Genomic DNA, 270946 nt, shown 5'->3' with positions numbered 1-270946 from the left:
CTGTACGCCATCAACAAGTACTACCCGGACATGGCCAACGACGAGAGGTTCGACGACCTCTGCCAGGCCGGCGCCAACGGCCTCATCACCGCCATCGACCGGTTCGAGCCCAAGCGCGGCTTCCGCATCTCCACCTACGCGCTCTTCTGGATCCGCCACTCCATCGTCCGCGCCATGACGCTCTCCAACTTCACGCGCTTCCCCTTCGCCATGGAATCGGTAGGTAACGATGCCGAACCTACAATTTTTGAGATCATGGCTTGGGATCAGAGGATAGACGGTTCTGAACAATTGCAACGAACGAAACGGTGGGTGTGCAGGAGAGGCAGGAGATCAACAAGGCCCGGGAGGAGCTGGCGTTCGAGCTCGGGAGGGCGCCCACGGACGAGGAGGTGATCAAGAGGGTGGGCATCTCCCAGCAGAGGTACCGCGACGTGCTGCGGATGACGAGGCCCACCTACTCGCTGCACTCGCGGAACCGCGTGACGCAGGAGGAGCTCATCAACGAGGTCACCGACGACGACGCCATCGGGGTCGACGCCGGCAAGCACAACACGCTGCTCCGCCTCGCCATCGACGACCTCGTGAGTCTTCTTCTTTTTCTGTCTTAACATCAATCGCTCGAGATGGAACGTAACAGAAAGTTCTGAATGGATGCGCGCAACGGATGTGAGTGCAGCTGGACTCCCTGAAGCCCAAGGAGAGCCTGGTGATCAGGCAGCGGTTCGGGCTCGACGGCCGGGGGAAGCGCACGCTCAGCGAGATCGCCGGCAACCTCAGCATCTCGCGGGAGATGGTCCGCAAGTACGAGCTCAAGGCCCTGATGAAGCTCAAGCACCCCACGCGGGTGGAGTACCTGCGCAGGTACATGTGAGCTCATCGTTCGTACCGTGCCGTAGCATCATGCATGCGGTGCACAGCCTACTAGTACTACAAAAACATAGTTACTCTGCTGTATATATTTCTGCCTCCGCTACTCCGCAGTCTCTGCACTGCACAGTCCATCGCACTACACTGAAATCACTCCGTGTTATACTAGAAGACACTGTACATATACAGGAATGGTGTGTGTGTGAATCGTAATGAGTGAGTTCATTCGAGTGAGGTTGTATTGCAGACCTCGCATGCAATTCTTACCATACATTATATATAGTATACATGATGTAAGAAGTCGAGCAATGTCCCCTGCTTTTTGCAGCTCCGCATGGTAATTAGTAAATCATCATATTTCTGCAATTATGCAGACAGAGATTTCATTTCCATGGGAGTAATGTTAGCAACTTAAATCCAGCAGTTTCCTCAAGCCTGAACCTTAAGAGATTTGTTAGAGCGAGCTCAAATGCTTGATTTTTAAGTTTGTCTCAATCATTTTTCTCCCCTAGCTCCGGCAACGGCACCGGCAAGCCTTAGGGTTCAAGTTGCGGGTTTGGGGTTGGGGGTGGGATTACCTGTGATTTGCTGTGATTTGCGGGCCTAGAAGAGGCTTTGGGGTGGCTCGCCGATCGGCGGTGGTGGCGGTCGAGACGGCAGGAGAGTGGAGGCGACGCTTGCGCCGCCGAAGCCAAGCGGCAGAGGACTCCTCGCTAGGCGGTGGAGGTGGCAGGGGCGAGCGCCAGCGGCGGGTTAGCACAGAAGCGGTTGAGACGGTGGCGGCGGATCCAGTAGCCCACCGCCGAATATGGGCAAGGCAGAGACGGAGGTGGGGGCAAGCGGCCATCGGCGGAGAAGGATGGCTGCGGAGGCTACCGGAGCAGGACGGGCGGTGGTCGCAGCGGGACTGTGGCATCGGGCGTGTTGTACATACATCTATGGGTCCACCAGAAGGTTTGAACAGTCTTATATGCAGGGTTTGACACCGAGACGTATCTGATATGAAGGCTATGACACAGGACGGCGTAGTCTACGTGGCAAGATAAGAACTGGTCGAGGATTAGAAAAAGTACTCGTAGCAATCAAAGTAGGACTCACCTACTCAAATCCGACTAGTATTCTTATAAGCAACCGACCTGTAACCCTACCCCCGGCAATATAAGGCGAGGCAGGGACCCCTCCAAAGCAATTTAATCCAACCAACACATAGGACGTAGGGTATTACGTAATCTAGCGGCCCGAACCTGTCTAAATTGTGTGTGTGTTCACCTTCGAGTTCCTGATCTCGGCGAGCCCCACTAACTAAAACACTACCTCGGGCACCCCCTCAGTAGGTTGCCGTGTCTAATCACCGACAACTGGCGTGTCGAGATAGGGGCTCTCGTCTAGAATCCACTGGCGAACTTGATGGCACAAGTTATCATCAAGCCAATCATCATGTTCGAAACAGGTGCGACGTTCATCTTCGGCTCCTAGGTTTGCATCGCAGATGATGCTGAAAATTTCTACCGCCACATTGCGTCAACTCTAGAGAAGAAGCAGCAAACCATGAAGCTCCAACGTCAAGCTCTGGAGGATCTTGTCAACAATTTCGACGAATTTTCATTTCTGACCTAGTCAGAGGCTTGGGGGACGAATCCAAGTACAACTCGACTCCTCCCGCCAGTCGGATAGATTTTCATGAATTGATGCATAAGCCATCGTGCAAATCGGACTACTACTCGAGTCGACTTCCGTTCGGACTCTGCAATGCAGCCACTATTTATCAGGCTACCCTGTCCAGATCATAATCCAATACGGACATGATCGAGAACTTTGACTACTACTCGGATCCGGACAAGGAGACCCCTTTATCAGGTCACAACAGGGCCTGGTGATTACATCGACTCCCCAAGGCAGATTCGTCTACTAGCTCAACATGAAGCCACTTGCTCTCGTCAAGGATGACGATTCACACGTCATCGCTTAACTCGACACCCTCCCGTATCAGGAGGGAGCTCATCTTTCGCCCATCTACGAGGAAGGTGGCACCACAGAGGTCATCACTTCAAGCTTAGGAAGCTACTATCCAGAACGAGAACTCTTCGCTCTCGCCGCTAGACAAAAGTACGAAGAAGAAGAGCAACAGGACAGAAACCCGCAACACGAGCATCACACAAACGATGTTTCGTAGGATGAGCTCACTGCAAACGTTGATGGAGAAGAGATCGAAGTTGAAAGAACTTGACGATGAGCAAGAAACGTCGCGAGGGTAGAGCACCACCGCCGCCTTGTAGCAGACCTACCAATCATGAACCTAAATAACGCATTTGAAGCAGTTCAAACACGTCAGTATCGTACTTACCTCGCCACCATCGCATCCATTGATCTCATCACTCACGCCATGCCGCAAAACAAGTATACCAGACAGTTGGCTGAACTGACAAAACGCGCACGAAAACCCGATACAGTCAGTTCAGCACTCCCCATCCCAGCGCAGTCGACTTGGCAGTAGCCATAGAGGCCCTCTGTGCAGATCGAGCCAACTCGAAGGCACCAGACCAAGCCAAGCTGGAGTAGAGGGTAGTCGGGCGGGACCCTCAGGAGGTCGTGGCCACCATGGGACTAACTCAGAACCCGAACGCCTAGTAGAAGACCTTCGCAACAAGATCAACGCCGGTCGCGACGCTTGTACCATCGTTGACGGACGGCGCCACGAACGTGAGAAAGAAGTCGAGCACCTAGGGGATGATTCTGATGGGTTTCCCACCTTCTCCAGATATGCGAGGAGGACAATTCTACCCAAAAAATTCAAACCTCTGGTATCACCAAGTACAATGGCAAGCAAGATCCAGTCTAATGGCTCCAGTGCTACTCATTGTCAATACAAGCAACTGGAGGAAACGAGACACCAAAGTCATCTACTTCCCCATCTGTACGGAGGCAGCACCACTCACATGGCTAAAATCATTGGATAAGAACTCCATCGACATGTGGAAGGACCTCAAGGTGGCGTTCACCAACAACTACGCAGGGGCAATGCAGCGTCCTGACAACAGGATTGACTTGTCTCAAGTTAAACAACAAGAAGGTGAGACCCTGCGGAGTTATTTACGCCGCTTCTTCAACAAGAAGGCCACAATCACGGACATCACGAAGCGCAATGTTATATATTGCTTCCAGAACGGCCTCCACGACCGTCGAATGTTCAAGACTTCGGTATAAGATGCCCTGCTGATATCAAATCTCTCAAGATCATGGTACGAGTACGGGCAGATGAAGAAGATAGGGAGATTGAAAGGTTCGAGTCCAATCACAACAAGGACCAGAACAACAATAATCAGAACAATGGCCAACACAATGACAAGACCCGCAACGATCATCCTAACAATGATAACCGAAATAATTACTCGGGAGGTCACAACCGCAAGCGAAAGCTAGAATATTGTCACGGCAATGTCATAGTCTTCCAATAAAAGTGGCGGCATCAATCAAGATAGGACCTCGTTCAACGAGCTCCTGAAAAAACAATGCACATGGCACCCGTACCACAAGCACTGTGTGACAGATTGTTTCAATCTACGCCGAGTCATGAAAGACCAGTCAGGAACCATCTGGCACTAAAGACAAGGGCAAGACCAAGGAAAACGAAGATGATGGTGACAATGGCAAATTGCAGAACCCATCCAGCACCATCAACGCCATCTTTGGCAGCACACCGGGTACTACTACTAAGCGGTCTCAGAAGCTCGCCCTTCGAGAGATTATGTCCATTGAACCTGCGACACCAACGTTCCTCAAATGGTCTGAGGTGCCAATACCTTCTCCAGGAAGAACCAATGGATTAGTTTCTTAGACCCAGGACAGTATCCCCTCATCCTGGATCCAGCTGTCACTGGCTCCAGACTCATCAAAGTACTCATTGATGCTGGTAGCGGTCTTAACGTAATATTCGCCAAGACACTGGAAAAGATGGGCCTCGACATCACCAATATGCTCACCCCAACAAACTCTCTATTCTATGGGATCGTCCCCGGCAACGCAGCTGTACCCCTTGGACAGGTGGTTTTGCCAATAACCTTTTGGGATCAAAGAACACTATCGGACAGAATACATCTGGTTCGAGGTAGCGGATTTCAAAATATCGTACCACGCTATTCTTGGAAGACCAGCATTAGCCAAATTCATGGCCATCCCGCACTACGTGTACTTATTACTCAAGATGTTGGGACCCAAGGGAGTACTCTCTCTACGAAGAGACTTGAAGAGGTCATATGACTGCGACACAGAAACCGTTGAGCTAGCAGCAACTATCCAAGTACCAAACTCAATGATACAAGTCTTCACTGCATCCAAGAAATTGTCCCCATCAGAACTTGAGATCCTAGAAAAGAAGTCGGGAGTAACCAAGGTCAAGCCGGCAAGCGAAGTAGACGTCAAAGCCATTAACCTTGAGACTGGTAATAGCTCCAAGACAACCCTGATTGGTACAGGGCTGGAGCGCTCGTCGGCTTCTTTCGGTCCAACCGAGACATCTTCGCGTGGAAACCAGCACACATGCCGGGGGTGCCTAGGGAGTTAATCGAGCACTCACTAAACGTGAATCTAAGGGGGTGTTTGGGAGCACTCCACTCCACAAAAAATTGCTTCACTCCACCAACTCCGAAAATTTCGTAGCCAAACACGTCTAGCTCCAGCAACTCCGGCTCCAGGAGAAAAAGGTGGAGCAGGGGGTAGATCCACGTTTTTTTGGAGTACCTCAAGAGGTGCTTCAAAAACCCCCTGTACAGACCTCCTCGTGGAGTTGGTGGGTATTTACCCACCATTGCCACTCGTTACACAGTCCGGTTCGCGAAACATAAAACTCCCATCGCCCGTTCCACCCGCCCGCCGCACCACCCGCCCGACGCCCGACGCGCCACCCGGGGCGAGCTCCCCCGCGGCGGCGCGACCGGGGCGTAGGCCGGGCCATGTCCATCTTCTGGTAGGTGCCGCAGTACGTAGAAGAGAAGAGAAGAGGAGAGGAGAGGAGAGAGAGGAAGAAGAGAGGAGAAAATAGAAGAGTATGACATGTGGGTCCGTTAACAAAGGGTAAAATAGACCATTCACCATGAGTGCTCACGTTTTTGGAGCTGGAGCACTGCCATCAGCCAAACACGTGCAGGAGCTCTATGTTTTTTTGGAGATGGTGGAGTGAAGCTAGGAAAGTGTGGAGCTAATGGAGTGGAGCTGATTTTTCTGGAGTAGAGTGCTCCTAAATAGGCCCTAAAAGCTATAAAAAAGGCAACGCTTACGTGATTCGCTCAAGATAGAAGGTAAGCCATAAAGAAAGAACTGGCCAAACTACTCGCGATGATCTTCATAAAAAAAGTCTATTATCGAGAGTGGCTTACTAACCCCGTTTTGATACGAAAGAAAAATAACAATGATTGAAGAACGTGTATCGACTACACAGATCTCAACAAGCACTGACAAAGGATCCTTTCGGGCGTAGCACGTCACGCGAGACGGAGAGGAAGACGAAGCACGTCGGGCATCGCGAGCGCTCGGAAGAAGATAAACAGGAAGGTGCACGGATCCTGACCGTTGGATCAATATCCAATGGGCAATGGCCACGAGTGGTGATCGATAGAAAACAAGTTTTCAATCGATTGCTAACTAGACACACCCGAACCTTAAAGTTCATTTCCAGCCCTTTTCTCAAGTCTGAACCTTTAAATTCTTTTCCATGGAGTTGGTGTTGATCCAGTTTCTGAACCATGCCACGAGTAGCCATCCCTCTTCCTGAACATTTGGACAAGTACTGACAAACCTAGCCAGAATGACGCAGCGGCATGCCAGGTGTAACGGACCACGTCCGCGTGCTGCAAAATGTTCTTCCGGTGACACAAGATGCCAAGCTTGCAAGTCCCAACTTCTCGTCTAGGCGCAGACCTCACGGCGCCATGCACACCGCCACGTACGCGGCCACCGGTGACTTAGTGGTGCCCCGTCTTCGCACCCACCTCCACTGACCCTGCTACCTTCAAGGTTGAAGCCAAACCGCATTAACCCAGCCAACTGCTTCGTTCTGGAGCGCCAGACAAGGAGTTTTTGCTTTCCCATTTCGCATCACGTCGCAGCTCAGCGATCGATCCGGCTCCGCCTTCCGACCATGGTGAAGCTCGCCACGGCCAGGGAGGCGCGCCTGTACGGGCCGGCGCTGGCGGTGCGCCGGTGGGAGTACATCAACGCGGGGGTGTACGCGTTCGCCGCGCTGCTCCTGTCGGCGGGGCTCGCGGCGCTGTCCGCTGGCGGCGCGGCCAGGGCGGGGCTCGCCGTGGCCGCCGCGGCGCTGGCGGCAGTGGCCGCCGTGAACGCGCACGACCTCGCGGCGCACCTCGCCGGCGTCGACTGGCGCGTAGGGCTGGCGCGGTACGACGCCCAGCTCGGGCTCGTGGAGTTCCTCGTGCCGGCGCTGCACGCAGCGGGGTGCGCCCTCGCCGTCGCCGGCCTGGCGCTGCTGGTCTCCCAGGTACGCGCACGAGCTATTCTTTCCGTCATCATAGATCAGACACGGTGATTCCTCCTCTGTCACGTTGATCAATATCATTTGTTGAACACGCACAGGGCGAGGGGGCAGGGTACAGCTACGGGCGGGAGAAGCACGCGGCGAACATGCTGCTCGCGGCGGCGCTGCTGTGGCTGTTGGGCTCGGTGCTCAACTCGTGCCAGGTGTACGAGCGCGCCGACGGCCGGGCGCAGCTGCTGCAGTCGAGCGTGCAGATGCCCATGCTGCTGGGGAGCCTGCTGTTCCTGGTTGCCGCCGTCCTGAACCGCCGCCGCGTCTCCGGCAGCTGGCGCCATGAGCCAGCCATCCTAGTGGTAAGCCGCCTGATCTGACCGCCGCACCCACGAGCGGAGTGGGTACCATTACCGACGGCCGCGCGCGACTGACCGTGACCGGCTGATCTGGGCGTGCCGTGCGTTTTTGCGTTGGGATGCAGGGGCGGAGCTGGGCGTGGCTGTGCCTGCTGGGGAGCCTGCTGTGGCTGGCGGCGGCGCTGCTGAACGTGCTCAAGGTGTTCATGATGCACCAGAGCGACGCGCTGCGGCTGGAGAAGCTCCGTGGCGGCGCGCAGGAGCGGCTCAGCCGCGACCGTGAGGGCCGCGTGCCGCTCAACTGGGAGGAGGCCGCAAGGAGGAGGGCGCTCCCCACCGAGCTCCGCTGATCCTCGCGCCGTCACGCGCGCGCCCGCGCCACCGGTACCGCTCGTCGCCGAACCATTTGCGTCAGCCTAGCTAGCCGTAGTGGTACATCAGGGCCGTAACAACTTTTCCCGTGCTGTAAAAAAAAAGGTTGTGGAAAAAACGAGCCAAATAAATTGTTTGGGCCCGTCCGTGCTGGCATATGCAGTTTTGGGCCTTTTGCTTAATCTTTTGGCCCATCAAAGAAAACTTGAGGGAGGTTAACCGAAAAGGCAACAAACAAACAAACAAAATCACATGCAAGATAATCTATGGTTTGTTACCGTAAATGCCGATGACGCCGATCCATGCAACCGACGTCTGGAGCGCCGGCCGTCCGGCACGGCAGCGCACGTATACGCATGCTGCCGCTGCACCCTCGCCGGCGCTGGTGATCACGCTGCACTTCAGCCCGCGACCTCGATGGTGCGGAAAGGCAGGAAGAAGCGCCAAGGGCATTCCTCTCCTCTGGAATGCCTTCCCAAGTCGGAGTGCTGCCGCATAGGTGAGCCTCTTGCCCGCGCCGCCAGCCATCCTCCTCCCAAGTCCCAACCAAGCTGGAAGGGGCATGTGAATCTGATCTACGGCTGACTACACTTATATCTGAATGGGCGATTGCCTGATAAGTTTGCTTGACTTCTGTGTTCGCAGTTGACGAGCTGGGGAACCATGGTCTGATCTTACTGCTGTTCGAGACGCCCTCTGGCTTTGCTGTTTTCAGATGTGATGGCGTCCAACTGTTTCCTACCAAACGCCATGGAGGTACTTGCTCATCCTTCCGTCCTTCTACAGATGTCGTCCTTGCTTGCCCGGTTGATCGATCTTTGCCTTGTCATTAACATAATTTTTCTGGATTCCCCTGTAGAACATCTGGGCGAAACTTTATCAAGGATTATATGTTGGATATATAAGCACTTTTAGTTTTAATTTAATCCAGAAATAAATCATGAATACGATGAACAGACAGCAGATTAAACTAGACATGTCTACGCAAGATCTAGACAAGTCTATCATTGCAAATAGAATCACACATTCTACCATACTATCCAGTGCTATCAGACTGCAACAGATCATAATAGCTAGTATGGAAGACATAATTTGAGTTAAGAGATCGTACGTTTCTTTCTTGATGAAGACCGGCTCCTGGACGACTACTGGGTACAGCAGCCGACGACGATCAGCAGCCTGACGTTGTTTGCAACGGCGAGTGAGGCCCGAGCGACGAAGAGGTAGACGAGTCGTGGTGAAGGAGTCGACGAAGAACTTGACGAAGCGGAGGAAACGATCGAGCAGTCGCACAGAGCGCTTCCCAAAAACCTTATTCGCCCTCTCCCGGTGCAGGATCGCTGAAGACGACGGTTCCGGAGACCTGCTCTCCCAATCGCCGGTGCACGCCGACAATCGGGATGGAGTAGACTACGGTGGCGGCGCAGCAGCGAGAGGAGGCAAAAACCCTAGCTCGAATAGTTCTATTTTTGGTAGAGGCCGGTAGGTCGCATATATAGGAGAGCCCACGATTCTCACGTCGCAATCGTGATCTAAACCGGTTAGGATTCCATATATCTCGCTGACTTAAAGACCAAGTAACCAAAAAAATAAAACGGTAAAAGGAAGCTGCGCCCCCGCAAGGCGAGGGGCCGGATTTCGGCGGACCATTCATGCAGGTGCCGCGCGACTGCGCCCTTCGCCCCGTCGAGGCGTGGCGAGCGAGCGCGCGCGTGTGGAGCTCTTCTTTCCTCCCCACACACATAGCTTGGAGGAGTGGAGACAACTTCCATATTTAAGTTGGTCATCCCTCCCCTCCACTAGCAATGTGGGACTAAAGACTTGCACCACTCCACCTCTTGCCCACATGAGCCTTTGAGATTTATTTGAAATTCTGAAGTTCCTTACGAGCTAGGCCCATTATTTCAACATTATATGGCAACAGACGTCACAGTACACCTTTCTTTCCTTCATATCCGTGCCGTTGTTGCTTGTGCCCAATTAAACAGAAGTGTGATTTGCATCCTTATTATTGCCATTTTGTTCCTTTTGTGTGTATTCTTTTGGATTGAGGGGAGGTATAAGAATACAAAGTGGTTGACCAAAGACTAGTTTGGTAATACTTTAAGAGACTTCAAACTCTTTACCATGATTCTGTTTGCAAAGCATGTAGAGTGTGATGCTGTTGCAGTCATGTTCGAAAACAATTTTCATGAAAGGTCATCATGTGAGCAGATTTATAGATAATCATTTGGCCTAGGTAAGCTCTAGGCCTATACGGTCCTACTACCAAAAAGGACCACTATGGTCCAGATCAAGTTGTGCCTACCCAACTTGCTTGGGACTGAAAGGCTATGTTGTTATTGTTGTATGGCCTAGATCAAGTTGTGCACTTGGCTGAAGCGAGATCTCTCCCTTTGGCATGAGAACTGCCTACCTAGCATACCATATCTCAACGGATTGGTGTAATTTTTCTACCGTATGTTTAGAACATGAACTTATTTTAATTACAATGCGAGAAAATGAGAACTTAAACAAGACTATATCTTAGGCATACCTACTGAACTGACCCCTACTCATGATTTAGAGACATTGCATAATGTTGAGTAATTGTTTTTACATTAACAATATGCTCATCCGTTATCCTGATCAGGTCATTTCGCTGAAAGAATTCAAGACTTCAAACAAGGCCAACGTATTTAATCATACTGGTGTCAACAAGGAACTTGCTGAAATGATCCACAACTGGCACATCCCTGGTCAACTGCTAGCTGTTGGAAAGCCTGAGCACAAAACAATCATTGAATCAAAGTTGGTCAGTATCAATGAGCTCCCTTCTTTGCTTATCGGTGAATGATTTGAGCAATAATTTTGCTACTCCTTTTTTGCAGAAAATACCCTGCCTGTATAATGATGCTGTATTGGAAATCATGTGGGGCATAAAAAATCTCATGAAGAGTTTAGTGCCTCGTACGTGAAGATTCTGAGCTGAGCAAGGAAGACCGCCTTCACATGAGTTACGGGATGAAAACCATCCTGAATCGTCATGGCTTTGATGTCACACCAGAGATGGTGCGACCACCTTCTGCTTTCCCTTAACATGAATACTTCGTGCATTATTGCTCCCTGTCATCTACTGTTATGTTTTTCAATATTTTTGCACTTTGAGCCCTTAATTGCCACTGATCAAAGTTTTTTACGCAATATTCTTGTAGATAATTTTTTTGGTTTTACATTTTTCTGTTAAAGTGGTAATGCAACACTCTTTGTACCCAGGTTAATGAAATATTATCGAATATGCATGTATCTTGTATGATTGTGAGTTATGTGAGACCAAGCATTCCGAATTCTTGACTAGTTGCGGTGAGTGCCAAGAGAGATCTGACATAGAATTTGAGGGATCTGACATAGAATTTGAGGGATGGAGTCTGATGAAACTTGCAACAGCTTCCAAGATTTTATGTATTCATGAGGATGACATAGCAAATGATGATCCGGAACTGGTAAACCATAATATTTTTGTCAATTTGTTAATTCTCAGGTTCTTTGCTGCACATTTAATGGAAACCAAGTAATGGGCCGATGCTTGTTTATTTCAGAACTTCTCAGAAGATGAGCTATTGAAGCTGAAGAATGATGGGTCCGAATATGATGGTATACTTCTGAAGCGAACCTGCGTGTCAGTCTACAGAGAGATGGTTTCTGCCCGTGAAGTTATGGCTGATGCGAAAATAAATTTGAAATTATTGATCACGAAGGCTAAGGAACCATATAAAGTTAATCCTGAGAGTTCTAAAGCTGCTGTGAAGCAAGAAATGACTGAGAGTTCCAAAGCTGCCGTGAAGCAAGAAATGCCTGAGTTCTAAAGCTGCCGTGAAGCAAGAAATGCCTGAGAATTCTGAAGCTGCCGTGAAGCAAGACCATCACTGGTCTGAGTAACGGGCATTTGATGCAGAAGTCAGTTGCTTCCTACCTTACAATGAGATGCAGCCATGCAGGAGGGATTAAGGCGTGCGAATGTTTCAAGCCTTAGTTAACATGTCGAGTGAAAAAATCTACTTGATTGTAGGTCCTGTTCTCTATAGTTCTGATTCAAACTGAAATGGTTCAATGGGTAATATATGCATGGTTTAATTACTCGTTAGTTCTATTAGTTGGTGACTTCGGCCACGAACACCATATGGAGTATTGGTTAAGCTAAAGGTGCAGCAGTATGCGATTTCTTCAAACATTGATGTAAGATAAAGGTGCGGCTGTTACGTTGTGTTCAGCTTCAGCTTCGAGCCTTCAAAACATCGTGCAAGAAGCGACCCGGGCAGGCCGAGTCATATGGGCCGGCCCATTTTAAATTACATTTCCTTTCTCAGATATTTCACCCCCCCTTATCCGCACTGCACAGCAAATCAATCGTCTTCCTTTTCCAGTTCCCCTTCCAAAGCACACTGCAATGGCCGCGCAAGCCATCTCCCTCTCGCTCCCCACGCCGCCAACCCACCACCACCACGCCCCACCACACCATGCGAGACCTCCGCCTCCGCCGCTCCAGCACGCCCGCGCTCCGCCCCCTCACCTCCACAAAGCCAGCTCCCTCTCCGAGGCGCTGCGAGGCGTGGATTCCTTCCGCGACGGGCGGCTCCTGGTCTCCCTTCTGCGACAGTGCGCCGAGCTCCTCCACGGCGACCAGGACGCCGAATGCGTCTCCGTGGTCCGGCGGCTCGCGCCGCAACTGCACTCGCTGGCCGTCCGTGCGGACCGAGCGCGGGACCCGCACGTCGCTTGCGCGCTCGTCGATCTCCTCGCGCGGCTTGGTCGGGGGGCGTCGAGCCGCCGGCTGCTCGAGGAGGCGTCGGATGCGGAGGACGGAAAGGACGCGGTGCTGTGGAACAAGCACGTCGCCATGCTGGCCGAGGCGGAGGAGTGGGGCGAGGCGATCGACGTGTTCGGGGAGATGCAGGCGCGCGGGGTGCCCGCCGACGGGTACGCGTGCGCGCGGGTGCTCCACGCGTGCGGCCGCGCGGGGGCGCTGCGCCAGGGGAGGGCCGTGCACGCGCACGCCGTCAAGGCGGGGCACGTCGACGCACACACGCTCGTGCCCGGGTTCCTCGCCGGCATGTACGCCGAGAACGTGGACGTGGCCGCGGCCACGCGGGTGCTCGAGACGACGGAGGCCGCGGCGGTCGCGTGGAACGCGGTGCTCGCGTGCTGCGCGCGGCTCGGGCTCGTCGACGACGCGCTGGAGCTCGCGGAGCGCATGGCTAGATCGGGGCCAGAGCCCAGCTTGGCGACATGGAACACCGTGCTGTCCGGCTGCTCGCGGCACGGGCGGGACCGGGAAGCATTTGGCGTTGTCCGGAGCATCCTGGAGCAAGGGCTGCTGCCGGACTCCAGCACTATGTCGAGCCTTCTCAAGTCTGTGGCCAACTTGGGGCAGCTTGCACACGGCATGGAAGCCCATTGCTTCTTTCTGAGGCACCAGCTCGAGGCGGACGTGTACACTGGGACGGCTTTTGTTGACATGTACGCCAAGTGTGGCCGCCTTGATTACGCCAAGAAGGTGTTCGATGCGCTGGAGCTTAGAAACATGACCACATGGAACTCGCTGGTTGCAGGCTACGCAAACGCCGGTCAGTTTGACAATTCGCTGAAGCTTGTGGAAGAGATGAAGATGAATAGGCTTGATCCAGATATAACCACTTGGAACAGCCTGATCACCGGTTACTCAATGAACGGGCTGAGTTCGCAGGCTGTGCTGCTGCTCCGGCAGGTCAAGGCAATCGGTTTGACTCCCAATGTGGTTTCTTGGACTTCACTGATCTCGGGGAGCTGCAATAATGGGGACTATGAAGATTCGTTCTACTTCTTCAATGAGATGCAGAAGGACGATGTCCAGCCCAGTTTAGTTACCATGTCGGTCTTGCTGCGGGCTTGTGCAGGACTTGCTCTGCTAAAGAAAGGCAAGGAGCTGCACAGTTTTGCACTGAGAAGAGCCTATGATTATGATATGGTTGTTAGAACAGCACTAATTGACATGTACTCAAAGGCAGGAAGCTTAACAAGTGCAAAGCGGATATTTGAAAGGATTCAGAAGAATAATTTGGTGTCTTGCAATGCGATGTTGACTGGGCTGGCGGTCCATGGGCATGGCCGTGAGGCAATAGAGCTGTTCCACGACATGTGTAATTCGGGATTGAAGCCAGACAGTATAACCTTCACTGCACTGCTTACTGCTTGCAGATCAATGGAGTTGATTACTGAAGGGTGGGAGTATTTTGATAGCATGGAAAGCAGATATGGTGTGACACCTACAGTCGAGAACTATGCCTGCATGGTCGACCTGTTGTCAAGGTGCGGTTACCTGGATGAAGCAATGGACTTCATTAAGAAGTCACCATTCAAGTCAGCAGCAAGCTTATGGGGAGCCCTTCTAACAGGTTGCACAGTACATGGAAATCTTGCTCTTGCTGAAGTGGCTGCAAGAAAATTGTTCAAACTAGAGCCATACAATTCAGCCAACTACTTGCAGATGGTGAGCTTGTATGAACAAGAACAGATGTTTGATGAAGCTGAGAGCCTCAAGTATGTAATGAAAGCAAGATCACTGAATACTCGGCCTGGATGGAGCTGGATACAGATTGAACAAAGTATCCATGTATTTGAAGTTGAGGGGAAGCCACATCCAGATACTGCAGAGATATATGAAGAGCTGATTCGTTTGGTTTTTCAGATCAGAAAGGCAGGATATGTGCCAGACACCAGCTGCATAGTATATAACGTACCAGAAGAAGAAAAGGAGAAGCTACTGCTTAGCCATACTGAGAAGCTAGCTATCACTTATGGGTTAATCCATTCAGATACAAGCCAGGCACCCATCAGGGTGATCAAGAACACCAGGATGTGCAATGACTGCCACGAGGTGGCCAAGCATATCTCTGCTATATGTGACCGGGAGATTATTCTTCGAGATGCCGATAGGTTTCATCATTTTACGGGTGGAAAATGCTCTTGCAATGACTGCTGGTGAATATTGAATGGCATGTCATGTAAAACGGTGGATATCCCCTGTTAATAGCAGTTTTAAGAAGTAATTCCATTCAATCAGGCCTGACGGCTGAATTGCAGGAGAGCTTTCCAAGAAACAAAGGACTGAGAGTCCCTGTGAACAAGGTAATGGACTGATGGATATGTCACGGGTCATTGTTTCTGTTACATATTCCAGTTAATCAGCAAGCATTTCTACCAAACAAAAAAGAGCAATGCTGACATCTTTATTGCTATTTGTCAGGAAAATTTATATGCCTAAGCGGCGGAACTGAGAGTAACAACATTCACTTGGGAGAAGCTGATCTAAGTTGTACAGAAACCTGTCTCAGATGTACTAGCTAGCTCTGTACATGGCGATGGTTGCACATCAAGTGCACCACCACTGACATCTCGGCATTTCCATGGCCCGATAGATGCACTGCCATAGAGCTTTACATTTGAGAGGCATATGCGACTGAAAACTGAGTTCCTGATGCCCCTTATCAGCCCAGCTTGCCGTATGTTCTGACCCCAAACATTCTTAATCGTCACACTGTGGACAACAGGAAGCACATTCGGGTTGTAGGATGTATCAGGGTGGCCACCAACGTCACCAGCAATCCTCAAACCGTATCGAGCTCCATTCAGGGTCACTTCAGAGACGGTGATGTTCCGGATGAATCCTCCCCTTCCTGAGTTGGTCTTGATATGGATCCCAACGCCCATGCTGAACAAATTCAGGTGCTCAACAAGGACGTTCTCCACGCCCCCAGAGGTTTCGCTTCCAACTGCAAAGCCAGCGAAGGGGCCGGACCCTGTTATCCTCCGGATGGTGATGCCAGAGCTTGGACGACCAAAAGCAATGCCATACTCATCCCAGCCACTCTTGATGGAAATCAAGTCATCTCCTGCAGAAATATAGGAGTCCTCGATGCAGACATTGTTGCATGAATCTGCAGTATAAGATGCACATGTAACTTCATTGTTATGCACACGCAAATTTTGCTCAGATTTACGAAGAAGAGTGAAACATCCATTACCTAGATCGATTCCATCAGTGTTTGGGGAGTCGTGCGGTGCCAACACAGTCACGTTTGCTATTACTACATTGCTGCATATGGACACATGTACAAGTGAAAAATTCATGCTCTGTTGCATATGCATAAAGTAACGCTCGTTTAGTCGTTTAGAAGGATCGCGGTTCATAACCCTTTTTCGCTGTCTGACAGAAAGGGTAGCAAACATTGGACTCAGCGTCAATATTCAGTTTATCAGATAACTATGAGTTGTGTATCGATTCTCATGCTATTTTTTGCTCAATGATTGTTCCTGAAACTACATTGCAACCTCGTAACAAGGCCCGGAACCTGTCCAGGTGCAAGCTGGAGTTCTGACGAACAGGCGAATTAAGCAAACCAATTGGACTGAAAAAATGTGGCTCCCTCTCTGTAACAGCACTACAACAGGCGAATCCTTTGGTGCTCACCTGCAGTAAACCGGGTGGATGTTCCAGAACGGCGAATCCTGGAAGACGACATTGGAGACGATCACATCGGTGGAGTACATGAGCTCCAGCAGGTGCGGCCTTGTGAAGGGCAGCGTGCGCTTCTTCCACATATCCCACCACACGCTGCCTTGCCCATCAATGGTGCCATTCTCACCTGCTCCAAAAATGCTGAACTTTTAGTATGAATCATCCTTGTATTGAGCTGCGTAGAGCTAGCCATAGAGACAGTTATCCACATTTCATGACCAGAAGGTGAAAGAGTCGCAGTCTGCGCAGAACAAGAACCTGTGATGAAGACGTCTTGGAGGCCATTGCCGTGGATTAAGCTCATGTATCTCCCACCAGGCAGCTCGCGCCCTCTTCCGTACGACGGCAACGGGTCGACCAGCGGCCAGCTAGACGTGTCCTGCTCCAAGGATGCGCAAGCTTAGCTCTCGCGTGCCTCAGCATAGCATGGCGACCCAGGGACGAGAAGGATGGAGGAAGTCAGCGGCCATGGACAGCCAGAGCTCGAGAGGTGAAGAAGGCCTACGGCCCTACCTGGGTGGCGCGGATGACGGCTCCGCGGGCGAGGAAGAGCGTCATGTGCGAGGTGAGGTTGAAAGGCCCCGTGAGCCACACCCCGGGCGGCACGTACAGCAGCGTGCCGCCCCGCGCGCCGCGGCGGCTTTCGATGCGCGCCACAGCGCGCGCGAACGCCGCCGTATTGAGCGTCTGCCCGTCCCCGCGGCCGCCGAAGCTCGCCACGGACATCCACGCCCCGCGCCGCCGCGGGGCCGGCGCGATCCCCGAGCACGTCTCCTGCGCCCCGGCCGGCGACAGCAGCAGGAGCAGCATCAGCACCACCGCCGCCGCGAGCAGGCTCCGCGGTGGCGTCGGCATCGTTTCTGGCGCGGCGCGCTCGCGCGCAGCACCAGCGTGTTAACTGCAGCGCAGTGAAGTGGAGTAAAGTGAGGTGAGGTGACAAGCAGGAGAGTACAAGGCGCAAAAGCTGCGGCGTCCCGTCTTGTAGGTGGATGGATGCGCGGCGTCGGTGTGGCGGCGCTAAATGCAGCTGTTGTTTTGCGTGCGAGCGACAAGCTCAAGCCTCCATGGATTTGGTTTGGTTGGTCGCTTGCCGTTTGGCTTTGCGCAGTTTGTGCTTCAGGGTGGCGGCACGGCAGCGTCGGCAGGAAGAGGAGGGTCATTGTGAGCTGGCATAGGCCCCATTGCTCCTGTGTCCTGTAGAAGAATTCAGAAACCAGTCGTCAGTACTCGCTACTCAGTACCCACTAGGCAGTCCACATGGTAACATGGATGCAGTCCAGGAAAGAAAAGCTCGTATGACAAATTACTAGAGGTAAAGAAAACGCTAGATCCTCTCAAAAAAAACGCTAGATGGGTAAAATGGAATGATTTAACATTTTCCTGGAGCTTTTTTTAAAACACAAACCTTTTTTCAGTAGATGATCTCTGTGATTTGATTAGGCAACATGCATGAATTACTACCTTTTTCTTTGTAAGTGCAGTGATCGTACTAACACATAAATACGGGTGGTATGAGTGTATGACGGTACATGTGGTCCAAAACCCAAATAGGAATCTTGTTCCAATCCGCTGCTGTCATTATTCAACGCCATTACTGAAACCAAATCTGCCGTGCAGCTGCCTGTCCGGACGCTCAAACGGTTGCTCAGCAAAGCAAAGCGAATTGGGAAACACCTCCTAAACTTTAGGACACGTCACATGATACTCAAATATAATCTAATTACAAAACTAATTGCACAGATGGAGTCTAATTCGCGAGACGAATCTATTAAGTCTAATTAGTCCATGATTTGACAATGTGGTGCTACAGTAACCAGTTGCTAATGATGGATTAATTAGGCTTAATAGATTCATCTCGCGAATTAGTATAGGGGTTCTGCAGTTAGTTTTATAATTAGCTCATGTTTAGTCCTTCTAATTAGCGTCCAAACATCCGATGTGACACTCCTAAAGTTTAGTACCTCGTATCCAAACACCCCCACTCACTCGCTACTCGCACCATGTGCCCGAGAACAATTACGCCTATATCTTGGCGTCGAATTTAATCTCTGGAAGCTATGGCAACCAGCACGGCAAGCTTCTGTTTCGACGACAAGGATTGGTTCCCACACTGATCGGACTATCACGATCAGAAGCTCTGCACAGACCCATCCATTTCGTACCAAATTGACTCGCCATTGCCACTGCCCCATCAACCTTGAAAACTTTCCCAATGCCTAGCAGAGGCCACAGGGCCAGAACGACGATCTGATCTTGCCAGGCTGTGTTGAACCAGCAGCTCTGTCAAAAGCCCTAGTACGTAGGGCCACGCACATCTGTGACCCGTAGTCCATGGAAATAGGTTAAGGTGTCGAGACTAAAATTCATGTTACATCGAATATTTGGAGGCTAATTAGAAGAACTAAATATAAATTAATTATAAAACTAATTACACAGATGAAGGCTAATTTACGAGACGAATCTATTAAGCCTAATTAATTCATCATTAGCACATGTTTACTGTAGCATCACATTGTCAAATCATGGACTAATTAGGCTTAATAGATTCGTCTCGTAAATTAGTCTCCATCTATGCAATTGATTTTGTAATTAGCCTCTATTTAATATTCCTAATTAGTATCTAAACAGAAATTTTAAAAGGGAACTAAGGGGGTGTTTGGATCCTGGAGCTAAAGTTTAGTTCGTGTTACATCGGATATTCGGATGTAATTAGGAGGACTAAACATGAGCTAATTACAAAAATAATTGCAGAACCCCTAAGCTAAATCGTGAGACGAATATATTAAGCCTAATTAATCCATCAATAGTGAATGTTTACTGTAGCATCATATTGTCAAATTATGGACTAAGGCTTAATAAATTTGTCTTGCGATTTAGCCTAGGGATTGTGAAATTGATTTTGTAATTAGCCTATGTTTAATACTCCTAATTAGTGTCCAAATATTTGATGTGACAAGGCTAAAGTTTAACCCGGAGATCCAAACACCCCTAAACAAACAAACAAACAAACAAACACCTCCTAAATCATGTGCCCCCTATTACTCCCAGCGCTGCAAGCCTGCAGCATCATCACCATACCAGATCTTGGCTGCAAAGCCCCTGTTGCTGCACATGCCCCGCGCGATGCGAGGCTTTTCTGCAGCGAGCACCCAACACCATGCCAGTGTCCTTGTGCCTGTGCAGGGATTGGTTTCGTAAAATGTACAACGACGCATGCAATGGAGTAATGACCTTGCAGCGGCGGGCAGGCCGCGTATTGTTTCCCCTGACAAGCGACCCATCTCCACAAGCACAAGCTGCCATGTACGCAACACCATAATAAAAGAGGCTTCAGACTTTCAGAGTAGGATGCTTTGCTGCCCTCCCACTCCTTTCGGGTCTTGCTCTGCAGATCACCAAGATGGGCTAGGTGATATAGGGCAGTCACTAGCTGCGAAAACCTCAGTCCAGTAGCAATCAGCTTAAGAAGACACCCGGGACCAGGCTGGGAGTTCCCTTCCTAACAGTCATTCATTCATACAACAGCAGCTACTACAGAAATGCAGTGTAGGCTGAACCAATGACAAACATATGTGTAAATAGCACTGCAACCTGTAAGGCTGTAACCCACCGGAGGACCAAAATTAGGGGGGGATATATAGACAAGCAACGAACATGAACCAACTCTAAGTACCAGCCGCGCCGCTATATGGGGGACCACCATGGATGGGGCCAGGAAAATCCAGCGCAAGGTAAAAGGACCGACGACATGTATAACCAACAACAAATAGAATCAACTCTTGTCGCCTGAAGGCGAGGGAGATCCGCCACCCGGCTTGTCGTGCTGGAATTTCACCACTATGCACGTGATGTTATCGCCGCTACCGCGGGAGAATGCAGTTTCTGTCAGCTTCCGGGCTGCTGCCTCAGGTTCCTCCTCCATCTTCACAAGTGCAACGGCATCCTGTGTGAAAAAGGATGAGACTGTGAGTCATGCATCCCCGATGGGATCTTGTGCACCATTAGCAGAAGGCCCAATGAGGATAAACGCCAGGAAAAATCCTTCTACATGTAACTCCCCAAGTAATGGACATCAGACATTGAAAGCACTCGAGATACAATGCCAGTTGCAATTATAGCAATTTACTAATTACTAGATTACGCATTGCTATGCAGCACATTAGATACCTAAAAGTTTGTCTCAACATGGTTGTTTTTTCTCAAACAATGCAGGAGAGCTGCATGTCATTTCATTAAGAGAGAAGAAATACAAAGGGTAAGGCTATAACAATCCCTCCAAAACACACCCCACACACACCCAAGGAGTTTATATTTTACATTCGCACCACTCTACCACCACCACCAACGGCCAAAAAAAACCTAGCCACCTAAAGGTCCAAGGCCAGCGACCTGACAAGAAGGGATGCTAGACATGATTATGATCCAGCGAGGAAAAAAGACATGGCAGAAAAGGGAGGTGAAATAGAGGAGATGCTAGAAGTTCCATATATTCTATAATAGGTTGTTAACTAAAACATCATAATACTCTAGTTTTGCATAAATTCTTTGTTTTCCACATTTCTATGACTTCTCTTGTGTTAGCTAAGGCATATTAATGTTAAAACCTTCACTTATCAGGGCATCACACACAATTCCCAATAATATGTACTTTATAGTTTATAATGCTCAAATGTATGCGCTACAAATCCACCTAAGCTCCAAATGCCCAGGAAGAATGGTAAATAAAGGGGCATCTGCACCTCTAAAAAAGTCACAGATGTGGATAGCAAACTAACCTCATTTGGAACCACATCCCACAGCCCATCACTAGCTATAATCAGAAACTCCAATTCATCATCTATTTCTTGTTCCTGACAAAGAAAAGTTTGAGTGAACAGGTTAGGTATATAAAACCACAAGTCACATGTAAATCCATGAAAAATCAATGTTAGGTTAAGTGCCGATCAAGATACCTGAATCTCAGGTTCTGCAATAACAAATTGCTTTAGCAGACGGTTGCCAAATGCTCGCGACATCGCAAGTACACCACCTACCCTCCATGTTCCTGTAGAAGCCCATTGGCCACTATGAGCAACAAGATCATGGCAATAAACTTTGGCTAAAACATGAAATCATGTAAGTGTACTTCGTGTGTGCAGGGCTTACCAGCCCACATAACTATCCCACCAGCACTCTCAATTCGTTTCCTCTCATCACTTCTGTTCGGCTTGTGATCTTCAGATAACGCAATAGCTGCAAGGAGGAAAACAAGATATTTTACAAACAATGAAACAGAAAAAATTAAAATACATATGGATTATAGACATAACTCCATAAGACCTGCCAAAGCATCAAAGCAGACATCCCTCGGATACAAGGAAAAAGAGAACTAATGTTCCCACCTCAAATGAGTCTAATAAATCCATCTCACGCTGTGCAAAATAACTAGGTGCATGCATAGCGAGCAATTCATCTAGAAAGCTAACACTTGTACAACTTTCACAGGAATGAAAGATGGTCAGAACAATGAAGTTTAATTATTATCACAGCAGTACTCACTAAATTCATCCGCAACTTCTCACATGTCATTTTGATATCAATTGTAATGTTATATCAAAGGTTCTATACTATTTTTTTCAATATTCAAAGGTGATAAACTGAAAGAACATGCTCCTCACGGATTGTCCAGTTTTTACACAATAACTATCTCATAATACTATTTATAATCACCATCTATCAATCATCGTAAATACAGTCAATAGTCACTAACAATACTAAATATGACGTAATTCATGCCTTATAAATCTTTGGTATAGCGGTTTAAACATACTTCCAGACTGGCACAGAACCACAGACTGTATTCAAAATTAATCAATCAACAACATCATTCTCATCTATAGCTCATAATTTCCAAATAAACGTACCTTTGCCAGCCTTTGATATAACAGCCCTGGAGTCTCCAACATTTGCCACATAAAGATGGTCACCAACCAACACTGCTGTCGATGCAGTTGACCCGTCATCTCTATGAGAGTTCCTTTCAGCATCCAAGAACTCTGAATCGGTTCTTCTATATGTTTCACCTGCAAGTTGCCAGATGATGACTGGATTACTTGAAGGTCCATGGACAATTGAAAATGTTATGTGCAATACCAATATACCATACTTATAGCTAATTTTGTATCTGTCATGAACTCCGGATGTTTCATGAGGTTGTCAAACAAGTGCTCCTTCAAATATTCAGCAGCACGTGAACCGCCATGACCTGAGAGAACAGAAATGTTTCATATAGCTGCACTGAGAGACAACAGGAAGTCTATAAGAACAAATATCTGACCGTCAAAAATTCCGAAGAGACTTATTTGTTTATCATCAATTTTTGATGATTTTATATCATAGAAATCTTCCATGCTTGCCCTTTTTCCTCTAAAACTTGAATACCCACAATTCAGACTTCCATCAACACTGCAAACCAATCAAACAAACACATGGCTTATTGTTAAAATATGATTGACGAAAAGACTTTTGCACCATATTCTATGGCGAAATCACTTACAGGTTCCAATACAGGAAAAAAAAAACCTATCCAGTAACTATTAACAAATGGCTACCTACTCAAAAAGAAAGCAAACTATAAATGTCAATCGATCTAATTGATGTAGGGAAAAAAAATTCTACAGGCAATTTGAGTATGAGAAGTGTTTCATCTATTTCTTACATACAAATTAGGAAATTCACTTACTAAACAATAAGATCAGGATTTAGAGAATGAAATGTCTAATTAATACAGAATCTGAGAAGTATCATTGCATAAACAATAATAAGATCTAGCTTCTAATTTGTAATTTGAAACCATGCATGTAATATAAGATATTTATACATGTAGCATCGTATTCAATTGAATTAAGTATCATTGCATAAACAATAATAAGATCTAGTTTCTAATTCGTAATTTGATACCAATACCATGCATGTAATATAAGATATTTGTACGTGTAGCATTGTATTTAATTGAATTTGTTAGGTCAGAAACCCCTTGAGCATGTTGTACACCAAAGTTTGATAGAAATGATGACAATCAAGCTCATAGACAGTGTAGCAACATCTCCCAAGGATACAAAATAAATAAAATCCTGTAGTAGCATTATTTCTATTTTATCAAGCAGCTTACTAATGTTTCCATTTCATGACAGAGTGGTTGATAGAGCATTCTAGATCAATATGTGGTCTGACTTATGCAGCAAAAAGCAAGGTATCAAATTCATAATGTGGGCGGCCACAAGGATAATTTTAGTATGAAAGCTCAAAGTAGTTTGATATTTAATTTGGTCCATGGTGACATTATCATGGGGTACTAGTAATTCATGAAATCCAGCAAGCTACCACCAGCTAGCAGAACAATGTAGTCCATTATGCTTGTCAACAAAATTTTCTGTGTGCTGCTTTCTAATAGGGCATGTCTCTGGACCGCAATCAAGCTTACAATTCGTGAGCGATCCCAAAAGGTTTGTAAGCTTGAGGTAATGTTCCAGTGAAACTATGAGCAATTCTAAACATGGAGACCAAGGTGATACTTATGTTTATAAGGACCCACAGTGGATGCACCTTTTTTAGCGATGATCGCTGCCCTTCCATAAAAAAAAATTGAAACTATGAAAAATTTGGAAGCGGTGTATACTACAGTTACAGCTATTTGCTTAGCATGGCACCATATGAATACTGTCATGGTTGAATGTGATAGTGTACCACCTCCTAAGAACTGAAATTCAGCAAGGAAACCGCCAAGCTACCAAACTAAATACTATTCCATATAGAAGATGGCTCCAGAAAAAAGCTATGTGTAGAAAGTCCCTTCCGTTACTTTTTCAAACGCTAGAAGCGCCAACATTTAATCCATTTCGTGATTGGACTATTACATCTTGTTGGTATGCGAACTACGTGGCGGATCTAAATTAAATGAAGCACAGAGAGCGCCAATAGAACCAATCGTTCAAGACGTAAGCTACGATGAAGGGCATTGGGCAGCAAGTGTTACCTCTTCCATCCTCCACTCATGTAGCCAACCTCATCCACCCTCTCCCTCTCCTTCTGCCTTTCCCTCTCCTTGTCCCTCTTCTCCTTCTCCTCCCTCTCCTTATCCTGATCCTTCTCCTTGGGCGCCTCCACAGCTAGTACGGCAGAAGTTGCAGGTGCGGCCTCCTGCTTCCTCTCACCCTGTGCCATCGCGATGGACGAAACTTCATCCTCCTCGTCTGGCTGGGCCTCCAACTCTGTGACCCCTACAGCCACTGCTGGCTCAGGTGACGCCTCCATTTCGCCCCCCTCCACCTCCATCGCTTGTACCCCTGCTGCCGGCGCGGATGACACCTCAACATCGGCAGCCTGCATATCCGTCTCCGTGGACGAGGCCTCCTCTTCCTCTTCCACCTCGCTGGCTTCCTCTTCCTCCTCCCCTTCCGCCACGGCCTGAGCGGGCGGCACCCCTCCTGGCTCCACCATCATCTTCCCCCCGGCACGAAACCGGCGGTGCTTCAAGGGGTGCCGCACGCCGAGCCTCTTGTCGTGCGGCAGCCTCGCCGATGGCCTCGCGCTCACCGCCGCCGCCTCCGACGCTGCGGGCGAATCCCCCGATGCCTCGGACACCGCCGCCGATGCCGACGCTGTGTTCGCCGCGCTCTCCTGGTCCTTCACGGCGCCATCGTAAACCATCTAAATCGCCGCAGACACCCAAACCCTAGGAGGAGGAGCATCAGACACGGAGCTAAGATGCAGGGCCACTTCAAATTCGAACAGGAAACCGTGCACGGGGAGCTGGAGCAATGGGGAGGGAGCTCACCTGCGGGATCCGATCGGGAGGAGGCGGAGGCGATCGGATCGGGGAGGCGGCGGATCTGTGAGGCTCTGGATTTGAGTGCGAGGGGGAGGAAGGGGTGGGGCGGTGGGTGTGAGCTGGAGGCGGAGAGGGGGGGAGTGATCGGGCGAGTGTGCGCGTGAGGTGAGATCAGATGAAGCCCAGGCAAGGGAAGAAGAGGAGAGGAGCATGCTCTCGCCCTCCCTTCTTACTTAAATAATTTTATTTTGGGTTTTCTTTTATTATTTATTTGGTTTTTTTAATGTGCGTACGTGGCTCGGGAGGCGTGAACACCTGGGACTTGGGCGACCGGTCGTGTGTGGCTCTCATATCACTGACGTGCGGGGCCGACATTTCTGGGCCAGTGCAAGCGAGCGAGAAGGACGGTGGTTGGCTGGGAGTGTTAGGCGGGCATAGATGGGTCTCTATAAGTAAATTGCGGGCTGAAATTTATAGATGGGCCGTGTAGGTGCTACATTTCCTCTTTGGTTCAGCAAGTTCTTATTACAAGCGAGGGAGAAGGACGATGCTTGGTTAAGAGTGTCAGCGAGCATGGCAGGGGTTGTCGACGGGCTGCGCGGTGCCTACTGCTGGGTCTCTATGAGTAAAATGCGGGCCGAGATTTACGGATGATCCGCATAGGTGGTACATTTCCTCTTTGGTTCAGCAAGTTCTTGTTACAAATCGGAAACTTGTGTGAAATTAGTGTGGCACGTCACATGTTATATCTCATATAAATCTTTGTGTTGTGTCAAATTTGATACGTGTTTCATGCAGATCGAGGATGAACTGCCACTTCATATAAACTGCCACTTCATATATTCACGTTGCTTGTAAGTTCATTCACATTCATTATTTTACATATCAGTTGTGCGGTTTAACAAAGGCAATCATGATTCAAAAAGTTCCACTTAGAATAGTAAAACCCACCATGGTTCCTTAAATCTACTGATGGTGCCATCTGAATTCCTGAAATTGCATATTTAACTCCTTAATTATTTATGTTTCTACTCGAGCTCTATAAACGTCTAATCACTATATTCCTACATGCCCTACGTAGCATGACAACGTCGCTATTTTCATCCTCTCTTCTATCTTTATACATTTAAATGATGGGACAAATATGTCTAGTACCATAGCATCTAGTTGTGGCACTCTCTCTACTGCACAATAGTTGTCCATCCTGATAAAAGCTTCACGACAAGTTAGGCCCCGTTTGGTTCACCCTGCTTATTTTTAGCACCCATTACATCGAATGTTTAGATACTAATTAGGAGTATTAGTAATTAGTATTAAACGTAGATTATTTACAAAATCTATTACATAAGTGGAGGCTAAACGGCGAGACGAATCTATTAAACCTAATTAGTCCATGATTTGACAATGTGTTGCTACAGTAAACATTTGCTAATGATGGATTAATTAGGCTTAATAGATTCGTCTCGCCGTTTAGCCTCCATCTGTGTAATGGGTTTTGTAAATAGTCTACATTTAATACTCATAATTAGCATCTAAACATTCGATATGACACATGCTAAAAATAAGCAAAGGGAACCAAACGCCCCCTTAGACTGTTTGCACATTTCACTTTTCTTAGATTATAATAATCAGGTTGTTATAATTTGTGAATTGCTTTTGTTTTTAGGTTGCTTTGCAATTCACCATCTGCAGAAAAACTAATGGCGTGCGGCAATTCAGTTGGCTTTTGAAAAATTTTAAAAAGGAGAAGATGGAGAAATAAAAAAAACGTGTAAATACTACTCCCTCCGTTCCAAATTATAAAATTATAGGTCTTTTAGACTTTTCTAAGTTTATAGATATTGTTATACACCTAGACATATACTATATTTAGATGCATAATAATATATTTATAAGAAAGTTAAAACGGCATACAATTTGGAACGGAAGGGGTAGTACCAATTTGTACGTATCTAACTGAGACGTAAAAGAAAAACATGACCGGGAAAGGGTTCTTGTGGGACTTATAAATACCTCCTCGATCGCCGCCTCTGTTTCTCCTCTGACGGCTGCGCGCTTGAAGAAACTGAGAGTTACGCGAGCACGAGCCCGAGGAATTGCGATACGGGGCGAATGAATTGCGAGATGAAGTACGTGGTGGTGACCGGCGGCGTGTTGAGCGGCCTCGGCAAGGGGGTGACCGCCAGCAGCATCGGCGTCCTGCTCAAGGCCTGTGGCCCCCGCGTTACATCCATCAAGATCGGTATGCACTTCTTCCTTCGAGGGAAGACAAATCGGTCTTCCTTTGCTTTACGATTTCAAAATCACGTGGATTGAAACAGTAGCTATTCACGGGACATTGGTCAGGCGCTTATTGAACTTGTTCAGCTTGCATTCTTAAATTCACACACGCATTGCCTGTAGGCTGTAGTCTTTGGGGTTATACTTGATCTTGATCTGAGTGTTCATTATTGGTTGATGGATCAAGTTCACATGCATTAGAAGCAAGCAAATGATTAGGGTGTAAATGTAATGCTAGTTGGGTGTGAAGAAACTTCCTCCATTCGTTTCAAGGAATTTTCCTCCCACAAATTTAGTCGTGAAGACATCTCATTGTCTCGTTATCTCTTGTGGGAATCATGCCCCCTGTTATTGGCATGGTGCTTTGATTGCTTGCGTTTGTCTTTATAAGAATATAAGGTCGTTGTATTTCTTGGATGTGCAGATCCTTACCTGCACCTTGATGCTGGAACGATTTCTCCTTCCAAGCATGGTGAAGTTTTTGTGTTAGATGATGGCGGCGAGGTGCGGGAATATGACAAGTCATATATGCATGCATGCTAGCAACATACTTGTCCGTTTGATCGCATATCTTCTGCCTCTTGCAGGTGGACTTGGATCTGGGTAACTATGAGAGGTTTCTTGACATTCAATTGACACGTAACAATAACATTACCACTGGAAAGATCGTCATGGTGTGCATACTATATTGTTATGCCAAACTACCACGGTAGCTTTATTTTAAGATCAATTCCATCTAATGTATTCAGAGCATGACTACATCACATGAGGGATTTTAAGCTTCTTACCCGTTTCCTTTAATATGTGATCATCAAAGGGAATTTGTTGATGTCTTTGTCTTATAATTAACTGATTGGAGACAAAAATATTTATGTCCACCTCAACTAGTGTGTGTATTAAAAGCAAACGCTTAGATTCATCATATACTAACATTACATGTGAAATGTGTAATCTGCTCTTACTTTTAATTACTCCACTTACCATATCTTGATCATGGCAGTCTGTTCTTGATAAAGAAAGGAAGGGAGAATACCTGGGAGAGACTGTGCAGGTGAAACCACCTTTTGCGGTCTCATTTTTGTTTAATATCTGAATTTGGTAACTGCAGGATCTACATTTGAAATTCTAATATATTCCATTTGTTTGGTTTTTTAGATTGCCAATCATGTTACAAAGGCTATACAAGAGTGGATTAGGCGTGTTGCGATGGTTCCTGTTGATGGAAAGGAAGGAGGAAGGACCTCCAGATGTCTGTATAATAGAATTGGGTGGCATAGTAGGTGGAAACACATGACCAACTGTATTACATTTCTTTCTTTTTCTGGATTTGGAAGCTTTTATTTTGCTTATAGTTCTCTTAAAAGCCATGAAAGGTGCACTCTACTTGTAGCTTAAAAGTACTACATTTGCTGCAGGGGATATCGAATCTATGATCTTTACTGAAGCATTAAGTCAATTTTTCGACAATCTTGTAATGAAACGCACAATGAATAACTGTTGTAGTTAACCCTTTTTCCCCTCTATGCTGGTATCTATAGGCTCAAGTGCCACATTATTATTTATCTATAGGCTCAAGTTCCACATTATTATTTATCAGGTTGTACATGTCAGTTTTTTTCCAGTTTTCAGTGTAATTAGTGAGCAGGTAAGCAAACTACTTAGTCGATTCATCGTAATCAAGTATCAATTCCTTCCTCATGCCTAACCCATATTGGTATTTTTTTGATACAATACCCACACTTTGTGCTCTTGCAGAAAACTAAGCCAACCCAACACAGTGTACGTGCTTTGAGAGGATTTGGTCTCACACCAGATGCTTTGGTTTGTCGAAGTTTTAATGTTTGACTATGAATCCTTTTAGTTTAGTTTTATCTGTAATCTTCTTGTGACTTATTTGTAGGGTTTTATGGATCTAAACAGTCTACCCTCTATTCCTCTACCTTATCCGTGGTGCCGCTCACAAATGCATATTGAGGTTAGAGGGTAGGGACCTATTTATAGACTCCATTTCCAGGTGTTACAAATATTCCACCCGTGTTCCGGTAAATCCGTGTGACTCCTGAACCATATCACCAACCACGATCAGACAGGTAAGTTTGGTGAGTCTAAAATATATACCAGTCCCTAGCACACATGTGTGAGTCATGTGCCATGATCAATTGTGTATATGAGATAAATTTCAATATGATCTTGTGGGTTAACAGCCTGCAGAGCCGTTCCTGCAAAACAAACCCAGCTCTTCCGTCGTGCTGTACCCAGGTCAAACATGTACGTACATAAGAAATATTCCAGTAGAGTTGGTCTCAATTAATTCATCTACTGTATTCCAGCACAAACGTCCTCGGCATCTCGAGTATCACTTCCTCAAGTTAAATTCCGCATCAATTATTCCACATCCGAATAATTCCACATTGAGCTGAACAATAACCACATTATATGAACAATGTTGAAAGCTATATAAAAACCCAACATCTCCCACTTAATTGAAACATTTCAATAAATAAAATGAAGTTCCATGTATCTAACATGTTAGAAAACAATTCTTGACTTTAGTCAGTGGACCTGCAACCATGTTAGTCAAATAAACATACCTGGATTTATTTGTCACCTTTTGGATACAATAATAACTTCCTCAATGTGTTCACTATTACCATAGACTTCCAAAATAAGTGACAGGTTGTGATGCAATTTCCATGATCTCATGATACAAGATATTCTCTTAGCCACACACACTTTCTTCCATTGCTTTAATGCAACAACTAATTCCAGTAGCTAAGGTATGGTCATTTTAGAAAATAGCACAAAATTTCAATGCTATTAATTCCTTCTTTTTCCTAGAGAGTATTTGGATACTATTTCTCATTGAGTTTAATTCCCTTTTCATAGGTGCATTGCAAATTTGTAGTTTTCCGTAGAGAATCATTCCATCTCAGAATAAATAAGGGGACCAATTGTTCCAATCTCTATGTACATTATATACCAAGCATCGGAAGCTTTTCATATAACTTTCTTATCCAAAGTATAGAAAAATAACCAAGCTTTAAGTTTCGTCTGTGACCTCATTTGAAGTAATATAAGAATGTCAATTGGCACATTAAAATATAGTGAAAGTAAAAAATTTCAGCAAACAAATGTGCATGCAATTGTCACATTCCATCCTCGAAAAACCATATGATATGATAGCCTTTAAAATAAATAAATAAATACCATTGACGTGAAGCTTGTTTATGATAAGAAATTAATATACACAACTGCAAACTTTGCTTTGATTTCCTTTTCTCCACAACTTTTTGGCTGTAGCATATTTCCTCCCACAAATGTTTATTAAGACGAAAGCCAAGTTATACTTTCATTCATTGGAATTCAAGGTTTATAAGCCGTAATATCAATAATATGCAATTGATTATTATTTCAATAGGAAAAAAGTTTCCACAAAGTAACATTGCTTCCTTTGAATATAGCTAAACTAAAATCCACAAAGTACATACCTTCCCTTTGTGTGTAGTTTAAAGTTCCCACAAAATAAACATTGTCTCAATGTTTCTACAAAGTATACCTTCCCTTTGTGTGAATCCATTAGCAAAGAGTTTAGTCTTAATTCCAATAAGATGTATATTTAGGTTCCAGCCTATAGATTTATAGCTGTATGGTGAAGTAAAACAAGATCCAAACACCATTCCTCCTCATTGAGTCAGATCCATAGTTTTCATTAAGATTTAATTCCTCTAAGCAAAAAAACTTGCTTCTTCCTCTAAACCTGAAATTCAGAGTGTGTTCCCATACAATACATAATGATCATCCATGTATATGATGGTTAATGTATTCCTTCCACTTTTCCTAAGCATGTTAGTGACGGGAGTATGACATATGGTACCTTCAAGTGGATACCTCTTCCTCAATGAGTATTAATTCCATGTGTAATACTATGTGTCCATCTGTGCTTCCTGTCGTATTCTCAATAATTCCACCCTTACCAACTTAGAGCAATATGAGTGTAAAAAATATATATATCTCTGAGTTCCACCAGTTTGTCATCGAATATCCAAAATAAACAATGAGGTTCCTGGTGTGTACTACCAAAAATAGTTGAACAATAAAGCAAGGGTTTCCTTCCAGCCCACAACTTAAAGATAGTGACTGTGATAATATAAACAATGATTATCCCAATAAATGATAACAATTTATAAATGTTTTATTCCTTTGCATATACCAGCTATTGCGAAGTGTATAGTATACATTGAATAATTCCATGCTCACTATATCAACCATTCAATATTCCTGAAGTGTAATCTCCCCCATAATCAGCGAATAAAACTTATATTCAACTAATTTTCCACTTCAATTTAAATTTCTCTAAAATATCAAAAATGTTTCCAACTGTGTTGTAATAGATACATGTAACTATATCTAGAATTAATAATCCATAACTGTGACAAATCTTCCCTTAAAGGGAGTAGACAACTTACTATGTATATGCCAAAAAAAAAAAGACAATACCAATAAGGTCTTTCCACCTTCAGAGATGGCGTTATAAATGCTTCAATTATATAAGAAATTCCTCCCACTTAAAGTTTAGAATTCTAGAATTAATAAGCTTCTTAATTGTGTTCTAGATATATGACCAAGTCATAAATGACATTAAATAATATTCCAAGCACGTGTTCCTATCTATAGCATTCCTGACTTTGAGTTAATTCACATATTAAGCAATCATGTTGTCATCTTCCAACATATTGTCAAGAATGTTAAACCATAACATGATTCACATGGGCAATATTTAAAGCTTTCCTTTTCCAAATAGTACCATAACTAATGGACTCCAATTAAGCAACATATGTAAAAATTCTTCACATGCTAGGTGAGTATAAGGCATCAATTTTCCTTCGCAAGGGAGTTAAGCCTTAATTTTCAATTCCAAGTATCACAACTAAAACATTACTCTTCAAGTAAGCACACAACCATATACTTCCTTGGAATTGTTTGCGTCGAAGTAAATAAACTTATAATCACTAGCAATATGGGGTATAGAACCAGAATGCACGATCCAACTATTTGGAAAAGTAGTGTTAAACAAAATTATAGACATACCTTCCTCTTCGCCAATTCCTTTATAAGTATTATATCTTCCTCCCCAAGGTGCAATTAGCAATAGTTGATTGGATCCTTCCCTTGGAGAGTTTTCTATATTCCTCCACAAGTAAATAATATCTATCCGATATCACATATTGAATGTCCGAAAAAAATTGATAACATGGCATCTTGAACTATCTCCATCAATTTGGCAAAGAGTGTAGGGCAACCATAGAGTACACTTCTTCTAGAAAAATAATAATACCACTGATTCTGCAATTCCTCCTCTAAGTGGAGTTAATAGAGAAAAAAAACTTTCCAGATTAGCATATTAATTTCCATGCAATCCGTCCACCATTAATTCGGTTAGCATTGATGTTCTTCCTCACTACTTTCCTCTTCCTCAGCAAAGATTTTAATCTTTCTGCTTTGTGGTCGTGAATTATGATAATATCAGGATAAGAGCATAATAATTAATTGTGTTTTCCAAACCGTGAGAGTGAATGATATTTGATGCCACGTAGAGAAAGAAAGGGTGTTAATGTACGTAGCTGTAGGTCTGCAAATTTCTGTGTTTGTTCCTTGCTTTCCTCCTGTCAGAGTTCGTGCACATCCATGATATTCGTACAGCAATTCCTGTTGGCTCTTCTGCCCAGTTCTTTTCTTCCTTGATCGGCATGAATTACCCTCCTTCCTCGATCAACTAAGACTTGATCGAGTACACATCAACTTGCACCTCTCTTGTTTCAACAAGCCATTGGCTTATCTTCTCTTCCCTTCCGCATGCAAAAAGAAAAAAAACGCACAGTTGTTCCAAGAGAGAAAAATCTATCTTACCACCGATCACTATTGCACTACTGCAAGTTGATAAATATGATGGAAGAAACTAGAGAAAAAAAAATTTCCACATGCCATGCACTTCCCTGATTCACGGTTGATTACGGCAGAAAGAAAAAAAATTTCAATCACATGTGCCCCTGTCCTTCCACCGTCGTAGGCGTTTTGATCAGCACAGCATCCAGATTTCTCTGTCCACGCCAGGCTGCGAGGCAGCGGACGACGCGTGTTGAGGGCTTGAAGCTACGCATCTGAGGACAGGCTAGAAGGCTGCGTGCTCAGAATTGCTTCCCTGAAACAGGTTAGTTGGCTTAGCCGATAGAATCGGCGACGGGGTTGGTCGACCGACTTTTTTATTTTTTAGCCCTTTTTGAAAGATTCTCACAAATAGGTTCCTGGTGGAACCAATTTCAAAAATGGACCCTTAGCTTGGCGCCATCCACGCTGGCGCCAAGCTACAACGTCTCGGCGCCAGCCATCCTGGCGCCGAGGTCTTTGCACAGCTGCTGACGCGGATGCCGACGTGGCGGGAGCTTGGCGCCAGCCATGATGGCGCCAAGCCTTGGCGCCATGGATCTTGGCGCCAAGCTTGGCGGCGTAGATCTTGGCGCCGAGCTATCTACGTCGTACCTCTTCGCGTTTCGAACTAAATAAGTATAATTATTCCGAGGAGTGTGCAACGAACTAAGTTGTGGTTCAACTGGTTAGGAGGTGGGTTCCTTAGCTTGGAGACCCGAGTTCAAACCCCAGTGTTGAACCTTTTTTACTCGAGTCTCCAAGCTAAGGAACCCACCTCCTAACCAGTTGAACCACAGCTTAGTTTGTTGCACACTCCTAGAAATAATTATACTTCTTTAGTTCGAAACGCGAAGAGGTACGGAGTAGATAGCTCGGCGCCAAGATCCATGGCGCCATCATGGCTGGCGCCAAGCCCCCGCCACGTCGGCATCCGTGTCAGCAGCTGCGCAAAGACCTTGGCGTCAGGATGGCTGGCGCCGAGACGTTGTAGCTTGGCGCCAGCGTGGATGGCGCCAAGCTAAGGGTCCATTTTTGGAATTGGTTCCGTCAGGGACCTATTTGTGAGAATATTTCGTAAAAAGGGTTAAAAAAACAAAAAATCGACATGAGTTCCACAGCACGCGTAATCGACGCGAGTTACATGCGATGATGACAGGTTCCACCGCGACAGCATTACTCCAGGCGGTGTTGAAAACGAATTTTGCAGCGGAAAATTTTCATCAGCAACTTGATGCGTTTAGATATCCGTAGTTGTTCGCCTGGATGGGTGTGCCCTGGAAAATCTATCTCACTGCCGGCAGATTGGAGCAACCCGAGGTGTACGATAGCGACGGCAATTTGCGGTGTGAAAATTGCAGCCGACGCACGATGGATGCTTAGACGGCGCCGGCAGAGTTAATCGAGCAGATCGAACTTGCGAGGCAGATTAGGGTTGCACATGCACGACACCGGCATAGCAAATCCGGATCGGTGGCCGACTCGCCGGCAGCCGGGTAACGAGCCTGATACCAACGTAGGTTTTTGGGATCTAAACGGTCTGCCCTCTATTCCTCTGCCTTATTCGTGGTGCCGCTTACAAATACATATTGAGGCTAGATGCACTAGTACAGAACTGACCTTCCATCCAACCCCTTTTTTCCCGGTTAATATTGGACCCGTGACTAAAATTCTCGGATCAAATATGTGCCATCGAAGGTCACCGTGGGGGAGCTTTAGCTCCGGTTGTAACGGCTAAAAAATCTGGCTTCCAACCGGGACAAAGCCCCCCACTTTTATCCCGGTTGGTGGCTCCAACCGGGACAAAACGTCCTCCCCACACGCCCCCTCTCTCCACATTAATATCTTCCTCTCTCTCCTTTTCCTTATCTTTGTCCTTTTCCTTCTCCACCGGTGCCTCCAGCCTATCTCCTCCTCTCTCGCGCAAGCACCCCCTCCCCTCCCTCTCTTCCTCTCTCCCGTCCCCTCCCCCTCTGCTGCCCCTCCCTTTCCCCCTCTGCTCGCCCCTCGCTGGCAATGAGGAGCGGCAGTGGGACGAGGGCGGGCGGCGGCGTGTGGGGGAGCGGCGTCGGCTAGCCGAGCGAGCGAGTGGGCGGCGGGCGCGGGCGGGCGGGCCGGTGACGTGGAGCGGAGCGGCGCCGGTGCCGGCGGTGCAGAGCCAGGTGGAGCGGGGCGGAGCGGCGCGGTGCAGGGTGGGGCCAGCGCGTGCGGGCGAGGGCGGAGGCGGGCGCGGAGGCGAGCCGCGGAGGCACGGGCGAAGACGAGGGCAGAGGTGCGGAGGCACGAGCGGAGGCGTGCGGTGGCAGGTGAGGGCGGAGCGGAGGCGAGCCGAGGTGGGCGGTGGTAGGGCAGAGGCGGGCGTGGGGCGTGGTGGCTTTTTTTTATTTTTTTCGAAACTTATTAAGGCCCCCTTTAGTCCCAGGTGGATGACCCGGGACTAAAGAACCCCTTTCATCTCGAAAATTTAGTCCCGGATGGATTTTCAGGATCTTTGACCCCTACCAACCGGGACTAAAGGTCCGTTCTCTACTAGTAAGGGTAGAAACCTATTTTAAATAGACTCCACTTTCACGTGTTACAAATATTCCACCCGTATTCCGGTAAATCCGTGGGACTCCTTAACCATGTCAACAACCACGATCAGACATGTCAGTTTGGTGAGTCATGTGCCATGATCAATTGTGTATATGAGATAAATTCCAATATGATCATGTGGGTTAACAATCTGCAGAGCCGATCCTGTAAAACAAACCCAGCTCTTCCGTCATGCTGTACCCGGGTCAAACATGTACGTACATAAGGAATATTCTAGTAGAGTTGATCTCAATTAATTCCTCTATAGTATTCCAGCACAAAACGTCCTCAGCACCTCGAGTATCACTTCCTCGAGTTAAATTCTACATTAATTATTTCCTATCACATGTATCCGAATAATTTCACAATATGAACAATGTTGAAAGCTATATAAAAACCCAACATTATTAAATGTTCTCCTGGCATGATAACTGACAGGAACTGGAGGATAACGTGAAAGAAAAACTCTCCCAATTCTGCCATGTGAAGGTACTGAGAGTCCTGTTCTGGTGGCAACGATTAGCGTCCATGTGCATCTTGTTTGTCTACCTGCTAATGATTTATTTTGTTTGGAGAAAAAGAATATTTTAAATCGCAAGATGTTCCAAACATCTGGCATGTTCCTCTGCTGTTAATGGTATGTAAAATACATCCCATTTTCTATGTACCAATATTCGTTTTTCTCTCATACGAACTTAATGTTTTTGGCCTTTTAGGACCAAAAGGCACATGATGCTATCCTTGAAGTTTTAAACCTTGAAAGGTTTGTTATCATGTATTGTATCAGCCATATATTCCAGGGTGCTGCTGCTACATACTATATTCAAAATTCTTTTAATACTTTCAGTGCTTCTTGGGAGCAAAACATGGAGGAATGGGAGGGAAGGGCTACCAAATATGACAATCTACACGATACGGTTGCTTTCTGCTTCAGTTACATAATTATTTTATTTTCCCGAATCCTTTACTTGTATAATCAAGTGACTATCTCTTGAAAGTACGCTGATTCAAGTGATGCTTACCTTTCAGTGGTGAAGGTGGAGATGGCCCCTATGCCCATCGTCTCATTCTGGCTATTATATCCTTTCATTATCGTCTAACATCATTCTCTCTTTTTAGGTACTTCTGCATGCTTCTCTGGCTTTTCACAGGAAACTTCTTTTGATTTGGTTGATTCTACTGATCTTGAGGATTCATCCATGAAAAAGGTTTGAACAACCCATATTTGTGGTACTTGTTACTCTATATTGTCTTTCCTTAACTTACAGCTGTTTCTTTTTTTATATAGAGGCCTGAAGCTTACAATGCAGCATGGAGTTCATTGAAGGTGAGGAGTTATATCCCATAATGATGTGAAACCTACAGTTTTAAAATATACTTTACTACTGTTTGTAGTTGCCTGAACATTTTTCATTTCAGGGTGCAGATGGAATTTTGGTACCTGGTGGCTTTGGAGACAGAGGCACTACAGGGAAAATTGTACCAGCTAAATATGCCCGTGAAAACAATGTCCCCTATCTTGGTATTTGTCTTGGCATGCAGATCGCTGTAATAGAGTTTGCACGGCATGTTGTGAACTTCCCTGACGCAAACAGCACCGAGTTTGATCCTGACACGAACACCCCATTCATTATTTTATGCCAGAGGTAATCTTCAAGCTCTCAATCCAGATGAGCAGCAATCTGAAGGATTATATGCCTCTGGTTGTATTTGCTTATTAAGAAACTTAACTTTAGCGTATATGTTGTTTCCTACAATCTAACATTATTTATTTTAAGGATCCAAAACCCATATGGGTGGAACCATGCGCCTTGGAACGTCATTCCGGGACCTTAATTGTAAAAACCATTTATAAGTATCGTTCCACGTTTCGGGAATGTTCCGGGAACGGGAACATGTCTGCTAAGGTGTTGTTAACTACATAGATGAGAGGCATCGGTACAGATATGACAGATACGAGGTCTGTAAATCATATTTTTTTACAACATAATCACGTATCAAAATGCCTGGTTTAAGACTTCCTATAACCTACATATTCTAATTCTTATTGCGCAAATATTTATTTCTGAAATCGAAAATTTCTGCAGGTAAACCCAGACTTGGTGCCAATATTTCAGAATGCCGGACTCCAATTTGTTGGCAGAGATGAGACAGGAAGGAGAATGCAGGTATAGCTGAGAAACCAGACTTTTGCTTCAACAATTTTCATTTCTGCATGCTGATTCGATCGCTTATCCATTCACTGCTTCGTCACTAGATAATGAAATACCTGATCATCGATTCTTTGTCGGCGTCCAATTGCATCCGGAGTTCAAGTCAAGGCCTTCTAAACCTTCAGCACAATTTGTTGGTAAGCTAATCAAAGTACTTGGAAACTGCCCCAAGTCTGACTAGAAGCTGTGATTGTTGGCAATGTGGCTGACGTCAATGCCTCTGCACCTCGTAATTCTTCAGTGAGGAAAACTGAGAAGCTGACATCTCAATTCCGGTTTGTATGACTGCAGGACTAATTGCCGCATCGTCTGGGCAGCTGGAGCATGTGCTTGAGAAGAGCGGCAATGGTGACATCACGGCGGCTACTAAACCTCCGCCGAGCGATGGCTCCTCAATACATTTTTATATATAGTTCGTTTGAACTTGTCAAAGAATTTTTTGTCGAAGCGTGAATCTGTTTCTGAACTTTGGACAAAAGATATATTCTTCTTTCTGTATTTTTGCTGTTTTGCAGCTCTGCATTTGTGCTTCAGCCTTCAGAAACCGGTTCCCAATTTGTTAGCTTTGTGGGATTACACCTTGACTCACGCGGCGGCGCTACCCAATAGATAACGTCTTCAGTCCACTTCCCACTCCGCTTCCCTCCCGCCTCTCCTGCGGCTGCCATGGCGACCCCCACGGCCTCCGCTCTCCACCTCCTCCCCTCCCCTCTCCCTCCTCCGGCTCGCCGCTACCGGCCCCTCCTCGCTCCCGCGGGCGCCAAGCGCCTCGCGCAGCCACTCCGCGCCGGCCGGCCGCGCCTCCAGGCGGCTCCGCCGGCGCCTCCCCCCGCGGAGGAGGTCGCCGAGGAGCAGGACGACACGCCTCCGCTCAGGCTGCTCGAGCCGCCGCAGGAGGACGACCCCTTCCCACCCGAGGTCCTCGTATCGCTTGCCAACCCCTGGAATTTCTTGTTCTGGGGTGTTTTAAACTGCTGCAGAAGCTCTGATACTGCTGGCCGATGGAAATGAGTTTCTCATGTCTTTGTGATGCTCCTTGTTCCTCCATTTCGGATTGCTCATGTGCGCATTGGCATTATGCAGATGGAGCCCGCGGACCCTGATTTCTACCGGATAGGATACGCGCGGATGATGCGGGCGTACGGGATTGAGTTCCTGGAAGGGCCGGAAGGGATGGGTGTGTATGCTTCCAGGGACGTGGAGCCGCTCCGCAGAGCTAGAGTGAGACATTTCAATTCTTGTCAGACCTCTAACTAGAGCTTCCCTAATCAAATTTGAGGTTCAAAGAACTAGTTCAATCAACGCAAGTGGACATGCTTCACCACAGTAGTTTTTTTTAAGAAACCTTCACCACATTAGTTAGTCTCTGGTGTAATGGATGTAGTTTGTGATTGGGTTCTGAAATTACCATGTGAACAGCATAGCGGTTGAATTGGCCACTTGTTTCTCATAGGAGCATGTTTTGCCAACACGAGATTTCAATAGTCAAGTATCTTCTATATAATCACCAGTGGAACTCAGTTACTAATGCTAAGACCTGATGGTGCCAAAATAATGGCTTACATTACAAGTTTGCTGACTTGCTCCCATGCACTTCACCAAGTCCCAAGTGTTAATTCTTCATAACACCGTAGTAAATGGTCCTGTTAAGGGACACCGATGCAACTTGAGGAGGATACTCAAACTTTTTAAACAATAAATTTAGTTTTATTACACACTGATGAGCAATATTCTTCAGCTTTAAATTGATGTGCTTGCCTTTTCAGGTAATTATGGAGATTCCATTGGAGCTGATGCTGACTATAACTCAAAAGAAACCTTGGATGTTTTTCCCCGACATTATTCCACTAGGCCATCCTATATTTGATATTATTGAATCAACAGATCCAGAGGTAAATGGATAACCAAACTATTAATTGTCACTGGTTTTTAGATGTTTGCTTCAATTAGTTTAGTGAACAGCTTCTTCACACTAATAAGTTTGATAGTGGGATACATTATTGAACAAATTTGGAGCCATGCTTCTTGCTGAAATTGCAATTTTATCATGCAATTCATTGAATATTTAGTTCTTATAGCACTGGCAGTTGAAGAACAGTAATTGAGACTCCAGAGCCATTCGAGTGCACATTCCATCTATATGATCGAATTTGCCAACCCAATTTCCTCACTGTTAATTGTTAAATAAGAGAGTATAAATGACACCACTATCAAAACATAAATCATGTTTTCCTCCTTCACTAATGTCAAGATTCAATAGTGATGCAGACTGCAAGCTAATGTGATTTGTATTGTTCCTGCAGACAGACTGGGATTTAAGATTAGCTTGCCTTCTTCTCTATGCATTTGATACAGAAGACAACTTTTGGCAATTATATGGTGATTTTCTGCCAGGCCCTGATGAATGCACTAGTTTGCTGCTGGCACCGAAGGTATCCAAAAGCTAGCTAAAAGTAAACTTCCGCTTAGCCTTTTTTTTGAGACAGAAGCTTCTTGTACCTGATTCTACAGTTTGAATGAATTTACTTGCCTGGCTTTCTAGGAGGATCTACTGGAACTAGAAGATGAAGATCTTGTGTCAGAAATGTTAAAACACCAGCAGCGAGCAATTGACTTCTGGCAAAAGCACTGGGTACACTTCTGTACTATTTTACCAGCTTTGATTCCTTGGGCTCCTGTAACTCTAGCTTTATGAGTAATATCCAGGATAAAGCAATTCCTCTAAAGCTAAAACGTCTTGCCCGTGACCATGAGAGATTTCTCTGGGCACTGAGTATTGTTCAGTCTCGTTCTGTCAACTTGAAGATGAGAATGGGAGCCTTCATCCAAGATGCAAATATCCTCGCTCCTTATGCCGGTATTCTTTTTTTTTCGTGTTTACCTATTTACAAATTTCCAATATGTATTAGGTACTAAAGCCAACTACAAAGCTCTAGTGTAAGAGCCTGAGAGATGATAATCACAATAATAAGATTTATGTGCTTCCATTGGACCTTAACTCTACTTTGTTTTGTGGCTTTATATGCTGATATGCCTGTTCATTTACTGTTACATGAATACAACATTCAAGCATCTGGCTCAGTTTGAGGTGTAGCTAAAAATTAATCCTAGATAGTATCTCTGATATTAGCACGCTTGCACAAGTAGAACTGTTGAGCTACAAGCCATAATAAATACATCTACTGTCATATTTCACACCAGTGCTTTGCATATTTATTCTCCCAGGCATTATAGTTATTCACCTTAAGTCAACATTATTATTCTGACTGCTAGTGCACTTCTCAATCTTCTGGTTAGGAGTCCCAAAGCTAAATTATGACTTGTCCTTTTCTTCCCAGATATGTTGAACCACTCACCCAATGCTAATTGCTTCCTGCATTGGCGCTTTAAAGATCGTATGCTTGAAGTTATGATTAAGGCTGGACATGCTATCAAGAAAGGAGATGAGGTATGCTTAGGATGTGTGCTCATCTTAACTTTTTTCTTAGCAAATAATTGCTTGGTTTATGTTGCTATTGAAGCGAAATGTCCTATTAGTTGTACCTATCAACATCATACAAGCTGCACATGCTTGGTAATAGACCTCATGTTTTGTTATCAGAAGGCATGAATAACTAGTCTTTCTAAAAAATATAGTCAAAAAGGGCACTCGTGGAACTTTGGTTTAGTAGATCCATTAGCAGCCTTTGTGGTTAGATCATTCCATTTCTCCAGTCTCATATTGAAATTGAATGTGTGACTCCTCTACTGCCGATAGCAATAGAAATATGAGAAATATCTTCATACAACCTTGTTCTTCTCAGTTGAAGTATACTATTCTCACAAAGGCTGTTCTTTCAAAACTTCAAGCCCTTTTTACCTTATGTTGGTCTCTGATCCATGTACAGATGACAATAGATTATATGAGTGGGGTGAACAGCAAATTTATGGAAAGATATGGTTTCTCATCACCGACGGTATGGCCATGCACTTGTATCTTAATACTGTTTCCCTTTATGTGGTAAGGATGTAGGGTGTTTTTAAAACCATTTATTTGGTATCAGAAAATTGTTTCAGTTAGAATTGTATCTGTGGAATCAAAGATCTTTCTTGTAGTAAACGGCTCTAGTATTGAAATATTATTATGTGTTGCTTTTGTAAGCATCACAAATTCACAATAACCTGCTGTAAAAAATTGCAACACCATTTTCTTCAACTTTTGGTGTACCATATTTGAACTGACATCTTATGTGCCCTGTGTATGTGAAACAAATTCTGCAGAATCCTTGGGAGCTTATAAATTTCTCGAGCCCTGCAAAGATTCACATGGATTCCTTCTTATCGGTCTTCAATATTGCTGGTTTGCATGACGAGCTGTACCACAATTGTAGGAACTACTGTGCAATACTTCCTTATGAATCATACTGTGTTAAACCCATAAAATTAATTCGAGACATCCTGTTTGTGTTTGCTTTCAGCCGCATTGCCCTCAGTAGAAACTAACTTCGTGGATGGAGCAGTTGTAGCAGCAGCTAGAGCATTGCCAACATGGTCAGATGGTGATGTTCCTGCAATACCAAGTGTGGAGAGAAAATCTGCCCAGGCGTTGCAAGAGGAGTGCCGCCAAATGTTGGATTCATTCTCAACTACCATCGAACAAGATCAGCAGATCTTAGGTAAATTATTTCATGGTTATTCATAGTGACTTTTTGTTTCTGAGGAACACTTCGAGCTGAAACTGATTTGAACCAATGTTACAGATTCAGATGCACGTATCAGCAAAATGCGGGAAATTGCAATCAAGTATGTGATTGCCTGCCCCCCCCCCCCCCCCCCCCCCCCAAACACACACACACATTTGGGACTGAGTTGGGTCATGAAACATTTGGCTTTTCAACACTAGCTTGTTAACATTACCTACTTTTATTCCATGTGCAGGTATCGTCTACACCGGAAAATGCTCCTGCAGAAGATCATCGACTCACTTGACATCTATCAAGAGAGAATTTTGTTTTAGCTGTATAGGCACCTCTGCTTATGTTTAGTTAGAACTTAGAATTAGTATCAGTTGGTGCGTTAGTAGACTTGAATCATGAGGTGTTGGAGGGTTTCGAAGGGCAGTTGCCACCTCTTTTGGAGAGGATTTTGTAGGGCTGCCTTCGTTGTATTCGTAGGTTAACACTAGAGGATCCCCACAAACAAAACAAGAACGCAAATAGTTGTCATTCTGAAAGGAAAGATAGTTGGAACTTTCAGCTGGGTGCTGTGTCCTGTGTGAATGCCGGCAAACTGAAATTGCAGACAAGGAAATGGATGGAGAAACGGAACTGAACAGTTTTTGGAGAAATTGCAGATGATATATGGTGCGGCATTGTCTCTAGGCCAAATTGTTGTAAGAAATGTCCGATCCATCGTCTTTCTCCTCTATCCAAGAAAAGGAAAAAAAATACGTGGCCGTTTACCTTGCTCGTTGTAATATCCTTGTTCAGCGACGAGCCGACGACGGTAACGTTGCCTGACGTCCTAGCACGCGCGGTTGTTCGACAAGCGAGCCATGGGCCAGGAGGCGGTGGGAGCGGGGGAAAAGAAAGAGGCGTCCTCCATTCGGAAGGCAGCGTGACGAGCGTGCCGGCCGGCCGGCGAACAGATGGGCGGCGGCGGCCGCCGGCGAGCGAGCACGAGAGAACAGAGAAGGTCGGTGCTAATCTGAAAAAACAGGGGTCAAATTGTAAAAAAACTGGATCGCGATTAATAATCGCGATCCGAAACAGGGGTCTAATTGTAAAACATTGGATCGCAATTAATAGTCACTATCCAAATCAGGGGCAAATTGTTAAATAGTTGGATCGAGATTAATAGTTGCGATCCAATCCAGGGGTCAAAATGAAATAGAGCCACTTTGGGCTTCTCCACTGCCCCCGACGCGGCGGTGGAGCTCCAGCGCGCCCTCGCCGTGGCCGACATTGGCGGTCTGCGTGTCAAGAGCTGGCGTTCCCGATGCGCCGGCTGCCTGTGTTTTCGCGGGAGACGAGAAGTAGCAGCGGGCTGTGGTCGTGCCCTCCATTGTGCGAGGCAAATCTCCTCCGTCACGGGGAGACGCCGGCGCATCTCCTGCTCCCCTTGACGGCTCGACGCGCCACCGCCGCGGCGACATGGGCGAAGCGTCCCGAACCCCCCGACGGCCGCTGCAAGCGCCGGCGCGGCGTCCGCGCCTCACTGGCCGCTTGTTGCAGGCTTGTTGTCGGCGAGGTTCCGGTCTAGCGGACAGGGATTGGATTGGATCGCTGGGCGCCTGTTTGCTCGGAGCCGCGATGGATGGCAAGAATGCCTGCTTGGTCCCGGATTACAAGCTTTTTTCCTGCCTTGCAATTCAGGAGCCTCTACTAGCTACTAGTTCCTCTTCTTCTCCAGCACCCCACGCACACACCTCCATTGTTTTCTCGTGTTGCATTGCAGACAAAAGACCCCTGCATTTCGAGAAAGAGAGGCAGATTAGCCTGCAGCACTAGCAGCCAGGCTGCATACTTTACTTTCTGGCCTTGTCATGCGTGCAAAGCATCCACCAGTAGCTAAGCTAGATTCATCACCGAGAAGAATATATTATCTACTGTTTGGAACTCCAACTATATACAGTATATTATTCTGTTTGGAACTTAAACTTAGCGTGCAAATCTTGTCCATGAACCTGAATGTCCCAGTCCAGCAAAAACGAGCTGAGAAGGAAAGAGGGGGATTCTGCATTCTACTATGATTGCGAATACTACTTGTTATGAACTAGGAGTGGTGATTGCCCGAGCAATCAACGGCGCCCACCAACCCATTCACATTCAGGCGAGAAGGACTTTGATCAGAACTCGGCACGGGGACCGAGATCCAAATCATTGCTCCCTTCCAATCTCCAATCTATGGGCTTGGCCTCGGCGGATCCAGCAATCTTTTTTCTGTCACTCCAAGTCCAAACCGCAGTGGGAGCAGTGACAGCTGACAAGTGTCTAGCGTCCTAGATAGATGGCAGGTGTTGCTGAATGAATGAATGGATTATCACACAAGCAGATAGGCAACCAACACGCAGCACAGGGGCCACTCCTTTGCCCCCTTTGCCCCACATGACCACCACCTCCTCTCAGCTTCTCACGCACACGCTGGCACGCATCACGCATGATATGCTCAACCACGCCACAAGTCACAACGGCTCAACTGGCGCGGAATCGTTGCAGCCGAAAATCACAAAGAGAAATGCCTGATCGTTGGCGGTTCACCTGAGATCGACTCGTTGCAAAACCATCTGCTGAGCCCAAAACTAAGAATGGTGAGTCCAGCAGCAGCCTCGAGCGCGCGCGGCCGGGGCAGGCGTCCGCATCGCGCTTGCCGAGTACGGGGGTGATGTCGGCGTGGGATAGCTCGGCCTCGGCGCGCGCCTGGTCGTGCATTCCACACGACGCTGCTGTTGTCTGGAGCCTGGACCAAGGCCGCGCGCGCGCGTGACGGTGTCGCTGAATCCCACGCAAAAAGCTGCTCCCGCAGGCCTACATGCGAGGTGTCGGCCCGTGAGCATTGAGCAACGGCAGGCAGCATATGCCCGGACCCGAGCCGACGGACGGTGCCAAGCAATTCCGTTGCGGCCGGCCAGACCAACCCGACGACACTCGTCGGAGATCCGGAGCCGGAGCGGGAGCGCGGTGATTCCGTCCCGTGGCCACCATAACGACTAGTTACAAACAGAACTGGCATTGCGAGCCAAACTCCACGGGCAGCCTATAGCCTAGCGGCGCAACGGCACGATCGAGACCAGATCGGAATACTGGAATAGAAGAAACCTGAGTGAGCTAGGTTACTTGGCTTGCACACCATGCAAGGGAAGGGCCCTATGTTTTCTTGTTCCTCGTTGGACGCCTGAAGCATTGTTTGCTCTTGTCGGCAGCAGAACGAAGCTGAGGGAGAGCGGGCAAAAAAAAAAAACAAGAAGAAGCTCCGGACAGGAAACATTTTTTTCGAGAGAAGAGAGATAGGTGGCGCCTGCAGGACTTTGGCATGCGAGCAGAGCATCTGTCTATAATCTATAGCTGCACCCAGTACAACTCCAACGCTGAAAATACACACACTACTAGTATACTCCATTTGGGACTGAAAACTTAGGGCTGGATGGCTCTGGCTCCTGCGCTGTGCGTGCTAGGGGTGTTAGAGGAGCTGGAGTCGGTGGAGCCAAAGGGCCTGTTCGGCTAAACTTATAAGCCAGCTGAAAAGCTTGTACGGTTGATTTGTTGTAAGAGAAAAACACTGTTTGGTGGCTGATAAGCCGACTGATAAGCTGAAGCGAACAGGCTGAAAATTTGTGGCTTCACCGGCTCCTTACCGGTCTGTAAGGGAGAAGGAGGAGAGAGAAAAACAGCTCCCGGTGTAGCTATAATACGTGAATTGTGACGTATCAGCGTCCGTACCAATCTTCTCTCGTGAACCTGGACAGAGTAGCAGCGACTCGCCCGGGGGAGCCTTTTTGCGTTTGCGCTATGATTGCAGAGACATGTTAGCATAGATGAAGCTACTATGAACTGGTCATGCCGTGCCCAGGCAATCAACGGCACCAACCGACCGACCAACCCATCCACATTCAGGCACAAAAAAGGAGGCGCTTTCAGAAGGAGAACTGGAGAAGTCGGCACCGCACCGGGATGGCCCCAAATCATTGCCCCCTCCTCGCTCGCAGATGCAAATCTATGGCGGAGCCAGCAATCACAGCCGAAAAGGTCTTCTCTTTCTGTCACTCCAAAGCTCCGTTGGGAGCAGTGACAAGTGCCTACTGCTCCAAGCTGACGAGATTGGCAGGTGGCTGAACGAGTCCCAAGCAGACAATCAGGCAACACACGGCACAGGGGCCAATTCCTAGCTTTTTTTTCATCCCTACATCTACAGATCTACATGACCTGCGGCCTCTCATGCCACATGCCGACATGCTGACATGCATCATAACAGTATCAGCTAAAGCCTATTGTGGTAACATAGAGAGTTTGGATGACATGGGCCTGCAGTATGACCCAGAATGGAATCTTTATCTGCAAGCCTGGAAAACCAACAAGGCTCAACTATCTCCACAAGGAGATTGAGCAGATTTGCCCAGCTTGAGTCGAAAATGGGAAAGAATGTCGAGCTATCTTTTATTCATAGAAACCAATGTCAGCATGAACTATATATATGTATCAGCGCCACAGACCACCAGAAAGGCATATCTATGCAAATATGACATCAACGACACCAGCCACCACCCTCTTTTATCTCTCTACATACCAATAACACATTTATCTTTTCTTCATCTATCCCCTCCCTCTCTCTACAATGGCAACTACACCTGTACTCTCCATCCGCCGCCAAATGCCCAAATCTGGTACCGCCTTCTCTCCACAGAAAACCAATCTATCAATGGGTTTGATGTATTGCTATATGCTATATGTACATGTAATGGAAAGCCAGCCAGCCATCTATTCTCCTCTCTAACAGCCACATGCATCCAAGGAACATCACAGGGAGCCTTTCTTCAGGAGTGGATTTGTCATTTAGGCACAAAGCCAAGCGATGCATGAGATGGAAGGACTGCTTAAGCTGGGTCAAATGGTGGGAAGAAATAGTTGCAAGAGGAAGAGCCTAAATGATCCAAGGACTAGCAACACGTGGAAGGTGGAAATGCACAGGAGGTTCCTTTGTATACCAAGCTTGCTCAACATGCCTAATAGAGGGTTATACCGAGCTGGTGAAATGCTGTGGAGGCTGCAATATTATATAGGAACAATTTGTTGGTGAAATATTGGCAGGTGATGCTACCAGGACCAAAGAACTGAGTACCAGACCTCAGGAGCTGGAGACAGCATAGTGCCTCACAGAATAGCGCAAGACCTGTAAGCTAGGGCAGATCATCTCCTTCACTCTTGTCCCATCCTTGTAAATCTTGAAGGTTGGGACTACACGCACATTCTCTGCTCTTGCTACCATAGGGCTCTCATCAACATTTACCTGCATGTTTGGATACAGATGACTGATTAGCGATTTGGAGCTCTTGTCAAATGCAATTTAATGCAACATCTGATAGCGAGATATGTTTGGTGGAATACCTTCAGGAAATTCACTGAAGGGCACTCGGAGCAAAGGGAGTCCACCGACGGGGTAATCTGTGCGCATTGCTGATTCATTGTTGCCATGAAGTAAAGAACTGATACACCTGTAGAAATGCCACATAAATAACATTCAGTCCATCTAGTGAACTGAATATGTATTATGCATATGAAACGACATTCTGATAATATTAGAACCGTACAGGCCTGGTTATCTATCCATTTATTAGCACAGCGAGAATCAATAGGGAGGTGGGAATGACTAGCCGACCAGGGCCTAGGGTACAATAGCAAAAATTTGTAGAGGAGAAACTGACCAGGTGAATGGATAGCATCTCGGAGTTGCTCTAAGCTGGTAACTGCCTCAACCTCCCCTCCAAACTTCATATTTGACACCTCCTCTCCATGGGTGGTCTTCAATGCGACTTGTGCACGGAATAAAGACTCCTCAACCTCTGTGTCACCAGGAAGATCCTTGCGCAGCAGCTCATAGTCTCGCACACAATCAGCCCAACGCTCAAGCTATTGAAGTGTCAAAGGGAGGTGTCAGTACCATAATCAGTGAATAATCATATACACAGTGATGCATGTGAATTTCTTACCTTTGCATAGGATGCTGCGCGTCTTAACAGAGCCTTTGTGTAGTTAGGTTGGACTCTTAGGGCCTCATTGCAGTCCTCAACAGCTTTCGCCCACCGACCTAACTTCGACCAGCAAGCTGCCCGATTACAGTACAGTACCGGATTCGAGGGCTCATATTTGAGCCCTTCTCCATAGGCTATAGATGCCTCAGCAAACTTGCCAGCCTTAAAAAGTTCATTCCCCTGGGCTCGAGCCCTTGCAACTAATCTCACGTTATTTAGGATCACTTCAACCTCTGGGTTTCCACAATCAATAACTCTAGCCTTCTCAGCTAATGCAACAGCTGAATCAAACCTGCAGATACAAATTTCAATAATTGTGTAACTATAACCATGGAAAGAAGTTATTAGAATTCTCAATGTTTGGTATCTGCACCTTCCGAATGCCATGTTGACCTGGGCTTGGACAACAAGCACGTAAGAATCAGCCGCCATGCCTGAGAGTTTGGTTGGCATCGAAGGTAGTGATGCATTGTCCAATTTCAATAAACTTGTAATAGTTGAATCAGCTTCCTCTAACTTGTGCAACCGAAGAAGTGCTTCTGACCTCAAGGCAAGAAGCTGCAGGCGAAAATCAATTCCCTTGTGACCAAGAAAAGATAACATGATTTCAAACACAATGTAAGGAGGTTACCAATTGAGAGGAGTCAGCCCCATTGGCAATTGCCGCATCAGCCTCCCGTAGTGTGCTCTTCCAATCTCCGATTTTCCTTGCATCCATGCATCTCCCCTGATGGCTTTCCACCTCATGCAGCTTCTGCAACTCAGCATGATCAGACTGGTTTACATTCCCAGCCAGTGTAAAGTGCATCCTTGCCTTGTCAACCATCCCAAGCCTGCAATACGGTAGTCATTGTGCAATGGAGTAAAACTTCCATGCGTGGACTGTACACTTGTATAAACATCAAAAGAACTAGGACCACTATTCAACGAATATGCGATTATGCCTGTTGCGGTCAAAGCACAATCGATAATGCAGGTAAGCAGTCCCTGTCAGCTGCATTGTGTGATGCACATCGTATTAAGGCCACATTAACTCACTACAACATACTACCAACTAAAGATGCAAACTTTCTCATATTTCTCATGTAATCACAGGATCAAAGCTTTTACTTCCAAAACAAGTAACAGAGGAAACGGTAATGATCAGCACCATAACTGTAATGATCCCAAATCAGATAAACATGACGAAAGGAACTGACAGAAAAGGAACAGCATATTGGATTTGCACGCAAGCAAAGCGGAGAAAAGGAGGCGAGATCTGTGGATGCAATTCCATTCCAGTGCAGTAGAGCAGGCATGCGCAGACAAGCGAAAGAAATCTCACCGGAGAGATAAGCCGGCCAGGCGGCCGCGCGCACGGCCGCTCGCCGGATCGAGACGGACGGCCTCCTCACACTCGCTGAACGCTTCTGCCAGGCGGCCGAGTCCGATGAGCGCGGCGGCGCGGTTGCCGCGGCAGGCGGCGCTGTCCGGGCATAGCGCCACGGCACGGTCGTAGTGCTGCAGCGCCTCCCCGTAGCGGCCCTTCTTGTACCGCTCGTTCCCGGCGCGAGTGATTTCTTGAAGACCAGCACTGCTGGCCGGCGGCGGCGCCGGGCAGCTCGCCGGAGACCTCGAGGAGTTCCTGTGGAGTGGGGCCGCGTCAATGCTGCTTCTCGCGGGGGTCGCTCCTCCGGCACTTCCACCGCCGCCGCGCATGATGCTGCCGTGGCCATAGTGCCCCGTGCCGGATCCGAGCACGACCGGGCGAGCGCGCGGCGGCTGCGGCGCGGCAGCCGCCCCCGCGACGCGGCCGGACGGGCAGATGTTGCCGGTGGGGAGCGCATTGGTGAGTGGCGAGCTCGCGGTGCTCCCGCCGCCGCCGCACCCCCCGACGCTCCCCGCGCTGCTGCTGCCGCCGGAGAAAATCAGCGGGCCAGATCCGGAGCGGCGGTGGCCGGGTGGGCGCGGCGGGTTGCTGCCGTCCAGCTCGCCCGAGTGGTTCCCCCGGGCGCCGCCCCTCCCCACGGCCGCTGCAGCCGCATTGCCCGGCGCCGGCGACTTGGCGGACCCGGCCGACGAGGACGAGGACGACGGTGTCCCCGCGGCCGGGCGCAGGCGCAGCGGCGAGACCGGCGAGCCGAGATCCGCGAAGACGTCCGCCTTCCGGTCCGGCTTGTCCCTGACGCCCTCGTCGTCGTGGAGCGAGAGCGCCGCGGCGCGCAGGCGCATCCGGTCAGCGTCGGCCATCACCGGGCTCGGTCACGGCAGCCGACACGAGCAGCAGCACTCCCCTCGGTGACCGAGCGCAGGCAGGCATGCAAGAGAAGTACACAGCTGGTGAACAAGGACAGCAGAAGCGAGTTGGCGCTCCGAGAAGAGACGGGAGGGGAGCGCGTGTATGTATGTATGGGCGGTGGGTCTGCTGTGCTCTCCTCTCCAACCAAGATGGGGAGAGAGAGAAGAGAGAGGAGAGAGAGAGAGCACAGCTACAACTACAAAGCGAGGGCCGAGGGGTAGGAGGAAGAAGTGAGAGGGAAGGAAAGGAATAGTCGAATAGAAGAAGGGAGGGGGAGTGGTAAAGCATGGCCACAGGACCCAAAAACAAATATGAATCAAATTAACAAAGGGTCAAGAGCTAAAAAAAAATATTTTATGTGCTTGGAAGATAATTGTATGTGGTAAATTGGAAAAGTTTCCCATGGCAATGAGCTGAATTTCGCTCAGCTTTAATTTTCAACGGTTTTCTGTTAATGTGATTTTCTCATGGCAATGAGAGTGTCATTTTCTTTTCGAAACAGAAAAAAGGGAAAGGACATTTGCTGGTCTTTCTTCATGTTCTTTGGGTGATGGAATGATTTTGTAATTTTGTGTGTGAGTTGAACCACGGGATGGGGCCGGACAGTTGGAGCCAGGGCATCGCCACGCATAGTGCCGGTGGCTGAGTGGCTGTGCTGTGGTGGGGAAGCCTCGAGAGCTCAAGAGCAACAGCAATTCATTTCGGCTTGGTCCAACTCCAGTCCCCCAGCGCCAGCCGCCTCTAGCAGCAAGCAGCCCATTTTGTCTGCTTTTTTCTTTTTTTTGAAAAAGTCCCATTTTGTCTGCTGATCTCTTGCTACTCACCATACTCTGCCTTCGCCTTCCATTTTACACTGGATCAGCCAGCCAGCCAAGAGCTTCTTCATTCTTTTCGTGCATTGGCATACATTTTAAAAAAATTAACGAGCGGGCACTGGAATAATGCCAATCAAATCGACTAAAATTCTAACAAAAACGACGCTACGGTGTCTCGTATACCACGACATAATGTACAAGTCTCAACAAGCCGCAACGTCCATCGACCGGATGCACATAACCGCCACGTGTACCTATCACGACGATGCGAATTAACAGTCGTCGATCATCGATCTCTTGCCGTTTTCTCTCACGTGCACGTACATGCATAATCAGCGACGGCCCACACACACAGTCCGCATGCATATGCACCGAAATACCATCCTTCATACATTGGACGGTACCCCCTCACGGTTTTGTTGTTCGCACATGCACGCATTCCACTTCGGAATACACGGCCAGGCCAGCCGCTGCGCTCAAGTAGAGATGTGTCTGGTCGACGTGATCTCGGGCGTGTGTGCTAGCTGATGGAAGCTCTCAACTGGTAGCGTACATGTACACGGCCGCCCGGACCACACTAGCATGCATGCAGCTAGGAGCTAAGGGTAGCCGGGCCGTGCCTTTCCATGTCACCTTGTTTGTATTCCACTCACTCATGGCCGGGGTTCGTTCGTGGATGGATGGATGGATGAATGGCTACACGGATTTGGATGCCAGTGGCGTATCGTATTGATCGATCAGCAGTTGGTTTGGATTCCGTTGGATTGGATTGGACCCCCGGCCCAGGTAAAAAAGCAAGGTCCATGCATCGATCGATCTCTCTCGTCTCGGACGACGGCATCATGCATGTGAACTTAACGAATGATTAATTAGGGATGGTGCCATGCTTCGTATGTGCTCGTAAAATGGGCTTGAAAATTCAGCAGTCGCCCCTCGCCCGTGCGTGCCCAATGTACGAGTTGCGTCACTATGGGACGAAGAATCGTTCGTACACGTCGAGAGGTACGTAACGAAGGACGCGTACGCACAAATTAAGTGAAGAGAACAGCAGGCAGGTCGACGAAGCTAGCAAGATCAAATACAGCTGGCGGCACGGGACCTTATCGTACAAGCGTAGAAAATGCGAAAAGAAAAAAAATTGGTACATACTTTGATAATTTGATTATTTCTATATATGCGCTGCGAATGTGTAGATGTTGTGCAGCTGGACCTTTTCTCCCCCCCCTTTCGTGTTGTACGTGCTTGTGCACCTGCAGGAGTCATTAGTGATTATATTGCGTAAGTTTAGCGTGTCTGTTGTTCTTCAATTTTCACTTTTTTTGTGATAGGGATGTGCACCCACTCGATGGACATTCACGTATCTGTGGATCGTCTGTTTACGCGTATACGATTAGGTACTCGCAGCTGTACGTATTAATTAGCTCGTGCGCGTGTCGCCACGTATACATACGACTTGTTGCCTCTGCCTGTAGCAGTACGTACGGTTCCTATCTAATTAGTGACACACATGCTACGGGCTACGGCCGTGTTACTTCCATGTACTAACTACGATAGTCCTAGATATTCACGTACTATACGATACAGCTAGGGAGAGGGCTCGTACGTACGTGCTTGCGACGGTACATGCATGGTATCCTTACCGCATCATGCAATTGGGCATACACGTTTCGCGATCGCAGTCGCCAAGGATCAAAGGTGAACGGTCGCGATACACCCACGTGTCTGACCGCCACGAGCGGAGCAAAGCAGGCCAGCAAAGGTAAACGGGCCATGGCCAAAGCAGTCAGAAGAGAACTAGAGGAGATGCACGGGCGGGGCCCAATGGGTTCCCCGGTCGAAGCAGGGCCGTGGGTTTTCCGCGCGAAAAGAAAAGGAAATCAAATAAAAAAGGAGCAGTGGGCCCCAACGATGCATGCATGCATGCATACGCCGCCCGCGGCGTCCGGGGCCCAGGTTCTGATCCATAGTTGGTGGTGCGTACGCGGTAGCGGCGGCGCGGGCGGCGCGAACCGTGTCCGTCCGTCCGTACGCCTCGTCGTCGGCCCGCCCGACGTCGCTGTCCGGCGGGACGGTGGACGGTCGGGCACGCGCGCGAGATCATCGGCGGCGCCGCCCGGATCGGTGGCACCAAATTTTGTATTCGATCGTTCGCCCTCGTTGCTGGTACATCCGTCCCAAAACGACGGGTGGTTGGTTTTAATTGTTGCAAGCAAGCAATCGCAGACACTAGAGGTAGTATACGTATTGTACTCCGTAGTGTATATATCGTGCTCGTATATATACCGTATGTATATGTTTAAGGTCTGCTTCCAACGTACGCACGTGTATACGTGTGATGGATCTCAGAGCTCCGATCCGGCCTTTTTTTTAGTCACGGACTCATGGTGATGATGGCACGTGACTGTCGAGCGAAGCGCATTGGGAGTGTTTGATTATTGCATCCTCGATCGTCTGGGATATACGACGCGAAAACAACCGAACGCGCCCATAATAGCTCATTGCTCCTGCTGCACTGAAAAGTCTGGCAATATCAACCATATATATACGTATGCATGGTCGCACTATGCCACGTATTTAATACGACCAAAATTGGCACACCTAGTCATGACTAGACATGTCCGGACCGGTTGCCCAACCGGTCAGATTGGTTAGGTTTAAGTATTCAAAATGCAAATTGGACTTCACCATTATGTAGCTCTCGTTGAGTAGATCAAAATGCATATGTAGAATGTTCGATTTGGAATTTGGATGAGAGAGTTATGACCTCAGGAAGATCTACACCCAGGAAAACCGGTTAGACCAGTTTGCCAGGGCGGTCAGACCAGTTTGGTCTGTGTAGTCCGGGTTAGGAGTTGTATTTTTGCACAGGATTTGTTAGGGTTTCGACTCCCAATGAGGCCAGACCTTCCTACATTATAAATATAAAGTGCCACTGCCGATTGAGGGTATTCAATCGATTAAAAACAAATCCAGCTACTATTTTTGCCTTTTTTCTTTTTTCTTTGCCCTAGCTTTTCTAATCCTATATGTTGTTCTTCCATCATCTCTACTACGTCTGAGGACGTTCTAGGTGGCCTGCCGACCCTAGAACAACCTAGGATGCGCCTACCCTGACGGGTTCCCTCCTGGACAAGCGTTCGTTGGTTTCATCGCCGGGCTTATCGGTGAAACTGGTCTGACCGGCCCGCACAAATGAGCTACAAGGAGCCCCTCTGAGCGCCGCATGTTTGAGTGCGTTCATGTGTTGGCCTGATTTTTGCGCCAACACCACAATGGAAGTGGTGCCACGTAGTGTATCGTAATATCCCGTATTTTTACGAGATGTTTTGAATTTGCAAAAAATGTGGATTTCAAAAATTTTGTACTGTGGAGTGAAACTTCCAAATTATAAGAGTGTCATCATTGAATCTTTCCGAAAATTCATAGAATTAAGTTATGAATTAAATTGAATTGCTAAGGTGTATTATGTGCTAGTGTGAATATTTGAAGTTTATTTGGATTTGTTTGAGTGGGATTTGTATTTGAATTGGAATTCAAATACAAATCAAAAGCTAACCAAACCTAACCTGGGACCAATCAACCCAACTAACCTCATCAGCCCACCTATCTAACAACCCAATGGTGCAAAACCGGAACTTCCGGTTTTCATATTCCTGAACCTCCAATTTTCTGGCCAAACCGCCTCCACGCCGCAGCCGCTGACCGTCCGGCCCCACATGTCAGCCACCCGTGCCACTATTATCCTTTCTTCTCCGTGGTGCTCACGCACGTGGCATGAGACTAGCAAGTGCGATACCATACCTGCTGTAGGATAGAGTATCAGTGTAGGTGGATTGGTGCTGACCTTTTGCCCCCGATTGGCTCCGGTGGGAGTACTTCACAGTTCCGGAGTGATCCTCTATGGGGGATCGCATCTGAGCCCGGATGCAGGATGGTATCGTAACTCCCAGGTTCTTCGCTTGGTAGGGTGATGTTCAGTCGGCTAATCCCCGATTGTCTCATTTTCGAGATGGGTCTAGGTGTACACACTCTGCAGAGTTAAAACTATACGTATAGCCGTGTCCTCAGTCATGGACAACCCTGTGTCGCGATGATTCTCCATTGTTTTTGGGAAATCTCTACCTCCCCCTTATAGCTACTTGTTTGTTGTGAGCCGCAATTGTAATTGAGAAGAGGGAAAGTTGCTCCCTTTCCCCTTAGGATCTGACTGTAGTTATTGAGAGGCGAAGACAAGGAGTCTTTGCCTCGACCCTAGTATGGAGATAGGATGTTGGTGATAGGGACCCTGTCGAGGTAGGTGTACTCGATGTGTTGAGAGATTGGGATGATGGATATGGAGTTTTATTCTTTATGCTTGTTGCTGCATAGGAAACCCGAGCCTATTTATTGACTATATTTTTAACCTCTAGTAATAGCCATTTAAAGCTTGCATACAAATGGTGATGTGAACCTGTCCCAATCCTTGGGGATAGCTCGTGAGTTTGCAAGTTACGAGTCTGACTTCGACAATAACTACGACGGTTGGTACGACTGAGGGTTGCAGTGCTACGCTCAAGGATGCTTGTGGAGATGATCGTGATGTTATAGATGCTTCCAGAAGCTAGCTACCACTGCGTTAGTTTTATTCATGTCGTTTAGCCCAAGGAGCACGTACCAGATTGTACTCTCATATTCTAGGATATAATAAATAAGATTGTACTGTTGTCATGATATGGATGTGATATTATACTTAAAAATGAGTTCCGTATGTCATAGCTACTGATGCAAGGACTACACGAGGATACAGGAGTCGGATTCTCCTCACGGAAATCCGGTTCGTTTCATGTACTCTCGATCGTGAACAGGCATGATGGCCACCTCTGAACTCGACAGCGACACCGATCAGCTCCAGCAAAACCAATCCACCTCCCAAGCCGTTGCAGTTGGAATCGATATAATATATAACTCGCTCTGCTCCGAATAATAAGACGTTGCGGTCTTTCTCTAAGTCTAAAGTTATTTAAACTAGATAGGGCAGGTAGCTAGTTTTTTATGCTAACATTTGGATGTTTTTTCAAAATAATGGATGCAAATAATTGTATTTAGTCGTGTCATTATAATAAACATTAATTAAAAAAGTAAATGTCTTATATAGAAACATGTTTCTTTTTATCTACTTAAGCAATATAAAGATTTATCTATTCAGTCAAAATTTATATTAATATTTATATATTTTTAACAACAATATATTTTTATGGTGATGTACATTTTTGTTCGTGAGTGTTTATTATGATGATAAATTATTATTATTGTTTTAGAATATTTTGATGAGTGGTTCAATGTTTACCACCAGAAATAATAATTACAATTTAGTTTTGCGCTTAAATCGAAACACTAATATGAGCCATGGATGTATCTAGTTCTTATCATATCCAAATATCCTATCTTTTCTTTATTCTCTAATCACCGGTTTCTATAGCCCATGCATACATGATCCCATATGGTCGGTCTTATATGGTCGGTCTTATGCTTAGTGCTTCTTTCCTAGCATGCACTTGAGTCAACAAAAATTCGTTGTTGCGGCAAGTAAGGTACAACCTCTTTCTCTATGCTCATCCCCTCTCTCTCTTGCTTCTGCTACCACGGAGCTTTGCCATGGGAAAATCGCTCCCAAATGGGATCATAGCATTGCCTCTCTTATATTCTATCTTTTGCTTGTGCACTTATTCTTCGCATTTTGCTGTGATTACTTAGCTTCTTCATAGACAACCCACTATTTTTCTGCACGGTCATCATCATTACCTTTTTGGGATTTGACCTATGCTGACTTTTCCTTCTCTTTTCTTTTGATAATAGTTGTTCTTGTATGTGTTAACTTTTTCTTCTCTTTTCTTTTGATAGTAGTTGTTCATGTATGTGTTAAGCTGTGTTTCTTTGTAGCCACCCAACGCTTTTCTCAATTCTTGGACATCATCATGCTCTCTAAATTATCCACTATCGCATCATCTTTTATTTCGAAATCGCATTGCATCTCCATGACATGTTGGAGTCCAACTTTCGACAAATGGCATACCTTCTTCGACCTGACCTTCGAGAAGTTCAGCCCGCTCAACTACATCGGCGGCTCGCTCGATGCCTCAGTCAACACCGTACTCATGTGATGATCCCGAGTGGCTGCACGTCGATGCTTGCATCGTTTCTCTAGCACTGGATTGGAACACGGAGCTAAAACCATCGGGTCCGATTTTCTCCCCTAAAACCATCTGACCATATCTCCACCACTGGGTACGGTGCTCGTCGTTAGCATCCACAACACCCTTCAGCCAAGCCGTACTGGCCTGGAGTGTCGCTCATGCCTCGCTTAGAGCTGAGATTAAAATTTATTCCTTATCACATCAAATATTTAGATACTAATTAGGAGTATTAAATATAGGTTACCTACAAAACCAATTGCATAAATAAAAGCTAATTCGCGAGATGAATCTATTAAACCTAATTAGTCCATGATTTGACCATGTGATGCTACAGTAAATATGGGCTAATTATGGATTAATTAGGCTTAATAGATTTGTCTCGTATGTAATTAGTTTTATATTAGTTCACATTTAGTCCTTCTAATTGCTATCCAATATCCGATATGACCCAAACTAAAAATTAGTCCATGGATCCAAACACCATCTTACTCACAATTGACAATCGGGTACCGGCCTACCGGGTGGGATCTAAGATCCATGGCGGACAGAGGATGTGATGGTGACGAAAGAACGACAGCTGGGTTACGACTATGCTTCACGGTCCTCCCTAGCTCCATGCTAAGCCCTGCTAAGCCCTACTTAAAACATGACATGGTCAGAGGGCAGATATGATGTTTCAATCCAATAAGGGTTCTCGATTTTGATTTCACTCTTTCTTTTGTCCTCATCAAAATCACCGAAATTCACAAAATTTCGGCAGAAATCCAGGTTAAAAAGGTTTTGGTGAATAGTGCACTAATTTTGTGGGAACAATAATTTAGGTCACCACCGAAAAGATCAAAATTTTGCGAAATTCACTGGATTCGATCCCTACCTTTGCTTCGTCTTTTACCGTTTGCATCAATGGCGCCAAGATGCACATCGAGGAAGAGGGTTTGGTCACGATGTCTCTTTTCTATAATTAGGAAACATCATTATGTCATTCCTCGAGATATTCATCTTATTCTTTCTGGCCGGCATGTGTGCCAATGGGCCAATGCAATATGGTCGTCAACACAATCAGTCTCATTTTCTTGTTCATCACCGTGCGAGGCCTTGTGCGGCTTCTCATTTGGACATCCCGCTATCCTCGGACAATTGCCTTCTTCTATATTCGATCAGTTATGCTCTACTGATTTTCTCGGTGCATTATATGCAATGATGTAAATCCTCATATCTCACTTTTTCCTTTGGTCCAAGTCTAAAATTTCTTTTAAATCAGAGTTATCACTACTAGAAAAATGAGCATCATTCTGAGGTTCAGTATCGGTTGCATTTTAGCTCGGTACTAATGTGAGCCCCTTTAGTACCGGGTGGGAGTCCCGAGATAGCCCTCGTGAGCCCCTTTAGTACTAGGTGGGAGCTACACCCGGTACTAAATGGTCACCTTTAGTAACGGGTGGAGCCCCCACCCGATACTAAAGGCTTTAGTACCGGGTGGACCTCCCACTTGGTACTAAAGCTCGCATCCGCGTCCCCCTCCCCCTCCTCTCTCTCTCTCAGACACTTCTTATCCTCAGGCTCCCGCGCGTCCGTCTCTCACACTTCCTCTCCCTACTTCATTCTCTATCTCTCTCCCATCCGTCTCCTTCCAAAGCTCTCACCCTCACACTTCATCTACCTCCTGTCCCCTCCCCCCTCCGCTCGCCTCTCACCGGCGGTGAGGAGCAGCGGCGGGGCGAGGTGAGGCGGCGGGCAGCGGAAGCGGCGGCGACAGCAGGCGGAGGGCGATGGAGCGGAGGGTGGCGAGGCGGAGGGCGGAGCGGGGCAGGGCGGAGAGCGGAGCAGCAGGAGCGGTGGAGAGGCGGGAGCGGCAGCAACGGCGGAGGGCGAGAACGGCGAAGGGGCGGATGGGGAGGGCGGGGCTGGCGGGGGATTTTCATTTTTTAAAATTTTTTAATAACCTTTAGTACCGGTTATCTCAATCGGTACTAAAGCCCCCCTTTTAATACCGAATTACCAGTACCGGTTGCGCAACCGGTATTAAAGGAGGTTTCCAACCGGTAGTAAAGGCGTTTTTTCTAGTAGTGTATACTCTTGTACTATACTTATGTATGATAACAATCCCTTTCTGTGTGACATTGTTTGCTAATAGTAATATGGACTTAAACCTTTGCACACTCTGACTCTTGGTATATAATTTAGTTGAAAAATAATCTGAATAACTTTCGCAAGTCATTTCAGCACATTCATTGTATCCTTTAGTTACCCTCTCTGCCTTGGTATGTTCAAATGCAAGCTCTCAGTGAACTTTCGACCGCGAGAAAACATGTTAGAGCATCTCCAGCAGTATTGGGAGAGTTGGTCAAAAAATAGTGTTGCAATAGACTACCTTTAATTATTAGAGCAACCCAACAATTCACCTCAACTCTCTCTAAATAAAGGAGGGGTTGTGACTCTCCCAATACGGTAGTTGAATTGGGATGAGATTATTAGGAGACTACAAAAGTAACTCTTCCAATAACATTGAAATAGATATTGGAATATCCCCATTAACTAATTATTAGGAAATTTTTATTGGGAGACTGCTGGAGATGCTCTTATAAACTCAGATTATATATTTGCAGTTCACCAAGTAGTGCTAAATCTTTATGGCATCGGCTTAAGAACTTTCTTTTTTTAAGAAAAAGATAGACCTCGATCGTCACATAAACATGGCCAAATCCTACGTATACCCAAATATAAATTATTGTTTACTTCTAAAATATGCTAGTTGGGCATCTATTTATTTACTGGGCTGAGACCCCTTTTCCATGTCCGAGTAGTATTATTTTGTTTTGCGTCCGATCCTGTTTCAAGTCCTGACATGTTTGGTAAGTCTCCGATGGAAACATGGATTCTCATGTGGACTCCATGTATGCTAAGGGACACTTAAGTCCATGTAACATATTTTATTAATTATATACTCTGAATTCGACATGGAGTATTTTCTTATTAATTGAGATAAAAATCTAATGGTGTATATTCTTCTGTTTTTAGATTAATGTGGGAATTTCTAGACCTTCTCGACGAACGTGGTGGCTTCTTTTAACACTATTGTATTAAGATAATAACAAATTTTAACTAAATTTACAGACAAATGTACCAATCTCTACAATACCAAATTAATTTCATTAAATTCTGAATAATATATTTACTCCATATTGTGATTGTTAATATATTTTTTTTGTAATCTTGATCAAAGTTAGAGCCATCTCCTTACATCTTGGAATGGATGGAGTACTTTGATCTGCCAATTAATACCATACCATTAGACCGCAAAATGTAGGTGAGATGCACATAGTAAAATACCAAAATACATATAATCCTACTTAATCAACTAGGTTAATTATCTACTACTCTCCCTGCTGTAGCTACCTGGTTATGGAATGGTACGGCATCTCTAAGGGTATACTCTATCTAGCACGCACTGGTAGTGCCAGGAGCATGCAGCATTTGCTGATGATAGGTTATTGGGTGTCCCAGCAGGCATGTGGCTAATTTTGTCGTCAGGGGACATGCTAATTCTTCTGGTCTTGGTCGGTTGGTACCATACAACACACCACGTACAGTGTGTATGAATTCATGCGTGCTACTTCCCCTGCTGATGCCACAACGACCCGTATGTAATAATGTACCTGCTGCTCCATCCATCATTAGCACGCAGCAGAGAATCACTACTACTTAGCAAACTAATCCATGTCTCCAAGCTAGCAGCGAGCATGCAACTATGCGGAGGGGCCCTCTCTCAACAGGAAAACAACACCGCTTTCAGATTTGGAGATCTAGAGGAATATTGCAGAAAATCCTGGCTGGCAGGCACATGCATGCATACATACAAAGTATGCGCCATCCGGAAAACCACTTCATCATCAAGCAGCGGAGCTTATTTGATTATTTCTTTCCTTCCATCAGTGGCATTACATCTACTGTTTATTATAACGTGTACAATATGTTAAGCTATATTTCTAAGCATTGTCAATTGTCATAGCTAGCTATCAGTGCATTGTTGCTGAAGCACAGTTATAGTAGCATCAGGATTTGTCGATGTTCCTGACATGCATGTTTAGTCTTATGTGTGAGCTAATTGTCCACTTATCCACTTCTAGGGCATCATACCCATCGACTGGAATTCAACTGAAACATTTGCATGTGTGTCGATGGCCAAGCTAGCTAGATTTGCTCCTTTTTTTGAGTATTAATTTCAAACTTACTTTGAAACCCGGCCCCCTATGAGACACTAGCTAGTCAATGCATGACAGATGGACACAGTGCCATGATGGGGGGTGCAAGCAACATAGTATTGTGTGACAAGCCATGTTTGCAAGATTTGCAGCCATTTAACAATTGGATTTGGGCACAGGAGGCCATGTGATGCCTGTCAGCAGGGTCCAGTAAGCTGAGGCACACCACAGATAGGGGATAACTGCGGCTAGCCTCATCTATCTTTTGCGCTCACTTTGCCATAACTGGTCATGTCCACATAGATTCCTTTGCACTGTTTGAATAATGTTGAAACTTGAAACAGAAATATTTGTTATTTTAATAAGAATAAAACTAGATCTAACTGCAAGAAATAGAATATATTTGAAAGCAGTGGAACTTCAGTAAAATCTTATAGAAACACGCATTCAGTAAAATCTATTATTTATATAGCATGTGGCATATCTCGGTTTTGCTTGTCATCAAATGCTGCACTATCTTTTTATCCTGTACCATTTGCAGATTTTGACACTGCAAAAGGAATTCTACTGCTGAGTGCTGACAGATAAACAATGGGTTATACTAAACTGAAAAGAATGCAGGTCCAACATGTGAAGTTTTACTTAGCTCTAGGGAAATTTATTGACATGCTGTTGTCGGTCTTGCCTGTTTCTGACAATTTATTTATGCATAAATGTAATGTGTCTTCATTGAGTTTAGAGCCAGATAGGAGAAAACAGGAGGAGTTGGATCACACAATAGATGATTGCAACTTACTGAAACTACCTGTCTACCTGTGCCAGGCTGTCTGACCTAATTTTTGCCCTAGGAAAATCTAGTGTTGAGATACACCCCACCGATTCATATGCAGAAGCTGTCATGGCAAACAACTTGTTATTGGATGGATATATATATATAGTGGCTGCTGCATGCAGAAGCAGCCAGGCAGCATGTGACTGTGAGTTTGACACTGGCTAAATCATGGCTGGGGAACCATTCTCTGAACCCCAGCTAAAGAGTGGAGAAAAGTAGCTGAAAGCACACCTGTCCTACTAAATGTGCATACATGTTTATTCATCCATTCTCGATCATGAGATAGACAGATGCTTCATGACATCACAGCTTTAATTTGGGAGCCACAAGACCAGCTAAAGACCATGGATAAATAAATAAAAATAATAATCAGAACACACATTGCTTCCAACCCAAGACCTGCTGCTTGTACTTTGTGACCTGTGACTCTGAGTGATGCTCCAACTCCAACCAACCACACCATTTAATTAGTTAGGATTTGGCTCCCAGCTGCATGCATGCTGACCTCAAATGACACCAGCAGCATTGCATCCATGCTGATTGCTCCCAACAAGCTGTGTCTGCAATGCCACTATAGCTAGTCTCTTAACATGCATGATTATATTGCCTCACGAGATCGATGAAGGGCCAACCGGTTAATGACTAATGAGGTAGCCCGGCCTCAAGATCCCAAATGACTGGATGGATTGTTATGCTTATCCTTGATCGATCAGCTTGTACTGTCAGTAATTTTTTCTGGTCTGGTCTCAAGACTTGTGCAAGGAGGAAGGGGATCCAATGGGACATCAGCTAGATCATTGGTTCATCCAGAGATTAATTTTTGCCTTCATGTGCAGTTCATCAGCAAGCTCATTCACAAGGGGCGAAATATCTCTGTGCCAGTGCCACAACAGGTCGGTCAAACAGAGCTGGACTGACAAGGGTACGTAGCGTTGAAGAGGTACAGAAAAGGCAAGTAAAAAAATGTGGTTGTGCGTCATGAAATAATCCATGCATTGTGTTTGTGGGCAAAGCACACATTAGCTTGTTGATAGGATTTCACATGCTGCATGCCTGCATGTCCTGCTGGCTTTGCTTTGCTTTGTTCCCGGAGGGGGCTGCTGCTGCAGCATCTAGAAACACCAAGCACAACTCCAACTTTTCGGCAGGCATCTCCAGGAGCCGCCAATCATTGCGTCACGGCAAAATATGGGCTGACATGACATGTATGACTTCCAACCACTGAAATTAAAAGGCTTTCTTGTGCATATGCATGCATGGCATGGCATGGCAGCTAACTACTTCGACTGATGTGTTGGGCTTCTCCTCATCTCCTGTCGTTGACATGTGCATTGTAAAGTTGTGTAAGCCTGCTGGCTTTTCCTAGATCTAAGAATGGCACAACCTGCCTCACAAGGGAATGCGACGTGACAGGCATGTTCTTTACCTCTTTCTGTACGGTCTTTCCCCCTTCTTCAATTCTTTCACATTTTTTCCCTCTAAAGCAAAAGAATGCACAATTGTGTAGAGAGGGTTATACTAGCATTCGCTTGACTACTCCACTTCACGCCTTTTGCTATGATTGCTTGTAACGCCCTACATGCAAATTTATTTTTTTTAGAGAATATCATATACCTCTATTACATTGTCGTACTTGTTTCGTGTAAAAGAAAGTTATACGTCCAAGGAAAAGTTGATCGAAACATAGACAACTAATATAAATGTAATCTCACCACACAACACTTAGCCACGTGGGCAGGTCAAAATAGAACACGAATGGCTAGGTACGTAGTAGATAGGACTGTTGTTGGGTATCCATAATTCATACCCAAATCCACACCCACCTCAAATGGGGAGGATATGAGTAGAAATATATATACCCATTAGAAATGGGGAGTGTAGGGTATGGGAGGGTAAATTTAGGATCTAGTACAAAATTAATTAACCATTTGATATGGGTGAGAATGGAGAAGGTGAGGATTGTATAATATATATTTGGATTTGGGTACGAACAAGGGTGGGTTTGTCCATACCCTCCCTACTGGACTAGTAGTAGATGAAGTGGCAGGCCTAGTAGTAGATGAAGTTGCATGCCTTGGTTAATTATTCCACATCACGCTGAACAAGTCAATGATACGTTTTGAAGTCTTGTTTGAAATGCATGAACTCCACGATCAAACAATTCAAACTCGATACAGTAATTCGGAAAAATCAATGCCAGTGCATTAAATTGTGCTTGGGTTTGAGGTTGCAGGAGCAATGCGCGCGACATGTGGCTTGAATCCGGCCCAGCCACGCGAGTGGGTCTGCCCTGCACGTGCTCCACATGCTGAGTCACGTACTTGCTTTCAGTGCCCTCCCCCTTTGTCAGTCTGCCGTCTCCGATCCCCAGCTGAATCACTGTGTGCGTGCTCTGCGATGGTGAGCAGCTAGGTCTACGAGGTGAGGCCGTGATGATGATGACAGAGACAGGATATGGTTGGAGATCAGCGAGAGACGACGACAATGGCTTTTGCATGCCCCATTTCAGTATTTCATTTTTCATGGCAATGGCATGGCCTCCCCTCCCTCTGTAGTCTGTCTGTTGACTGTTGAGTCCACCCCTGTTCCATCTTTGCCCACTCCATCGCTCCGTCTCTGGGCAGCCCTGCGTGTCCCGACCCCCTTCTCACTCGGGCTGCTGCGCTGAAATCCAGGGACGGCAGGCGATGCATTCATGTGCGTGGCTCCAAAGCTGCAACTGTGATCAGCGCTGAAAACCATGAGCGGACACGGACAGCAACCTACCTTTCCCTGTTTGGAGGGAGGAGACGCGAAGTTGTATAGTATATGGCTATAGGCCAAAGGAACACCGAAAGAAAAGAACCTAGTAGCTGTTTGGACGAAGCGATTTATATTTATATATATACATATATATAGCCCATTGGGCATTTGTGCTATATGTACATGTAGTTCCATCGTTCTTTCGGTTCGAGTGGTGTCCTCTCCTAGCTAGCTACTCGTCACACGAACGGAATCATCGTGACATTGCAATGGCCATGTACATACACACCAGATGCGCTAGAGCTGTACGCTTTGTCGCAGCGCGGTCATCACTGGTCAGTGTCCTGAGAAATACGTCACCAAAGAGATTCTCTGCGAACGCAGCAAGTGCCAAGGGCCTGCATTGGCCTATAGCCAGCTAGCTCTCACATACTCGACACAGCCCTGGCGCTGGCTGCGCAACACTATCGGTCACACACACATTGCTCTCGCACCGTCATGTCTCCGGCTACAGCTAGCCATCGGCATCCCGCAGCGCAAGCCTCCGAGGCGGCGCGTTGGCCGGGCGCGGGGGCGTGAGAGCGCCGCGGCATGTGAGGCGGCCGGTCGCCGGGTGGGCCTGGTGACTGATGACCTCGCCCGCTGCTGCTCTCTCACATGACAGGTGGGCTGGCTGGCTGACCGGCCGGCCGGCCGGCCGGGGGTGTGTCCGCGTTGGACCTGGACCGATCGGCACTGGCACTGGCAGGCGTGCGGCGTCTGCACGTCGCGGCCGCGCGGATGATGGATGGGGTCACGCAGCTGCAGCATCTCCTCCCCTTGCAGTGCCGTGCGGGCACGGGCACTGCCGCCCGCCGCGTCCAGCTCATGGACTGGCCGTGGGACCACGGGCTCCAGCTGGCTGCCTGACAGCCGTCGGATGCGGGGATGGACGGCTCCGATCGGACCCGGGATCCAGCTGTAGTAGGAGGAGGAGTACGAGTGTGGCGATCAGACAACCTGCGTGTGCCACTGCCGGAGGGGAGGCAAATGGTGGGGCCCGTCTTATTCTTCGTTCCTATACTAGAATTAAATTAAATATCTCAGCGGACTCTCGAGGATTAACGGACTCGAATCCGGGTAGGCGAGCGAGGCGTCGTCGATCAGGACACGGCCGGCCCGGCTGCTGACTCTTGTTGCGCCCTCCGGCCATGGACGACGACCTAGCTAAAGCTAGTTGCGTTGGCAGCTCATCAATCATACGACTACGAACCTACCTATTCTGTCATTCTGTGGCGCGATGCGAACGGCCACAGATCGCGCGTCACGACGCGCACCCGCCGTTGGCTCTGTACTTCCGTTGCCAACGAGCACTGTGCGAGAGTCTATGGCCGCTTGTCTGGTTAAATGGGGCGGAGGAGAGTTGAATTGGAGGGGCTCCCTGGCCGGCCAGCGAATGAATGCGTGCGCCTGACCTGAGCTGCCTTGGACGGAGGGCTCCTCGCCATCGCAGCAGGAGTTGACGCCAATGAATGAACGAGCCAATGAGGCCTGGCATCTTTCTTGGCCTTCCGTTCCAAGTTCCAATGACGATCCACCCGGCTGGGACTGGGAGTGAAGTCCAGCTCGCCTACATGCATTTTTCCTGGTGCTCATCCGTCCAAGTTGCGGCACAAATCTGATGGGAGAACGCACCTGGCGCTCCTCCCTGCCACCACAAATGCAGCGCCACAGAAAGGGCTCGGTAAAGTGGCAGTTTGTTTCAGGGCGCAACAATGTTGCTGACACTTGGCAGCAATAACGCAATTCATGATGGAAACGCATGGCCTATACTGGTGGCAGCAGGAAGACTGATGAATTCCTCGCGACTTGGCACTGGCAGGCAGAAGCCGCAGAAGCAGAAATCTATGCTTTCCCCAATGCGATCAACCAACTAAAACATCTCAAAATGAACTCTCTTAGCAAACATAAGACACCACATGCACGTCAATAATTGAGGCAATGACATACGTGGGCTTAGCAAACCATCCATTCCAAAGGAGGAGGCGCAATACACAATTGTACTTGAATCGAAAACCTGTACAAATACCTAGCACCAAGTTCACCATTGATTTCACTACCAACTACCTAGGTCTGACAAATGAATGAATAAAGAAAAGACCCTTCCTAGTTCCTAACATTCTGAAAGCAAATCGACTTGACATCATGACTAAAATGGGATAAAAGCATCATCCTAACATTCTGCAAAGACCCTAGCAAAGATTTTGGTGATTTTTGCTGTGAGCTTCTTCCGCAAAGCCCTGCTTATTCTATCAGAGACCCACCTTCTGGTCCATGGAGAAAGGTAACCCTAGAGTACTACAAGATGTTCGGCACTTGAGCTGAGAGCTTTTCCTGCAGTTCTCTGACCTTAGAGCACAGCTCAACCTTCTGCTCCTTGTAGCTCTGAAGCAGGAAGTCCTTGCCTTCGATAACTTCCTTCAGCTCACCGACCTCTCTCTTAAGCAACTCCACCCTCTCTGCCTCTCCTTTCCTCTTCTCAACACCGTTAAAGTGCAACACAGGGTCATCAATACTACTGTCAGAATAGCCATTAACATGCCCATTGGTGCCATTTGATTGCCACTGTCCATCTTGAAAAGGCTTATCGTGCAAGAGCGGCTCTGCAACGCAATAATCTGCGACGATCTTCCTCAGATGCTGAACTTCCCTCTCAGATTCAAACAGATCTCGGTTAGTGCCATCCAATTGAGACTGCAAGTTGGTGTTCTGTGTCACCTGGATGGTGAGAGAGTTCTTGAGATCCGCAATCTGAGCTTGCATCTCCATGATCATCTCATCGCGTCTCTTGAGCTGCTGCCTCAGCTTCTGTATGACCTCTCGCTTGGTATAAATGTCAGATCCTGATTCTGAAACAGAGGGAGAGCCTGAACAGTTTGAGTGCTGAAATGGCTTGCGAGGATCTTCAAGCTGGTCAGGCGATGATGACCACATGACACCACTGTTCTCTTTGCTTGATTCTGGTGCTGCTATCTTCACAAGAAGATTGGATGGTTCAGTTGATATGGATATAGGACTTTGAGGTACTTGCTTGACCTCCACTCCACCATCTGCGTGCCCTGCATATGATAACCAGGGATAAATATTTTGTTTTCCATATTTAGCTTCATGGAGAATTTTCAGTGTTTATGCTGCGGCATATTCTTCAATGGAGAAATAAATCCTGCAGTTTCAAAATTATATGATAGGCACATAGCAGTTCTGTATAGACGTATAGTACTCAATTTAATGCCATATGAAGAACATCAACATTGTGTATAGGTGCAAGGTTCTGATGCGGGGTAGGCAATGGATCATACTAAAAAGGTACAGAAAATAACCTGACATAAAACAGTGGCAGCTGGTTTGATCACTAAACCTGTAGAGGTTGGAGTGCAGATCACATGCCCCAGGCCTTCTTTTGGCTGCAATTTTGCATAGTCAGCACTCGGCAGCAAGCATTTAAAGATGGAAAAGTGATACAGGTTACACTTCAAATGGGTGAACCCAGACCTTTGTTAGAAGTGTTTTGCTGCTTGGTTACAAATATTTGCTTCAATTTGGACCCAAGTCTGACTGAAAGTGTGCTAAGCAAAACTCCTCCTGCAACAAGAACCCAGTTTGGTCCTCCTTGGACATCATTAGCCTTCCCTGCCTTCTGTATGCTCCCGTTGGCCTTAGACTTCATCTTAAAAACAAATAGTTTCTTCAGACAAGTGTGCAGCTTGGCCTACATATATACTGACCGGCTTCAACGGAGAGGAAAAATATTAGCTTTCAGGAACCTCCGCAGGATCCATATGCCCCCAATTCTAGATCGATTCCCGAGCACTACAATGGAGAAGAAAAAGCTAGAACCATGAAGATAAGGGAGGAAGAAGAGGAAGCAGGAGACATACTGTGGAGGGGAGGGTCGAGGAGGCTGCTACCGCCGCCTGGAGTCGCGCGGAGGCTGTGCCGCCGGAAAGGCCGCGGGCGAGGCACGCCGCCGGGGAGTCGCGCGGGCAGGGGCGCCGCCAGGGAGTCACGCGGACGTGTTCCGCGAGCGTGTGGGGGACGTCGGCTACTGTGGTTGCCGCAACGACCGCCACTAGCGGCGCCGCCGCCTGGCGTGAACCGTGCGCAGTGAACGGAGTGAGGGTTGGGGTCTTGGGGACTTGATTCGGATTTCGGGCTCACGTGAGCCGTGCGTGAGAGAGGAGCCAGTCCGTTGCGAAATTTGGGCCGGGCCTACACACCCATTGCGCCAGTTCTGTTGTGGGCTTGCGGCTGGGCCAAGGAATGACTCGTGCACTTTTTCCGACCGAATTGAAAAAAAGGTTTGAACCCCATTTTCCCCGATCAGAATAAAAGGACTTGTTTTCTGGACTGGAGGAGATATAGCATCCTTTGGAGTGTGCATATTTCGTTCGCAGAAGACCACAAAGAAATGACAAGAAAAATGCTTCACTCAGATCAATGAAATAATCACATATAATCAGATGGCCTCAGAAGTCACAGTTTCCTCAGCCAGCCAGTTCATTCCATGAACCTATATAATTTCTGGAAGCCCGTTTATTAATAGGCTTCTAGTGTTTGAGATCCGGACGGAGAACCCCAGCCGTGGGATGCAATCCTCTTCCTCAACCGCGAAGGTCCCTTCTATCGCCGCATTTCACTCGATGCACGCCGCCGCCACATATGCTCCGTCGTCGTTGTACGCAGCCGCTGCCGCCCCTACGCGCCATGGATGCCTTTTGTGCTGCGCCGATTCCCCCGTGCAGCCATCATCCCTTGCGTCCACGAGCACTGCCACCCCACGCGCTTCAGCACCGGCCGCGTGCGCTGCTGCTGTCCCCCACGACCACACGCTCTATGTTGGGATAACCACGCAGCGGGAGCTAATAATCTCAGCAAGCACATGATGTCAACCTATTCATGAAGGGCAACATATGCATCACACATATTTGGAGGAAATTGCAGCAGGAATATATCAATAATTGCAACCGGATCTCATCACCGATTGCAACTTGCAACTGAGAAACACACCAACCAGAGGACACCAAATTTAACGTGGAAAACCTCAAATCGGGGAAAAACCATAGGACTAAGCTAGCCAAATCTTATTCCACTGTATCCTTGTGGGAATACAACAAGTTCTTCTCTAGATAGCACTAGAGGCTCACATACATCAAGATTTCACCATCTTGTACATCAACAACAAGATTTGGGGCTAAAAGCTAGGGTATGGAAGGATCTCACCAAAGAGTGGTGGAACAACAGATTGGAGGCACCAAGGATGTGGATCTGAACCTTCACAACCTTGAGGATGAATCCCTCTTGCTCTCTCGCAAGTTCTCCTCTCCAATCTCCCTTTTTCTCGATCTCTCTGTTCTTCTCCTCGTGGAGGCTGCACTCTAAAATTTTGTGGGTCTCTCTTCTCCCTTTCTGAATGCTTCTTTCCTTTTCTTGTAAGGCAGCACACTTGGTGCTAAATGTAGAGAGTTGGGCAATCACACATCACACCCTAGGAGGGAGGGGGTGACCTTTCATATATAGTTGTACAAGGGGGGGGGGCGAGTAGGCTTCAGTTACAGGAAGCCGGTTAGGCTGCTATTATAGGAATTTATTTCTAATACCCGTCCGCCCGCAGTTATGGGGGGAGCTCGGCGGACACCAAGACTGGACCTAAACTTAGTAAACAATTGTACAGGAAGACCCTTAGTCATGATGTTAGCATACTGATGCAAGGAAGGAACATGAAGAACACAAACTTTTCCCAATGCAACCTTCTCGCGGACGAAGTGGATGCCAATCTCAATGTGTTTCGTTTGTTAATGATGAACAAGATTGGTTGTCATATAGACAACACTAACATTGTCACAGTAGACGAGCGTAGCCTTGGAGAGGGGAACATGAAGCTCGTGCAGAAGCTACCGCATCCAACAATACTCTGCCACAACATGTGCAACAGCCTGTACTCAGCCTTAGCACTAGAGCGAGAGACCGTAGTCTGCCGCTTCGAAGACCAGGAGACTAGAGTGTCACCAAGATAGACACACTAGCTTGAAGTAGAACGCCGCGAATCAGGACAACCAGCCCAATCTGCATCAAAATATGCTGTGAGAGTGTCCATGGATCCAGTGCCAATGTGAAGACCAGAGGATAACGTGCTCTTAACATAGTGTAGGATGCGCTTGACAAGTACAAGATGAGGATCGCAAGGAGCATGCATAAGACTTACTGAATAGCATAGGCAACTGTGGCGGAACCGTCCTAATTAACTTAGCTAAAGCACAATTAAGTCGCCTAACATGCGATCATGTGCTTTAATCAAGTTAACTCGGCAGTCCGTCTGATTTCATCCAATAAACCACTCCACAGGACCAAGAAAGCATAATCCACACGAAGGTGAGTGGTTCCAGAGAATACAATAGATCGATCAAAATAAACAAGTGCATTACTTTATTACAACATCAGGTTCGAAATTCAAACATAGTTCGCAGAGTTCTTAAGTAGCGGAAATACACAAATGGAAGGTAGCGCCGATGGCGGACGTCACGACGAGGTCGATCATGACATCAATGGTTCCCATCCTCGCCGTCCAAGGAGGGATCCCACTCGACCGTCCACCCAGGACGAAGCTGGGGAGGCCAAGTGCCACTTGTAGCAAACTCAGAGACGTCAACATCACCTGAAAAGATGTGCCACAACAAGGCTGAGCGACTATGCTCAATAAGACTTAACCGACCGGTGGTACTACTCCACCAACTTCTAGACATGCAAGGCTTTCTGGCTGAGGGGTTTGTTTTTGCCAAAAGCGACTATAGTAGGTCCTTACTTTCAATATTTTAGCCACGGGTTCTATGTTCATTTACCAATCTAAGTTAGCCACTATACTAACCAAGCAAAAGTTTCCAAGCAATTTATGACAAGCATTAATATTAACATCACCATCAAGTTCCATTCTTACTCAGTGTAGCATAGCAATCAAGTAGTCCCAAACTGTGAGAGGTAGACGAATCGATTCGAATTTCTTAACCATGCATGGCGAACCTAATCTCACGACATCCGTGCACCACGAAGGGTCGCTTCCTTTGTCGGCCGTCCCCATCAATTCCTAGACCCGTGTCGGGCCCACTTCCCTTGGTATAAGACTCCATAGACCCGGCCTCTGCCGTTCTATGACCGCACTTGTCACCACATGCGGCCGCAAGGGAACTTCATTCCAGAGACAGTGGATCGAACCGCTCACGTCCTGGTTCAATCAGGTACTAGGTTTCCCCATCCCATACTAGGTATGAGATTAGTACTTTCAACACTTGATCACGAACACCATCACCTTTCGACCTTAGTCCATTTTCAAGTAGACAGACGGGGCAATCCACCGACCACCAAAATAGTTCACAGAACCCTGCCCCATCCATCGTTCTTATAGTTGTAACAAATAGGAGAGAAAACAACTCCTATACTCGCGAGTGACAGGAAATCACTCGACTTTTACCGAGTCCTATTTAAGCATTGCAACTACTCGGCCTATCATACTAGTGTTCAGATCAAAGGGAAACTAATTCATGCATCTACGGTTTCAAGCAGTTCCTAAAAACGTAAATGCACAATCAAACAACCAAAAATATTGCAAGAAGTTAAAGATAAGAATTTATGCTCCGATGCTTGCCTTCAAGCGGGGCGGTAGGGAACTGGTCCTCAATGGGCTCGAGCTCGACTCCTGCAGGCGGCTGCTTAGCTATGACTTCATCTTCTGGCACCGGGTGAAGCTCGTAGGTTCCGTCGGCGAGGTTCAGCTCTACATGAATGCAATGCAAGGATAAGCCACTTAGACGGTGATTTCCACAGTATTTGCAAGGATTTAAACCAAAAACTGTAGCAAAACTATAGGAAAAGGTGCGAAACCTACTTTATTGGATTCTACTCAGAACGAGGATTCCAACCAAAGTGATTTCACATTTTTCTGATTTTTCATTGATTTAAGATGTAATTTCCAAGTTTCTGTCGATTTAAAATGAGTTAAAAGAGTCAGATCGAGGAAAAACTTACGATCTGACCCTTAGAATTTAGGAATAACTATACCGGGACCCTCAGATTTAACACAGAGAAGTCCTTGGAATTTAACATAGATACCCTCGGTGAAAAGAAAAGACAAACCGAGCCCTCGGGCGAGGCGGACAACACTCGGGCGAGGCGGACAAGGTCCGGTCGCTTTCATGGACGATTTAGGGTCGGGAAGAGCTGGAAAGGGGTCGGCAGCTCACCTTCGGTCCTACTAACAAGGTCTTGGAGTCGGGAAGAAACAAGCCGAGGCGGAATGAGGAAAAACGGCGGCTCGGGTCGGCGTCGCAGAAACTGGCGACGGCGATCCGGCGAGACAGGGGCCTCAGAGGCTCCTTGAGCAGGTCGGCGAGTCTTCGAACGGGTCGGCGAGCTCCAGGTGACCAAGGTGAAGCTTACTATGAAGGAGTCGCTGTGCGAGGCTGGTCGGAGTGGCAGCTCCAATCGTGGCGGTGAATGCGGTGGAGAAAAACAGAGCAGGTAGTACGGCAATGGCGGTGGTGGCGAAGGGAACTCCAGTAAGAGGCTTTGGTACCTTTTTATAGATGCGCAGAAGTGTTCGGAGGAAGGAAATGAGCTCGAGCGAGCGAGAGGATAAGGTCGAGGGAGAAGGAAGGGCTCTATCGTGGTGGCGATTGGTCGTCGCCTCCATTGGAGAGCTCGGATGCAATATTGCCCTGGTTGGGCAGCAAGGATTTGGGGCTGTGGGCAAGCGGGTTTGCTGGGCACGCGGGTCTGCTAGGTCTGCGTGCGTGTGGGGTTGCGTCACGCTGGTTACTGGGCGAAGGCATGCGCCGGTGGGTCGGAGAAGGGCGGGTGCGTGCTGTCGCGGCCATCGATGGCGACGACGGCATTGGCGGATAGGAGGGAACGAAGGGCACTGCAGGCGAGGGCGCTGCAGGCGAGGTGACAGGGTGAACGGTGTGACGCGAGCATGCGCGGAACTAGCGGCTCTACCGGGGCACGCTACTGGCGAGGCGGGGGAAGGAGTTGTCATTGCCTGTGCGGCGGTTGGCGGAGGTGGCAGCGTCGCGAGGCGCGCGCGTGGGTAGCGCGGTCGGGGTGTGACGGGAGGGCCGGAAGGCATTGGGGCGCGCGGTCGAGGATCCGGGTGGGGCGGATGCGTGCGGGAGGCGAGGCGGCACCAGCGCGGCAGCGGCCAGTCTTCGATCACAGAGTGGCCGTGGCGATGGCGGAGCTGCGAGTAGTGCGCCTGGCGCGGCCGGCGAGGCCTCGGGCAGGACGAGATGGGACAGAGCGGAGGACCGCGGGTCGTCATTGCGCGCGACTGGGGAGCGAGGCGCGTCGACCCATCTTGTCGCGGCCGGCGACTTGGCGAGACGGTGCTCGCCAGCGAGGTCACGCCATGCGGTGGCGGCGCTCTGGAGCGCGGTGCACACGCACTCTGGCGCTATCTGGCCAACGGATCCGCGAGATCCTTTGCCGGGCCCATCTTCAAGCCTCTTGATCTCCCGATTTTCGAACTGCGCCACGTTGACTCCCTTTACAAGAGTTGAAGAACACAGACCAAGGTCCAACTTTGTAATTTGACCGAGTTCAAAAATGCGATGGATTTGGAGATTCAAAGCTCCAAACTTTGGAGGAACGCCGGTTTCCGGGACATAGAGAAAAATGGCGGTTTTGATCGGTTTTCAGGGTTCGGGGCTGAATTGAGCTGCAGATCTGGGAAGCTTCGAAGGTGAATTGGACCAAGGTCCAATTGATAAAGTTGTTGTAGGAACTTAGTTCTCGAACTTTTATAAAGGGATTTTCCGATGTTCTGTTCAACTTTCAAAAGATAAACCCACCCTAAGGCGCCAGGTCGGGCTGATTTTCAGACTTAGCCAGAATTGCTAAAGGAGGTTGAGTTAACTAAAGTAGGGGACTTTGACCTGGATTTTGGACAAAACAACACAGATAGGTATACCGGGTTTTTGATGGGCTTCTTGTGTTGGGAAAAAGGGTACTTCACTTGCCTGAAAGTTGCCAAAGCTCTTCTTTAAGCACAAAGGACTCGTTCTTACGATTAAAACACCGTTTAAGCACCCAGGTTGTTATAGCAAGATTAGGTCAAGTCAAAGTGAGATATTGCAGTGCACCAGCCAAACTTCTATACTCAAATGGATCAGTAATAAGAGGCTTGTCTGTGGTGGAAAGCTTGGACTTACTATCCACTGGCGTCGATATAGAGTGACACTCACTCATACCAGCGCGCTGGAGAAGATCCAAGGCATATTGTCGCTGGGACAGAAACAGTCCATCAGAGGAGTGTGTGACCGAAATCCCTAGGAAGTGATGAAGAACCCCAAGGTCTGTCACAGCAAACTCTATGTGAAGCTGACCAATAATATCTTGTAGGAAGGCTGACAACGAAGTGGTGAGAACAATGTCATCGACGTACAACAAGAGGTAGGTGATGCTGGCGCCATCCTTGTAGACGAACAAGGAGGTGTCGGAAGCCAAAGAAACAAAGCGCAATTGTTGTATATAGGTGGCAAACCGCTGGTACCAAGCACATGGAGCCTGCTTCAGACTATAGATAGACTTCTGTAGGAGACAGACATGATCAGGATGAGCTGGATCCATGAAACCAGGAGGCTGCTGGTAGTACACTGTTTCATCAAGATGACCATGAAGAAAAGCATTCTTCACATCCAGCTGATGAATCAGCCACGCCTGAGAGGCTGCAATACTCAGAACGGTCCGAAAGGTTCCTAGTTTGATCACCGGGCTGAAGGTCTCATCGTAGTCAACACCATGCTGCTGTGAAAAACCCTGAACAACCCAACGGGCCTTGTGACGAGAAAGAGAGCCATCGGAGTGGAATTTATGCTTGTAAATCCACTTCCCAGTCACAACATCCGCACTTGGGGCTCAAGGGATGAGGCGCCAAGTGTCATTATCAACAAGAGCCTGGAACTCATCAGCCATAGTAGCTCACCAACTGGGATCGGCAAGAGCACTGCGATAGTTGGACGGGACTGGAGAAGCAACCGAAAGCTGAGCTGACAAACCGTAGTTGATGGTCTTGATAGTAACAGTGTGAAGCCACATCATAGGGTGAGGGGAAGGCTGAGGCGGTTGCAGCTCAGGCGTAGGAGGCGGCTGCAGATGAGCCGCAGAGCTGGTGCCAGGGGACGCCGGCTGTAGACATGGCCACGAAAGCGACACGGGGGTGGTGCCTCCGGCGGCTGAACACGAGCAGCGGCTGAAGCACCACCCACTTGTGAAGAAGCGACGGGAGATCTTGACGGGGCACGAGACCACGCCCGCCTGGACTGGAAGAAGCCGACGACCCTGGTGGGGGTACAAAACTGCTCCCGTCGGGTGCTGTGAAGGGTGGCATGGCCTCGTTGACAATGGGAGGCGACAGAGCAGCCGACACGGAATTCGATGGAGCTGCAGGGTTAGTAGGATAGTAGCAATAATCCAAGTCATCAACTAAGAGGAAATCGAAGGAGCTATCGAGAATAGGAGACTCGCGAGCGAAAGGGAAGGTGAACTCATCAAAAATGACATGGCGTGATATGATGATGCAGCGAGTGGCGAGATCAAGACAGTGATAGCCTTTATGTGAGGACGGATATCCCAAAAACACACAAGTGGCGGACCAAGGTGCCAGCTTATGTGTGGCGGATCCACCTCGGATTAGCCTAATTAAGGCACAGTTAAGTCGCCTAACATGCGAAACTCGGCCTTAATCATGCTAACTCGAGATGCCGTCGGATTTTATCCGATTTAACCACTTTGACAGGACCGAGTTTAGCAAAACCCACACGAAGGTGAGTGGTTCCAGAGAATACAACAGGTCCAACAGTAGATTACAAGTTGTTACACACTTGGTAAAAATCAGAGTTTAACAAGTTCTGAAGAAAACAACAGAAGGTAAAATAAGCGGAAGCTAAACATAGGGGTCGGACGTCCTTGGTGAGGCCAGCCAAGACATCAGTGATCCCTTTCCTCGCCGTCCGAGGAGGGATCCCACTCGACCGTCCAACCCAGAGGGAGTTGGGGCGGCCAAGTGCCAACAGGAGCGGACTCAGGAGCTGCGACTTCACCTGAAAAAGAAAAGCCACAACAAGGCTAAGCTACTAAGCTCAACAAGACTTAACCGACCGGGAGTAAACTACTCCACCACTTCTAGACATGCAAGGCTCTTTGGCTGGGGGTTTGTTTGCCAAAAGCACTATGTATATCCTTATGATCAAAGTTTTAGCTCAGATTCTAAGTTCATTAACCGGTCTAAGTTGGCAACTTACTCTAAGCAAACATAGATCCAACCAAGAGGGGTATATAAGCATCATCAAGACCATGTCATCATCAGATTTCATTATTACTCAGTGTAGCATAGCGATCAAGTAGTCTCAAACTGTGAGAGGCAGACAAATCGATTCGAGTTCTTTAACCATGCATGGTGAACCTAACCTCACAACATCCGCGCACCACCGAGGTCGCTTCGTGTGTCGGCCTTCCCCATCAATTCCCTAACCCGTGTCGGGCCCATTTCCTTTGGTGCAAGGTTCCACAGACCCGGCCTCTGCCGTTCTGTGACCACACTTGCCACCACGTGCGGCCGCAGGGGAACTCCGTTCCAAGGACAATGGGGCGACCGCTCACGTCTAGGTTCAATCCGGTACTAGGCTTCCTCATCCCATACTGAGTATGAGGTTAGTACTTTCAAACACTTGATCATGAACACCACCACTGTCAGGCCTTAACAGATTTCATAGACAGACGGGGCGATCAGCCGACCACCAAAAGTTAACCAGAACCCTGCCCCGTCCATCGTCCTTATAGTTGTGACAGAAGGAGAACAACCAACTCCTACAACTCGCGAATGACAGGAAATCACTCGACTTTTACCGCTTCCTATTTAAGCATAGCAACTACTCGGTCCAACAGCTAGTGTTCAGATCAAGGGACTATGCCATGCATCTACGGTTGCAAACAACTCCTATACGTAAATGCACAAACATGATGAAGAAGGCATGCGCAAGTTTGGGAAACTGGGGTTCATGCTCCGGGGCTTGCCTTCAAGCGAGGAGGAAGGGAACGGGTCTTCTGCTGGGGCGGCTTCGGCTTCTAGAAGCGGGAGCTCGGCTACAACTCCGTCTTCTGACGCCGGGTACAGCTCGTAGACGCCGTCGGCGAGATGCAACTCTACACGAATGCAAATGCAGGGGGTTAGCACTTAGACGGTTATTTCAACAGCAACACTTGCAAGTTAAAGCGCGGACACTGGTAGCAAAGCTACAGAAAAGGTGGGGAAGTGTACTTGAGTTGGTGGAGAGTAAGATAAAAGGGTCAGATGGGAAGAAACTTATTATCTGACCCTTAGACTAGAGGAATAGTTGTGCTGTGGGTCCTCAGACTTAACGCAGAGAAGTCCCCGATTTTACACATATACCTTCGGGTCAAGGAAAAAGATACAGCCGAGCCCTCGAGCGAGGCGGAAAAAGGGTCGGCGAAACAGACGGGGTCGGGCGGGACGGAGAAAGGGGTCGGACGAACGGATAGGGTCGGGTGAGGCGGAAAAGGGGTCGGGCGGACAGACAGGGTCGGGCGAGGCAGAAACGGGGTCGGACGATTAGAGAGGGTCGGGCGAGGTGGAAAAAGGTCGGCAGCTTACCTTCGGTTTACAGGTGAAGCTTGGGGTCGGGAAGGAGCAGACTTGGGCGGAAGGATCGAAGCACTAGGACTTGGGCAACGGCGATGCCCGGCGGTGCTCCGACGGCGATGGTGCTTCTTGTGGACAACAAGCAAGCTCTAGCACAGTGCAGAGGAGCAAGCGGCTGGGTGGATTGGGAAAGGCGGGTGTTGAGCGGAGAGGAGAGTTCCTCAGGAACTTAGGTGGCAGCGCTTGAGCACGAAGTAGAGGAACGGCGGTAAGGCAGTGATGGCGAAGGGGACTCCGGTGGGACTCTGGCATTCCCTTTTATAGCTGCGCGGGAAGAGAGAGAGAGAAAGAGAGAGAGAGAGAGAGAGAGAGAGAGAGAGAGAGAGCTGGAGCAGCAAGAAGACCGGGAAGAAGCGATGGAGTGCGCTGCCATGGCGGCGATTGAGCAGCGGGGTGGCGGAACAGGACTTTGGGGATGACACCTTCGGCCATTGGGCACCAGAGACAGGGCGGCGTAGGCGCGGTTTTGCCGGTGGTTGAGATTTGGTGGAGGCGGGCGTCGTCGTGCGGCGGATCTCATGGGTGTGACAGGGGAAACGGTGCTAGAAGCGAGGTTGCACAGGTGAGAAGATAGACGGGCTGCGGCTGCGCGGGCGAGCGCGAAGCAGCGGTCTGTCAGGGCGCAGATCTGGCAAGGCGGAAAAGGAGCTGTCGCGGCCGGGGTCGGGGTTAGCGGAGGAGGAATCGTCGCGTAGCGCATCTGGGGCGGCGCGACTGTGGAGAGGCGGCAGAAAAGCCGGGAGGCATCGGGCCTTGCAGCCGGGGGTCCGGCGAGGTGATGATGGGCGCGAGCTGCGAGGCGCTGCAGAAAGGGTAGCAGAGGAGCTTCCGCTGCAATTGGGGAAGAGGGCGCGGGAATCCATCCGGTCGCGGCCGGTGACGGGGCGGAGCGGCGGGGGTCGGAGGAATTGAGCCACGCGACAGAGAAGCTCTGAAGCAGGCATGCCACTCGAGTGCGTCTGCACCTGGAGATCGGGGAAAGATTTTGCGGGTCCACCGGTCAATCTCGGTTGGTCCACTGCTCAGATTGAAGGGAGACACTGTTGGGAAGACTTCGAAGGATACGGCGGGGTGAGTTGGGGGTCGGGAGGGGTCAGAGCTGGGAACCGGCGGAGAGGGGTCGGGACCGGGACTGGAGGTTGAGCACTCAACTCGGGGAAGCTGAGATAGGGAATCAGGGACTCGGATTAGATTAACTTGAAAGATTTGGGGTCGGTCGTTACATTATGAGAAGAAGTCGCCTGGAGATTTGGGTAGCAAAGACACCCAAAAACTCGAAGGTGCTCATAGGAAGGCGGAGTGCGGTGCAAGCATGTGTAGGGAACCTTATGTCCAATGGAGGATGAAGGACGGCGGTTGAGCCAAGTATGTGGCTACGGAAAGGGCTTCAGCCCAATAGGATGGCATCATGGAAGCATGAATAAGGAGCGTGCACACAGAGTTATTAATGGTGCGAAGATATGTTCAGCCTTGCCATTTTGTGGGGATGTGTAAGGGCAAGAGAGATGAAAAACAGTGCCACGAGCTTAAAAAAGTGACTGTGGCATTATGAACAAATTCTTTACCATTATCAGTTTGAAAGCATTTAGTGGAAAGGCAAAACTGAGTATGAGTGTATGCAACAAAATTAATCATGTGCTCATGAACATCAGATTTGCGCTTAAGGGGAAAAGTCCAGCAAAAGTGCGAGTCATCATCAACTATGACCAACTAATAACCGTAGCCCGAAATACTAGTGACAGGTGACGTCAAAACATCACAGTGAAAAATTTCAAAGGGAGAAACTGTTTTGGAGGAGGAAGGACTAAACGGTAGCCGCGTGTGTTTGCCTAGATGGCAAGAATGGCAAAGAGAGCGAGCTACTTTATTACAAGAAATAGACTGATTATTCTTGAGATGAACTAAAGCAGCAGGGCTGGGATGGCCAAGACGTTGGTGCCAAAGAGAGGATGAAGTAGCGACAAGGGCGTGTGCAGTTGAGGGAGTGACAGTAGATATTGTGTAGAGATTGCCATCACTATTGTAAAGAAGAATCACGCGTCCCATCCTGAAGTCCTTAATAGAAAAACTGGAGGCATCAAACTCAATGGAACACTCATTGTCTCATGTGAATTGAAGAACAGAAAGCAAGTTTCCAATTAACGAGGGGACAACAAGGACGTTGTTAAGTCGGAATGTGGAGGTGGCGGTATGCAAGGTGGAACTTCCTCGAGATGTGACTAGAATATGTGTACTGTTACCTACTATAATGGAAGAATGGGAGGCAAGGGAGCGAGAGAGGAGTATACCATCCGAGGCATGCATGTGGGTGGAAGCAAACGATGTTTAGGACCTAGGGGTTGGAGCCCTGGATTGACATCTCCTGCAGGGTGACGATCAGCCCAGCCTGATCCCATGACTGGGTCGGCTGCGACACATGAAGCGGGGGGGGGGGGGGGGGGGGGGAGGCGGCCTACAGCGCCTGGGAACCAAACGCGGTGTGGTCCTGCGGCGATAAGCCAAGGAGGCCTGGGCCACTGCGTTAGCCCTGGCCGCCGCGCTAGCTCTGGCTGCCCGAGGGGCCGCCGACCTGGTCACCCTACTACGCAACCTAGGGATTGAAGCAAATCCACGGGCTGGTGGGAGAGGGCGCACACGGCTGCTGTTGGCCACCCCCGCCATCGCCGCCCCAGCCACCGCCACCGGTCTACTTGCCATTGCCCTTCTTGCGCCGTGGTTGGGAGCTTGATGGCACGGATGGAGAGCGGCAATTGGAGCCGTAGCCAAGGGAAGGCGTGGAGGCGACAAGGGCAGTGGATGCTGCAACCTTGGCCTCGTTCGCCAAACACAGCTCGTTCAGGGCGAGTTGATCGAGCGCCACGGCAAAGGTGATGTTCGGTGTGGCGGCGATGAAGTCCCCAGTGGTGTTGTAGCTGGGGTTGACGCCGCGGAGGAGGTTGAGGATGAGCGTGGAGTCAGCTACTGGCTTCCCGGCAGCGCGAAGGGCAGCGGCAGCTTGCTTCATCTTGTTGTCGTAGTCTTTAATGGACAGATCACCCTGAGTCATGGAGTGGAACTTGTGACTCAAGAAGATGGCGCGGGGAGCTTGGTTCGCCTGAAAGTGAGCTTTGATGGCGACCCATAGCTAGCGCACTGTCTGTTCGTCTTCCATGGTGAAGTCAAGGACAGATTCAGAGACGGAGCCATACAGCCAGCTGCGTACGCAGCAGTCTGCTTGATGCCAAGCAGCATCGAGGGGATTGGGAGGAGCAGTCCCGTTGATGTGCCGCAGGAGGTCGAACTTGCCACACATGGCCTTGAAGAAGGAGCTCCACTTGACGTAGTTGGAGGAACGAAGGTCCAACGTCATGGGGACGTGGGATTTACGGCGATGGTGGCGTAGGGGCTCACATCTGCCATGGAATCAACAGTTGCTGGAGAGAAGGCGCTAGTTATGGTGGGCATAAACAGAGAGAAACTGGTAAGGGAAGAAAAAGGGACAGCGTTGGTGGTGGTGGTACGCCTGGTGGGGAGGGGGAGAGGAGAGGGCGCCTGGCACAGCTGAGGAGAGGACACACGGCCGGCCTAGAGGAGGACCCGAACTCATGATACCATGTAGAGAGTTGGGCAATCACACACCACACCCTAGGAGGGAGGGGTCACCTTTCATATATAGTTGTATAAGGGGGAGCCGAGTATGCTTCAGTTACAGGAAGCCGAATAGGCTGCTGTTACAGGAATTTATTTCTAATACTAAAGTCACCCAAAGTTGGTTCACACATTAAGCTTTGTTTCCCTTACATGTAGGGCTGCTCACTAGGAGCAATTACTCTCCTCACTTACCCACATCATGAGGAGGATTTCCCAACATATCTCCCCCTCCAACTCATGAGGGGGGCATCATTATGCCCGCTACCTCGCTGCACACTTGCAACTTCTCCTTGGGTAGGATCTTTGGTCATCATATCCGCACCATTCAGGTTGGTATGGATCCTCTCAAGTTGTAGCAACTTGGAACTCAACACTTCTCGAATCCAATGGTACCGCACCTCAATGTTCTTGGTCCGAGAATGAAGGCTTGAATTCTTGGCAAGATGAATGGCACTTTGGTTGTAACAAAACAGATTGTACTTCTCTTGCTTATGACCCAACTCTTGCAATAAATGTTTCATCCATAACACTTCTTTGCAAGCTTCAGCTGCTGCTATATACTTAGCCTTAGTTGTTGATAAGTAAACACACTTTTGCAGCTTTGATTGCCATGGCACTGCTCCCCCTACAAATGTCATCAGATATCCCGATGTGGACTTCCTTGACTCCTTATCTCCAGCATAATCTGCATCTGTAAAGCCTTTCAATACAGGATCACCACTTCCAACGCATAAGCATAGTTTGGAAGTACCTCTGAGATATCTGAGAATCCATTTTATTGCTGCCCAATGTGCTTCTCCTAGATTGCTCATGAACCGGCTAACAACTCCAACTGCATAGGCAATATCCGGCCTAGTGCAAACCATGGCATACAATAAACTGCCTACAGCAGATTGGTAAGGTACTTTCTTCGTTACTTGTTTCTCCTTTTTGCTTGTAGGACATTGATTGATAACTTTTGGTGTCCTGCAAGTGGAGAGCAAATTGATTTTGTTTTTTGCATATTAAATCTTTCAAGTATCTTCTCAATATATCCTTCCTGTGAAAGCCAAAGCTTCTTCTTTGATCTATGACGGGAGATTTTCATGCCAAGTATTTATTTTGCCGGTTCTGAATCTTTCATGGCAAATGACTTGCCCAATGTCTTCTTCAGGAGAGCAATCCTCTTTGTGCTATTTCTTGCAATCAACATATCATCAACATAAAGCAAAAGGATAATGAAATCACCTTCGGCATACCTCTTCATAAAGACACATTGATTAGCTTGTGCTTTATGGTAACCAAGATCAGTCATAAAAGACTCAAATTTCTTATACCACTACCGAGGAGCTTGCTTCAAGCCATACAAGCTCTTGTTCAATTTGCAAACCAAGTGCTCTTTACCTGCAACCTCAAACCCTTCTGGTTGCAACATATAAATCTCCTCCTCAAGGTCACCATGCAAGAAAGTTGTCTTCACATCAAGTTGCTCAATTTCAAAATCCATTGTAGCAGCCATACCAAGAACAACTCGGATCGAACACATCTTGACCACAGGAGAGAATATCTCATCAAAGTCAATACTTTATTTTTGACCGAAGCCCTTCACAACCAATCTTGCCTTGTACCTTGGCTGTGAGCAATTTTCTTTAGTTTTCAATCTATACACCCACTTGTTTTTTAGTGCTTTCTTGCCCTTTGGTAGATTCACCAATTCATATGTATTGTTCTCATATAGGGAATTCATCTCATCCTATGTGGCTTCCAACCATTGGTCCTTGTGCTGATCAGACATAGCCTCCTCATAACATGAGGGCTCACCACCATCAGTCAACAACAAATACTCATGTGGTGGATACCTGGTAGAGGGCCGGTGAACTCTGCTAGTTCTCCTCAACTGCTCCTACTCCTGCTGTTGTCCTTCTTATGGAGTGTCATCAATTTCAGCGTCCTCATCAACTTCACCATCATTTTGGTCAGATGGCTGATCATCACCATGTTCTGGACTAGCATCTTCAATGCTGCTATCATCTCCCCTATGACTGTTATGCACAATTAGAGTAGGAACTGGATCCAAATCAGCAACTTGAGGTGTAGTGATTTGCTTCTTTGGCCTTATAATAGTCTCTATTGTCTCATCTTCAAAGAACACCACATCTCGGCTTCTCACAATTTTTTTCTCTTGTGCCACAATTCAATGCTGAAACTTGTCTCAACAACATTCACTTCTTACTTGCATAGCTTGTTCTCAGTCACATAAAGACATCCTTGTTTAGCTCCACGAGCCACTATCAAGGAACCCTTGGTGAGCTTCCACTTTCTTTCACCAATGACTACCAAGTCTAACATCATCGAGCTTTCCCACAGACATCAAATTCAGCCGAATATCAGGAACATGCCTCACATCATCAAGTATCAACTTGCAGCACATACTTATCTCAATACATACAGTGCTCTTGCCAACAATGGTTGACGAATCTCTATTTCCCATCCTCAAATAGCCAAAGTCATCACTGGTATAGGATGTCAAATACTTCCTGTGATATGTGAGATGGAAAGAGGCACCCGAGTCCACTACCCAACTTAAATCATCATCACGAACAGCACTGAAACAACTAGCATCTTCAATAATGAGATAGTCCTCACCAGCTGCAGTTAGTGCTGGATTTGTCTCACCTTTTTGCTCAGTTTTCTTGCCTTGTTTTGCTGCAAGCTCTCTTTCATAAAATCTGCACTGATTTCTTTTGTGGCCTTCCTTACCGCAATAGTAGAAAACAATAGTTGACTTTGGACGTGACTAAGATCTCCCCCTAGATTTGCTTCTGCCATGCTGAATTTTCACTTGACTTTGACCATGGCTTTCTTCTTTATTTTCAGCCACATATATATCAAAAGATGATGGCAAATTGTTGCCCTTTTCTTTCCTTCTGGTTTCCTCATTCAGCAGGTTGTTCTTCACCATCTCAAGAGTTAACTTACCATCTGGAGCTGAATTGCTAAGTCACACAACAAGCGTATTCCAGCTATCCGGCAATGAGCTCAACAATAGCAATGCTTGCACTTCATCATCAAGATTTATCTTCATAGCTAATAGCTAATTTATGTGGCCTTGGAACACATTCAAGTGTTCAATAACACTGCTGCCATCTCGGTACTCTAGCTTTGCAAGCCGCTTTATCATTGAGGCCTTGTTCATTGTTGTCTTTCGCTCATACATAGACTCCAACTTTTTCCACAACTTGAATGCATCCATATCATTAGCAACATGGTGGAAAATATTATGATTGATGTACAAATGAATCACACCTACTGCCTTCCGATTGAGTACTCTCCAATCTTCCTCCATGACTCCTATAAGAATTTTATCTCACAATTGGCTCATATAAATCCTTGCAATACAGCAAATCCTCCATCATGGGCTTCCATAGAGAGTAATTAGAAGCATCCAATTTGATCATACCACTTGACATGGCACTATCTTCCATGGCTAATGTGAGTCTTCACCTTCAACAGTAACTATGCCCTAATACCAGTTTATGTTAGGATAACCACACAACGGGAGTTGATAATCTCAGCAAGCACGGGATGTCAACCTATTCACGAAGTGCAACATATGCATCACACATATTTGGAGGAAATTGTAATAAGAATATATCAATAATTGCAACCAGATCTCATCACCAATTACAACTTGCAACTGCGAAACACATCAACTAGAGACACCAGATTTAACGTGGAAAACCTCAGGACCAAGCCAGCCAAATCTTCTTCCACTATATGCTTATGGGAATACAACAAGTTCTTTTTTAGATAGCACTAGAGGCTCACATACATCAAGATTTCACCATCTTGGACAGCAACAACAAGATTTGGGGCTACAAGCTAGGGTATGGAAGGGCATCACCAAAGAGTGGTGGAACAACATATTGGAGGCACCAAGGATGTGGATCTGAACCTTCACAATCTTGAGAACGAATCCCTCTTGCTCTCTCATAAGTTCTCCTCTACAATCTTCCTTCTTCTCCCTCTCTGTTCTTCTCCTTGTGGAGGCTGAACTTTGAAATTTTGTGAGTCTCTCTTCTCCCTTTCTGGATGCTTCTTTCCTTCTCTTATAAGGCAGCACACTTGGTCAAGTGCTAAAGTCACCTAAAGTTGGTCCACATCTTAGACTTTATTTCCCTTACATGTCGGTCTGCTCACTAAGAGCAATTAGTCTTCTCACTTGCCCACATCATGAGGAGGATTTCCCAACACTCCCCCTGCCCCCGGTCGTAGGCGTCGCCTGCCCTGTCCCTCTTCCGCTAATTCCAAAATGCATCTCCAGTTTTCCAAATTGCTTACAAATCAACATCTCAAACACACAATTTCAACATTTTGAATCCATTATTTCAACAATTTGATTACACTATTTCAACATTTTATTTAAAAATGTTGAAATAGTTTTTCTACAATGTTGAACTAGGTTGGATGAAATGTTAAATCGTGCATTCGAAAATGTTGAATACATATAAATGCAGTTAACCATTGTTCGAAATCAAATGTTGAATACAATTTCAAAATGTATGTTGTGAAAAAAGTTAGGGAAGAAAAAGTCAGAAATTTCCCGCAAGGAAACAGTGGAAAACGTTAATTGGGCTTTGCTCCGTGTTATTGGGCTTTAAAGTTCGTTAGTTAACTAGCTACCAGAAGTTGAATAGGAGCCCCCAGTTCATTCTGCTTGCGAATAGAGTACATGCTACACAGAGTTTTAGTGACTCAAACCCTCCTTTCTGATGGATACAAAAAACCAATGCCTAATGTGGTTAAGACTCATGTGCTTCTCTATAAGGTGACTGCAACCTCCCGGTTGCTCAGCAGGTCGAATCATGTGCCAGCGCATGGACACCCATCCTTCCTAGATAACTTACGCTCCTGCAATCGGGCCAGAAGGAGCCTCAAGCACGACCAAGTCCACTTCTGCACGCCTTTCTGCCGTCATTTGACTTCGTGGTGGCTTTCGCAATCCTCTTTTCCTTGTCCGTGAACTTATCACAGTTTCAAGCTCTTTTTTCCGACAGTGCCACTTTAATCATGGAGGAAAAGAGTTAGAGCTTCAGAGTAGTTTTGTGTCACGACTCACGACAAAAACAAATGGGAACGAAATAATATGGCGGCATATCTCAACAAAAAGGTGCGAGAAGGTAACTTTAAACACAATGTGCCTTGTGACAGGAAACAAGAAAATGTGTGGATAGAAGCTAACTTTGTTCTATTAATACCATCACTGACGGGAATGGACTTACCCAAAAAAACTAACAAAGATAACTGGTTCATAAAACAAGGTCTAATCAGCTAATCAGAAAATTATTTGACATCATTTCTTTTTCTGAAAAGGAGGTTAATAAAGAAAATTCAGAATCATGCTTACTAATTTCAAAAGAGAGATAACTGTGAAGCTAGAGAGCCTAGAAGTCGTACCAACATGACATATATGTGGCAAAGGATCAAACCCGGAACCCGCTTTGGGGGGGGGGGGGGGGGGGGGGGGGGGGGTGCTATGGCCATTACCTTTGTTAGCCTCTCCTTAACCTTTGGTCTTGCAGATACTACCACTCGTGTCAGCTGAGCATCCAATTTTTGTAGCAACAGCTTCTCAGGTTTCAACTTCTTTGTCCCTGCAGCCTGTACTTTCCTTGTCCCTGCTGCTTGAAACTTCTTAGCAGCTATTTTTGCCCTTGTTCCTGCTGCTTGCAGCTTTTTGGCAGCTATTTTTGCCACCGCCTTCTTAAGCTTCTTGATTGTCTGTTCCCTCTCTTTGTTCCACAGGTACATAGATATCATATCCAATTTAATCCTTTCATAGCTGTCCCAGTCAAGCTTATCTTGGCTGCAATCACCTCTCTTTGCTGCTTCGGCTATACTGTTTGACCATATTTGCATAACCTTCTGCTTTGATCTAACAGAAACTATTCGCCTCTCCCAGATCTTCTTCAATGAAGCGCTTATTTTATCTTTGCTCGCTTGTCTGAAATAAGATCAAGAACAGATACTCAGATAGTTTCAGAATTCTAAGAGCTACATCTGCATATACAGATCTACATAACAAAAACATGTCCATACCTATGTAGTTGACGATGCCCCAGCATTTTCTTCCTAACCTGGGTTCAGAAAACAAAGGGGGGAGAAGTTGAATTAAATTTCCCCAGATAGTTCACAATTCATAGCCAAGTAGCTCTTGGACTGATGCAAGAATGGCTAGGGAAATTTTCTTACATGACATCACCTTGGGATCTCTCAGAGCTTCAGTAGTCCTTAGACTGATGAGCTTCCTATGCTCTACAGGAGAGTGGCAAATTTCTCAGTGAAAAGAAAATGACATGATACAGCATCAAGCTGCAAAACTACTGGCACAAAGATTGCAGTGAAAGGTTGGTCATACCTTCACTCCATTTCCGGCCTTTTGTCCAGGGAACCTGCCCCTTGTTTGCAGCACCAATCTTCTGTCTTCTCTCGATTTCCTTCTTTGACAAACCAGTGGAGTAAGTAGCACCTTGTGGTTGGTGAGGTTGATGATCTTGCACCTTTTTCATGGAATATTGTGCACTTGAAACTGAGGACGAGTGCAAACAATGATGGGACCATTGGTCATCCATTCCATTGGCCAATTGTTCGCAAGCTAGTCCTTTCAGGGATGATTTGGGCAATACTAACTCCCGATATTGAATTATTTGCCTTGATTTCCGAAGTTCTTTCTGTGATAGAGTTGGCTTCACCAATGCACAACACTTGTGACAAGATATTGTTTTTCTTGAAGAACTGCTAGCACCACATTCAAAGCTCATCAGAACAAATGCCCTGCACACACAATTTGAGTCCATAACCAGAATTTAACTTGCAGTATACAGAATATTAACATAAAGATTGAAGAAGTGCTAATTAGTGAACAATGCTCCTTGTCTGTGCCCTTTGTTATGATTACGAGTGAAATGGTAACAGAGCACACAAAATTGAATCAGTGCCAAGATAAGCTTTGCCACAGTTCAATGAATTAACAAGTTTTTGCACTTGCAATCAAGATCAACAAAGCAGAATTTGAGAATTTATTCTAGCTACTGGTATTCGGTAGTATGATTGCAATCTATTCTGGATTGCATCTCAGTTCTTGTAATTTCTATACATTTTCCCTCATTGTGTGCTTATATGATATTATGGAAACATTAATATCGCAACTAAAATCAGTACAGTATCATCTCTAACATTTAGCAGCGTTATATTAGCAAGTTACTAAACTGCAGTTTGCACAATCTCCATATGCGTTATTGTCCGGCTGCCTAAAGCTACCTCCAGTGTCGTCTCGAGCAGGCTTGGCAAAAGCCTCGAGCTCCTCAGTCCTGACTGCCCCCGCGGTCAGGGAGTCGACCTACCATGTGCACTTTCTCGTCCCCTTCCTACCGTAGCCTAACCGCATTCCTCACTTGGTACACAATCCGACGCCTCCCGCGGACCACGGGAGCAAGCGAGATCCCCTCGAGAGGCGGTCATGGAGCCGCCACGCACTCCCCCCAACGGCCAGGGAATCGAGGTCTCCCCGGTGCATTCCATCCTCCCCTTCCCACAGTACCCTGCTAACCGTATTCCCCACCGCGCGCAGATAATGCCGATCGATTCGAACAATTCGAACACAGCATGTCCCAGGAAAATGCTCTGAAGTATAAAACACATCAGGTAGAACAAATACAAGAAAATGGCAATTGCTGGGAGCGTTACCTGGCACAGTGGACGGTGGCGGCCATGGTTTCGCGACCGCGCACCGTCGCCGGCTAGGACGACCACGAGAGGACGACGAGCAGCCGGCAGCGAGTGAACTGGCCAGCCAGGTGGGGTGGATTACCTACCTTATCCTGTGTTCGTTCGTGTCCAATTGGACTTCCCGGGCCTACTCGTTACGGCCCACGCAGCCCACGGGACGTAGGCTCCGTTTGGATATTTTAGCACCCGTTACATCGAAGGTTTGGATCTAATTAAGAGTATTAAATATATGTTAATTACAAAACTAATTGCACAGATGGAGTCTAATTCGCAAGACGAATCTATTAAGCCTAATTAGTCCATGATTTGACAATGTGGTGCTACAGTAACCATTTGCTAATGATGGATTAATTAGACTTAATAGATTCATCTCGCGAATTAGCATAGGGGTTCTACAATTAGTTTTATAATTAGCTCATGTTTAATCCTCCTAATTAGCATCTGAGCATCCGATATGACACTGCTAAAGTTTAGCACTAGTATCCATACACCCCCTTAGTGAAATGGAAATTGATAGGCCACTGGAAGAGATAATTCCTTATTTGATAGACAAATGACCCATTTCTTCCATTGTTCTCAAACAAATTTCCTTCCTTACTTGACATTGACTTCAACTTTCGTTCCCAAATTGACACGTTGGATTTTTGGATTTTCTGTTCGGTAAATATTAAATACCCTACGAAAAGACGATTTTGCCCCTGTGGACCCCACCACCCTTCTCCCTTCTCTCCTCCACTTCTCCCTCCGACCGCACCGAGTCCGAGTCCGCCACATCGCGCCGCTCGCTCGCCTCCGGTGACCTTTCCCCGACCAGCTCGGGTTTTGACTTGGACTGGTGCTGGGAGTCGCTACTGACGCTGGGCCTGTGGTGCGCGCCCACCACCGACGGCGCCAGAGGCGCGGACAGGTGCGCGCTCTCCTCCACCGCGCGCGGTAGGAGTGGAAGGAGAAGACACGGGCGGCGACTGAGCCTGCAGCGGATCCGCCCCCTCCGCTGCCACTGAACGGGGACGGCCAGCGCTTGCTCCAGAAGCTGCGGCCGCGGGAGGTGGCGGTGGCGGAGAGACAGGAAGCGCCAGGGAGGGGACGCCATGGACGCGGCCTCCACGGTGAGGCTGCGCTCGAAGCCGAAGGAGTAGGAGCGCTTGAGCAAAAAGTCCCTTGCAACACCGAGCTTGTCCGGGCTGGCCGGCGATCTCGTGCACGGCGGCGCCGGCGCTGGTTGCTCTGTCGGAAGGGAGTGGCGGGACCAGGTGGAAGAAGAAGAGGTCGTCGAGGCTGGGCCGCACCCTCCGCGCCCTGCGGTGGAGCGGCGAGGGCACGGGCAGCGGGAGCGCGACGACGACGCGACAAAGCGGGCAGGATGCCGTGCGTGGAGCCAGACGTTGATGCAGTCAGCGTGGAACGCGTGCGCGCTGTGCGGAGCTCATCGCCGTCCGTGAACTCGAGGAGGCACACTCCCCCTGACCTCCCGCCGCCCGCCGCCGCCGCTGCGAACGGCTCTTGTGCTGGACCTAGACCGGTACCCGGCGCCAATGCCACATAGGGGGAAGGGGCCGAGCGGACGTCGCAAGAGCGCGACGCGGGGGAGGGTGCAGGCGTCGGAGGCGAGCGAGCGGCACGGCGCGGCACGGTGGATTTGGACTCGGTGCGGTTGGAGGGAGAAGGGGAGGAGAGAAGGGTGGTGGGGCTCACAGGGACAAAATCGTCTTTTCGTATAGTATTTAATGTTTTCTGGACGAAAAATCTAACATAATGTCAATTTAGGAACAAAAGTTGAAGTCAATATCAAATAAGGAAGGAAAAAAAATTAAGGACTAAGGAAGGAACGGGTCATTCGTGTGATGTCAAATAAGGAATTATCTCTCTTCAATGAATGAAGCAGAAATGGTAAAAAAAAGTCCAATAAAAGAACAAATGCACCAGCCGGGAATCGAACCCGGGTACAAATGATCTCTCTTCAATGAATGAAGCAGAAATGGTAAAAAAAAAAAGTCCAATAAAATAACAAATGCACCAGCCGGGAATCGAACCCGGGTCTGTACCGTGGCAGGGTACTATTCTACCACTAGACCACTGGTGCTTGTGATGTTCGGCTAGATTTCACTTTTGTTATTGTAAGCTTTGGAAAACAGAACAAACAGTAGAGGCAAGGCAACTGTGGCCCTCACTTTTTCTATCTAGATTCTAAGTGACAATGGGTCTCCCTCTTCAGTTCCCCCTTCTTGTTCCTTCATCCTTCATGGTTCCTGCCGTTGCTGCCATTGCACATCATCGCCGTAAGGTTAGGGTGTTGAAGGATATGCAGACTTGGAGAGAGGTCGTTGGGTGACAGCTTGCGCGGTCTGAGGATGATTCGAGTTCTTATCCAAGCAAATGCCCAAGAATCTGGGTAAGTTTCAGCTCTATCACACTTCAGTACCATGCTTTGTCAAGAGAAATTGCAAATTCAGCATATGCCGATTCTTTTTCCTAAATTGTTTGGGAGAGAGCCTGCCAATCTGCTCCTTTGTGCACTGATCGCAGCCTTCAACAAAGCATGATACTTCACCGCCCTGAGGGCAACGGTCACCTTCTGTCAATTTGCATCTGTAAACACTAAACACCACCAGGTTTCAGTATTCCATCTAATGAAATCTCAAAGCACAGCGCGAGTCTCTTCCTCCGTGACCTTTCACACCTCGGCATCCACAATGATGGGATTGGTAAGCCTCAACGGCTTAAGTGGACCTAGCACTTGATCAAACAGATCTACTCCCTCTATTCCAAATTGTAGGTCGTTTTAGCTTTTCTAGGTGCATAGTTTATGCTATGCACTTAGATATAGTGTATGCCTAGATACATAATAATATCTATGAATCTAGAAAAGTCAAAACGACCTACAATTTGTAACGGAGGGAGTACTTCAGAACATGTTAGCATTGACACTTGATACTTTGTTTGGCTTTAAAAGTGCGTGTACTCGGATCCACAGTTCTGTCAAGCTTTTTCTGTTTCTGAGTCTCTTATATGTTCAGGAAGCTTTTGATGTCGTGTGAAACTAAGAGCTCTGCAGTGATGAGAGCATTTCAGTAATGTGAAATGTGGTTTCATGGATCCGAGGCCTCAATGGAATTCCTTTTTTATTAGCAAGATCAGACGAGAACTACGTTACATATAACCACTCCTTGCCAGTCACACGACAAAAACATATACCAATAAAGTAGGGCAATGACACAAAAGACACCTGGAAGTGAGCACTGAAGAGAACGAGGAGCATGAAGCATTACAAAGCTATCCAACCGAATTTCCCTCTATTTTGTAAAACACTCTCAACCAAAGCCATTGCGCATACGCAAATACTCTTATTTTAGCGAGATCGGTTGAGGCCAAGCATTGAGCTGAGCCACTTCCAGAGATCGTCCATTTCTTCAGGGATGGTATAGTGGCCCAACCTGCATCATAAGAACTTGTTTAATTGAACTATGCAGAGGAGAAAGTTTGAAATTCTCAGGTGTAGTGTTTGCAGATCTGTACCCATTGTAGGGCTTGAAACTCAGATACGAGAATCCTGAGGACCTCAGAATCTCAGCTGATCTCTCGCCATTCCTGTAGGTGACAACCTCATCCACTGCAAGAACTTAGAATTCAGAACATGTTGGCTAGTAATATGTACTGAATTTTTGGGTTACTTGAATCAAAAGCATTGTTACCTCTTCCATGGCAAAGCAGGATGGGCAAGGACGCAGCTCTTCTTGTAGAAATGTGTGAGCTCTCCATCTTGCCTCTCAGGGTCCTAAAATAAAATATAAAAAAACATTAGGATTCAGGAACAGCTAAAAAACAGTAGCAAGTGCTTGACAAAGATGATCTCTGCAAGGTTAGACCTTGAGCAAGGGAGCCAGCCACTCAAACTGATGACTGCATTGAGTGTGATTGGATAGGGGATTCCACTTGTGAATTTGCCATGAGCATAGCATGCTGCGGAATGGAGGGCCACGGCGGCGCCCATGCTGAAACCACCAATCCCAAGCTTCACTGCACTCACGTGTTCTGAACATTAATAAAATGAAGAGTAGAGAGCACCTCTAAAAAAAGTAGAGAGCAATTATTTCATCCAATTATGTAAATCTGCACATGTCCTGATAAATACATTTACTACTTATCAGCTTATGATTTATCAATCAGAAAACAATATTATGAGGCCTAGCGTTTTTCAATCAGAAAACGATATTACGAGGCCTAGCGTTTTTTCAAGGATCAGATGATATGATCCTGGGATTAGTACCATCAGATGGCTCAGAAGACAGCAGGTTTGCAATGTGTGCAGCTGAAGCATCCAGTCCCTCAGTGTCATCACGGCCATCTATTGATGTGTCCTCAACATCGAACCCTGTTTCAGTTCCCAAAGTCATCAAACATTTTTTTCAGGCTTCAGGGTTTAGAGAAACCATAATACTCTTATGTTTCAGAGTTCAGAGTATGTAGGCCAGTTCTTTGATAAGTTCCATGAAAGAAACTCACATGCAGTGCAAGGGAATCCACCAAAAGCAGCGACAGGACGGGTTGCTGCTGTGGGACATATCCACTTGATCTACATGAACATAAGCTTCAAAGTAAATAAACTTTGTTGCAGTAAGAACAGCTGCCCAACCTACTGAGCAAAATAAGTCACACTGTTCTGATTTTCAGAAGACCATTACAAATGCTGAAACTGTTGCATGATGGTTCGGGAATAAGACAAGGTGTATGTGTATCCACATCTATTGATGTGTGCTTCAAGTACAAGGCATAGATGCTTACATTTGGCAGAGGAAGAGAATCCAGGAGCTGGGACCAGCTGAAAAAAAATGCAGAATGATTATAAGAAGGAAAAGGAAATCAATCAGTTCACTGTATCAGGAAAAGCATTGGAGCAGCAACTGGTAAAGGTATTCCATTCCAGGTCATCTCAAATTCTGTAGATTGCACCACACTATATAAGCATCACGTGTTGTCTGAAAGTACCAGCAACACAAAAGATGTGTAGAGTGGAGAAAAGAACATCTGGGACTAAAGATTGACAAACAAAACACTTAAGAGGAATAATTCAGTACTGAACCAAAATTTTCCACAGCAAGTTGAGGAGGTAACCTTCATTTCTTAGATTATCTGGAGAGATTAAACAATCAATAAATAATAAAAATGTTACGCACAAGCATCTCAGGTGCTGATGTCTGCTTTTCCTTGTGGTATCAGAAAATTAAGAGTAAGTGGGTAAAGAACATCTGAAGCTAGCTGGACTAATATACAAACTTGGAAAAGACTCCTGAAATGTCTTACCAAACTAAAAGTAATATTCAGGCTTGCTATCAGCTGATTTTTTTTCCAAAGTTCATTGTAGCCGATAGAAAGTCTGATATTGAATGACAAGGCTAAGATGCTGCAATTTAGTCCCTTGTCATAAACTATGGTGTTCTTTACATGGTTTGTGCAGAAAGGGAACTATAAATTAGGAATAACTTTTAATTATGCAAATGTGTATGCTATTAGCCCACCTTTTGTATTATTAGCTCACATCAAGAAGTATTTGACAATCCTATTCATTCTGAATGGAAAGCGAGAAAGCATTATTAGTGTCTTTTATAGCACAAAAGGTGGTTAGGTGTGCAATAGGTGCGAGAAAATTATGTACTTTGAGCAAAGCAATACTAGGAATATATGCATGCACGGAGAGACAAAAAGGAGGCCACTTGAATCATTTCTAGCAAAAGGAATAAAGTTTTCGCATTGACACTGTGCAAAAATCTAGTTCTCTCCTCTTTGCTTGATCGACAAGTGTAGTTTCTTGCATCCATACGACAGTTGCACGAGATAGCATGCATGAAAAACAGCAGTAGGTATGAGCCTAGCAATAAGCTGGTACCTTGCACCATTGTCACCTAGGCCATGGAGCCACACAATGGTGGCTAGGTGCCTTCCCTTTGGCCTCACCACATATGTCCTCCCGTAGTCGACTCTCCTACCACTTCGTCCACCTGAATGATCGATCATTCATGTAGGATAATGTGTTGGCATCAATGGTAGATCAGAGCGTCAAGCTAATGGAGAAACGAACCAGACAGTTTACCAGAAGAGCTGCTGCCGTAATAGCTCATTGTGTGTTCTCTTCTAAAGTTCTGCAACTAGTGCACTGTGTGCTGAATACTGATGCTTCTGAGCTCTGGTACTCCTTGAAGTCTGAAGGTTTGGAATTGTGAAGTGCGCATCCCCAGTTGGCCTGTATTTATAGTGAAAGCTATGAGAGGGGAATATATGTCGAAAAATTCCTTGAATCTGCAGGGCATGGCAGTGTGCACTTTCACACCTTGCTCTGCAAGCTGTCATAGAGGAGAGTCTGGATTCTGGAAATCTTATGGCAGGAGAAGGATAAAAAGATTAAAGGCTTTTGCTCTACAGTGAAGCATCCTGCACGCAGAGAGTTGCACACAGAGATACATAGTGAGGGTGGCAGTGGCACTTGGTCATTTCATGAAAATGCATTTGGCACACAGGTTAGTAAGATGCATATTTGGAAGTGGAGAAGGAACCTAATATAAAAAATGTCCTCTTCTCCTTTCTCGATTTTGCAGTCACCAAACATCTGCATGGAGTATTAATGCGCACTGTCTTCTGCCCACAAATCCACGGCAGCTCCTTATCTGACAAACTCAAAACAAATTTGTAAGGAATAAACACAAGTCAACTTATTTTCTAGTCGTGAAGCTTTTCTTTTGACATCATTGCTACAGTTTTAGTTGGATGAAACTGTAGAAGTTCTTTGCTGGAAGCATTACCCACCCACAGGCCCACAGAAAATCACTCGGGTGGCAGAATTTCACGTGGAAAACAATATTGAAAGAATTTTATACTGTAACTTGCAATTGATATACAACAGGATACAGTAAAGAGCTCAGAAAGGATGATTATATAGCAAGACATCTATCGAGTCTCAGTGCCAAATCAGCATGGATATGGGAACCAAATCAGGCAGAAATGCAAGTCCACTTGCAGCATATACGTGGTTACACTCTTCATGATGATACATGTACTAACAGAAGCACACCAAGATGAGAGCTTAACATGAAGTACTTTTACTACAATGAAAATAACTGCAAAATTATTATCTTTAATTAACTCCAAGGTTCTGTAACGAAGAAACATATGCACACCATCTGACTCTTTCTAGCTCTCAATTGGTCAATATTGCAAAACGCTAACTTTTTTTCGGACTATAAAAACTCTCAAACTTAATTTCATTTTTGTGGAAAAACTAGATCTTGTTAAAAATAATTGGCACTTTGAAGACATTTTACTCAACAAGACAACATTTTTTTCTCCCTCTTGAGGTATTTTCTATTCTACTCTAGGTTTTCTTGCCGGGAAAGTTGTTAACCTTTGCAAATATTCCTGTTGCTTTAGGAAATGGAGAGCAGATGATTCTTTCCCCACAATGCAAATTTAAGAGGTGATTAGAACACAAAAAGTTAAAATAAACTTATATCCATGAAAACTTCAGTAAATTTTTTCCAGGGAAAATTGATAACCTGGTAGAGCAAATGATGAAAAGAAAATGGTTCGATCTTTTCTTTTTGTGTGTGTGCGTGCGCCAGCCCCACTACAAACAGCAAGAATCACATTCCATTCCCTTTTTCATTTCCTAATGATTGGGATGGGCAATGTGGGAGGCAGTTCAAGCCAAAATATGTGAGCTATGTGTGATTTTTGTCCCTACATTAGCATCGGAGGATTGAGTTTACATCGAGCTAAATGGAGCTACTTCATGAGACAGGTTCACCAGCCACCTGATCTAGCTTTTTTCACAATAGAAATTATAGGCATTATTGTGTTATGCCCTAGTACTAGAAGCCTGCATATTCCTCCCTATGCATATTGTTCCCCCTCCATGTTGCACATGTTCCTATGAAAAGTGATTTTCTATAAAGTCAGAAAAAAGGTCCTCAAAAGGGAACATGGACAAAATATCAGATTTGTCGTTACTCAAAACCTAAAAGCATACAGTTAGGGAAGATACGAAGATAGGAAAATTGTAAATCCTTTAAACGTTTCCTACTCCGTGCTTAATAGAGATTTACATATTAGCAGGCTTAACACAAATTATGTACACCTTTCAGAGGGAATAATTGCGAGTGCAGTTTCTTTGCAAGCAAGTTTCTTATTGCATATGCAGTTAGGTACAGTTTCCATATTCAGCTCCCACTAAGGCCAGATCACTGAATAAATTTTAAAGTAAAGAATACTCACTGTAAGAACAAGTCCACATCAAGGCTCAACAGAAGTCAACTTCCAAAATGCAAGAGCGAATGTGTGGCCGCTATTATCCGAGGAATTATGCCTTTGGAAGTAAATGAGGGGGAATTATGCATGCTCCTTGTTGCATGGCTCGATCTCTCCAAAAATTCTGAAGTAACATCTCTTTCTCCACTTTCTATTCCATACAGTTACTTATTCATGTAAATTCAATTTCTTTATTGTCCACGTTGTTCTTCCATTTTGTCTTCATTCTAGGACTTCTGGAAAGTTTATGGAAAAGATAATAAATGCAAAGTAATGTTACATTCAGCGTAGTGCAGAATTTATCCTGTGATCAACATACATCAGATAAACCAAAACAAAGGAAAGTCATTCAGCTGGGGATTTGAGGTCGTGAGATGGACCGCCATAATCTGTTGGCGATAGTAGGGAAATACTGAAAGTTACAGGCTTACAGCACGTGTATGGGCCCATGAAATATACACTCAAATATTATAACCTTTTGAGTCAAATTTTCTTTTGCGATACGAGTCAACTATAACCTGACTCTCATAGTAAAGCCTAAACAAACTTTGTCAAAGCTCCATAAATTTTCAACAGTGTTAACTGCTAACTATAGCGTTGTATTCTCACCAGAAAAGGAAAAGAGAAACTATAACATGATCCAAACTGGCAGTTGGTGGAACGTGACTAATGAGTGATCATGTAGCCTTGTGGGTAGGTATGTGTTACCACAACTTGGCAATAGCAATAGTGCTGATTCTGGGTGCATTGCACCAGCAGAAGATAGAATAGAATAGAATAGAATATTTATATTATCATTGAGCAATTACTTCCTATTCTGTAATGTTCACAGGAACTATATGTGGTGTGGTGCATATATCCATGAGTATGACAAGTTCAGCATCCAAATAAAAGGGGAACTCATCACGTTTCCAACTTGAGCCTCTACTGTAAACTTAGTGATCTCAACTGATGGCTCCTTCATGTTGGGATGAAACAATTGGGCTCAGATTGCAGCCCAAGCTGAAAGGGAATACATCACCTTTCACATCATTCAATCAATAAAGATGTGCAATGCAAGATGCTGAAGCAATGTCATGTCTTCTAGACACACTGCTTTCCAGGCAGGAAATTCCAGCTATTTGCTGTGACTCTGAAAGGCTGAATCCGTAATGCGAAAAAAAAACGAAAAGTCGTTAAGGGTGGAAGAATCAAAGACATTATCTTTTTGATGTGGTCTATATATGCTACGTAGAGTTACTAGAGTGTAGAATGCCAATGTATAGATGTCAAGGTCAAGCAGTGCAGAGAAGAGCATCGAACAGTTGAGATTTGGCAAGAAACCACATTTCCTTCTCCGTGGAAGTTACCCTGGCAAAGATTCTGTTTAGCTTCTCCCCGAGGGATTAAATGGATGGGAGTATGGGACGTGCATGTCACTGTCTTCGGGGTTGCAGGTATCGGACAATTGATTCGTAATGATATTGTTCATTTCGAAATGCAAGCAAAAGAATACAACAGAGACAAAAGTCAATGCGTTCGGAAAAAAAATTAGAGCTCTTTTACGGTACACAATACAATACTACTACTTAGTACTAAATGTTCATGATTATGGATGATTTAGTAAGGTCTTTTAAACTTTATACTAGTATCAAAAATAAAATTTTAGTGATGTCATTTGTGTTCTTTTACTATGATACCCTTATACTACTCATGTATACTATCCATACCACAGGTGAAGGTTTCAGTAGTATACAATTAATCTTGATAGTCGGATGTTTCTATACTAGTCCTTTTCGAACACTAGTATAGCCTAGTATTGTGTACCGAGCTCAAAAATTAAGAAATGTACCAATAAAACTCAAGGCTGTTTCTCACCGTTGAGGCCTTTCGTCGAGCAAGGGGATATTTAACTATTTGCCATCCTTAGAATTGGCACTTCTTGAGAAGCCACTTTTAGAATGGCACCTACATATTTGCCACCGGAGAGATGTTTTACTAACAAATTTGCCATTTTGTCTGACATGGCATGCCAAGTCACCCCTCCACGCTGGAATCCACTCACCAAATGACCCCCGTGCCCCTGGCGCTCCCTGCGCGCCGCTCTTCTCTCTCTCCGTCTCCTCCTCAGGACCCACCGTTGTCGCCTCCTCCACCGACCGTCGGGGCCGCTCCACCCCCCACGGCTCACCGCACCGCCGTCGCCTCCTCCGCCAGCCGTCGGGCCCACTTCGCCGCCTGCGGGTCGCCGCTGCCGTCGAGGCCACGCCTCCACCCACGGGCCACCGCACTGCCGTCGCATCCTCTGCCGGCTGTTGGAGCCACTCCGTCGCCCACGTGGTCGCTCTTTCGCCACCCGCGGCCTCCGCCGCCAACATGCTACGCCGGATTGCTCCTCGTGCTCCCCTTCATCTCGCGCATGCTCATGGAGGATGACATGGACGACAAGTTCTTCTACCACTACCCCGACCACCCCGCGCTCCTCCAGGCCCAGCAGCCATACACCCAAATCCTCTTCGCCGCCGCCGCCACGATTCCTTAACTGCAAACAACAACGGGAGCGGCGCCTGCACCCTCTCGGCGTCCTTAAATGCCGCCCCGGCGTTTGCCAATGCCACCCAGCCCTACGACCCGGTCGAGCTCTCCCAGCTGCTCCTGTCCTTGCCATTCCACAACATGGGAGCGGGAATCGACGAGTTCACCACTCATGATGTCAGCCAACTCGTCTTTCCCCAAAAGACACCGCCATCACGAGATTCCCGAATGGCGGCAGCGACACGGGCATCAAGAGTTCGGGGTTGTTGGGTGACGTGGAGGAGACAGCTACAACGACCACCTCCCCTCCTACCAGAGATGGGGAACACGGCACCCAGGCCTCGACCTTCTTCAATGATCAGAACAGCGTAGACATGGACATGCTCAACCAGGCATTCCTCAGGGGCGCATGGGGGATGCCAAAAGGTTCTTGCCCACGCGTTGGTGGCCGGCCGGGTCCACACCAACGACAAGGATGACTGGCCCTGAACTCGACGGCGCGACGGCCCCGACCCCGGTGACGGCGGAGCGGCACGCGCCGGCGCGAGCCCGGCGAAGCGAGCTGGCAGCCCCAGTGGCGCGGGTGGCTGGCCAGGTCCACACCGGCAACAAGGACGACCGGCCTTGACCCGGCGGCGCAGCGACACCGACCTCGACGGTGCGGGTGGCATAGACCTTGGCAGCAGGCTAGCAGGTGCGGTCGGTCAATTTGTTCCATGGGCAATGATGGCACTTCGGCCTCCATTCATGGGCCATGCGGCGTGAGGCAACAGGCGGTAGCAGGAGGATGCGCCTGAAGCGGGCCACACAGCGCGAGCTACAGGCGGGAGCGGGACGCGGCACATGGGGAGCAGAAGGCAAAGGGCATGGGGTCATTTGGCGAGCAGATTCCAGTGTGGAGGGGTGACTTGGCGTGCCAAGTCGGACAAAATGGCAAATTTGTTAGTAAAACATCTCTCCTGTGGCAAATATGTAGGTGCCATTCTAAAAATGGCTTCTCAAGGAGTGCCCATTCTAAAGATGGCAAATAACTAAATATCCCTCGAGCAAGTAGTGTGCACGTACATTTCTTGCCTTGTCGACCAGCCCGCTTTGCATACCACTACCACCGTGGTCCGTGGAGGATTGTCCCTGTGGATTCGCAACGCTGCACGAGCTACGAGCCTGCTGCTGCACTGCTATCGACAGCTCCGATCTGCATTGTTATACTACGGGCGTATTTGGCAGCCTGTATGAGGCTTCAGCTAGGCCCAAGAGGTGCAGGTGCCCTTGATTGGTAGCCTGGATAGGGTGACGGGCCAGCCGGCTAGGTCCAACTCATGCAAAAGAGGCCTCTTAGCCTGCACCATGTGGAACACCAAAATCGATCATTCCACGCAATGTAGGCTGAAGCGGCGCACACGAGGCTGTTGTCATCACCTTTGGTTCTTCTTCCTCACGCAACAGCTTTGTCCCGCTCCTCACCATCGAAGGAGGAGCTTCCCACATCACCGAATTGAAGTTCCCTGCAGCCAAAATCGAGTTCCTACCGGCAAGATCGAGATCCCCGCCACCCAAATCGAGCACCTTCCATGGAGATCGAGGTCCTCGACTGCCACTCCTTCCTGCGCACACGGTGAGGAGCGCAGTGCAGCACGAGAAGGTGGCGTGGTGCAGGCCGGCAGGCCGTCCGCGGTGCTATGGCAGGTGGGAAGACAGGCGAGTGGCGGCGCGCGGCCCTCCCCACCACTGGCCGCCGACGCCTGGCTCCCTTCCACGGCCCTCCTCCCAGCCAAGCGTGGTGCAGTCCGCGGTGCTATGGCAGGTGGGAAGACCGAGGCGAGTGGCGGCGCGCGGCCCTCCCCACCACTGGCCGCCGACGCCTGGCTCCCTTCCACGGCCCTCCTCCCAGCCGCCGATGCCCACAGCCCTCCTCCCACTTCCCAGCCGCCGGTGCCCGCAGTCCTCCGCCCCATCGCCGGCTCCCGCCGCTCTCCGCCCCACCACCAACTCCTGCGGCCCCCACCCTACCGCCATCGCGCTGCACCTCCACAATCACAAGGAGCCGCGGGTGGGTTGACCGAGGTTATGGCAGTGTGGCGAGAAAGCCGCTGTTGTCTATGGTGATAGCCCCACCGCCGTCGCGGTGTCGCTAGGCCGTCCCGTTCGTCCGTCCTCCTCCCCTAGAGGGAAATCCCTTCGCCTCCTCCACGCCGTACGCATGGGCAGGCCGGCGGGCCGTCCACGGTGCTCGGGCGGGTGGGGAGGCCGAGGCAAGCGGTGGTGCGCAGCCCTTCCCACTGTCGGTCGCAACAGTCTGCCACCGACGCCCACAGTTCTCCTTCCCGCCGCCGGCACACGCGGTCTCCGCCCTACCGCCACCGCGTCGCGCCACCACACAGCCGGCGCACGCCCCCATGCACCCTCCCAGCCCAACCAGCACCATGAGTTACAAATTTGCCAAACAACATCTCTGCATCCAATGAGACTACATGGGCTAGCTCGAGCCTGGCTGAGACGCTGCAGGCTGCCAAACGCGCCCTACATGGCTGCCACTGCCATTGCCATCATGGTTGCCTTGTTGGAGCCCGCACTTGGCCACATGTCGCACAGTGCGCCGCCACGCCAGAGGATTCCTACGGTCAGGGTGTCAGGGGAGACAGCCTCAACAAATAAGTGCCTGTTTGGACTAGGACTAAACTTAGTCCCTACCCTATTTGGATTCAGGGACTAAAGGCCATTAAAGCATATGAATAAAGATCAAAATACCCCTAATCAATGCACAAACTCTGCATCCATTTAGTCCTCCTGAGGCAATAATGAGGGGCAGGGGATGTCCTCTGAACCTTTAGTCCCCTTTAATCACCTCAAGAGATTAGAGGACTAATCCTTTTAGTCCTCTATTTAGTCCCTCTGTTTAGAAATTTAGAGACTAAAAGAGGGTAAAAGGGAGGACTAAACTTTAGTTCCACGGAGCCAAGCCTATGTGATCGACCTCTCTTCGGGTGGTTTTTTAGGCGAGTTGAAATGCCGGCGCACCCGTGGTGTCTCGTGATCGTGAGGTGGCGGCGTGGCGCTGGCACGCAACGTTGCTCGCTCATGCTTTGAATTGCTTCGGGCTCAGAGTACGTTTTCCCTATAGCGACGGCGGATTGGAAAACCCGCCTAACGGGAGCTCCAAAGCCCACACTACTGACAACCCTGGCATCTCCCTCCACCCCCACCTCCGCGAGGGGTGACCCGAGAACACCACCACCACGGGCGCCATGTGGCGCCGCCTCCAAACCCTAGCCTCCTCCCTCCGGCGCGCCGCCGCCACATCATCGTCCTGCGCCCGCGCCGCGCCCCTCTCCACGGCGCCCGCCGCGTTCCGGCGCACCTCGCCCCTCCTCTTCTCTCCTGGTAAGCGCCCCCAGCCCGGCCCAGCCCTTAGATCTCCAGCTGTTTCCCGGCTCTCCCTGAGCGGCTTGTTCTGATCGATGCCCTGTGGTGTGGTTGCGCAGGTGACAAGCCGGCGCCGACCAAGGTCGAGGATGTCATGCCGATCGCCACGGGGCTGGAGCGCGAGGAGCTCGAGGTGGAGCTCCAGGTGAGGGGTGTCACGGTTTGGGTTTGGGTTTTGTGTGGGGTTGCGGCGGCATTTTAACCTGAATCTGTCGCGTGCTTCTCCAGGGGAAGAAGAGGTTCGACATGGATCCTCCCGTCGGCCCCTTCGGCACTAAGGTGAGTTGATTGCTGCTCTGAAATTTGTTATCTGCAATACCTGAGTTATTAGAATCGCACCAACTGTGTGATGTGGTATAGAAAATGCAAGTCCAATTCATCTCTAGCCGCCCTGCCAGTGGTTCAATTTGTGATAGCCGCATGACAAAAACGTGCACAGTAGTTGTTTCCTTGCATCAACTTGTGCTAACAGCAACTAATGATGTATCACGTAACTCTAGCATGTTTGTAAGTAACACATTTTTGGCTCACAAGAGCCATCTCTTGTTACTCATGTAGTATAGCAAATTATTGAGTATTTGAAATGTTATCATGCTTAAACTGCATTGCCTGAAGGAGTTATTCTAATACACCATCAGTCAGCCATACATGAAAATGAAATCCCAAGGTAGTTTATAACTAACTTATCACTTGGAGGTTTGCATTAAGTATCAGTGCTTGTTGTGGACTGCGCTTTGATGTTTTCAACTTCCTATCCTTCCATGCTGAGATGGTGCACTGTCTTGCAGTGATTGAATACACTTTAGTACATGGGCTACTCCTGTTAGCAGAAAGAGCCCTGGTAGATAAGGTGGATGTAGTATACCACTTAGCTAGGCAACTGTGAAGGCAAAGCATAAATGTGACAGATCTGTTTTAATGCATAATAGATTCAGACTGTGTGTTTCACTTGTTTGTGGTTCTGCTATTGTTCAATCCTAGGCATGGCCTCCTGTGCGTTCTAAGTACTGACATTGCCTGTATATTTAGTCTAGATGCGTGGAAGTTCTTGATCACTCCTTCCCCAGCTATTTTGGTTTTGCATACCTGACTTTGTATGCCACATGATTGCTCAATTGTTCTGAACAACATAAAGTACTCGATATGCAGGGCCTTTCTCATTGGGCATGGCAAATTATAAAGTAATTGAAGTTTATCGTGCTTAAGTTTCCTTAAGGAGCTTTTCTAAATACACCATTGGTTGGTCATATATGCTCTAAACTGTCACTTGGACTTGTATTAAGTGTCAGGCTAGATTTGTTTATTGCTTGTTGTGGAGTGCACTTAGATGTTTTCAACTACAATCCATCAACTTCCTGGTCTTTCATGCAGAATTCATCCACTGACTAGTGACTCCAATGTTCTTTGCTTAAGGATGCAGTTGATCATGCTGTGATTGAATACACTGTAACTACATGTGGTACTCATGTTAACTAAAGGAGGCAATGAGCCCTGTTAGTGATAGGTAGGTTTAGTATAAACTTAGCTAGGGAATTGTGGAGGTAAGCATGCAACCTAAGAAAACAATAATACGTTGAAAATTTAATACACTACAGGGGTATATTGTTGTTTTCACTTGTCTGTGGTACTGTTGGTTCCTATTCTTCAGTCCTAGGCATGTCCTCCTATGTATACTATGTCTGACATTACCTGCATATGTATTCTAGATATATGGAGATACTTGATCACTCTCTTCCTTATATTTTGGTTTTGCATATGAGACTTTCTGTGCTGCAAGATTGTTCATTTGAATGCCTTGCCTGCAGGAGGAACCAGCTGTGATAGAATCCTACTATAACAAGAGAATAGTTGGCTGTCCTGGTGGCGAAGAAGGTATGTCAAGGCTAACCATATATGATGGTTGTAAGTGTTAAATATGTAACTCACCATAACTGGTTAATTCTTGCATCGGGCTTATTGCAGAGGATGAACATGATGTTGTCTGGTTTTGGTTGGAAAAGGATAAACCACATGAGTGTCCTGTCTGCTCGCAGTACTTTGTGGTAACTGAAATCAATGCCTTGGCTGATTGTTATAAAAGATGTCCAACATTAGTTGATTTTGCTGTTAGTTACCAGTGGTGAAATATTCTTTTTGTTGACTTTGTGCAGCTCAAGGTCATTGGTGACGGAGGTGATCCAGATGGGCATGACGACGATGAAGATGAGCATCACTGAGGCCATGTGTCAATTGGCGATAATAATAACTTGGTGATACATGGTTTTGGTTTATCTTTGCAGCATCGAACTGCTCTAGTTGTAATTGATGAGTGTTTGACCATGAAGCGGGTCAGGTGGTGTTTTTCACCTACGGATTTTGTTGGAACCGTGTAGACCTTACAAGTGTTTCTGTTTAGCATGTGCATTTTTTGCTCAGTGCATCATCAAATAAAGGATGAGTGCATTGATCTGTTTCACTCTAGTGACCATAAGGTGTGGCTTTGCAATGTTTGTATTATTTTTTTGTTCCGAGATCAATGAGGCCACGTGTCTTGAAGTTGAGAGCAGTTTCTTGAAGTTGAGCAGACGGCGAGTAGGACACAGCTAATCCCAGTTCTTGAGCCCTCAATGGTTCTTGAGCCCTCAATGGTTTTACTTCCTTTATTCCAAATTATAGGTTGTTTTAGCTTTTCTATATTCATAGATGTTCGTACACATACAAATATCTATGAACCTAGAAAAATTAAAATGACAATTTGGAATGGAGGGAGTAGGTGTTTTCTTTTCTTCTCTTCTTTTCATTTTTTTTTGCAGGCGGTCTTGTACTGGTATACACGTCTCGCAACTCACGAGTTCATTTTTTGATTCAAAGTACTCCTATGTATGTGCGTGAATTTGTGATGCTGGATACCATCTTGGGCCAGGAAACCGTTCCTCGATCGGTCACTGATCATATGAAAGATAATACATACCACCAGGCCGAAGGCCTGCACATTCCAGGACCAGCGAGCGCGCTTGTTCAGTTCAGCCCAGCACCCAAATACAACAGAACCGGCAGCACACACAAAACGAAAGCGAGCGCACTTGTTCAGTTCAGCCCAGCACCCAAATACAGAACCGGCAGCACACACAAAAAGAAAGAAACTAATAGCACATCCACTGGATCGAGCAAGTATATACACCGGCAATGTACGTAGCAAAACGAATCCATTCCACCATACTGTTTCTACTTTCTACTGACGATCAAACAGAATGTCTGGAACAGTATTGTACATGCCAATCGCTGCAGAAACACAACCAACAGAAAAGAAATGTAGGCAAGACCTGGGAGTCGCGCGTCAGGACGCCCTGAGCATGCCCAACAGCAGCTGAACATAGCTCTACTCCTGACAGACTTGGCCACTGCACGCAGCTGAACTCTGGGAGGGCTGATACCTTGCGGAAGCACTTGAGAAGAAGCAGGGCTCTATCCACTCCATCAATGGATGAACTTGTCAAGTCTTCTGCAACCGGTACCGTGAGAGAACGAGCAAGATCGAGGAGTTTGCCCTTGCAGCCCGGAGCCCGGAACTGGACGTCGGCGCACCAGTGAGCGATGAGGGCAACGTCGTAGAGCGACGGCCAAAGAGCTGCCCGCATCTGCACGTAGTCATCCAGCTTCTTTGGGAGGGGGAGTGGTGACAGGAAAAAATTGATCATCCAAGCAAATCCGTATCCCCCGTGGCAGGACAGCCACATCGTGCCTGGGTGATGCAAGGCACCGCATGCCGCCATCAGAGCCCAGAACTTGCTTGCTGGCGCACATTGTTGTTTCAGCGTCGGCATTCCATCTTCAGAAAATGCATCACCCAGGTCAAAACTGAACTTCCAGAGGCATCCCCACCCCAGCAAGCCTTCGGCATTTGCGAATCCGAGAATAACTTCTCCAATATCCTCAACCCTCTGTGTCAGGGCCCCCTTCACCAATTCATACTCCCGGCGAGCATCTGAAGTTAACAGCGAGGGGGAACTCAGCCCTGGCAGAGTCACATCACACATGATGGTGCTGAAGTTGTTAGGTACAAGCTCTGTAATCCGGCGAGCTTCATCATCAAAGTTCCAAGACTTCACCTCAACCACCATGTGCTGCCGCTTATCATCGATTGACCTTGCATTGAGAACTGCGGGGTGGATTTGCTCAAGGCCAGAGAGCAGACCACGCCGACATAGCAACTTGGCATGAACGCACCTCTTGCAAAGCTCCGAGAAACACGCCATTGTCAAAATAGCGTCTGAACTCGCTTGATGAGCATTTCCAATTCTTTCTACCCTGACCATCCCAGCAGGCCTCCGTAGGCCACCCTTGTATCCCGATTGCACAACCTGGGCCATCACCTTCACGTCGTACAGGCTTGGCAGTTTGTCGTGCACTAGTTGCAGGAAGCTGTGGCGCTCCGGAGGGAGGCGACCCGAGCGTTGCAGCAGCTTGAAAAGGAAGGCGACGTCCTTGTCTCCATGGTACCAGATCCAAGTAACGCTGGGGTCGCCGAACGGGAGCTCACGGAGGAGAGCAGCGCACGCCAACTCAGGTAGGACGCCTTCGTTCTTGTGGCGTGTGAGATCGTGGCCGTGCCCGAGGAGGAAGGTGATTGTGTCGGGATGGTAGGAGCGGCTGACCTCATCGAATCATAGGTTAATGTCCCACGCCATCACTGGCTCCGGAGGAACGCCCGGCGGCTGCTCCAAGGCCAGGGCAAGTCCGATCTGCAGGACGTCCCCGGCGTGCACGAAGGTCGAGAGGTAGTCGTACCAATTCTCGGGGTCCTGGGGCCAATGTAGTGGGTTCACGCTGGCGCCTCCGCAGAATTCCTGGTCGACGGAGATGTAGAGGCGTCGAGGTCGGCGGCGGACCCGGTTCAGTATGACGCTGAACTCGGCGGCGCAGTTGCTCCTCCAAACTGACTGGAAAGCGACGTCGGACACCGCCATGCGCGCGAACGGGTCGCCGGACGGGGCGAGGGGATCGCCGGCTCGTTCCGCTCCAGAGGAGGCCGAGGAGGAGGGCCCTTCACCGGGCGCTTCCATCGCGAACTCCGGCGAGGGTCGCGTCTCTGATTGGAAGCGGTGACGCAGAAGGGCTTGCTGCTCGTTTGTGGCGCATGCGAGGCCCTTGGCGAGCGCTGCCTTTATTTGCTCGCCGTGCCTGAAGCGAGGGGGTTCCAACCCGTACCAAACCCGTAACGGCCGCCTGCCAGGCTGGCAACCGATGAGATGACATGGCTGCCGCCTGCCGGAGGCTTGTGTGGCTTCGCGTGCAAGCTGTTCGCTGCAATGCGAGTGAGTCGCGCCGCCGCGCCGGCGTGAGAGGTTTTCCTGCCCAACGAAATGGGCCGTTCACCGAGAGAACTTTGAGAAGGAGGTCCATAGGTTCGGTGGTTCGGCTGCGTGAGGATGAGCACTGAGCCCCCAAGTAGTAATTCAGCCGTAAATATGGCAGCCAGAGCCAGTATGTGAGCCTAGAGGGGACAAAACCGCTAACATCATAGCATGTGGGGAAGTTCTAAAACTAAACTAGCAAATATGCCTGTGCATTGCAACAGGGAGAAAAAAATATACAAACACGTCTGTCGGTGCGAAATCTGGCCGACCAGTAAATATTGTAGTTTTGCCGTGTGTTAGATCGAACATGGCCTAGCACACAATGACACAGGATGTATACTGGTTCGGGCAACGAGCCCTACGTCCAATCGGGATCGGTCGGCCGACTATATTCCTAGGCTCAGATGCTCAAAGTTTGCAGTGGGGGTACAAATGAGTGAGGGATGAGAATGGGGTGTCCGAGACCCAGTCGTGCTCTGGTCCGAGTGGAAGAGAGTGAAGGGAGGGGAGGGGGCTCGAACTAAGTGGTGCTAGTCTGAATTACTCCACTTATGACAAAGAACTTTTTGCGTGGGTTCGCACCCTACAAACATGGCAACATTACTTATGGCCTCGCGAATTTGTTATTCATTCAGATCATGAATCTTTAAAACATATTCGTAGTCAAACGCATCTGAATCGTAGACATGCTAAGTGGGTTGAATTTATTGAATCTTTTCCTTATATCATCAAACACAAAAAAGGGAAAGAAAATGTTATTGCTGATGCTTTGTCTCGTCGTTACACCCTGCTCTCGCAACTTGACTTCCAAATTTTTGGCCTCCAAACCATGAAAGAACAATATGTTCTTGATCCTGATTTCAAGGACGTACTGTTACAATGCAAGGCTGGTAAAAGTTGGGGAAAGTTTTACACGAATGATGGATTCTTGTTCCGTGCTAACAAACTGTGTATTCCAGCAAGCTCGATTCGCCTTTTGCTGTTACAGGAAGCACATGGAGGCGGCCTCATGGGCCATTTTGGTGTTAAGAAAACAGAAGACATCCTGGCAGCTCACTTCTTTTGGCCCAAGATGCGACGTGATGTGGAAAGATTTGTTGCACGCTGCACCACATGCCAAAAAGCTAAGTCCCGCATGAATCCCCATGGTTTGTACACGCCCCTCCCTGTTCCTACTTCTTCTTGGTTGGACATTTCTATGGATTTCATTTTGGGGTTACCTCGAACTAAGAAGGGGCGGGACAACATCTTTGTTGTCGTTGATAGATTCTCCAAAATAGCTCACTTTATACCATGTCATAAGAGTGATGATGCTAGCAATGTTGCTGATTTGTTCTTTCGTGAGATTGTTCGTTTACATGGTTTACCAAACACAATAGTTTCAGATCGCGATGCTAAATTTCTTAGCCATTTTTGGAGATCACTTTGGAACAAATTGGGTACTAAATTACTTTTCAGCACTACTTGTCACCCACAAACCGATGGTCAAACGGAGGTTGTTAACCGAACTTTATCCACCATGCTTCGGGCTGTGTTAGACAAGAATCTGAAACTTTGGGAGGATTGTTTGCCGCATGTTGAGTTTGCTTACAACCGTTCTTTGCATTCCTCCACAAAAATGTGCCCTTTTCAGGTTGTCTATGGTTTCATTCCCCGGGCACCCATCGATTTAGTGTCTATTTCCTCTCCGGATGAACAACATGTAGATACTGTTGCACATGCTGAATTAATGTTCAAAATCCATGCACAAACACAGCAGAACATAGCTCATACTAATGCTAAAAATTAGGTTGCTGGTAGTAAAGGTAGGAAACTTGTTACTTTTGAACCTGGTGACATGATCTGGTTGCATTTGCGAAAGGAACGTTTCCCTACTTTGCGCAGGTCTAAGCTGATGCCACGTGATGATGGTACATTCAAGGTGCTGAAGAAAATTAATGGTAATGCCTATATACTCGACCTGCCTGCAGAATATGGTGTTTCTTCTACCTTTAATGTTGCAGATTTAAAACCATATGCGGGCGAGAATGAGCAGATACCGTCGAGGACGACTTCGATTCAAGAAGGGGAGGATGATGAGGACATCAACCCCTACACAGGACCTGCTACTCCGACGGAACCAGCACCGACGTCACTTCCCACTACCCCAAATCCAGAAACGTTTCAAGGTCCAATAACGCGAGCCCGTGCACGTGACCGGAATTATGTGATCCTTTTAAGGAATGAAGAAGAAGATTCTGTCCAGGAATGACAACCTTAACGCCATCTATGGAAGCCAATAAAGGGTGCTGCGCCATCTATCTTTTGGAAAGATTGTTTCCATGTAATACGTAGCTATTTTAGAAAAGGTTAGGTGGGGATTTCAGCCACCCATTCATGCTGGACGAAATTCCCTACCCACCTTTCTCCTATTTAGTCCTGCTCACGCCCCCTTGGTTTGGCGGGTTTTCTTTGTTAAGTTTATTCATTGTGCAAACGTCCTGTGCTACAGTTGTGCTCAGCAGCCACATGTGGATAGCCATTGTGAACCCCAATTTGTGAGCAATTGATATTCAGTTTTGCCTTCATCTTGTTCTTGCTTGTTCTTCGATTGCTTGTAGGAATAGAACCTCACGTTCAGGTTGATCTTGCCATCAGCAAGGTCAATAACCATTTGGAGTTGGTTCAGCGATTGCTAAGGCGCCATGACCTGTTCGTTTGTAGTCGGATCGTAAGAGTCACCTCCTCCACAAATCGAAGTTATCCCTCTCACCGAAAGATCGGGCACTCCAGCTCTATCATCTCACGAAGATACTCATTAGAATAGAGTTATTTGTGAGCTTAGATAGGGACGAGTGCGCATGCATGCATAGCCTAACACTTGCTCCTTGCAACAGTTTACCTTTCGATGTGCAATCCATGCAGGGGCGGATCCAGGGCCCGGGCTGCCCTGGCTGCAGCCCGGGGCGAGACCATGGAGTCCCTTTAACCTATGTGTTGTTTAGCCTAACAAAATGAGGCTTAGGAGACAAAATTAGACTATTTTAGGTGTGATTCAACAGCTCAGCTCGGGGCGCAGCCCCGTTCTGGATCCGCCCCTGAATCCATGTATTCAGTTCTAAAACCATAATGTCTACATGAACCTAATTTTGTCTCCATGAAAGCATTGTGTTTTTTGGAATCTTAATTGATGTCAAAATTGTAATGTTGGTGTTTATATCTCTCGTTAAGGAATATAAGGATTACGGTAGTTTGATTCATTTTTTGATGTGTGCGCGGGTTTTACTGCTAGTCCTCTTGGTTTCAAGAGGTTGTACTCCCTTCTCACGTGCTTACGACCATTGAGGGCAGGGGTGTCGGAGCTCTCACTCACTCTTGAATCTTAATTAGACGATGGTTACAAATTAATTACATTGTGAATACACATCTTGCCAGCAAAAGAAAAACACCCAAGAGTTTGCAACATTTCCTACGACCTTATGCAATACTCTCTCCGTTCCAATGAACCTAAAAATATTAAAACAACTAACCTATAATTTGGAACGGATGGAGTAATAAATTAAACTTTTGGAACGTAGCAAATTAAAGGTAACTTTATTAAAGGTAACTTATTCTAGTGTTAAAGGCTTAGCCCAAATGCTCAATGCCGTCAACCATGATCCTACCCAATTCCGGGTAGAAGGCGTCATCAAAAGAAAGGCAAACTATCCAAGTTCGCCGGATCCTGACCGGGGCACAGCTCGCGGAATAGCTCCTTCATCTGCCTCCGTCCCTCGGCGTCCTTCGCTCTTGTCCTCTTGATGGACATGAGCTCGATGGTGTCCGCAGCGCCGAGGCCGAACAGGAAGGCGTTGTAGTCCACCAATACATCGCCGGGCATCCTGTCCCGCACCAGCGCGAGGAAACCGCGGAACGCGTCTCGCCAGGTGGCCGCCAGCGGGGGCTCCGTCTGCGTCAGGGTCGTCCACTCCGCCATGACCTTGAGGTCGTACAGCTCCGGGAACGCGGTGTTGAACGCCCGCAGGAACTCCTCGCGACCCGGCGGGAGCGCCCCGACACCCTTGAGGTGCCTGACCACGTAGGCCACGTCCTCGGCGCCGTCGCGCGTCACGAGGACGCCGTCCGGCCGCCCTGAGCGCGGTGCTCAGGCGGCTCGGGTCCGCCCGGCGCGCCGTGGGGCCGGGGTCCACGGCGACCGCCGCGAGGAAGCGTTTGTCCTCGGCGCCCAGATGGTCGCCCTGGTGGAACCGCCACACGCGGCCCAGGGCCAGGTCGCCGTCGCGGCTGGCGAGGGCCAGCCCGAGCTGCGCGAACCGCACGCGCTCGACGCCGGCGCGGACGGCCTCGTAGCTGCCGTCGAGCGTGCCGCCGAGCGCGGGGGGCGGAGGCGGCCCGGCGGGGACGTCGTGGGACGTGGCCACGGCCACGATCGGGAAGCCGCGGACGAGGGCCAGGATGCGGGCCTACTCGGCTTCTTGGTTGTGCGCCCAGACGTCCACCACCCGCACCTGGCCGCAGCCGCCGGAGGAGGATCCAGCACACGGCGGCGGCGGCATGCTTTTCTTTCCTTTCCTCTCGCCGCTCCGCCTACTGGAGCGTTGCATGGCAATCGAGGGCAAGACTGCCTGGCGCCTGCCCATCTGTTTTTATCACCGTCCCTCGAGGCATCAACGCGTGGGATTCGAAATCTTTCGCAGATCGGAACCGCTTTGGACTCCGAAACGTGTGCAAACAAACCCATGAAACCTAAAAGAAAACAAAAAAAACTTTTTCTTCGAAATAAACGGGGATGGATGCTTGCACGGGAACGTTGCAATTGTTCAGAACTACAGGATGCACGGATTCTACAGTGTCTCACTGTCATCAACTAGGCAGTACGACGTCATTCGTCTTCCGCTATATCGCGACTTGGCTATTGCAGAAATATTTACAAGCCCGGGATGCACGATCCAGGTGTCCAATGTTAGCGCACTTCAACAGGGAGGGACTCGAAACAATCGACCTGATTTTGCCTGCAAATCAGGAGACACTATCAGTAACTCAGCATCATGGAATCCTAAGCTTTCTATCAACGCAGATGCTAAATGATTGACACATACTTTGAGTAAACAAATCACTACATGCGTCCTGTGGGAGAGAAGAATACCTGCAAGAATTACTTGATTTTAGGGCTTAAGTAGTACTGTGGATCCCTGAAGAACCTGACAATCCTCTCTGCCTTCTCAGTGGAAAGATCAGTGTTTTCCAGGATGAATTCCTTGGATGCCTTTGCAATTGCTTCAATGGAGCCAATAGCTTGGGAAAGCTTAGAAATAAATAAAAGAGTAGCATCACTATCAATAAGCACACCACAGTGAACAGTGTGTAGAAGTTAAACAGATAATAGGCAACTGGTGTTTACAGTGAATCTGACTACTTAACTACAGGCAAGGCTAATAAACAGATTAGCACCGGGAAGCATCAGGGAATAGAGCACAACTCGATTTGCAAAACATACCACATGCTTAGTTATTATTCTTGAATAGCTGCATAAAACTAATATTATTTTGCACGCAGAGTTCCAAAATACATTTAAGTACTGATCCGCCCTGAATATCATTCAGATTATAGGTATGGTGGCTTATCATTCACACATTATAATGAGTGCAGAACTGCAGATGACATGTGAAATAATGATAATTCTTGAAGAAAACGATGTGTCATGTGAATTCGTATCCGGTTATCCCTAGAGAAAGAACTTGCAAAGCACTCAGAACTAACCAGCTACAATTGATATATAAGTAATCAAGAGCTCATAGAGTTACAGAAAAAGGAAAATAGTTTAGCACATACCGCATTTGCATCATGACTGTCAATACCAGGAATAGAGGTCAGCACTCGTAAAAATGCATCCATGCACTGAACAGCTTGCACACGCTACAGTGAGAAGCAAGAGAATAATTTAGCTAAACCTAGGCCCACAAATAGTACGCCCATGTATCTGGGAGCATCTGAAATTACCTCATTCCTCATAGTTGTGACAATGTCTTGCTGCTTGCATACTGAAGGAAAAGGGTATGTGATCAATGCCAGCTTCCGGTTCAAAAGTTGAACATGAGTCAGGAACTTCAGAAAACTATGTAGATATTTACCTCCACGAGCATGAGCTATCTTTACAATCTTCTCAAATCCCATCTCTGGATCACAAACAGGCACAAATGTAGGACAGCCAAGCTCCATGCCATACCTTGAATAAGAACCGCATGAATATAAAGACTCCACAAAATAAACACTTCACATTTAACATCAGATCAGGTGCATACTTGAAATACGATTGGTTAAATGATTCATTTTGTTCTCCTGTGGGAACGACAACAACAACATAAAGATGTTTGAACTGCCTCTTCAGTGTATTCACCCTGCAAAGGCATTCCAAGACTGACATCACCATCCCAACAAATGCAACGCATAACAAACATAACCAGGAAAGTCTCACAGCCTCACCTGCTGAAGACAGCACTTTCATTTTCAGAATCCCAATTTGTCTCAAAGATAAAAGCAACAGATGTGCCCCCATTGTTGAAGATGAAGTCCTGGAATCCACTCAATCAGGTCTTATACGTAAAGACACGCAAGAGCAAATCAACGACATTTCTGAATTCAGGTGCTGACCGGAGAAACTGACAGGAAGTTGAGGCGGTACAAGTTTGCAGCTAGGAATGTGGCAATGAAGTTGATGAGGTTGGGGTGCTGCTTGTCTCTCCACGAGGTGCTCATCATGCATACTCCTCGGCCTGCACTCAGGGTAGCGCCCAATTGAGTTACAAAAATTTCAACTCGATGAACACAGGCAATAAAATTCAGATAAACATTAAGAGGACCGCAGCTCTAGATAGCATCCTGGCTCAGCCTTTAGAATTAGAACCACCACTGCATTTTCAACCATACAGGAGAAGACATCGCCCCCGCCGTCGGCCCTTCCCGCCGGTTGTCGTCCGCCGCCCGCGGCACCTCACCCCGCCACCCTCGATCCGCCACCGCCGCGGTGCCTACTGCCGCCGCCAGACACTCTAAGCCCGCCGGCCCTGGAGCCCTCCCCCGACGACCCCGAACCGGACACCCTAAGCCAGCCACCACCATGCCTCAATCCGAGAGAGGAATGAGGAGCAGGACCAGCAGGAGGAGCAGGACCCACCTAGTCGCCGGCCGTCTACCACCACCGACCACAGTTGGACGAGCACGAATCGTCGGAGGAGAGAAGGGGATGGATTAAGAGCGGAATCTTCGAATCGAACAGTGCGCTAGATGGAGAGTTGCATTGGGTTACCACCGGCTTAATTGAAGAGAAGGAAGGATTTGGATTTGGTCCGGTTGCTCCACTGGAATAAATTTGAAAAATTCAAGCGAGCTAGGGCGTACCAACGAATCCTGAAAGGTCTCCTCCACTTGACGCCATTCCTTTCCAGTAGAGGGAAGGACAAGGAGGAGGAGGAAGCCGGCCGCGAGAGGAGAACTCGAGGTGGAGCGGAGGGCGGGCGAAGAACTGAAGGCGCGCAGGCGGCGGTCGTGTGATGGAGAGCAACGAGGGAAGGAAGGCGGGCCGGGTTGGGCCGATTGGTGCTTTCGGACTGCGAAAGTTTTGAGTGGGCATCCTCCCTCCCTCATAACCCGCTTACCAAAAGCCAAAGACCCCCTCAAAAAAAAAAAGCACAAGAGAAGAAAGAAAAAAGTTCATATAATAGAGCAGGTATTGTACAATAGTATTTTTTATCAGCGCTTGGCCTACTGAAGTTCCTTGGATGTATGCCACATTTTGTGACGAAGGGATCTTGTGATCTCTATATGGGGTAGTTTTTAGCTCTACACAATAAGCTGCAGTTCTATCTATCGTTACCATTGACGATTGGCATGGTTCTCTTGGAGTGACAATCATCTTACATGAGTACGGAGAGTCGGAGACTATTCCTTTTTCCAAAAAAAAATCTTACTGACTGCAAACTTACCAGAGCTAGAGTGCTCAACACATTGTACTGTGGCAGAAGTCACAAGAACCATGCTGTGATAGCGATACAGTATCTCAAAGCCACAGGACCGGCCGACCGGGGAGGGGATCGAAACGCGTAGAAGAAAAAAAAATATCAGTCGACGCCTTGTGGTCAATCGCTGCCAGGCAGCAGAATGATGCTCTCCCGCATACACATCGGTGGTGACTCTGTGACTGCGATGGATTTCAAATCGAGAGAGAGAGAGAGAGAGAGAGAGTACTATACGTGCTTGGTCCCTAACTCCTCGATCACAGCTTTCGAAATCGATTAAGATGATTGCCAGATGGAGCCGCCATCATGACGGGAGCCGGCCGTTCGATGCCTTGACGGAGCTGAAAAGGACAGTGACGGAGCCGAGATTAAACGACAGCGGCGCGCTGCTAAGCTTATATAAGAGGCTAGTTGATACTAAAGGCTAAAATTTAATCCTTATCGCATCAAGTATTCGGATATTAATTGAGAAGATTAAATATGAGCTAATTATAAAACTAATTGCAGAAGTCATGAGCTAATTCGCGAGACGAATCTACATTAATCCATCATTAGCAAATGGTTGCTGTAGCACCACATTGTCAAATCATAAACTAATTAGGCTTAATAGATTTGTCTCGCGAACTAGCCTCCACCTGTGCAATTAATTTTACAATTAACCTATATTTACTATTTCTAATTAATATAAACCTCCGATGTGAAGGGACCGAAGTTTAGCGCCAAACAGACGCTAAGACCGGTTCTGACAAGAGTGTCAACTAAACGGCGTGGCAACAGGGCGCCGGCCGGCCGCGCGCGACACGTCGGGTCCCATTGCCCCGGGAAGGAAAGAGATGAGAGAGATGTCGATCCATTGCTTCCGACACACGGCTAGAATGAGAATCGAGTCCCAGGGATTTTCACTGCCTTTTGTCCTTGAACCGGCGCCGTGGCACTCGCGCAGAGTAGCGCGCCGCTACGGCTAGCTGGCTACGCCGCCTTGCTGATGGTTTTCAGTCGCCTGGACGCCTGGTCCATTGCAACACAGGGGAGCATTCCTTGCGGCGCCTGTTTAGTTTCCCAAAATCCTAATTTTAGCACTATGCAAAAAGAATTTAGTTCCCCAAAATCCTAACTTTAGCACTATGCAAAAAGAAAATTTTCCATCACATCAAACTTGCAGTACATGCATGGAGTACTAAATGTAGACGAAATAAAAAACTAATTGCACAGTTTTGTTGTACTTTGCGAGACGAATCTTTTGAGCCTAATTAGTCAATGTTTGGACAACGGTACATGCATGAAGTACTAAATGTAGACAAAATCAAAAACTGATTGCACAGTTTTGTTGTACTTTGCGAGACGAATCTTTTGAGCCTAATTAGTCAATGTTTGGACAATAATTCACAAATCCAAATGAAATGCTACAGTTGCGCATTTATGGCAAAATGCAAACTTTGCCACGAATTGGGAACTAAACAAGGCCCTTGTTTGCTTCGGGGCTATTTTGGAGGAGGGGGCTAAATTTTAGCTCCCGTCACATCGAATGTTTGGACACTAATTAGGAGTATTAAACCTAGACTAATTACAAAACTAATTACACAACCCTAGGCTAAATCGCGAGACAAATCTATTAAGCTTAATTAGTCCATGATTTGACAATGCGGTGCTACAATAACCATTCACTAATGATGGATTAATTAGACTTAATAGATTCATCTCGCGATTTAGCCTAGAGGTTCTACGATTAGTTTTGTAATTAACTTATATTTAGTCCTCCTAATTAGTATCCGAATATCCCATGTGAGTTTAGCTCCCTCTTTCCAAACAGCCCGACTAGTGAAAGTTGCTTGATCCCTTCCCTTGTCTGCAGATCGCAGTGGCTGCTGTACCTGGCGATCGACCGCCATGCACGCAGCAGCTACCATTCAGGCATTCACACCCGCCGGTCTCTGCAAATTCCCGGGCCAAGTGCACAAGGGACGCACACCTGCAGCAGCACCAGCAGTCCAGCACGGCCCCACCAACCAGTCCAGTCCAGGCTGGGGATCACCAACCAGTTTGGCTTCCGCCCCCACGGCCCCACCCGAGCGACCTCCCGCGCCCGGCAGCGGCATAAAAACAAAGAAAACTCGTCTCATCCCGGCCCGCCTTGCACCGCTCGCTCTCCTCCCCACCACACCTGGCACACCACCGCGCCATGCCTCGGCGTCGGCAGCGCGCGCGTCCATCCATGCCGTAGCAGCGTGTCCTGCCCGTCCGGCGCGCGCCACCATCGCGGCGCGACCCAGAAAGAATGGGCGCGCCCGTGCTGCTCCTGGCGCTGGTCGCCGTGGCCGCGGCGCTCGGCTGCGCGTCCGCGGAGCCGCCGCAGCAGGAGCGGTCGGCGCTGCAGGCGTTCCTCGCGGGCACGCCGCACGAGCGCGCGCTGGGCTGGAACGCGTCCGTGCCGGCCTGCGCCTGGACCGGCGTCCGGTGCGACGCGGCCAACGCCACGGTCGTGGAGCTCCACCTCCCGGGCGTCGGCCTCATCGGCGGCGTGCCGCAGGGCACGCTCGGCGGGCTGCGGGGCCTCCAGGTCCTCTCGCTGCGCGACAACCGCCTCCTCGGGGACATCCCGCGCGACCTCTTCGTCCTCCCGCGGCTCCGCTCGCTGTACCTGCAGGGCAACCTGCTCACCGGCGTCATACCCGATGAGGTCGGCCGGCTCGCCGCCTCGCTCGAGCACCTAGCGCTGTCCCGGAACAACCTCACCGGCGACGTCCCGTCCGCGCTCAACAACCTGACGAGGCTCCGGTCGCTGAGGCTCGACGGGAACCGCCTCTCCGGCAGCCTCCCGAGCCTCAGCAGCGTCCGCCGGCTCGAGGTGTTCAACGTCGCCGACAACGACCTCAACGGCTCCATCCCCAGCTCCCTCGCGCGGTTTCCCCCGGAGTCCTTCGCCGGCAACGTCCACCTCTGCGGCCCGCCCCTCGTGGACCAGCCATGCCAGGCCGTCCCGTCACCGGCGCCCTCTCCCCCGGGTGTCCTTGTGCCCTCGTCGAAGAAGAAAAGAAAGCTGTCCGGCGCGGCGGTCGTGGCCATCGCGGTGGGCGCCGGGGCCGCGGCGCTGCTCGCCCTGGTGCTTCTCGCGCTGTGCGCGGTCCACCGCCACCGTCGCGGAGCCAGCGGCGAGGAGGACGTAAAGACGACGCCGCCGACCCGGGGCCTGACCCCGTCGACGTTGTCTGAGGAGATGACGGGCGGCGACTTCACCTCGTCCTCGAAGGATATCGGCGCGGCCGCCGCCGCCGCGGGCGGCGGCGCGGAGCGGAGCCGGCTGGTGTTCGTGGGGAAGCAGGGCCCGGGGCACCACCACTACAGCTTCGACCTGGAGGACCTGCTTCGCGCGTCGGCGGAGGTGCTGGGGAAGGGCAGCCTGGGCACGTCGTACAAGGCGGTGCTGGAGGAGGGGACGACGGTGGTGGTGAAGAGGCTGCGGGACGTGGCCGCGGCGCGGCGCGAGTTCGGCGCGTGCGTGGAGGCGGCGGCGGGCGCCGCGGCGGAGCACCGGAACCTGGTGCCCCTGCGCGGGTACTACTACTCCAAGGACGAGAAGCTGCTGGTCGTCGACTACCTCCCCGGCGGCAGCCTCTCCGCCCGGCTCCACGGTGAGCGATCCATCACGATCAGAGCCTTTCCATTTTCTTTTTCTTCAACGAACTTGCTTACCAATCGCCATTGCCGGATCGTTGAGAGGTGCGCGCGGCCAGGGAATTCCGGCTGCATTTTGCCGGCATTGCGCGGAATTCGCGCGGCTATTTGCGATCCACTCCAGTGTTTGTGTTTGCCAGGAGTAGTTCGCTTCGCGCCGCTCCCTTATTTCTCAAGCACGAGTACTGTTACGTGGTAGGTGTGCGATCGATCGGTCTGCCTGTAAAGTGAGTGACACTGTGAGACTGAGAGAGACGGAAGTCATGAGCATGCGATAGATTTGACAAGCAAGTGACGGAGTAGGGGATGGGTTGGTGCTGCTAGCTAGATTCGTCGCGTGTCGCTCGATTGGATTGGGAAAATGTTCGAGCGGAGGAAATCGCTTGCTTGGGACTCCCGGCCAAAATGGGGTCGAGCTGCTGAGCCGAGCACGATTGGGAATTTGGGAGTTGCCGTGCCGGCGACATGTCCTGCTGGCATGATTGCCTGCAACCGGAGCACTGGTACGAGAACATTAGCTGCTGCACCCTTTTTTGTCGGCTGCTGCTCGGAGCACCCAACTCAACGCGCTCCGAGCCCACTCCAAAAATGGATCCGCCGCTAGTTTGGTTTGCTCCATCTTCACGCAAACGGTCACTGCAGCACACGTACGGCGTTTTCCTGGGGAATGTTTGCCTCAGGTACGTCGCGTACCTCTAAACACCCTGCACTGATGTATACCATTACGGTGGTACTATACCATGGAGTGTAGATCCAGCAACGTTGTTCGTTCGGTCAGACCTGAGCTCAACACAGCAGGCGCTCGCAAGGCTCGGCAGCAGCCAGCAGCAACACTGGCCACTGGTTTCCAACCTCAGGAAAGGGATTGAGAGCGGACGTTTCCAACCGGACTAGCGGTTTTCAGATTCCTGATGGCTTTAGTGCCGGTCATCAGACAGCGACTGAAATCTGGATTTATGGTTCCGTAGCCATCGCTTATCCGCGATGGCGTCCTCAGTTTTGAGTCCTCACCAAATCTTCGCTGCCCATGGCGACACTCTTCGCTGCCAGTTTATATATATGTAAACGCCATGAATCAGAATTCTAGTTCGGATGCAGCAACTGCCATTCAGAAACTGGTGCAGTTTATATCAGTTTTACCAAGCGCAGCAGTGTCTGCTTCCTTGTTTGGCTTCCCGCTCCTGCAGATACTACTACCACTAGTCACACTGCCTCCAGATTCAGTTGTGCTCTATCAGTCCATCTCAAGGATCTATATCTGCTACTCAACCTGACCACCACTCCACCTGCTTCTGATTGCCCAGTGTCTGAAAACACTGAACAGAGCATGGCAAGAAGTCAAGGTTTTGATTGAGTGATACGTCAGATGCGCTGTCATACATACATGTATGATGCTGGCGTGCTGATCCAGTATGTTTCTTTTTCTGGGCCTACCATTGCATTATTCCTTGTAACAGAGTTGGTACCGATTATCGGAGGCGTTGCACCATGCTTGAATGGTTGACGCGTTTAGAAAACTTGACGCGCCCAGCATTGCTGGCACACTTGTTGTGTTGTTTCGCTGTTTAATTGCATACCAACCGCTACACCTACTTTGTTCCCTTCCTTGACCATTTTGCTGCCTGGATATGTTTTAAGAAGAGTAGGGTACTGTGCATGCATCACTGTTTTTTTTCGCCAAGGTCATCATTCTGCGGTTATCCGTTCCTTAGAGGATTCCTTTTCCCAATACGAAATGTTCATGGTCTTTCTATTCATCAGTATTACACTAGAAATTATGCACCCACTTGCAATTAATTATTACAAAAAATCTGAATTTTTGCTGTATGATACCATTTTCATTAGAAGGGTAAGTAGTGTGATGATTTCATTGTTTGTTGCATTGCTGTGTCATGTGTGTTGTCGCAAACGCTAACACACCGTGGTTTCACAGGGAGCCGGGGCACCGGCCGGACGCCCATGGACTGGGAGGCGCGCATGCGGGCCGCGCTATGCGCCGCGCGCGGCGTGGCGCACCTGCACACGGCGCACAGCCTCGCGCACGGCAACATCAAGTCCTCGAACCTCCTCCTGCGCCCAGACCCCGACGCGGCCGCTCTCTCCGACTACTGCCTCCACCAGCTCTTCGCCCCGTCCCCCGCGCGCCCAGGCGGGAGCGGCGGCGGGTACCGCGCGCCGGAGCTCGTGGACGCGCGCCGCCCGACGTTCAGGTCCGACGTGTACTCGCTCGGGGTGCTGCTCCTGGAGCTGCTGACGGGCAAGTCCCCCGCGCACCACGCGTCCCTGGAGGGCGGCGACGGCGCCGTGGACCTCCCGCGCTGGGTGCAGTCGGTGGTGCGGGAGGAGTGGACGGCGGAGGTGTTCGACGCCGAGCTGGTGCGGACGGGCGGGGGCGCCGAGGAGGAGATGGTGGCGCTGCTGCAGGTGGCCATGGCGTGCGTGTCCACCGCGCCGGACGCGCGCCCGGACGCCCCCGACGTCGTCAGGATGATCGAGGAGATCGCCGGCGGGCACGGGCGCACGGCGACGGAGGAGAGCGAGGGGACGAGGGGCGCGTCGGACGAGGAGAGGTCCAGGGGCCCAACGCCGTGACGCCACCTGCGCAACGCAACGCAACCCAATGCCGCAGGGCAAAGCTGCTTTCTTTCGATCGATTTATAGCATTTGTTTTCACTCTCTAGTCTCTAACTCAACCTATCTGCTTCCCAGACATCCATTGCCATGCCAAATTGCCAATCAAATACATTTCCCACTCTCCAAGCGTAACGCAGCAAAAAAATTTCCCGTCTAGTTCTTGTTGTGAAGTTCTGACCGTCCCAAGTGTTTGCTCCAAAATCCCATCAAAAGTCCATCATCATGCTAGTCGTTCTGCTGTTGTAAAAGCTGCCGATGGGCATCCCACGTTGAGTGTTGAGACTGGCGAATCTTCTAGGGCGGGGATGGTTAAGGGGGCGTTTTCTTTCACTGACTTATTTTTAGCACGTGTCGCATCAAGTGTTTAGATACTAATTAGGAGTATTAAACGTAGACTATTTACAAAACCCATTACATAAGATGAATCTAAACGGCGAGACGAATCTATTAAGCCTAATTAAGCCTAATTAATCCATCATTAGCAAATATTTACTGTAGCAACACATTGTCAAATCATGGACTAATTAGGCTTAATAGATTCGTCTCGCCGTTTAGATTCATCTTATGTAATGGGTTTTGTAAATAGTCTACGTTTAATACTCCTAATTAGTATCTAAACATTCGATGTGATGGGTGCTAAAAATAAGCCAGTGGAAGAAAACGGGACCTTAGTCTGCGTTGTGACAACATTGAAAGACGATACTCAGGGCAACATTGTCAAACCTTGGGTTGTAACAGAACAACCAACAACATGACAGACTCAGTCGGAGGACAGCACTTGCAACAACAACATTGTGGGATGATTAGGCTTGCAACGGACTACAGCGGGTTGCTCAGTCTTGCTAGGTGACTCCGATGCGGTACATCATCAGAAGACGGCGCAAGCGACTTCCTTGGCATACTGGCATGGTGGCGGAGGCTATGTGCGCGGGTGGAGCAACGAGGTGATGTCGACCTACGGCGGTGGTTTGGCTGTTTGATGGTGATCTTGGTAAACGGGGCAACATTGCTCATCATCCTGATAGCGACATAAGAAACGGATCCGTGTGGCGGACGTAGCGAGGCCCCCGCGTGCGCTGTTTTCTTCGAGGCGACGAGCGAGATGGAGTCCAACGACAGGTGTGGCGAGGCTCCCGCGTGTTTGTGTTATCGCAGTGGCGACTGCGAGGCAGCCTGCAAGAGGTTTGAATCTGATGGTTTCACTCTATCGGATGGAGTATGGTGTTGCAGCGGCACTACGGCAATGGGTCCCGCATGGCTGTGGCCTTTTTGGTGCGGTGCGATCTGTTTCTCTCCATTACTTTCAACGCGGGACCGCGCCTTCGGTGACTACATGAGCAGGAGAAAGTGGTAGGCGTCGTGGCAAGGTTTCGTTCCTGCCACCTTTTGTTGAGTGGAGTGGTTCGACCGCGTTGAGGTCCCAATCCAACCAGTCTGGTTTTTTTAGGTGTCGAGTTTGAGTGCTTACCCGTGTTGACGTCCCAATCCAACCGGGCGTGTCGAGTTAAGTGGTTACTCGCGTTGACGTCCCAATCCAACCGGACGAGTCTTGTTTATTTTTTTTTCTTTTCATTTTCCTACCTATGGCCTCCATGGGCCATAGTCTTTTTTCTGCTATATCAATAGAAACTCGCACTATCTTGTACGGTTGGTTCAAAAAAACACTTGGAAATGGCAATCAAGCAAAGTTTCGACAATGCTCGTGGGTAGATGGAAGAGCGCCCATGAATATAGCACCAAGTTTATACAAGTTTGCATGGAGGAGAAAAAGAGAACAGACCTCACAAATCACAACTGGACTAGGGTCTATGGGGCTTACAAGAAATGCCAGAGTTTGTCTAGAATGTGAATTTCCCTGATCAGGAGGACAAAATTACTTGGAGATAGACATGACATGATTCCTATATTTCCAAGTTTGCATATCTTGCACAGTGTCAGGGAACATTCTTTTTTCTTCTTAAATGAATCAGCAGTGCTCCTACTTTATTTTTTTTAAAAAGTCTGCATTATGCGTTGCAGCTCGAAACAATCGAACCTAAAGCAGGACAAGGTAGGAAACAGAGCAGCGCACCCTTGACCTGCAACAAAGTCTCATGACAAATTGATGGCCAAAGCCTGAAGCTCATTCTGATCATGGCTTTGGCTCGTGGCGGGTTCCGCGAACCACCTCATCCGAACCATCTCTGTCTGGATACCTAGATAGCAAAGAGCCAGAGACCGTACACTTCTCATCTTATCCCTGAGAAGCGGTGGCGGTAGCAGGCAGCCCCCGCACCGATGCCCACTACTACGCTTGGCAGGGAAGGCTGTTCTGATTTTGGATGATGTGACACGCACTCGCCTCACTTATTTTCAGGAGTATCACAAACACCATGTCCGCCACTGCGGGGTCTCACGCCGCGGAGCCGCCACCGTATCGATGCTAGAGGTGGAACTCCTCACCACATGTTCCAAATATTTTTCACTTTAACCCCCACTTGGGATTCCTAATTTGTTTACCGATTTAAGATTTTTCACTGTATCACCTAATTTAGACCGTGTTGGCGCTAAAAATCGGCTGATGATTTTCAGCGTCGGACACACAACCCGGGAGAATCTACTTAACTCCTGTCCGCAAAGAGGAACATGGCGCGGATTACCACGTGTCCGAATGGGTGGCAGCAAATGCTACATCTGATATGGCTAGTGTACGAGATTGGATCGTGGCGGAATCTGCTTCATGTAGTTGTATGTCTATGTGTGTTTGTTTGTGCCATATGTTATATGTAAGTAATTTGTGTGCAATTTGTTACAACAATGAACTGTTAGTGAACTACATTAATTCATTGGCTATTGATATGGTGATGGCAGGTTACTTTGATTGACTGGGTTGCGTTTGCGCCAAAAATTTGAAATCCTTTGCTCGCTTTATCACTAAAAATTTGAATTCAAATGCGGCTTCCGCAGCTAGAAGCACAATAGCCAGGACCAAAGCAGAAGCTATAGCCAGAAGCAACGCAGGTAGCTGCATGCAGCCAAAGCAGCGCACCCAGCTACCTGCCTGCCAAACAGGCTGTAGAACTACCGTCTTATTAAGATGGAACGTGTACCGGTTCACGAAGTTTTTTTAAACCTTCTGTCTGCTAATCGCAGTGCAGAGATTATCTTCTCATTTTCTCTCTAATTTGATTTCGTTAAGGACTATGGTAGCGTTTTGTGGGAAAACGTAAATAGTGAACCCGCCAACATTTATGTCTCCACAGGCGCAAATCCCCCGGGCCAGAGTTCATCTCCACAGGCCACAGCCAGACTTCTCCGTCCGTGCTCTCAACAGCTTCTCTCCTCCGACGATTCGTGCTCGTCCAACTGTGGTCGGTGTTGGTAGGACGGCCGGCGACGTGGTGGGTCCCCCTCCTCCTGCTCCTGCTCCTCGTTCCTCTCTCGGATTGAGGCATGGTGGTGGCTGGGTTAGGGTTTCCGGTTCGGGGTCGTCGGGGGAGGGCTCCATGGCCGGCGGGCTTGGAGTGTCTGGCGGCGGCAGTAGGCACGGCGGCGGTGGCGGATCGAGGGTGGCGAGGTAAGGTGCCGCGGGCGGCGGACGACAACCGGCGGGAAGGGCCGACGGCGGGGGCGAGCGGCTTCCTCAGTTAGCGAATGGCGGGGGTGGAGGGCGGCTTGTGGGGGGGCGCGTCCGGCGGCGCCATTTTTAGGCGCTAGATTTTGCCGAATTGGGTTTGAACCGAGGTGTTCGTTTGCCTCAAGTGTAGGTCTTAATTGAGGAGCTGTTGCTGCTGATGGCAGGCTCTTTTCATCTGCCCATTTCATGCCTGTTAGTTAGATTAAGTAATCTCTAGGCGCTCTGAGTAATTTTGGCTGCAGATCATAGACTTTGTTAGTTCGTTTTGTAGTTATGCTGCCTCGTGCACCAGTATTTTGGTGGCTAGCCACCTGTTTAATTTGCGCATAGGCTGAATACTGTTCGCATCGGATTGGAGTTTCACCTGAATTAGTTATAAATTGGAACACTGTTCGGAGTACTAATGTTGGTGTTCGTTACTGCTCCATATCCTGGCTATGCCTGTTTGTTGTCCTCAAGCTAATTATGTACTGCTCTGTGCCATATTTTATATGCATTATTGTTAGCCGCAATCATGTATATTTTTAATTGAAATTCCATTTAGCTCATAATTTTAGTTATACTGAGTTTTTTCAAATTAAAACGCCAAATAAGTTTATCTTTCTGATCTTTTTCTTGTGCTCAATTTTGAAGCATTTGTTTGGTTGGTATACTTAATAGTGAATGATGAGCTACATGCCTTTTTTGTGTGATCTTTCCTTGTTCTGTTCAGCTGTTGGCTAATTCCTTCAATTTTCTCGTTTCTTTTCAAGCAATGTTGCTTGTTACCATCATTAATATTTGAAGAGGAGCATATGAATGATGTCCACATCTCGTCAGGCAGATGATGGCCCTGCTGTACTACAGTTATGCAGATGGGAATTGTCAGAAACCCAGCTTAAATTATCAAAATTTCGAGAGGCTTTTATATCTCCGACAAGGCGTCTTTTTGGACTACTCTCAGACTGTGGTGAGGCTTTACCACTTTCCATTGTTCTCTGTTAATCATGTTTGAAGGTTGTTGTGCTACTTCTATTGTTTTTCTTTTCTAACTATTTTTTTACAATCCAGGAGATCTTGTCCTGGCAACTGCGGAGGTCAATCCATCACAAGTTGAATTACCTAGAGCTCTCTCAGATACCTGTAGTCAGGCAGTCTTTGAAACATTTTCTTCTATTCCTAGAGTTAAGTCTTTAGCATGGGGATACTGTTCTGATGCTTCTAGTCAGCTTGAAGACTCAGGTTTTAATGAAATTCTTGTCGTATCTAGTGATGCTTCTATCACAGTTCATGCATTCTGTCATCCTCGCAAAAGCACACTTACAGTTAATTCCACATCTGATGCTAAAGAGTTGCATGGGGAGTGGAAAGAGTGGGGTCCTACTGAGTGCTCAGTGTTGGAGGATGGTGAGTCAGGTCCAAAAAACTGGTTTTGTTCTTTCTTGACTACAATCACTGCATCTGTTTCTAGTGGAAAATACCAAGCCAAATTTCCTGTGAAATCTTCATTACCTCATTCAGCAGAAGTGGTATCCTTTAGCTTATATGATATTACTCTGTCATTCTTGAAGTTCTGGTATAGCAAATGTTCTCCAAAGACTATGATGGAAACCGACAGTGAATCACCACAAAGTTTCTTTAGTTCTTTACCCTTAGCTGAAGCATCATGCAGCTGTCAGTGGGAGTGTCTAAAAGTTTTGTCTAGCTCTTCAGGTTATTTGATCGGCTTAGTTTTGACTCCTAATGACTCAGTAACTTGTGAGGCCCATCCATGCAACACGGAGTGTATTTTGATTGCTGTTCTTGAGCTAAACCAGTGGGGTATACAGTGGAACTTTGTGGCAGACCTTCAGGATGTACGTGATGGTGTTAAGGCCAGTCCAAAATGGGTTGATTTTCAGTTGTCAGATATGTTTCTTGCCTGCCTTAATGCAACAGGTTTTGTTGCCATTTGGAATGTGAAAACTGGTGGCCTTGCCACATCATTCAGTGTTCTTCAACAGTGCAGAACAGGTCTGGAGATGCCCACGAGGAGCTCTATGCCTGATGTGACAAATTTGCATGGGGGAAACATCTCTGTTGAGAGCTTTGCTGGTAGAATGTTTAAGCGGTTAGTTTTGGCATCGTATTCTCATCTTCTTGCTGTCGTAGATGAGGTTGGAGTAGTGTATGTGTTCTATGCAGATGACACCTTAAACTTCAAAGCTAATGTGCTTGAAAACTTTGATCTGAGTGTTACGAATCATTTTGGTGATTGTTTGTCTGCCTGGGAAGCCGCTGGTCATGAGATAGGGAGTCTATCATTTAGCACTCATCAGTCCATACGACAGGGGTCACTTAATCCAGCCAAATTGGTTCCTGAGGTCTCATGGAAAAATGATGTTGGTATTGTCAGGCCTAGAAAAAGAAGGAAGTGTAGATGCGATGAAAATGAAGTGGACAGCTGGCCAAGTGGTTTTGTCACTACAGGGCAGATGAAAGTTGGGCCTGCTTATCCTGACACTCTGAATTCCTCTAGTACCTTAAGGAGGATACTTCTTCCTCCATGCAGATCATATGAGGATGTAATTAGTCTGTCTCCGCTTGGACTAACGAGGATTTTTAAAGGTTCAAATGCAGATGGAAATGAGCATGTCAAAATTTTTCATACCGAGTTGCTTATGTATTCATCTTTTCTTGGCGAAAGAGATATTGATGTTGGATTTATGGACAAAAGGCTTCCATTTAAGAAAGATTCTGCTTTTGTCGGAGATTCTGTTGTTTGCTGCTGTCAGGGATATCTGTATCTAATCACTCAGAATGGCCTTTCCGTGGTCCTTCCACCAGTTTCTATTTCATCTTTTTCGTCTCATGGTGATGCTATCAAATTTTGGCAACCGGGTTTTGCTGTTGGTAGTGCATGCAATGCTCTGAACCTATTATCAGTTGAAAGATCTGAAACAAGGTGGAAACCCTGGCAAATAGAAGTTTTGGATAGAGCATTGTTGTATGAAGGGCCTGCACTAGCAGATAGGCTCTGCTGGGAGAATGGTGTGTTTTCTTTCAGCTGGCTATATCTTTCGGTTTTTATTTTGTGTGGCATCCTGTTACATGGATGATCCCATTGTGGTATTTTAGTTGCCTTTTCTTATCCTGTGCTTCTGTCTTCACTTTATTGAACATTTTCGTCATGAATTTGTTTCCGTTAAGGTTATGTCTGTCAGGTTTATTACTAATTTGATAGTATCTAATTAACTTAATTTATGAATAAACCATGCCTTGATAATCAATGTCTCTCAAAAATACCTCTCAGGGATTTTAAATTTTGTGGGCGTGGTTCATAATTGGGTAAATTACAATATGCCAGTCCATCATATACCGTAATTATGGAGTTATTCAGTGGCATATTGCAAAATCTCCCATGATAGTTAAACTTCTCCTCTTGAACCGGCAGGAGAGCTGGCCTTCATTATCTTAGAAGAAGGAATAAAGGGAAAACAAAATTGACATGCTACAATACTAAAAGTGGCCCACCAGGACGAAAATGCAAAACTAAACAAAACTTTCAACAGGCTTAACTAAACTAGACTTACCTTTTCTATTTTTTGCTTAAAATCAAATGTTTGGGAGATACTATTGTACCATAGATTGTATGTTACTTTGAATTCATCCTCTGTTAAGGTATCATTCGCAAATCATCTGTTATTCCATAGATTGTAAGATTTTGTATCTGGATGATACTAGTCACACTCGGCCGCTACCATTTAGCATTTGCTTGAATCGTCTGTTGTTCCAGGTGCTAGATTCTTGTCACTAATGCATTATTTTTTAAAATAAATCCTAATGACTTTGCTCTTTATTGTTCTGGAGAGCTACTCAACAGGCAAGAATGCCCTCCCCCATTTCTTTGAGTGCTATTTATCCAGTGACAAGGGTATGCATGCTTTAGGGTCCAATTTAAGTGGATGATACAGTGTCTTGATAATTATATGACTTTAATATTCTGTGCGACACACATGGTTCTCTAGAATACCACATGCCCTAATTTAAGTTATTGCATTGACAGGATGGGACTTGAAAGTCTCTAGGTTACGTTGGCTGCAATTGGCCCTGCATTACTCGATGATTGCTGATCTAGAGCAGTAAGATCCTGTATTTTCTTGTTCTTAATTGGCTATAATATTTTATGCATTACTCCCAAGTCCTATTTCTTATATGTTTTGGACTATTTGCAATGCTTATTCTTTTGATGTGTCATGATGAGTGTGATGTATATAACTACAGGATGGTGTCTGAATATTGGATTTTGGAGTATGTTTATATGTATCATGCTATGTCCATGGTCAAACGAATTTATACATGAATACTGAGCTGGTTATTCAGATTTCTTATTTATTTGTAAACTGATAAATGATGTGGTATTCTAGAAACAAGATTGAAATTGGATCTTTTGTTTTTATTTTCTGATCATTAGAAGTTTGTCCTGTATACTGCCATCTATTTGGAGATTAGTTGATGATGGTGTCTTTTATGGGTGAGGTTGAAAGGGTAGACGTATATTTTCTTCTGGATTTAGCAATATGCTCCTTCTTTCTGCTTTAAGTAACCAAGTATGCTTTTATTGTGCGTTTTAACCTACTTTTTTATTGAAAAAAATCATTGGTGGTATGTGTTAATATAATCTTTTGTGTGCATGGATTTCTAACGTTAGTGGCTTGCTAGGTCACTTGATATGCTCGCTGAGGTCAATCTTGCAGAAGAAGGTGTCTTGCAACTGCTATTGGCATCTATTCATCGGTTATCTGGTAGGTCTGGAAGCGATAATGAAGTCGCAGTGTCATCAAGGTATGTTTTGTTGCCTGGTAACATCTTTGTCATGACGATGAGTTACATTAATAAGTTAGGATTGTCTTTTGAAATACAGTTTGTTCATGGAAAAAATGCTGTTCTTTGTCTCCATTTATCTGTCAAATTGTAATGTGCAAAAAGCTTAATTTGGGTGTATAACTTAGTAGGTTGGTTAGCCTGGCGCAGAAGGATCATAATGCTTATTGCTGTTGTAATTCATGTTCTTCCACATCTGAAACAACATCAAGCCTTAAGCTTCACTGCACCTATTTTTGTTGAATTTTGTCCACTTCCAAAAAATATATATGTATGTAACTGTTCAATTCAGTTTGTCATAATTGTCACACACTACTTCAGCAAGGAAAAGGAATTTCGTGAAGTCCACACTTGGTACAATTATGGCAGTGTATTATACTGCAGATCAGATAAATGTATAGCATAGATTAAGCAGACAGAATATGCTCACATGGATTTTTTGTTTTCATCACAGAGTTGACTATATGAAGATAAAATTTTGCCTCTCATTTAACCAGCGCTTAGCTTGTGAGGTTTGAACAATGGGGCTTTTGTGTTTGTGCCCCTATTTTAAAGGTTAATGGTGATTTTGCCCTCGTTTTCTGAACTTTGTGATTTTACCCCTGCTTTTCAAACTGAAGATAGAGTTTACCCCTTTTCCGTTAACAGCATTTAACGGTGTCAAAAAAATGATAAAAAGACAAGTTTTCCCATGCAAATTTGCCCTTACTTTTCTAAATAGTTTGTGATTTTACCCTGTTTTAGACAGCATTTTGACGCATTTCAAATTGAGCTAACTTTAACAATGATGGGATAACACAGCTAGCCCATTTCTCTCCTGGGAAAACTTACGAGCAATTTGGAAAAGTTGGTCCCTTGACCTCATTACTCAACACATCCACACAAAATCAAAGAGACAAATATGGCAAAAAAAAGGAGAGAAATCTGTAATGTTGCCGCTGGCCGCTCTGCCTAGGCCAAGCATGCGCCCGCGCAGGGCTATCGCCTCATGACCGCGACGAGTGGCCTGCGCGCCCCCGCGAGCCTGCCCTGAGGCCTAGCTGCGTGTCCGGAGGAGTGGCCTGCGCCACTGTGCGTCCCCCGCGAGCCCGCCTCGAGCCTAGCCGCACGCCTGCGCGGGGCTGCCTCGCACTCCTTTCCACCTTTGCCCGCTGCGCCGTCGCCCACTGTGCCACCAGCTGCCGCCCGATGCGCCGTCGCCTACCGCGCCACCGGCCACCGCTCCTGTCCTTAGATTTGACGCGAGAGCTGGAAAATGGAGGAGTCGGGCTTGGGCCGCTCGGGTTGAGGAAATGAGTGTAGGGGATGAGGATAAGGTCAGGGGCAGTTAAGTCTTTTTCAATATTTGTTTTCATTTTTTTATTGGTTTAATGCTGCTCCAACTAACAGAATGAAAAGTAGGGGCAAACGGTGGCTTCAACTTCAAAAAGTAGGGGTAAATCCACAAAGTTCAAAAAGAGAGGGTAAAATCACAATTAGACTTTGGAGTAGGGGCAAAAACACCAAAATCCCTTGAACAATAGTAGGTAAGAAATTTTGGACAAAAAAGTTGTTAGCTGTCGAGACAGGGAGGGAATGGCTATGGAAGATCCATGGCAGGGTGTGAGAAGAAAATTGTTCTTTTTCCTTGAACACGCAGGAGAGCCGCGTATCTTTGTATTAAAAGAAAAAAGGGGCAATGACCCTTACAACACGCAGCCACACACCCAAGTTTTTAAGAGTAGAAAATTGTTTTTCATGTGGACAACATAGAGACGCCAAAAGGAAGCTGAGCATATGTAGTTGGCTCAAACCTATGCAGAACACATGTTCAACTGTTGCAGCCTGCTTAGGGGTCATCCCTTGTATGTGCAGAACATATGCTGCGGCTGCACCATTTAGGCTACTGTATTTGGGTCTTGTAACTTTACAGACACTGCTAAATACTTCAAATATAAGCCATTACTAGATACAATTACCTGTGATAGCATTTGTACAGAGTTGGTTCGTAATGGATTTTTTGCATTGATGATATACAGAATCATAAATCTGGCTGGTAGTAATGTATGTGTAAGATAAGCATTTTGGATACACTGCCATTTCACAATGCTTATTTAGGACATCGTTTATTGATTTAGCCTGCAAAACAAAAGCCTGTGCTATTGGGTGCAATAGACCCAGCATAAATGCTGTGATATCCTCAAAGCTGCAGTGCAATACATCTAGAAATACAGGCATGGCTTGTTTTCTTTGTCCTAGTTTTCTTGGATTAATGTAGCCTGCTATGTGTCACACTTTTAGCTTCATGTAATTTGTAAGCTTACAGTGTGAAAACAGGTTAATGGTTTTAGCTGTCCGCTTTGCAACAAGAATGATAAAATGTTATGGGCTTCAGAAGCAGAACACAGGTAATTCCTTTTTACTGTACAAATTTCTGTCACATGTGAGATTTATTCTCTTTATGTCTCAGACATGCCAGATAATTCAGTAAAGCTTCATGAAATGTCTTCCCTTTTGATGGTAATAAGGAGTATCCAACACCGAGTCTCTGCAAAGAATCAGAATTCTGTTCGGATGGTAAAGTGATGATACCACTGCTTATTTGCTAATAGTCGTCTTCAAATGACCGTTTTCCATTTTTCTTAATGCTGTGCTTAAACTATGGCAGGGAGATGATAAGAACTCACTGAAAATAGGTACAGAATTATTGCAAAATGATTCTTCACTTTCAGTTGTTGTAGTGGATGGTCTTTCATCAGGGCTGTCAGGTGGTTTAGATGCTCATGACAGGCAAGAGTCAGCTCATGTGTTGGTTCCTGATAGTGACAGCCTGTTAGCTCTAGCGCCAGCTGAATCATCTCTTAGTGCTTCGAATTTCCATGATATTAATACCAATAAAGGGACTGCTCAAGATGGGAGACAAATTATTCAAGGAAACATCAAGGAAATGATTAATAGATGGGAAATGAATAACTTTGACTTGAAAACTGTAGTCAGAGAAGCACTGCAATCTGGTCGCCTACCTTTGGCAGTTCTTCAGCTGCAGCTTTTGCGCCAGAGGGAATTAGTTTCCAATGAGGATTCAGAAGATGCTTTCTCCGAAGTTCATGAAATAGGAAGATCTATTGTATATGATCTGTTGATGAAGGTAAATTAGTACACTTAGCTTAGTAAGGTATTTGTGTGTCAGTTTCCGTTTTTAAGTCTAACACATGTACTTTGCAGGGTAAAACTGAATTGGCTGTAGCAACGCTAGAAAGGTTAGGAGATGATGTAGAGTCAGACCTAAGACAACTTATGCAAGGTACTGTCAGGAGGTCATTAAGGCTGCAAATTGCTGATGAGATGAAGAAGCGTGGGTTCATAAGGTCAAGTGAATGGAAGATGCTAGAGACTATAACTCTGATTGAGGTTTGACTGTATACTTGCGTTAGCTAATTTTAAATTCTACTTCTTCAGTATACCTTAATACTGATCAACATTTTTTCCCCTCTATGGAAAAGCGGTTCTACCCAAGCAGCAGCTTCTGGGACACATATTTTGTCAGGGAGAATGTCATTCGTGATGCTGCAAAGATTGTTACACTGCCAGGAGAAGATAAACCTGCATTATCTCTCCATATCCGCAACCAACCCCTTATTGAATGCGGTGATGTTGATGGAACAGTGCTTGGTTCTTGGGTGAACATTGATGATTACACTGATTCAAAGGAATCCTCTGGGAGCAACATTTCTGATGGCTACTGGGCCTGCGCTGCCGTATGGTCGGATGCTTGGGATCAGAGAACTGTGGACCGCGTAAGTCATGACTTGTCCTTTTAACTTAATGATAGGGTAACACCTTTTATAAGAACCATGTGTTGTATACCTCAGCTAAGAAAGTTGTGAAAGAATTGTAGTTGCATGAGCTGTGCAAACTGCCATTAAATGATGTGAGATAATCATGAGTTCGTTTTTACCCAATTGATTGCTCCATGTTTTGACTCATTGCAGGGGCATTGGATACCACATAGGCACATGCAACAATATACTGTTACAAATACCCTTTTTCCCCGTGAACATGACAAATACCAGATTTATTTCTCTTATTCGCTATTTTTTCCGTGGAAATGTGTCTTGCTGTGTGATTTAATTTTGTTATGACAATTTTGTTAACTAGTTTATGGCACATAAATTCTGATTCAGGCCCTCAATTATTTGTATTCATGGCACAACTCCAGTTCCTAGCTACAAGTCAGATTTAGAGTCTATAAACTAAATGAAGTTGTTTAAATATGTATTTTTAATCTTCGAAACAAAAGAATTCACCTAAACAGTCTCAATGTACAACCAGCTCCAGCTTGATGGAAACTTGAAGCTACAAATAGCTAGCTCCATGAATTCTTTGAGCTGGATCTGTGCCAAATAGGCCCTTAGGCCATGTTTGGCAGGGTTCCAGCTCTCAACTCCAGATGCATGTCTGATCTGGAGTATGTATGCAAAAATAAAGTGGCCTTGTTAATTTTTCCATGTAAATGTGTCTAGGTGTGTGATTCAATTTCGTCACGATGCTTTTGTTAACTATATTACAGTACACCAAATTCTGATTCAGGTCCTGGATTACTGATTACTGATTTTTATTTTGTATTCTGTAGATATTGCTGGATCAGCCTTATCATGTACATGCTCATATCCCATGGGAATCTCAGTTTGAATATTTTGTTGGTCATAATGATGCGGGGAAAGTCTGTGAACTTCTGGACATGATTCCCAACAGCGTACTTTTAGAAGGGATTATTAGAGTAAATGTGGACAGTTTACAAGCTGCCGACAACACCGTTTCTGACCTAACAGTTCCTGATTACAACATGTACATATGTGACTCAGAAGAGCTGGAACCTGTTTGCATGGAGATACCACATGTTAAGGTATTTAGATCCTTGTACAATCATGAATCAACGTCGTACATCAGAATGCTAATACAGCAGGAGTTGGCAAAGAAACACATCTTTGTGAAAGAGTACTGGAAAAGTACTACTGAAATTATACCTTTGCTTGCCCGTGCTGGCATGCTTATAAAAGTTGGTCCGAGGAAGGAATATTCTACGACATTTTCTGCGTCAGAGATGCCAGATGATGCCAATCACCAGGGTCGTGAAGGCGCATTGCATAAGTTAGTCATACGTTTCTGTGTGCAATATAACTTGCCATACCTACTGGAGCTCTATCTGGACAACTGTAACTTGGCTCCTGAAAAGGATTGTATCCCTTTACTCAAAGACGCTGCAGTAAGTTCTGGTGCTATTCTACTTTATAATACTTGCTATTCAACATCATTCTTTGTATTCAGGTCTCTGACCTCTAGCTGCGGGGAGCTGGCAGTAACCAGCCGGTTGCTAGGCAAATTATATTTATATTATAGTTATTTTTTGGGGTTAGAACGTGGACTAAATTTGCTATTACATGGTTGGAATTTATATGCTTTGAAGAGCCAAATTGTGACTGGTGTGGTCCCTTAAATCGCTACATGTAAACTACCAGACACTTTCTTTTACAATATCTTTTGGAAAAGTATCAGAAGGTTCAAGGTTGCCGAACCAGTTTAACTCACAACTGGTTGGCTATTCACTTCCTTTGTAAACTTGTCCTGTGGGCACAGCAACTCTTAGTCCTGACAATAATTTTGTCTCCCAGCAACTTGAGTGGCAACCAAGTTACCTTGTCTGCTAATAGTAGTATGTTGGAACACACTGACACTGTTATTGTTACTTTATGAGTGGTAGTGCTACAAGATCTTGAGATGCTGCCTTGAATTGTAACTGTCTGAGATTAAGTTGTCTAACATGTTCCTATTTAGTACTATATATAAAATTTAGTTTGGCATGGTTTTATGTTGTGTACATTTTCAGGGTGATTGCAAGTGGGCACAATGGTTACTCTTCTCCAGGATCAAAGGTCTTGAGTATGAGGCATCATTCTCTAATGCCCGTTGGAATTTGTCACAGAAAATGATTAATAGTAGTAATCTTACTGCTGTTGAGATTGATGAAATGTTGTATACAGTTGATGATATGGCTGAACGAATTGGTGAAATGTCTGCACTGGCTACCTTAATGTATGCTTCAGCACCAATTCAGAAATCCATATGTACAGGAAGTGTGAACAGAAGTCGTGGTTTGCCATCTCAGTGCACATTAGAGAACCTGGGTCCTTGTCTCCAGCAATTTCCCACGCTATGGAAAACCCTTTATTCTGCTTGTTTTGGGCAAGGTGAATATGGGTGTTTAAACTACTCTCCTGCCAATGGTAATCAACAAAAAACTTTGCGCCATTCTATTCAGATTGTTGAAGCTCTGCTTTGGAGATGTTATTCATGCATTATTTTTCTTTGCTAAGAAAAGAAATGTATATTTTTTCAGTGTTTGGAAAATCATCAATTTCAGAGTACTTGCGATGGCGCTATAGCATTTTTTCCTCTGCTGGAGGAGACACTTCGTTGTTGCAAATGGTTCCATGTTGGGTCCCAAAGTCTATTAGACGATTAATTCAACTCTTTGAACAGGTTTGTCTGTCTTTTGAAAAGCATGTTTCAGTTAACACACTAGAATTCCATTCTGATGTGTTTTGTTCTGTGTTAGTCAATCCCAGTTGTGATTCTACCCCATATGGCATCAGTTAAATTTAGGTTTTTAATGCATAAAATCTAGGCTTTGGAATGCTAATTATTATAAGTGAAATTGTAATAATCCTTTTTAGAAATATCAATAGTGAAGTTAGAACAGATTAAGGTATACAAGTAGTTTCTAATTTGTTCAGGCCTGCACCAACTTGCCTTGGGACAAAGAAAGTTTCTTGCTTTTTTTCTCAAACACGCGGGAGAGCTGCGTATCATTATATTAAGAAAGAAACTTTCTTGCTGTTTTTTATTTTCTTTGATGACTGAGTGGTAGCTTAGCTGGTAGAGCCTTCAGTTGATTGGCCGTCCACCTGGGTAGTTTGTGCGAGTACCTCCTTAAAGGGTTTTGACTCCCTTCTCTTGGCAAAAGCCAGGGGATGTCTTATGCGTGGCCGAGGTACCTAATTTTCTTCTGAAAACTGATCTGTTGGCATATTCTATAATACCTTGGATCAGAAGCTCTGTATGTCGTTTCTTCCCCAATCTTGATTTTGCTCTATGTGGGCCTGAAGCATTAAATGATTTCATTCCTGATTTCCTTATGGCATTGGATGAAATCGACCATACCGAGACATGTTCCAATATTAAAAGAAAGTTATGGTAAATTCTGGCTTTGTTCAGTTAATCCTCTTCCCAAGGGGATTGAGGGGGATTGGAGGGGATTTTGACTTGTTGGGGATTTAATCCCTCCCAATCCCTTCAAATCCCCTCCAATCCCCTTCAAACCGAACAAGGTCTAAATGGTAAAAGAAACTTGATTAATACTGTTTATCAAATGGAAATAGCATCTTCCCCCAAGCCCTTACCATTAAGCTAATATCTCTAGATGCTACGAATGTTTTCTCAAAAATCAGATCTGACATTCGTAGCAGGTTTCTTAAGTGAGTAAATTAACTCTAGCTAAACTTTCAAACCATGAGAGTTCTCGAGTTATAGAAAATTTGTCACTTGAATGCTTTATGGAATACAGCCCTGCACACGTTCATGCAAATTTTCCTCTTCAAACATTGAGAGTATATGGATTCTAATTGTGGAGGTTGCTTAGACAATGAGGATACTCCAGTCTCCAGCTAACACTTAACTATATTGTCTAAGTTTCCACCAATTCTGACATGTGTAACGATGTGATTATCAGGTTAATGATTTGTTGTAAATGTTGCCATGGTGGTTGTCTGGCCATGTTCTGAAGGGTAGTTGGGACAAGCCTGACAACACAATATCTCCACCTTCCATATCTGCAATTGTTTGTATTTATTGTCCTATTAGAAGTCCTACTGTGATCAATTGTAAAAAATATTGGCTAACCATTAAGGAAACCAGAGAAGCATTGAGTTTCCAGGATAATTTCACTTATAGTTTTGTCTTAATCTGTATATATGCACACATCTATCATCCATTTGCATTTTGTAGCAGGGATAATCCTTTTCTTTTCTTCTTCTTCACCACAATCTATTGTCAGGGCCCTTTTGGAATGCAACTGCTATCAAGTGCTCCACCATCTGAAGAGTTATTCACTCACAGTGTCACTGATTATATATACAATTCCACTGGATATACTGACGCCAACGCACTGTCCTTAGAAGCATCGATCCAAAAAAGTGTTGAAGAAGAATTATATTCTTCCCTTGAGGTACATTCATCTTGCACATCCTTGGAAACTTTTTTATTTGTTTTTGTATCTTGCACCACCTTCTTTAAGATGTTACTGTTCTCTGTTAAAAGTTGAATACTTAGTTCTAGATCGTCTTGGATATATGCTAGTAAGTGTACTAGGGACTATAATCAAATGCAAGATTGGCTTGTAGGTGCCCTATGCATATATCATAATCTTGTCTTCAGTGGATGAACCTTTTCCTGAAATCCCATAAATTTTTTTCTATCGACTTCTCTCTAAATTGAAGAAAAAAACTTGATCGGGCGGGCTCCCTCTGGGCTTTGTTCTAAGAAGGTGCCGTGCTTTGGATCCAGTTCCGGACAGGAGTTTCAACACCGGTCCACCTTGAGAAGCTTGGCATTTTCATTATTCCCCTCTGCTGAATGTGTTCTGCTGTAGTATTGTAACTATTCTTTCTAAACTAGCGTTTTCATTGTTCTCCTCTTCAGGAGAAAGATGTGAGAGTGGAACATCATTTGCACCGTGGTCGAGCCCTAGCTGCTTTCAGGCATCTTCTTGTTAAGAGAGCTTCGCAGTTGAAATCAGCCAGTGCATGTCAAGTGATACCTGCACAGTCTAATGTTCAAGCAGATGTACAATTGATACTTGCTCCTTTAAGTCAAGCTGAACGATCAATTCTTATATCGGTATGTCCATGTTCCTGTCTTCCTGAATTGGTTTTGTACTAAATTACTGCTCATACTGTCAGTATACATCAAGTTTCTATATTGCATTTGAAACATTTTTACTGAAATACTGAGTTCTGCTTTACAAACAGGCATAGCCATACAAAGTTATCCATAATAATATAGATTGCCTAGTTGTGACTTATCATCAGGTGGCAGTATGCCAGTTATTTTATAGGACATGGTGTGACATGGTTTTGCTGCCACTTCTGAACTTTGGTACCATATGGGAACCAGAGCTTAGCGAATTGATCTGGTGCACTTTAATACCACCGAAAGATTGCACCGTTTAGAAATTTACCACTCTGTAACGTTTTCTGTCCATCATATGCAGTCTTTCACGATTTCTTCCTCGCGTCTGTCTTGGCTGTTCTGAGTCACCTCCTTTCTTCTCTCGCTCCATGCTTACTGTCTGGCAAAATCAGGTAACGGACACTGCTGCTGCAGCCTGGAAAGGTCAAGGTCATCCTTATGATGGAGGCGGAGGGGAAGAGGTCATTTTGGCTGGAGATCTCATTCTTTAGTGGCCAGATCTCACATTGATGCTGCTGAAGTGCCGATGCGAGACCTGACCACCATCAACATGGCACAGCTGGGTCACAGCTTCATGGCAAATCACGCGCAAGATCGCCAACTTGCGCACTTCCAAGCACCTGATTGCAGTTTGCTGCCATGGCACATACAAGCAATCAAGCATGCGTATGAGCTCCAAACCCTTCTTGAATACATGGATGGGAGCTCCAAATCCTTCTTGAGTACCTGGACGGGGATGGTCCAGGTGCTCGTAGGATCAAGTCCGGCTGCCATGTCAAGATTGTCAACTTTGGTGTCGTTCGCATCCTAGACACCTGCAGCAGCTGTGTCAGCACCACTGCATACATGGGCGGGTGGCAGGGTCCTGGGCTTGTAGTGTCCTGTGACTGAGCCAAGCTGGGGCACGACACCCTGTGAAGGAGACGGTGGTGGGGTAGGTGGGATTAGGTATATCATCCTGTGGCAAAGCCAGGGTGGCCTCTGGGGATCTGAGATGGTCTGCGGCAGCAGGTTGAGGCTGGCTTTGCCACGGTGGCGTGTGCTAGAGATGAAAGGAAAAGATGGAGTGACGAACTGAGCTATAACCGAGAAGACAGCTGGTGTTACAAAAAACATCAGTGCGCTAAATTTCCAAATGGTGCAATCTTTTGATGGTATTAAAGTGTACTGCAGTACTGGTCAGCTGAGTGGTATATTTCTGAAACAGGGGTCTTTCGGTGTTGCGGACCTATTTTTTCCATAAAAACATATGTTGCTTTAGGATTTTTTCCCCAAAGGTTTTAAACTGTGATTATCAATAGTAAATATATGTTGATGAACTAAAGTGAAAGTAATATTAATGTGTCATTCATAGAAAAGGAACTTAGCCTAGCTCAGTTGGTTGTGGGTGTGGATGTACCCCAGACCACCCAAGTTCAAGTTCTTGTCGAGGCAAATTTGGGTGCCTATTTTCTTCGTAATATAAAGCCACCTAGTTCCTCCTAGGTTGGTCTAGTTTTTTTTTGTTTATAGAAAAAATCCCCTTATTTTCATATTTTTTTACCAACATATTGCTACTTGGGTGCCATTTCCATGTCCAAAATGTCATAAATTTATATAGCGAGAACCAGTTAGAAACCTTTATGCTTTTGTTCATTATATTTGTGCCAGTATCTTATCATTTTTCTCTGCTTCTGCGTACCAGGTGGCTCCACTAGCCATTACAAACTTTGAGGACTCGGCTCTAGTTGCTTCCTGTATATTCTTGTTGGAACTTTGTGGCCTGTGTGCCAACATGCTTCGTTTAGATATTGCTGCACTTCGACGCATCTCTTCCTACTACAAGTCAGTTCAGCAAAAAAAACATTTTGATCTATCTTCACCTAAGGCCCCAGAGCTCCATATGCAGTCCCATGGAGCTGACATAGCTCCTGCTCTAGCTCGAGCATTAGCCGAAGATTATGTCCAGTCTGATCATCTGCATGTATTGGAGCAGACGCAAACCTCGATGGCTCCCAAGAGGGAACAGACACCACAGCCTCTTATTGCTATTCTGCAGCACCTTGAAAAAGCAAGTTTGCCATCATTAGACGAAGGTAAAACCTGTGGATTTTGGCTTTTGACTGGCATTGGTGATGCATCAGTTTACCGATCCCAGCAGAACGAAGCAAGTCAACATTGGAATTTGGTTACTGAATTCTGTCAGGCACACCATCTCCCACTAAGTACAAAATACCTTGCTTTACTGGCCAATGACAATGATTGGGTATTTATTTTTATCTTATTCTCTTGGTTACTATGTTATTTCTTCTTCTTTTTTTTGCAAGGTTACTCTTTAGATAAGCCTCCACACTGATCATAATTGTGCTTTTGGCAGGTTGGTTTTTTAACGGAAGCTCAGATAGCTGGATTCCCAATTGAAGTTGTTATTGAAGTGGTAATTTTTCCTATTTTACTTTAGGATTTCTGATAATAACTTTAGTTGTGAATGTACTATACTAATTTATTCTAGTTGGTGTTGTGTCTGCTGTTCAGGCAGCCAAAGAGATAAGGGATTCAAGACTAAGGACTCACATATTGACTGTTTTAAAAAATATGATGTCACTTAGAAGGAAATCATCCGGTAATATACCTTCAGGAAGTAGTGATTCATCTTTCTCTGCTGTTGATGGCAATAATCCTGTGGAACTTTTCGGCATTCTTGGAGTCTGCGAAAAACAAAAGAACCCTGGGGAGGCACTCCTGAATAAAGCAAAACAAATGCAGTGGTCGTTGCTAGCCATGATTGCTTCATGCTTTCCAGATGTAACTCCTCTCTCATGCTTAAGTGTTTGGCTTGAGATTACAGCCGCAAGGTAATAACATGAGCATTGTAGGAATTTTTATGCTAACATTTTTCAAGCTTCATTGTTGTATTACTGTGTAATTTTGTTGCCTTGATTGCTTGTCTTAAGGGAGATGTCCTCGATCAAGGTGGATGATATTTCCTCGAAAATCGCAAAGAATGTTGAATCTGCTGTTGTGGCCACAAACAAATTGCCAGGCACTTGTAGGAATGTGGAATTTCGTTACAATAGAAAGAATCCAAAGCGAAGACGGTTTCTTGAAGCCTCACCGGAAAAGTTCACAATGTGTTTCTCGTTGGATAGCTCATGTGGGCCAAATTCTGCTGCAACTTCCTATCCTGCAGATATTGATGCTCATCAAGAAAGTGGAAGGTCAATCTCTGGAGAAACTATAATGTCTGTTGATATTGATGAAAGGCTTGCATGTTTATCCAGCATGGTAGCAGTGCTTTGTGAACAACAACTGTTTCTACCATTGCTTAGAGCTTTTGAAATGTTTCTGCCTTCTTGCTCCCTTCTTTCCTTCATACGTTCTCTGCAGGTTAGTGGTAATATTTTATTTATTTTTTCTCTCTCGAACAATAGTTTATTTAGTTTACATATGATATTCAACTAACTTGAGTGTTTCTGTGTTACCCTTGAAAGGCATTTTCTCAAATGCGTCTGCCCGAGGCTTCTGCACATTTGGCATCATTTTCAGTGAGAATAAAAGATGAAGCTTCTCATACTCAACTAAACTCCTCTAAGGAAGTGTCTGTTCTAGCAGGATGGGTAGCTGCTACAGCTGTTAAAGCTGCAGATGCTGTACTCTCAACTTGTCCATCAATTTATGAGAAGAGGTGTTTACTGCAGCTTCTTTCTGGTGTGGATTTTGCTGACAGTGGCTCTTCATCATCTTACTTTAGCCGAAGATATTGGAAGATTAACCTGTCCGAACCTGATTTGCATAAAGACACTGATATCTACGACTGGAATGATTTCATGGATGACGCTTGTCTTTTAACATCATTAGAAAAGGATGGTCAATGGGAGCAAGCTCGCACATGGGCAAGACAACTGGAGTCGAGTGACATAGCTTGGGAGTCTACTCTTGACCATGTCACTGAATCACAGGTTTGTGGTTCCCTCTGAATTTCTGTATAGTTCATCTATATCTATACTAATGAAATTACGAGCTTCAACTTTTACTTCTGTTCACACTTTCTGTTTGACATGTCTTACCTTAGCCATCCGTTAGTTTGATTCTGTGGCTATGGTTCATCTATCATTTAATTATTGTAATTAGTGTAAATTTACACAAGGTCTTGGTACCATCCCCAAACTATTTTACTTAATAAAAATAACTTTTGTACTTTTGTCTTAACATGAGTTTTACATGCACAATAACTAGTTGCTAGAAAATGGTAAAAAAGTGACGAAGAAAATCAAAGAATATATATATTAAAAAACATGTGGGGGAAAAACCACAGAAGCTCAAGTGGCCCTGATCAATATACTACATTGCCAGGGGGCACTAAGAATTTACGGTGAGTCAACTCAATCACAGCGTGATGTATTGTCTGTAAAACACCCAAAACTGTCTTTCCCATCACCATGAACCTATTTTGGATTACATAATCAACATTCATCACTACGTTTTGACATTCTCAGTGTCTTTATGTTATGCTGACATCCAGTTACTGGACATGTGTAGGCAGAAGCCATGGTTGCTGAATGGAAGGAGTTTCTTTGGGATATCCCACAAGAACGTGCAGCCTTGTGGGGTCACTGTCAATCTCTCTTCATGAGATACTCTTTACCTCCTTTAAAGGTATTCCTTTTTATAAGTAAAATACACAAAACAATGTACTTCCCTCCATTTCATAAGGCAAGGCATCTTAGATTTGCGCATATAGATTAAGGAGCATCAAAACTCAGTATGTGCCAGTGAGAGAAGATGAAAGTTGTTCTGCCCTTCCATCCAAAGAAACAAACACGAAATGATGAAATTCCATCTAGCTGTTGCATGCTTGGAGAAAACCTCCCACTTCAATTTCCACGTATGTGGCCTTAGGGAGCCTGCACGTCAGGGGGAGTGTTGGAGTATAAGTGAATTGCCCACCTCTCCCCATTAGCTTAAGCTTTTGGATTGAATTTGTTGGTGCATGCAACTCGGTTGAATGTAGTACGCCTTGTCAAATGAAAAATATTTCACATACTAAAACGCCTTGTATTATGAAATGGAGGGAGCATATTTTTCCCCTTAGCCTTATAAATTACTAAACTTAATGTTCATTCAACCATACGTTCAGGCTGGATTATTTTTCCTTAAGCATGCTGAAGCAGTAGGTAAAGAGATACCAGCAAGAGAGCTTCATGAAATACTACTGCTATCTCTACAATGGCTAAGTGGAACTATGACTAAATCCTCTCCGTAAGCTTCATCTTCTTTATTTATGTTCATGTTGTGCTCAATCTTATCACCTCCTTACTGATTAGTACTTGCCTTTTGCAGAGTCTATCCTCTTCATCTTCTACGAGATATTGAGACCAGGGTTTGGCTCCTGGCTGTTGAGTCCGAGAGCCAGTCCAAGGCTGATGGTGAATTTGCCACTCCCGCTGTTGCTCACAACATAGCTGTTGGAAACGGTACCAGTATTATAGAACAGACTGCTGATGTCATCACAAAAATAGACAGCAATATGGGTTCGCCACACATGAAAGCTACAGAAAGGAATGGCATAAGGGACAATTTATCATGCCAGCATGTGCAACTTTTCGAGTCTAACAGTGAAGCATCTTCAACAACAATAAATAACACAAGAGGAAAGCGAAGGGTGAAAACAAATTTACCACTTAGACGAGGTGTCAATGATAATTTTGAAAGTAGAACTAGTGATCTGGATAACAATTCTAACAATTTTCAAAGTTCAAAGATTGGTGAACAAGCTAGAAATATACTTTCTGAAGAGGAATTTGCAAAGATGGAAGAATCTTTATCTGGTTGGGAACAAAATGTTAGGCCTGTGGATATGGAGAAGGCTGTGCTTTCCTTACTGGAATTTGGGCAAATAACTGCTGCTAAGCAACTCCAGCAAAAGCTGTCTCCATCATATATTCCCGAAGAACTTGTCCTTGTTGATGTTGCTTTAAAAATTGCCAATAACAGCAGTATAGGGATCAGTTTGTCATGCTTTGACACGGAGGCTCTTTCAATACTTCAATCACTGGGAGTAGCAAGTAGCAGCGATATGATCGACCCGTTACAGGTCTGGTTATTTTATTCCATTCATTTTATGACATGTATCTGTTAGAAACTAGTGTTCTGTGATCTCTGCTCTGAGGGTTCCAGGGTGGCGTGTCTTGTTTCTGGTGTGTTGTTCTACAATTATCCAGATAGAACTTACACTTTTATAACATTCTATTATTGCAACCATATCCTTAGGAAGTGAGGACACGGATTAAATAATACACGTGTTGAGAAATAATTTATCTAATTTAACAATGTTTTATTTACGTTGGAAAATTGTAATAATCCTATCCAACATCGTGTCACCTTTCCTGTTAATTATGGCTGAGGTTGTAAAGTTAGCGATATTATGCCAAGATGTTGGTAGCATGCTGGCAAAAAGAAGTGCTGCAATACAATAATTCTCATCTGCCGCAAGTTTGCAGCCATGGGTGTATAAACTAGCGTCTTGTACATTTTGTGAAGTGTTCAACTTTGATCTCGATCTGTATATTCTTTTACAACAAAGCTTAGTATATCAAAGTAGTTCTGGTTATATCATGAAAATGTACTGGCTGTGAAGTGTTAGGTAGTTACTGCATTTTTCCTGGTTTTTATCAATCTGATATCAGGCAAAGCAACTTCATTTGTTACTTTTGTTAACTTGTTGGGTTAATAACTCTTGTGAAATCTCTTTATCAGGATTGAGATTATCATAATCATGCCACTGTTACTGTTAGGTCCGCGGTTTGGTTATTAAATATGGATCACATGTTTGTTCCTTATTGCTAGGATGAGGTAGATTCAATTTGAATCATCGGTGCAAATGGATACTGATTTTGTCCATGCCCATCACTATACATGTATATTAAAAAGTTGCTATTAAGTGTTACTGTGATCCAGAAATCAGAATGTTGTTTTATCTCAGGTTATGGAGAAACTAGCTGTGAAATGTGGCGAGGGCCGTGGACGAGCTCTTATTAGGAGAATAATAGCAGTTATTCGAACTGCTAAATTATTGGGACTCCCATTTTCCGAAGCATTTGAGAAACAGCCAATTGAAATTCTACAGTTGCTTTCCCTGAAAGCTCAGGATTCTTTTGATGAAGCTAAATTTCTGGTGGAAACACACATCATGCCTGCATCTAGCATTGCAAGAATTCTCGCTGATTCGTTTCTAAAGGTCTGTTCATTGCTCAGGTTTTAATACACTTTTCTTTAGTAGTTGATATTGCATTGTATGTTACATGATTTGCTGTCAATCCTTGATAGGGGCTTTTAGCTGCACATCGTGGAGGTTATCTGGATTCCCAAAAGGAAGAAGGTCCTGCACCACTATTGTGGAGATCAAGTGACTTCTTAAAGTGGGCAAAATTATGTCCATCAGAACCAGAAATTGGTCATGCTTTAATGCGTTTGGTAATGACTGGACATGAAGTACCGCATGCTTGTGAGGTTGTTATCTTCTGATCCTTGTTTTGCTTTTGACTAGATCTTTTTTATTTGCAAGTATTCATATTTTCCTTCATTGCACTGGATTTTTATGGCTGAAGCTGGCTAAAAGGCACCAGATTGTATATCAGTTTTATCATAAATATTCACAACTATCACCTTTTGACTGGAAGTCTACAATGGTAGTAAGGAAACCTCGCGTCACAATTAGAAGCAAATTTAAAGCATATGATTTCCAACAGAAAGAGTGCTTTCCTATGCTTGCTGGTGCTGTAAAAGATGTTTTATTAGGATCAGACAAGGTATCAAGGCGCTTGAATGGTTACTTGCTTTGCTAATGGATGCTTCTAGGTTAAGCCTTTGTTTGGCACTGCGATGGCTTTTTAGAAGCATCTTTTTAGGATCTAATCAGAAACTCCCTATTGGTATTGATAAATGCTATGCAGCACAGAACAGCAACTACAAACTCTGGGTAGTCTAAGGTGGGGAAAAGTAGACTTATGCATTTTTTACAAATTCTATTTTGTGGATCATATCTAATCTAACAAGCATCTATAATATTCAACCTGGATGAATGGAGGTCAGCTAAAGCCCTGAAGTGGCAGTATTTTCAATTTTCATTCACATGGATCTGTATTTGAAAATAATGAGAAAATGATTGTTCTAGTTGTAAAACACTAAATATGACCAAGTACCCATTATTCTTGCATCTTTATTTACTTTGCCGCACTTCATTTAAATGTGGTGGAAAAGTGGAATATTGTTAATACAGCAAGGATTACTGCAAATCACCAGTACTGGCTAGTTTTTGGTTAGTTCCCTGCTGGTTGTGAATTTAAGTTGCTGGCCTCAGGACTCACTGTAACTTATGTATCACTGCCCGCTTTCTTTCTTTGATTGAGTCAATTTGTAAGTGAAAGTTGCTGATGTTGGTTACAGAATGCCCAGAGTATTGTTTTTCAGAGTAGTGATTTGCATGCTTGTCAAACCTGCCGTGGTATTGTTCGTATAATTTTATAGAAACTTCATCAGAATATCAAACTTTGATTTATGTTTTTTTGCTGCCTCTAAGTTGTTACCTTGAAATGCCATTGCAGGTTGAACTCCTAATATTGTCACACCACTTCTACATGTCATCTTCTTGTCTTGACGGAGTGGATGTTCTTGTAACATTTGCAGCAAATAGAGTGGACTCATATGTTTTAGAGGGGGATTTTCCTTGTTTAGCTCGCTTAATCACTGGAGTGAGCAATTTCCATTCCTTGAGCTTCATTCTTTCCATCCTTGTAGAGAATGGCCAATTGGAGTTGCTACTTCAAAAGTATTCTGCCACTGACACAGCTACTGGGACGCCTGCATCGGTTCGAGGATTTAGGATGGCTGTTATTACATCACTGAAACAGTTTAATCCGAATGACGACGACGCTCTCTCAATGGTATCTCCCCATCCCCTCACCTCTGTTACTACCCAAATCTTTGAGTACTCCATATCTATTTACAATCCAACAACCCAAAGTAGGTCCAAGAGCAGGTTTAGCACATCACCAAACAGAATTGACCAGAGGACCATCACTTGAAACATTTTTTTTTTCTCGAACTACGCAGGAGAGCTGCGTGTCATTTCATTAAGAGAGAATAGGAAGTACAAAGAGAAGGGGAGAACCCCCCAAACTAAGTACAGAACTCACTCCAACACACACAAAACACAACACACACAACCCACCAAAAGACTACCACTAGAGCGCCAAATAAAACAGGAAAACGAGACCCTGAACACCAAGCCTAAGCAGCTGGTGCAAGCGACCTAGCAAGCAGCTCTCTGAGTTTAGAAGCTCCTGCCAAGCACCAAAGGGTGCTTTCATTTGTTATTGCCTGAACGAGCACCTGGGTGTCAGGGAGGGCGCCTTTGAACACACAGGAATTTCGATGCTTCCAAATTTCCCATGCCACCAAAATGATGAGAGAATTCAAACCCTTGCGCCACTCTTTTGGTGCTGCTCTGATTACTCTTCCCTACCAAGCCGAGAAACTAGATGAATCAGCCGGCACATCAACGACCAGATTTAGATGTAAGAAGACCAAAGACCAGATTTGTCGAGTAAATACACAGGATAACAGCAAGTGATTGGCTGTTTCTTGCGCCTGATCACACATCGGGCAGGCAGGGGGATGCTGCAACCCCCTACTGGCCAGCCGGTCAGCAGTCCAAAGCCTTTGCTTAATGGCCAGCCAAACAAAGAATTTGCAGCGTAAAGGAGCCCAACTTTGCCAAATTCTTCTCCATGGGATAACTTGATAGAGCCAATGAAGAAGGCTTCATATGCTGACTTGCTGGTGTATATACCAGATTGGGTCAGCTTCCAACAATAGTGGTCCGGGGTGACCTGTTGCAAAACGACTCCGTCCAATTGGTCCCAAAGCAGCAGGTACTCCATCAGGACCTCAACTGAGAGGCCTCCTAATATCTGACACCCAGCGCCTATTAGGAAGAGCATGAGCGACTGTTCTAGTTTTGATAATTCTCTTAGGAACACTTTAAACATTAAAGGAGTAAAGAGGAGCACTCTTGCATTTCTTGCCTACTAAATGGTTCTCTGTCAATTTTGGGCGGTGAAGATAAACATTTAGTAAAGTTAAAGAAAACATTATTTCAGGGCCTATTGCTGTGCTGAAGCAATTAATCTGCTGATTGAGTACATGCCAATGGCATGCAAGTTAGAAAATGTACTAATCAATAATAGCTTGCTTTTGCCCAAAGAATCTTAGCATGTACATAAAGAATAAAAAAAGGTGATGACTGGAGATTTTGGTTTACTTGTACCTTTTTTTAATCTATTGACAATTATACAATTTTTTTTTGATAAAAGACAAATATACAACTTGGTATTACCACTATGAATGTTAACCTTCTGTTTCCTTATGCTCTACAACGTCTGTGTCCGATGCAGGTATACAGGCACTTCGACATGAAGCATGAGGCTGCTTCTCTCCTTGAATTGCGTGCAGAGCAATACATGAACAGCTGGTTATCGCGATACGACAAGGAGCGGAGAAATGATGAACTCCTTGAGGCTATGCATCACCTCGTAGAGACAGCTGAGGTTCTTTCAACAATTGATGCCGGCCAAAGAACACATCGTGCTTGTGCCCGTGCTTCTCTTCTGTCACTTCAGATTCGGATACCTGATCTTCTGTGGATTGGTCTTTCTGAAACCAATGCCCGGCGGATATTTGTGGAACAATCTAGATTCCAGGAAGCCCTTATTGTTGCTGAAGCATACAACATAAATCAGCCCATGGAATGGGCTCCAGTCTTTTGGAACCAAATGCTGAAACCAGATCTAATTGAGCAATTCGTGGCTGAGTTTGTATCAGTGCTGCCCCTGCAGCCGCCAATGCTTCTAGAGCTTGCAAGGTTTTACAGGGCGGAGGTTGCAGCTAGGGGGGAGCAATCACACTTCTCTGTCTGGCTTTCGCCCGGAGGCTTGCCTGCAGAGTGGGTGAAACATCTTGGCAGATCATTCAGAAGCCTGCTGCGTAGAACGAGGGACATGAGGCTGAGGCTGCAGTTAGCAGCCCTGGCGACAGGCTTCGTTGATGTCCTTGATATATGCAATAAAGTTTTGGACAAAGTCCCAGAGAATGCTGGCCCGCTGATCCTAAGGAAGGGCCATGGGGGTGCATACCTTCCTCTTATGTAAATCCCTTTTCTGTTGATGCATTTGGTTCAAAACTTTTTGGCAGTAAGGTGGTTTTGGAAAGGTTGATGAATCTTGCAGGTGTGAGTATATACTACATAGGATGGTGAGAAGATTATGTATCAGCTTTTTTTCGTTCAGTGTTTCGGCAATCATGCTCCGCTGTGGTCTCCGACGTGGATTCTCATTGATGATGCCATGGAAGATTGTGTATACAGCATTCTGAGTCGTAAAGTTGGAAACAGCCGACAGAAGTGGGGTTTTTGCAGCTTCATCCAGCAGATGTTTTCCCATGGCTGGTAGTAGGTGCACCCATGATATATCGGATGTTTGTACAGCACCCAAACAATAAAATTTTGTGGAGTTCAGTTCTTTTCTTTTTTTTTTCTTTTTTTTGTGGTGTTGGTTTGGTCCGAGCCATCACCTTGTACTTTATTTTATGCCAGATGCACTCCGTATTTTCTTTCCTTTTTGTGGCTTTGCAAGTTCTGCCAATCATACGGCAAATTGCATCGCGTCAGGCAGATGGGGTACGGTGCCTATCATACGGCAAATTGTGTCGTACGGCGATAATGATACACTTGTGTGGTAAGTAAAGCAAATAGTTATTTGCACAAGCTCTTGGCGGGGAGCAATCCAAGATGCAACTTCTTGCGCATCCGGCATCTCTGGTGGATGATCAATGGAAGGATGCCACGACCCGCGCGAGGTGCTGCGTGGCGGCGTGTGAAAACAAGTGCTTTGTGCGCGGGAGCCGCAGCAGCCGGCGGTGGATGCTGCCACGGCGAGCGCACGGAACTCCTTTTTTTCCCCCCCAAAGTAGGTAGTCCCTGCATTAGATCGCATCTAATCGCGATCGATTTTTTTTTTCACATAGACTCCTGTGTTTTATACTTAATCTCCTATTTTAGATCGTGATTATTAATCAGAAACTAATTTTTTCACATAGACTCGTGCTTTACACTCTGCACTCTAATCCGGATCATGAATTCATGACTGCGATCAATATTTGGCACATACCATAGGATCCTGTGTTTTACACTTTACCCCCTAAAATGGATCTCATTTTTAACCCCTAATCTTAACCGCCCCCACCTCCGGCGCGCTCGTGGAATAACAGCCTCCGGGAGCAAGCGCCCGCCGTCGCCGTCGTTCGGTGAAGGAAGGCTTCGTGTCTGTTGCATATTGGTGCCTGCGTACCTGGGCAAACAATGTTTTAGCTCTGTGTTTCTCTCCCCTTTTCTATTCTCCTTGTCAACGTGCTACTCGCCTACTGATCAGAAGCAAAGAAACGCAGAAAAGAAAACCCAGCATAGATCGATCGATCGGATCGGTACATATATTGCTCAAAAACATATATATGGGAATAAGCGAAGCTTTATATATTTGATTTCTTTTTTTGAAAGATCCTGATACTCCTTGGTATGCAGATGCAGCTCGATCGGCCTACACAGCTTGTTATTCAGGACTCACGAGTTCCAGATCACATCATTACTAGACAGATAGCTTGGTAGCCAGCCCTAGGATACATGCATATATCTAGCTAGGAGCGGGGTATAGCCACTAGACTCCGATTATTTTCTTCCGCTCTCCACGTCCACGGCGGGCCGGCCGGCGAACGGAGCAGCTAGTCTTTGCGCCACCGCAGCTTGCGCCCAAGGACAGGGTCCAGCATCGTCTTGCGCGGGCGGGCAGGGCGGCGCGGGCCCGAGGGGCCGCCGCCGCGGCTGGTCCCCGCCGCGGGGGTGAACTTGACGGACAGGTCGATCCGCACCGTAGCCGGCGACGAGGGGGAGGAGCTGCCCTTCTTCCCTGGCCTCCCTGCTCCTCCCGCCGCAGCCGGGCGAGGCTCGCCATCGGACTCCTCGCTGTCGGTCTTCATCCTGTCCATCATGGCCGTCAGCTCGTCCATGTTGTTGGGGCCACGCCCCTCCTGCATGAAGGGTAGTAGGTGCACGGCGTCACGAAATGAAACGAGATCGATCGATCAGATCCTGTTGAGCTAGTCGTCCTGATCAATCAGGTTCAACAAGCCAATAACGTTGTACAAAAAGCTCTCCCTCCCTAACCTTATCAGCGCCGTTTTGGGTGGCAGCGTCGAACTGCATCTGCATGCGGAGCCCCGCGTCATACATGGCCTTCCTTTCCCGGTCGGAGAGCACTGCCATGCCGCATACATACGAATAACTCCATCAGAAATTATTCAGCATCATCTCAGTCTCAGAAATTATGCTGCACGTCGCAGGTAAGAGCGAGCACTCACCCTTGTAGGCCTCCTGGATCTCCAGGTACCTGGCCAGGGCTCGCTCCTTCAACCGAGCGTCATCGTCTACCCGCTTCATCTTGTCAGGGTGCCATTTCTGCAAGCAACTCCACAGATCGGCGTTAGCACCGTGCGTGTTCGTCGTGCCATGTGTTTGTGTTTGCCAAATCAGATCGAAAGGGTCAGGCGAGCACTCACCAGCGACAGCCTGCGCCACGCCGAGCGGATCTCGGTGGCGGACGCGTCCCGCGCCACGCCCAGCACCGCGTAGTACGTCGCCTTGCCACCGGCCATGGCTGCTAGCTCGCTGTGCGCTCGCTGATGGCGGCTCGAGACGGTGGATGCCTGGATCGGGGGCCCAACCCCACTGTCTTGTAGTGCGCCGGGCACGAGGGACGCGCGGGCCGGGGCGCTGCCAGCACAGCCCCTGCAAAGTAACTTTGCGCCGCGCCGCGCGGCGATGAACCCGGGGCCTCGCGCGGCAGGCGTCACCGGGCGCGGGGGTGGAGCGGCTCCGGAAAGGCGCGGAAACGGCTGGCGTTACCCGCGTTCACCGCGCCAGCCGGCGGCCGGCCGCGCGCCGCGACAACCGCCCGGCGCGACAGTACTTGTACGCCGCGGCGCCGCCGTCCGCGACACTTGTACGCCACGGCGCCGGCGGCCGCGAGAGTTGTACGCCCGCGGCAATGGATGCTTTCGGCACGCCGGGCGCGGCGCGGCTGGGTGTGCGTCAGCAGTGACCTGTATGCGCCGCGGATCGGCGCGGCGGGATCCGGCGAGGTGGTTTGGAGGGCTGGGAGGATCATGTGAGTTCTTGGCTTGCCTGGAAGGATAGAGATGGAGGTGTCGTCATCGACTCATCGATGATGGGGAAGGTTGGAGGTTTCCTGGGGAAGAAATGCAACTTTCTCCCCCTTCCCTTGTAAGAACATGATTTGTTAGCGAAATAGAGTCCGGCGTATGGTCGACGACTCGACGGCGATGGAGATGCGGGCATCCCTTCTCTATGGTAGAGAAGGAAATCATAGTGGCGCGGCGCCTTTGAAAGGATGCGTATGTGAAGGTCCATAGTTGGGTGGTATGAGATTGCAAGTGCCGCGATTTTAGAAGAAGAATGGTACCTAGGTGCCGCTTGGAGCGGGTGTGCAGGGGAGGGATAGGGAAGAGAGGAAAGAAGACGGTGCGAGGGGGGGTGACCGTGTGCTTTTTATAGACCGCACGTATACGGGTTTCATGTGTTATGCCTAGAAAAACATTACACGTCATCGTAACGGCGAGAAGTTTACGTCAATGCACACGTCTTCACTGATATATTAGTATAAGATCCAAATTAAAGTACATTTCTTGCTACAGCAGCGAGATTGATCGGCAATACTACAACATCTTCAAGTCAAAAATGAAAAAAAAATTCAAACAACCCATTCCTAATGGCCATGTTAAGTACCGCATTTTCAAAACATTATGACGGGATACATTTTTTTATGAGATCCAAATCAAATAATCCTTCGTTCCACTAGCATCTAAACCCCGACCACCAGTATACACGGTGCAAAAAAAAGGACAAGAGGAAAGCGAAATAGGAAGAAAATAAGGTATGATTGCGCAGTCAAATCCCGAATATATCTGCCGCGATCATCCCGGTAAGTTAGAGCAGTGCGAAGGCAGGGCGGCCACTAGTGACAGACGCATCGCATGGCACCCCGCCGCTCGGCATGACCACTTCTTAAACCCTCGATCGGGCTGTTGCAGGATACGACCAGTTCTCATCGGCACACACCGCGCGCCGCACCGGCCGGAACCGAGAGATCGATCGATCGCCATGGCGGCGGGCTACGCGGAGGAGCTCCTGGGCAGGGTGTCGAGCCTGGTGGAGACGTGCACCCGGCACGTGTCGCGCGCCACCCGTCGTCTCCTCCGGCACCGGAAGACGAGGCCGCCGCCGGCGCTGTGCGCGCGCGGCGCGGCCATCGACAAGAAGGGCGGCGAGGTGGCGCTGTGGAGCCGGCGGATCCTGATGGGGGAGCGGTGCCAGCCGCTGGACTTCGCGGGCGCCATCCACTACGACAGCTCCGGGCGGCGGCTGGCGCGGCCGCCCACGCCGCGCTCCGCGTCCTCCCTGTCCTGCCGCTCCTGCGACGCCAGCTACCTGGAGCACGCCGACGCCTGAACCTGATGATCCGATCCGTGAGCGAGCCTCCACTGAAAACTCAAGCTAGTGTGCATTTGCCTTCGTCTGTCAGAATTATCTGCCACTGCGCATGCATCAGTGTTTAATTTTGCGTGCTGGCTGCCAGCGAATTTTTTGCTCCATTTCTTGGCGTGTACGTCATGTGTTAATACTCCATTCGTTGCTGCTCAAAATCAAATCAAAATATCAGCGATCGTGATTGATTAATGCATGGATAGTAATAACATGTTTGTCGTATTGTTGATGGAGATGCATGCCATAATAAACCTCGGTTGGTTAGATCGGAGCGAGGTGTGCGGTGACGAGGCGGGTCAACAGCCGAGCGCTCCTCGTTCTGCGACGTTGGCAGAGTGGCAGGACCGCAGCCCACCTGACTGGCGGTGAGGCGCTCGGCCCAGACTCCTTGGGAGTGGCCGCGTAGACTGTGTGACTGGCTCACTACCTTATATCTTGGGCTCCAAACAACATCACTGGTTTGAGGGAAATTCTGACTTTTAGAGGATTTTCCTCCGGTCCAATCCTCCGTAGACTGTAGAGTACAACTACAAGATCTTTTTATATAGCGTTTGTAGTTCTTTTTATATAGCGTTTGGTTGGAGAGCAAGGTAAGATGGAATATATCCATCCGTAATTTTAAGATTGCATCGATGTGTTTTGGTTGGAAGGATGGAATAGTTCCATTTTTATGTTTGGTTGAAGGTATGGAGATGGAACGAGGCACATCCATTAAATGCCGTTAATTGAGGGCAGCAGCACGGGAAGCGTGAAGTAGAAGATGGGTCATGAGGATGGAGAAGACGGAACAGACGGCATATGACGTGGGATGAACGTAACAAATATTTCCAGGATGAGGCCGTCCTGAATCTTGTGATCATACGCTTGCGAAGGACGGCTCTATCCTCACGTCTAATTAGGATGGAACCGCTCCGTTCCAAGTCATCCCGCTTATCCTTTGCAATAAGAGTGGCTCTCTTATGCAGCCACCTCCAGCCCTCTTTGAGTCGCCCCCACCCCACCCCTCCTCCGTCCTGCAATCAGACTCACTTAGACTTAGGATCAAAGATGGACTAAAAATTAGCCACCCTCCGGGTTGACGCCAGGAAATATGCTTCAATTCTCTAACTAAAATTTAGTTCATCAGCTCTCCAATCTTAGCTAATGAGGGCTAATTTTAGACTACAAATGTCAAAAAATCAAAATAGCTTCCACCAAAAGAACAAGCAAATTAATTCTTTTTAACTAATTAGCTTGTCCTAAATGAGAAATGACATCTACTGAAGGATGGAGGTAGAGGCAGTATGTAACAGGCAGAAATTAGAAATGGAATATAGGCAAATACAGGTAATATGCAGAAGCCCTCAGAAAATAGGCAAACAAGGTGCCAAGCAGCAAGACAAGTATATATATACAGCCAATGCAGGCGTGCATGCAGCAACAAGCCCTGCCCTACTCCCAAAACAACCAACGAACAAGTTAGAACGCAGCAACAACACACAAATAAACGCACGACAGCATCTTTTTGCTTGCTGCGTGTCCCTGCTGTATATATCTCGATGACTCGATCGACGAGACTTACATGCATCATGCATGCTCTCATGCAGTAACTGTACAGCCACACATATGTACACCTACTCGTCGCCGGCCAGCCGGACATCGAGCCGGCCGGCCCGATCGATCCGCCTCTAAATGAAATTAAGCCGGCAGCGCTAGTTGTTGCTGTCGTCGCTGGCCGTCACCGGCAACTCCACGCTCTTGTCGTTCTTGGGCGTCGACCCGTAGTAGCAGAAGTAGAGGATCAGCTGCGCAGAGCTCAGAAACGTTCCTATGCCATTCGGGATCTGCATGGCCAGTACTTCAATTATATATAGAGAGAGAGAGACACACACACATACATGCATACATATATAACAAATAAGGGCCGGAGAGAGCGAGATACCGACCGTGATGAAGATGTCGAAGCGGATGAGCGCGTAGGTCGTCCAGCAGATGCCGTTGAGGAAGCTGACGAAGGAGAGCGTGAATGGCATGTACTCGACGCTCTTGGTGGTGATGACCCGCTTCATGACGGTGAGCGGCGCGGCGTACATGAGCGTGCCGAAGAAGATGCAGACGCTGCCGACGATGAGCGAGCGCTTCTCGTGGGTGTGGGCGCCGAGGAGCACCCCCGCGGCGATGGCGACGACGAAGACGAGCTCCACGGCGAGGACGCCGAGCATCTTGAGGCGCTTGGGCCTGGGCGCGTAGGCGAAGAAGACGGAGAGGTAGACGACCTCGATGGCGAGCCCCGTGCCGTTGATGGTGACGACGAGGATGCTGTTTGGGTGCACGATGGGGAGCCCGTAGAACACCCACAGCGCGCAGTTGAGGAACGTCGCCAGGTACGGGTCCGGCACGAACTGCTCCACGTCGCGCTTCTTCACGATCTGCACGAACGTCGGCAGCGGCGACAGGAACAGCCCGAACGAGATGATGTTGCCTGCCATCCATCCGACGGTGTGACCATTAGCGAATTATCCATGGATCATAGTTAATTCTGGAATTGAAAGAAAGCATGTGTATTAAGGTATAGTACTCACCGCAGATGCCGACGATGTTGCGGACGGCGTCGGCGTTCACCATCTCTTCTCCTTCTCCTTCTCCTTCTCCTTCTCCTTCTTCTTCTTCTTCTTCTTTTTCGCGTGTTCTTGGGAGGAAGTTGCCGGCTGCCGCGGCAGATAGAGGGTGAAGCTGATAGCGTGTGCAACGGCAATAATGGGGGTTGCTACTATTCTAATCGATATAATGGGGGTTTATTAGTTTACGGATGGAGCGGGATCGCGTCTGGAGGCCTCTGCCTTCCTCCCTTCCCTCCCCTTGCACGCCACAAAGAGTCGGAATGGAGAGGCAGAGAGCACGGTTTGAGCTGGCCCATCGCCCGCTGCTTTTAGAGGGCGCCATAGCCATGGACGCCGATATGCATGGGCGATAATGCCAACCATGCCATGCATGCATGCGTGAGGTACGGATGGTCCACGCACAACGGCACAAGCTTATTTCTGGATAGGACGACCAACTTTTGGCAGGCAGGCATGGATGCTTCAAATGGTGCACAGCCGCTCACTCGGAGGCATGCATGCATGCAGCTACGGCGCCGGCGTCCGGGCACGGGCAACCAGTAGTTTTTTATCGACGCGCCAACGGATATGTTTTTTCGCCCCCCTCAGCTAGCGTACGGACGGTGAAGGGCAAGTAAGTTTATGCTGCGGCTAGGTGGTTAAGATATGCAGTTAAGGGCAAGTACATTTGAGCCGCGCGAACAAAGTATGCTCTAGCCGGCCGTAGAACGTGATATCGACGAAATCAGTGAGCCACCACAAGCATATGATTCTATGAATATTAACTACTACCCGAAAAATAATTAGTAAAGATCGCAAGAAGTATTGTGAGACGGAGATTAAAACCCAGATAAGAAACCTGGTTGATCCTTCGAGAGCCACCTACATTGCTGCATCATCACAACGACGATTAAGGTAGCGGTCTGGTATAACTCCTTTTTTAAAAAAAAATGAGACGGACAGGACGACTGCCCGTTTATTAAAGGCAGATAGAAGAAGAAAAAGCCACGGTACAAAGTCGCAAGCAGTGGTCACAGGGGAAGATAGGATTAAAAAAGGAAACACACTTGCTAAGGAAAAAAAGAAACAAAAATAGGCATTCCTAGCGATCGAGCTCGGCACGAAACTAAATGTTTCGTAGGCAATTATGCCACGTTTGGGCGGAGCTCTCAAAGTTGATTCTCCGTTGAATCCAGCAAGAGTTTTTTCAGAGAGAAGTGATTATCTACTGATTTTTTGAAATGAACTAAGAGGCTGAGAGCTGGAAAAAGTAGTTTCTCTTGATTCTGTGAAATGATTTTTTATCCTGATTTTAAAATTTTATGTTAGAGAATAAAAACGAATCACTTTTAACCACTGAACTACTTCTTTCGTAGAATCAGCTACCATAAAGTATCAGAATTATACGAAGCTCTGCCAAATAGACTCCAAAGCTTGTATAGTCTGAACTGTCCAGTCTTGTGCGACCTGGCGTTGTTTCCATATCTCACTTTCACCGCGGCGAGGCCGTTGTTATTCTTGCGGTCTCTCTTACCTGATGTTATTTATTTACCCACGGCCACACCTCGCGGATCCAATATAACCTGTGATCGAACGATCGATGGAAGCACATTTTGCTTCTGCATCGACGCATGCAATTGGCGTGTAGAGCAACTTCTGGTATTTGGTGCATCCACGGGGTTCGCATGAACTGGCGGGTGAGAGCGAGCGAAGGATCCGAGCGTACACGTATAAGTGGTACACATAAACGCACCAAATAAACGCGCTCGAGCTTATGGGAGAAAACGTCCTGTTGCAGGCCTCTTGCAGCCAAAAAAAAAAAACTTGCTTTGCTACTATGCAACCAAGCATATATGTACATGATGGATTTCCTTGTACAAAACTAATGTACAACAGCTATTCTACTACTACGAGTTCCGTTCCGTCCAGGAGCTACGAGTTTGAACCATCAGCGCCAGGCTGAGATATGCTCGGTACACCCGTCTCCAGCTTCCGCCTTTTCCTGCGAGGCAAATACATGTACATTAGTTGCATGTTACAACAGAGAATAGGTGCCCAGCTGAATGCACCGAGGATTTCTTGTCACTTGTCAGGACCCCTACCTTCTCTGAAAATGGTTCTGCATCGGCTTAACAGTGTCATCGAGAGGCTTATTGCTACCTTTCTCCCCCTCCTCATGATGGTCTTGCTCCAGTGATACATTTGTTGGACGAGCCGGAGACTGAACAGGGAGGACACGTACATATAGCAATTGGTAAGTTGGGTATTTCAAGCCCAATCATGTACCAACAATCATGTTCTTTTTTAAAAGAAAAAAGAAAAAGAAAAGGAGAAAAACAAAGATGTTCAACTTTATAATTATGTCCTGAACTCCTGATGAACTGGGTGCAAAGTGACGGCTGGGCATGTTTAGCAGGCTGATTTTGACAGGCAATAGAAGCTTACTGATGGTAATAACTAACAGAAGGATTCTTGAGACTTACGCTTCTTGCATTTTGATGATGGGACAAATCTTTGGGTGGGTCTGGTCCTCTCACTTTCTCATGGGACTGAAGAAGCGAGTTGTCTTCAGCACATGGACAAATTTTGCAGAGCTGGAGGACAAATTAACTGGATTAGGCAAGCAGAAGCTCTAAAGGTGAAATGGCAAGTCAACCCAACAATTTACAAACATCTAAACACCCCTAAGGCCCTAAGCAAGGCAGCCAGCATCTCTAATGTGCATCACATGCTAAATTCAGATTACCTGCTTAATAACCCGGCCTATCACCTCATTTAGAGTAAAAAGTAAATAGGATTTCGGCCCAAGGAAAGTCAGGCAGTACTTCTCAAAGTTGGAACTGTTAGTAGAGCCTGTTAGTAGGTTAAAGAGTTCCTCCTTAAACCTGCAGGAATCAATGGAAAAGGAAATTTGAAGTTAGAACTATCACACAATGAGTCACAAATAGTTCTGCTCAGGTACATAGGTGAGAATCCTGGACATTACCCGGCATATACATCACAAGTGAGTGAATCTCGAGAGGGAGCTTCAGCCCTAGCTTTTCTCGAAAGAACCTTTGCTACCAGTAGTCTCTCATACAAAATCTGTCATATACAAGGATAAATAAATAAATTGTAGTGCCAATAATTATAAAGTGTGGACAGTTTTGTCCAACACAAAAATATGGTGCAGATTGCTTTTAAGTGCAAGCCTCATTCCTTAATAGGCACTAGTGGCTAGTGGCATTGAACTGGAGACTTCCATACCATGTCAGTTAACTTGCCACGCGAAAAAAAAAGCATGGTCCATGTAACAAGATAAAATGCTGAAGTACCTGGTGAAGCCTCAAGAGCACAGCCAGAGAACAACAAGGTACACCGCTTTTCACACAATGCGGTTCAGCTGTTCTTTTGGAATATGCTAAACTGCCCATTTCAACATTGCAGCCTTCTCTTGATTCATGATGCACTGCAGATTTATTGCCCAAGCACCGAAAACTCGACCCATCTTCACTGGGAGCAGCAACATCACAACTTGCTGCTCCATTCCCAGGTCCAGTTATGGACCCCAACTGGATGTTTCCGACATCAGGTATAAATTCACCCTCCTCCATCTCTGTCTGATAAGCGTCATGCATAGAAGCAGACTTATTGGACGTATTTACAAGATATCCACCTCTCTGAAATGAAAAGTAACAGAAAGCAGGTTATCTTTTACTCCATAAACACAATGAAGTGTCCATGAGAAAAATATTTCTTTCTGCATGTTTGAAATTCAAATAAATCTGAAGAACATAATATGGTATACACATGTACATACCTTTGAAGGTAAAGGAATATTATTAGCAAACGAGGAGTCAGGTATGCTCCTGCGAAAAGTTTTGCCAAGACCACAATATTCACAAGCTTCTTTGGAAGCTACAGTGCCATTCGATTCTGGTAACTGATAATTAATAGAAACAAATGGCTGAACTAATTTTGTCCAAATCATCATTGGCTTTAGTTCAGAAGGACAACTTTTGGAGGCACAACGAACCATCCTGTCTATGTCCTTGTGGATGTGAAGATCTATGTCCTTGTGGATGTGAAGATCAGTATCTTTAAGTACATTTTTCGAAATCAAACTTGATTGATTATTATAAGCAGAAGAAAGATGTCTATCCCCATTGTTCAACCTTGCCATATTAATTTCTCTGGCTTCAGCAAGCAAAGCTGCAAGTGAGACACAGATGAGAACGTTGAATGTTAAAACATATTGTAAAACTCTGATGAGTCAAGGCAAATCAACTTCAGAATAACTTAATACTAATCACAGGTATTTTGTTGGACATAATGACGCTACCTTTTGGGCCCATCCTCCTTTTATCCAATTGTTTGAAGGAGGAGCTTCGATGATCAAGTGATCTGTGGTAATTATTGGCAATAATATTGGAGCAGGTTTTATTCAAAGATAACCGTGCCTCTGACAAATCGTCTATCTTCTGATTTAAACGAGAATGTAGAATGACAAGAGCCGTACTGGTATCAATTTTCTCCCACAGTGCATCAAGCATGTCGAGGCCATGTTCATCGTATAACTGTTCAATGCACCTCCTATGTAAGGCTTTTCACAGGTCAAAAACAAAGAAAATAAACAACATTTAGTCAATTTGAAGAAAAAATTTACTCTAACTATTCTGTATGATATATAGCATTTGTTACGAGTTAGATGCTCTTGAATTTTCATATCACTGTCAACATGGTCTTGCAGATTTCCAATAAAGTCAGCAGTTGCTTTGTAGCGCTGCAATAGCATGTCACTCTCAAACCTAATAAAAAATACATAGAGGGCATTACAAGACCATTGATCATTCATGATCCCATGAGCACGCAAAATGTCATCAAGATCTGATAAAAGACAAACTGAAGCAATTTAAAAACTGATTACTTACATGTCGTCTTCACATTTGAAAATATTTTCTTCATAATGATTTTTAGTTCTGAATTTAAAGCAATCCTCCCTCCCAGAGGTAGCAGAAACTGTTGTGTCATTGAATATAGACTGTCCCAGCTCGGTCCGGTAACTTGATTTTAGCGTTAAACACTGAGATTGAGAATGATCAAGTAAGAATTTGCTGTCAATGAGTAGAAATGGGAATAGTATGAATTTGTAGGAATTTACATTCTTTGGTAGTAGGTAATAGCTAGTAGTGCAACGTGTGCACGTATCGAGGTTCACTTTTGGGGGTAATTCATTTTCTCTCAAGGGACTCCAGTCTGGTAAGGGATCAGTTTTGTCTCCCTTGTACTCTTCCGCTTGAAGAGTTTCTTCATTACCTATCAGAAGTATGCAAACAGAATTTCAGAGTAATGGATTTGCTTAACAAGTGAAAGTTGAGTATCCAGCATGAGCTGCAATTGTATCGACACATTAGAACATATATGTACGCATAACAGAACTATCACTGCCTTTTCAGAAATCAATATTGATTTTGTTGAGATAAGCATGTTGTATCAAATGGAGTATCATCTTTTCTTTTTAGAAATCACAGATACAAATCCAAATTGGAACATATCAAAGGGACTGCTTTTCTACAGAGCAGAAACAACAAGAAAACTGACACACCTTTGGTAGGTGTTTCAAAGGAGTCAGGGATCCCCTGGGTATGTCTCTGCCTGAAATTGTACTCAGTTTCTTTAAGGTTTTGATCATGGGGATAGCTCACTTGAGATACATTATATTTGATATTGGTTGTTTTCATTCGGTTACCATCCAAGCTATGATTTGCATCTGGAGTAAAGCATAAAACTGCCTGCACAGGAAAATTTAGGAATCAATGATAACATCCAGGCTCATAGTAGAAAAGGAAAATGATACAATTTGCTGCGGGAAAAAATCTTTTTCATTCCTGTTGCTCAGTAAGCAACATACAAGAGATAAAAAATAAAATAAAATTAGGGGCCTAAGAAAATGAGCCGCATGTGGCCTGGACCGTTTAGTAAATAACGAGAAATGCAATGCATTACCTTGTCAGTAGGACTAGTCTTTGGACTTCTGCAAGATTGTTCATCATTTAGTAAAGTAACCCTTAGGCTATCAGGCAGATAAGTTTCGAAGGTTTTTATTAACTCTGGGCACTGATGCATGGCTCTCTTTACCTGCAAACACAAATGATTGTGAAATGAATGTCCTTCCAAATCATTATCAAGAAAGCACTGAACGAAAAGCAGCACCTTTCCGTAAATGTCTTCAATTTCCATGGTCTTTGGGGCCATACACTGAGTCAGCGTGGCCAGTAAATCCTCGTAATCTTCATTGGACATATTAGGGGACATCTGCAGATACAGAGTAAGCATCAAGCTAAATAACCATGGACACCAAGCAAGAACCTAAACAAGGATCAGATATGTACATCACCTTCACATTCACAAGGAAAGAGATTGCACCCTGTAGAGCCTGGCTGTTGTGGTCGTAGGAGGGACCACGCCCTTGGAGAAAGTGATGGAAGCACTTTAGGATGTGAGTTTCGCCAACAAACACTTCCGACAGAATCTCTTCGCATTTTTTGGCCGTGATTCCACCTTCAGTACATGAACTGCAACAGAAGGACAGTGTTAGAACATATAACCACAAATAAAAAGGACGGATACGAGGGCGCTAAATAGGATGTCATCGATGGAGATGCATACCTTCGGTTAACAATCTCCCGTGCTGCTTTGATGAGCTCCTTGTACGTTTCAACACTGAGTATGGACTTAGCCAGGATGAGGAACCCCACAGCCTCCTTACCGTGCGTCTTAAGTGCCCTTTCGAGCAGATCTTCGCCGCAAGGCGCCATTTCCTGGACCATCCGCAGACAATCTAGCGGTGCCGCAAAAACACAAACACCTGCGCTGCGCAAATATCTCGATTGGTGATATGATCTAGGCCGGAGTACGTATACATGCTAAACCCTGAAGCTTCCCCTATCAGCTGCCTCGTAGCAATTACGCGCGAATTCGAGCCTTAGACCCAGGAGCGAGTCCATGACTTAGACGATAACAGGGTAAACCCGGGATTCACTCGTGAATCGTTATGCCTGCCACGAGTTGTCCCCGCGCGAAATCGCACCGCCTTACCGCGCGCGCGAGGAGAAATTAAACGCACGAGATGAGAGAGAGAGAGATTGGAGGAGGCGAACGTACCTGAGCACCAGCGTACGGCGGCGAGGCTCGGGGTTGGCGAAGAGGACGGCGGCTAGCGGCGTCGCCCTAGCACGGGTCCCTAGGGCAGGAACCCAAAACCACCGGGGTGCGGGCGGCACCGGCGTTGGATGGCGCGAGGGGAGGGGAGGGGAAAAGGCGGGCGGGGGAAGTGCGTTTTTAAGCGCACAAGTTGGCTTGGTTTGGGGTCTCGAATCGGGCCCGACGTAGAGACCGACTGGCTCACCGATTCGTTGGCCCCACACACACCTGTAGACCTCAGGCGTCTCAACTCTCAACTCAAATATCAGGCACAGGCGCTCATCGATGATCGATCGATGCAGGACTGGGGCTACGGGACGCGTGTTCGTCGCTACCTCCGACCCAGCCTTATCTTCCTTCTTCGTTCTTCTACCTCCGACCGACGCCAACGCCGGCTTCTTCTACCTTCGAGCTCCTGCTGCCCCGCCGCCAGGCCCGTACCTACGTTTTTTTTTTTTTGCCCTGGTGCAAAATATAAAATGGGGCTATATTTATAAAATGCAAATAGCTAAAATACAACCATAAGTATTCATGCAAAATGATTAAATGACGAATCTTACTACTAATAACTTAGCTTCCATTAAAAAGCATCATTCTTCTAGTATTCTTCGAAATAGGCACAATATTACATTACCTGCACCTTCTCAGCGAATCACGTGATCGCGCCTTCACGCGGTAGCTTCTATTGTGAAGAAGTCAGACCTGCCGTCAGAGCTCTAGAGGTGGAGTCGTTGCCTGCATGCAGGCTTGATTGCGGCGGTAGCTTCACAAAATCGCAGTTCGCGCGCAGCTCGGCGAGACGGCGACTCGACGAGATTGCGGCGGCTGGCGGCACTCACGCGATCTGGCGATTAGATTTAGAATCCTAATCGGCAAACGGTAGCGGGAAGCCAGGCCTGCTAATCGGAGTATCAGTCTATCGGATGGTTATGGACTACTGATCCGGCAACACACAATGAGCCAATGACGCAACAGATTCTCCACGCCAAAAAATCAAAAAGTTGCATGCAAGCCTGGTCCGCTGGTTGCATGCAGAATTGTAGATGCAGGCAGGAACAGAGTTACAGAGGCCACCAGGCACCAGACTACCAGATGGAGGTCGACACATGGGGCCCCCAAATTTTTGGAGGCCTGGTGCAGTTGGCCCACTTGCCATGGATGATGTACGGGCCTGCCTACCGCCGCCCACCTCCCGCCCCCGCCTCATCCCCCACCCTTCTGAACCATTGCTCTCCGCCGCCCCCGCCGCCGGCTGCCCGTCGGAGGTCCTCCACCACCCGGCCGGCGATGCCATCGCCGCACGGCCTCGCCGCCCACAACCCACAGCCGCCGCCACTGGTCACCTCTCTAAGCCTGCAGGCCATGGAAAGCCCCCAAACCCAAACCCAAATCCCTAACCCTAATCCCCCTCCACCACAGCTGCCGCCCGCAGCCAGCGGCGACTCGCCACCGTCTGCTTCCCCCACCTCCCGTCGCAGCCGGCCCCCCCGCCCCCATCTCCCCCAAGCTCTGCTCCTCACGGAAGCAATCACGTGCGCGCGAGCATTGGGTGCCGCGTGTCCGTTCGCTGCTACGCCCGAGCGGCGCCCGCGCCCAATAAGGAATTCGGCTGAAGCTTGTTTGGGAGGAGGGGGCTAAATTTTAGCCCCCGTCACATCGAATGTTTGGACACTAATTAGGAGTATTAAACCTAGACTAATTACAAAACTAATTACACAACCCCTAGGCTAAATCGCGAGACGAATCTATTAAGCCTAATTAGTCCATGATTTGACAATATGGTGCTACAGTAACCATTCGCTAATGATGGATTAATTAGGTTTAATAAATTCATCTCGCGATTTAGCCTAGGAGTTCTGCAATTAGTTTTGTAATTAGCTTATGTTTAGTCCTCCTAATTAGTATCCGAACATCCGATGTGACAGGACTAAAGTTTAGCCCCCTCCTCCCAAACACCCCGTTGTTCTGCACCCTTTGATGTTTGTACTATTCCCGTACATGGATATATGATGTTTAAAGATAAACTATTTAATTCAAAAATAAACTAAATGGTTTGTTCTAAACCTCGTGTCATGTATTTCGGAGCCTCCGCTACCGTCGGGCCAGCGGCATCTCTCGATCATATCTTTATGTTCCGGTTAGCCAAATCCCTCACATTTATGCTAGTTCCAAACTCTAACAATTCCGCCGGGACGTGCTTTGGGACTTGAGAGGAGCAAAGCAGTCCCAGTACCAATCAGAGTTTGACACATTGCACAAATGACGCGATCAAAGATTGATAGAATTTCCACCGAAAATGTGCCTCTGTTTGGGTTGTACATGCCCATCAGGCCCACTACGGACCTCCTCCCCTCGCTCGCAAGCTCTTTTATCGTCCAGCCCACGCACTGACTTCGCGCCTGTCAGGCCGCAAAAGCCCATCTTAGTCCAGCCCACGCAGACCAAGTAGACGTTTTCACCATTCTCAAAAAAAAAAAAAAAAGGAGAGTAGACGTTTGACCCCATCCCACAGTGTGTTCCGCTGAACCTGTCGACGGCGTCCGGGGCGAGTCTTCGCCGGCGACGAACGCTCCCGGCCCGGCCGTCGCCGGCGCCACCGCTATGCACCGTCCGTCTGGAAGAGAATATCGTTCCGGCTTCTTTCCTCCCTTCGCCGCAGCGTCGCCGATGGGAAGGTAATAGCATCTCCGTCGTCGCATCTGATCCGTCTGATTCCAGTATGTGGAAGTTGGGATCAGACCACCTCTTCCCCAGTGATTCCGTTTGACTTCTTTGCTGCGTGAGTTGAATCGCCTGCGCTGTTCATGACGCTGGTAGTGAGTGATTTGGGGATTAAGAGTTGGGCATGCAGGATGATGAAGTATGCCTGTTTTGACGAGCTCAATTGCTGCCGCTTGGCAGAGATCAGATAGCCAGGGTAAGAAGTAAGATTACGGATCCTACTACCTAACTTACTATTCAGTCACAAGATGAGAACATTTCTCCCCTCCCCCTTTCTCAGATTACATTTTGAGCACTGAGAAAGTAGGATAGCGGCTCTGTGTAATAGTTGACGCAAACAACATTGGCACTAATGTTGTGTTCATATGCAGACGGCAAGCTGATGAGATTGTACTTCTCTGCTTCTTTAGATTGTATTTATTCACACCCATTTTCAGATTGCTCGCACCAATAACACATCAGCAAGTGTTTTCACATTTTGCACATTTTCATATCTCTTAAATTTGTTAGGCCCTATAATTTGTGTCATTGTCACCCATAATGGCAATACATCAATGAATTCCTGACAAATCCAGCAACTAGTTCGAAAAAAAGAACATCCTGTCGTTCTTTGCTTCAGCTATCGTTGAATGAGCCTAAACTAGACACAGCTTAAGCCTTAATGTAACACCCTCCGTTGCTGCATTCTGCATTGGGATATGTTTTTCAGGAAATGCGTGCTTGTTTATTTCATATAAGATGCAAGCATAAGTGTTTAGCTTTTTATGGTAGCATACAAAAGCTTGCGAAAGCGAAACTGTTTTCTGTCAAGTACATTGCTTGGATGAAATTTTGTTTACTACTATGCATAAGCAGTTTCCTATGTATGTAAATGTCAAAGCAGGATATGCTGTCAATATTCTCTAACTTTTACACTGGTATGTATGATACCCTGTTGATTGGCCATATGGAAAAGGTAGGGATAGTTTTTTTTAAATGCTTCCAAAAATACTTATAATTTCAAAAGCTCTGCTTATATATGATATTTAAAACTGATAGTCAAAGATATACCGTGAAGACTGCATTTTTTTTAAAAAAAAATGCCATAATAAGTATATAGATGAAAGGATGGCTATGTGCTGATTTTGGTTAGCAGATTTGGTACCCAGTTACACTTGTTGCATGTTTGCATTGCCATGCAAAGTTTTGTGTGACATTCTAATATCAATTAATACTATCTGGCAGAAACATTTTCAACTGGGTTCAAATTATCACAGAAGTTCAGACAACTTAAATCAATGTGCCATTTCACTTTATGCTCCTATTTGTTGTAACATGGATTTTCCAAACAAAAAAATTGTTGTAGCATGCAAAATTTACATGGTTACAAGTGTATCACAAGTTTGTTGCCTGAAACTTTTTTTGGTCAAATTTATGAGCAGGAGGTAGGACTACAAGAAAGAAGGTGAAGCTGCACGCTGGAGACTGATGTATTTGACAAGCAATTAAAGGTACAAAAAATACTCTTTTGAATCTTTAACAACTCCATTAGAAATGCTAATTAGGGTTACTGCACATGCTTAAACAAAATGTAACAATTCCTAATAACAGCTTCATTATCTGATCATCAGTCCTTGTAATTTCTGTCTGCTTTATGTTTAAAGTTCACCAGTTTATGTCGTTACCAATAATGTGCTGTTTTCGCGTCTTTCCTGCTGTGTGATGTATTCTGGTTGGACCATGCAGTTTAAGTAAGGAATGCTGTAATTAGGATCTTTAAACTTGTGGGAGCTGTTATGCTTCTATGACCAAGCAGCAAGATACCTGTCGTAGCACTTTGGATCTAGCTTGTGGGTTGTGACCTGACAAAATAGGTTAAATGATTCGTGTCATCTGAATTGGCTCTGAGCCTCTGACAAAGGTTTAGATACAGTAAGATGATGATTCCTGCTCCTGGTAGATGATGAATTATTGTTTCTGCACACTCTATGTTTGCAGTTTCCAATGCAGTTCCACTTTATAAGACCGTAGGTGCAGTACAGAGCTTCTGTTATTTTTGCATAATGATGTGTTTCTTTTGCGAAAATACTAATACAATTGGGGAGGGCCAAAGCCTGCATGGCAGCCCTGCAATACTATCTGCCAGAAATATTTTCAACAGGACTCAAATTATCACAGAAGTTCAGATGACTTAAATTGACACACCATTTCACTTGATGCTCCTATATGTTGTAACCTGCAATGGATGTTTACACGTATCACAAGTTATGCTACATAAACATTTTTTGTCCACTTTATCAGCCAGAGGTAGGACTACAAGAACAAAGTACGCTGAAGGCTGATGTGTTTGACAGGTCCTTGAAGGTATAGAGAATATCCTTCTGAATCTCAGCTTGACAAGTCCATTGAAAACACCATATTAGAATCGATACACATGCTTGAATAATAAGAAGCAATGTCAAGAAATAGTAAAAAGAACATTGCAAGCTCTGTTTATTTATTATGCTCTTCTCTGAACTGTGTATTAAATCTTGAAATGTTAAGAATCGTGAAATAAGTAAATAATTGTTAAGAATGGTGGTACAGTTGCACCTTATCACTACAAAAAAGGTGCTCCATAATTTCAAGAGCCAACAATAGTACTCTTGGCTATATTTTTTTTTTCTAATACTACCTCATTTACATTGCACACAAATTTGTGACCATCACTGGTTTCTGACTTTCTGTAATCCCTCTTTTGCTCAGTGTATTTCGTTAGATGTTGGTCTCTCTGCCACATTTCTTCATCTATTCATTTCCATTCTCATTTGCAGCTTTGCTCTCACCAACTAATTTCCTCTTTGCTTTGAGGAACTCAAGGAGATCCTGGAGTACAGCATCACTGTTCTCGTTCCTCATTAGAACCTCAGCAACCTCCGCAGGTGAGACCATTACCTCCTCTATCAGCTGTTCAATTTCTGGATACATGGCATGATTTTCAACTGAGTGGTAGTTCCTTGCCAGAATCCGAACAGACTCTGCGGTGCAGTACCCCATGTGGATGTGCATGTCCATCCTGCCAGGCCGCAGTAGTGCTGGGTCAAGCCGCTCCCTGTAATTTGTGGTAAAAACGATGATCCTCTCCTCCCCGCTTGTCGACCAGAGACCGTCAACAAAGTTGAGCAGCCCAGAAAGCGTCACCTGTTCAACAAATTTCCGAGCAGCATTGGTAAGAAAGTCGTCCAATCAACAAATGCATGGTGCTTATCACATAAATATGTGGCTATGATTCTAACTGATGGAGTAACATCTAACCTTGTCATCATTTTCTTCTCCTGTAGAGCTGGACCTGACACGCTTCTCGCCTTCCTCCCGCTGCCGCAGGTCAATGCTACAGTCAATGTCTTCAACCACAAGGATGGATCGGTTGCTCATCCCGACAAGAAGCCTCCGGAGGTCCGAGTTGCTTTTAACCTCGGTCAGCTCAAGATCATAGATGTCAAACTTGAGGTAATTCGCCATCGCTGCGATCAGGCTTGACTTGCCAGTCCCAGGTGGTCCGTAGAGCAGGTAACCCCGCTTCCACGCCCTGCCGATCCTCCTGTAGTAGTCTTTCCTCTTGACGAACCTCTCAAGGTCATCCATGACGGACTGTTTCAGCTTCTTGTCCATGGCGAGCGTGTCGAAGGTGGACGGGTGGCGGAGGTCGACGGCTGTCCAGGCGTCGTACTCGATCATGTGCATCTTGAGGTTCCGGTGCTGGTCTTTCATGGCCTTGGCCGTGGCGACGATGTGCGGGAGGTACGATTCGAGGGCCTTGTCCTTGTGCTTCTTGTGGAAGGTGACCTCGAACGACTTGATCTCGAGGCGGCCCCTGGCCTTGGTGCCCGCCGCCCTGGAGGCGGCGCCGGGGGTGTTGTCCCGGGCGACGAGGTTCCAGGTGTACTCGACGCCGTCGTGGACGTCGACCATCTCCTCGCCCTGCTCCATGCCGACCATGATGCCCTGCGTCTCGTCGACGCGGCTGACGCGGAGGCGCGGCATGTCGGTGCTGATCCGGGCGGCGAGGTAGGTGCGCGCGGCGTCGTAGATCTGATTGGCGGAGAGGCCCTCGGCCTCGTCGATGACCACCGTGTGGCGCGAGGAGACGCGGGAGCGGAGGTAGCGCGCGGCGGCGCAGAGCAGGTCGCGCACCTCGTAGGGGAGCAGCTCGCTCATGACGCTGCGCACCACCATGGCCGTCGCCGCCACGGACGCCGCCATGGTGATGTACTTCTCGTAGCCCCCGCTCGACGACATGGCGCGCGCGTGGCCGTGGTGCGGCTGCTCTAGCGGTGCTCCTGTTCCAGGCCGGCCGGTTGATCTCGCTGTTGTTACGCGACGGGCGACGGTGGCGAGAGGGGGGAGGCGGCTGCGGTTGGAACGAGGTGAAGCTAGCTAGCTAGGGCAGGGCAGCGATGGATGGATGATGGGTTTGCAAACGCGCCGCCGTTTGTGCTGGAGTAGTAGAATACTACAATAGTTTTTCTTACGAGGCAAGAAGATGAAGAGTCTGGACAGGACAAGGGTTTAGTCACGGGTGGATTTCGGGAGGGGTTAACAAAATTTAGAACTCATCGTATGTGGATGGAGACAAGTGAATGGGGTAAGAGGACTCAGGAACGGCCCATGGGCCATGCATCCTAGAAGCCCCATCACCTTACACGTCGGTTCGTTTCTGGCCCAAACCACACGACCTTCGCGCGCGACTCTACCCATCAGCAACCTCCGGATCTCCTCTTTTCAGTTAGACATAATCAGAAAAAAATTTTTGAGTTAAGTTAGACAGAGCAGATGTTCACTGACAAAAGCACCAGTACTACTTAGATTTGTCTGCCAAGGCCCAAGGGAGCGCACAAGGAGACGCAATTTCACTATTCGTGCAAAACTGGGCAACCACACGAAATTCTCTTAGCAGAGTTTGACACTGCTTCGTTCAAAATACTTGCTTTTGAGAAAGTACTTGCACAATTTTGCAGATATGCAATGTTGAGTGCCAGAGCCTTTCATCGCTCCTAAAGCACAATATTGTTGAGACTCGAACAATCACATATTTGGCATTGTTTCTCTCAAAAAAATAACATATTTGCCATTGTTTCTCTCAAAAAAAAAACTATTTGCCGTTGGTAATGGTTAGACATCCACTTCTAATTCCTGTCTTCTTCTTTTTTTTTCAGAAATTGCTTGTAGTTTCCGATGTTAGTCATGGTCTCTGTCATCTTGCTCCTCATCCAGCTGGTTATTTGCACTGCTGTGTTCGCTCTTGATCACATTGGCATCATTCACTTTTGACTTCAGGAGATCGATGAGATCATGGAGCGCGACATCAGCATCATCATTCCTCATCAGAACCTCAGCGACCTCTGCAGGTGTCACCATCACCTCCTTCATCAGCTTCTCAATCTCCGGATATGTGGCATGGTAGTCGATCATATGGTAGTTGTGGGCGAGGATTCGGAATGATTGGGGGGTGCAATAACCCATGTAGATGTGCATGTCCATCCTGCCAGGCCGCAGCAGCGCCGGGTCAAGCCGCTCCTTGTAATTGGTCGTGAAGACGATGATCCTCTCCTCCCCGCTCGCTGACCACAGCCCATCAACAAAGTTGAGCATTCCAGAAAGTGTAACCTGTGTGGATCGTTCAAATTTCCGTCAGCATATCAGCATATAGGTAAGGAGGAAGTTGTGGAATGAAGAATATCAGAAAAGGTGTTTATCTATTCTTATCAACATGATGCATTCTGACTCCAAATTAAAGTTACTCACCTTCTCTCGTCCATCTTCGCTGTCCGTAGAATCCGACTTGGTATCTTCCTCGCCTCCCTCCCGTTGTTGCAGTTTGATGGTGCAGTCGATATCCTCAACCACAAGAATGGATCGGCTGCTAATGCCGACAAGAAGCTTCCTGAGGTCCATGTTGCTTTGGACCGAAGTCAGCTCGAGATCATATATGTCAAACCTGAGATGGTTGGCCATGGCCGCGATCAGGCTGGACTTTCCGGTCCCAGGTGGACCGTAGAGCAGGTACCCCCTCTTCCATGCCTTGCCGATTCTCTTATAGTAATCCTTTCTCTTGATGAACCTGTTAAGGTCATCGACGATGGACTGTTTCTGCTTGTGGTCCATGGCAAATGTGTCAAAAGTTGATGGGTGGTGGAGGTCCATTGGAGACCAGTCCTCCCAACTATTCATGTATATCTGGAGAGTTCTTTCCTGCGCTTTCATGGCCTTGGCTGTGGACACAATGTAGGGGAGGTAAGAGTCGAGGGCTTTCTCCTTGTGCTTCTTGGGGAAGGTCATCACGAAGGAGTGTGCCTCGACCTGTCTCTGCCTGCCATTGCCGGAGTCACTTGGGGAGGGGATGTAGCGGTAGTTGAGGCACCATTTGAACTCGGTGCCGTCGTAGACATCAGCCATCTCCTCGCCCTCCGCCATGGTGACGGTCATCTTGTCATCCTCGTCCGAGCTGCTGACGCACAGGTGCTGCTGCGTCCTCGTGCTGACGTGCGCGGCGAGGTAGGCCTTGACGGCCTCGTAGACGTGGTTGTTGGTGAGCCCGTCGACCTTCTTCTCGATGGTGATGGTGTGCTGCGAGGACATGCGCGACCGCAGGCGGCCGACGCCGGAGCGCAGCATGTCGAGCACCTCGTCGGGCAGCAGCTCGTTCGCCACGCTGCGCACCAGCATCAGCGACGCCGCCGCGGACGCTGCGGCGGCGAGGGCCTTGTCGTGGGACGGCATGGTGTGGGTGGTGGGTGAATCCTCGCTCCTCTCTCTCTCGATCTTGCCCTCTCCTTTGCTATGGACTTGTCTTTGCTCTTGGTATGGAGCAGGGAGTGGTATGCCGTATGCGGAGAAGACGAGGCCAGACGAAGGAGGTGGGTGCTGATGAAGAATTGAGGTGGAGGCGTGGAGCTTGGGTACGGTGGCGCGGCATTTATATGCGCGAGTCGAGTGGCGACCAAGTGATAAGTGATTGTGACTTGGTCTAAAGAAAGCAAGGATGGCAGACGGTCAGCACACGGCCCGGTCGGCGTACACTACAAGATTCTTCAGAAGGTCAAACGCAGAGGCTGATCGTTGGGGTGCTGTGCCACAAACTTGTAGGTGTAAATGTTTTTTTTGACGGTTTTATCGCAACGCACAGGGAAATTTATTTTTCCCGTCAGTACTACCACTGACACACAAGCAAATTACTGATATGTACACGTTGATTTGTGTGGTTAACTCATTTCCTTCTTCTATACAAGGAAAAAATAAATAAATAAAGGAGCAGCTATGAATATGTAAGTATAAAGTAGGGTGCTGTACCATCTCCCACCATCGCTACGGTGATCTTAACTTATTGACAGGGAAAAGTAGACCCGCGTACGTCGAATCGTGGGTGGAGGGCACTTAACAAAGGTTTCTTCCATCCTTCATCCTTTAGTGAACACAACTTCGAATAACATATCGAATTCGTATCGTAGTTCGCACACGGACACGGTGATGTATTTTCCTTGAGATTCCCGAACGCATGTGTTTCATGATCATGTAGCACGCTGCAATGTATTTGATCTACCGAATAAAGTGCAGATGGGAGAGGAAATGGTGTCTCCAGCACTTGCTTTGTAACAACCTTGGCATCCAAGCTTCCTCTCAAGTTCCCCCCTTTTTCTTCTTTCCATTTTCCTCTCAAGTTCCCCCCTTTTTCTTCTTTCCATTTTTTTTTCCAGAGTTATGCGTTCCGCAAGGGATGTAGCTTCGTGGAAGTGTCAGTTTACTCAATATGCACCCTGGGCTACTACGCGTTGGATGAAATCGCATGAGCTGAATGGTGCTTTCTTTTGGCGACGATTCGATGTGCAGTGTGCTACTGTGCTACATGGAGTATGCGCTCGGTATGCTTGCGCGTAATCAGCTTCAAGCATATAAAGAACTTGACTTGCTCACCTACTTTAATGCCTGCTTTTTACTACTTGGAAAGCTGGCTTGGCTCTCAGACCAATTAACTTGACACCTGCTTAGCGTCTCTCATTAAGCTGCTCTCTCATTTTATCAACTTATGAAAAAACAGACTATTGATCTTCCGTCGCCCGCTATGGATGGTTGCAGTTGCCAAAAGACTACCTTTTTGCACAACAGTTAAATGAGTCACTGACTGATTTTGACGTACGTAATACTTAACCTTACAATCGGCATTGCTCTTCTTCTCGCAACATGATTTTGACGTACGTAATACTTAACCTTACAATCGGCATTGCTCTTCTTCTCGCAACAGAGGATTCGTTCTCTATGTTGAAAGGACTAAGAGCTCTTATTCCGCAACCTCTCGCACATAATGGAATGTGGCTGCACATATTCACTATTTAAATATTCAGGAACTAGCTATTCCAAAATGAACTAGGGAGAAGGACAGCGGACAACCAAGGACAACCAAGCACCACCGTAGATGTACAATGTAAAGTAAACTATGACTGCAGCTTTAGCTATTGTTACATACGTAACCTCAATGTTACTGAAGGCATATGTGTTTTATCCTTCATGCTAGTTGGCTTCTTGAACTGCATGGCCGTTGGTGCATATATATCTTTAAATTCCATGTTCAATTGATTATGTTGATCCTCTTTTGACATGTTTGTTCATTAACATAAATAGGATTATTAGTATTAAAAGTGGATTTTGATTCCCATTTTTTCTTTGAAAGACAGCTTCAACTAGGCTCCACCTTAGAGAGGGTTTTCGGTTTTAATCAAGATAGGGTCAGGGGCGCGTCGGAACAGTAGCTGCTTAGGGGCTGTTTGGGAGCACTTCACTTTAGAAAAACCAACTCCACTCCATCAACTCCACACTTTCCTAGCTCCACTCCAACAACTTCAGAAAAACATGGAGCTGTTGCACGTGTTTGGTTGGTGGCAGTGCTCCAGCTCCAAAAATATGAGCACTTCTTGTGAATAGGCTATTTTACCTTTTGTGAACGGACCCACATGTCTGTCTCTCCTCTCTCCTCCCCTTCTTTCCTCCTGTACACGCCACCATTTGCTCAAGTGGGAAGTCCTATATGCAGTATTCAGAGATGCTAGAGAGAAGTAGCAGCAAACGGTCATCGGGCGGGCGGCAGGCAGGCGGCGGGCGGCGCGGCGTGCAAGGGCGGGCGCGGCAGGCGACGGGCGGGCGGCGCGCAGGGGCGGGCGCGGCAGGCAGCGGGCGGCGCGGCGGGCGGCGACTGGGCGGCGCGCGCCAGGGACGAGGCGACGGGAGTCTTGTTTCGCGAACCGTTATTGTGTAACGAGTGGCAATGGTGGGTAAATACCCACCAACTCTACGAGGAGGTCTGTACAGGAGGTTTTTGGAGCACCTCTTGAGGTACTCCACAAAAAATGTGGATCTACCCCCCTGCTCCACCTTTTTCCTGGAGCCGGAGTTGCTGGAGCTAGACGTGTTTGGCTGCGAAATTTTCAGAGTTGGTGAAGTGGAGCAATTTTTCGTGGAGTGGAGTGCTCCCAAACACCCCCTTAGTCTCATCCGAGAGTCCAATCTCTCTGTACTGTGCTTTTATGTCTTTGAATAAAAAAAAAAACAGGGGTCGATTTAGGCTCCTTCCCTTCCACTGCATAGCTGCGCTATCAGGTACTACGAGCTTTCTGCCCCACGCATCTAACCAGCTCGCGTGGTTCACCGGTTCCACCGAAAACTCTCATTTGTTGAAGCGGAGCTGCGCCGAGCGAGAAAGGTCTCTTTTTTCGGTTCATCCGCTGATCTGAAATGAAACTTGGCACTTGTTTTTTTATTGACTCCTGGGGCTAGGCATTCGCAGAATCAGTCTATCCGAACCGGGAAATGCAAGTAGCAAGCCATGTCGTCTAGTATCTACAGTAGTAGTGGGTTGGCCGTTAAGTTGGACTGCGAGCCCAAAACCAAAACCACACGGTCTTCTCACGCGAAGCCGACCGCACCTTGCAAAACCGTCGTCCTCCCGCCCGCGCCTGCTTCTCCCGTGCTCCTACGCGCGAATCTCAAAGGTGACCCTGACCGGCGTGCTTTGTCACAGTCATCCGACACGTAGGATCCATTTTGCAGCCTGGGCCTATGATGGTGATCCATTTTGTTGACGACCTGGGCCCACCTAACAACATAATCCTCCTTTTTTGCGTGGCCCACGGTCTCCCCCAAAGAAAACTTCACCAGGCCTTACGTGGCCCACCATCCCGGCAACGAGACCCATGGCCCAGGCACAGCCCAGAGTGGAGCAGGCGGTCGCATCGGCAATTCGGCATCGGCGTTGCCGGTCAAAATCCCCAACTCCACTCCATCGCCACTTGCCGCCGGCAGGTCACCTTCCCCTCGGCTTCGACGGGCCAAACCACCGCGAGGCGAGGGCGAAGGATGGAGCGCGGGTCAAGCCGGAGCAGGAGCAGAAGCGGGCGCGCGGGTGAGGCGTACGTCCTTGTCCAGCCGAGTCGTGTAAGGACTTCGAGGTAAACCTACCTTTCTTACATTCCAGTTGTTGAGCGAGGAAGCAGTACTCAGTAGCCAACACTGGAAATGGAGAATGCACCACCTCCGTTGTAAATGGCGCTACGCCCACTAGTCCTTGTTTCCAAGCTTGCCTTTCACGGCGCAATGGCAAGTTTGCTTCTGTGTATGTTTCTGTAGAAGACTATGTCGAGATGAATTGTAATTAATCTTGCTAATTCTCCACATTTTTCCTTGCCTAGGCGTAGGTACCTGAACCAGGTAGCTAAGATCAGGTCTTCTTGTTCTTAATCGTTACTATTCTATTTGCTTCTGTATGAGAACTATATGTTTTCCATTATGCAATGGGAAATGTTTGGGGCACAATACATATATAAAATGCAATATTGTATTGATATTGCAGATTTCTACACTATTTGTTGAATTTTGAAACGGTCCTTACAAATTTCTCTGGATGCACAATGTTAAGTATCAGCACCCTTCATCATTCCAAAAGCACAACGTTATTAATACTCAAACAATCACGAATCTGCCAGTCGAACACCTGTAGGACCAATCTATATACATGGTATGCTTACAGTTTGGTCATTGTTACTTTCTTCACAAACTGCTAGTAGCTTTCAATTTCTTGAGTTTTCTTTCCTTCCTTTTCTTTTGAGGGGAATTGCTTGGGATTTCATTTTCGTCATTGTCTCTGTTATCTTTCTTCTCATCCAGCTGGTTACTTGCATCATTGTGGCAATTTTTGATTTAATTAGCATATTTGATTTTCGATTTCTGGAGATCGACAAGATCATGTGGCACAACACCAGTGTTGCTATTCCTCTTCAGAACTTCAGCAACCTCTGCGGATGTTACAGTACCTCTTTGATCAGCTCCTTAATCTCTGGATGTGGCAAGGATAAATTGTAGAAATTGTGTGCAATGCATGGCCTATATGGGAAATGACTTATGTTGAATAACAATAAGTACTGATATACACTTTCCAAGATTGGCAATTGCATGTTTGCAGTTTCACATAAAAAGCCATATGGATTTTGCATATCTATAATTCTGTGTACATGCTAGTAAGGCATTACTAACAGAACTCTGCAGACAACTGCAAGTACAGGTGCACCTCATTGATCCAAAAATACAATGTTAACAATTGCTGACAATCGCATATGCAGATATGCAAGTGGATCTCCTGTAGGATCTATCTATATGATACTCAAACCTTTTGGTCATTGTTTGCTTCCACACAAACCGTTAATTGCTTTGTCTTTGTTTCCACTGTTCGGAGGGAATTCCACTGGGTTTTTATTTTTTGTCACTATCTCTGTTGTCTTTCTTCTCATCCAGCTGGTTATTTGTTTCCTTGTGTTCAGTCTTGATCTCATTGACTTCTATCATTTTTGACTTCAGGAAATCGACAAGATCATGGAGCGCAATATTGGTGTCATCATTCCTCATCAGAACCTCGGCAACCTCTGCGGGTGTCACCTTCACGTCCTTGATCAGTTTCTCAATCTCTGGATATGTGTCATGGTAGTTGATGGAGTGGTAGTTGTTGGTAAGGATTCGGAAAGATTCTTGGGTGCAGTACCCCATGTGGATGTGCATGTCCATCCTTCCAGGCCGCAGCAATGCTGGGTCAAGCCGCTCCTTGTAATTGGTTGTGAAGACAATGATCCTTTCTTCCCCAGTTGTTGACCACAGCCCATCAACAAAGTTGAGCAGGCCAGACAGCGTTACCTGCTCAGAATATCCAAATTCTCATCAGTACATGTGAGGAGGTCATGGAATCAAGAAGAGATGAGATTTGTGCACTTGATGTATTCTGAATTCAAAGTTACCAACCTTTTCTTCTCCCTTGTTTTCTTCTGTAGAATTCGACTTGTCACGCCCCTCACCTTCTTCTCGTTGTTTCAGTTCAATGGTGCAGTCAATATCTTCGACAACAAGAATGGATCGGTTGCTCATACCAACAAGAAGCCTCCTAAGGTCTGAGTTGGAATTGACCTCAGTTAGCTCGAGGTCATATATGTCAAACCTGAGAAGGTTGGCCATGGCCGCAATCAGGCTGGACTTGCCGGTCCCAGGTGGACCATACAGCAGGTACCCCCGCTTCCATGCCTTGCCTATCTTCCTATAGTAATCCTTTCTCTTGATGAACCTGTTAAGGTCATCGATGATGGACTGCTTCAGCTTCTGGTCCATGGCAAGTGTGTCAAATGTAGATGGGTGGTGGAGGTCAATTGGGGACCACTCGCTCGAGTACTCAGTCATGTATATCCTAAGAGTTCTCTCCCGAGCTTTTATGTCCTTGGCAGTGGCCAAAATGAATGGGAGGTATGATTTCAGGGCTTTCTCCTTGTGGTTCTTGTGGAAGCTAACCTCGAAGGAGACCTCGTTCTGAAGGCCACTGCCATTTCCGGAGTCACTTGAGTTGTCATTGCAGATGAGGCACCATTTGAATTCCGTGCCTTCATAAACATCCAGCATCTCCTCGCCCTCCGCCATGCTGATCATCATCTTGTCATCCTCGTCCATGCTGCTGACTCGCAGGCGCTGCTGCAGGTCGGCGTTGATGCGTGTCGCGAGGTACGTCCTGACGGCGTTGTAGATGTGGTTGTTGGTGAATCCGTCATTCTTCTTCTCGACGATGATGGTGTGCTGCGACGACACGCGCGAGCGCAGGTAGCCGAAGCCGGAGAAGAGCATCTCGCGCAGCTCGTACGGCACCACGTCGTTCACCACGCTGCGCACCAGCATCACAGATGCCGCGACGGACGCCGCGGTGGTGAGGGCCTTCTTGTAGGACTCGAAGGCCTTGTCGTAGGACGCCATGGGTGAGCAGATCCTTGGTCCCTATGGACTCTGTCTTGTTCTCTGTTCTTGATGTGGAAAAGTGAGTGGTATGAGAAGATGAGGAGGCTGACTAGCTGAGGGAGGAGGGGAAAGGTGTTGGGTGAGTTGGTGTTGAATTGGGGGGAATGAGGGTGGAGCCGTGGAGCTGGGCTGGCTTTTTATAGGGGGAGTGACCAAGTGATGGATGACTTCGTCTAAACGGAATAGATTATTCTCTTCCAACTCCCATCACACTGATCACAGTGTGGTCTTATGTCAGAAGAGAAACATGACCTCACATCACCACAAACCCGGATTTGTGTCCAATTGCTAATGGAGCTTTTTGAAGTGCGATAACATCCTTTTTGGCAGTTGTTGATTCCTTCCAGCGTTGATCCTGTTGTGAAGCCAACTTCGAATAATATCCTAAGAGGTCACACACTGTAATAGCACCTAAAACTACTGAATAAAGTCATCAGGGTAAAAAAGTAGTGGCATTTCTTGTTTATTTATAGAAAAGAAAATTAGTGGGTAGCATCTGCTTTAGCTATTTCCTTGGCATCCAAGCTTCCTTTTGAAACGGAAATCCTTTTTTCGCAGAGTGGTGTCCGCGGCAAGGAACTGGAAGTAGTGGAAGAAGGAAGCTTCTGCCGGCAACGCCGCGGCGTCCCAGGGTCATCTCTCCCAGGTCCAGATCAGGTCTCTGTTTATTCCCACCTCCACCCACGGACGGCCCGCGGTGGCTGAAACGGCATGTGCTGGATCGCGTTCCGTGCAGACGAAGACCGGGCGACGTGCATCACCAACCCAGATCAGAACAGCGTCAGATTGGAAGCAGCCTGCGACGACGAGACACAGGCTGGAAAGCGGCCAGATGCATGAATGCATCTCTTTCTTTTTGTTTTGTCTGTCGGGGTGTCGTTAGTGACCTCAAAATTCCAAAAAAAGAAGATTTCCTCTTACGTCAAATTTACGGTAAGTACTGAATATAGATGAAATTAAAAATTAATTACACAGTTTGGTTGTACTTTGCGAGACGAATCTTTTAAGATTAATTAGTCAATATTTGAATAATAATTTACAAATACAAACGAAACGCTCCAGTATACTACAGTCCTGGCACAGTGATTTTAGTTGTCCAAAATAGGGCAACTAAACAGGGCCTCCGTCGAAGTTGCTAGTGGCCAGATGCAAGTGGCAAGCCAGGCACAGTAGATTGGCTGTGTCTCCGTTTATAGACCGCAAGTCGAAAGATGGATCTGATCTCGTCGCCAGCTGACTTGTTGCGTTGCGATGCGCCGAGTGGCTGCACGCGGCGTTTTGGTTGGTAGGTCTTGTGCTGTGATGCGGAAGGGTGAAGAAGTCGTTTGTTCAAAAAAGAAGAAAAAAAACTTGAAGAAGCTCCTCTGGTTCCTATTCCGTTCTGCAAGTTTGCACTGTTATGGTCTGCTAAAATTCATATTGATGGATGTTTCCAAGAGACTGCTCTTGTAAATTTTCGGGTGCTAATCTCTTCTAAAATTTACTCTTATCTATCTTATGGCTCCATAATTTTCATGAGGTGTATTTCGGAGAGGACCCTGCATTTTTTTTTTGTGAAATTTGGAACCAAACGTTTAGACAAAGGAATGCCCCGTGTTACCAAGGAAGTAATAATAAGAAGTAACTGGAGATCCTCAGAAAAGTAACATCTGCGGTCTTTTGGTCCGGGCCAAAAGGATCACAACGCCGCTTTGCTAACGATCTGGGCCTTATTGGATCGCGATCATTGAGTTTCCGTGGCCCACTAACCCAAACCCCACGAAAGAAAGGCGAGGAGAGAGGACCCGAGTCTTGTCGTCTGGTCTCCCACCCAGCATCCCCCACTCGGCCAGCATCGGCATCGGCTTCCTCGGGCGTCGCCACACGCCAGCCAAAATTCCCCAACTCGCGTCGCCACTCTGCCTATCTCCTCGTCGCCCCCAACCCAAAACCCAACCCCCAGGCTCCAGCGGAACCCCGGCGATGGCAGGCTCCGGGGCGGACGCGGAGCACGAGCAGAAGCGGGCGGCGGCGGCGGCGTACGACTACGAGGGCGACGCGCGCTGGTCCGACTACTGGTCCAACGTCCTCGTCCCTCCGAACCTCGCCTCCCGCCCCGATGTCGTCGACCACTTCAAGCGCAAGTTCTACCAGCGATACATCGTGAGTTCTACTGGCCCACTCGTTACCTGCTGCCCGGGGCTCTCCTCTCCTGGCTTGGATTTCTCGATTCCTTCTCCTGCTGCCGCTGTTCCTCGAGCCGTCCGTCCGCGTTCGGTACTAGGATCTGACGCGCTTTCCGTACGGAATCGCGGTCGTGCTACCTACGTGTGCTGGGGTTGGTTTGTACCGAGCTCCAGATTGCGTGGGAAGTGCCTGCTAATCCTATCGTTCGATTGGAGTGGTGATTGCAGTGAGTGGCTGAGCAGAGATCCAACGCGCGCACGCTGCTTGCTTCTCTGGTCAAGGCAGGACTGCAGATGGGATGGACGCTGCGACCTGACTGTAGGCTGTCCTCGAACGCCGCCTGTTCGATTCGATGTATTCCTTGCTTTGAACCCTGAGCGTTATCTCCAATTGATAGTAAGCTATGATGTGTTATGCACTAGTGCTACAAGGATGTTTCTTGTAATTCGTTCTCCCTGCTACAGCCTGCTGTCTAGCAAGCATTTTGAAACTTGAGCCTCATATCCTTCAAGCTTGTGGTTTCATGATTACGAACATGCAACATGTTCATTCTTAGTTTAGACTGACCATACATCAGGATATTGTTATGCAACTGTGCAGGCAGAACCACAGAAGAAGTTTGTTTGCACATTAGTTAAGAAAAATGAGAAAAAAAATCTTGCTGTTTGCGTGTGCTCATCATTTTAGTTAATTATATCACTTGTGTGCCTCGGGTAAGGGCGGCAGTTCATGCATTTTTATTTCTTTGTTTCACAGGACCGTGATCTGGTAGTCGAGCCGATGTCATCCACCGGTTCCAGTCAGCCGAGCAGGCCAGATGTAAGGTCTTCACCCTCTCCATCCAACGAGAATCTCAGGGCTCGTAACTCAGGTAAAGCATGTACATTTTGAGCATACCTGACCATGGAATCCATCATTCACATCTATCAGTTAGCTTAATGGATATCATGTGTAGGATCTACTTCAAGGTCAGCGCCACCGCCACCAGCACAAACAGACAGTGCTGTCAACCCTTTACGATTTGATGCGCGGACTATACATTTCTCCATTAATGCCTGGGTGAGTAATGAGCCACCTTTTCTGTTATTGAATGGTTAATGATGTATGCATAAAATACTTGCTGTAGAAGTTCTTTTCTTAAAGGTCACTGTAGAAGAAGTTCCATTGTTAGGTTTGCTTCTATAGTTCTGGTAATCCTTGTGGGCATGGCATCTTCCTCCCTCCCTCCCTCTGTTTTTTTGTTCTTTTTTATCCGTGGCGATGTTCTCTACTGCTGAACCATCAGCCTGTCGTGATTTATATTTGTGTTTGGTATGTTGGTCCTATAGCTCTTGTTCTGAACATTAGGTCATTAACCTTGCTTGTACCGTTTACTTTGGCATGACCAAATTATTATGTTTCAGGTACTTGTAGTTGCTTTTCTGGGAATGCTTCCAATTTTGCCAAAACACCTTGCTGACAGAGCTTGCAAACTTTCATTACTGGGAACAATATTCTCCTCGGGATATTCTCTATACAGTACTTATGGGGTAAGTAACTTCATATCTGAAGAATGAATAATTCATCCATAGCCCACTGTTTTTTCTTTTACCTGGTTGGACTTTGATCAAATTTTGTTTCTGTGTAAAGAAACCAAGAGCGTGGAACATGCCAGCAATTCAGGCTTGGTTGCAGTCTGTACTTGCAACCAAGGATTTTATCCATTTGATGTTCTCTTCTATGTTCTTCACATCTCAATTGCACTTAAAGAGTAAGATGCACCTTTTCTCTTGCAAAGTCGTGACTCTGATATCTCCTTTTTGCTGCTTTTGGGGATGCTTCCTCTTATAATTCTAAATTTATAACAGTTGCTGCACTACCTGTGCTTTGCTGGGCACTTGATCATGTTGCCAGATTCCTAAGGCGTAATTTCAACCGATCCTCTTTCTATAGGTAAGTGTATGTTCCATTACATGTGAAGTGTGTTTCTGTATCCTTGGCACAGTCGGTACCCAGTGCCCATTTCTTAATGCTGTATCGATGTCTTTTTTCAGGAGATACTTGGAAGAACCTTGTCTTTGGGTAGAGACAAACAATACTACACTGAGTCTCCTTAGTTCCAATGCTGAAATCGCCTTGGGTTTTCTTCTGATCATATCATTGTTCTCGTATGTTTATTCAGCTGTCCAAACAATTCTGAAATTTAATTTTGTCTGAGTAATTGCATCTTTTGACCTATACCTTTTTTTTCTTTCAGGTGGCGTCGTAGCATAATTCAGACATTCATGTACTGGCAGGTTAGTTATCCTCCAAATGTTCAGCCTTTGCCTTTTGTATTTCATCTCTTACTTGCATGTACTGGATAACTGAGGGATTAGTATGACATCACACTGTGCTGTTTTGCTGCATGTAATTTTTGTAATTTTTGTAACATCTGTGCATCTCTTGACTCTGGCCATATGAATTGTTTAGCTTGTTTTCTGTATCATTTCAATTCCAAGAGACTCAATATATCTTCTGCCCTGCTTTTCTGTCATTTAACAACCAGTTAGCATTTGGTTGGCAATAACAAGTAGGTTATCATTTGTAGCTATGAGCTGTCAGGTGTATTGCTGCTCTTTCCCAAGCAACTTACACCAACTGTCAGCACATACACTGCACTTTAACTGCATTGCTTACCAGTGTCTTTCGCATGCTTGTACAGGTGTTGAAGCTGATGTACCATGCTCCTGTGACATCCAGCTATCACCAGAGTGCCTGGGCGAAAATTGGGAGGGTTGTGAATCCATACATCCACCGCTATGCCCCGTTCCTCCAGACACCCATTTCTGCGATCCAGAGATGGTGGTTCAGGTAGAGATATGCGGGAAAATTATATGCTGCTATGCGGGAAAATTTTATGCTGCTAAATCGTTGAGCTGCTCCGGTGGTTTGAGACAGACAGACAAATGTAGCATGCCGTTGTGTAACGCAGCAGTGCACCCTTTGCAATGTGGATTTGCGGGATGACTGATATCCCAAATTCTGGAGGGTGCTTATGGTAACAAGAAGAGCGTTGTATGCCTGTAAACTCTAACAGGTGGTGTACCTTGGTGCAGGGATGGCCATGTGTGTGTGCTGGATACAATCTCTTCCTGATTAAGCTAACTTAATTACATCCTGCGCCTTTGCGTTATCCACGGGCGAACTTGCTTATTATATTTGCTTCGCGGCGTTTTGGAAGTAGTCGCTGGATATGTTTTCTGCCGGTTGCCAGGGTCGGTTTTCTGCCGGTTCAATGCCAGGGTCATCAGATAAGGTAATACGACGTTTGAAGTTTACAAGGCCAAGGCGTATTATTTTCGTTTCGTAAATTTTGTTACCACCTGTGCCAACTGGTGAGTGTGGTTTACAGACACAAATGGGCGGCTCAATTAGCTAGTGATACTAATGCTTATAACCGAATGCATAGCGCAAGCACAAGATTTTGGCATGGCTACGAGCCTACGACCTGTATATAATACATCAATATTACTATTTTTTTCTAGAAGCAACCGGTAAGAAATTTGCCAGACATATATTGATAGAGAAGAAGTAAATGCATCAATCTTACTTGAATACGTAAAAATTGGAAGAAACTAAAAAGCTTACTTGGATTAGTTGGTGATCTTTCAAGCTCATTTTTTTTTCTAGAGGAAGAACGCATCTGAAGGATGATCTTGTATGCAAGTCTGTCCATTCAAGCGATTAAGAATCGAAAACAGCCCTTTCAAAAATTTGGAAAACACCCCTCTCAAAAATTTGTTAATATTTGCTCCAAAGTTACATCGGTAAACGAACTTACTGCTGCACAGCTGAATGTTGTGCTGCCCCGGTAGGTTCCAGCAGACGCGACATCGCGCGTTTGCTGCTTTCTTCGTTCTGTGAAGCAGCTGTGCAATGCAAGGGTGACGCGTTCTGTGAACCAAAGAATCAATATGGATCCCTTTTAAAAAAAACATATCGGCAAAAAAATAATGTTGCTGCCCAGGGCGCGTGAGGGGACAAAAGAAATTCCCAAGTTTTAACCAAAGGGTCATTGATCCAATTTTTTAAAAAAATAATCATGGAGACAAAAAAGATATTGCTGCCCAGGATCGAACTGGAGACCTTCAGTGTGTAAGACTGACGTGATAACCACTACACCACAGCAACTTAGATGTCTAATGGTTCGAGCACACGGTATTAGTATTATATTTTAAACTACTGTAGGGAACATCCCATACGAATTGCCTCACGTGCTGCTCGTGCTCCGGATTCTCACACTTTTTCGGAGAGGGGAGGGGTAGGACTGTAAAAAAAACTCTAGGCTCATCTTAGGTTTGATTTGAGATCAGCTCGATTTCTAAACGAGTCAAGCTCAAGCCTAACTCAAAGCTCGTGAGCTTTTTCGAGCTCGAGATCGAAAAGCTCGAGTAAGCTCATGTATTGCGATTGACCATGACCTATGAGGTGTATACACATATATATACTTTAATTTTTTTTATCTAATTGTACTATTCAAATCTCAATGTCTATAAGTAATGCAATGAATTTAGTCCGATTACTATATAGACTTCGGTGAACTATGTTTATAAATGATACAAATATGAAGGTTCGTGAATTGCTCGTGGTTGACTCGCTATAAGCTCGACTCGAGATCGGCTCGAATCATAAACAAGCCAAGCTTGAGTCTAGCTCTAAGCTCGGAAGGTTTTGTCGGCTCGATGCTCTAACAAGCTCAAGCCTGAGGTGATGAGCTGGCTCCAGACGAAGGAATCTGAGTTTTTTTTAGGGGCATGAAGGAATCTGAGTGGTGAGTGCTGCCAGAGGAGCGTAAATATCTGACGAGAAAAGATCCCCACTCGCTTTCAGCCCAATACCTTTCTCCCAGCCCAGCAGGTCCAACCAAAAAACGAGGCCTGGATATCCTTTGCTATCCCTGTTCTCTTCTATCCCTGTTCTTTGCTTCCTTTCTGCTGCTATCCTTCACTCTCCTCCCCATCCGGCCTCGTCTGCCATTGCTGCAAGACAGGAGCTGCGTCTGTATGGGTCTGCAGATGATGCATGGCAGGCCCTGCGCATCGTCCTCGTCGTCTTCCTCCTCGTGGTCGTGGATGGTGCAGGTCCAGCCCCCAAAGCAGTCTCACCATCCATGTGAGTGCTCAATTGCTCATGGATTTTTCCTTGCTCATGTCTGATAAACTAGTTGCATGTGCATTTGATGTGCTGTTCTTTTCTGGAGTATTGTCCCTGACTCCCTTCTCTATTGATCGATGAAATATAAGATAAGATACTGTTGTGAAGGTAACAAATATGATTACCTGAATGTACTGTAGGTAGTAATTAAGACCTCAGAGGGGTTTTTTTTTTCTCCTTTCAAAACGAAGGTCATGGGCAGTGATTGAGATTGACTCTTTTTTCCACTCCTAACGAATGTCATGAATGCCTGACTAGCTTCTGCTCCTTTCTGTTTTTGTTTACAGTGAGTGGAGGAAGGTCGATTTCTTCTGGATCCCTTGCGGCACTGGCCTTGCATCTCTTGCTAAAACGCCGCAAATACCATGGCCGGGACATTGCGACCGCTTTTGCATCTTCATCCAGTGTGCTTCAGATCACAGAGAGCAAGTCAAGCAGCTTGACAAAACCCAAGGTCTTCCTCATGGCTCTATGACGAACAAGGTCTCTCTTTTTTTTTCTATTCATTATTGGTATTGCAAAAATATTTATAGTAAGAATTGCAGGCAGAAAGGAAGGTCCTTGACGACGCTCTTGGCAGAAATGTACAGAATGACTGGATGGATGAAGAGACGTTATTCTGGATGGATAGGAATTACACAGACAGAGATCTGCAGTATGGGTTGTTAATGCAAAACCTTCATGAATTGGAGACTAGTTTGGCTTATAAAGACTTGAAAATGCTGGAAAAGGGTATCCTTGTACGTATCGAACAGCTTGGAGCTCTGCGATCGTTTGATGCGTCTATGTCCAGGACCACCCTGGACACCCTACCACAGACCTCACATGAACAAGATTGTTCTCTGCTCGACAAAATCATCGAGTTCGATCCAGAGACTCCTCTGAAGGAGGAGCAAGATACTGAAGTAATCGTTCGGAGTGGCAAGAGTCAAGAGAGGAAGCTGAAACGAATGAGAGCATCAGAAAAGGGCTCCAGGATCTCTGTGAAGGTGAATCAAAGAAGATCGAAGAAATCGCGAAAGTCTAGTAGCAGCCAGTTTATATCCGAGTGGAAAAATTATCCGGTCCGGAGAAGGACCATTATACGCGAACAATCATCCTTGCTAGTGACCATCAAGGTACTATTATCTCAATCAGCATTCTTATCTTTGCTAGTGAATGGCAATAGACCATGTTGTATTCTTCAAGCTCTTGGTTTAGCTGTTCTTCATGTTTCTCGACTAGGAATGTGCAAACCTTGAGAAGATCAGAGAGAACATGGTGAAGGATGGGCAGGAGGTGAGCTACCAGAGGTGGGCAGAGGCAGCTGGAGTTGATGAGGCAGAGCTGAAGAGCAGGCTGCAGGCAGGTTACTGCTGCCGAGAGAGGCTGATAGTGACCACCGAGTGGCTGGTCAGGTACATTGCAAGAACATACACCGGAATGGGGACGGCTTTCGACGATCTACTTCAGGTTGCAACAACATCGCATCTCTTCAGTCACCGCTTTTATTCTGCTCTCTATGCATTGACAAATGACATCTAGTATCATTAGATCTTGTAACTGATGTAGCTTCTTGGAATGGCATCGATGCAGGCTGGGAAAATGGGGGTCCTCGATGGAGCGGAGAAGTTCGACAGCCGGAAGGGGTGCAAGTTCTCCACGTACGTCAAGTACTGGATCAGGAAAGGGATGCTAGCTCTCCTGGCCGAGAATTCAGGAGTCACCATCCTGCCCGTACGCCTCTGCAACCATTTTCTGATCTCGATAGCATGAATTTCCAGCTTGTTTCGTTCGTGTGAGGGGGGAAAAAACACCGTGTGCTAATGAATCCATCACACAAAAATGGAAGTGTAGGCAAGAATGGAGAGCATCATCCGCAAGGTGAAGGAGGCGCGGCGCGCGATCCGGTACAGCCAAGGGAGGAACCCATCGGATTCAGAGATCGCCGCCATGGTCGGCGTGTCGGTGGCCAACGTCAGGCTGGCGCGCAAGTGCTCTCGCAGGGTCGTGTCACTCTACTCGGAGGTCGGCATCGGCCAGAACGCAAAGTTCACGGTAAAATTACAAATTCATCATGCTGCCACAATTTTGGATAAATCTTATTTAAAATTTATTTCAATCTTTTTTGAATAATCCATTAATTCGAGGACTTGCTGCTTTTTCTTTACAAAAAAAAATGTGTTCTAGTTCTGAGTTCTGATGAGAGAAGACGTCTGCATACACAGGAGGTGATCCCGGACGCGTCTCTGGAGGCCGCCGACGAGGCCATGTTCCGGGAGCAGCTGAGGGAGAGGCTGCTGGTGGTGCTGGACAGACTGCCGGCGCGGGAAGGGCACGTGCTGAAGCTGCGGCACGGGCTGGAGGACGGCAGGTGCATGTCGCTGGAGCAGATCGGCCGCATCTACCGCGTCTCCAAGGAGTGGATCAGGAAGATCGAGAAGTCCGCCATGGCCAAGCTCAGGAACCAGGACGTGCGCCGCGACCTCGACGACTTCTGCAGGTTCTAAATGCTCCCGTGAGTTATATGCTGTGCACGGTAGCTGTATATATCACACTTTCTTTCCGAGGCGGCGTATACACATACTCTCAGTATTCATTGTACTAGCATCAACAACTTCTTGTAGCTACGATGCGCGGATACTTGCGAACGCTCATGTATCAGATACTCATTTGATACTCAGCCCGGACACTGATACTCATTTGACACTTGTCGGACAAGTATCGGATATTTTAATATTTTTTAAATAAATAAAATAATCCTGATAATTTGTTGATACCTTTTCGATTCTTTCCAGATACCTAGAAACCCTAACATTTCATTCTACCTATATAAATGCATCATTGTTCACAATATATACTAATAAGGAGGAATAATTGAGGATATGATGAATTATTATATAAAATAATAAGCAATCAATTACTCCAATGACCTTTTAAGAGATGCTCACGAATTATGTATGTATTTTATTTTTATCTCTATTATATATTTATATTAAATATATATTCCTGTATCCCCATATCGTTGTTTTTGAAAAATAGCATATCGGAGTATGGCGGAGTATCAGTGCAACGTAGCTTGTATATACACTTACACCAGATCATGTTTCACAAATACTAAATATACATGAGGCTTGTTCGGGTCAATAGCACATTTCGATGCTGATTCACGATCAAAGTCGCCGAGTACGTTGAAAAAAGAAGAAGAATAGAGGGCTCTCAAAAACGAATGTTGATATTTGGCGGCTTTGATTGATTAAATAGTAACTTAATAATGTACGATACACTTGAAGATATTCTGGTGTCGTGGTGTAGTTGGTTATCACGTCAGTCTAACACACTGAAGGTCTCCGGTTCGAGTCCGGGCGACGCCATTTTTTTTATAACCCTTTTTGCTAATTTTTTTCACCTTTTGAGAGAGAGGTGCTAATTGACTTCACCTTCAGCGGCCCATGATCTATTTGCAAAATAAGATTTAGCCCATGGCGTGGACGGGGACTTGATTATGCTTTATTGCTTCTTCTCCGGGGTCTCCGTCTCCCCGTCCCCGCATCGGATGAGCCATTTCAGATTTGCCCTCCACAGCTCCGGTTGCCTGTTGCCACTAGTGGTGCTGCTCGATAGGCAGCCGCCGCTGTCGCCGGCGTCTAGCAATACGATTTGCGCCACGCGAGGTGGCTTTTGTGCGTGCGTGCTCATGTAAGTCGTAAAAGAATGCAAATCTTGTTTTCCGAGGAATCAAACAGTTTCAAGTTTAATTAAATTTATACAAAGTAGTACTAACATTTATGATACAAAATCAATATCAATATATTAATCATGTAATATATTTTCATACTAAATCAATTTGGAGATGTGAATGTTAGTATTTTTTTTCATAAATTTGGTCAAATTTGAAACTGTATAACTTATCAAGAAGCCAGAGTTGCATTCTTTTTGTGACGGAAGGGGTAGCTACTACGGCATTTACCTAGATCGGTTCAAATCATTGCATGCAAATCCGGTATTTTTAAAGCAAATTGGTAGGAGCTCCGCCTTTCATTTAACATGCCAAAAACGTTGGTATGAATCCTCCACTTACAAGACCACTCGACGAAGGAATAATTAGCATATTACGGACAACATGATCAACCCTAGGAAAGAGGATAGAATGCCATCAGATCATCATGAGCGCACCTCTTCTTTGAGGTATGTCCTCTTCTACGGGCGAGGTGACCTTCAACATCGGCGAGCTGGTGTTTTGGAAAATTCTCCAGTTTCACTCTTTCCATATGTTCCATCAGGTATAGATGATCAAACCATTGAAGCGGTGTCGAGATTCTTTCGGTTGTGTGACGGCTACCGCTTCCACCAATTAGCCAGGGAGTGAAAAGATGAGAAGGTTTATGGTTGCATATTTTTTGGTAGGGTGATTTGCATTTGACGGGTGCAAATCCAGGAGACCAAACATCAATTTTGAGCCCCTTTAGATGAAAAGTAACAAACTTATTTTTTGTGCATATTTTACTGGCTGAAAGAACGACTCTAAATCAGTTTCAGAAAATATCACAATTCGCGGCAAACTTGTCATAACTAGAGGCAAAAGCAGATAGCCTTGCATGGCAACAGAATCCTGCTTGCATATACTCTTAAACAAGCAGATGTTTAACGGTGGAGTAATTAAATCAACACAATTCCCTTGCAATACTATTCCTATACATGATACATGCAGATGTCATCCAGAATCAGGTTTACGGTTTACGGCTTACGGCTGGCACGTTAAGAAATACTAAATGAAGTTATATTTTTGGTAAATAAAAATAGCATCAAAGTGGTGTCGTGGTGTAGTTGGTTATCACGTCAGTCTAACACACTGAAGGTCTCCGGTTCGAGTCCGGGCGACGCCACATTTTTTCTTGATGATATATATACTTTCTATTTTCCATCAGCTTCAAGCCCAGCAGCCCAAAATCTGCTACGATTCAGGATTGGGCCCTTGACATGGCAGTGCATTTTTCTTTTCACTGATGCTAAGTTTAAGTTCCATACTACCATCCCGCAGTAGTGGTTCGTCGTGACCAGTGGCCTTTGGTCGGTTGGTATGGCACCTACACCACGGCCGCCGCCGACTCGCCGGCGTCCGGCGATGGACTTGCGCCACATACTACACACGGGCATTTAACACCAAGGATAATCCCGGTCGATGTGGCATCGTGTCACCACCGCCGCTGCGCCTGTTGCCATCATGTGGCTACGGAAGCCTGCACTAGTCAACAAAACGAAGGGTGTCGAGTGAGCTAGCAGCCTAGCACCCTCTCCACTCGCCTTTGACAACTTGGCCACCAAAACAAGTTAAAGGCCGGAGGACAGACAGGGTAGCTCGCGCGTCGCTGTCGCTCGAAAGGGCGTCAAAAAAACGACAGATCTTGGATTGTCCGAGACTCCGAGTAACACTAGACTCAGACTCCCCCTTTGTTGCTAAAACCTGAACGATAAGCAACTAAATCCGGGGTGGGTGGCGCAAAGATTGCATGGCCAGGAAAACGCCTGCGTCCTCCTTATCCTGGACAAGATCGCTGGCGCTGCATCCACCCTGTACATGTCGGTGACCGGTCATCATCCAATAGTACGACTGTTTCATGTTGACGTGGCATGTATTCTTAACTACGTACTTCCTCTGTTTTAAATTATAGGTCTTCATATTATTTATTACATATGTATTAGATATAACTAAAACTATATAACTAGAAAAAACAAAAACGACTTATAAATTGGGACGGATCAAGTCCATTCTGATCTAGCATGTATGCACATAGGGTATGTATGTTGACATGTCATTGCTCAAGTGTACGTGACATATTCTGTCTGTTTATACTCACAAATACAACATGCGATATATTCACTTAAAATAAAAATATATGTGGCGTGTTCTTGGAGAAAAGATGAAGTATCAGTGACATATCTTATCATCTCTTTTTAGCACTCTACTTGACTTTTTTTTTTCTGACATAATAATGCAAAAATACTGTACGCATTACCCGGTTATCCCCACAACAAAAGTAAAGGACGACGGGACTGGATTTGGATGACATGTCTTAATCTTCTGCAGACGACGGTCCCTGGATAAGCACTGGATACACGCACACATGCTCCTCCACTATTTGGCAAATGCACCATCTTCCTCTGCACTGACAAAAGGCATATACTATACAAAAAATCAGAATATACAGGTCTGGATCCCTTCCCTGAAAAGTAGACGGCACCACAAAAGGCATTCGCGTTGGCACAACACGGCATGAGTGGCTGGACTATGGACGTGAACCTAGCACCGAATGCTAGCCAGATTAAGGAGTGTGAAGGCGCGCACTGATACAAAATTGTAATTGTATGCTCGTACCAATTGCTTGCCGATTGGCATTGACACTGCAACCACCTTTTGTCGTTGCGGTGCACACGTCAGATCGGCTTTACCAAATCAAGTCCCAATTGCCATTTGTTCACTCTACTTTGGGGGAAAAAGGGATGACAGGATACGAGTCACACCGCAAGCAAAAAGTTTCAGGTAGAGTAGTTTCTGCTTCACTGCAGCAGCACAAGTGCTGATAAAGGTAGTGCAGTTACTCCAGTGAAGACTGACTGCTGTTTTCAGGTGAACAACACTTTGGTTCTTTTCACTATTTGGATAAGGTGGCAAGATTACAAGCTTTCGTTTACAACCATCTCCATGGCTATGTAGCCTGTGGGGCAGGCGGGCAGCTAGCTTCAGCTTCAGCGCACCTGCCATCTCACCCTGATGAGATGAGATTGCTCGCGAATTGCTAGGTTCCGATCGATGGCGTCGACAGGGACATGCCGAGCTCCAGATTTAGCGGGGAGCAGTGGTATCCGTGAGCTTGCTCCGTCGTCACCGTTACTGTCTCTGAAACTGAATCCCTCTCTGACGAAGGCCTTATCGTCGTCCTCTCATGAATGGCCGTCGACTCCTTCCGATACACATCGCGCGGTGCCTTTGGAGACACAGAATTTGAGGTGCTGGCGGCCTTGCCGTCTGAAGCATCGGAGACAAGTACTACATCTCTTCCACTCTCACAATTCTGAACCTGTCATGGACATGTGCGATTATTAGGCATGCGTTCAGATCCTTTTGTTCTTCCGAAATTAAACTGAAAGATTCAGGACGTGCAACTTGATTACCATGTCGAAGAGGCTGGACCGGCGCTTGGTGCTGCTCTTCTTCCCGGCGCTGCTCTGCCTGAGGAAGAACTTCTGCGCGTGGCTGGCGACCTGCGTGGGCGTCCTCGTGGTGACGAAGCCCCGGGAGATGCCTCGCCAGTCGCCCCTGCCGAGCTTATCAAGCCCCTCCAAGAACAGCCTGTGCTCCTCCTCGCTCCACGGGACGCCCTTCTTCCGCTCCCGCAACGCAGCGCCGCCGCGACCGCCGTCGTCGGAGAGGTAGCCGCCGCCGCTGCCGCCGTCGGTGGCTCTCCCCGTCGAGCACTCGTCGATCGACAGGAGCAGAGCCGACGACCGCGACGGCGACAGAAGCAGAGGAGCCGCGACGAGAGCATAGACCGGAGCAGAACAAGCCTGCAGGTTCAGGCAATCCACGCTGTAGCTCTTGTGCAGCTGCAACGCCGGCGAAGCGCCGCCGCCACTTGTTGAAGCGGCACCGAGCTGCACCCCGAAGAGCCTCAGCCCAGCGGCGGCGCCTCCGCCGCCGCAGCGCATGGTGGCGGCCTCACTTCCTCTCTGGCATGCGGTGGCGGCGACGCGGCAAGCTATCGAGCTGTGGCCGCAGCCGCCACAGCGAGAGCATCTACTCGCCACGGTATGCATTGCATGTATGAAAAGGAAGGCTATCCCAATTCTGAATTCTTTGGAGAAATTATTGCCTAGCAGAACGGCCATTGCAGTTGCAGGTATATATATGGCCATATGAAATGCCAACGCCGGCGGAGATAACAATAATTGGAGCCGTCGTTTTCATGTACGTAGTAGTTTGGATATATTCTTGCTTTCCTTCCTGGTGATCATCCACTGTCACTGCACTAACCTCCCGATTTGTGTTAACTAATTCAATAAATCTCTGCACAGTTGTAGCAGCATGATCTTCTTCTCACTGGAAGGATCTTTAATCCACCGGTAAAGCAAGAGATCTGAGCGAAGTGCTTGTCAGTCCATGATGGGGACTGGCATCTACAAATTGCATGACCCAATTCACTGTTCCTGATTTATTTTGTGAACGAAGGAAAGTGAATAGATATGATTGTGGCAGTGGTTTTGTTTAGTTCCAGGGGCCCTGCTGGCCTGCTATCGATCTGCTTTTAATTCGCTTCAGGGACCCTGAAGATATCGGACAGCTACCTAATTGGTCACTAGAAAAAGTAATGCTAATGATCTCTGATCCACTAGCTTTGGTTTCCTCCATAGCTTGAGGTACATGCATGGCATGGCCTGCAAGATTCAAGATCTCCCATTAGTCCCCAGCTTTGTCTAATCCAATAATGCTCATCAGCCAAAACACATCCTCACCACACAAAGCAAGATGCTGCTGGTAAAACCTTCTAATCATGCTGTCATGGTTTTCCTTATATTTTTCTTGGGGAGGATATTACATCATGTAATTTATTAGTTTAACTATTTATTATTGCTAAAAAATGTGGCTGAAAACTTTGACACGCCAACATTATTACTGTACCTTACAACTACAGTCTACAGAAGCCGCTTCAGTCTATGTTTGAGCCCAATATAAAAGCCCATTAAGTAAACATTCGGGCCCACGACTTCGATGTTAGAGGCTAGGCCCATAAATGTCAAGCCCAACAGCTACTTCTCGGGCTCCAATTCTAGCACTAAATGACAAAATTACCCCCTAACACTAGGCTCCCGCAGTTCTTTACACCTATAATTATGTCCAACCTGCATACCCCTTTCTGTCATTTGATAAATGAAAATAATAAACTAATGAGCCTGTGGTCTGAAAGCGGAAGGCAACCCGGCGGCCGTACACACAGCACTTCGGCCTGCCGCTCGCTCTCAGACCAGACCAGAGCCAAACCAAGCAGAGCTCGTTGGCGGCTAGGGTTTTGCGGCCTCCCACAGTGACCAAACCCTAGAGCTCTCACACCTATACATGGCGACCTCGTCTCGGGTCGCCGCGTGCTAGGCTTCGATCGGGGTTTGGGGGCTGGACCGCTAGTTTTATCACGGTTTTGAGATTATAGCAAGCGGAAATGGCATCGAGGAACCAATTCGATCTCCTTGGAGACGTCGACAACGACGACCCCGCCCACCTCCTCGCCGCCGCCGAGAAGAAGGCGGCCGCGGCGCCTAAGCCGGCGCCCGTGTCGGCCAAGCTGCCCACCAAGCCTCCGCCGCCCGCGCAGACTGGTGAGTTCAACGTTGCGGTTGATGTTTGATAGGAATTACCTGATTTTGGGATCCAGTTGCCTTTTCAAGCTCGGAGTTTTGATTACTCATGTGAAATTTCAGTATTTTGTTCCCCACTTTTTGTATTCGTCAATGGTGTTACTGTGCCCTTCTGTGATTACAGTGAGGGAGGCAAGGAACTATGGTGCTCCACCGCGGGATGGAGCTGGACGTGGTGGTCCAGGACGTGGAAGAGGCGGCCGTGGCGGCAGGACCGGCCCAAGGCGAGAATTTGGCGATGCTGATGCCAACGGCTTTGAGGGAGGGTATGGTGGTGGCTTTGGAGATGGTGGAGTGTCTCGCGGCGAAAATGGTGAGGGGAGGCAGGCAGAGAGGGGCCGCGGGCCGCGCCAGCCTTACCGTGGAGGTGGCCGCCGTGGTGGCTATGCTGATGGGCAGGCTGGGGATGAGTTTGGGCATCCACGCCGGGCATATGAGCGCCACAGTGGCACTGGCCGTGGCTATGAGATGAAGCGCGAGGGTGCCGGACGTGGCAATTGGGGAACTGTAACTGATGAAGTCCTTGCACAGTTAAGATGGTTCATTGAATCTGTAATTTTGTGTATACTGACTTGCTTTTTACTTATGATGGATTGATAGGATAATTGAGTTCTGACCTTTTCTATGTGCGGCTAATTAGGGATACTGTGGAGGCTGTAAATCCTGAGGAGACTACTGCTGTGGCTGAGGATGAAAAGAAGCCTGAAGATGCACCACAGTCCGAGGTTGAGAAGGACAAGGAGGGTGTGGAGAATGAAGAGGAAGAAAAGGAACCTGAGGATAAGGTATATTTTTGATCTGTACTATGTCACTCCCTTTACCACATGCCACTTTGCAATGTGTCTGGGTGTAGTATGTCTAGCTCCCCCTGAACATGCCAGGCACCACCTGTTTCATGGTTTTGGATATTATGGCATTTTAAATTGTTCCGAAGTTTGGTATATATCTCTGAAGAAAATGTTGACTAGATCAGTGGAAATATTTGTGGTTCTTTTAGTTTCACATGAAGCTCATATGTGGGACCACCTGTTTCATGGTTTTGGATATTATGGCATTTTAAATTGTTCCAAAGTTTGGTATATATTCCCTCCGTCCCAAATTACTATTCGTTTTGGCTTTTCTAGATATGTAAGTTTTGCTATGTATCTAGACATATTATATATCTAGGTGCATATCAAAAGCTAGGTACCTAGAAAAGTCAAAACGAATAGTAATTCGGGACGGAGGGAGTATCTCTGAAGAAAATGTTGACTAGATCAGTGGAAATATTTGTGGTTCTTTTAGTTTCACATCAAGCTCATATGTGGGACCAATCAGAGTTCTAACATGTACCGAGGGACTGGCATTCTATTTTTGACAACTGCATTATTTTCTTATTTTTCCAAGCATTCCTTATTTTTCATTATTTTTGCTTATTTTGCCAAATATACTGGATCTCTATCAGATCATATGCTTTCACTACACTTTTTATGTGTTTGCTAGTTTGTAATAATGCAAAATTTCATATTGTGTAAGATCCTTGTGCCAGCTTCTATGGTACAGTAAACCCATATACTGAAAATTTACATGCATGCTACTCTCATCCAATGAATGTTTATCTGTTTTTGACAAATCTGGCTGATCCAATAAGCGTAGCAACACTCAAAAGAAGTGGATTACTCTTATTCGGTTTTGCCCATCTCGGTTCTTAATTTCATCTAACCTATAAATGGTTCTAACTTCTAAACAAATTGTTCGTGGGGGCAGGATCTACTCTCAGGCCCTGTTCAGATATGGCAATTTTGATTCAGATCTCTTTAGGGTTGAAGTTCCCAAAGTAAACCCTGCATCCAAACACTCCCTTAGAGACTTAGATGTAATAATTGCATGCATCGGATGTGATGCTTCTTGATACTGAGCGTGCAGAGTTTCTGCTGCATAAATGATATATTTAGAACTCTTTTTTGATACTTTGCTTTACCCCATTACATGTTAATCACTTGCAAGTTTCGCTTTCAAGGTTTCATTTTGCGATATTTGTGTTTCCTGTAAAACAATCATGAACATTCAGCTATGGTAGCAGTAGCAGTAGCATTAGTATGGATCATTGGGTTGTTCTAATTCAGCTTCTATGCCGTTCCTGTGCTTTTGTATGGATACTCTTACATGTTTGCGCTCATTCTAAGACTTCTATTTCATGCCTGTATTTTTCACTGGTATTAAGTTAGGATGCATTTATCCTCAAAATGGAGTGAAATAACATTTACTCCAATAAATATGCAGGAGATGACTCTGGAGGAATATGAGAAAGTACTGGAGGAGAAGCGGAAAGCTTTGCTTGCCCTTAAGGCTGAGGAGAGAAAAGTTGAAATTGATAAGGAGCTGCAATCCATGCAACAACTGTCAATTAAAAAGGATGCTGATGAAGTGTTTATCAAGCTGGTAAGTTGCACACGTGCTGTTCTATCCTCTTCCTGTGGCTCTGCTGGTTTTGATCTTCACCCAACGTCTACACATGATTCTAGGGCTCTGACAAGGACTTGAAAAAGAAAGAAAATGCTGAAAGAGATGAGCGTGCAAAGAAGGTATGTGATATTTTTCTCCTTGTTGTGCTTCAGTCTGTTATAACCTGAGTTGCTGTTGTATCTCCTAATCCGTGTGCTTGTTTCTTGTTTCCCTCCTCCCTGAAGTCCCTGAGCATCAACGAATTCTTGAAGCCGGCTGAAGGTGAGAGGTACTACAACCCCAGTGGCCGTGGGCGTGGCCGCGGCAGGGGCCGTGGTGAGCGTGGTGGATTCCACGGTGGTTACAACGGTGGTTACCGGGGACCAGCTGCTGCTGCTCCAGCGATCGAAGACCAGGCTCAGTTCCCTGCCCTGGCCTAGCGGCTCGGTGAACTGAGTTCGCTCAAGCTCGTGTCACTGTTGTTGAGTCTTCTCTTCTCCGCACCTGTACTGTTGCTGCTGCTGCTGGGTCTCTCCCGGCTTGTTCATCGCCGCGTCGTGTATCCCGTGTATATCCGAGGTGCACCATGTGCTGTGTTGTGTTGTCAGGGGTTAGCTGCTGTTTTTTTCTGGATAGGACTATGTATCCATCGTTTTCTGATGTACTATCCAATGGTTTTCCTCAGCTGAGAAATTAAATCATGTCGTGTATTGTTGGACGAGCCTGCAAGTGGGGTCCGCCTATCATCTCCTCTGCAGAGCCAATCTTCTTTTGTCAGTGAATGCAAATTAAGATGGTCACGCGAGAGCAAGGGAAGGGACAAGGGTGCGTTCGGACGCCTGTTCTGAAGGAGTTGGGGCAATCATGCTGGCTCGTCGAAGAGCACTCGGCTGTGGCTTCTGTCAAGAGCAACGGAAGCAGCATCAGTCGGACAAGCACTGTATCTGAATAACGTGAAGCCGGTCGATGCCCTTTGGTTTTTTTCTTTTTCATTTTTTTTTAAAAAAAAACATCAGGAGCACTGCTCACTCATATAGAGGGTAAGCATGCGGAGTTTTACATGCGGAGTTTGAAAAAAAAAACATCAGGAGCACTGCTCACTCACAGAGGGTAAGCATGCGCAGTATTACATAAAACGGAGGAACGCTATAATCTCGGCCAAACAAACACGATCATTGGATCCATAGTTAGCCACAGGCTTGCTTGCGCAGCGCCATCTCCTCTTTGATCACCGCAAAAACCTCTCCAAGCACACAAACCAAATCAGGATCTGTTGCAAATGCTGCTGCCGCCGCTAACAATCTAGTGTTGAAGATAATAGTGCAAACTGCTAAGCCTACTAATACTTCCGCATCTTATCTTATTATTACTTGGAGACTCTTTTGGAGCATGTTAATCCTCACGAGACACACTAGAAGAAAAGATAAATTCTAAAAACTCTCAAAAAAATCAGAAACATCCAGCCATCAATAATAGATTTATAAAGTTTTCTAAAAATTTACCTATGTATGCTTTTATAAAATTAGTCTACAATAACCTCCTAAATCTTATATCTAAATTATAAACCAGATAAAAATGAAAAAGTGTATAGTGATTACAAATTAAAAGTCAATCACAATCAGATAAACATGACTACACATCTATATGAATATTGTGTTAAAATATTAAATAAATGAGAGGGTTGTAGAGAGTCTAATTTTTAAATATCTTTTAAAGTTGTTAGTCCATTAGCCTAAAAGATAATCCAGCCAGGTCTTACATGAGAATGAGCACCAAAGGCATTTAGCAGGTGGGGGTCCGTGGCTTCTGAATATCGAAGAAGGCATGGCGCTCAAGGCTATCCTTGAGCACAAGGGCATTCAGGTTGCCAGGTTGGTGCAAGGCCAAAACGGCCGATCCCTGGTTGCATTACAAAACAATCTGGACTTGCTTCAACACCCTCTTTTCTGTCAGATCGTACAGCCCCAGCGACCCACTCGAGCTATCTCCAAGGAGAATCAGGTTACTGTTCCGCCCCACCACGCCAGCGCTCATAGCCCAGCGAGCGCGCGAAAACGCCGGCGGCAGGTCGATCCGGTGGCGGCGTGTCCATTTCTCGTCGCTGCCGTAGTCCTCCAGCACCCAGAGGTCCATGTGCTGCGAACCGTGAAGGATGGCTGCCATGGCCACCATCCCGTCCATCTCCAGCAGCGAGGGCTCGTCGTATCGATTCATCATCAATGGCGGCTGCGACGTCCGCCGCAACGCCTCGGACACCGTGTCGAACACCACGATCTTGTTGGTCCTCCCCACCTCAGGGTGTCTAAGCCAGTGAAGTTTGCCGTGATAATCAAGGTACTTGTGATAGATCTGGCTGAACACGTTGACGGTCGCGGCCGCCGGCCCCAGCCGGCGGGTCTCGCCGGCTTCGAGGGAGCGGACGTAGTGCGACACCGACGTGCCCCGGCCGCCATAGTCGTCGTCGTTGGCGAGGAACAGGAGCCTGTGTTCGCCCGACGGCCCGTGGAGGTAGAAGCCGCAGAGCCGTGTCATCAGCCTGGCGCAAAGCGGCGGCACGGCCGTCCACTGCCGGGTCACCGGGTTGCAGACCAGGTGGTCGGTGCCGTAGAAGCTGTCTCTCCCGAACAGCAGGAGCCAGGGATGGCAATCGGGTGGGTCTGGACCCAAGACCCGCGGGTTTGAGATCAGGGGGCGGGGGCGGGTTCGGAATCCCCCCGCGGGTCTCAGGTTCGGGGGCCCGACACGTGGGTGCAGGGGCAGGTTTATGCTCCCACCTGCGGGTGACCCAGGGGTTTATGCTCCCACCTGCGGGTGACCCATGGCCCCGATTCGATCCAAAAAAATAGGCAGCCCAACCCAACAACACAACCCTAGCTATATAACTCTGAGTCTCCATCCGGCCACTCCGGCATCCGCATCTCCCACTCTCGAACTTATCTCCTTCTCCCGTCCCGAGTGCGCCGCACTGGCGCCCCCTTCGCCCCTCGCCCAATCCACCTCCGCGACATCGCCGGGCGCCCGCGCCCCTCACCCCGCCAGTCACCCGCGAGGGCCACCAGGACCAGGCGCTGGCCGCGCCCCTCGCCCACCTCGCCCTGTCTCCCGCGAGCGGCGAGCGTCGCCGGCCGCCCGCGCCTGTCGCCCCCTCGCCCGTGAGCGAGGCCGGCCTCCTGTCGCCCCCCTCGCCCATGAGCGTCGCCCGCCAGCGCCACCGGCCGCCCCTCGGCCCCCTCGATCGCGACCGCTGTCACTATGTCACTGTTGCTCGGGTTTCGGGTGCCCCGGCGGCTTTCGGGGGCAGGTGGACAATTCCACCTGAAATGGGGTTCGGGTTCGGGGCGGGTTTCATTTTCGGATTTTAGGGGCAGATCCGCGGAAGCTCCACCCGACCCCGACCCACCCCGTTGCCATCACTAGCAAGAGCCCGTCAGGCTGTAGGCCCCATGGGACAGCCCGTGGCTTAGCACTGAGGGTAGGCGAGGTGGATGCAACGACGCCCCTCCTCGTCGAGGGCAGCCAGCGGAATAGTGTCCAGCACGTCGTTGGCGCCGTGGCACTGCACGATGAGCTCGAGGGGGCGGGGGGTAGGCGTGGGCCGCCACGAAGCCGGGGTTGCTGCTGATGGCGCACCACGCCCTGCAGATGGCGCGGCAGCGGAGGACGGAGGGGGACGGGAGGCGCAGCAGGATCTCGGCCACCGCGTCGCCGTTCAGGTCCGGCGACGACAACATCGTCGATTGGATCGCCGGCGCCGTCATGATGATCGTGATTGTTTCTTCTTCTTCTTTTTTTGCAGTTTTTTATTATTTCGTATGCGTGCATGCGGCACACAGTTGATGTATATACACGTGATGAGTGCACGTATAGGATCGTAACACATAAGGGGGCGGAAGATAACCCTGCACGACTCCGTTTCCATGCCGAACCGTCCACGTCAGTCACCTGAACATATGGTCAATGTCGTCATGGATTGAGTCTTGAAATTTGTCAGGTGCATGATGACGTTGTGCCTGTGACTTTCTGAGTATTTGTATCACTGACAATCTCACATTGTAACTCATCGAACACTATTGTATAGTATCATCCATAATCATAAAAGGGAGAGGATGCCACCCGACCCCTGCCCTCCTCCTCCGCCGCCGCCCCGCCATCAGCCAGCGGGAGCAGCGCCACCCGCCCCGCTGCGCACCATGCACCGCGAACCCCATCAGCTTCAGCCCCAGGCACCCCACACCCCACCTACCACCCCACGCACCCTCTCTTCTTGGGAGAAGTTCTTCTCCGACTCCCTGCCTCCACCACCTCAACACGGCCGACCTACCGCTCTGGACGACGAGTGCGTGCTGGAGACCGCGGTTTTGCAGGCCCAACAGATGGATCCGCAACCTGCCGCCCAGGATCCGCCCTTTGCCAAGCTGAATCTAAGGGCTTGGTATGCGGAGGTCATTAGGAGGGGGTGATTCAATGCCCCCCTCGAGCCAGCGGTACAGCGTCACCGCAACGAAGCCCAGCGCGCCTCCTCCCGAGGGAACAACATTAACTCCGGTGAGGTGACGAGGATGCGGCACATTTACTCCGGCGAGGCGTCAAGGATAGGGTGACCTTGGGTGCCGCGTCAGGCGCCCACACGACATGCTGCATCGGATTCACCTAAGCAGGCAAGCACAGCAGGGGTGGATGCCAGCCAAGAGCCACAAAAGGCATTCATCACAGCGTGCACCGCCCAACCCACTCCAACGCGACGGCAAACATGACCAGCGACGTGGAGAGATTTCAAGGCAGACACCCACCACGACCCTGTGCACCTTCAATCAAGCCACTGCAAGCCGATGCTTCAATTGCCTGGCCCCGAACCATCGTGCTGCTGCCTGCCGCGACCCGGTGCATTGCTTCCGCCACCGCTGCTCAGGTCACAAGGAGCGGTTCTGTAAAGCGCTTCGCCCTCTTGCTGTTGGCACTCGCCGGCCAGCAACACGATACCATCCACAGCCCCAGACGCCATCGCCTTCTCCTCCTCCGCCACAGCCACGGCTGCCGCCACCGCCGCCACCACCACCAACCTACAGGAGCAGCGCCAATGGCAATACAGGATCCCAACACGTGCCCTGATGTGGAGGAAGTCTTCGTATCTGACTCGTTCCACCTCGAGCACGATGTGCGGGACTGGGAATCCTGCGCTCTCGTCTTGTGGGTGCTCCACCTGCTGCGCAACACCGGTGCCTGCGACATTGCTGACCTCCTCACCCGAGAGCTCCAACTGCAGCAAGGAGAGGTCTTGCTCACGCTCCACCAGCCGGAGCCCTACCTCATCAGCTTCGAGCACGCCGCCCACACGGCGGAGGCTCACTGCCAAGGACGCTTCACAAGAAGAGGCATCGACATCTGCCTCCGCACCTGGCGTAGCTTGACGCACGCCCTCGGCTTCTGCATCTTCTACAGGGTGCGCCTGGATGGCATCAAGTCCCATGCATGGATGCCAGAGCTCGTCGAGAGGGTCGTCGGCCACAAGTGCGCGCTCCAGTGTATCGTCACCGACCTTATCCAGCCGGTGGACACAAGACACATCAAGCTCTGGGTGCGGACGGCGAACCCGAACGAGATCCGAAAGAGGATGTGGCTCGCCTTCACGCACAAGGCAGCCGACAGATCCTCGGCAGTCTTCGTCTCTGCCGAGCCACCTCCGGAGTCATGGCAACAAGGCGCCCGCTATGAAGTGTTCATCCACATGCCGCTTCTTGAGGACTACTCAGCAGCGACGCGCAACCTGCAGGAAGCAGTCGACAATCCGACGAGCATCATGCCAATTCATCAGCATTACGAATGGCGCTACGGCTTGGTCGATGGCGTGCCACCGGACGCGCGCTCGCACTTCCCGACCCGCCTACTCTGCCACCACGGGAATTGGAGGGGCGCGACAAGGAGTGCCGCTGTGAGCTCGGCAGCCAAAAAGAATGACGTTCATCTGACGAGCGCGGACGGCACAACAACGGTCGTGGTAACCGCGACAAGCGCGACGCCCATGATGCCTACGACGTGGGGGTTAGGGACTACGGCCGTGCCCAGCGCGTATGTCGCGGGCCACAGGACGAACGTGAGCGTGGCAAGGAGAGGGCGGGCAAGTCTAGTTGCAAGGACCGCGCCTTCATCTGGCCACCGCGCCGCGGAGACGGAGATGACGAAGACGGTGGCCACTACGACCATCCGGGCCACAGGCAGCAGTACGGCGATGATTACTAGGGAATCGACAAGCACTTCTGCAGGGACCGTACTCGGTCTCCACCGCGTCGCGACTACGGACCACGACATGGACGGCGGCACGACACGGATGGCGAGGGATTGGGCAACATGAACAAAGCTCAACTGCAAGCCCTGTTCGTGGCCCAAGCACAAGCACTGAAGAGCTACCTTCAGAAGCAGGTAATCACCACACCACCTGCTCAAGCTAATCTCGTGGATGTGTATGCGAGAAGGAATCGCTGGATGGTCGGTGCTGAGGTGTACATCATGAAAGCTTGCTAGCTCGCCGACAACTTGGGACTTAAACATGTCTGTGCTAACAAACGAGCTTGGTCCGAGCTAGTGGCGATGCCTCGCGCCTTCGCCACACTGCGAGCGGTGCTACTCCCAGCACTGCCGCTACCGATGATCGAAAACGTCGAGAAGGCCCAAGACGACATGGTGATAGGCGTGAACCACGCCTTGCTGATGGAGCCGATGCCAGACAGAAGCAATGGCAAGGTAGCCCAAGGAAGGGCACTTGGGCCTCATGTAGCCCAACTATCATAGACAGCCAAGAAGGTCGAGGCGGCCCGCGTGAAGGCAGCGTGCGCGGACGCAGCCTGCGTGACCAGCAAGACAGTCCACGCAGCTGATAAGGTTGCCTTTGCGACCAAGGCGGCCTATGCGGTCAAGGCCAAGGCGGCCCGTGTGGAGGCAGCCCGCATGGCTATGAAGGTTGTTCACGCGGCCCAAGAGGTGGCGGTCGAGGCTAAGGCCAGGAAGGACATCACGGCTGAAGAGGCCTAGGGGCCCACGCGATCGAAGTGGCCCAGGAGGCTAGGGAGGCTAACTAGATGGCCTCGGAGAACCCTGAAGGGGTTCTAGTGGCTCCTGAGGCAACTCCAGATCTGGCCCAGGACTTTGGCCCACACGAGGAAGAACAGTCGCAGGATCAGACTTGGATTGAATCCTTGTTCTGCGCCCCACGGCCGCCGCTGCTGCAACAGCTGGTACCGCGCCGCCCTCAACAGAGACGTACCTTTGACATGATGGTGGTAAGAAGAAGCGCGCGACTTGCAAGGAAGCCTTCCATCCCAGCTGCAGAGCAAGCTCAGAGGAACCTATGGCACAAGCTGGGCATCTCCAACGATGAGATGGCCCCCATCGAGGAGGTACTGCGCGACTTCATCTCCATCTTCCGCGGACCGATTCCAGAGCACATCGTGGTGGCCATGACAGCCATCTTCGACTTAGATGACGAGGGACCGGACATGCTAGATGAGGCCCTAATCTGCCACGCAGGCGCGGTAGAGGTGGACCTGCAGGAGGTAAATGCAATGCCCGCGATCTGAACCTTCAGCGGCAAGCGTCGAGCGTCGAACTGCACAACATGTATCAGTCTACTTTGTTTACTTTATCTACTATTTCAAAAAGCCCTGCTAGCTATGACCTTCGAGCAATCAAACATGCACGCCCTGCTGGCCTCGACCTTCGGGCGACAACTGTGTGTAATTTGAACCTAAGAACGTGTACGCGATCAGACAATACATCTCCCAACGTCGGGGGCTCGCTGAAAGTTTTAATCATTGCAACCGACATAATGAACGCACGGTACTACGATGTTAAAAGGTGCATCATGCTGAACAAAAACGTAGACATCCTATCCTGGAACGTCTGAGGCCTGAACGCGACAGCTCGATGCCTGACGGTGCACGAAATGCTGACATCAACACCATGCCATATTGCTTGCCTACAAGAAACCAAACTCCAACATGTAGACTCGGCAATGGCAAACTTCTTGGGGGCCTATAGGCTAAATAATTTTGTGTACAAGCCAGCAGTAGGCACAAGAGGAGGCATCCTCCTGCTCTGGAATGACATGGCAGTAGACATTCAGAACCTGCGCATTGAACACTACTCAATAACGGTAGACATAACAATTAGACACTGCACGACGACCTTCATGCTCAGTACGGTTTATGGCCCGTCGAGAAGACCCAACAAAGAAGCCTTCCTAAGACACATGCGTGGATTTAAACCATCGGACGACTCGAAATGGATCATCCTAGGGGATTTTAATCTCATCTACCGCGCAAGAGATAAGAATAACCGAAACCTAAACCTCAGGCTAATGAGAAGATTCAGAAATGCAATAAACTTCTGTGGTCTCAAAGAAATAAATCTGCAGAATAGAAAAGTCACATGGAGCAATGAAAGGCGGAGACCTACGCTTGTCCATCTTGACAGAGTCTTCTGCAACCAAAATTAGGACCTTGAATTCGACAATTGCCTCCTTCATGCGCTGTCATCCTTGCACTTAGATCACTGCCCTTTGTTGCTAACCAACCAAGTAGGCCTGAGGTGACCGACCCCTTTCAAATTCGAAAGCTTCTGGGTGCGATTGTCTCGTATTCAGGAAGTGGTCTCCAGCGCTTCGAATACTCCTACTCAACACACTAAGCTATTTCACATACTAGGTCACAAGCTCCATGCAACATCCCGGGCCTTGAAGCAATGGAGCACGTCCATGCTATCTGAGGCTAGGATGAAGATGCACATGCCCTAGGAGGCCATATTACGACGGGATGAGGCACACGTCAGGACACTATCACTGGCCGAAACATGGCTACGGGGGAAGTTGAAACAACATCTCATGGGATGGGTAGCCATTAAAAAGATGAGGAAAAAACAATGTTCTAGGATAACTTACCTGAAAAAAGGGGATGCCAACACGAGATTCTTCCATCTAAAGGTGAACGGAAGATATAAGAAGAACTTCATTCAAAGGCTACGCAAAAACAATGGATGGGTGTTCTCTCATAATGATAAGCAGCGAATCGTGCAGGATCATTTTGAGAACATCTTGAAAGAACCACCACCGCGAGCCATGGATCTCAACTGGCCAGTGCTGAACCTACCAATGGTGTACCTATCATCCCTAGATAGCCCGTTCACAGAGGAGGAAATTCTGCGGGCAATCACTCAAACACCGAAAAATAAAGCCCCGGGACCGGATGGCTTCACTGGTCTCTTCTTTAAGCAGTGTTGGGAGACAATCAACTCTGACCTAATCACGACCATCAACTAATTTCACAACTCCTGTTGCACATATCTAAATTTACTAAACAAGGCCAACATCATTCTTATTCCAAAAAAGGATGGAGCAAAGGACATTCGAGATTTCCGACCAATCAGCTTAATCCACGCTATAGAAAAGATCATAACTAATATCCTAGACCTGCGCTTAGATCCATTCATGAATGAGCTTATATCACCCTACCAAAGCGCCTTCATTAAAGGCCAAAGCATTCATGACAATTTCCTATACGTACGCAAACTGGCACGACACTTTCACATAAACAAGAAACCGGCCTTGCTCATGAAACTAGACATATCCAAGGCCTTGGACTCCGTACGATGGGATTACCTGATGATACTACTACAACAAAGAGGCTTTCCAACGAAATGGAGGGACTAGATTGCGGTCATCCTCACAACATCAACATCACGCATATTGCTAAACGGGATCCCTATGGACCCAATACAACATGGCAAAGGTCTGCGCCAAGGTGATCCGCTATCACCGCTGCTCTTCATACTAGCAATAGATCCGCTACAACGGCTTATGATAGTGGCCACTGAGATTGGGCTACTAAGCAAGCTAAACAACCGAGCGGCAAGACCGAGAGTATCTACGTACGCGGACGACGCAGTAATATTCGTCAAGCCCACGACACGACATGTAACCAACCTAAAAGACCTACTACTCAAATTCAGAGAAACTACTGGCCTCCGCACGAATATACAGAAGACAAGCATCACACCCATCAGTTGTACCGACATAGACCTTGACACAGTGCTACACAACTTCCTGATCGCATGACAGAATTTTCCACTCAAATACCTAGGGTTACCGCTAATAGTCAAACGTCTGAGAAAATTAGATTTCCATCCACAAGTGGACAGAATAGCAAACAAGCTCTTAACTTGGAAAGGCAGAAACTTGGCCTAGGCAGGGCGTGTCTGCCTTACTAAATCGGTGCTAGCCTCACAACTAGTGTACCTATTAACGGTATTCAAAACGCTGGCAGAAGTTTTGGAAGAGATAGATAAAATTCGAAAATGATTCCTATGGGCAGGTGACAAGGAGTTCTCTGGAGGAAAGTGCAAGATCAACTGGACAAGGAGCAGCTTGCCAAAGGAGCATGGTGGACTAGGCGTTCTGAACTTCGAGAAATTTGCAAGGGCACTACGCATCAAATGGCTCTGGCACGAATGGGTTTCCCCGGATAAGACGTGGGTCGGAACTAAAACATCGTGTGACGATACAGACTACTCTTCGCCGCATGTACGACAATCAATCTCGGAAATGGTGAGCGGACATGCTTCTGGCATGATACGTGGATACAAGGAAGACGGCCAAAAGACATCGCCCCTGGACTCTACACCAGATCAAAGAAGAAAAAGAGGACGGTGGCCAAAGCGCTACACAACAACAACTGGATTAGAGACCTCAATCACCGCGGGCTTCACTATAACACACCTAAGAGAGTTTGCCACACTATGGAATCTAATTCGACCATACGTGTTACAACCTCTGCAGGAAGATAACATTACCTGGAAACTCACGCAAAATGGTTGATACACAGCGGCTTCAACCTATAAGGCCCAATTCATCGAGTGCACCAAGGCACCCAAGCTGGCAAGACGAGGATAGGACCATATCCCGACTTGCCCTCTGTGCAGATGTACGATGGAGACGGCGCACCATCTACTAGTAAAATGCAGATTCACCGGGCGCATGTGGCCTCCTGGATCTCACAGGAGAAGCTTGCCCTGGAGGACTGACCACAGAGTGCGACATGCCTAGAATGGTGGTCTAACATCACATCGATGCTAGGAATTTCACGAAAGGCAACACGTAGCATAACGGCAAAAAATCAAGAGTTCAGCGAGCATGTGGATTTCGGCTGGGGCAAAAAGCCTTGCGGGCCTGCTAGCGCGTTTTTAAGCAATCCCATGTATAGTTTTTTTTTTATTTTGCCGGTTAGCCGGTTGTAACTATCCTTCTTTGTCAATGAAATAGGCACCATCTTGTTAAAAAAAAACACGCTGTACAGTACGGATCAGGTATGTGCTCCTTATATTACTTTCACCCCCTTTCTCTTATTCGCAATATATAGTATTTATTTATTTACGCTATATATATATTTGCTGGAAAGGGTGATGACAAGCATATTTTAACGGGAACTTGTATTAATTAATTACTTCTTCTCCGATGACAATTCGTCGAGACGGCGGTCCATGATTTCCGAGACCGACTGCAAGAAGGCAGTTTCGTTTCCTCCAGCACCACGAGTAGCATCATCGTCAAGGGCCTGCGCCTCGCGCACCATCTCCTCGATCACGGACTCCTTGGTCAGGGTCTCCCTGCACATGATGCTCCCGATGTCGAAGGCGGTGAGGCCTCTCTCCACGCCCTTCTTCAGCAGCATGGTGGCGAGGCGCAGGGTGCGCGCGCACTCGCGGGAAACCTCCCAGCCGTGGAACCTGAGGGTGGCGATGTCCTCCTCGGCGTCCAGGCACCTCACGTACTCCACGGCCTCGCCGCTGAAGGGCTCCCGCGACTGAGGCCAGTAGAGCCACTCAAACGTGCAGTCCTCGAACTGCACATCGCACAAAGATACAGTTCACGCGATGAACCAAATGATACTGACCAAACTGAAAGAAAGAAATGGAGCTCACGCTCTCGGGAAGGCAGTATCCATGGTCGATGGGCACCAGTGACATGCCGCGGCCTTCGCCGTCTCTGCAGACGAGAATGTTCCCGGCATGCCTGTCCGCGTTGGCAAGGCGGATGTCGAGGACGCAGATCTTGTGAACCTCCTGGACCGGGAACGCGCGGGGTCCCATGTCCTCGCAGCTCCCGCAGTTCTTGACGAAGGCCTGCAAGGACCCGAGCTTGGACGCCGGTGGCTGGACGCTCCTGTCGGGATGCCTGAAGGCTTTGTGCATGCACCTGACGAGCGCAGTCGGGGGAACGCCGGCGAAGCCCGCGGCGGCATGGGCGGCGAATGACCGGCGGTCGCCGAGCGGGTGGTCGAGGATGTAGGCGGCGACCTCCCTGAGAGCGCCCTCGCCGACGCGCGTCCCTTTCTTGAGCCCTTCGCCGGTGGACGACACGGGGAGGCCGCGCGGGTTGTTGGCGGCCATGGGCTCCTCGTCCACCGGCTTGAACACGGCGACGTGCCGGTGCCCCGACGCGTCCTGCATGAAGTAGGCGCCCCCCGTGCCCTCCGACGACATGACCGGCGCGTTCCCCTTCTCCATCCCGGCGCGCACGGCGCTCACCAGGTTGCGGAGCGCCGGGGGCAGCTGGGCCTTGGGGTTGCCAACGACGGGCTCGATCCCGACGTCCCGTGGCGGTGGCGGTGGGTGCTGCTGGGAGGCGGCGTCGCGCGCGACGATGGAGACCTCGAAGTCGCTGGCGGCGGCCTTGGCCGAGCGCCGCACTAACAGGTGGATGACCGCGCCGTCGGCCCTGCAGACGTCGTGGATGAGGTGGGCGTCGTCGAGCTCCTCGCCCTCGAGGACGAGGCTCTGCTCGTCGGGGGGGAGGCGGCGGCCGTCCTTGGCGATCTGCTGCTTGACGTAGCCGACGGTGCGGCCGGGCTCGACGCGGAACCGGAACTTGCTGCCTTTGACGGTCTCGACGACGGTGATGAGGCGGATGTCGGGGACGCGGACTACGAGGTGGAGGACGTTTCCGTCGGCGACGCCGTAGTCCCGGACGCGGCAGTCGTTGCGGGCGAGCTCGCGGCCGTCGAAGACGAGCTTCTGCTTGCGGACGACGACGCCCCTGGACGTCTGGACGCGGAGCTTGACGGAGGCGATGGAGTCGGAGGCCATGACCCGCATGGGCATCGCGGCGAGGCCCGGCGCCGTGAGGTAGATCGTGATGGAGCCGTCCGGGGCGGGGCGGAGCGGGAGGAGGCCGGCCTCGTCCCTCGCCGCGCAGGCGGCGGCGGCACCGGCTGGCGACATTGTGGCCTGCGCCGGTCTCTCCGCCGTCTCTTTGTGGTGGTGCACGGAGGTGACGAAGCCTCTAACGGCGGCGGGACGAGATCTCGACGATCCGCGATGGATCGATCGGAGCCCAACAGGCGCCTGCCCCCACTGAAAACACAACCTTTGACACGACGAATGGAACGGCCGGAAAAACTACCTAAAATCTACAGTTTCCATGTCTTTCTCTCTGCCCCTTTTTCCCTCCCTGCCTTCAATTCAATTCCCTTCTCCCCTTCCTCGATCGATCGGTGCAGTGCAGATCAAGACGACGATCAAGGCGGGAGGGGCAAGCAGGGCCAAGCAAGGGGCAGCGACGACCTCGCCCGGTGTCCTTGGCTCGTGGCGACCGAGCGCAAGGGACACGCGAGGCGAGGGCGGCGGCGGGGGTGGATCCTTACCGCGAGGGGGCAAGAACCGAGGAGGGGCGGCAGGCGCCGGAGAGGCTTATATCGGGCGGCGGCGGGGGCCTCACTGTAACGGCCGGGGACCAAATTTAGCGCCGCGGCTCGCTGTCCTGGCCTGGTTCGTTCGGTTTGCCGCGCCACGGCCATGGCTGGCTGGCTTTTAACTGCCGGCCGGCGAGCCAGCGTGCACGACCCAGGCAGCGGGAGCCCCGTTGTGCGGTGGCCGTCCCCCTGCTGCGCCGAGGGTTCAGGTCAGGCCGACACGTCCGGCGCCCGCGCGCGGCGCGGCATGCAACAGCGCGACCTTGACCTGTCACGCTGCCGTGGAATGGGAGAGACGATGCTAGGGAGACTGGCCTGTGCCTGTCCGTTTTTGTTCAAGACTTGGAAGAGGCGGACGGCCTGCTAGGCCCGCTAATAAGGAAACGGGCGCGGAGAAGTTGGGCTTCATCTGGTCCACATATACTGTTTGGGGCCTATGGGCCAGACCAGCGCGTGCCAAAGATTAACTCGAGTATTCTCGGCTCATTAGCTAAGATCTAGCCCACCACCATCTACTGCACAAAGGATTTTAGACCGTGATCAGAATTTTTTTTCGTGATTTTTTAGGGCTAAAGATAATCTCGTTGTTGATTCAGAATTGGTATTAGGGGAAGACAAAGCGAGTCCCGTATGAACATTGTTTGATGTAAAAAGAAAGATTGGTATGAAACCACCGTCCGTAAACTCCGTACAAGGGTGCCCGGTGCCATGGCATGTCCATCGCAACCATCGTCGGTGCGGCATCAGCGGCCGGCTAAGAGCTTAACAGGTTGGAAGGCTCTTTTTGGTAGAGCTTCCGGAGCCGTTTTTGCTGGAGCCGAGCCAAACGCACAAAAATGAAATGGCTTCAATGGAGGAGCTCTCCGGAGCCAGAGCTCTTTTTGAACTGGGCGCATGGAGCTGGAATTTTTGGCTCCGGCAGCTCCGTCCCACATACGCCTGCTTCTTGCCTCGCGTCGCAAAAGTCCCACGTCGCTTTTCGCCCCTCCGCACGCGTTCCCGTGCCGCTTTTTGCCTCGCGTCACAACAGGCCAACAGCAGCACTGGCAGCGCCGTTGAAGGAAAAAGGAAAAAGAAAAGAAAAAAAAGAAAAGGTGAAGGGAAAAAAGAAAAGGAAAAGCAAAGGATATTATGGGTATTTCGTATCTTATCTAACCATTTTAAACTGCACAGAAGAGCCGTTTTGCCAAACGGTTTTCCAAAAGGAGTCAGAGTCGGAGAAGCCACTCCACCAGAGGAGCCAGAGCCGGAGCCATTTTCAGAGGAGCCGGAGCCCTACCGAACTGGCTCTAAGTAGGCTGAATGCTGAGATGGAGGAGAGAGGAGGAGTAGGCTGTAAACTTACAGCCAGTTTAGACACAAGAACTAAGAAACTCTGTGAGAAAGACAAGTGAATCTTATATTAATATTGAAGAGCCCACTAGTACATGGGTGGGTTGCAAAGATAGTTACAGCTACCAGCCAGCTGTATTATTAGCCTTAGGACCTGTTTGGATACCCTGTGTTAAAGTTTAACAAGTGTTAAAGTTTTAACACTCTCAAATGGAGTGCTAAAATTTAACACATTGGAGTATTTGGATACTGTGTTAAACTTTAACACTTTGGTGGGAAATGACTCTATTGCCCTCTCATTTATGGCAGGCGGAGAGAGGGGGAGGAGAGAGAAGGGTGCAATGGTGAGAAAAAGTGGAGAAGGGGACCACTTTTAACAAGTTTAACAACTTTTAACACCCCTTAGAGCAACTCCAAGAGGCTGCTAATCTTACCCCCAATATTTTTTTAGGAAAAAAGAGAAAAAATGAGCTCCAATAGTCCACCCAAACCTCCCCAATTTTTTAACAACACTAAAAAATAGACTACCACCGCGTATATTTTAGCGTTAGCATTCCTCCCCCAATCCTGATTCCCGCACGCTCGCGCGTCCCTTCCGATGGACCCAATACGATGACGTGGCCTGTTTTAAAATATTGGGGGTATTTATTAGTAATTCGCTGTGGATCGATATATTTTTGGGGAAAATATTTTTTTGAAAGAACCCCATTACATAGTTTTGGGGAAGAATTTTTTGAAGTACTCTTAGAGTTGCTCTAAAGGTGTTTATGAAATTAGGAGTGTTAAACTTTAACACATCCTTTTAACACATGTGTTTGGAAGATAATATGATAAAAATATATTAAAAATAGGGTATTAAACTTTAATACCTCCTACCAAACATCAAACATGGCCTTACTCTAAACGCCGACGCTTTTCACGCCGACGTCGAAGAAAGAGCAGCCTACTGCGGCGCCGATACTAGCGTGGCGGCTCCTCCTCGATCTTTCGCCTACGCCGGGCTGTCGGCCGCCCGTTGGGAAACGCTAGTTCCTTCGGCCAGGGCAGCATTTATTCTCGGGAACCACCACGCCTCTCCACGTACTCATACGGCCAACCCCACTGCCACCACCCATCACGCCATGCCCGCCTCCAGTCCCCATCCTGACTGACCACCGCGCCGCGCCCGTTACTGCCACCTCACTCCTCTCCACCCCCTTCCTCTTCTGCTGCTCTCCTCTAAAACCAATCAGCAACCCGGCCACTGCTCCGTTCTGTCCTGTTCCGCCCCGCCCCTGCTCGATGCTACGACTACGAGGCGCCATGGCTTCCGCGGCCAGCCCCATCTGCTCCCTCCTCCTCCTCCTCCTCGTCCTGCAACTGCCTCCTTTCGCCGCCGCTCTCTCGAAGCCGCCCGCGCGGTACCAGTACCACACGCTTCGCGCTACCCCACTCTCCCCCGAACCCACCGCCCGAGTCGACGCCGCAGCCATCCTCGGCACCAGCACCGACCTGGCAGCTGTCTTCGACGGCATCGGCAACGCCTCCGCCGTGGAATTGGTGCTCGCCCACCGCGAGGCGTTCGCGGCGCCCAACGCCACCGCGCCCCAGCTGCTCGCGCACCGCCTGGCGCGCGACGCCGCGCGCGCCGATGCGATATCCTCCGCCGCAGCAGCCGGGGCCACCAACGGGACGCGCGCGCCGCGACGCCGTGGTGGCGGCGGCTTCGCGGCGCCCGTGTTGTCCGGCCTGTCGCAGGGCAGCGGCGAGTATTTCGCGCAGGTCGGCGTGGGCACGCCGCCCACGCCGGCGCTCCTGGTGCTCGACACCGGCAGCGACGTCGTCTGGCTGCAGTGCGCGCCCTGCCGCCACTGCTACGCGCAGTCGGGCAGGGTCTTCGACCCGCGCCGCTCCCGCTCCTACGCCACCGTCCCCTGCGCCGCGCCGCTCTGCCGCCGCCTCGACTCCGGCGGCTGCAACAAGCGCCGCGGGTCGTGCCTCTACCAGGTCGCCTACGGCGACGGGTCAATCACCGCGGGGGACCTGGCCACCGAGACGCTCTCCTTCGCCCGCGGCGCGCGGGTGCCGCGCGTCGCCATCGGGTGCGGGCACGACAACGAGGGCCTCTTCGTCGCCGCCGCGGGGCTCCTGGGCCTCGGCCGCGGCAGGCTGTCGCTGCCCACCCAGGTCGCCCGCCGCTACGGCCGCAGCTTCTCCTACTGCCTCGTGGACCGCACCTCCTCGCTGAAGCCGTCGTCCACCCGGTCGTCCACCCTGACCTTCGGCGCCGCCGCCCTGGCCGGGGCAGGCGCCGGCGCCGGCGCCCGCGTGTCGTTCACCCCGATGGTTCGGAACCCCAGGATGTCGACCTTCTACTACGTGCGCGTGGCGGGGTTCAGCGTCGGCGGCGCGCGCGTCCGCGGCGTGTCGGAGCGGGACCTCCGGCTTGACCCGGCCACCGGCCGCGGCGGCGTGATCCTGGACTCGGGCACGTCGGTGACCCGGCTGGCCCGCCCCGTGTACGCGGCCGTGCGCGATGCGTTCCGGGCCGCGGCGGCGGCCGCGGGCGGGCTGCGGCCGAGCCCCGGCGGGTTCTCGCTGTTCGACACGTGCTACGACCTGGGCAGGCGGCGGGTGGTTAAGGTGCCGACGCTGTCGGTGCACCTGGCGGGCGGCGCGGCGGTGGCGCTGCCGCCGGAGAACTACCTGATACCCGTGGACACGCGGGGCACGTTCTGCTTCGCGCTGGCGGGCACGGACGGGGGCGTGTCCATCCTCGGCAACATTCAGCAGCAGGGGTTCCGCGTGGTGTTCGACGGCGACGCGCAGCGCGTCGGCCTGGTGCCCAAGAGCTGCTGAGCCAGGCTGGATACGTGATGTTCTTTACTCGTAGCGACTTACTGGTAAAAGCGTTTCCGTTGTAAGAGTGGCGTAAAAGAGCTGCAGGCCGCACAAGAAGTGGCCAAAGGAAGGCGTCTTCTGTTGTTTGTGTTATTTTTCCCTGCGGTTATTACGAGGTGTTCACGTTGTTGTGCTGCCGCCTGCATGTTGTTTGCGTGCTTGTGGTTTTCTTCTGCTTGAATTGAATCCCCTGCCGCATTGCAAGCTGCGCCTGTGCATGAACGCCAAGCCGATAACTTCACTTGCAAACTACTACGTACGCATTGGCGTATCATCCCATGAGAAGGTATCGCGGGGCAGTGAGCCGTCAGGTGAGAATGCTCGGTACGAGCTTGAGATCGAGCAGTGTGCACCAAGCACCATTACTTTCTCCTTAATTTCTTTTGCAGGTTCCCCTGGCGTTGCAGATGGTAAAATCTATAGATACTACCGAGTCGATCTGCAGCGTGTTGGTCTGGGTCCCCTGGTCCTGATGGAAGTGCTAAAGTAGTCATCATCATGACGGACTACACATGGCCTGCTCTGGCCGCATGCATTTCATGGCTCGATCTAATCATGGCTCCCTTGCTTTTATCTTTCCATGGACAGAGCCGGAGATCCGGACCGTGTCGGTCGGACGGTCTCGTATCCTTTCGCATGCAGCACTGCACCCTCGTAGCGTAGCTGCGGGCCTGCGGCTCACGGCCGGGCCGCCACTGGCTCGCCGCCGAGAAGTGGTGCAGCGATTTCGTGGCCGTCGCCGCCGGTGGCCGTGGTTGATGCGTGGCACCGGCTCCGGCCCCGTTTCCGCCGCCTGAGCGCATGCATGCTGCCTGCTGTTGCTGGCTGAGTCGCGGGATCGGAGTAGCTTTCATTGCTGCCCCCCGGCGCCCATGCAGATGTGAGTGACTGACGCTGACGCCCATGCGACGGATGCAACGGGCAACGGGACACGATCGACTGGGATCATCCGCCATCACAGGCGCCTTCCCTGCATCTGCACGTAAATGCGATACGCAGATGCGGGGCAACGTGTAGCGTTTCCGCTGCTCCAGCATGCATGCACGTCGGCACGGCAGTAAAGCAGCAGCAGCAGCAGAGTAGAAAATGATTGGACCAAGATGCGCAATGGTTGGTGACTGCCCCCTCCCGTCTGATCATGATCAAGTGTGTTGGCTACCTGTAACTGCAATGCAACATGCTTCAGTTTCTCGAGGCTCACCGCTTTCTTTTTAGGGGGGTGTTTGGGACACAGGGGTTAAAATTTAGCCCCTATCACATCGGATGTTTGACACTAATTAGGAGTATGAAACATTAGTTAATTACAAAATTAATTGCACAACCCCTAGGTCAAATCGCGAGACGAATCTATTAAGTCTAATTAGTCCATGATTTGACATTGTGGTGCTACAGTAACCATTCGCTAATGATGGATTAATTAGGTTTAATAGATTCGTCTTGCGATTTAGCCTAGGAGTTTTGCTATTAGTTTTGTAATTAGCTCATATTTAATCGTCCTAATTAGCATCCGAACATCCGATGTGACAGGACTAGAGTTTAGCCCCTATCTCCCAAACACCCCCTATCCGCCACACCAGGCCATGGCACCGGCCTGACCTGGGGGCAGCTAGGTTTGCCATCTTCTTTTCCTATTTGGCTATTCTCTAGAGGTTGACCCCAGGCCTCCTGGGCCGACACCCAAATATGATCATTTGGTCTCCTCATGCTGGCTGATCTTCCACCCTCTTGGATCGCAAGGTCCGATTCCAAAAGCAAATCCATCGTCCTGCGTATTGTGCTCCTTTGTGCCAACACGCCATGGATCACCTCTCTCTCACGGTACGTCGACACATAATGCATGCAGGTTGTGCTTTGTACTTGTACGGCAAAGATCTTGAAATGCCACGGGAAAAGCACAGACAGGAGATCGAGCACATCCATCGCGAGACCGCAAATCGGCCGTCAGGTACGGTGTCAACTAAGACTTGGGGTTTAAGGCACTAGCTAGCCGGCAGGATGGAGGGGTCCAAGCGGGGAATGCGAGCAGTAGAGGAGATGGCTGCTACATGAAAGAGGAGATCATTTTGTCAACTAAACATCATCAATCTTCACAAAATCTGGCAGCACAGAAATCAGTTTTCCTTGCCCAAATTTTGGCAGTACAATGCGCTCGCTCTGTTTAAAATAATCAGTTGTTGCTCTAGCTTTGTCCAAAATCAAACATTTCTATTTTTGACCATTAATTTTAAAAAATCGTGTACTTTTACCGACATGCAAATTATGTATTACAAAGTATTCTCATGGCGAATATCAAAGTATAAAGCTTGTTACGATGCTAGACTAGACGAAAATTTAGAAATCAATTACCAAAGATATAAGGATAAAAATTCTCGATCTCAAGTAAAATTAAAAATGACAACTAATTTCAAAGAGAGACAGATAAAGAGGGTCTCGCTGGTTCGGGAACAGTTGAAACTGACAACTAAAATCTAGCCAAAAAGTTGGGGGAGAAAATCCTGGCAACATCACGTGAGCTGAGCTTGACACCTCTCAAGTATGCAAGCGATTACTGGGGCCCAAGCGAGCCTCGATTCGCGTCGTCCCACGAGAAAAAAAGAGAGAGAAAAAGGGATAGGGGTGTTTGATACTTAGGTGTTAAGCTTTAGCAGTGTCATATTGGATGCTCGGATGCTAATTAAAAGGACTAAATATGAGCTAGTCACAAAACTAATTGCACAGATGAAGTCTAATTCGCAAGATGAATCTATTAAACCTAATTAATCCATCATTAGCAAATAGTTACTGCAACACCATATTGTCAAATCATGGACTAATTATGCTTAATAGATTCGTCTCGCGAATTAAACTCCATCTGTTCAATTAGTTTTGTAATTAGCCTATGTTTAATACTTTTAATTAGGGGGTGTTTGGTTCTTTAGGACCTCCTAAAATTCATGTCACATCGAATATTCGGATGTTAATTAGGAGTACTAAACATGAGCTAATTATAAAACTAATTACACAGATGGAGGCTAATTCACGAGACAAATCTATTAAGCCTAATTTATCCATCATTAGCACATGTTTATTGTAGCACCATATTGTCAAATCATGGAGTAATTAGGCTTAATAGATTCGTCTCACAAATTAGTCTCCATATGTGTAATTGGTTTTATAATTAATCTATATTTAATACTCCTAATTAATATCTAAACATTTGATATGACAGAAATTTTAGGAGATCCTATAGAAACAAACACCCCCTTAGTATCAAATATCCGATATGACGGGTGCTAAATTTTAGCGACCGAAGCCAAACAGGCACTAATATTCTTTCCCGTCAGGAGTCGGAAAACCAAGCAATCAATCATGCCACTAGACACGAAGAAAACCATGAACACACGGGATGGACTAGTCTAATCCGACCCCCTGCCGCGCCAGAACCAGTTGCTCAAGATACTGTACGTTGTCGGTGTCCAGCTGAGACGATGTTATAATTTATTTATTCTTAAAATAATATAATATATTTACGTACCGTAATACTCCTACACGTTATCGTTGCTCTATTAAAATTCTGCCTAGCTACCCCACGGATTGTGGAACGAGTAAAAGATCGATGGCACTGCACGCAGTGTTCATGTACATGCAATATGCATGCAGCAGGCAGGCATGAGTCATCCACCATTTCGCCAGCTGGGGTGCTGAAAATGACACCATGCATGTGGGCAGTCATCATCGTCCAAATAAGCAGTGTGGTAATACCGTCGCGTCGTTGGTTTAACGTCATCGTGTCATGTGGGCTCTCAGTTACGTGTTGGCAAGAGGACATCGCAGACGCGTAGAAATTCCTGTGAAATCCACGTGTTCTGCTAGATGAGCTCTCCACGGCGGGCCATGCTCGTGCAGAATTCATAAAACCAAATCCAAAATCGTGCGTCCATAAATTCAAAGTAAACTCAAAGAGGAGATGCGTTCGACACAGTCCCCAGTTCGTGCAGCTGGACCATGAACGCCAGGACGTGGGACCCGGGTGTCATCCTCTCTCTCTCTCTGTTCTTCGGCCGCCGCAATCAAAATCCGGACGTTGCGTGACAGATGATGGGCCGCGCCCAGCGTCTGACTTCGAGCGAGCCCGACCCACGTCAGCCCGGGAGGGAGGAAGGAGCTAGCCGTTGAGCCGCGTGGGCCTTCCCGTCATTTCCCTGCCCGTGGGCCCGTTACCCAGACAGAGTAGTAGCTCGCGGCGGGCCCCGCCCGCGGGGGTTGAAATGGTAAAAAAAAAAAAGCAGGCGCGCATCCATGAGCTGCGCTGCAATCTTGCAAGCCAGCGTGCCTAGATTTGGACTGTGTGTCCGTTTGACCTCAGGCTCACGCTCGCCCAGGGCATGGGTCGGGTCGGCACCCTCTTCCCCTCTGCTGCGTGCACACCGCTAACCAACACGAGGGTCCCTGCAGTCTCGATGGCATGTGGGCCAGGACTGCGGCCAGGGCCTCTCCTCGTGGCTTGTGTTGGAAGCTTTGGGGGCGCTTGGTTGCCCGCGCCCAGCTCACCACGCCTGCTACTCGCCACACCACGCTAGGCTGCAGCTACAAACATTTAGGCCTTGTTTAGTTACCAAAATTCTAACTTTGGCACTATGCAAAAAGAATATTTCCCATCACATCAAACTTATGATACATGCATGGAGTACTGAATTTGTAGACAAAATCAAAAATTAATTGCACAGTTTGGTTGTACTTTGTGAGACGAATCTTTTAAGCCTAATTAGTTAATATTTGGACAATAATTCACAAATACAAACGAAACGCTACAGTATGCTACAGTGCTGGTGCAGTGATTTTGGTTGTCCAAAATTGGGCAATTAAACAGACCCTTACTGAGAAGGCGCCGCCACCGCTGTGGCGTCGTTTTTTCTCGCCTTGAGTTGTGGCGCCGCCACAGTGGTGTGGCGGTCTACGACTGGCTACCAAATAACCTTTTTTAGGCCTATTCGGCTGGACTTATAAGCCAGTTGAAAAGCTGAAATGGCTGATTTGTTGTGAGAGAAAAACATTGTTCGGTGGCTGATAAGCTGAAGCGAACAGGCCGTTTATTGTGTGCGTGAGCTGCGACGCCCAAGCCTTTCCGTTGCATGCCTCCACACGCCCCATCCTTCTCACACTCTTAGTGTTCCGGCGAAACTAGCTCCGTGCACATACAATAGCCACCACTTTAGTATTCAGCGCACATGCAATAGCCTCCACTTCAGTATTCAGCGGTTATAGCCGATGCATAAAAACATTAAGTCATATCATCCAATAATGTAGTGAGTGAAAATATGTTCGATTATTATTTTACTAACCTTCTTACAGTTCAGGTTTTCATGACCTTATTATTTGAAAATAAATGAGCATAATTAAATGTGCTCACTATGCTTCTAAATGCATCTTAAAAAATCTTTGAAACAATTCGATATTAATTTGCACCGTTCTAAATGGCCGCATCAATACACATGAATCGTGTCACCTTACGACCTAAGCATTAAATGTCGCTAACTAAAGAAAATAGTTTCATGTGTGGACAACTCATGTTGACCCATAATATCTGGACACGAAGACCATCACGTTTGTCTGTGATTGTTTGTCAATACTATGGTTAATATTTATGCCCAACACTAATCTAAATGAAATATATAATTTATTTCTTATAGCATTGCGTATAGGATTTTTTTACTCGATGGAGTGTTTAGATGATTTGACTTGGACCTGACACAAGAGATTCTAATATTTAAAGATATTTTTTATAATATATTTCTATATGATCGAGCATTAACCAAATCTACAACTCTACAACGATCCATTAACTTCAACGATCGTACTCATCCATTTTACCTCCGTTTGCTATCCCACAGAGTTACTCACACCTACAAAACTCAGCCGAGCGGGTGTCCCTAGCGAAACGGCGGCCATCCTCATTTCTTTTTACAGCTGTTTTCTTCCATTTTCTCACGCCATTTCCCCATCCCGTCACTCACTCACTCACTCTCTCTCTCTCTCTCTCTCTCTCTCTACTCAGTGTTGTGACCTAACTTTAATGCTTGCTTCCCTTGTACTGTTGTCCCCTTCTCCTCTCCTCTCAATCCATCCCCAGCATTGCCTCCCTCTTCCCGGAGCCGGCCGGCCTCCCATGGCCATCTGCTCCCCGGCCAGATTGACGAAGCAAAGGGGCTGAGCCGAGAAACCAAGAGCTGGAACTGGAGGAAGAGGAAGAAGCGTCGAGCGGGGTAGTACCACGAGTACTACTCCACGGAGGGTTTCTCACCAACCAGGGGATGTCAAGAGGTTGCAATGGCAGTGATCTCTCTTTTCTTTCCCCTAAATCCTTTTTATTTCTTTTGCCCACTTTCTTTGTTTGTCTGGAATTGGATTGGAGCAATGCCTTCTTTGGTGCTTCCTCTGCTTGGAAGCTACTCTGGGTGGAATGGTGCCTTGTTCATTTTATCGATCTAGTGCGATTGCTGCCCCTTCAAGACTGGTTGGATTCCATTCCTTTCTTGGGTAATGGTGAGAGCAGCTTGAAAATTAGATCGAATCTTTTCAAGAAAGGCTAGAGTGCAAAGTTGAAAGTTTGGATTCTTCGCTGATCGTTTTCTTTGATTTGATAGGATTAACCAGTTCTCTTCCCACACTTTCGATTTCCCCCTTCCTTTTGTTCTTGATCTGACTGCGCACTTGAAAGGAGTGTTTGCCTTGGAAGGGGGCAAGTAGCCGAGAAACAATCTGTCATTAATGCTCTGTTTGTTTGGCTGATATTTAACACAAGAACCTTGCGCTCCATATTCTTCCCGTTCGGCCGTTCCCCTCTCACTTGCATTTATGATCAATGATGATTGATTTTTTGTGCTATGGACCAGCTTGATGTTGCGCTGATAAAAAAATTGTACGTTTTGCAGTGCAACCTCCTTCCGTTGCCAGTGCAAATTTGCAGTGCTCTGATCTTACTTGGAGCTAGTCTTCCTTGCCTTCTTCAGTGAAGTGCTAAGCTAACATCACATTGCCGATGCTTGTGTGTAGGTTGCTGAGGAATAAAGATGACGACAGGCGAAATCCTGAGGGCAGAGTTATCTTCCAGGACGCCACCGTTTGGACTGAGGCTATGGATTGTGATTGGCATCTGTATTTGGGTGGTAATCTTTTTTATCCTAGGTTTCATGTGCTTCTGGTCCATATATCGGAGGAAGCCGAAGAAGTCTTTTGATAACATCCCGATATCTCAAATTCCGGATGTCTCCAAGGAGATTGCAGTAGATGAAGTGCGTGAGCATGCTATTGTTCAAAATTTTCACGTGCAAGAAAGCCATGCGCTGGCAGTGCAGGAAAAACCTTATGAAAAAGATTCTGGGAAAATGCTGGCACACTTGGTTAGGAGCAAATCAAGTGATGCCGATAATTTGAGCCAATGCAGCTCGGCGTACCAATGTGAAAGGGCTGGCAGTTCATATTCTGGCGATGAAGGCAGCTCAGGCAATGCTAGGAGGCAGTATTCTCAATATGCAACTGTCTCTGCATCACCATTGGTTGGTCTCCCGGAGTTTTCACATCTAGGCTGGGGTCACTGGTTTACCTTGAGAGATTTGGAGCACGCAACAAATCGTTTTTCTAAGGAAAATGTCATTGGAGAAGGTGGATATGGAATAGTTTACCGTGGTCGCCTCATAAATGGGACTGATGTTGCAATAAAAAAGCTCCTCAATAACATGTAAGAAGCTCTCAATTTTATTTTTACCTTGAAGGACAACTCCCATATAGAACTTAAAATATTATTCAGCCCTCTTTGATGGTTTCACGTCTCAGCATATTGATACTGTTTTGTATGTCACTGCAGGGGCCAGGCAGAAAAGGAGTTCAGGGTTGAAGTTGAGGCAATTGGACACGTCAGGCATAAGAATCTTGTCCGCCTTCTAGGATATTGTGTTGAGGGAATCCATAGGTGAAGCTATTTCTCCCAATCAAATGCATTGACTGATGGCTACAGTTTTCTCTGCTATCATATATATGTACTTGCATAGGATGACAACTGATTCATGTCTAATTGCTTTCTTGGTTCATGATACGATCTCGAAGTTAAACCATTAAAAACCGCTTACTTGATTAAACTTTTAGAATGCACATGCCAAAGTACATTAGTACATCGATTCAGCTATTCCATTTCAGCTCTTGAAACCTTTATCCATTAGATCATATCATCATAATCATTATTATGAAAAATAAAACACCTTTGAGTCCTCAGTCGAGCATTATCTCAATTTTTGTTTGTTTTTGTTGATACTGATACCATATTCAATAGGTTATGAAAAACCTTGTAAGTTAGGACCCAGTAGAAGTGTACATGTTTATTGGTCCATCATTCTGGCTTAGTGAACTGCTTACTGAAAATGTGCTTCGGTTTTCACTAATTATGAATGTTCGTTACGTATCTCTTGATGCATGTATGGTGCAAACTCGTATGATACTTGTTATAGTTTTAGGCAGTAAGGTATTAATCAATATTCTTTTACTGGATGGAATCAATGTATGGAATGAACCACTGAAATCCCACAATGTCTTGTGTCCCATTCTTCTCTTGGATATATCATCACCTTTGCTGCTTTTGCTTGAATACAAAGGGCTTCCAAATGGATTCAGAAGCATTGTAGGTCTAGCCATGGACTATGTCCATAGAAATAAGCCGCAAAGTATAGTAGTCAATCAAACAATCCTTAATCAGAAATTAAGCAGCTTCCAATCACCAAGCTGTTAGCATCACCATATATATTGCAGTATTGCTGTCTTATATAAGGCGAAGGGCAATTGTGCACTATGTGATAATAAGCTTTAGAATCGACCAATGGTGACTAAAATACTCATCAAAGGTAGGTAAGTTGCATTGAAATATTCTGAGATCTTAGGAATTTAAAATCTCTGGTTTATCCAATTAACAACATAAATAAGTTTCCTGAAGAAAAACTGTATCTACTTTAGGATTTGTGCCTGACTGCCTGTTTTAGCTTGATCTTCTAGAAGTGTAATTGTGCTCCTGCTACCACATCTTGTATGGATTGTTTCAACTAAAGCTGTGATATTCTGGTTGCAAGTTTTTAGAGCAGATTCTCAGTTAGCATTTCGGATATGTGTTTTCACCTTTTAGTTTCAGCCTCATATCAGACTAAATAAATACATAAAATTGTCCCAACTTCTACAAAAGGAAATATATTCACGGTAGTGATCTGAGAACCATTGCTGTAATAACAGCAGTGTGTTATTTCATTCAGCTCAGGTGAACTTGAAGATATCCGAGACTTGTCCCTCAGTTTTAGCGTTCTATATCTTTATGAGAACACTTGATTTTGGATTAAATAAAAAAATTGTTGCTGTTAATGTTTGCTTTTGCTTTATCCATCTAGATTCAGCCCTGTTAATCACTTTTGAATACACCATGCAGACCTATCTGCTTTGTAATCTATTTGAGCATTCTCCTTATCATTTACCTTGTAATTCCAGGATGCTTGTGTATGAGTATGTGAATAACGGGAACTTAGAACAGTGGATTCATGGTGCCATGCGGCAACTTGGTGTTCTTACTTGGGAAGCCCGGATGAAAGTCATTCTTGGAATTGCTAAAGCGTAAGAAATGAACCATCCATTGTTTTGCCTCTTTTTTTCTTATGCATATTGTTTGCTCTGTAATATGATTTTATAACTGAACAATATACAGGCTTGCTTATTTGCATGAAGCCATAGAACCAAAAGTTGTGCACCGTGATATTAAATCGAGCAATATCTTAATTGATGAAGAATTCAATGGCAAGCTTTCTGATTTTGGACTGGCTAAGCTCTTGGGCGCAGGGAAGAGCCATATCACAACTCGAGTTATGGGAACCTTCGGGTATGTTCTTTGCTTGCTCTTTCATTTTTCTAGTGCTTTGCTTCACTAATGGGAATGTGTGGCATTCACTTACTGTAGGACACTTTACATGTTGGGAGCTTTGTTTTTCATGAAAGAACAATTAGCTTTGTGGAACTTTACATGAAAACAACCATTCGCATGCTATTTTACTACCGTTTCAGGTATGTGGCCCCTGAATATGCCAACACTGGTCTGCTAAATGAGAAGAGCGATGTCTACAGTTTTGGGGTGCTACTACTGGAAGCAGTGACTGGGAGGGATCCAGTTGACTATAGTCGGCCTGCTAATGAGGTGAGCTACTTACGAGGGGAGAATATATTTCAGGTGTAAGGTTATCTTGCATTTATGCCTAGTAGCCTTTGTAGCAGCAATGCATTGTCAGCTTCAAATGTTGATTAGCTGTAACGTGGCCGCTGTGCAGGTGCATTTGGTGGAGTGGCTGAAAATGATGGTCGGCACAAGAAGAGCTGAGGAGGTAGTGGATCCTGACATGGAGTTGAAACCAGCCACTCGTGCTCTGAAGCGTGCTCTTCTGGTGGCACTGCGGTGTGTCGATCCAGATGCTGAGAAAAGACCCACCATGGGTCAAGTTGTTCGGATGCTCGAGGCCGAAGATGTCCCATCACGGGAGGTTTGTATATCTTTTCCTTTGTTCCGTTTATACAATCTTACTTTAGTTATTGTGCAATAAGTCTAAATCTTGTGCCGTGATCCTCTGAAGGACCGCCGGAGCCGGAGGGGCCACAGCAGCAACGCAGACAACGAGTCCAAGGCAAGCTCAAGCGAGTTTGAGATAAGCAGTGATCGAAGAGAGTCGGGACCATCTGCGAGGTTTCAGTCCTAACTCCTGATGAGAGCACAGCGAATCATCATGGCCAAGAACTCGGTTTCACACCGGCGACCATTGGAGGGTGTGGATGGTTGTTAGAGATAGGAACGGCATTGCATTTCTGGAGGACATTGCATTTTGTACTGTAGGTATTATCCTTCGGTGGTAGCCAGCTTAGAGAGCAGAGTCGGATCGATTCCTGAGAGATTGAGACTTGCTGTGAATCCTATTCCTATTCTGTTTGTCCAGCAGCTTGTACAGAAATTCGTTTTCTGGTCTTTGGTTAGGACCTTTTTGGCCAGTAGAAAAGATGATCGTCTCTTTTTTCCGATGTGATGAGTGTGTAAAAAATCCAAGCGAGGAAGTTAATTGAGAGAAATGAGAGTAGATTTGCACTTACTGAATGCCACCGGAACTACAATTCGACTGTGGAAGGTAGGGTAGTCGACGGCGCGCGGCGGCGTGGCACTTCAGTCCGCCGCCGCCTGCCTTTCCTTGATCGTGGCCTAGTTTACCGTGACGCAGACATGGGCCTCATTCTTTTACTGGGCCGAGTACAACCACCCGCGGAGCCCATATGAACCACCATTCCGCCATTCGCGAGCCCGGAAATATCTCCACATCTTCCATCTCCCCCAATCTCGCCTTCGCCTAAACGGCTAAACCCCCCAAGCGGAGGTGAGGAGAAGTGAAGCCCTCGCCAATCACCAATCACCATGGCCGCCACCGCCGCCATCCACCTGCGCCCGCTCCGCTCCTTCGCCATCTCCTCCGCCAGGTCCCGTTCCCTCCTCCACCTCCTCGCCCGCCCCCTCTCATCTTCCCAGTCGTCCTACGCCTACCACCCTTCCCCTTCCCCCGCCGCCGCCGCCGCTCCCAACCATGTTCACCAGCCCCATCAGCAGCAGTGGGCGCCGCCAAGGAATCCCCCTCCCCCCGGACCGGCTCCGCAGTGGTCTCCGCAGGGACATCCCTCTCCGCCTCCGCCGCCCCGCGGCTATGGACCTCCACCGCCGCCCGGCGGCCACGGGCCTCCACCGCCCCGCGGCTATGGGCCTCCTCCGCCGCAGCAGCATGTGCCGCCTCCGCCGCAGCAGCATGTGCCGCCTCCGCCGCCCGGAAGTCACGGGCCTCCACCACCCCGCGGCCACGGGCCTCCATCCCCGCACCAGCATGTGCCGCCTCCGCCGCCACGCGGCTACGGGCCTCCACCGCCGCACCAGCAGGCACCACCCCCACCGCCCCGCGGCTACGGACCTCCACCACCGCAGAAGGAGGCGCCGCCTCCGCCGCCACGGGGCTACGGGCCTCCACCACCGCAGGATCAGGCGCCGCCGCCGCCGCCGCACCACGGCTACGGGCCTCCGCCCCCGCAGCAGCATGCGACTCCGCCTCCGCCGCCACCTGAACCTGTGGCGGGGCCTGGGGAGCTGATGGGACTGTGCCGGGAGGGACGGGTGAAGGACGCCGTGGAGCTTCTCACCAAGGGGGCGCGCACCGACCCGCCCACCTTCTACGAGCTTGCAGCCGCCTGCTCTAACCGTAAGCTGCTCGACGAGCTCAGGAAGGTGCACGACTTCTTCCTCCGCTCGCCCTTCCGCGGCGACCTCCGGATCAACAACAAGCTGCTCGAGATGTATGCCAAGTGTGCTGCCATGCCCCACGCCCGCAGGACGTTCGACAATATGCCTGACCGCGACATGGAGTCGTGGCACATCATGATAGATGGCTACTCGGTGAATGGGCTTGGGGACGAGGCGCTGCGGCTGTTTGAGCTGATGAAGGAATGCATGGCACCGACCAGCCATACCTATGTGCTTGTGCTCAATGCTTGTGCCAACTCGGAGGCCATTGAGGAGGCGTTCCTTTACTTTGATGCCATGTCCAGGGACCATGGTATTGAGCCTGGTGTGGAGCACTATGTTGGGATCATTGAGGTCTTGGGGAAGTCAGGGCATCTCAACGAGGCTATGGAGTATATTGAGAAGCTGCCTTTCGAGCCCAGCGCCATGGTGTGGGAGTCAGTCTTGAACCTGGCGCGTATGAATGGAGACATTGATCTTGAGGACCGAGCAGAGGAGTTGTTGGTGTCGCTTGATCCATCCAAGGCAAATCCTAAGAAGCTCCCAACCCCACCTCCAAAGAGGCGTCTGGGGATTAACATGCTTGATGGGAGGAACAAGCTGGCAGAGTACCGGCTGCCACCCAAGATCGAAAAGAAGGTGGTCAATGAGCAGAGGTACGTCCCGGATACAAGGTATGTGCTCCATGACATTGATCAGGAGGCCAAGGAGCAGGCGTTGCTGTACCATAGTGAGAGGCTGGCGATTGCTTATGGTCTGATTAGCACCCCAGCGAGGACACCGCTTCGCATCATTAAGAACCTAAGGATCTGCGGGGACTGCCACAATGCCATCAAGATCATGTCAAGGATCGTTGGGAGAGAGCTTATTGTGAGGGACAATAAGAGGTTCCATCATTTCAAGGATGGAAAATGCTCATGTGGAGATTATTGGTGAAGATGGATGACCATCAAAATGTGGTGTGACATTGAAGTCTTCTTCTCATCAGGATTGCGGCCATCCTATATGAATATATGCTGACAGCCATGGTTTCAATTCATAATAAGCAATGTAAGGTATCTGATGTTGGTGTTAGCACTTTCTCATCATCTTAAATATACTTAGGATATGCTTAAGGTCCTTAGCTGGCACTTGTATCCGTGCAAGATTATCACTTCTTGATGCAGTATTTGATCCTGCAGTCCTTCTCTGTATCAATATTATTGTTTTTGTGGGAAACATGTGCTAGTTTGGAGTATAACTATATGGTTGTAAGATCTTCAATTCTTCTTCACTTTGGATTGTATATTTTTGTGCACAACACTTCTTTCTTTTCTTGTTTGGTTATGTGCAGTCAATTGAACTAGCATGTGTGTTGCTGTAGCTATTGCTTGCGCACTTGACCAGAGCACCTAATCTGCTGCATCAGCTGAACAGTTCCTAAAATTAGTGGGAGACAACTGAGGCCATCAGTTTTCAGGGCCACTCTTTACACTTTCTTTTTCAACCCCCCTCTAAAGGTTGTACTAGGACAGTAGGACATGTTTATGAAGCAGTAACAACTAACAACTTGAAGCTGGCAAGTTAGATGGAACCTTTTCATGAGTTAATCTTGTTATCACTCAAATGGTATTCTATCTGAAAGGGTTCAAGTTTATCAGCATAAGAAATAATGAAAGGTGCTGCTATTTGTCTATCCATTGATCAGCCTCTTGAAGTAATAATTGTATTAAGGGCTACATTGTGTTGCCTTGCCACCTTATGTTGACAGCCAAAGCTTTCAATGCATAAGAAATACTGATGCTGGTGTTACCGTGTTAGTACTTTCTCATCCTCAAATACTTAGGAGCTATTGTATGCGTAAGGTCCTTGGGGGCTTGCACCTCTATCTGCGCAAAATGATCGCTTCTTGATGCACTAGTTGATCCCTACATTGCTTCTCTGCATCGATATTATTTTTTTTGGGAAGTAATGTGCTAGTTTAGAACAGAGATGGTTGCAAGAGGTTCAATTCAATCTCTCTTTGGATTGATGAACTAGTAGCAAATTTCTTATATATTTGCGCAACGCACATATTACTTTTTTGGCTTTGTGAAATCTATATTGAGATCACCATAGGCTATTGGTCCAGTGGACTAGCATTTTGATCGCTCACAATTGTTTGCCCACTTGACCAGAGCATCTATCGCTGCACCAGCGGAACAATTCCTAGTGATGGTGGGGCAGCTGCAAACACCGGTTGTTGGCATTTTACTCAGTACTGTTGCTTTTTCCCTCTCTAATGTTCTTCTAGGGCAAGTTTATAAACAATAGTTGAAGCTGATAGTTTAGAAGGATTTTCTTCATGAGTTAATCCTGTCTTGCATCTAAGAGTGTTAAAGTTTGTCAGGGTAGTAAAGAAAATACTACTATTTGCCTATCCATTGATAAGTTCGTCTCTTTGAGTAATCAGTCATGGCATACTTGCATTTAGGGCAGTACTGTATTACCATGAGCTAACTTATTCTTTTAGTTGTACTGAATTGTTTTTCTGTGGGCAAATACTCAATATTCTGCCAATTGATGCACTAGCTGATAACTAGAATCCTTGTCTGCATCAATATTATGGGCTTCTGTGGGAGTTCATGTGCTAGTTCCTTGCTTTGGATCTTGGGATGTGCTACTGGTCAATTGGACTAGCAATTTTGTTGTTGTCGCAATTGCTTGCCCACTGTGACCGGAGAACCTAATCTGCTGCATCAGCTGAACAGTTCCTAGAGATAGTGGGGCACAACCGAGGCTTCAGGGTTTCACCTTTTACCCTTTTTCTCCTCTTCCTCTACAGTTTATGCTATTGGTCAATTGAACTATCATTTTTGATGCTGTCGCAATTGCTTGCCCACTGTGACCGGAGAAACTAATCTGTTGCATCAGCTGAACAGTTCCTAGAGATAGTGGGGGGACAACTCAGACCATCAGTTTTCAGGGTTTCACTGTTTGCACTTTCAGCCTCCCCCACCAGTTCGAACTAGGACATGTCTGTGGAACAGTGACAACTTGAAGCTGGCAATTTAGATTATTTTGAGTAAATCTTGTTATTGCTCAAATGATCTTTTATCTTAATTCTTGAAGTGTTCGAGTTTGTCAGCATAAGAAAGGATAAAAGATGCTGCTATTTGTCTATCCATTGATAGTCAGCACAGTTTCTTTTTCCCTCTCAGAAGGTTCTTCTAGGACAAGTTTATAATCATTAGTTGAAGCTGACAATTTAGAAGAATTTTCTTCACTGAGCTAATTACATCTGAGAGCTCTTAAAGTTCGTCAGGGTAGTAACAAAGAAGATACTACTATTTGCCTAACCATTGACTAGTCGGTCCTTTGAGTAATCAGTCATGGCATACTTGTATTAAGGGCAACATCCTATTACTACGAGCTAAGTTATTCTTTTAGCTGTTTTGGATTATTTTTTGTGATATCCTGTCAGTTGATATACTACCTGATACCTACAATCCTTCTCTGCATCGATATTATTATTTTTTTTGTGGGAGATCATGTGCTAGTTCAGAATATAACTGTATGGTTGAGGCTTATTCTGTTTGAATTGATGAACAAGTAAAATTAGCCTTATATATACGGAAAGCACATGTTTTGGTTTGATTCTGTGAAATCTATATCTTGGATAAGCATATGCTATCGGTCCAGTGAACTAGCATTTTTATTGCTCACCGTTGCTTTCCCACTTGACCAGAGCAGAGCGTCATGTCTGCTGCATCAGCGGATCGATTCGAGATTGTGGGGCAACCAACACCACCAGTATTCAGTGTAGCTATGTCAGGTTCTTGTCGTTGCTTTCTTTTCTCCCTCAACAAAACAGATTGTTCTAGGATAAAAAGTAACAAGTTGACGCTTCAAAAAGTTGGAAGGATTTCACTTCATGATTGAGTTTGAGTTAGGCTTGTAATAGCTGAAAAGTTTTTATATATCTCAAATTCTCGAATTTGTGCCATAGCCCCCCCCCCCCCCCCCCCCCCCCCTCTGCTAAGGTTCAGAGTGTGTTAAAGTAATTTCATTAAAGAACTAACTCTATTGCAAGAACAAATCCGGCTTTCCGCGCGATATCTCCTTGCTAAATGTCTACATCTTCTTATATTAGGCTTGTCATAGCTCTTTTATTGTAATATAATATACTGTATTGAACTGGTATTGGCTAAGCTAGGACCTGTGCTTTTTCTTTCCCTGCTCCCATTCGGTTCCTCTGAGATTTGAGCAGGTGAAAAATTCTGAGAGGCTTTGTTCTGGTGCCATCCTAGAAACTGCTGTGCAGTCCAAAGAATGGACATAGGGCCCTAGCTAGGAACTTTGTTGAAAGAAAATTTGGTGTTGGGTGACAGCGAATTATCGAAATGTGCTCAAGTGGTTTCCTGAGTCAAGTCGTTGCTCGTTCCAAGTGGTGGCAGGCAGCCCGGTATCGCGGCTGAGGGCTGACGGAGTGGGTGGTGGCGAATGGCCGCGTGCGATGGCCACTGAGGCCAATCGGCACGGCGATGAGAGAGACACGATGACCGATTGAGCGCGTGCATGTGATGCCAAGGAAACAGAAGAATAGAGGGAGGAGAGAACGGATAGCTTTTTTATTATTATTATTTTGAGGGGAAAAAAGTGGGAACGAATAGCTACATCCGAAACTCTACGGGCCTTTTATTGGTGCGAGGCCCATCTCATCTACTGAATCGGCCCAGTAGGTAGCTGCAGATCTGGTGTTTTGCTCGTTCCTCTCTGTTTGCCGTCAAGGCTGGCACTGGAACTCTGCGAGGCAGGTGGGGAAATCCAAGGTTGCTGGCTGCAAATCTTGTGGAGTTAATGACGGTCGCAGCCTCGTAGGCTGTCCTGCCGGCAGCGAATCTGAAAGATCACTCCGTTGCCGCTGCCAAGCGTGCATGCATTCCGTACAAGCTGGTAACCACTGTCCACTGGCAGCCGCAGCTGATCGATCTGCTGATGATCTAGTAGCAGGTGACAGTAATTAGCTGACACCGTGACACGCACACACCAGTACTCGGCACCTTTCCGTCGATGGTCCTGAGGTAGCTCTCCTGTAGTCGTGGAGTGGACTGTGGAGTGGGATGAGATGAGCCAATCGTCCAAAGGTTGGGCTGGGAACTGGGATGAGATAGCAGGAACGACGGGTAGATATGTATGATCCCCATGAATTAATGCTGGTGGGAGTTGGGGCGCACACACAGCTCAGCTCGATCGTCAGCTGTCTCTCCCAACTACAAAGCGTTCATCAATTCACTAACTATAATGGCCAAATCAACCTAGTACCAGTGCTACAGGAGTGGAATAGTGTCGCACCTTTAATTTGAATAGCAAAAGTAAAGCTGCCGCTGCTGCTCCATGCACGCCGCCACGGCCTTTTTGCATGCTAATCATCTGCTGCTGCTTGCATTGGGCCCGGGCCGGCCTAGTTATTTCCAGCGAACCAACCTTGTTGCTGTGCCGCCTGTGCGGCGGGGAGCTCCCCATCCTGATCATGGATCGTCCCCCTGCATGCATGGACGGATCGGGCAATCAATTCACGCCCGCCTGTTTGGTTGCGGTTGCGCCAGAAGCAGCAGGGGCAGCCAGCCCCGCACTTGTTAATTCCATTCATGTCGAGGGCAAGAGTTTGGTGTCCAGCGTCCACCATCATTTTTTCCACTATTACCGTGTGAAGTAACGAAATTACAAAGTCTGAATCGTCACCGACGAGTATTTATAATAGAACAAAAGGACTACCGAAAGACACTAGTATCCACCATCATGCCGATACTAATTACTTTGCCCTCATATATGACCACACGTTGGGATTATAGGGCGCGGCACACCGCACACGTTCGTATGGGACATGCACAATCCGTCTCCTCCTGTCCTCCATCCCATGGAAAATAGGCTTAGCTTTGTTCGGATCCTTTGTACTAATCTCCTCCAACCCACGCGTATTAGCAGAGGTTGGTAGAGAGAGAGAGTTCATTTTCCACCTCAATCCCAATGTATTACTACGAGGGAGTGGGGTTTATTCAAATTTCAAACAACAAGACCCAGTGTTCTATTCTATCGTGCACACAGTTGAAAGTAAGATTTGGGGACAGAAAAATATAATAGAACACCGAGAGCGATGGCACCTCTTTCAAGCAAAGGTAAAATAGGCAGATTTATCCCCATACTTATGCTCGTAGGTCAAGTTCCTTCTCTAACTTTTGCGAGGTCCAATCAACTTCAATTTTTTTAGTTCAATTCCACCCCTCATCCTTGTTGGACAGCCACGTAGACATTCCACGTCACCAACCCGCATGTTAGAGTTTTGCTACACATATTAAAAGTCCATACGGCACTTTCACCTTTGGGTCCACCACAGCCTCTATGCATCGTGAACAACTTCTCATTTTTCCATGTGCAGCCATCTCTCTGTTTTCCTTCCATCTCCGGTCTCCACCGTAGCCATGCTTCCAAATTGACCACGCCACCGATGGCTCGTGGTATACGGGAACGGATCGACACTAGGCAATGAAGGAAGAACCCATGGTGGCGAGGAATTGGACCGTAGACGTGAAGAGATAGAGGTTCGGCATCAATTTTCTCCCAAATTGGAAATTTGCGAGTTTAATTGGTTGTCAAATTGATTTCTTTTGTAATTCGTCTAGTAATTTTGTACCGAATCCGCTTGTTCACATAAAGTATATGTAGCTTTTACCTCGTATCTATTAGGATAGAGATTTGTCTCTGTGCTCTCGAACGGTAGGCGGTAGCAAGGTAGAGTGGTGCCTAGGGCTAGCAACGCACCGCGAGCAGCCATTGGACGGTACGCAAGATAGCGGCATAGTTCGGGACCCACGCGGAGTGACACGGGTGGCCGGTGAGGAGCGCGGAATAGCCTGACAGAGCGAATCGGACGGACGCATCGACGGTTGCTCGGTGCGGGAATGCGCAAACCAGGCCACTGAGCTAGCCTTTGCCATAGGCCACGCCCCACTGGCCTTCGCCACGGTCTGCCTCCACTGGCCGCCGCCGTCGCTGATGGCATATGTGATATGTTGGATTTCAGACAGCGGCAGCTTAAGAATCAGATGGAGCCAGAGGAAGGAGGACAAAAGGGACGAGGGCATGCATGACATTTTGATACCAATGACGTGGAACATGTGGTCGGGTTGGTGATGTGGAATACCTACGTGGCTATCTAGCATGGATGAGGGACAAAATCGATCTGAAAAACTAAGTTGGAGGACTAAATTAGACTTTGTAGAAGTTGAAGGATGAACTTGACCAACGGGCAAAAGTTCAGGGACTAATGTGACTATTTGGCCTCAAACAAACATGGCTCCGGACGCGATCGCCGAGGCGAGTCCGTAAAGCGCCATGATTAAGCGCAAAGGCCTTCAATTCGGAGGAGGAGGAGGAGGACGAGCGGTTGAATTCAAAGCTGCCCGCCCGCCCGCCCTTCGAAACGCATCGAATTCAGACGCCTTTCCTTTTCTTTTTCTGGGGGCGTCAAGTGGTTGAGAGCTTCTTGTAGTAATGCTCGCAGTTGCAGCGCCTTGCAAAGAGAAGAGAAGGCACACCTGTGTGGGGATTATTTACGGCAATGCCACTGGCACAGTAGCCCTGCTGCTCCAAGGCCCGGCGGCCTGCGCGGGAAACGTGTGTAAAGAAAAAGGGTAAAGGCGGATTTGAGTTGATTGATATCCCCTGCCTGCGTGTCTTGTCGTCCCTGTTCAAGCGGCCGGCAATGGCATGCTCGGAGTCAGGCGATTTGTGCCTCCTCCTGTGTGCCTTTTCCATCAGCCTACAGTCACAGTCCACACTCCAGCTTCTTGTGCTTGGCATTACAACCTTTTTTTTTTCTCATTCCCTTCCTGGTATGTTTTAAATAATTCTTCCTGATATATGTGCGAGTCCCCTCATCCAATATGACATGTCACATGTCGTTCCACCTTGCACTGTTAGTTTGTAGGAGCCTATTTCAAAATTTCAATGCTACTGTTAGGTTAATCCTAACGTCAGTTTCATCAAGCTATAAAGGAGGAGAGGGATTTTATCCGGATAAAACAACGGCATAGTTTTCAAGTGAGTTTTCAAGTGACTGGAAATTGTTCAAGACCGCCTTAGGGGCATAGCAGAATAACATAATGCAGATTGGAGGTAATGATTGTTTTTGTTACTCAAGATGATATGGCTGATGTGGCACCCTTGTAAAAAAATACAAGTTGCCATTACGATTGGCGCTATTTCTTTATCTCGTTCTGGACATCAACTCTCTTTTTAATACTCCGTCTGTTTCAAATTGCAGGTCGTTTTGGTTCATATATAGTATTATGCATCTATACACCTAGAAATGTAAAAACAACATGCAATTTGGGACAGAGGGAGTATTTTGTTGTCGAGCACTTTGCACGTGGCAAATTTGGAAAAATAATTGGGTGATTGTTTCCATTATAAAGATTATTTGGTCGATTGTTTTCTTTCCCAACTGCATACGTCTGCTGCCGTAGAATGGTAGAAAACCACAGTATTGGTACTGTCTACTACCCTACCGTGAGCTTCAGCTTCAACTGCTTTCAATCAATATTCAATCATATGCATGGACCATGGAGTATCTTATCTATCACATGTTACTATTGCAAGTACAGGTGCACACACATAGGAGTGGAGTACATGACAGGAGCAACCGAGCAAGGATAGCATAGCAACGAGAGCCTCTTCCCACCTCACTGACATCTTGGTCGTCCTCAGGCCTCAGCGTACTCGCATGGCCTTCTCTCGTGCCAGTGAAACCAACAAGATCAACCCTGGGACTTGGGTGAGCCAGTCAGCCAGCTCAGCTGCAACCGCATGCATGCAGGTGCCAGCTCGCCAGCTCACTGCCTCACTCGCACAGTGGCAGCTTTTCCTTTCCTCTGGGCCGGGCCACGACACGTCAGCAGCCTCTCCGGCCCACCGAGGACGGCCGTGGGCCCACCGCAGCCGTCCTGGCAAGTGCTTTTGCGACACCGCAGCAGGCCGCTGTGGCAGTGGCAGAGCCGTGAATAGTTGGGTCGACGAGGGGCAGGCCAGCCAGCCACGAGTAGCAAGCAGGTGGCCGTTCGACGGTGATCCGTAGTAATAGCGAGGTGAGAGAGAGAGCTCGGAGGTGAGGTCAGGTCAGCTCGCCACCGCACCGCACACCGGCCATGGAGTTTTCTTCTCTCTCTCCCCTCTCTTTCATGGCGTCTCCATTCCCCAGCTCGCAATTCTAGTTTAGGGCCAGATTCTTTCTCGAACTGACGCGCCTTGCCCGGTGAGGTGGGTCAACGCACGCACAGCGGCTGGAAGCAATCGAGCTCGTCGCTGCGTCGCGCCGCCGTCGCCAGGGCAGCTGCCGGCGGGTCCTCCGCTCCGCGAGGTGGGTCTCTGCTTCTTGCTCTTGCTGTCTTGCATATTTCGACGACGTCCGAGCTTTCCTGTCTCCGGGAGGAAATGCATGCGGCGCCGTCGTCCAAGTTGGTTGCTCTGCTCCGGGGAGGCCGTTGGGTTCCTGGAAGCAGGCAAGGCTATCATTGCCCATTGGCTAAACCAATCTGCGTGGAATCGCAGCAGAATCCCCAAATTGTGGAGCTGTTCCGAGTAATCCAACCGCTTTTTGCTCGATTCGCTGGGGTACGGTGGGGGCGGACACACCTGTGGGATCTGACAGGTCCGGAGCGTGGTCGCCCACCATCCCCCACATCCTTCCCCCACGTCGCTATCTCTCGGCTACAGCGCCGGCCTCGCCTCGGCGTCCTCACCCTGCGCTGCTTGCCGTGGCATTGGCAACCAACCGCAACCACTCGGGGCTCCGCCTCCGGCTGCGTCCCGGGCCCCGTTCGCCTCCTTTTTCACCACGACTGATTGCTTCTTGCTTGTTTTTTCTCGCGTCCTGTGAGTTGGATTTTGGCCCCGGACACTAGCGCCAAGTGGCCGCTGTTCCTGCAGTGCCCTCGCTTCGTCTCCGCCTCCCCGGGCATTAAAAGCCCCCAGCGAAGAGCGGTGGGTGGGGGGCGCGGCTGTGCGGCCATTGCCTCTGCTTTCTCCGGCGTGCTCTGTTTGTTTCCCTTTCCCTTTCTCACTGGTGGGAGATGCTCTGAACCGGCTGGCAGGAGTTACGTTCTTGGCGCTCCGAGATGAGGAACAAGGCGGCGGGGGGCTCCGGCCTGCAGCCGCAGAGGGCGGCGGAGAAGGGCCGGGGAGCGGACGCGGTGGTGGTGGTGGCCGTGCGCGCCGCCGCGAGGGAGATCTCCAAGACGGCCGTCGTGTGGGCGCTCACGCACGTCGTCCAGCACGGCGACAGCATCCTGCTGCTCGTCGTCATCCCGCCGCCGAGCTCAGGTATATGCATACGGCCCCTCTTCTTCAGCTTTCGTACCGCAACAAATTGTTCTGTACTCAAGCAGAACAAAACCGTGCTGAATCAGAAGCAGTGCAAAACAATGCCTTGAAATGTTTGTTGCACACAAGCAGTACTGCTGTATCATTAAGCTATCTGCCAGTACGGTTTGAATGTCCAAGTCCAACTAATCATGTTTGCATAGATAAACTTTCATGTGTTCTGTCCTTGCTGAATATGCTCTTTTCTTCTTCTTTTAAGGTAGGAAGTTCTGGGGCTTTCCATTCTTTGCGGGGGATTGCGCAAGTGGCCACAAGGCCGTGCTGAATCAGAAGTCAGACGTCTCTGAGTTGTGTTCTCAGATGATGCTAAAACTTCGTGATGTCTACGATCCCAACAAGGTTTGATTTGCATCCTGTCGCCCTTTCTTTTTCCTGACTCCAACTATCTTCAGCCAGCTGGATTTCATTTCACCTTTTTACTTATGTATTGTTGTGTAGATTAATGTGAAAGTCAAGATTCTATCTGGATCACCTTCTGGTACCGTGGCTACTGAATCAAAGCGAGCACACGCGAGCTGGGTTGTGCTAGACAAGTAATGCCATACGATGCCTTTCTTCAGTGCTGATGGTGTCCTGTCACTTTATCCCTTCTCTTGCATATCCCTTTCCCTAACTAGAGTTTGTGTTGGCATCTTGCTCAGGGAGCTGAAACATGAGGAGAAGCGTTGTCTGGAAGAATTGCAATGCAATATTGTAGTTATGAAGCGCTCTCAGCCCAAAGTTCTTCGGTTGAACCTGGTGGGAAAGCCTGAAAAGGAGTCAAATTCAACTCCAGAGTTACCACCCGAGCCGAGTACATCAGATTCTAATACTGCAAGTAATATTAATGAGCAGCGGAGTTCGATTCAAGGACCGTCTGTGACACCAAGTAGCAGCCCAGAGTCGGAAGCTCCGTTTGACACTACTGATGCTGGAACTTCCTCTGTCTCAAGCTCTGACCCTGCCACTTCTCCATTTTGTGCTTCAGATACGAATAGCTCTTTGACGAAAGAGGCAACCAAGGATAATATCCAGCATTCAGATGTTAATATATCGGACTCTGAGAGTGAAGCTTCAACTCCAGCAGCCTCATCGCTTCAGCCATGGATGGTCGACAAGTTACAGGGTCCTGCATCCACTCGACTACTAGGAAATCGCCCTAGAAGGACACCTACAGCAGATTCTTTGCTCGAGAAGATTGCCAAACTGGATCTCTTGACTGAAATCAATGCAATAAGAAGCAGGTCTGACTTAAACTTCAGAGGGAATGTGAGAGATGCTGTCTCATTGTCCAGGAGGGCACCTCCCGGACCACCGCCTTTGTGTTCTATATGTCAGCATAAGACACCTGTATTTGGGAAACCACCACGGTGGTTCAGCTATGCGGAATTGGAGCTTGCAACTGGTGGTTTTTCCCAAGCAAATTTCTTGGCAGAAGGTGGGTATGGTTCTGTTCACAGAGGTGTCCTCCCTGATGGCCAAGCAATTGCTGTAAAGCAGCACAAACTTGCTAGCTCCCAAGGCGATGTTGAGTTTTGCTCAGAGGTGGAGGTTCTAAGTTGTGCACAGCACCGGAATGTTGTAATGCTAATTGGTTTTTGTGTTGAAAATAAGAGGCGTTTGCTAGTTTATGAGTACATCTGCAATGGATCACTGGATTCACATCTTTACGGTAAGCTCATTTTCATTGTAAGTACATGCAATAAGGGTTTGAAAAAACACCCTTGCTTGAAGGAGGGGGGTGGGGGTGGCCTTAGTAAACCATTTATTTGTGTGCTATGATACTCTTCCCTGAACTCTTATTGCCAAAGTTGGCCAAAAGGGAGCAATATTTCTTTGATTTTAACCTCTCTAACTATTTGCTGCACTCTATTAGGTCGTAATGAAGAAACTCTGGAGTGGGCTGCCAGACAAAAGATTGCAGTAGGAGCCGCCAGAGGTCTGCGATACCTCCATGAAGAATGCAGGGTTGGTTGTATAATCCATCGTGACATGAGACCAAACAACATCCTTGTCACACATGATTTTGAACCTCTGGTATGATCATCAGCTCACTGTTACAATATATGAAAGTCACTTCCATGAACACACCGAAATTTACTCTTGTAACCATGTGAAACGAAAATTCTATATAAATTTCTGTAAGTCACTAAGTTGTGACCAAATATGTTATTCCCATTGGCGTCCCTGGAAAGTCTTAGCTGTCATTGCATGATGAGGTTGAATTGTCATTTTACCACTATGACAGGTTGGAGATTTTGGCCTGGCTAGATGGCAACCTGATGGAGACATGGGTGTTGAAACAAGAGTTATTGGCACATTTGGGTAAGTGCTCTGATATATACTTTGCCATCATGGTCAGTTATGACTGATGAAATTCTTCATATCTGATCCTCTTTTTGACTATCTGCAGTTATCTGGCGCCTGAGTATGCTCAGAGTGGGCAAATAACTGAGAAGGCTGATGTCTACTCATTTGGGGTTGTACTTGTGGAACTTGTCACTGGACGGAAGGCTGTCGATATTAACAGACCGAAGGGCCAGCAATTCTTAACAGAATGGGTAAGATCACCAGTTAATCTACTGTGACTGTTTCCTGCCTGTTAATGCTGGATTATATATTAGTGGCTAATATAAGATCCTACTGTAGTTGTATAACCATGTGTGTTACAAGTCACTCTGTGGTGATAATTTCTGCTTTTCCTGTGTTGAACCTCTCCTAGGCTGTGTTGAACTATTTGCTGGTGGAGTGTTTAACTCTTGTCCTAACTGACTGAAGAATTTTTGTTAAGCATCCAACTGGCACGGAACCAACTAACTGCTATATTTGTACTTGTTCATCAGTCATAAATTCAAACTGGAAATAAATAAAATTTTGTGTTTTGACTCGTGGGCGCTGCCATCTCTTTACCCTGATCATGTTTGATTTGCTTGTAACAGGCTCGGCCTTTGTTGGAAGAGTATGCAATCGATGAGCTGATTGACCCTCGCCTAGGAGGTCGCTTCTGCGAAAACGAGGTCTACTGCATGTTGCATGCAGCAAACCTGTGCATAAGGCGCGACCCTCATTTGAGGCCGCGCATGTCCCATGTTAGTCATTCTCAATAATGTTGTTCTTTCTATCATTAAGTAGGAACTCCTGGTACTTGCAGTATATGCTCACACCTTTTCTTTCACATGGCCTAAAGGCCCTCCGCATACTGGAGGGTGGTGACATGGCGGTGGATTCAGGCAGCGATGCTGGGAGCAGGAGCTGGCGGCTGCCAAACGAGCAGCAGCATTACCAAGAGCAGAGTAGCCCAGCTCAACATGATTCCCAGCGTGCTCAAGAGACCGCGAGAAGCCCCTGGGGTCAAGATCGACACAACTTGTCTCACAGATACTAGCATTCATATCCCTGTGCAGGATGCCGTTGAGTCTGTGTTATTCATAGTCCTTTTTTGTGTAGCGGCCTCTTCATTCTCTCTTTACTTTTCTTTGGCCTTTTTGCTACTAAGTCATGTGCATAGTGGCCGAAACTGGTAGTCGGAGCAGAGCTCTGGATTGTTAATGGCAGCAGTAGCAGTAGCTCCTGGTCATATTTGTGTATGGATGGAGGAGGAGAAGAGGGTATGTATCGTCCGATGGTTGTTTATAGTGCTTGCTTGATACTAGCGTGGAATCTCGTAGCTTATTTTGTGGGGGAAACCATAATCAATTGCACGGGGCCTCTTTACAAGAACAATCTTGTTTGTCGGCACTTTATCCTGGAGATCTTTGAACGAAATGGTCTGGCCCATTATCGCGCAAGTGTGCTGAAACTATAGATCACTAACATGGCAATGAACATTTTACCAGCTACGAGTCCATTGCTATGCTGATTCTGTGATCAATGAGTGGTTAATATGACGCGTAATCTATCGGGGGAGGGCTCTCCACCTAAGCCTATCGCGAGAGCCCTCCCCATGGCGTCCCGCCGCCTGTTTCCACGCCACGCGAGAGCAGTCATCAGGGAGAGAGAACGCTCCCCTCTTTTCCCCTCCCATCTCCTATCCATTCAACGAGGCGAGGTGCGGCGATCCGCCACGCCGAGGGGAGGCGACGCCGCTCGGCCAGTCTGCGGCTTGGATCTCGAACCGAGTCGTCGCTTGGAATCAAGGAGAGGCGGAGCTGCTGCCGCGGGGGACAGTTGCAGGCGACGCCGTCACTGGAAGCGGATCCGCCGGGGGAGGCAGGAGGCTGACAACCCGTCGCGGCAGGCGGTGCCGTCGACGCGCTAACATCGTAGGGAGCGTCGTCGACGAGGGCTCCAGCGAATGCTTGGAGCAGCGACACGAGGCGACGATTTGTTCCAGGTGCAAGTGCAAATCCCCCTACCCCTCCGTCCGCTTGTACCATTCTATGATTCAAATAGGTGTGCATCTCTTCTGAGCCGATTATTATGTATCGATTTCACAGCGGATCCCGCTTTATATCATGGAACAAACTACGAATCGTGTTCATTTTTTTTTCTGTCGACTACTCTAGGGTTTCTTCCCATTAGCGCAGTTATATCTTACTGGCTTTTTGTCACACCAGAACACCCCTCTGATGTTTAGGTTGATAATCTGGGCAGCTTATTACATACATTAGCCACATCATTTGTCAGGCATCTGTTGCATTTGGATTATTTGTTAACTTGTATTGAGTTGACCAGCATTCTTATCAGTTTTTAACATTGTTGGTGCATGATTTATGTGTCAAATGCGCTAAGCAAAAACAGGCATTAATAACTTGAAGTTACAATCATTTTTGTTGTTTGTGCTAGGTACTAGCCCCTTTTTGAACGAAAACATTATCATGATGATTATTTGTATTAGTTAGTTCTAATTAGGTAGCTTGACAACTAGCTAGGTGCCTTTTTTAACTCAGAATTCACGGTGCTTATAATTTTACCCCTTTAACCATTGATGAAACTATACTAACTTTTTTTATATGTGCATCACCTTTTCTATTTCATATTAGCAGGTCAATTTTTTTATGTTTTATCTGAGAAATGAAGTTGTTTGGTGCCTTTTATTATTAGAAAAGTACGGTGACATATCTGATCCACACCATAAAACAGAGTAACTTATGCGTTTAAATAGAGAAGTACACTTGTGTATGATATTACACATAAGAAGTAACTAATTTGCTGATTTACATGAGATATGAAGTAAACCGCCCCTGAATTTGAACACCTAGAAAGTAACTAGTCCTATATTTGTATTAGATAGGAAGTAACTTGCTCTAGCTTCAGTCACATAAGAAGTAACTAGTTATTTATTTAGAGGAGATAAGATGTTACCTCCCCCTTTATTCTGCTATGTTGATACTGTTAGCTTTTGTGAGCAATTTCAACCCCTGCTTCATCTATTTAGCAAATTTCTTTGTGCGACATTGTTTTTACATGAAAAAAAATAGTTTGCCTCCTTAATAGTGTTGTGTCAGTGATGTACAAAGTAACTCCGTGCCTAATTTTAAACACATAGCAAGTAACACCATTATCTTAGTGATACACCCATTATCCCATCATTATTTTATATGAGATTGAAAGTAATTAATCACGGATCCACATGATGAAATAAAGTAACTTGTGAGTTTAAATAGGGAATGAACTTGTATACGATTTTACTTTTTTCCAACCTTCTGCAGGTGTAGCTAATGCAGCGTCCCTATACATTGGGGTGGAAGCGTTTCTCTTGATATCTAGTGTAGGCACATATTGATCAGGTATGTTCCAAACATATACCTCCCAGCTATGTGCATGGCAATTTGTAAAATATTTTATCGGTTTGAATCACATGTGTATGACTAACTCTATCTGAACTACATGAAAGCAAGCTTTTGTAGAGATCGTTAGGAATTACACGAAGCCCAACATCTTTGTGTGTTAATTGCATAGTGCAATCATATTAGGCTGGTAGCTGGTCCGTCTTGCTTTGATTATTTTATATTCTGGTTTGCATTATCAGGATAGACCCAAAGTTGTCTTGCTTTTCAAATTTCCATTTGGGACAATGTGATGCCCTCCATGACTAATCTTATTCATAAACACCAGCTGTTCTCATGACTGTGGGCCTGTGGCTTGTTCTCTCTGATGGCCAGCCTATTTGCATTTTTCCTTTCATCCTTATTTGTCCTGCTTTGATGTTACCTCCGATTTGCATTCCTTTTTATGAGGGATGGTAAACAAAAGCTATTTTGTCGTACTTATTGTCACTTGAATCTTTTTTTATCCCTTGCTACATGAGCAAAATCCGTATGAATTGTGGGCATCCTCTCGTTCTGTCTGGTAGGCAAATTACATCTTTTTTAGTGTTTTGTCCTTGGCCTGTCGTGTTGTTTGCTGGAGCTTTTTTATGTGCCTACTACTAGTTGAACATAGAGTGGTTTTTAGTTTCTGTGGGGTGGTAATCCGCTGAACGAAGTCACTTTTAAATGTTTCAGTCACTTTTAAATGTTTCCTGCCTTGATATGCGGTGTCTCTTGAAGCATATGATATGCTGTATGTCTATTGAAGCAATGAACGAAGTCAGCGGTGCCTCTTGAAGCACAACATGATATGTGTTATGTCTCTTATCTAGGGAAGTTACTTTTCGTTCATTTGCATGATGTACATAGTAACTTATCCCTGTTTTGATATGTGTAGGAAGTAACTTATACAAAATTCATATGATAAAAAGCTAACTTTGTCATTAACATACCTGATTTTGAACTCAGTAGAGAGTAACTTAATCATACGACTATATTAGACATATTGTAACTTGTTCCCGGTTTGAAAAATATAGGTAGTATCTAATCAATCAATTATATGAGATTGGAAGTAACTTTGCCCATGTTTTGAAACATGACAGGGTGGTCAACTTTGTGACTATTTTCACATTACAAAAAGGTAACTCCTCACCTATTTATATTACATAGGAAGTAACTTATGAAACAATATATATGACACAGTAAGTAACTTTCTTTTTTGGGGAAATAAATGTTGTGTTTTAGTTGGGATAAAATGATCACATGCACACAATCATGCTGTAACATTTGTTACTTGGAATAAAATGATCGCATGCACACCTTCAAGTAATCTGAATATATCTGATCTAGTGAAGTAACTGTCATTTTATCATGATCTAGTGAACATATCACTGATTTGAAACATTGGAAAGTAACTTATTTTGATACATCTGATATAATGAAGTTGCAATTGTCACTGCATTTTACACTTTTTTCTTGTTTTAGTGACCATAAACTTATTTTTTTATGGCACCGTATCTTTTATATAGTATCTTTGAAAAATATTTTCATTACATGCACCTGGCATTTTTACCACCATATATATAGCATGTGTGTTTTTCACCTCTGCTTTATGTGTTCAACTAATTTGATGTAGAAAGTGACTTTGATTTGACCTAACTAAGGTAGAAAGTAACTAGTCACTCATTTGGAACACATAGGAAGTAATTTTGTAACTGATCCATATGACAAATGAAGTAACTGTACATGACTTGGAAAAGCATCCGGAAGTAACTGATCACATGTCCACATGAGATTGAAAGTAAACTTTTGTTTTTCTCTCTTCTGAAAATAGGGCTCCTAAGTATGACTTTGTTTCTTATCCTTTTCAGGGATAGAGATCTAAATATGAGGCGCAAGGAGAAGTATGTTTTATTTTGGTGGGGAGGCGATACATTCTGTACATAGTGTGTTATAAGATTGCTTGTTGATATGATTTAGTCATCGTCTGATGTATGTACCTCATTTCACTTTGAAATCTGGATTATAGCTGATAGAATTTTGTAAGAAGCTGTTGTGTTAGTTCAAAAGGATGAATACCTGGAACTGCTTACTCTCCCTTTTTGTAGATGTTTGTATCGTCATGTTTTTTTTCATTGTATTTTCCATCTGATTTTGAACTATTTTTTGCCCTGGTTCATGCCTGGATCTTGAATGCGTTCTTGACGCTCCAGCGGCGGTACGGCGTCTGCACCAAATCCAGCGGTTTTTTACTTTTTCAAGGCCCATGTGTTTTCTTGCGTCTCCTTTTTCGCGCCAAAATTTCCCGCGCAGTTGACGCACTCCGCCTCGGCGCGTACGTAGTTGGCGCGCTTCCGCCAGGAATGGAGCGTGCTCTCTCCAGCAGGAATCTCGTGCCTGCTGCTGCCCGTTCCATAAATGGTAACAAGGCCAAATATGGGGGGCTCTCCGGTTACCACTAAATGGAGAGGGCTCTCCACGTAGTTGCCTCCTTAATATAATGTATGTTTCTCGCAGTTTTTGCCATTTTAGCCCTTCGCTGTTCTGCACCAGTTTTGCAGCAACATGCAAGAATTCAGTTCATGGTGGCTGGATGAGCAGCTGAAATGCTACTAGCCATGGAGGGAGGAGGGTTTTTCTCATCATCAGCATTAGGATCTGCCATGGCCTTGCTCTCTACTGCTTGGAAGGAAAAGGTGAATAAAAGCACGACAAGATGCATGGATACCACATACCAGTACCACAGAGGCACAGACGACCAAGCAAGTTCACACGACACAGACAACATAGACGACAGGGTTCTACATGAACCTAAACACAGAGACAAAATGAAACACAAGCAGCTTCTTGCTAGCCACATCTGACTAATGCCAACCTTCTTGCTGGCCCAGCTCCCGGACGGCGGACGCCTCCCACGTGTCACGTACACCTGCATATAAACGCGATGTTCATGTATCAATGCTAAGCAGTTTTATTTATTCAGTTACTTCCAATTGGAGTATATCAACAATACAATGTGAGCAATTATTGATGTGAGAATATATAATAAGGAATGGATAGGTAATAATCAGCATTTAATAGGTTGCATGTATGAAGCCGAATATCTTGCTCTTAATGCCGAATTACTTAAAATTTCACAACACCACTCTTCGTACGGTTCATGCACAGCTTGTGGTCTGGATTGTTGTGGAACAAGTTCTTGAACAGCAAAAATAATAATAATGTTACAGTGCCACCGGTGAATACCATCTTAGAGCAGATAAGGGGGCATAGCCTCCCCCCCACCCCACCCCACACATTCGGCAAGATGGACCGGTCGCTGAAGACCGAGTGCTTTCCTTTGAAGTTGAGGCTATCGGCCCTTGATGTGAAGTAAATGTAGGAGGGGCCTCTACTATAACTTCGCGTGAAGTTGAGGGGTGCCATTACTTGCGTGATGGTGTCGTCGAGGCAGCCAAAGGTGTAGGGCAACAGAACAGTCCACATTGATCCGGAGTTCACAACCATCTTCAAAAATGTTGCCGCTAGGCTTTGATAGTTGGCTACAAGCCCTACCATTGTCAACGACTAGGTCGATGTACTAGTGGATTGAAACAACCGTCTATGTCTTGGGGGTTGTAGTCCCTAAGGATCCTATACCTTATCATTGTCTCGTCGGTGGGCAAACATTAGGTGAAGGCCTTGTAGTTGATCAGCTTTGTGACTTGCTCGAAGAAGGAGAAACTGCTAGTGACCTAATCGATTATTCCCACTTCTTTGTCCAATTACCACACTGAAGAGAAGGCTAAAGTTGATGACCATATCCTGCTCGTTCATAAAAATAATGTTGTTCCACACCACTTTTCCAGACGTGTATGCCCACTCGCTTCTCCATGCAGTTGACAAAATTAAGCTTAAAATAGAGCGTGTTTGATGGTAAAATACTTTCTTGATGCCCAACTTGCATGATGGGCAATGGTACAATCGGGGGGCACAGGAGCCATGCCCCCCTCCACACCCACGACTAACTATTTACACTAAAAATGTCAAATTCTAGACACCCTTCCCTTGTATAGATACTGCTCCAAGATCTTGTATGCGTGGAGAGATGAGTGCATTGGTATCAGGTATGGTTTGTCTAGCTGTGTCGTGTTCGTGTTCCTAATCAATCTCTGCCTCTGCGTGCTTTTGCGTTCCGTAGCTGCAATGGGCGCGAGAGAGAGGTTTGCCCGCCATGTCAAACTGGGCTCGGGGCGGATGAGCTTGACAGCGCCGACCAACAGTCCCACTCGCGCTCGTGGCTCGCTCGCCTCATGCCTTCTGCCCTGCTTTGCATTGCATGCTCCTCTGCACGCGTCTTGTTTCCTCTGTAGGCGAGGCAAGGAGCCATACACTGTCCCAAAAATAATATAAAAATGCTATACTGCAAGTAGCTCCCTGATCATATTAGGAAGAAGAATCAATAATTCATCACCTTTTTATTTCCTAAACAAGCAGAGAAATACATAAGCCATGTGGTCGGCCAAGGTATTTGCACGGGAAGCTCGCTCGTGCAGTCGGGAAATTTCGAGTATCTTACGAAGATTTCAATGGCCCGGATGAAAAGGTTTTGCAAGCTCTTAATAATCTCATTCTAATCTAACCACCGTATTGGGTCAATGGTCAGGACGAAAATGAGTAGCAAAAGCGGGGTCACCGACTCAGCGTGACGTATAGTGTGGGACGATCTGGCACTGTACTCAATTCACGATAGGACATTGAACTCCACCGATTTAGAATTTACATGGCCATCTGTAATCCTCTGACCAGCTAATCTTTTTTCACAAGCGTGCGACCCAACACACGGCGAGGCACAAACAAGCGCATATACAACGTGCATCACGTACGGTAAAGCAAGGGACGGGATATGCTGATCACAGATGTACGTGTATCGATTCGCCTTCCTCCGGCTAGGCCGTAATAATATTGATGCCACCGTCGGCCACCTGCTCCTCCACAGCACCGCCGTGCGCGCGCCCATCCTCGCCGCCGCCGTGGCGGCGCAGCACGCCCTCGAGCACGCCGAGCAGCTGCTGGGGCGCGACGAGCTGCGGGAAGTGGCCCACGGAGTCGATGATCACCACGTCCGTCGCCGCGGCGCGCGCCATCAGGCGCCTCATGTGCTCCGCCACGCCCGGCGGCGCCGCGAAGTCGCCCTCCACCTGGACGATCGTGCACGGCGCGGTCACGGCGCCGAGGGCCTCCCGCTGGTCGCCGAGGAAGATCATCCTCGCGACCTCCAGCGCCACGCCCGGGCGCATGGCGAGGAAGCTCTCCTCCACGGGCGGGACCGAGGCCGGGTCGCCCACGGCGTTGGGGACGAAGCCCTTCACCCAGGAGACGAAGTCAGACGACATGGCGTCCAGCATGCCGTCGATGCCCGCCTTCTCGAAGCCGCCGACGTAGCCCTCCTCCGGCGAGTTGATGTACCTGAATGATGGAGGATAGAGGGACCACACGTACGTGTACGTGTCAGGAACAAATTTTGATGCTATCTAATCTAGCAATGGAAGATAAAAAGGCTGACGGCAGTGAACGTGATTACGACATGGACTGTACATGCACTTGAATAAAGGTAGCTTAATTTTCAGCAGACAAAACGATGTGCCGGCTGCCGGGGCCATACTGCTGTAGCTGTGGCGAACAAGACATCAAGATCATGACTAAAGTGTGTGTGGCTGATGCGTATCACTGGAGTGAACATATGAATCCATTAGTTGGCTGGTCAGGTTTCGCATCACTGTCTGTTACATTCTCAGTATAATATTTCTTTTTATTCCATTTTCCCCTTAGAGTTATCCTTTTTTATGTTTACGCAACGTTTTAGGAGCTTCCAACGTTTGATTTTTCAAACCTAAATAACCTTAACATTTGCGGCTCATCAGATTACATCTGACTTTGTACTAACTAATAATAAATCAGATATGGTGTTGTTTGAGGCTCTAAAACCGTGATCTTTGTGTTTTCTAATCTTGTTCCCTATTTTTGTGTTTTCTAATCTTTTTCAATTCACCCTAATTTCATTTAATTTGATTAATAGTGTTGTAAATAGAAGTTGTACTCCCTTGATCCATCCATATAAGTCATACTACTTCGGTATGTCAAAGTATTTGAAAGTGGATTTTGACTATTTATTCCTCTTAAAAGTACATCATTAACTGGTATAAATTTAAAAGCAAATTTAATATCAATCTATCGATACGATTTTATCCCATTAAACACGTATATCATTTGATTAATTGGTCAGAATCTGCAAATTGTCGAGTATATAAACTTCCTTTTTGCCAAACTTAAAATATCTACACTTCACATGGATGGGTTAATTAGTACAGTGAAAAGACCCAAGTGGCCATATAGGAAAGAAAATGCATGTATTGGTTGCGTCATGAAGGCCGCTGCTAAATTTCCAGAGGCTTCCCGGTCGCTGCAGTGACCGGGACTGGTGCATGGCCGACTGCTCTAACACGCTGAGGTGGAAAGACGTCGACATGCCATAACTTACAATTAAGACCCAAAGGTAGGACGATGAAGATGAAACGAAATTTCATACCATACTGTACATGTCAGGACTCGGGAGGAACTGATCTAATTTTTTCCTCCGGAACATGGAACAATTTTACTTCATATACCATATCAGAAATTTAGCTTTCCTTCCCATTGGTGTGGCTCAGGATCACTCCCATCTACCATGATTCAAATCACCATATCCATCTATTTTAGATTAGATGTTTGTATTTGTATGCATATCCTCGGTTTGGTGCGGAGGGCTAGAAATTTTACATCTTGTTCTAATAAAACTTTGCTAATAACCATGCTTTTGGTAGCGAAGCAGCCACCTGGCTCGCACATGGATGAGGTATGCACGCATGGAAGGAAAAGCAGGAGCGGCGTGTTGCTCCGTCCTAAATTACTATTCATTTTTATTTTTTCTATGTAGTTTTTTATACACATAAATATATATATATATTATGTCTAAATACGAAAAAATAAAATGAATAGTAATTTGAGATGGAGAGAGTAGCTCTCGCCTAGGGGACGCGCAGAGGAGGACGAGGTGGGAAAAGAGGTCGGGCCTCCTGACGGAGGCGATGCAGGCGGCCATGGCGGACATGGAGTGCCCCACCATCACGGCGCCCCGCACCCCGTTGTTGTCCAGCAGCGCGATCAGGTCGTCGGCGAATCTGCCGAACGTGTACCGGCCCTCCTCCTCCGGCTGCTGCTCGCCGCCGCCGGTGAAGTCCCAGTCGAAGAGGATGACCCTGTTGCGCTGCGAGAGCGCGGGCAGGAGCTTGTCCCAGAGCGCCTGGTTGGCCCCGTAGCCATGGGCGAGCACCACCGTGGCGCCGCCGCCGCCGCCGCCGCCGCCGACCACCTCCCGCACGTTCGCGTACCACCGCATTGCTACCAAGCTTTCTCGCTCGATCCGTGCCCGCTAATAGCCACGGTGTATTTATAGCAGGAGCCAGGAGGAGCTCATCGCTGCCCGCCTGGCGTGTCGATATATCACGATCGGCATGGGTAAACAACACGACCGACCGGAGCGGGCACCGTTAATTGGTGGTCCTGGTAGTCGCTAGCTGCCCCCGTCGCTCTCAAGTCGGGGGAAACGGGAGAAAGAAAATGGAAGGAAAGGAAGCATCTATCCACCCATCCAAGATTCCGCTGCAGTCCCCCAGAAAGTGCTGCATTGTCGTGTTGCCGGGCAGCGGTGGGTGCCAGGTCAGACAAATCGCACGGGAACAAGACCTATCACCTATCACCTGCAATATTATCGCTTTGTTTTCTGCAGTGTCGAGAAACCAATTGCCCAACCGCTGCTAGCTCATGGTTGGTTTGGAGTAAGTTATCAACAGCAGCTGACGGCGTCTTCAGTCTTGACTGACTGAATGCCTACTTAGCCTTATTCGAGTACCAAGGTGTCTCCGATCTGAGCTGAGGCTATCAAAATATCGCTTCAAACGTGGAAAAGTCAGGCAGGCTACCTATATCTATTTGGTTTGGCCAGTTCTGCAGGCAAATAGGCACATAAGAGTCCATGGCTGCTTTCTTTTATTGGTTATTTATTTAAAAAAAACTGAAAGAAAGAAATCCCAGAGATAAACTGGCCACAAGATGCATGCATTTTCAACAAGTCCGCCCGTCCGCCTCATGCATGTCACAAGTGGCCAAATTGTTGTCTACTACCACACTATTATATCCATCAAATGCCTCCAAAACTTAACTTTTCGTTGCATTAATTATTGGTGCCGGCCGGCCTTCGATTTTTGTCGCTATCACATGAGTCACGGCTGCTTGTGAGAGCGTGAGAGGTTTTCAGGAGTCTTTATTCAACCATTCTAAATTTCGGTTGCATATTACTCTTGTGTGTGCTAAATTTCGGCTAGACGGCTACTAATACTTTTGCAGTGTTTTATAAATCTTGCATGAAAAAAATATTAGTCAAAATTGTGCTTGAAAACTATGCCAATATCACACACGTATTTGTGTAAAAATCAACTTATAGACTATGAGATTGTGTACGCCGAGGCTCTAAAAGTCAAATAAACAGTCCATACCATGTGTGTTTCATCTTTTAGATCCTTCCTAGATTCCACAATCGACCTTCCACCATATTTTTTTTCAGTTTTTGATCCAGTTTGCCTTACGCTATTCCCTTTGTCAGTTTTATAGAAGTTTCATGCATGTTAAATGTAGTGCCATGATGACATGGCAGAAAATTTAAGAGGGGAGAGAAGGAACCAGTTTCATCTAGATAAAACTCTCTTGGCACGAAAATCAACTCTGAATGTGTCATGAAATTAAATGTTATGTGGTGCCTATGAAACAACAACATAAAACTGTGCATTGGAGGGGTAGTTTCAAACACAATTTCATTTTTTCTTGATGAGGTGGCTATCTTGGAAACATCAAAATGAAATCCTCCACTGGGATTAATTTAAAGGCAGCCCAGATCCCACAAACAGAAGGGCCATTGGTGCCTAAAAGATCGATGTTATTATGGTACATATTCATCGATCATAAATCCCCACAAAGTGTCCCTTTATGTTTGTCCTGAGTCAAATTGTTTTAAGTTTGTTCAAGTTTACAACAAAAAGTATTAATATTTATAACACTAAATAGGTATGTTGTGAAAATATATTTCATAATGAATCTAATAAAACTAGCTGGACATCAAAAGTTTAGGACAGAACTAAAGGGACACTCTCTGCGGGACGGAGGGAGGGAGTATATAACTAGTTGCATTAAGACAACACATTCTCAAATATTGGCCCGGCCCCATCAAAGTTCCATCGGCAGCATGCATGCATGCATATCCCATTGCCCCTGCTGTAACTTGAGGGTAAAGCAAGCAAGCAAGCAAATTTGCTTCATCTACCTTGACCAATTGAATCTCGACAGGGAGGGGAGGAGTTTTAGAGTTTTGCATGTGTTGTGTCAACCTCATGCAAATATAGGCAGGCTAGGCACATGATTCGCAGGTGATGATAGGTGTACGTTGTTGTCGAGCAACTGTTGTTGCAGCTATCTAGATGTAGGCGCACGTTACTCACAGTACGTGCGTGCAGGGCCATGTGCCGGCGCCCCATTCGCTGGATCCAACAAGCTCGGAAAGAGAGAGGGATCTGTCGCGTTGACGTTTGCGGCCGGCCGGCCGGCCGGTGGCGGACGTGCACGGCAGCACGGGGCGCGCGAAGCTAAGGAGTTATTTGGCGGCGCTGCCGCGGTGGCGGCGATGGGACTCGACTATCGATCAAGAAGGGCGCCGCCGCCGCAGGGTGCACGTGTTTTCCTCTCCCTACTGCTCTTCTTTTCCTCGCGTTCCAACCTGCAAGAAAGGCACGAGTAGTTGTGTGCCTTTGCTGTCTGCCGCTTCCGTTATCGGCAGTTCTGGTCTGACAGCAAGTATGCATGGCTTGGCAGGAGAGCATGAAGGCAGGTCACAACTAGACGTGACAACGTTCTGGAGAAGCAATCTTCGGGAACCACAGAATCGTATACCTGGGCAGTGATCGACGGAGAGAGCCAGCAGCAGGTATGTGAATCAGCTAGATTAATTGTCGGCGCAGGAATCGCAATGACAGCTACAGGACATGAAATGAACTGCATGTGCGTGCACTCGTCGATCATTCCGGGCTTTCACATATGACATGCGGGGGACAATCTTTGGTGCAGGAGATTGGAGTATGCGTGATGATATGTTATCGTAAAAAAAAAACGGAATTCTGTCATGAAAACATTATAGTGACTTTTCTTTTTCTGTGCCACAGGGAGCATCGCAGGTTTCGTGCCATAAAATGTTCTTAAAATTGTCACTGGACATAGCACATTCGTGACATTTTATTTACGTCATTGGGAGGTGAGGAGATGCCACAAAATTATACATATATATGTACATGCTCAGGAGTACTTTTAGCTAGGGAGGTTCCTCTTTTTCACTTTGAACTGAGGATGAAGATGATCTTTGCAATTAGTCTTATTCTTCTAACAACCATTTTTCAACATGAACTAAATGAACTACTACTTAACATGTCCAGGTTACAAAGTAAATTGATCTTCCATGCTGCAATGTTTTGGTGCGCTAATATGTACTCCCCCCGTCCCCCGTTCCAAATTGCAGATCGTTTTAACTTTTCTAAGTTCATAGATATTATTATGCACCTAGACATACACTATATCTAGATATACACTATATCTAAATGCATAATAATATCTATGAAATTAAAAAGAATAAAATGACCTACAATTTGGAACGGAGGGAGTATTCGCTAAGAATACTACATGAGAAATATAAAAAAGTTCATAGTATACGCAGTCACTTGCCCAAGGCCCATGGCCCAATGTACTGCTGCAGCCCAAGGCCATGGTCCAATGTACTGCTGCAGCCCAAGGCCCTCCTAGTACATGCGTTTGATGCTGTTTCTTTTCAAACGGAATTCCTAACCGTTACTCGTTTCATCGTTTGACAACTAGTGCGTGCTAGTTTTGCTAGTTGCTTTCGCAACAAAAAAGAAGAAGAAGAAAAATTGCTAATTGCTCATAACTTAAGACTATATATGCACCAACTGTTTGCAAACTTTGGCGAATTTTGAAACGATTTGTTCTTTCTTTTGGAAGGTTAGATGAGGGCAATCTGCCTGAATTTTCCAAAGCTGTGCATGTTCACTTTAACCATTTTCTAAAGTGAATAACACAAATTAGATAACACCAACTGTTGACCATGAACGCAAAATGAGACGTGAACACTTTAATTACCATGTTTGCAAAGTTTGATAGATTTTAAAGTATATTTGCTATTTGTTTGGGAATATTAAATGATGGTAAACCATCTAAAATTTGTGCACGGTTTGCTAGCGCTGCAACGATCTACCGACGACCAGGTACTATTGGCCCTATTAAAAAGCTGGTAGTACCTTTTTTTCTTCTGACCGTCGTCGAGTCCAAGGATCCTCTCCAAATCAGCTATATCACTTGTTCTTCTCATTCCCAGAGTCATGTATCAACAGCAAAACAAAGCGGTACCAAGAAATCAATGCATCACCATCAGCCAACACCGAGAGAATGAGAAGTTACATATGGCACAAACAAGATAGCGCAACAGGACACACAAGAAAAGAATAGCAGGGGCAATACATTGGACAGGAGAAATCAAAGATGGAAAGTAATCAGCGATGGCAAAATTGTAGCCCTAAACATTATGTGCACTAACTGAACATGAGAACAGAAGTAATACAAAATAATAATATGTCCCCAAATTCCCCCGTGAGTGTCAGTTTGGCTTGATCGCCACGAAGCCAACAGCTGTGCATCTTGTCATGATGACATGACCAGCAGCTTTCAAAATACCTTGGAGCACTGCATTGTCTTGGCCAAGGCACTTTGCAGACACCAAGATTACTGAATCACACACTCACATTTCCTGAAACCATCGTTTTCTAGATCATCTTCAGATAGGCCATCATCACTGTTAAAACATAAATCAATCATCAATGATCAGACAGTAATACATCCAAAATCATACCAACTAAGAAAGCAGAATAAACTGGACATGTCTAGTTGAGCTCCCACCTAAAACTATTAGAGAGAGAAAAAATGTCCGAAAAAATAGCACCATTGTTTTTTTTTTATGTACAGCAAATTCAATATCCAAAACAATGAGAGTCTGAACAAGGGTGGAGCAAAAGATCGTATGAATCAATTCCAACAACCATAAAATTTAGTCTCATAGGAAAAGGAATCCATATCTAGAAGTGTAATTCAATTAAACATTCTGGTAAGAAACAGATAGTTCAGCCAATACAAAAACTACAGACAAAGCCGAGATACTCGATATCGTATCAGAGCTTGGTTGATGAGCTAAAGCAGGCATATTTTGGTGAGTGCGACAAAACCAAGGAATGGTACTTAGCATACTACAATCAGCATGAAATTGATGCCACAAGCAACTATGATCAGAGGCAAGGAACAGGGCAGTTTCTAGAAACAATGCCGAAATATTACCTGACTTCAAATTCTCTTATCTCGAAAAGTTCCTTCCCATATGTGTCCGTCCACTGAACTTTTCTCCGCTCCACACCAGATCTCAAGGTTTGCACCTCTTCCAGCGACTCGCGCGGCTCCTCACTACAACTTAATGTAGAACACTCTGAAGAATCCCTTTTCAGGTTGTTCTTAAGACAACCTTTTATACCACTTCCATTGATGGAACCATTAGTTGTGGCTGTCCCAGTTGATGAGCTGGATGGTTGCTCCGATGAGCTCCCAGGCGCATTACTTGAGCCCAATTTTGGAGGAGATGCCCCCACAAGCCTAGCAGGCGTGCAGCCAAAGCAGATAAAGGAGGCGCATTTACCAGGAACATCATTTTTCCCTGAAGGCGCTTGGCATTCATGCTCAGCTTCTTGACCAACTAGCCGATAATGACTGCATGTTGACCCCTTGTCGTGCTTCTCTTCACCTTTCCGTCCAAGCAGCAAGAGAGCAAGGCCATGGCTATATCCTGATGCTGATGATGAGAAAAACCCTCCACCCTCCACGGCCAGTAGCATTTCAGCTGCTCATCCAGCCACCATGAACTGAATCTGTGCAGGTTACTGCAAACCCGATGCAGAACACCAAAGGACCAAACTGGTAGACACTGGATACACTGTAGATAATTTTCAACTTCTTCTTTGACGTCGCACAAAAAGGTTCTCAAGAAGAATGCTGTAATATCAATAAACATACATTAGATTAACCAGTAATTGATCATGGGATCAGCATAGACATGGACTTAGCAGGTAAAATGTTAATTGGCATTTTAGTGATCTAGTTTCAGCACAGCTACACAATAAAGGGCCAGGCAATTCGTTGAAAGAATTATAATATAAAGTGCCATCAAACAGGCTGTTTTGTAAAAAAGCATGGATATTCGTTGCTATATGCAGTTGTTAATGGTTTTCCCCACCAAACATGCTTAGACCTAGAGCTCACTAAGACACTGACTGTGTGAAGTTGTGAACCATTACGCTGTCGGCAAACACGAAGAGTAAACAATACAGTCACTAATCATAGCACCAGGACTTGATTGGCTCGCAATGCTACAAGACTGAAAATCCAGAAGACCAGAACCATCATTCAAAGCAGGAGATATATCCTATAAAAATAGTAGTAGTACCATTAGCATTTAGGAATACCCAATCTAAGTCCAAATTACATGGCCATGCCACAAGCAAGATCCTATTGTTGCCTCGAAATTTGCGGGGGCAGGAGGAGGAGGAAGCATTTTTGCACAGATCTACGATGAGGCTGCAGGAGCGGACTCAGGACATGTTTTTTTTGCGAAAAATAAATGAAAGGCTACTAGCAACCTTGCACACAGCACAAAAATCCCCAGCGGCCTGGATGGTGTGTCCTAAACAAGAAAAAGGGTGGGTTCAGATTTGATGGCTCATTGCAAGCAAACGAAACGATCCTATTCTGCAGAAGACAGGTCGAAACTGGAGCAAGCTGTCGATGGAAGCAAGCAAGGGAAGGTTTCCTTACCGAGGAGGAGGAGACGGAGCAATGGCAGAAGTCCCGGGTAGATCTGCGCTCCACGGCAGGCGAGTCTTCCTCCGATCCGGGGTTGCTTGGCTGGCTTGCTTGTACCAGTGGAGTGAGGCTTGGAGGGGTTGCGTGCGCGGGCGGCGGAGAGGATCCGACGAATGCGGCTGGCAGCCGGAGCGGAGACTGGGGGAAGCAGCCGCCTCTCAGCTTGAGAAGGGAATGGGGAAGACCGAGCAGAGCTCGCTCCGGTAGGGATCAGGGATTCAGGGATGGAATGGAAATGCCGGAAGAAGAAGAGAGAGAAGGAGAAGAAGGAGAAAGGAAAAGCGAGAAATAAACAAATAGATAAAAATAAGAGAAAGTTAGAGGGGTGTGCGGGGAAAAGAGACACGGGGAGAGTGGACTAAACTGTTGAGGAGAGAGAGAGGAGGCCAGCCAGCCGGCATGGCAGCCAGCTTTGGGAATAACCGTGGACCGTGCGTCCCACTGGCCGGTGGGCCCAGCGGAAAGCGGGGCGGGCATGTGGGTCCCGCCCCGTCCCGCGCGCTGGTGGTGGGTGGACGGGCTGCTGGGTCGGTGGGGCTCGGATCGCGAGGGAGGAGGGGTTGGAGTTTGACGCGGCTGCGGCCTGCGGCCTCCTGCCGGGGCGTTGGATTCGCGAGGGGGTGGGGGCGGGATTTCCCGCGATCGCCGGCTTTCAGCTTTGATCGCCGCCTCAACAACTCCCTCTCCAGGTTGGGTGTGTTGGATCCGAGCTGCGGGGCCCCGCCAGTTTGACAATGCTGCGCTAGGTCCAAGTTGATGAGGAAGTGCAACGATACCGGCAGCAGGCAGCGCCTCCTCTCCTCGCCCATGGCCTCTCCGCCTCTACGTCGCCACCTCTGGCCCTCTGCCATGCCATAGGGATAGGGGTTTCATCGTTAATTCGTTATCGTCATGATTTTTCTTTGTTATTTGCTTGCCACTGTGCTAACCGCATGTTCTTTGAAAAGTCTTTAAAAAAAGAGTCAACGGGCTAAGAAAGTTCACCGGAACATTCATTTCTTCAAAGATGATAATACAAGATCAAGCTATCAACCACATCACCGCATGTTGGTGATCAGGATGGAAACAGTTTTAAAAGGAGAAATGGAAGCACAAAATATTACAATAGCAGCACATGCTTGACAGAGGAGAAGCTCAAAGCAAACAGCACAGAATAAGGAGAGTGGCCTCTTGATCACTGTCCTCTAGCTCTACGTTACAAATACCGTGCCCTGATCACTTATGGAGTTGTCGGTCGGTGGTGTCATACCATGTTACCATCAAGATCAGTCGCAACTCGTGTTGTGGTCGAGATCATAGCTTAAATCTATGGATGATAAAAAAGTATGAGGTTATACAAAAATTATAGGCAACAGATATTTAATACTATTAATAATCTCTACAGCTAAAAAAATCAAAATCGAAACAAAACATCGTACGTCTAAGGTCTTTCGGTCCGCCATCTATCGCCCCGCCCCCCTTTTTTTTTCCCGCATCGGCCTCCCGTTCCCCCCTCCACTCCACCCTCATGATACCCCCTCTTTCTCATTCTCTTTTTTTTTCTCTCGAGCCACCGCCGCCCCTCGTCCTCTATCGCGGAACCCGTGTCGCCACCGTCCCCCATCCTCTCCACGCCCCAATTCAATCCATCGACGCCGCCCGTCCTCCATCGCCATACCCGCGCCACCGCCATCCCTCGTCCTCTCCGCGCCCCCGATCCCAAAACTCTAGCTAGCCCAAACCCTCGGTGGCAGCGGCTCCGCCGACTGTACACGCGTTGTGTTAGGTTTCCTCCTCAGCTCTGACGTCGCCATGGGTTGCTTCCTCTCCTGCTTCCGCGGCTGCCGCGCTCGTGCTAGAGTTCCAGCGTGCTACTAAGTTGAGGACCACCGATGGCACCATGCGAGCCCGCACCGTCATGACCCTCCTCACCGCCGCGGGGGACGCGACGTGCTTGCCGCGGCGTACCCTCTCCTAGTTTACATCGTTGTCATCATTGCAGTCCTGCAGCTCTGTCCAGCACCTGGCAGAGGTACCGTCTCCTCTCCTCCTTCCTTTTCATATTAGTGAATCGATTGTGATACAATAATACAACATGCATTGTGCGGCTATGCCATGATTTGTGTGCCGTATTGTGTTTTTCCTTTTTGTTCCCTTTTCCATTCTGAATGTGAATTTTGCTTGCAAATCCGATGAACTATTGCAAAGTCAGTTACCTAGATGACCTTGAGTTCTCCATGTCTTTTAAGTGTTTGATAAATTGCTGGTAAGTGAATTTGCAACAGCTAATTGTGTAAAGCAATTGTATTAGTGAGCGCATTGTTATAAAAAATGACTTGCATTAGTTTTTCTGTCTGGAAACATCTTTGCAAGCTTATAATGCCATTCTTGGAACCTCGCACATGATTCTTTGTTCAAACCATGTGGAAATGGCCAAGCAGAAGAAAAACCTGGTAGTCCATCGCATCACAATAACCTGTTCAAAACACATGCTCGCGTGACGGACAGCTCCGATGCATCAGTGCCACCATGCTGGAGGAGTATTGCAAGAACAGCTCCGATGCACTAGTGCCACCATGCTGGAGGAGTATTGCAAGAACAGCTCCGAGTGCCACCATGCTGGAGGAGTATTGCAAGAACGCCGCGTTCGAGTGGTAGTTCTAGCAGATGTTCATTGCCGTGCCTGTCGTATATACATCTATATCTATAGGTCAACCATAAGGTTTGAACAGTTCTAGATATAGGACTGCATACCGAGACGTATCAGACATGGAGAGGGCGTAGTCTACGTGGCAGGACAGGATCTAGTTGAGAATTAGGAAACTACTCGTAGCAATTAGAGTATGACTCACTAGTCGAATCCGACTAGTATTCTTATAAACAATCGACACGTAACCCTGCCCCTGGCAATATAAGGCGAGGCAAGGACATCCTCCAAAGCAGTTCAATACAATCAACACACAGGACATAGGGTATTACGCAATCTAGCAGACCGAACCTATCTAAATCGTGTGTTCGAGTTCACCTTCGAGTTTCTGATCTCGGCGAGCCCCACGCACTAAACACTACCTCGGGCACCCCTCTCGGTAGGTTGCCGGGTCTAAACACCAACAGCTGGCACATCAGGTAAGGGCTCTTGCTGAGAATCCACTGGCGAACGCGATGGCTCAAGTCATCATCAAGCCCATCGTCGCGTTCAAAATGGGCACGACATTCATCTTAGCTCCTGAGTTTGCGTCGTAGACGGCGCTGGAAATTTCTACCGCCACATTGCGTTGGCCCTAGAGAAGAAGCAGCACGCCATCAACCTCCAGCGCCAAGCACTGGAAAATCTCGCCGAGAAATTCGGCGGATTTTCAATTTCTGACCTAATCAGAGGCTGAGAGGACGAGTCTGAGTACAACTCGACTTCTCCCCCTAGTTGAACTGGTTTTCACGAGCTAACACTTAAGCCATCGTGCGAATAGGTCTACGACCCAAGTCGATTCCCATTCGGACTCCGAAAGACGGGTGCTGTCTACCAAACTATCATGTCGAGATCACAATACAACTCAGATATGATTGGGGACCTCAACTACTACTCTGATCCGGACAAGGAGACTCCATTATCAGGTCCACAACAAGGCTTGGTGATTACATCAACTCCACAAGGCAAATTCATCTACTGGCCTAACATGAAGCCACCTGCTCTCGCCAAGAATGACGAGTCACACCTTGTCGCCTACCTTGATACCCTCCCGTACCAAGAGCGAACTCCTGGGTCGCTCATCTACAAAGAAGATGGCTCTACATAAGTCATCACGTCAAGTTCAGGAAGCTATTCTCCGGAGCAGGAACACTTCGCCCTAGTTGCTGCGCAAGAAGGTAAAGAGGAAGAGCAACCAGAAAGGAATCAGTGACACGAATGTCACCCAGATGACATCTCACAAGATGAGCTCACCGCCAACGTTATTGGAGAAGAAACTGTAGCTCAAAGAACTCAACGGCGAGTAAGAAACGCTGCAAGAGCAGAGCATTGCCGCCGCCTTGCAGCTGACCTGCCAATCGTGAACTTGGATCACACGTTTGAAGTAGTTCAATCTACACCGTACTCCTCTTGCCACCATCGTTTCCATTGATCTCATTACTCGGGCAATGCCACAACTGAGCTGGCGGAGCGCGCATACGAGCAACTCGATCAGCAAAACCCGATATATTCAGTTCCTCACACCCCATCCTAGCATGGTAGTAGTCATAGGCGCACTCAATCCAGACCAAGTCAAATTGGAGGCGCCAGACCAGGTCAAGCCGGAGCAGAGTGTAGTCGAACGGAACCCTCGAGAGGTCGTGGCCACTATGGGCCGAATCCGGAACCTGAACGCTCAGCACATGACCTCCGTCCTAAGATCAACGCCAAGCCGCGACGCCCGTACAATCATTGACGGACACCGTCGTGAGCGTGACCAAGAAGTTGAGTACCAAGGAGAGGATTCTGACGGGTTCCCCGCCTTCTCAAGATGAGTAAGGAGGACAGTTCTACCCGAGAAATTCAAACCTCCAGGCATCACCAAGTATGATGGCAAGTAGGACCCAGTCCAATGGCTGCGGTGCTACTCACTGTCAGTACAAGCAGTAGGAGGGAATGACGACACCAAGGTCATTTACTTTCCATCTGCATGGAGGCGGCGCCACTCACTTGGCTCGAGTCATTAGACATTATCTCCATCGACATGTGGAAGGACCTCAAGGTGGCATTCACCAACAACTTCGCAGGGGCAATGCAGTGTCCTAGCAACAGGATCGACTTGTCTCAAGTCAAACAGCAACAAGGCGATACCCTGCAGTTATCTACATCGATTCTTCAATAAGAAAGCTAAAATCATGGACATGACGGAGCGCGACGCCATAGATTGCTTTCAGAATGGTCTCTATGACCATCGGATGTTCCAAGATTTTAGCAGAAGACGCTCCGAAGATATCAAATCTCTTAAGATCATGATACAAGCATGGGCAGATGAAGAAGACTAGGAGATCGAGAGGTTTGAGTCTAGTCGCAACAAGGGCCAGAATAACAACAATCATAATAATGGTCAGCGCAACGACAAGAACCGTAACGATCGCCCCAACAATGACAACTGAAATAATTATTCGAGAGGTTAGAATGGCAAGAGGAGGCCATACAATACTGTCGCGGCAATGTCTCAAACATCCAAGAACAGCGGCAGGAATCAAGAAAGGACTCTGTTTAGTGAGTTACTGAAGAAGCAGTGCCCATGGCACCCGTATCATAAGCACTCTACGATGGATTGCTATAGTCTACGCAGAGTCATGAAAGATCTGCTGGAACCTTCTAGGAACAAGGACAAGGGCAAGGCTAAAAAAACGAAGATGATGGTGACAATAGCAAATTCCAGAACCTATCCAACACCATCAACGTCATCTTTAGCAGCACACTGGGTACTGCTACTAAGCGGTCCCAGAAGCTAGCTCTCCAAGAGATTATGTCCATTGAACCAGCAACACCTACATTCCTCAAGTGGTCCGAGGTGCCAATCACCTTCTCCAGGAAGAATCAGTGGACTAGTTTGTCAGATCCATGGTATCCTCTCATCCTAGATCCAGTAGTCGCTGACTCCAGACTCACCAAAGTACTCATTGATCATGGTAACGGTCTCAACGTACTCTTCGCCAAGACTTTGAGGAAGATGGACCTCGACATTACTGAAATGCTTACCCCAATGAACTCTCCATTCTACGGGATTATCCCAAGCAACGCGGCTGTACCCCTTGGACAATTGGTTTTGCAAGTTACATTCGGGACCCAAGAACACTACCGGATAGAGTACATTCGGTTCGAGGTGGTAGATTTTGAAACATCTTATCACGCTATCCTCGGAAGACTTGCTTTGACCAAATTCATGGCCATCCCGCACTACGTGTACCTAGTACTCAAGATGCAGGGACTCAAGGGAGTACTTGAAGAGATCATATAACTGCGACACGAAAGTCGTGCAACTAGCAGCGATTACTCAAGTGCCAAATTCGATGACGCATGTCTTCGCTGCTTTCAAGAAACTATTCCTGTCAGAACTCGGGATCCCAGAAAAGAAGTCAGGGGCAACCAAGGTTAAGCCGGCAAGCGAAGTGGACATCAAAGTCATTGACCTTGAAACTGGTGATAGCTCCAAGATAGTTCTGATTGGCTCAGGGCTGGATCCAAAATAGGAAATTGCGCTCGTCAGCTTCCTCCGGGCCAATAGAGACATTTTTCGCGTGGAAGCCATCAGATATGTCGGGGGTGCCCAGGGAGTTGATTGAGCACTCACTGAATGTGGATCCCAAAGCTACACCAAAAAGGCAGCGACTACGTCGATTCACCCAAGACAGAAGAGAGGCAATCAAAAAGGAGTTGGCCAAACTACTCACGGCGGGCTTCATAAAAGAAGTCTATCATCCAGAGTGGCTAGCCAATCGTGTCTTAGTGCAAAGAAAAATAACAACGAGTGGAGGTTGTGTGTCGACTACACGGACCTCAACAAGTATTGTCCAAAGGACCCCTTCAGGCTCCCTAGGATTGATCAAGTCATCGACTCGACAGCTTGATGCGCCCTACTCTGTTTTCTTGATTGCTACTCGGGGTACCACCAGATAGCTCTTAAGGAAGAAGATCAAATCAAGACCGCGTTCATCACCCCATACGAAGCTTTTTGCTACACAACAATGTCCTTCGGGTTGAAGAGCGTAGGCGTTACCTATCAACGGGCAATTCAGGAGTTCTTCAAGAAACAGCTACACCACAATGTAGAGGCGTACGTGGATGATGTGAGAAATATCGACGACTTGATTGTGGATTTGGAAGAAACCTTCACAAGCTTGCGAGAATTCCGGTGGAAGCTAAACCTAACAAAGTGTGTTTTCGGCGTACCATCCGAAAAACTACTCGGGTTCATCATCAGTCATCGAGGGATTAAAGCTAACCCCGGGAAGATCTCGGCCATCACCGATATGCACGTCCCATCATGCATCAAGGACGTCTAGAAGATGACTAGATGCATGGCGGCCCTCAACAGATTCGTCTCAAGGCTTGGAGAACAGGAACTGCCCATCTTCAAACTACTCAAGCGGCAAGACAAATTCAAGTGGACCGAGGAGGCAAATCAAGCCCTGCAACAGTTAAAGGACTTCTTATCGAAGCCACCGGTCCTCACAGCATCAAATCTCAATGAAGACTTGCTGCTTTACATCGCCGCGACTA

The 270946-nt window shown here is 47.4% G+C and overlaps 34 protein-coding genes, 2 long non-coding RNA genes, 4 other non-coding genes and 1 pseudogene across 73 annotated transcripts in view; 19 read left to right on the top strand and 22 right to left on the bottom strand.

Annotated features, from left to right (window-relative positions):
• Positions 1-1256, top strand: part of LOC117846848 (RNA polymerase sigma factor sigE, chloroplastic/mitochondrial) — a 2628-nt gene extending 1372 nt beyond the window's left edge. Inside the window, exons 4-6 of the mRNA XM_034727947.2 lie at positions 1-219; positions 321-584; positions 680-1256. The exon at positions 1-219 is cut by the window's left edge and continues 18 nt beyond it. Coding sequence (XP_034583838.1) covers positions 1-219; positions 321-584; positions 680-874 — 678 coding nt within the window. The 3' untranslated portion in view covers positions 875-1256. The remainder of the gene's footprint in view (positions 220-320; positions 585-679) is intronic.
• A 4566-nt stretch (positions 1257-5822) lies between these two features.
• On the top strand, positions 5823-9014 carry LOC117848672 (uncharacterized). Its single transcript, XM_072292657.1, has 3 exons — positions 5823-7363; positions 7459-7713; positions 7836-9014. The coding sequence occupies exons 1-3, from the start codon at positions 7004-7006 to the stop codon at positions 8058-8060; spliced, it is 840 nt and encodes a 279-aa protein (XP_072148758.1). The 5' UTR covers positions 5823-7003; the 3' UTR covers positions 8061-9014.
• A 3450-nt stretch (positions 9015-12464) lies between these two features.
• Positions 12465-16124, top strand: LOC117848670 (pentatricopeptide repeat-containing protein At4g01030, mitochondrial). The gene is made up of 2 exons (XM_034730164.2): positions 12465-15225; positions 15344-16124. Exon 1 carries the CDS (start codon positions 12509-12511, stop codon positions 15080-15082), a length of 2574 nt encoding a protein of 857 aa, XP_034586055.1. The 5' UTR covers positions 12465-12508; the 3' UTR covers positions 15083-15225; positions 15344-16124.
• LOC117848671 (probable polygalacturonase) lies at positions 15307-17755 on the bottom strand. The gene is made up of 5 exons (XM_034730166.2): positions 17129-17755; positions 16874-16994; positions 16568-16742; positions 16122-16192; positions 15307-16034 (listed from the first exon to the last, which is right to left on the bottom strand). Exons 1-5 carry the CDS (start codon positions 17468-17470, stop codon positions 15406-15408), a joined length of 1338 nt encoding a protein of 445 aa, XP_034586057.1. The 5' UTR covers positions 17471-17755; the 3' UTR covers positions 15307-15405.
• Positions 17756-20076: 2321 nt separating this feature from the next.
• On the bottom strand, positions 20077-25627 carry LOC117849950 (probable protein phosphatase 2C 52). Of its 2 annotated transcripts, none has more exons than XM_034731699.2 (9): positions 25431-25626; positions 24630-25328; positions 22932-23059; positions 22761-22859; positions 22519-22677; positions 21761-21847; positions 21568-21659; positions 21391-21465; positions 20077-20558 (listed from the first exon to the last, which is right to left on the bottom strand). In XM_034731699.2, the coding sequence occupies exons 2-9, from the start codon at positions 25301-25303 to the stop codon at positions 20388-20390; spliced, it is 1485 nt and encodes a 494-aa protein (XP_034587590.1). In that variant the 5' UTR covers positions 25304-25328; positions 25431-25626; the 3' UTR covers positions 20077-20387. The 2 variants fall into 2 exon arrangements, with proteins under 2 accessions (XP_034587590.1, XP_034587592.1); XM_034731701.2 differs by lacking the exon at positions 20077-20558 and adding an exon at positions 20716-21004 and having other exon boundaries at positions 25431-25627.
• A 1757-nt stretch (positions 25628-27384) lies between these two features.
• On the top strand, positions 27385-38882 carry LOC117848999 (uncharacterized; annotated as a pseudogene).
• A 148-nt stretch (positions 38883-39030) lies between these two features.
• Positions 39031-43647, top strand: LOC117848447 (protein PLASTID TRANSCRIPTIONALLY ACTIVE 14). The gene is made up of 12 exons (XM_034729865.2): positions 39031-39331; positions 39497-39634; positions 40180-40305; positions 40717-40845; positions 40956-41045; positions 41120-41270; positions 41752-41861; positions 42301-42369; positions 42674-42779; positions 42871-43068; positions 43153-43195; positions 43331-43647. The coding sequence occupies exons 1-12, from the start codon at positions 39080-39082 to the stop codon at positions 43407-43409; spliced, it is 1491 nt and encodes a 496-aa protein (XP_034585756.1). The 5' UTR covers positions 39031-39079; the 3' UTR covers positions 43410-43647.
• A 3873-nt stretch (positions 43648-47520) lies between these two features.
• On the bottom strand, positions 47521-51661 carry LOC117848446 (TPR repeat-containing thioredoxin TTL4). Of its 2 annotated transcripts, none has more exons than XM_034729861.1 (7): positions 50461-51661; positions 49768-49969; positions 49095-49694; positions 48810-49014; positions 48493-48599; positions 48232-48394; positions 47521-48151 (listed from the first exon to the last, which is right to left on the bottom strand). In XM_034729861.1, the coding sequence occupies exons 1-6, from the start codon at positions 51363-51365 to the stop codon at positions 48233-48235; spliced, it is 2181 nt and encodes a 726-aa protein (XP_034585752.1). In that variant the 5' UTR covers positions 51366-51661; the 3' UTR covers positions 47521-48151; position 48232. The 2 variants fall into 2 exon arrangements, with proteins under 2 accessions (XP_034585752.1, XP_034585755.1); XM_034729864.1 differs by having other exon boundaries at positions 47521-48394; positions 49095-49428; positions 49510-49694; positions 50461-51656.
• Positions 51662-68164: 16503 nt separating this feature from the next.
• On the bottom strand, positions 68165-70335 carry LOC117850806 (uncharacterized). 4 transcript variants are annotated; one of them, XM_034732678.2, is made up of 4 exons: positions 70096-70335; positions 69710-70027; positions 69538-69621; positions 68165-69276 (listed from the first exon to the last, which is right to left on the bottom strand). In XM_034732678.2, exons 2-4 carry the CDS (start codon positions 69882-69884, stop codon positions 68516-68518), a joined length of 1020 nt encoding a protein of 339 aa, XP_034588569.1. In that variant the 5' UTR covers positions 69885-70027; positions 70096-70335; the 3' UTR covers positions 68165-68515. The 4 variants fall into 4 exon arrangements, with proteins under 4 accessions (XP_034588569.1, XP_034588570.1, XP_034588572.1 ...); XM_034732679.2 differs by having other exon boundaries at positions 69710-69945; XM_034732681.2 differs by having other exon boundaries at positions 69710-69884.
• A 12273-nt stretch (positions 70336-82608) lies between these two features.
• On the bottom strand, positions 82609-83271 carry LOC117848998 (uncharacterized). Its single transcript, XM_034730612.1, has 2 exons — positions 83056-83271; positions 82609-82959 (listed from the first exon to the last, which is right to left on the bottom strand). Exons 1-2 carry the CDS (start codon positions 83269-83271, stop codon positions 82609-82611), a joined length of 567 nt encoding a protein of 188 aa, XP_034586503.1.
• Positions 83272-85455: 2184 nt separating this feature from the next.
• On the bottom strand, positions 85456-87016 carry LOC140222143 (uncharacterized). Its single transcript, XM_072292344.1, is given in 3 exon segments — positions 85456-85573; positions 86747-86901; positions 86903-87016. Coding segments are annotated over 3 exon segments (387 nt in total).
• A 1204-nt stretch (positions 87017-88220) lies between these two features.
• LOC117850786 (uncharacterized) lies at positions 88221-91435 on the bottom strand. The gene is made up of 6 exons (XM_034732653.2): positions 91278-91435; positions 89950-90365; positions 89794-89846; positions 89631-89668; positions 89079-89535; positions 88221-88593 (listed from the first exon to the last, which is right to left on the bottom strand). The coding sequence occupies exons 1-6, from the start codon at positions 91301-91303 to the stop codon at positions 88435-88437; spliced, it is 1149 nt and encodes a 382-aa protein (XP_034588544.1). The 5' UTR covers positions 91304-91435; the 3' UTR covers positions 88221-88434.
• A 1896-nt stretch (positions 91436-93331) lies between these two features.
• Positions 93332-93402, bottom strand: TRNAG-GCC (transfer RNA glycine (anticodon GCC)). The gene has a single exon. It is a non-coding gene; the product is annotated as a tRNA-Gly (tRNA).
• A 1022-nt stretch (positions 93403-94424) lies between these two features.
• LOC117847505 (uncharacterized) lies at positions 94425-97554 on the bottom strand. 2 transcript variants are annotated; one of them, XM_034728720.2, is made up of 9 exons: positions 97408-97554; positions 97204-97315; positions 96102-96138; positions 95823-95892; positions 95587-95691; positions 95186-95336; positions 95012-95094; positions 94836-94929; positions 94425-94753 (listed from the first exon to the last, which is right to left on the bottom strand). In XM_034728720.2, exons 1-9 carry the CDS (start codon positions 97433-97435, stop codon positions 94669-94671), a joined length of 765 nt encoding a protein of 254 aa, XP_034584611.1. In that variant the 5' UTR covers positions 97436-97554; the 3' UTR covers positions 94425-94668. The 2 variants fall into 2 exon arrangements, with proteins under 2 accessions (XP_034584611.1, XP_034584609.1); XM_034728718.2 differs by having other exon boundaries at positions 97396-97539.
• A 7583-nt stretch (positions 97555-105137) lies between these two features.
• LOC117850589 (putative cytochrome c oxidase subunit 5b-like) lies at positions 105138-107767 on the top strand. Its single transcript, XM_034732446.2, has 6 exons — positions 105138-105509; positions 105611-105696; positions 105780-105830; positions 107357-107423; positions 107514-107593; positions 107702-107767. The coding sequence occupies exons 1-6, from the start codon at positions 105374-105376 to the stop codon at positions 107765-107767; spliced, it is 486 nt and encodes a 161-aa protein (XP_034588337.1). The 5' UTR covers positions 105138-105373.
• A 995-nt stretch (positions 107768-108762) lies between these two features.
• LOC117848997 (uncharacterized) lies at positions 108763-109651 on the bottom strand. Its single transcript, XM_034730611.1, has 2 exons — positions 108925-109651; positions 108763-108812 (listed from the first exon to the last, which is right to left on the bottom strand). Exons 1-2 carry the CDS (start codon positions 109649-109651, stop codon positions 108763-108765), a joined length of 777 nt encoding a protein of 258 aa, XP_034586502.1.
• A 5962-nt stretch (positions 109652-115613) lies between these two features.
• LOC117847545 (protein PARTING DANCERS homolog) lies at positions 115614-118472 on the bottom strand. 2 transcript variants are annotated; one of them, XM_034728765.2, is made up of 9 exons: positions 118265-118472; positions 117518-117639; positions 117350-117438; positions 117169-117264; positions 116998-117092; positions 116867-116907; positions 116699-116782; positions 116013-116171; positions 115614-115878 (listed from the first exon to the last, which is right to left on the bottom strand). In XM_034728765.2, exons 1-8 carry the CDS (start codon positions 118299-118301, stop codon positions 116022-116024), a joined length of 714 nt encoding a protein of 237 aa, XP_034584656.1. In that variant the 5' UTR covers positions 118302-118472; the 3' UTR covers positions 115614-115878; positions 116013-116021. The 2 variants fall into 2 exon arrangements, with proteins under 2 accessions (XP_034584656.1, XP_072148389.1); XM_072292288.1 differs by lacking the exon at positions 118265-118472 and adding an exon at positions 118041-118217.
• Positions 118473-120995: 2523 nt separating this feature from the next.
• On the top strand, positions 120996-125415 carry LOC117849911 (probable inactive receptor kinase At2g26730). Its single transcript, XM_034731648.2, has 2 exons — positions 120996-122510; positions 124487-125415. The coding sequence occupies exons 1-2, from the start codon at positions 121157-121159 to the stop codon at positions 125143-125145; spliced, it is 2013 nt and encodes a 670-aa protein (XP_034587539.1). The 5' UTR covers positions 120996-121156; the 3' UTR covers positions 125146-125415.
• Positions 125416-128412: 2997 nt separating this feature from the next.
• On the top strand, positions 128413-154206 carry LOC117846948 (uncharacterized). 2 transcript variants are annotated; one of them, XM_034728074.2, is made up of 27 exons: positions 128413-128567; positions 129623-129752; positions 129854-131812; positions 132828-132903; positions 133484-133606; positions 135962-136032; positions 136095-136201; positions 136293-136772; positions 136850-137035; positions 137128-137421; positions 138258-138890; positions 139512-139908; positions 140022-140164; positions 141738-141908; positions 142382-142579; positions 144336-144896; positions 145008-145067; positions 145166-145485; positions 145585-146017; positions 146122-146589; positions 147170-147286; positions 147768-147889; positions 147971-148724; positions 149613-149867; positions 149957-150139; positions 151234-151572; positions 153085-154206. In XM_034728074.2, exons 1-27 carry the CDS (start codon positions 128418-128420, stop codon positions 153835-153837), a joined length of 9483 nt encoding a protein of 3160 aa, XP_034583965.1. In that variant the 5' UTR covers positions 128413-128417; the 3' UTR covers positions 153838-154206. The 2 variants fall into 2 exon arrangements, with proteins under 2 accessions (XP_034583965.1, XP_072148756.1); XM_072292655.1 differs by having other exon boundaries at positions 128427-128567; positions 129556-129752.
• A 3565-nt stretch (positions 154207-157771) lies between these two features.
• On the top strand, positions 157772-158460 carry LOC117847075 (uncharacterized). Its single transcript, XM_034728235.1, has one exon. The coding sequence runs from the start codon at positions 157917-157919 to the stop codon at positions 158262-158264; it is 348 nt and encodes a 115-aa protein (XP_034584126.1). The 5' UTR covers positions 157772-157916; the 3' UTR covers positions 158265-158460.
• A 1323-nt stretch (positions 158461-159783) lies between these two features.
• Positions 159784-161556, bottom strand: LOC117850519 (bidirectional sugar transporter SWEET5). Its single transcript, XM_034732361.2, has 3 exons — positions 160862-161556; positions 160226-160761; positions 159784-160123 (listed from the first exon to the last, which is right to left on the bottom strand). Exons 1-3 carry the CDS (start codon positions 160902-160904, stop codon positions 159992-159994), a joined length of 711 nt encoding a protein of 236 aa, XP_034588252.1. The 5' UTR covers positions 160905-161556; the 3' UTR covers positions 159784-159991.
• Positions 161557-162588: 1032 nt separating this feature from the next.
• LOC117847649 (paired amphipathic helix protein Sin3-like 5) lies at positions 162589-168416 on the bottom strand. Its single transcript, XM_072292287.1, has 17 exons — positions 168023-168416; positions 167528-167726; positions 167256-167433; positions 167072-167173; positions 166865-166996; positions 166464-166650; positions 166020-166174; positions 165790-165941; positions 165560-165666; positions 165201-165461; positions 164679-165070; positions 164194-164538; positions 163866-163963; positions 163626-163764; positions 163363-163473; positions 162982-163100; positions 162589-162881 (listed from the first exon to the last, which is right to left on the bottom strand). The coding sequence occupies exons 2-17, from the start codon at positions 167686-167688 to the stop codon at positions 162812-162814; spliced, it is 2709 nt and encodes a 902-aa protein (XP_072148388.1). The 5' UTR covers positions 167689-167726; positions 168023-168416; the 3' UTR covers positions 162589-162811.
• A 2115-nt stretch (positions 168417-170531) lies between these two features.
• LOC117848036 (uncharacterized) lies at positions 170532-178076 on the top strand. 17 transcript variants are annotated; one of them, XR_011897733.1, is made up of 11 exons: positions 170533-170736; positions 172204-172272; positions 173063-173125; positions 173575-173682; positions 173765-173969; positions 174082-174310; positions 174401-174541; positions 175957-175987; positions 176078-176148; positions 176290-176488; positions 176575-178076. It is a non-coding gene; the product is annotated as an uncharacterized lncRNA (long non-coding RNA). The 17 variants fall into 17 exon arrangements; XR_004638769.2 differs by lacking the exon at positions 175957-175987 and having other exon boundaries at positions 170532-170736; positions 176078-176488; positions 176575-177530; positions 177613-178076; XR_004638789.2 differs by lacking the exon at positions 175957-175987 and having other exon boundaries at positions 176078-176488; positions 176575-176803; positions 177613-178076.
• On the bottom strand, positions 173231-175274 carry LOC117848035 (protein HYPER-SENSITIVITY-RELATED 4). The gene is made up of 2 exons (XM_034729340.2): positions 174056-175274; positions 173231-173941 (listed from the first exon to the last, which is right to left on the bottom strand). Exons 1-2 carry the CDS (start codon positions 175037-175039, stop codon positions 173549-173551), a joined length of 1377 nt encoding a protein of 458 aa, XP_034585231.1. The 5' UTR covers positions 175040-175274; the 3' UTR covers positions 173231-173548.
• On the bottom strand, positions 175686-177520 carry LOC140222347 (AAA-ATPase At3g50940-like). Its single transcript, XM_072292654.1, has 2 exons — positions 176546-177520; positions 175686-176407 (listed from the first exon to the last, which is right to left on the bottom strand). Exons 1-2 carry the CDS (start codon positions 177518-177520, stop codon positions 175979-175981), a joined length of 1404 nt encoding a protein of 467 aa, XP_072148755.1. The 3' UTR covers positions 175686-175978.
• A 2894-nt stretch (positions 178077-180970) lies between the features above and the next one.
• Positions 180971-185090, top strand: LOC140222346 (uncharacterized). Its single transcript, XR_011897731.1, has 3 exons — positions 180971-181236; positions 182639-184065; positions 184664-185090. It is a non-coding gene; the product is annotated as an uncharacterized lncRNA (long non-coding RNA).
• On the bottom strand, positions 182226-184230 carry LOC117848034 (AAA-ATPase At3g50940). Its single transcript, XM_034729339.2, has 2 exons — positions 183074-184230; positions 182226-182968 (listed from the first exon to the last, which is right to left on the bottom strand). Exons 1-2 carry the CDS (start codon positions 184061-184063, stop codon positions 182534-182536), a joined length of 1425 nt encoding a protein of 474 aa, XP_034585230.1. The 5' UTR covers positions 184064-184230; the 3' UTR covers positions 182226-182533.
• An 834-nt stretch (positions 185091-185924) lies between the features above and the next one.
• LOC117850726 (uncharacterized) lies at positions 185925-189425 on the top strand. 2 transcript variants are annotated; one of them, XM_072292653.1, is made up of 10 exons: positions 186067-186247; positions 186499-186667; positions 187028-187142; positions 187227-187330; positions 187675-187800; positions 187901-188021; positions 188119-188203; positions 188305-188418; positions 188508-188547; positions 188955-189425. In XM_072292653.1, exons 1-10 carry the CDS (start codon positions 186204-186206, stop codon positions 189105-189107), a joined length of 1071 nt encoding a protein of 356 aa, XP_072148754.1. In that variant the 5' UTR covers positions 186067-186203; the 3' UTR covers positions 189108-189425. The 2 variants fall into 2 exon arrangements, with proteins under 2 accessions (XP_034588478.1, XP_072148754.1); XM_034732587.2 differs by lacking the exon at positions 186499-186667 and having other exon boundaries at positions 185925-186247.
• A 925-nt stretch (positions 189426-190350) lies between these two features.
• TRNAV-UAC (transfer RNA valine (anticodon UAC)) lies at positions 190351-190423 on the bottom strand. The gene has a single exon. It is a non-coding gene; the product is annotated as a tRNA-Val (tRNA).
• A 750-nt stretch (positions 190424-191173) lies between these two features.
• On the top strand, positions 191174-194204 carry LOC117846997 (RNA polymerase sigma factor sigC). Of its 3 annotated transcripts, none has more exons than XM_034728129.2 (7): positions 191174-191404; positions 191734-191900; positions 191992-192564; positions 192671-192898; positions 193022-193162; positions 193283-193483; positions 193654-194204. In XM_034728129.2, exons 1-7 carry the CDS (start codon positions 191296-191298, stop codon positions 193933-193935), a joined length of 1701 nt encoding a protein of 566 aa, XP_034584020.1. In that variant the 5' UTR covers positions 191174-191295; the 3' UTR covers positions 193936-194204. The 3 variants fall into 3 exon arrangements, with proteins under 3 accessions (XP_034584020.1, XP_034584021.1, XP_072148753.1); XM_034728130.2 differs by lacking the exon at positions 193654-194204 and adding an exon at positions 193616-193636 and having other exon boundaries at positions 191175-191404; XM_072292652.1 differs by lacking the exon at positions 191174-191404 and having other exon boundaries at positions 191798-191929.
• A 521-nt stretch (positions 194205-194725) lies between these two features.
• Positions 194726-194799, top strand: TRNAV-AAC (transfer RNA valine (anticodon AAC)). The gene has a single exon. It is a non-coding gene; the product is annotated as a tRNA-Val (tRNA).
• Positions 194800-196237: 1438 nt separating this feature from the next.
• TRNAV-AAC (transfer RNA valine (anticodon AAC)) lies at positions 196238-196311 on the top strand. Its single transcript has one exon. It is a non-coding gene; the product is annotated as a tRNA-Val (tRNA).
• Positions 196312-197927: 1616 nt separating this feature from the next.
• LOC117849492 (uncharacterized) lies at positions 197928-199314 on the bottom strand. Its single transcript, XM_034731059.2, has 2 exons — positions 198599-199314; positions 197928-198504 (listed from the first exon to the last, which is right to left on the bottom strand). The coding sequence occupies exons 1-2, from the start codon at positions 199310-199312 to the stop codon at positions 198223-198225; spliced, it is 996 nt and encodes a 331-aa protein (XP_034586950.1). The 5' UTR covers positions 199313-199314; the 3' UTR covers positions 197928-198222.
• A 1080-nt stretch (positions 199315-200394) lies between these two features.
• On the top strand, positions 200395-203958 carry LOC117849491 (RGG repeats nuclear RNA binding protein B). The gene is made up of 6 exons (XM_034731058.2): positions 200395-200794; positions 200958-201363; positions 201474-201618; positions 203096-203254; positions 203338-203397; positions 203503-203958. The coding sequence occupies exons 1-6, from the start codon at positions 200638-200640 to the stop codon at positions 203695-203697; spliced, it is 1122 nt and encodes a 373-aa protein (XP_034586949.1). The 5' UTR covers positions 200395-200637; the 3' UTR covers positions 203698-203958.
• A 1207-nt stretch (positions 203959-205165) lies between these two features.
• Positions 205166-206988, bottom strand: LOC117848996 (F-box protein CPR1). The gene is made up of 2 exons (XM_034730610.1): positions 206820-206988; positions 205166-206031 (listed from the first exon to the last, which is right to left on the bottom strand). Exons 1-2 carry the CDS (start codon positions 206986-206988, stop codon positions 205166-205168), a joined length of 1035 nt encoding a protein of 344 aa, XP_034586501.1.
• A 7398-nt stretch (positions 206989-214386) lies between these two features.
• Positions 214387-216400, bottom strand: LOC117847148 (phosphatidylinositol 4-kinase gamma 4). Its single transcript, XM_034728311.2, has 2 exons — positions 215222-216400; positions 214387-215142 (listed from the first exon to the last, which is right to left on the bottom strand). Exons 1-2 carry the CDS (start codon positions 216398-216400, stop codon positions 214741-214743), a joined length of 1581 nt encoding a protein of 526 aa, XP_034584202.1. The 3' UTR covers positions 214387-214740.
• A 2918-nt stretch (positions 216401-219318) lies between these two features.
• LOC117847149 (aspartyl protease family protein 2) lies at positions 219319-221406 on the top strand. Its single transcript, XM_034728312.2, has one exon. It carries the CDS (start codon positions 219604-219606, stop codon positions 221158-221160), a length of 1557 nt encoding a protein of 518 aa, XP_034584203.1. The 5' UTR covers positions 219319-219603; the 3' UTR covers positions 221161-221406.
• Positions 221407-227170: 5764 nt separating this feature from the next.
• Positions 227171-234791, top strand: LOC117848192 (probable receptor-like protein kinase At2g42960). The gene is made up of 9 exons (XM_034729525.2): positions 227171-227502; positions 228235-228919; positions 229046-229150; positions 230701-230823; positions 230915-231085; positions 231268-231397; positions 231528-231737; positions 231828-231898; positions 233308-234791. Exons 2-9 carry the CDS (start codon positions 228252-228254, stop codon positions 234452-234454), a joined length of 2625 nt encoding a protein of 874 aa, XP_034585416.1. The 5' UTR covers positions 227171-227502; positions 228235-228251; the 3' UTR covers positions 234455-234791.
• Positions 234792-242617: 7826 nt separating this feature from the next.
• LOC117848191 (inactive protein kinase SELMODRAFT_444075) lies at positions 242618-251807 on the top strand. 6 transcript variants are annotated; one of them, XM_072292649.1, is made up of 12 exons: positions 243524-243856; positions 244116-244255; positions 244355-244449; positions 244558-245567; positions 245772-245932; positions 246144-246220; positions 246309-246456; positions 246835-246984; positions 247083-248228; positions 249547-249624; positions 250749-250786; positions 251517-251807. In XM_072292649.1, the coding sequence occupies exons 1-9, from the start codon at positions 243652-243654 to the stop codon at positions 247278-247280; spliced, it is 2184 nt and encodes a 727-aa protein (XP_072148750.1). In that variant the 5' UTR covers positions 243524-243651; the 3' UTR covers positions 247281-248228; positions 249547-249624; positions 250749-250786; positions 251517-251807. The 6 variants fall into 6 exon arrangements, with proteins under 6 accessions (XP_034585413.1, XP_034585414.1, XP_072148750.1 ...); XM_072292651.1 differs by having other exon boundaries at positions 247083-248287; XM_034729522.2 differs by adding an exon at positions 242618-242894 and having other exon boundaries at positions 243628-243856; positions 247083-250786.
• Positions 251808-254358: 2551 nt separating this feature from the next.
• On the bottom strand, positions 254359-257205 carry LOC117847096 (strigolactone esterase D14). The gene is made up of 2 exons (XM_034728255.2): positions 256692-257205; positions 254359-255093 (listed from the first exon to the last, which is right to left on the bottom strand). Exons 1-2 carry the CDS (start codon positions 257060-257062, stop codon positions 254574-254576), a joined length of 891 nt encoding a protein of 296 aa, XP_034584146.1. The 5' UTR covers positions 257063-257205; the 3' UTR covers positions 254359-254573.
• A 3975-nt stretch (positions 257206-261180) lies between these two features.
• LOC117846956 (uncharacterized) lies at positions 261181-264084 on the bottom strand. 2 transcript variants are annotated; one of them, XM_034728085.2, is made up of 4 exons: positions 263686-264084; positions 263511-263554; positions 262162-262866; positions 261181-261625 (listed from the first exon to the last, which is right to left on the bottom strand). In XM_034728085.2, exons 3-4 carry the CDS (start codon positions 262707-262709, stop codon positions 261556-261558), a joined length of 618 nt encoding a protein of 205 aa, XP_034583976.1. In that variant the 5' UTR covers positions 262710-262866; positions 263511-263554; positions 263686-264084; the 3' UTR covers positions 261181-261555. The 2 variants fall into 2 exon arrangements, with proteins under 2 accessions (XP_034583976.1, XP_034583975.1); XM_034728084.2 differs by lacking the exon at positions 263511-263554.
• Between the last annotated feature and the right edge of the window lie 6862 nt (positions 264085-270946).

Source organism: Setaria viridis, chromosome 3, assembly GCF_005286985.2.
Source record: "Setaria viridis chromosome 3, Setaria_viridis_v4.0, whole genome shotgun sequence".
NCBI classification, from domain to species: domain Eukaryota; kingdom Viridiplantae; phylum Streptophyta; class Magnoliopsida; order Poales; family Poaceae; genus Setaria; species Setaria viridis.
This window is presented reverse-complemented; position numbering and strand designations above follow the sequence as displayed.

Excerpts from the sequence above, each read along its gene's own strand:
- LOC117848996 (XM_034730610.1), bottom strand. The coding sequence starts at position 206,988 with ATGTTGTCGTCGCCGGACCTGAACGGCGACGCGGTGGCCGAGATCCTG. Across the intron at positions 206,032-206,819 it reads CCCGCCCCCTCGAGCTCATC|GTGGGAGCATAAACCTGCCC; the intron begins GTGCAGTGCCAC and ends GGTCACCCGCAG.
- LOC117850519 (XM_034732361.2), bottom strand. The coding sequence starts at position 160,904 with ATGGTGAACGCCGACGCCGTCCGCAACATCGTCGGCATCTGCG. Across the intron at positions 160,762-160,861 it reads CAACATCGTCGGCATCTGCG|GCAACATCATCTCGTTCGGG; the intron begins GTGAGTACTATA and ends GATGGATGGCAG. Across the intron at positions 160,124-160,225 it reads GCTTCGACATCTTCATCACG|ATCCCGAATGGCATAGGAAC; the intron begins GTCGGTATCTCG and ends CTGGCCATGCAG.
- LOC117849950 (XM_034731699.2), bottom strand. The coding sequence starts at position 25,303 with ATGGTTTACGATGGCGCCGTGAAGGACCAGGAGAGCGCGGCGAACACA. Across the intron at positions 23,060-24,629 it reads ATGAGTGGAGGATGGAAGAG|TGTTGATGGAAGTCTGAATT; the intron begins GTAACACTTGCT and ends ATTGGTTTGCAG. Across the intron at positions 21,660-21,760 it reads TGGGATAGTTATGTGGGCTG|GAACATGGAGGGTAGGTGGT; the intron begins GTAAGCCCTGCA and ends GGGCTTCTACAG.
- LOC117848035 (XM_034729340.2), bottom strand. The coding sequence starts at position 175,039 with ATGTCGTCGAGCGGGGGCTACGAGAAGTACATCACCATGGCGGCGTCC. Across the intron at positions 173,942-174,055 it reads GAGAAGAAAATGATGACAAG|GTGACGCTTTCTGGGCTGCT; the intron begins GTTAGATGTTAC and ends TTTGTTGAACAG.
- LOC117847149 (XM_034728312.2), top strand. The coding sequence starts at position 219,604 with ATGCTACGACTACGAGGCGCCATGGCTTCCGCGGCCAGCCCCATCTGC.
- LOC117847505 (XM_034728718.2), bottom strand. The coding sequence starts at position 97,435 with ATGAGCTATTACGGCAGCAGCTCTTCTGGTAAACTGTCTG. Across the intron at positions 95,692-95,822 it reads TGGATTCCCTTGCACTGCAT|GGTTCGATGTTGAGGACACA; the intron begins GTGAGTTTCTTT and ends GAACTGAAACAG. Across the intron at positions 94,754-94,835 it reads AGTTTCAAGCCCTACAATGG|GTTGGGCCACTATACCATCC; the intron begins GTACAGATCTGC and ends CTTATGATGCAG.
- LOC117847649 (XM_072292287.1), bottom strand. The coding sequence starts at position 167,688 with ATGGTCCAGGAAATGGCGCCTTGCGGCGAAGATCTGCTCGAAAGGGCA. Across the intron at positions 165,071-165,200 it reads AAGGAGGATGGGCCCAAAAG|CTTTGCTTGCTGAAGCCAGA; the intron begins GTAGCGTCATTA and ends TCTCACTTGCAG. Across the intron at positions 162,882-162,981 it reads CAGAACCATTTTCAGAGAAG|GAAAAGGCGGAAGCTGGAGA; the intron begins GTAGGGGTCCTG and ends TTTGCCTCGCAG.
- LOC117849911 (XM_034731648.2), top strand. The coding sequence starts at position 121,157 with ATGGGCGCGCCCGTGCTGCTCCTGGCGCTGGTCGCCGTGGCCGCGGCG. Across the intron at positions 122,511-124,486 it reads CCTCTCCGCCCGGCTCCACG|GGAGCCGGGGCACCGGCCGG; the intron begins GTGAGCGATCCA and ends GTGGTTTCACAG.
- LOC117850786 (XM_034732653.2), bottom strand. The coding sequence starts at position 91,303 with ATGGCCGCCACCGTCCACTGTGCCAG. Across the intron at positions 89,669-89,793 it reads AAGCTCTGAGAGATCCCAAG|GTTAGGAAGAAAATGCTGGG; the intron begins GTGATGTCATGT and ends TTCTGAACCCAG. Across the intron at positions 89,536-89,630 it reads GGGCATCGTCAACTACATAG|ACAAGCGAGCAAAGATAAAA; the intron begins GTATGGACATGT and ends ATCTTATTTCAG.
- LOC117850806 (XM_034732678.2), bottom strand. The coding sequence starts at position 69,884 with ATGAAGTCTAAGGCCAACGGGAGCATACAGAAGGCAGGGAAGGCTAAT. Across the intron at positions 69,622-69,709 it reads GCAAAACACTTCTAACAAAG|CCAAAAGAAGGCCTGGGGCA; the intron begins GTCTGGGTTCAC and ends GCAAAATTGCAG. Across the intron at positions 69,277-69,537 it reads CTGCCACTGTTTTATGTCAG|GGCACGCAGATGGTGGAGTG; the intron begins GTTATTTTCTGT and ends TATCATATGCAG.
- LOC117850726 (XM_072292653.1), top strand. The coding sequence starts at position 186,204 with ATGTCGTCGACCACTTCAAGCGCAAGTTCTACCAGCGATACATC. Across the intron at positions 188,022-188,118 it reads ATCTCAATTGCACTTAAAGA|TTGCTGCACTACCTGTGCTT; the intron begins GTAAGATGCACC and ends AATTTATAACAG. Across the intron at positions 188,548-188,954 it reads AGACATTCATGTACTGGCAG|GTGTTGAAGCTGATGTACCA; the intron begins GTTAGTTATCCT and ends ATGCTTGTACAG.
- LOC117848191 (XM_034729522.2), top strand. The coding sequence starts at position 243,652 with ATGAGGAACAAGGCGGCGGGGGGCTCCGGCCTGCAGCCGCAGAGGGCG. Across the intron at positions 245,568-245,771 it reads ACTGGATTCACATCTTTACG|GTCGTAATGAAGAAACTCTG; the intron begins GTAAGCTCATTT and ends GCACTCTATTAG. Across the intron at positions 246,457-246,834 it reads AGCAATTCTTAACAGAATGG|GCTCGGCCTTTGTTGGAAGA; the intron begins GTAAGATCACCA and ends TGCTTGTAACAG.
- LOC117848998 (XM_034730612.1), bottom strand. The coding sequence starts at position 83,271 with ATGACGTTGGACCTTCGTTCCTCCAACTACGTCAAGTGGAGCTCCTTC. Across the intron at positions 82,960-83,055 it reads CCATGGAAGACGAACAGACA|GGTGATCTGTCCATTAAAGA; the intron begins GTGCGCTAGCTA and ends TCCATGACTCAG.
- LOC117847075 (XM_034728235.1), top strand. The coding sequence starts at position 157,917 with ATGGCGGCGGGCTACGCGGAGGAGCTCCTGGGCAGGGTGTCGAGCCTG.
- LOC117850589 (XM_034732446.2), top strand. The coding sequence starts at position 105,374 with ATGTGGCGCCGCCTCCAAACCCTAGCCTCCTCCCTCCGGCGCGCCGCC. Across the intron at positions 105,697-105,779 it reads AGCTCGAGGTGGAGCTCCAG|GGGAAGAAGAGGTTCGACAT; the intron begins GTGAGGGGTGTC and ends GTGCTTCTCCAG. Across the intron at positions 107,424-107,513 it reads CTGTCCTGGTGGCGAAGAAG|AGGATGAACATGATGTTGTC; the intron begins GTATGTCAAGGC and ends GGCTTATTGCAG.
- LOC140222347 (XM_072292654.1), bottom strand. The coding sequence starts at position 177,520 with ATGCCGTCCCACGACAAGGCCCTCGCCGCCGCAGCGTCCGCGGCGGCG. Across the intron at positions 176,408-176,545 it reads GCGAAGATGGACGAGAGAAG|GTTACACTTTCTGGAATGCT; the intron begins GTGAGTAACTTT and ends CGATCCACACAG.
- LOC117846997 (XM_034728129.2), top strand. The coding sequence starts at position 191,296 with ATGGGTCTGCAGATGATGCATGGCAGGCCCTGCGCATCGTCCTCGTCG. Across the intron at positions 192,565-192,670 it reads CCTTGCTAGTGACCATCAAG|GAATGTGCAAACCTTGAGAA; the intron begins GTACTATTATCT and ends TTTCTCGACTAG. Across the intron at positions 193,163-193,282 it reads CAGGAGTCACCATCCTGCCC|GCAAGAATGGAGAGCATCAT; the intron begins GTACGCCTCTGC and ends ATGGAAGTGTAG.
- LOC117847545 (XM_034728765.2), bottom strand. The coding sequence starts at position 118,301 with ATGGCGTCAAGTGGAGGAGACCTTTCAGGATTCGTTG. Across the intron at positions 117,439-117,517 it reads ACTTCCTGTCAGTTTCTCCG|GACTTCATCTTCAACAATGG; the intron begins GTCAGCACCTGA and ends AGTGGATTCCAG. Across the intron at positions 117,265-117,349 it reads GAAAGTGCTGTCTTCAGCAG|GGTGAATACACTGAAGAGGC; the intron begins GTGAGGCTGTGA and ends ATGCCTTTGCAG.
- LOC117848192 (XM_034729525.2), top strand. The coding sequence starts at position 228,252 with ATGACGACAGGCGAAATCCTGAGGGCAGAGTTATCTTCCAGGACGCCA. Across the intron at positions 228,920-229,045 it reads AAAAAGCTCCTCAATAACAT|GGGCCAGGCAGAAAAGGAGT; the intron begins GTAAGAAGCTCT and ends ATGTCACTGCAG. Across the intron at positions 231,899-233,307 it reads GCAAGCTCAAGCGAGTTTGA|GCAGCAGCATGCGACTCCGC; the intron begins GATAAGCAGTGA and ends GCCTCCGCCCCC.
- LOC117849492 (XM_034731059.2), bottom strand. The coding sequence starts at position 199,312 with ATGGCCGTTCTGCTAGGCAATAATTTCTCCAAAGAATTCAGAATTGGG. Across the intron at positions 198,505-198,598 it reads GGTCCAGCCTCTTCGACATG|GTTCAGAATTGTGAGAGTGG; the intron begins GTAATCAAGTTG and ends TGTCCATGACAG.
- LOC117848447 (XM_034729865.2), top strand. The coding sequence starts at position 39,080 with ATGGCGACCCCCACGGCCTCCGCTCTCCACCTCCTCCCCTCCCCTCTC. Across the intron at positions 41,862-42,300 it reads CTATCAAGAAAGGAGATGAG|ATGACAATAGATTATATGAG; the intron begins GTATGCTTAGGA and ends ATCCATGTACAG. Across the intron at positions 43,069-43,152 it reads ACAAGATCAGCAGATCTTAG|ATTCAGATGCACGTATCAGC; the intron begins GTAAATTATTTC and ends CCAATGTTACAG.
- LOC117847096 (XM_034728255.2), bottom strand. The coding sequence starts at position 257,062 with ATGCGGTGGTACGCGAACGTGCGGGAGGTGGTCGGCGGCGGCGGCGGC. Across the intron at positions 255,094-256,691 it reads CTCCTCTGCGCGTCCCCTAG|GTACATCAACTCGCCGGAGG; the intron begins GCGAGAGCTACT and ends TCCATCATTCAG.
- LOC117846948 (XM_034728074.2), top strand. The coding sequence starts at position 128,418 with ATGTCTCCACAGGCGCAAATCCCCCGGGCCAGAGTTCATCTCCACAGG. Across the intron at positions 128,568-129,622 it reads GTAGGACGGCCGGCGACGTG|GCAGATGATGGCCCTGCTGT; the intron begins GTGGGTCCCCCT and ends ACATCTCGTCAG. Across the intron at positions 129,753-129,853 it reads TGGACTACTCTCAGACTGTG|GAGATCTTGTCCTGGCAACT; the intron begins GTGAGGCTTTAC and ends TTTACAATCCAG.
- LOC117848446 (XM_034729861.1), bottom strand. The coding sequence starts at position 51,365 with ATGGCCGACGCTGACCGGATGCGCCTGCGCGCCGCGGCGCTCTCGCTC. Across the intron at positions 48,600-48,809 it reads AGATGCTATCCATTCACCTG|GTGTATCAGTTCTTTACTTC; the intron begins GTCAGTTTCTCC and ends GCATTTCTACAG. Across the intron at positions 48,395-48,492 it reads CTTCAGTGAATTTCCTGAAG|GTAAATGTTGATGAGAGCCC; the intron begins GTATTCCACCAA and ends CCAAACATGCAG.
- LOC117848671 (XM_034730166.2), bottom strand. The coding sequence starts at position 17,470 with ATGCCGACGCCACCGCGGAGCCTGCTCGCGGCGGCGGTGGTGCTGATG. Across the intron at positions 16,995-17,128 it reads CCGTCATCCGCGCCACCCAG|GACACGTCTAGCTGGCCGCT; the intron begins GTAGGGCCGTAG and ends TCCTTGGAGCAG. Across the intron at positions 16,035-16,121 it reads CACTGATGGAATCGATCTAG|ATTCATGCAACAATGTCTGC; the intron begins GTAATGGATGTT and ends CTTATACTGCAG.
- LOC117846956 (XM_034728085.2), bottom strand. The coding sequence starts at position 262,709 with ATGCTACTGGCCGTGGAGGGTGGAGGGTTTTTCTCATCATCAGCATCA. Across the intron at positions 261,626-262,161 it reads ATAAGAGAATTTGAAGTCAG|TGATGATGGCCTATCTGAAG; the intron begins GTAATATTTCGG and ends ATGTTTTAACAG.
- LOC117848672 (XM_072292657.1), top strand. The coding sequence starts at position 7,004 with ATGGTGAAGCTCGCCACGGCCAGGGAGGCGCGCCTGTACGGGCCGGCG. Across the intron at positions 7,364-7,458 it reads TGGCGCTGCTGGTCTCCCAG|GGCGAGGGGGCAGGGTACAG; the intron begins GTACGCGCACGA and ends GAACACGCACAG. Across the intron at positions 7,714-7,835 it reads ATGAGCCAGCCATCCTAGTG|GGGCGGAGCTGGGCGTGGCT; the intron begins GTAAGCCGCCTG and ends GTTGGGATGCAG.
- LOC117849491 (XM_034731058.2), top strand. The coding sequence starts at position 200,638 with ATGGCATCGAGGAACCAATTCGATCTCCTTGGAGACGTCGACAACGAC. Across the intron at positions 201,364-201,473 it reads ACTGATGAAGTCCTTGCACA|GGATACTGTGGAGGCTGTAA; the intron begins GTTAAGATGGTT and ends GCGGCTAATTAG. Across the intron at positions 203,255-203,337 it reads ATGAAGTGTTTATCAAGCTG|GGCTCTGACAAGGACTTGAA; the intron begins GTAAGTTGCACA and ends ACATGATTCTAG.
- LOC117847148 (XM_034728311.2), bottom strand. The coding sequence starts at position 216,400 with ATGCCCATGCGGGTCATGGCCTCCGACTCCATCGCCTCCGTCAAGCTC. Across the intron at positions 215,143-215,221 it reads GATACTGCCTTCCCGAGAGC|TTCGAGGACTGCACGTTTGA; the intron begins GTGAGCTCCATT and ends TGCGATGTGCAG.
- LOC117848997 (XM_034730611.1), bottom strand. The coding sequence starts at position 109,651 with ATGGTGGTTGAGGTGAAGTCTTGGAACTTTGATGATGAAGCTCGCCGG. Across the intron at positions 108,813-108,924 it reads CAGCTGCGTGCAGTGGCCAA|CGATTGGCATGTACAATACT; the intron begins GTCTGTCAGGAG and ends GTGTTTCTGCAG.
- LOC117848034 (XM_034729339.2), bottom strand. The coding sequence starts at position 184,063 with ATGGCGTCCTACGACAAGGCCTTCGAGTCCTACAAGAAGGCCCTCACC. Across the intron at positions 182,969-183,073 it reads AAAACAAGGGAGAAGAAAAG|GTAACGCTGTCTGGCCTGCT; the intron begins GTTGGTAACTTT and ends TATTCTGAGCAG.
- LOC117848670 (XM_034730164.2), top strand. The coding sequence starts at position 12,509 with ATGGCCGCGCAAGCCATCTCCCTCTCGCTCCCCACGCCGCCAACCCAC.